The following is a 288358-nucleotide window of genomic DNA, read 5'->3' on the forward strand; positions in this document are numbered from 1 at the left end:
GTGGCAAAGCCCACTCCATCACTCCGGAGTTTGACAACCCTGGCAACAGGCTAGCCAAACTGCATGATTCTGGTTTTTGCATTGCTTACATCCCTGCACTAACAGCTGTTATCATGCTATTAGCCTTCTGTAGTCCTCATGTAACCTCTTGAAACTTACATGGGCTCCATGCTCTGACACTACCTGCCAAATATTTAAAAAAGGAATCATCATCACCTCTCTCTTTCTTTTCATTTTCCACCTGGGGGAGAAATAGCTTGATTAGTTTGGGTGATGATAGGAAGCTGGAGGAAATCCAATCATGATTTTTCAGTCTGAAGGGTTTATTTCCTTTCATTTCATTCATTTCCATTCAGCTGAAGGTAATGAGGTTGTGCAGGTCTGATTTCAAAGGGCACAATTTTGAAATGATGGGGTTTGCTTAGGTACACTATAGCTTTAAATTGATGGTTTTGATGAAGTTGCATAAACTGGAGTATAATGCCCTTTCTTCCCCCAGAGATATGGTGGCTCAGCAGTGAAGACATGCAGTGATTTTGATTTTTTTTTTTCCTCTCTCCCAGTAAAGCTCACAAGAACAGATCTGCTGAGTAGGAAGTGCTATTTTTACATAATCACTTTTCAAACCAGAGCCTCACTGTAGACATTTTTAAGAGACCAAACTAAGCATCCTAGCAGTCACTGTTCCTCCAGCTGCAAAACTGCTTATGAGAAGCTGCAGTGTAGGTCATTTAATACTCTCCTCTTTGTCTACTCTGCTGTCAGCTAGCTGAAGTATTACCCAGTAAGTGTTCTTCACGTTTCTGGAGTTAACCATCCAGAAATTCCTTGCTTACATACAAACAGCTTGATTGCCAAAACGAGATTTTTAAACTGTAGTTACCTAAAAAATAATGTAAATGTTATTATTTTGTTTTGAAAATTCTTTGTAACTTACTAGGATGCATTACTGTAACATCTGAGTGTCTAATTTATTCTCTCGATCAGCCCTTTGAGATAGAAAAATGTTATTATTCTTATCCTCATTATTCAGATGAGAAATGTTTTGCTTAAAGCCATCAAAGATCTGCATAAAAGAGAATGGAGCTAAAACCATCTTTCATATCTCAGTCTGAATTGTTCAAATGCTAACAAAGTAGCAAACACTATGAAAGTGCTTGTTTACAAGCTGATGCAGGGGCACCTCTCCCTTGATCATGCTAGTGAGTCCTGTCCTTTCAACTCTTTTTTAGACTCCTTCCAGCTGTTGCCATTGACCTGCAGTTCCTAATCTTGTCTCCAGTAATAGTGCCAGCATATTTTCCCCATGTTGGTTAGGCTAAATTTCTCTTTTGTCCAGGCTTTGCTATAATCTGGGATGACTCTTAGCAACACCATTCTACCTACTGTCTATCAAAAAGGAAAAATGATGTTAAAAGCAGAGAAAAAGCATCAACCCCCAAACACGTTCATAAATCATAGATCTGATAATGATATGGTAACAGTAACTATTCAAAACATTTGTTCAAACCCAACCATTTGGGTAGAGAGCATAACTTTTCAATAAGTTTATTACGGGTTAAGATTCAGATGAAAATATACTGCATACGTACTTGGTCTTTCTTCATCATTTCTGCAGAAGTTTTTAGTTAAGAACATGAGGCAAATTAACCTCTTTGCACGCCAACTGGGTTGCACAGTGTTTGCAGTACGCAGTTGACTTTTAAAAAAAAAGTGTCAAAAGAAGCAGTAAGAAATTTAAGGTGTTTTTAAGGTTTCTTGCCACTTCTCCCTTCCAACATGAAGCACAAGTTTGTTTTTTTACCCAGAGAGCAGTATCCTTGACTTTGATAGCTCAAATTTCAGAGCATGTGCGTAAGCTTCTGCAGCAGCATAGCAATGGGACTGCAGGGCTCATATCCAGAAATGGGCTTTGGGCTGAGTTGTAGTTTACTGACTTAGAGGCTTTGCAGATAGAAGTCACTAAACATCCATCTGCTTAAACTCGCAGCACTTTTTCATTTGCGTTACAGAGTTTTACGTCTCAAATACTGGCCATATTAACCTTAGAATTTGAATTAATATTGTCCATAGTTTCTCATTAATATGTTTTCTACTTGCCAGGACAGCTGCTTTCAAGATGAGTTAGCCTTTGCTTCCTAGCACAGTCCTTCATTGAAGAGCAGCCTGGATGATGCTGAAAGTTAAGATAATTTTAGGTTTAGCTGGACAAAGACTTTTCTCATCTATGACCAGCTAAGTGTTTTGCTGAGTTCTGAAACAAGCAGAAGGAAAACATATGCAAAGTGTCAGTGTATCATCTGTATACATGTCTCTGGGCATTTGTCCTCTTACTGGAAAGGCATTTTTCCTCTGGTCCATTGAAGCAGAAGGAAATAGTATTTTAATTTTAGGACTGGACTAAATGCAAATATTGTACTTCCAAATGCTAAATTTCTGATATACGCATTATTATAAGCTATTAATTTGCTATGCCAGTATTCAAGTACGGAAGCAAAACCTCAGTGGATGAACAGGCAAGTGAGTGCATCCTACCCAGTAATGTAAATCACCTTGAAAATTACTCAATGCACTTGTGATACCAAGCAATAGGTTTAAGTCACTGTACATCCCTGCCTTGTAAACAAACGAGTAATTATTACGTTATGTTTATGTTTTAAGATCTAAAGTACTCATCTACAAACCTGAAGAGCTGGAATGCTGTGTATAATAAAAGAAAAAATCATTGGCTGCTATATTGTTTACATTGTTGTGTAAAAAAATATGTTCCACTGAATAAATTACTTTTCATCCTTATTACTGGATGACTTACATACATTTTAGATTTTTTCTTTTCTTACATAACAAAGTTTCGTCAACAACTTCAATTATAATTCAGTGTTTTTCTAGAAAGAAATGCATTATTTTACATAGTTTATTCTGTAAGTTTTTTCTTTAATGCATTTCAGAAATACAGATGTTTCCAAATTTTGTCTTCCAGGTTGAATTATAAAAGATTCTTTACCCTAACTTCTTATTTAAAAAAAAAATATTGTGGAAAAATTACTAGTATGTTACAGTTAAGAAGTGTATATTTGATTATTTGGTTACACATAATTATGCATCAGTGTCTTAGTATGTGAACTCTGCTGTTGCATCGCTTTCCTTGAAGACCCTACCTCTACCTGAAGAACAGACATACAACAGTATTACCAGCTAGCAACATGTTACTTGGTAGAAAAACATTTGCGAGATAACTTCTTTTCGAATCTCAAGATGGACAATTTGTTTCTTCATGGTAAAGTTGTTTTCATTTGTGAAATCAAGGAATCATTAGAAGTGTCACTAAAACCCTCAGACTTTGTAAAACATTAAATTCAAACATTAAGCCAATTAAGCTGCACAGAACTATGACAAATGCTGTTTGCTTGTCTTTCAGTTCTAGTGACTGAATTAATTTTACTTGATTTATAGAAAATTACAATAATATAAATTTAGAGGCTGTCTACAAGTTAAGCTCTTTCAAATGAAAAAAAAAAATCCAATATCCTTATACAAGATTGCAGACCCATAAAATGAAAGCAAGAAAAGGTTTTTTTCGAATATAAATTTCAAATTACAACTATACTCCCAGCTCTGCCTTGTGTGTTAACTAACCAGTAGGAGAAATGATAACAAAAACTATTCAATGAATAGGTTAAAAATAAACATATACTTCTTTGTTTTCCTCAGATTAATCTGTTTAGAAGAAAAAATATGTTTTCAGTTCCAATAGTTTAGTTTTACCCTTTGTTTACAAGTGAGAACTAATTAGTTTAACTGTTTTTCCTAGTAAAGGAGCTACTGGAATGAATGAGCACTTGAGAAATATCTATTGGGCCCCGTGCCTGGGATATTTCAGTTTGTATTAAGCTTTTGATTAGTTGTATAAAATGTCCAGTATCCTAAGAAAGCTAGAAGAATTTCTCCTTCCTTTCAAATTGATGATCAAGCTGTATTTTATTGAGGCGTGTAATGCCCTCTGCTGGTGCACATGTTTTATGTCAAGTTAAAGTACTGGAAAAAGTGGGAATTAACAGTCGGGAGTGCATCCTTTCTTCCCTTCTGATTTATAGCTCAGCGATGGAGTTATTCTACAGTTTGGTAACTCTTTCGGCAACCGGTTGAGCTTAGTAGTGAGGTTTTATTCAGAGCTGCTTCAAAGAGGTACAAAGCTCTTGCAGCCCTGCCACGGGCGAGCTGTACGTGGAACAGGTAAACCTCCTTCCAGTGCTGAAGCAGAATTAAAGTCAGATTGCAGTCTGAATTGCAGTATCATAGGACTAGAAAGAAATCACATGTCTTATTCAGAATTTAGGCCTGTCTATCATTTTTGCACAAAGAGGACTAGATAACAAATAAAGGGCTCATCCCGGTAATATGCGTGAGTGGCCTATCTCTAGCATTTTTTCAAAGCTTATCTCAACCTGGACCCTAGCAGCTGAACAATTCTGTTGCTCCCAGAGACAATAAATTTTATTATTATTATTTTTTAAACCTCATTAATCCTTTATATACCTAATATATTTTCTTAAAAAGAACTGCTGTGAATCTATATCTGTCTTTATTTTAGCATAGTTGTGGGAACCAGGCAGTGGAAATATTTTATTTTACCCAAGCAGATATACATATGGGAAGAAGAGTTACCTAGCTAGTGTTTTGTGAGGGTTTTCATTTTTGCAGGAGAGGGAATGAAAAGATGATGGAAAAGACTATGAATGGAGAATGGGCATAGGCAACCTCTCCTCCCCTCCTCCAATCTTATCTACCTGATACTTTGAAAAACGGTAAGCAGAGGTGGTCATGGAAAAGTGGTAACTGGAAATGGACTTCAAGCTGCAGGTAAAGATAACATCTCTGGCCATTTCATTTCTGTGACATTTGAAAAGATAAGAGTTTGTATGCTCTGTACACATTAAAAAGGACAACAGTCCTACATTCATAAATTTCCTTGATCTGAGTTGTTAAACATGTAATTTATCAATCAAGCTTTATTGATCTACTGGCTTTCTAGCAAGTATATTTTCCTGTGTCAAAGACAATCAGTCTTAAAACCTGCTAACCTTTACACCCAAGACAAGACACAAAGTATTAGCCAGACATAGAAAGAAAAGGAAAAAAAATCCCACAACAGTTATTACTTACAGGATTCCAGCAGGAGAGACGGAAGAGTTGGTACACAAGGCATTTTGAAAATTCAGACATGCTAGTTTGTTCCACTCCAGTTGTCTTTAAATGCTACTGCTGCTGAAAGGTGTTGAGATTATCCAACATAAACTGATCTAGACATTAAAGAAATTTTTGCCTTTGGTTAGATTGTTAGTGACAGTGTTGTGGGTTGCAAAGGGCTGATTGTGAAATCAGGCGAACAACAATAATTCAGAAAGTTCATTTTAACATGACAGAGCTGACTGGAGGCTCATTATAAATACCAGCTCCATATAAAGAAAGGCAGAAGGGAATTGACTTCAGTATCCCCAGCTGTTTTTATTCCTGGAGGTGGCACACACACACACAAAGTGAAAATAAAACACGAATAAATAAAAGTAAGTCTTGCTTATAAAGGGTCAAACTTGTTTCACTCTCACAATTTTTATTGAAAATTATTTTTTAAAACCTCAGCATTCCAGTTACTTCAACTTTTCCATCCTTTTGACTGAAAACCATTCTATACATTGAAAAAAACAATCTTATTTTAGATCACAGCTGTCTAACTGTAAGTATCCTGTTCGTGTCTTTAAGATCTTTCAGATAAATTCCTGTCAAAGCCCTGTTTTGACAGTTAACCTGAGATGTGCTAATTGGCTGAGAAAGCTATGGTCCATTTTTAATTGTCTCACTGTACTTCAATTTTTGAAAGTCTTAAGGCAGCTCTCTGCCAGAATAGTTAGTGTAGATAACTTGCCGCACACATCTTCAAGTATGACAACCAATTTGGTATTTTGCGGGGCACAGGTTCATTCTGTCCGCTCTGAACTGGGTAAAAACTGCACAGTCATGTAAGATGAAGACAAGACTGAGACCGTATGCCATTATACCATTTCAGAGATGATGCAAGTAAGTTCTTACCACCCTCAAGCTGCCACATGCTCTCTACATGTGGCAACTGAATAGTTATTTCTCTTACTTGAGGCTAGCACAGTAACACGGTAAATGCTTTCTACTAGAAGCATCTGGTGGTCAATGCATGTGTAAAAAATAAAGTAAAAAATATAATGAATGATCCATCTAACATGATCTCAAGCCATTAACTCCGGCTTTTTTTGTGGGGATGAAGACAGGAGGATCTAGGACTTCCTACCTGGAAACAGCAGCAGAAGCTGTCAAGAGATGTATTTGAAGGTATTTAGTGTTACCTACCACAGGCATGAGTCCCCAGAACTTGAAGGCATGTCTTCTAGAGTTAGGTGGTTGCCATTTGGCATGGCAATCTGAACAGGATCTGAAAAATCAGGGATAGCAGAACACTAACAGACTCTATGGTAAATCCCCTCGTCAAAGCCAATTCTAATAAACCCTGAAGAGACCAGCTCAGGAAAGACTAGGGGAAACAGAAACTCATGCCACACACTGCAGTTCAAATGAGTAATTGATATCTCTGATGCTATTTTGTGGCTTACCAATTTCTGGGGTTTGGAACCGGTCATTTATTTTTTTTAAAAAAAGAGATAGTTGCATTTACAGGGCATTCTGTCTCTGGATAATTTTATTGACAACAGGTATGCAGTCAAACCTACAGTTTCTCAGACAGTATTGTATTGATTACCTTTCATCTTTTATTGAATACTCCTTAAAGATCAAATCACCTAGAGTACATTAAGGAGTAAATTGACTTTCAATTGCATGCTTTTTTATTATACTAAGTACTTTGGGTTAGTGACACATCAGTCTGCAGAGTGTGTTTACAGCTTCCTCTATTACTGTAGTTCCATAATATCTAAAAAAAGGGAAGCTGTGGTCTTGCAAAAAAAAAACCAAAAACAACAGTAAAGAGACAGCTATTCACTCTATTCACTTCACTGAAATAAAATATGAGTAAATTAATGGAGTGAGGTCAGACACTAGTGAAACAATAAATACTTGTTTAAAACAAAACACTGTGCCAAAAGGTGCAAATCTAACTGAATCAATCCTGAACAAGAACAAAGTACAATGTGAAACTAATTAAGAGAATTATAGGTGACATGCAAAATAAAAAGAGGGAGAAAATACCCACAAATAAAAATCTGACTATATCTTAAAAAAGATGAAGGTCAACCAGATCGAAAATTATATAAAAGGGAAAACCAGAACCATATGTGGTACTATATCTAGTGAGTTTTACTTTAGTCACAAAACCTGAAGTGTAGGAAGACAATATCCCTGCCAGCAATTTAGTATTTTATTGCTACGCAAGTCCTATCCCTTGCCCCAGCCCTGTTTGTTTTCTCTTCCCCACCTAGTTTTCCTGACATGTCTCACTTCATGTTGTATGGGAAGTGATGGCTCTTGCTTACAGAGTTCTTTGCCCATCATGAGAGGACAGGAGACATGAGTGTCGATACCTTAACCAAGGACCCAGTGATCTCCAAGGGGGTGAGTTCTGGCCAGAATTAAACTTTTGGGTTATGCAGCATCCTTAGACCAACACCATACTCGTGTGACACTTTAAACTACCCTCGTCCTCCGTGAAGGTGTAGTATGGGTTCTCAGTCTGTCTCCCAGGGCTGACGTTTCTTCTTCAGCCACTAACTGCACTGAGTCCCAGCAGGTGACAGGATGGAGGAGGAAGATGAATCATTTGGATTCTGCTGCCATGGACTGACTTATCTCTGACTTATCTCTGAAACAACTGATGCATCCTCCCGGAGACGTAGCCTGCAGCCCCCGCTCCAGGACTGCTTCCCAACAGGAGGCCTCTACTGCCTCCACCTCCTGTGATCATCATCTTTGTCAACACGCAGTCCAGTGCACCCCAAGCTGATTATTGGCAAGATGATTGAGGATGCATTAACTCCTAAAGACTTTGCTTATGCAGCTCATCATACTGAAAATTATTTCTGTTCTCTTGTAGTAGCTTCTAGGCAGACTTACATGACTAATCACAAAAGCAGAACTGCAAAACTTACTGTTCCACTTGTGCTTCTTCGTTGTTTCCATCTGCATGGCTCTGTGAAAACAGCACATGCTGATGAACACGTGGCTCAGCCAGGGTGAGGCTAGAAGGTGGGAGAATACCCCAGCAGGTCAAAGTGCTTCCTACACTGCAGCTGGTTGAGCCCTGGAAGGACAAAATTCCTGACTTTTTACTCATTTACCAAGTTAGAAAATCTTTAATTTCCTTTTATATAAAAATATTTACCTTTCTTCTGTTAAAAAGCAAAAACAAACAGGTAATAGAGATACTAGACTAAGGTTCCTACCTGACAGCATTTCTCACCCTGTGCACAGGCTGACTGATTGGCCTAGAAATTCCCTTTTGGTGCCTAAGTCCTGTGCAAGCTGCCCCTGGCATCCCAGCAGTCCCAACAGTCCCATCCCACGTTGGCTTGGCAGTTGTGCTCTGCCGCCCCTCCACTCGGACCAGGTTACAGGCGAGGGGCCAGTGAGCATCGATACCGCAGCTCCGACAAAATACAAAAAGCACACTGCTGTTTTTTGACCCAGATCAGCATGCCAGAATCGTTAACTTCGTGACAAGACCACTAGGTGGCAATTTAACAGCCCTGTTCTACACGTTTAATATATTCAATTTCTTTCTTGCGTTAGACACAAACTTGATGAATGGCAAACTGAATGAAATTCTGGAAGATCTCTACTGGCTGTTCCTGCCATGTGTATTGAACTCTTTCTGTTTACCACACCCCTTCCAGATGTTCATTAAATTCAGTGAGTGCCTCTGAACACCTCAGTGAACGTCTCTGGCCAGGTGGCAGGACAGGGAACTATTGATTATCATGGAAAATCATGGAAAAATAAGAATCCTTCTAACTCTTTAATGTATACTTGGTGTTGCAGGCTATATATAAGTTGTAGCTGTGTATGCTATAAGGAGACTGACCCTGTCCAAAGCCACAGCTCTATGACCAGGAGGTAGCTGTCTGCATACACTGAACATGAACTTACGTGGCAGCACACCAAGGGCAGCAGGAGAGCTGCTGTGGCCTTTCTCTGTATCTGCCAAGTGTGTCTGCAGTGGCTTCGCATCCCCCTCTCCTTGCTAACCAAAGATCAGAAAGATGGTATGAACCATTTTCCTAGAAATTAAAGGCTGTTTTCCTTACAAACTATTGTGTGGTTGTCTGAGAGGATCGACTCACTGCAGAAAGCATTTCAGGTCTGGAGGATTTAAGACTGGCATCTGAACAGAGAGGAGGTGAGAAACTCAAGTATATGTGTATGTGAATGTGTAAATGATAGGAAAAAAAAAAAAAGCATAATCTGTATAACAAAAGACAAAAGCTACACACGAGCAATATTTTCATTGCATACCCCTTCACCTTTAGGATAATGTTCATTTTTAGTTCCCCTTTTCAGTGTTAAGAGTTTTTATATATTTTGCTTATCAGCAAAGTGATGCTCAAACGACTGATCCCAGAATATTTGTGAAAAGTATTCTTAGTAGTGCCCACACTTTATGATTCAATAAAGAGACTTACAAAGTATTTTTTTCCAGTGATCTCAAGTGACACACACTAAAAGCAGTGAGCTTTTGATGTGCTGACATTTGTTCCTGTAAAAAAAAATTAACAAAACAGCAATAGCATATTGTACGATTTCAGCCTTCAGATACTAAAAATAGAGGGAAATGGAAGAAAAAAATTGCTTGAAGTCAGAAATCAACCAGACAATATGTAATGCTTCTGTAGCTTCAAAGCAGTCTGACTCAGAAGATGACGTTTTGGTAGAAAAGGTCAAGAAGGAAATGGTTTATGATTCTCAGTGATCTTTATATTAAGTGACTCTTAGGTCTCCAATTACAAAGCTGCTACTTGATGCCAAAAAAAGTCAACCAGTCTGCTAAGAGCAGAAAATATTGCAAGTGAGCACAGCCTACAATTGCAGGGTGTGTGGAGCAGGGATAGAAAAAATAAAATGTATGAAACGTAATGAAGGGTTTTGTGAAGAGTGCCTCAGTGGAGATGAAACACAGAGCAAAGGATGCTGCGAGATGACATGGTAAGGGGGACCAAATTTGTCAATAAATAACTGTATGAATAATAAGAGAGATTGATACCATTGTAGCATTGCATCCTTCTGGGTCCCCTTTCAATTCTGCCTTTCATCTTCAAAGGAGCTGAGAAGGGGATTCTCACGTCAGGTAAGGACAGCTTAGCATTGCAGAGTTAGCTGACATGGGGACAGGGTGAGGAAGGGAAGGCAGCAGTTTCCAAACCAGTGAGGAGATCGGAAAGCTTATTTCTTGTTTCATCTGCAGCTTGGGAACCACACTCCTTTTTTTTTTGGTTAATGAATATGAAGCAATCAACAGGAAAAAAAAGAACACAGTTTATTTGGATAAGAGGATTTCAATAGATCTGAAACCAAGCAAGACCTTAAGCTTCCCAAGTCGTGTTTGGTTTTGGGTTTTTTTTGGGCAGCTCAAGACCTCGAAGGTAGGCAGAGCTGTGCAGCTGTGCAGTTGTCGTTGGTGCTGTGACGGACGGCTCCTGTTTTAGGTGAGCTCACAGCTCTCAGATGCCGTTCCCCACTAGAAACCCCAGCAGCCCTAGATGTGAGTTTTCTGAAAGGTCCTGAAGTACAAAAAGAGATTATTTCGTGTTTGGTTGGTTTAATACCGGCCTTGTTCTACACGGGTGCGTGCCTCCCTCCCCGTCAACGCAGAGGCGCAGCCGGTACCGACCGGTAACAACCGGCCGCAGCCGCCACCGCAGCGCGCCCCCTGCTGGCGGCAGGCGGCGGCTGCCAGCGCCCGTGCCCCTGTCGGCCCCCGAGGGAGACGAGGGGGACCCTCTGCTAAAATAAAATGGGCTCCTCTTCTTCGTGCTGTGAAACATAGAGAACCCCTGCAAATATTTGATACTACTAAAAGTTCCCCGCCTGCAGTGCTTTTTACAGCTTCGAGAGGAAAAAGTCGCGGGAACCCCCATGGTTTTGCTGAGTAACAGGCAGAGGGACAGCGAACAGAGGCTACAAAGCTCTCTGGCAAAGCCTTTCCTTATTTGACACTACTTCTTCACGTTAAGGAGTTGTTAATTACCCTTGAAAACACTCATATTTGAAAGTGTTCTTAGAAAAACTCAATTACAAACATGTGAAGTATTTTCATGTGTTTATTTTCCGTGTGCAAACTGAGAAGCTTCACGTTCAGTCCATAACCAGTAGCAGTAGCAACCTTCTTTCCACAAAAAAAAATCTTTAAAAATTCTTTCATCCCAGAGAGTGTTCTGAAAATAAACCATTTATTTACTCTGAGGAAACAATGTGGGGATTTTGGTTTTGTTTTTATCAAGTACATTGTTTTTATTTCCTGGCAGCTGTTTTTTTTTTCTTTAACAACATTTTGAACAGTTTTGTAACACTATCATTTTGACAAAGTAATAATTTTCTGAATGCTCTTTTTTTTTTCCCTTTAAGCCAAGACGAGTTAGTACATATGGGCATTTCAACACATCTGGCTTTAAAACACCTATTTAAAATTCATTTGTACAGGAATTGCTGTGTTATTTGTTACCCATATTATTTCTTCTCTTTAAGTCAAAATGAAATAACCAACCAATAGCCTTTTCCATTCCATATCTGAAACTCACAAAAAAAAAATCCCTCAAATGTTATCTAAATAACATACTTAAAACCTGAACTATGAATAGAAATTAAAGGCTATAGAGTATTTTTTTCCCTCGTTTTTGTGAATTACACCAGTTGTCTTCCTACTTTATAGCTGTCTTTTATCTTCCAGCAGTGACACCCACCATCTGACTTGTGATCTCTCCACAGGAAGTCATTGAGTGACACAATAGGGTTAATGAATTGGTCTTTCACCTCCAAAAAACCTGATCTAAATGCTAGCCTGAGATAATGAGCATGATGGAGTTCAGTAATGTCAGCAGAGTATTAACTTATGTTTAAAGGAAGAATGAGCACTGGCAGGAAAATGGATTTTAAGAGAGATTTGGAGCAATTGCACCTGCATGCATTATGGCAACTCTAGCCTTCCTTCATTAGAGTCATATTCACATTATCTCTTTGCCATTTGAATAGAATTTGGCAGAGGTTTATCTGTGGAGCGTTATCATTCATCAGGGATCTTTCTAGATATTTAAGTTCCTTACCACTGTAATATCTAAGCACCATACCTTCAGTACCTGGCAGTTCAATGTCAGCATAGAACTATATTGAGAATCAGAGAGGAGCACTTAAGCAATCAACAGTAATATTTCTTATCACAGACATATGTAAAGGCAATATATTTCAGGAAAAAAAAAAACCAAAATCATCTAGTAAGCGCTGGGTTAACTGCAGAAGTCAGCAGGACTGACAGAGTGTTCCTCTTCCCAGTGCAGAAAGACCGAATACAGTTTATTTCACTGAGGATTTCTATCCCTGCTGAAAGTGGATTATTGGGATGCACTGGAGACCTTTAACACCTATAAAGATAACTCTCTTGTTCCTTTTTGGAGGGATTAGTAAGAGCTCAGCAACACCTTGCCAAGCACTTCATCATTCACAGACATACTACAAACTGTCAAGCGATCTGGCCAAAGACAAAAAAAATGCCTTCAAGTTTGTTGGCGTATCTGCACCATCTTTCCAACTTTCGCTCTTTGTTGTTTCAGACAGATCCCACGCGCACTCTCATGGGTCACCTTTCTCCATCTGAACTGCAAAGCATCTCCCATACTTTCCCCAAATTATTAACAGGTTTGTAGCTCTACTGGTCCAGTGATGTCAATAATCGCCTTAAGGCTACTTCAAAAAGTTACAGTATCTGACATAAAGTGATCCATGTGCCCATACCAAGTGCCCCCACCCACTTCCAAACTTCCACAGGCTCTGCAAAACAATGAGGATGATCTAGTTGTCTTGTCGGTTAGGAGGGTATTTCCTCTGAAAAGCAGCAGCACAATGATAGCTTGCTGTGTCAGTCAGTTATTATCAATCTGCACTATTGATTTCACTTCTAGACACACCCCTGGAAGAGCAGCTGGCTTCCAGTGAGCAGTGGGGAAGGCTGCCGCTCCCTAGCTGGAGCTAACTCAGGAAGCCAATCAAAGGAAGAAAACCCCAGGCAGTAAACCGCAAAACTCATCACCACCAGCAAATATAAGTCTGAAACAAGTAAAATTCTAATGCAACAGCAATCCCTTCCCCACTTTTATCTCCACTGAATTTCTTTCCCTGTGAAAGTCATGTGTCTTGGGGGAGAGACAGTAATTTTCTGAACTGCTCCACAAAACTGTACAGGAGAACCAGGTTGTCAGAACTAACTGGGTAGCTGCACCGTTGCCCTCGCTCTGATTTCTTTCCTTTACACAACAAAATTCAGGCTTTCACCTCAAAACCTCCCCTCCCCCCAAAAAAACCAAAAAGCCACAGACAGATCAGGTATTTACAAACTAACCACTGAAACTTTTCAAGGCAATGAAACCCTGAATACTTTGAGGAAACCAGCATTTTAGAATAGTGAAATAGTTGGTACCAGCATGTATACACAGAAAACTCTACCTTCACCTCTTAGCCAAGTAAGCTTTATTTTCTTCTGAGTGGCAACAACATCTGAGTAACTTGTTCCCTGAACAGCTGTTGCCACTTCAGACTCTCCTGCAGACTGGCATTGTTTATCCATTCACCAGTTTTGTATGTCTCTGACTTTTGCCTTCCAATCTCAACAAAATACATGTATCGATTAGAGCTGGCAGACAGTAAACAGTTAACGGGTTGCTTTCCCGTTGCCTTAACCATTACCATCTTCTTACTTTCTTCTTTTTTTTTTTCGGTTGGCTGGAGTTGTTTTGTTTTCAGCTACAGCTCTTGATTCATCCCTAACTACAGTCTGTAAATAAATAACTTTTATATAGCCTTGTCTTCCTCTGCCCTCTTCTGCCTTCCGCTCCACAGTCACCTGCAATTCCCACCAAAAGGTTGGTTCGGACCCTCACAGTTCATGTGTCCGTACCCAAGGTTATCTGAACCCCTCTGATCAAAAGTTAATTTTAAACTTAAACAGATGTTTGCCCCCAGTGTTGACATAGTTGATATATTTAGAAGACAAGTTTTCCCTTGACCTTTGTTATTCTAGATTAAACAAGTCAAATTCTCCTTGAGTGTGACCAACAGGGAGCAGGCAATGGTGGTTTTGCTCACGTGGTGCCCCAGGCCAGTGATAGAGCTGGACCCAAAGCCAGGCAGATCTCTGCATGTGGATACCTGCTCAGTGCTGCGCTTGCAGTATTCAATCCTGTCCCTCAGGGCATGCATACACCAGCAAGGATCAGTCCAGGTCCACTTCTGTATCGATGCAAGTATGTGACTTTCAGTCCTGGATGGCTTTACTTTGGTCAGAATGCAAGTGGAGAAAATGCACCTGGATGTGTGAAGCAGGACCTTCATCTCTTCTTGAACACTGTCTCCAGTCCCACAGTTTACCAAGAAGATTTTCCAAAGCACAGCTGATAAACAGTTGAGCTCTTTTCTGTTCATGGAAGATTGTTATTAGCTCTCAAGACAACGTCCTTACATTTGGTAAAGCTGAGGTGGTTTCTGATAGGTTTGAAGGTGTTATTTGTTTGTTTGTGTTGGGCTGAGGCTCAGAGCTGCAGCACTCGGTGTAGGTGACTCAGTGGTACGACCCAAGAGCTGCTCACAAACTGCCAGAACAGAGCACTCAGTTGGGTACTGGTGTGTCAAAATGCTGAGCAAACACCACTGAAATGCTGAATGTAGCACATATCTCAATGCCTTCTGCACCAGGGGTTTGGCATCCTTCTTGGGACCCACAGACACGGGAGCCTAAAGACTTGCAGAGCCTGACAGGAGCACAGCCTAGGAAACACTACTTTAGAGTGCAAATGTATGGAAGGAAAAGAGGAATGTAACGATGCTTGGAACGGAGTTATCTTTTGCTTTTGCCGTTTGCCTGTTCACTCCATTTATTCTGTGCTCCAGCTGAGAAGGAGACTCTTACATGTACCGGTGTGTACCACTGTGATGGCACATTTGCTTAGCTGCATTAGCTTTGGTGTATTTCTATATCTCAGGTGGCAGTCTTTTTTTTTTTTAATTATTTATCAGCAAGGAAACAGCACAGCAAACATGGGTGGGTGACTCCTGAGGAGAGCAACATCAAAATTGCAGCCAAAACAGAAGATGAGGAAAAAAAAAAATCGCCCTTTCCTAAGGTTTGAGAGAGGGCAGTGTGGCCACTCAGGAAGTCACCGAATTGTTAGTTTGAAACCAAGACTGGATGTGGAGGCTTTCAGGACTAGGAGGATTGTCAAGTTCTCTTCTATCTTCCCTTTCCATTTTGAATTTTTTCAGATTTAAAAGTATGTTATTCTTTTTTCTGTTGTGAAAAAAAAAACCCAACAAAAACCCCCTGGCTTATAAACCTTAAAAAAAAAAAAAGCCCTTTTGGTATTCTGGAAGCAATTACTTCCAAGGAAGAGATTTATGCAGATCTCCCTCAGTGTTGTGGCTTATTCAGGATGAGCCTTGAAACAGTTCCAAAATATATCTCCAGTTGTGCTTGGTGGTGATTGCTGTGGCATTTGACTGTGCTCCAGAAAAAGGGTGCAGATTCGGGCTGTGCGGCTTTGTCCTGCTTCTCGTCCGCTGAAGTCAGTTGACTGCAGAAACTGAGCAGACAACAACTTGAAATGTAGTTTACTTGTTCATGCCTTCCTCCCAGCTGCGTATTTTGTATTCCCAATTGTATTTCAAAATGTAGCGATCCGGGGTGTCTCATGTCTGGATATGCTCAGAGCAAAATAAGAAATGGCAGAGCCACATTTTACATGGTGCTGTGGTCAGGTTAATAAACCTTGCAAGCTTTCCAAATAGTATCTTGTTGTGCTTGAGCAGGGCTTGCCACCGCAAGCACAATGTCATCTTAAATATTGTTAGGTAGCTTCTGTATCTTTGAAGATTTGCATCCAGTCAGCTGAAAACACGGAGTGACCAGACTAATTTTCATCTGCAGAATATCAAGTAACATACCCTAAAAAAAAAATTGTATTTGTGCCAAAAACATGTACATAGAAATGGTAGCTGCATTTCCAAGCTTTAGGTTTGGTTTTAAGCAAGTTAACAAAAATGGCTTTATTTTATAAACAGCAACCATGCCTATAAAAAGGTATGATACACTAGAAACACATTAAAATAGCCTTATGTGAATGCAAAGTATGCTTCCAGTGATAATACTGACAATGTGTCTTGTGTACATAATCTTATTTGCATGAAGGACTAGCAGGGTTCTGCTTTTTGTGACAATATACACGGTGGAAAATTGACCAGATTAATGTTCACTTGATGAGCTGAGATCTCAGGTACAGTGATAGGACTTTTAATGGCCAGTGCAAACAAAGACTATGTTTTTAGCTGTCAGTGAAAACACTCTGAACCTGTAAAACAGGAATGAAATGTAGGCTGTACTTGTAGGATGTTGAGCATAGGAATAAGAGAAAGGCAAGCAGTACTTATAAAGCATTGCTAGAATATTTCCTGTACCCAAAGTCAACCCCAAACCTTGGGAAAATATATTTTTAAACTTTCTTAAGTGTGCTCTGTTTCTTAGGGGAAGAAATCTGGGCCAGCAGCTTTGTGCTGCAGCAATTAGGCTGCTGCCAGCTAGCATGCAGCTTTCTAAACCACCCAGCAGTTAACCAAGAGATTGCAATGTGGGTATAGATTGACTATGCTTCCTGCAGCAAGGAAGCTACCTTTTGTTATTTGAGAACACTTTTCACGTTTTTCATATGTTCAGGCAGACATCTACCCATAATTTTTCTTCCCCAGGAGACATTCCCATTTTTGTGAACTGGGAAGTCTTCATAGTTTGGATAGTAGAAAATTTTTTTTTCACCAAAAGGGTTGTCAAGCATTGGAACGGGCTGTCCAGGAGTCACAATCGCTGGAAATATTTAAAAGAAGTGTAGATGTGGTGCATAGGGACATGGTTTAGTGCTAGACTTGGCAGTGCTAGGTTAGTGGTTGGACTTGATGATCTTAAAGGTCTTTTCTGACCTAAACAATTATTTGATTCTGTGATTCTATGATAATTCAGGTGGAGAAATAGGAATTAGCTGTGAGGAGTTCAAAGATTTCAGTTAAAAGTTGTTCATGTGGAAATTATTTGGAATTCCTGGGAAATGCAGAACAGTTCATTTGCCAGTTTTCAGACCTAACTAAACTGAAGAGACCTCAAGGAGCTCACCCCAGTCCTAGACCACAGCGTTTAGCTAATAGCACCAGTGACGATTTTTGAGCAACCTCTCCTAGCTCAAAATAGGCATCTCCATGTATTCAGGATCTGAGAGACAGGTTGCAGTCATGACTGGGTAAGAACAGGAATGTTTTCCTGTAATGAACAGGAAAATCTGCACTAACCTCCAGAGTGAAGAATTAAAGAACCTCCTGAGATGCTGGCAGAAGCAAACAGAGAGGCCTCTTCAGTTTACTGTATCAGATACATGGAGATAGGTTGGTTTCGTTATTACTTGGTGTTGTTATTGCCATACTGCAACATGCATGTACTTTGGAGTTTCTGGTATTTTAAGAAGAGGTTCAGCATCAATACTTCAAAAAGTCCTAGACTACTGTTTAAGATACATTTTTAAAGGAAGAAAATTCAGTAGCCTGGTCAATATTAAATGTCATTCTGTTGCATACAGAAATGGAAAGTCAGAGAAATTATATTTTGTACAGTAAGGTTTGGGGTTTTTTTTCCTGAAAATAAATACATTTTCAGATGATAAATACCTTGCGAAAGGTGAAGGAAATATTTAATATATTAAATTCTACTGGCAGTGCTAATTTTGATGGAGAAGAAGGAAGTTTTCAATTCTTTCTAAGTTTGAGAAGACAATAGATCTGAAAGAAACATTGTTAGTAATTCTGTGGTCTAGATTTTGACCTCTGCAGTCATACAGTTTGTTCTTTTTAATTTACATTCAAGTCACTTGGTTTCTATTTTGAGGACAGAAAAATGATTAGAAATACACAGTATGTTTTAAAAACTAATTTGAAGTGAAATTTGACTCATGTGGTTACTGCTACTGGTTTTGTTGCTTGAACTGTCTGAAGAGTTTCCTAACTAGATTTATCGAAAATAATTTAGAATCCCAGTCCTTCCTAGAACACCTATAAAAACAAACCTGAAGAAATAAATATTAAGAGGGAAAAAGAAAAATAAAGAATCTGATTACACTTAATGAGATAGAAAATTATGGAAACCATCTTAATGGTGTCTTTTCCCGTTATTTAGAAAGGAGAGACCATTGTAGCCCAAGTAATTACTGTTACTACATCAGCATTGATGGCTAGTGTTAACAGAGGAAAAAAATGGAGGTTTTAAGAATTTGGGGGAAAAATATGTCTTATTCCTGAAAATAAACCAAAGGTACTGTCTCTATTGTATATAATAGAACAATAGCATGCTGTGGAACACTTAGTGAAAGAGAAGAGTGTAACATGATGCTTGTATGTGATGTTGATGCTGCTGCCTTGTCTGAAAGCTCATAGCCCAGCGGTAACTCAGCCCAGGAAGGGACAGTGCCATTCATTGCAAAATAAATGACATTGGTGAAATTCCATTTGATGGGACTGTTACATTCTGACTGCTACGTAAAAAGGAAACATATATATATACACATTTTAACTTGAGAATTCAACTTCTTCCTCGCTTCCTTCACATGGAAAAACATATCACCCCACTGTCCCATGAATCAGTTTTTTTACCACATTTTTTTCATTGCTGGTAAAAGGAATTCAAAGCCCCCATCTAAATTTAAAACTTCCTTGCCTGCACTGTAGGCTTCACATCATAAAGAAGGTCTTAGCATTCATGCATGTTTGCCCACAAGTGAAAAATTGCAGAAAGGTGTTTTTAATCTGAGTTTAGGAACCACGTTTGGATGTTTTCCTGCTTTACAAGAGTTGGTAGACATAAGGGCTAAGCTAAGCTTGGAGAGCTTGTGTGGCTTTTGCGAACTACAAAGACAGCTTGCTTCTCCACATCGTACAGAGAAGAAAGAAGAGCATTTATGTGGAGAGGGGAAGAAAATAGGCAGGAAATAGCAGGCAAACCCAAACAAGAGAAATAGGGGCACTAGAAAGCCAAGTAGGTTTCAGGGAGCCCTGTGTCCTGCGTGTATGATTTAATCTGATTTTTTCTCAGAGAGGTGGCAGAGCCTGCCCTGTCCCTGCTACCTGCGGATGGTGCTTCAGAGTCCCAGGAGATGAGGAGCAGCTCCAGCCAAAGCCAGGGTACACAGCAGCACTGCTTAGATGCTGTGGAGCAGCAGTGTTGAGTCTGTCCCCTGACTTTTTCCACCAAAAGCTGCTGAGGGACTGCAGTCCTCACCTGCGTGGGTACATGACGTTCTCCTCTGGGCTGGAGGGTCAACATGCCACATGTCCCCTTGGTGAACTCTGGGCAACGCCAGTCAACTGGGGGAAGGCCCATTTGGAGCTTTCCATTGTTATGCTTAGGAATGGTCTTTGACATTGAGAACTTAGAAATGAGAATTTCGTAAGCAAAGAAGGCTTTCAGCATGGTGGTGAAGCGTATGTTTATTTCTCTGCATACATCCCATCATGGGACTGTCTCAAAGTACTTGCCAAGTACCTGGCTGTGTTGAGGAATGAAATGAGGTGGCTGAGTGAGTGACCTCTCAAATATCTGTCGCACATCAGAAGAGGGGTGTGTGTGGGGAAATTAAGAGCAAGCTCAGGAGAAGTGGTTTGTTCCAGTGCCATTTTATAGGTGTGGTAGAATGCTTGATTATATAGCCTAAAGGCAAGGAGGGGAAATACCCCAGCTGTCAGGGGCTGTTCCTTCATAGGCAGAGCTAACAACTAGCAGAATTGTTATGGTGAAATACCTAGGAAAATCCCTGACAATGAAGGTGAATATTTGTTTAGATCCATACACGCATTCCATTTACTTTACTTTTTTTTTTTTTTTAAGTGCATGCCATATGGACATTTGAGTGCTTCCTGCTAACAGTATATATGTACTGCCTGTGATCATTACCTTGGAACAGGGAAATTGGAACTTAGAAAGGATTTTGTTAATAAGCCTTTTCTAAATGACACTTTTACAGTCCACCTCTCAAAGGAGTACAGTGCCAACTTTGTTGTGAGGCAGATGGTAGTGAAAAAGGTGGATGTGACTCTGATCATTTAGCAGGGAAATTAATTTATGTGATACTAACCAGCCTCCAAATTGAGTTTATTGGCTCATTACAGTTTCTCCAAAATGCCAAAGCTTTATGTTTTAAAGAAGTTGAAGGTTATTTTCAGGACATTTGAGAGAGAGAGGGAGAGAGGAGAAAATTGACCTAATGACTGAGGATCTGTATTAAAGGTAAGATGTCAACTTTTATGCAACTTTGGATGAAGCACTTCGCAGATCAGCCAAGGAATGTTGAGGGAATTATCCTATCTGGTAGCAAAATGAATAAAATGAATCTTTATCCATCCTTGGCTGCTATATTATGAATGTTCTTAGCTTATTAGCGTTGTACTTCCAATATAGATGCACCTTTCATTAAACAAACTAAATGAAACACACTATGGCCTAGCATTACAGCATATAGATATTTCACAATTTCTTTTTCATAAACAAAAAATTTTGATCCCCTTATAGCAGAATAAGTCTGTCGATTTATTTTACTAAAGATAGGAAATTCATTATGAAAGTTGGAAAGCAAAATGAAGATTGTTCTTTACATTTGGATGTTTTATGTCAGATGGATAATTCTTATGTATGGCACTTAAAAAGTTAATTCCTGGCTGTGAAGAACATTACGAAAAAAAACACTGAAGGTAACTAGTGGCCATAATTTACAGCTTTAATTTTACTAATTTTTATTTGTGAGTAATAAATCAATGTCTATCCCTATTTCATTATATTTTCATCCTACATTGGTATGTTAACTTTTTTTCCCCAAGTACTACGTTAGAGCTCATCAAGAAAAGATTGCATATTTTATCACTACTTGTTGCAGTCTATGGTACACTGTTATCCTAAGGATGATTAGGAGCATTTAGTACCAGCCTGCCTGAGGAAACAATAGTGTTCCTAGATCTGGTGCTTTAAACTTCATTGCTTCACTTCCTTCAAAGAAATTATTTGTGCTTGTAAGTGATCTAAGCTGAAGAGGATTTTACGTAATGCATTACAATATGCATTCTGATGAGATTTGTAAAGATTCCTTAAAATTCAGTCCTGAAGTTCTATTAGGCTGCTGTAATAAACTTTAAAAATTATCTTTAATAAATTTTTGACACTTCATGTAATATGCTACAACTAAAAGACTAATAAAACACTAGTCTATTTTTTGGTTTTAGATCTATTTCCTTAGTTTGCTTTTAAATCAGTATAAATTAATTTAGTGGTATCAAATTAATTTCCAATAGATTTTTTCAAGAACAAGTGGTATTTCAGTCTTTCTGTTTTTATCACAATCATTTTTTTTCTAACCTTGAGGAGTGGAAACTTTAAAAATATTAGCAGTTTTTATCTACGCACACCCTCACAAAAGCACCGGTCTTGATGTGGGTAATATTCTGAGATTAGGCTAACTCCTTCATATCCGTTGGACTGGCTTTTTAGAGATCCTGTGCTGCAACCTGAAATTTGCAGGATGCACATGATTGCTGTTGCCATTTGAAACAGGGGCACTCTCATGGTTGCCTTGTTTTCATTTCATGAGCTGACATTTGTCAGCAGAAAAAGAATCAAAGAAAATTCTCAAAAGGAACAAGATCGTGAGAACCAGAAGCCAGTTGTTCATAGCTTTAGAAGGTCTGAGGAAGGGCTACCTATATTATCAGATGACTCCAGGTTCCTTTTAAAATAGTGAGCAAAAATTTCTGATATTTTTTGGAAGTGGGAATGTTTCACAGACCCTCGGATGTGTGTTCTGTTGTATTTCAGTCCTGTACTAATACTCATTTTCTCCAGAACAGATTGTCTGTAATTAGTTGAAATAAATACCTGCTATGGAGTTTAGGAAATCCTCCAAAAGGACTTGGCTAGAATGAAGGATTGCCATATCCCAAACTGAGACCTAAAATAGTCCTCTGTAAACCTGGAGATATTTATGTTTGATAGCTGCAACTCTGTTTGACTTGGAAGGTTTCAATGCAACTAGAGCTCTGCTTCTAGTCCACAGAAATGCTTTTCACGTTGCAGTGTAGTGTGTCTTCTGCCCAGACTATTGTTAGGATCTCAAAACTAAGTTTGACTCCACTTCATCCTGATTCTGCCAACCTGACTGGGTTTTTCAGAAAGTCTTGCCTACAGGATGTCCCCACAAAACCAGCTGTGTTCACTTTATGTAGCAAATGGCATGGAAAGCCATAACAAAGTTTAGAGGTCAGAACATCTCTGTAGGTGACAGGTACACACCTTCTCTACAGGGAACCATCCCCTCCCCTGGCATTACAAGGATAAAAACTTTTTTCCTCCAGTCCTGCTACAGGTGGCACATCTAGATCAAAGTGATTGAGTTGGTCAAGATACATTGGGCTAATAAAAACAGCAATTTCTTTGCTGTTGGTTAGGCTTTTTTTTCAATTACAGCCTAATTCTTCCGTAATTTATGCTGGAGGCTCTCTACCTGTTACAGTTGCCCAACTTGTTCCAAAAATTAATATGGTTGTAAACTTTTAAAGGTCAATTAGAGACAAAAGAATTACATATGAAACCTAGTGAAATGAAATGGAGCAAGGGAAGAGAAGAGCTGCTTATCAAACATTTTCCATTAGTGCTACTGGATTGTGGAGTATCTCACCGTGAAAAGCTGTAGCAGTCCAGTGATATAAATAAAATACAGTTGTGGTGAGCAAGGGCTGCATGAGCACATGTTGTAGCATTAGTTAACCCTGGCAGTGAGATGACTGTGAATTATTAGAACTTGAAAAAAACTAATGCTCTCCTGCATACTCCAAGACACACCACAAATGGGAAGTGGAAACATGCTTGGTTTATGGCTCCCCACAAAGCATTAATCCAAAACTTTAGAAATATGAACTACTCATAAATCTTCTCCTTTAAAGTAGGCCGCTACCGAATTAGAAGATTCTGAGGCTGTGTTTAAAATTTATCTAAAAAAAATTATTAATTTAAAAAATAAGTGTTTCAATAACCTAGACTGATGGGCCACAAATTTTTTCTCTTTGCAATCCTACTTTCGATTACTGGTCTTTGTTTCTATCAGACTAGCATAGGTGGCTGAGAAGTAAGTGCTGCAGGTTTCTTTAAGGTCACAGCCTCCAGCCTGAGAAGAACTTGTGCTGCTATCCACAACACAGACTTCTGTGGCAATAACTCTATTTCATTAGAGATTTATCTAATTTTTCAGCAACCCATCCTAGTAGTACTTTGAAGGAGAATGGGGAGTGAGGAGAACACTTGTCTTTTCAAGATAGAGACGTTGTGGGCCAACTGTCCAGATAGAGATATCCAAAAGTGCTATCAACACAAAATGTTGACTAGCCAGAAAGCACAGTTTCCCTACATATCAGTTCAGGGCACAGCAGCTTCATTACTCTTTCTCCACGTCATATTTTAATATGAATATTTTAATCTTGCTTTCATCAAAAAACATGCACGATGAGGTCAGTTATTACTCAAAAAAAAAAAAAAAGACTGAAAAGCAGAAAACAGGTAATTTTCAGCATAGATCAGACTTCTCTCGTCATTGCCTGTGAGGTAATTAAGGGCTGACTTTGAATGCTAAGATCTAAGTCTCTTTAGATTTTGAGGTGGAACTTGAAGGAATCCAGTAACTGGCACCCAAAACATGGGGGATAATGGCTTACACTTTAGGGTGGAAAGAAAAGCAAATGAAAGGGCCTGTGACATGAAATGCTGCAGGCTTTCTGCTCCCCTAAATCTGTGGCAGTTGCAAGTGTTCACTGCCTAGGAAAGCTCAGCAGACCTGTGATCATGCTCTGAGATTTCACGGGAATGTTTAATACTTTAAAATGACTTTGAAAAATCCCATACACCATATTCTGGATTATCATAATTTTAACAGATTATCTGCTAGTGAAAAGGACTGTGACATTTCATAAAGCCCAGACCACACTTTTCAGAGTCATCTGGTAGTCATTGCCATACCAGGTTTGAAGTGACTATTATTTGAGACATGTCAAAGACAGACTTCCAGAAAATGGCAACCTTTTATCTAAGAAGTCAGATCTGTTTAAAATGGATTACTTTAGTTACCCCAGAACATTTTCAGTGAGATTCCTTAAACATTCCATATATCAAGCAGCACAGTGACAAGGTGTACTCGCCCTTTCGCGTTAAATCATTTAGGCACATGGTCCAGCAAGGTTTACTCCCTGGCTGCAGTAAACCCATGCTGATAACTCACGGAAGTATTTTTTTTCTTCTCCTACTTTACAGACTTTCAGATCTGGGACAGTGAACATCCAAGGAAGACATGCAGAACGAAATGAGTTCCTTGCTAATACTGTAGGGAGTCCTGTGCAGACACATTAGAGCAGCTCTCTGTAGAGCCATCCTGTGTCTGCCATCACTGGTGACATGCTGGAGCTAGTAGCGTGAGGTGCATCAAACTACCTAATTCCCACTGGATCAAGCCCGGTTCCTGAAAAGCCTTAGCACTACAGTCCATCATGACACATGTTCTGGGAGGATTATTTGATTTGGGGCAGCACGTGATTTCAATTTCCTCCTTGTGCAGGTGCTGTGCTTCAACAGCACCTGTCAGTCTACCCCTGAAGATAAAGTGCTGGCTGCTACGGGAACCACACACCAAAGTGGCTCTGCAGCACCCCACTGGTGTCCCGAAGCACTGGCAGTGAGCCAGCACTAAAGACCCCAGCTGGCACCATGCCACCTTTTTTTTTGAGAAATTCTCAGGCATCTCTACTCTTCCTGGTATTCTGTTCTGCTATTACAATAGCAGAAGAGCAGTCTGTTCTGTTAGCAGCAATAGTAGTCTGTGATCCCTTGTGCTATTTGCAATATCCATATTGCAAAAGGGAGGGAAGTGATTCTGCCCCTCTACTCTGCTTTGGTGAGACCCCACCTGGAGTACTGTGTCCAGCTCTGGAGCTCCCAATATAAGAAGGATGTGGACCAGTTGGAGAGAGTCCAGAGAAGGGCCACAAAGATGATCAGAGGGCTGGAGCACCTCTCCTATGAGGACAGGCTGAGAGAGCTGGGGCTGTTCAGCCTGGAGAAGAGGCTCCGGGGAGACCTTATAGCAGCCTTCCAGTACCTAAAGGGGGCCTACAGCAGGGCCTGTTGTGACAGGACTAAGGGTAATGGTTTCAAAATAGAGGGACATAGATTTAGATTAGATATTAGGATTTTTTTTTTTTTTTACGCTGAGCGTGGTAGAACACTGGAATAGGTTGCCTTAAGAGGTGGTCAATGCCTCATCCCTGGAAACATTCAAGGCCAGGTTGGATAAGGCTCTGAGCAGCCTGATCTAGTTGGAGAAGTCCCTGCTGCATGCAGGGGGTTTGGACTAGATGACTTTCAAACGTCCCTTCCAACCCAAACCATTCTATGATTCTATGTTTCTATATTAGCTCTTTCCTCATCCCATTACTACTTGTGCCCTAGTCCAAAATCACAGAGCTGGCAATAGTAGCTCTGAAGTTAATTTTGCTTCTTTAACCCCAGGAAAGAATATTAAACATGGGGTTTTTTTTCATTGTTAGGGACATATACTATCCTTAAAGTCCTTAAATCTGAGTTTTTATTTACCTTGGTATATAAGGTTGACTGTTTGCTAACATTAGGAAACACATGGGAGTAGCTGGTGAGTTTTTTTCGTATGTATCCTGGCTTTGTTAAATGGACTAAAGCCAAATAAATTCTTGACTGTCAATCACCCATTGTCTTACTTCATTACACAACCCATTTCTTAAGGCTCATCACAGCAGGAATTGTTTTCATTTTTGTTCTGGTAATGGAACCTGATTTGGAAAAAATCAGTGAAAGCCATTTAAGGACCCTTAGCTTCAAATGAAAAATGTGAAAAAATTTACTTCCCAGTGGGGAAGAATGTGGATTGGAGAAAGAAAAAGGCAGGGAAAGGAAGAAATGCAGATAGTTACGGAATCACAACTCAGTCCAGAGTGTGGGAGCCCAAAACACTGCAGGAGTAATCCATGTAATGAACCAACAGTCTGAGAAACCCACAGGTAGTTTCCAAAACATTTTCCCTTTGGAAAAAATAAAAATAATTTCCATAAGAATAATAGTCAGGGGCTTATAGCAAACCCAAATAAGTATACTGTGGTTTTAGCCAACTGTTTCTCCACTGTGGCTGAATAAAAGTTGGTAAAGCCCTGCTTCTGCTCTCAGATAAAGGACTTTGTTCTGCAGCTCACGCAGCAGAAATATCCTTGTTTCAAGTCCTGTTGTCACCTCCCTCCAGAGGGTTGCTGTCTGTCTGTCTCACTATCTTGACATACATGCATATATCCAGCTGATAACACCACTACAACGTTGTTTTTTGTTCTGAGTTGAGCTTGACAAATAATTCATGGCACTTTAAAAAAGTGCAGAAGCGGGACATTCACAGTTTGCAATTCCATTTCTCTAACTCTATAACTAGGGTTTTTTTAGGTTCACAGATACTCAGCACTGTAGTATCAAAACACCTTGTGTCAACAAATTTTTGTTTTCAAGGATTAATTCTCAGAAAAAAAAAGCTGGGAAAACATCACAGTTCTAAGGATTATAAAATTATGGTTAAAAAATTGCATTATTACTTGTGAAAACTAAATACAGCATTCAGTGTAACTAGGTTGCCATGTGTTTAATCTATGTTTCTTGTGAATTCTGTGAATTACTATGGTTTTTTTTTTTAAAAAAAATGATGGAAGCAGTGAAAATAGCATGTAATATAGCCAGAACTTAAACACTAAACAGGCAGGTCATCCAACGCTGGTGTTAAAGCCACAAGCACTGAAATATTTGACTCCTTCTCTTAAGGTAGTGGTTGTAAACCATGAGTCTTTACAAAAAAAAAAACCTCAAACCAGACCCTCCACACTGCTTCATGATCAACCTGTTAAAGGCCAAGCAGGAATTTCTCCAGGCTCAAAAATACTGTGAATTTCTCCATGTCTAGCTCCACTGCTAGACTGACAGATCTGATGCTGAAGTTCTGCTCACTTGGTGAGGGCCCTCTTGCGGCTCTTCATACTGGGCAAGGTCCTTCAGTGTGTCTTTGGACCATGACACCACCACCAAATTCCCAACGGTCAAGTTTCTGCATTCAGCAAACTCCAGATGGATTAACAAGTTGAGGATATAAGATAATTAACCTTGAAATCTGTTTCCGTCCTCTTACTTTGAAGTCCCATATTCCCAACTGTCAGAAAGTACAGGTAGAAATACTGCTTAAAACACGAGCAAATACTTCCTGTGCTTAATGCAACCAAGGTCATTCACACTACCTGCTGTAGCTGTGGAAGGATACATTGGCTAAGGGTTTGAACTGAAGGAGAAAACTCAGTTATATTGGTATTAATAGAATACAGCCAGATGGTGCAGTCATCAATAATCTAAAAATATCCCCGGTGCATAGTCAAAAGCAAAGTAGCATGAAAATTAAAGTAAAAAAATTGCACTCTCCAATAATGTCCTAAAAAACCTTTAGTGGCAACTCACCCTATGTTTGCTGAAAGGTCAATGTGTAGAGACAGTGAAAGCCTTTTGCAATGGGATTTATTCAGAAATGCAGCTTTTTGATATGAGAAGTTATTGAAAGAGAATCTTACTGTTACCTGATTGATTTTAATGTTGTGCTCTTATGAGTTGGAATAAATATTTTTATTAGAAAAATGCACTCATCCTCCTGTGTACCTAGCATACTAATGAGTCAAAACTCTTCTGACAAGTCTGATTCATCATCCTTGTGTGGGTTTTGATGTTGTCTATACTCTCTTGTGCAGAATGGACAAGAATTTACTGTTCTGATCTGGTCCTATTTGTGCAACAACTGTCTTGGGTACAGTGGTATTCAAGATAATTTCCATCAAAATCAAAATATATTTATTTTCATATTTATATATAACAGTATGAAATCATTATAATTAATAAATATATGATAGTTGCTCAAATAATATATGCATATATACATACACACATATATTTGTAAGCAGTGATCCACCCTGATATCTGCATAGAAGTAGTTCTAGTCCTCAGCTGCTACATTTTTACATTACTGTGAACCTCTCCGTCTAAGGCTGTGGTTGATAGCTGAATGAAAGAGGGTAAAATAAGCACCATAGCAAACATTTATTTTAATGTTTATTTAAATACTAATAAGATTTTAAATATTTTTATAGATATTTATGAACAAGTAGTCCACGTGTAAGACTTAGCAATTAGTTAATGCAAGCTTTAAATTTAGCAATATTAAATAGAAAAAAAAATATTTACACATTTACACATTTTTAAAAAACCTTACCTGGGCATAATCTGGAGTTTTGGTTTTCTCTAGGCCCAGAGGAGAAAACATCACCAAAAATAAATCAATTTTCTCTTGCTAATCCCCAAAGAAAAAAGTTGATACGGCACATTTTTATTTTGTCCGCGTAAGCTATTTCTCACTAACTCAGTCTTTTTATAGTACCTTTCAAAAGGCAAGTAGCATGAGTTTTGTTGGGTTTTTTCCCCCTCCACAGGTATTCCCTAACAATGAATTTGGGAGCTTTTGTTCTACACAGTCAAACATCTGTCTGCCTGCAGAGATCTATGTGCACAGGTTCTGTAAAAGAAAGAGTACATGGCATTTTTCAGTGCGTGTCAGATTTTATGAGACCAAACATCTCTTCAGAAACAAGAGAAGCAAATGGAATGAGACATAGCAGGAGATTATGCTTGTTAAGTGGAGGAAATAGCACAACTACCTGTCACAAAGCCATTTCAGCCCCACAACTGCCTCTATGGCTCCAAGAGACAACAACATATACTCGAAGTGCTTGAAGTGCTTGAAGTGACGTTGTACAGGAAAGACTCAAAAAATCTTCAGAGCAGGAGAAGATCTAAGAAAAATTTTCTTTGATTTTTTTTTCTTGGCTGACTTTGCTCCCCTACTCTGTGCTGCTAGCCTTCTCACAGACAGTTCAGTCTGAGAAGTTCATCTCAGAGGCAGCTCTGGGTTGGGTTGCTGCGAGCCTCATGGACTGCAGAAGGGAACAGAGCACATCGCTTTGTCAGTGGTGGCTTTCTTAAAGTGTCAAAAAAATTATCTTTTTAGGGGCAATAGACCTCACGAAAATGGGAAGTGAGGTGGAGATTGGGATGGAGAGTTTGAGGCACGCTGGAGATGACAATATGTGTAGGATATTCACATGCATGACCATAAGGGGGACCCAAACTATTAAAGAAAAAAAGCCTAGTTTTAAAATATTTGACAGCTACTGAGATGAAAAGCATTTGAAGGAAATGAGTAGATATGCAAAGGCTACTATTGCTCCAGAGAGCAGGGAACTAAGGAATACTAAGACAAGGTGGTCTGCTCAGTGTCACATCCCACAACAGGTGCATATTACAGAAATGCATCAACATCAGAAGCTGTCGTAGTTCAGCCCCGATCGGACCAGACTACGCAGTCTCTCTCTCACTCCCCCCACACTCCGAGAGAACAGGGAGAGAAAATATAAGGAAAAACGGCTCGAGGTTTGAGATAAGGACAGGGAGAAATCCTTAAAGTTACCGTCACGGGCAAAACAGACTCGACTTGGGGAAAACTATTCATTTATTACTACAAACAGCAGGATAATGAGACAGAGAACAAGATAACCTCCCCCCACCCCTCCCTCTTCCCGAGCTTAACATTATCTCTACTACCTTCCCCTCCCGAGCGGCACAGGGGGAAAGAGGGAATGGGGGTTGCAGTCAGTTCATCATACGTTGTTTTACGCCGCTGCTTCATGGTTGGGGGAAAAACTCCTCACATTCCTCCCCTGCTCCATCGTGGGGTCCCTCCCACGGGCCACAGTCCTTCGTGGAACTGCTCTGGCGTGGGTCATCTCTTCCACGGGTGCAGTCCCTCTAGAACAGCTGTCCCAGCAGGCCCTCCACGGGCCACAGCCTCCTTCAGGCATCCACCTCCCCCGGTACGGGGTCCTTCACGGGCTCCAAGTGGATCTCTGCTCCTCCGTGGACCTCCATGGGCTGCAGGGGGACAACCCGCTCCACCATGGTCGTCACCACAGGCTGCAGGGGAATCTTGGCCAGGAGCCGCATTACTCCTCCCCCTCCTTCTGAACTGACCTTGGCGTCTGCAGCCGTTCCTCACAACAGGCTGGTAGATGTCTCTCAGGATCTTTTTTTACATCTTATTCACTTCTCATCTCCTTTCCACTTCTTGCAGCCGGGCCGGGCCGAGTTGGGCCCAGTCGGCCGCTTGGCAAGAGGCCAGAGGGTGAGGCCTGCAAGGCCCATAGGCCTGCGCCTCCCCCTCTGCACCTCTGCCTCCACTCAGCTTCTTCACATCTTCTCTCCTCTCTTTTTTTTCTGTTTTCCCATTCTTAAATACGTTATCGCAGAGGCATTATCACGGGACATTCTGCTACCAATCGGCTCGGCCTTGGCCAGCAGTGGGTCCGCCCTAGGCCTGGCCAAGTCCCCTGAACAAAGGGGAGCGACTTCTAGCAGTTTCCTACAGAAGCTACCACCTTAGGCCCCCCCTCACTAACAAAACCACGACACCTGTAAAAATGAGATTTGTGCTGATTTTTCAGTGGTGTAACCCATACCTGAATCTAGCTGAAATTTATTCAGTTCTATCAATGGTCTTTAACAGCTGCTTCTGGGAATGATACTTATTTTCCTCAAAACTATTAAATCCTTGAACTACTTCAGAATAGGAAGGGGCACCCCTAAATAACATAATTGAAGTCTAAAGACTAGGACCAACAGAAATGGAGGTAAAACATATCATTTTTATAAGCCTTTATTATTTTTTCATACTGAAATAGGACTTGGAGTGTTGGGAGTATTCTTACAGTGAAATACTTCAGCAGTTATAAAACACCTGTAAATTCTTTTTGGCATCACTTGAGAAAACAATTTAAAGGGCCAATATATCCTCATTACCAGAATCCTTTAAGCAAATGCTCAGACCACCCATGAGAGATATTTAGAAAATATATCAATTTTATATACTAAAAATACTTAGAAGGAACACACTATATTTTTTTCTAAAGTAAATGAAAACCTATTCATTTCAAAGTGATTCACTGGAAAAACCCAAACACCAATATGGGCCTGTTTTATGCTTCCTTTTTATTCAGACAGATGGTGATACCCTTATTTCTATGAATAGTTTTTATTCATGCACATTTCAGGAATAATTTCACAAAGTTAACAGGAGTACTTGGGAAGGAAATGACTTTCCCGCATCCCCTTTTAAGGGTAAATTTTTCAAAGGCGCAAAAGTGACTTAGGATCGTACATAATTTTCAAAAGTATTTAAGCCCCCCTAGCCTAGTTTCCTCACAGCCAGCAAGATTTAGGATTTGAAGGGATTTATTTTGATGATTTTCAGTGTTGTTTGGCAGATGAGCACAACACAGCTCCTCAGCCGCTCACAGTCTGGAATTTCAGCACCAACTTGAGTTTCTGTTCGCAGCTTGGGATCCCTATACGGGAATTGTTAAGCTTGTAAGAAAGGGATTTTCGGCTTTTTAAGGCAAACAGCTGAGCAGGGAGATGCCTAAATTAGCCAACAGTGCGAGGCTGAAGAATAGAGCTTGTGTGTCTAAACAACTGATGTGATGCCAGTTTAGAGGTGGCTCCCCTCGCTCAGGATCCTTGGCTGCAAGCTCTCTGCCGGATGTGGGCACCGTGGCCAAGTCAACTACTTAAGCAGCCTGGGCCTTAGTTGTCAAACCTCTGCCTGTCTTGAAGGCCATCTCTGCTGAGCTTATTCTGTTGTTCTCATTATCCCTCAGCTGTCACATAGGCTATGCTTGAGCTTTCCTTCCATCTAGAGGTGGCCTCTATTTGTTTTTCTGCTGTGGTCCTGGGAGGCAGCGAGCCGGAGGCATGCTGAGGACGCTGCTGGATGGGTAAGCCACTAATGAAAGGACTGTGTTGGTATCCAGGCTAAAACCCTAGTGTCAGGTCTTGCAGGACCTCTGTTTGAGGCAGGGCTCAGAGCAGCTCATTATTGTGGTGCTGAGGTTGTGATTAGGCTGATTTGAATGCGTTGGATAGCAGTGGGTGGGAAGGTATTATTACTGATTTGCACTGATGGTTTCACTGTGATGTGGTTTCAAAACTCTCAGTGAAGCCTCTTCAGGTGCATAACTTGGTCTTATGATCTGGCTCAAAGAAAATGAATTGTTTTTGAAAATGGGATTTATTATCATAACCTATTTATGCTGAGATCCTAAAGGTGATCAGTATTACGTCAGCATGTGTAACTAAATATTTAGGTGTCGAAGTATTTCTGCAAATCTGAATCTTACATGCTTTAAAAATCAAGGGTGCCTATTGGCATCCTCTAATACCTAAATGCCCTTACAAACTTAGCCCGTAACTCTCCTGAAAATTTGGTTTGTTTAATTGGAAGGAAGTTTTTGTGTGTATTTGAACTGTAGTTCATAGATTGAACGTTGAATAATTCTAAATATATACAAAAAACACTCAAAAGAATTTCTTCACAGTTCACTGTTAAGCTATTAACTATTGAGACAGCTGCACTTTCTGCTTGAAACTTCATTAGAACGGAACATGGCTTTATTATTTCACAGTTTGCTTTGAAGTCCTGCCACCTATTGGTTTATTGGAGCAGTGATCAGGCAGGCTGGATTTCTCCCTGTGAAACCACAAAGGAAAATGTATCTTACAACATCAAACTCCTAAGCAGTAAGAAATCTAATAAGTGATTAGAATTTAGCCCCTTTGCAATTGCCAGATAATTTTCTAGTGTTATATTAGCACCCCATCTGGACAAGGAAATTGCTAAACTTTAGTTTCTGTCCATTTGAATTTGGGAAAAAAAACCGAACTCTCTTCAAAGATTGAAACACTGAAGCCCTGGAATCTTATTAAAAGGGTTTTCAGACTTCCCTCGAAAAAAAGTATACATATGTTTATTGATGCAAAATAGATTTAAATATACAGATATGCGTGCACTACATTTACTTGCTTCGAGCCAATTTGCCTGTAAATAACTCATTTCATAGCTGCAAACAGATCAATCATTCTGTCTTTATTTGCAAATGCATTCTTCTACGCCACCAACACACTACACTGTGAGAATATTTTACAATTCTCTTTTAGCTAATGTTATCCTGGTACCACATTGCTTTCAGGGTCCTTACTACAGATTCAAAAACTGTCTATAACATCAAGAGCATTTGGGGACTGACAGCAGAGCACAGACAGAAGCTAAGAGGTACATCAGGAGTGCAGGACAATAATATAAGGAGTAAGGAGTAAGCAACAATTTTACAGAAGGAGAAATAAAAACTGATTGGAAAAACTATTTCTAGTCCTTCTGGTATTGAGATTTTTGAAATTTTGTTAGGAAAGTGAGATTTTTTTCAAGACATAGCTGAACCTGCTTTTGATCTTAACTTTTTTTAAGGCTTTGTTAATGAGATGCTTCGCCCTTGGGAACATTTGTTGCCTCTGAAACCTTATTTCTGGTGTCTTCCAGGGGCAGAATAAAACAAATAACCACCTGAGGAGAAGAGCTTTACATCTAAGGAAGGCTAGCCAGTCAGCCAGCGTGTCCTCTGCTTTCCCTGCTAGTACCAAAGCAGCGCAGGCAAGAAGGATTGTGCAGAGGAAGCAACGATCAGCTCGTCGCAGCTGCAACATAGGCTGTATAAAATAAGGCATCATTGTCAACATAGCTTGCCCTGACAGCTCAAGCAAGTTGTGTTGTGATTGTTCATGCAAAAGGGTCTGGATGGAGAAGACAAAATATTTTAAGAAAAGGGCTTGAAAAATATATCACCAACCAGAAACTTCCAATCTGTTAACAGTTCTTTAAATATTGAGGATGTTAAATTGCTTAATTCACAAGCCTTGCTGTCTTCTGTTCATTATTTTGTGTACCCAAAAGAATTCACTAAAGTGCACTCCACACGATGACAGTGTGACAAGGGCCAATTTGTGAATAACTTGTCAACAGCTTGAATGAAACTCTAGAAATCCATAACAGGTGCTCGATAGCTATAATCGAGTGACAGATGGATTAGATACATGAAACCACAACAAACTGACTGAATGGGAGAGGGAGAGAGAACGAGGGTGAGAGTGGGGGAGGTTCATTAACTATAGAAGAGAGCAAAAATGCATGAATTATTAAAGAAGTGGCATGAGCCAATTTGTATGGATGCTTCCTGCTCATCTTCAGTAGGCCTGGGAAGAGGAGCTGCAATGCCAGCTACTACACAGAGCGGCAATGGTCTAATATCTTGACTCTAGGCAGAGATGTACCAGAGCTTGGCACTGGCCTTGATTGCAGAAATCACTGCTATATTTTAGTACCAGCATAAGTGCAGATTCAGCAACGTACTTCAGTGCACGCCTTGCTGTAAGCATGTGAGTAGCGCCAGTAAGGTCAGCAGAACAACTGTTTTCAACTCACATACACTAACAAATTTAAGTGTCTTGCTGAATTTTTCTTCTCTGTTGTGGGATTTAAAATATAAGGGGATGAATCCCAGCTAATATAAATAGTTACAAGCCTCCCTGGAGCCCTGGGGACTGCTGCTGTAAGAGTCTCGACTGCCACTCAAGGACACATCCTTGTGCATGGGCAACGATGGACCAACGCTTCTCTGTAGCCTTTAAGTGAGCTGGTTGCCATCTGGGCCAAACCTGGGCACTGCAGATCTGTCCCCATGGCAGCAAACCCAGCCTGCCTCTCCCGGGAGCCAGAGGCTGCCTGCGCCCACCCCACAAGCTTTTCCCGGCGAGGGGCCCACAACGCCATTGATGCCCAACATCCTGTGCATTAAGCACCAAGCGTCATTGGTAGGTGCCTGCTGCTCACGCACCTTTGTGCCAGGTATGTTGGAAAATTATATTTAGGTTCAGGAAGGACCAATTCTCTTTAGTTCATGCCCAGCCTGTGTCTTCCACCTGGTCCTGACTGCAGGCAGGAGCGGGGCTCCCATTAGCACTCTTCAGCTCACACTCTCTCCCTCTTCAATGGGTTTTCCTTTAAATTACATTTTTTTTTCTTTAAATTAAAACTTCAATTTCCTTATTTTCCCCCTGTGCACATCGCATAATGCCACATTCCCAGATTTGCAATCATTCTATCCAAACAATGCTTTTCCACAGCTACCTATTAAGGGAACAAGCAAAACCTTGACAGCTGGTTTGCTTTTGCAGAGTGACCTATCAGGTTCTTTTCGTCACATATCTTGCTGTGCCTAGTATCTTCCCTCAGAGAAACATTTGTGAAATTTTGGAACCTGTTTAGATAACGAATAAAACACTGTTGCTGAATATTTCAGGTGCAAAACCATGCCTTGCTGTTGGTAAAAAAATACTAGTACCTTGATTTCTATTCTCTTCACCACACACGTCATATCGACACATGAACCAAACTACTGCTTAGAAAAGGAATTTGCTGTGTAGTCATTACTGTACCAGAAACTCATATTATAATAAAATACAGTCGTTTTACAATAAGATACAGAATTTGAACTCTGGACATGGTTTAATCTTCCTATAATTTGGCATAATATTGGTGATATATTAACTCTTCCATAGTCCAGGCTATTCTGTTTACCTGGAGTGACACCATGCTCTCTGGCAGCACAGACAGTGATCCCCAAAATGTTATACTAGCACACTCATATTCACATGTTAGCCTTGAAACAACAAATTCAGTGTCAGAATTAACCCAAGGAAGGCACTGTTTTGTACTTGAATGCCTTTCACCTCCCAGCAATGAAAAAGAAAGTTGAGCTCATAAATCTAGAATGTAGGGAAAAGGTGGTCCTGTACAAGCACACAAGGCTTATACATTAATTAAATCCCATTTTATCTTATTTGAGCTCTACTTCATGGGCTTTCCCTGGTGCACAGCAGCTTGCCTTGGGTGAAAGAAAGATTTCCTTGTAAGCTTTTTTTTTTTTCTATTTTTTTTTTTTCCTTGGCTGCAATAGTGTTCATAGAAAGATGTGACCCAGAGGCTGAAAGAGCACGAGATAAGAGATGAAAAGATGGTGAGCTCTCATAAGGATGCTCAGCAGTCACCACTAGCCTGGTGATAAGTAATGACACAATGACTAATGCCACTGCCTTAGAGCAGGCAGGCACATGTAGTGAGCAGTAAAAGCATATTAAAGCAAAAAAGAGAATCAATCATATTTCAGTCTCTAGAAGAGTTTCGGTGCCTGGGGTGGTTCTTAACCATTAATTCTGCTGAAGCAAAACTGAGCCTGGAAAAATTGACCTTAGAGAAAGTTTTGTGCTCAGTAAGTGAACTTCCTAATCTTGTTCAGATCAGATTAAATGTTCCTCTATTTTGGCTGAGAAACTTATTTTGTATATATTAGCTTTGGATCTAGCAGGGTTGCCCTGTTCCAAAGTTAAAAAAACCCAAACTGATTGCATGCTCTTATGACTATGCCTCCTTTGTAATGCACACTGCAATTATCACCATGTAAAGAATTTTCCCTGTCTACTCTGCAGCTGCTTGTGGGTGAAACAGCAACTCTACGTGAGCGGGTACACAGATGTTCAGCTATTGAATCACTTCTTTGCAATGCGGACCTAACAATAATTTGGATATTAGTGATCTTCAGCCATCTGATCCAGTGTTGACTTTCTTATTTTAAGAAATCAAAACAAACTTTGGCCTTGTGGATTTTAAAGAACTGAAGCAAAAAAAAAAAGTGAACCTCCATGACAATTGTGTAGGCTGGGAGAGACTGGGAGCTGCACACCAGAGCTTCAAGAAGATGCTTATTTTCAATCTCTGTACTTTCCCCAACCTTTTTGAGGAACATCAGTAACACAATGCAGACAATGGTCTGCTTTCACTGGAATGAGTATTTATTGAACAAGCACTGGACAATGTACTTTTTTGTTTGTCTGGGGTTTTTTTTTGTAGTTGGTAAGCCAGGTACAAAAGCTCTGTCTGAACTCTCCAAGACTCTTTGAATGGCAGTATCACTGATTTACACTTAGGATCTCATTGAGATTCTAGAGACCACTGCAGACCTTGCTCAAGTCTACTGCTAACAGCAAGAGGAAAGGAACATTATTAGTCCCCCCATTTCACACATGAAAGGTGAGACAGAAGTGCCAGCTTCTTCACAGTTGCAGATTCATGCCCTTGTGTAATCAAATGGTAGACAAATGCTTGCACCATTCTTTCACTCCATAAAGAGAAGTGAGAATTTGCACATGCACCACTTGCACGTAGTAAACCGTTTGAAGCATAAATGGTGTTTAAACCATGCCTAATTGCTTTTCATACTCATCCTGTTAAGAAACTTCCCCAAGATCTGTAGGTTATAAGTGTTAGAGCCAGGAACAGCTGCAAGGAGAGTAGTCTCTGGCATCCTGAGAGCAGCTGTTGAAAGAGAAGGTGTTCTCTTGATTGAATACTATAAAGAGAAACTACAGACAATCTGAAATGCTTCACATTCCACCTTTTGCAAAATCCACTCACACAGATGATTAACCTCCCAGTAGCCCATATGAACAACTGAAAGAATTTAGAAAGCTATTACTTTAGCTTAAATAACTTTTTGCATTAGCTGATCTGACCTGAGGACATCAATTTCTCTACAGTTTGATTTGGGTTAGTGCTTTCAGCTTGAGACAGAAGGGAAAAGGAATAGAAATGTCACACAAAAAGTTTCCCTCATAATTCACCATCTTCCCAGCCAACTCCTGTATACAATTTCTATGTCAAAATAAGGGAAGCAGGACAGCGCAGTTTTCACCCAAAAACATTTCCTATACAGGTTGTGTCTTCTGGGCAGAAAAAGCCAAAAGCATTATAAAACCTTCCATTAAAACACTCATTCTTTATTATTAGGCTGTGTCATTGATGTAGGGATTCACCCTGAGTAAGGACTGGGTCTAGGTTCTGAATTTACAAACGTTGTTTTTAAAAGACCATGAAGCCAGCCATAATAAGCATGACCAGACCTCCTTATATTTAAACTTGAAGTTGAAAGTTGCCATTAAGCAAAAATCCATGTGGAAATCATAATTTTCTAGGTCAGTTTGAGACCTGGAATAGCAATATTTTGCTGGATCCCACATTTCAGTGTTAGAGCTTTTCCTGTGTTACTGGGGTGCATGCCCACAAGTGCATGAGGGTGTATTAGGAGAGGTGATGCACAAACTTCATGCTAATTTTCAGCTTTTCTGTATCTTTCTGGCATACCTTAACTTACTCACTGGCTTTGATATTACATCGCACTCTGAAGTGGACAAGAAATCTAAAGGATGAAAGACCTGAATCAGATTTCAAAGATAAGTATTTATTCTGCAGGGGAAAGAGAGAGAGAGTACTAAAATTTTGGAGATTGAATGCTTGTGCCGCGAGGCCAATGCTGTACGTTCAGCAGCAGGCTGTCACACCCTAATTACTAGTACCCCTTTGTGAATCAACATCTCCAAGAAGCCAATTCTCCATGATGTTTCTTTAATATACATCTTCTCATTTGCCCCACGTATATTTTGATTTGCCATCTGATAATTGGAATTGTGTGGGTAGCAGTCGGTACCATCTGGCTTGTTAATAAGTAGAGGATAAAAATGTCTAATGCCTTGTTCTACATAAATACAAGAATTACCCTACAAATAAACAGCTCCTTAAAACCTCAACCGATGAGAACAAAAGAAAAATAGTGTGGTCTTAGCTCATTAAAAAAAAGAGAAGAGAGAATTAGAGAGCAGTGGAAAAGCCTCAGCACTTCCCATCTGAAGTTTCAGTGTAACTAAAACATATGGGAAAAATAATGCAATATTAAACGTGATAATGCACTTTTCACACCAAAACATATTGGGCCACTATACAAATGATGCAATTAAAACTGCTGCCTTCAGGAGCCAAAACCTAAGCTGAATAAGTACGGTACAATTAAAGTTTTTTATTTAAAACCAGTGAAAGATTTATCATAATGAACCTCAGAATTGAGATAATGTGACTTGGGGGCATCAAAGCTAAGCTATAGAAAGCCACATGTCCTACAACGTGGAGTTAGAATTGGAAGACTGACATCAGCAGATTTTAGGGCACAGAAAGGCTTACAGGTTCATTTGCATGTGAATGGCCAAGACCATGCAAAATCTTGCGTGTAAACAGTGCGGTATTGTAATCAATACTTTAATTAACAGGAAGGCAGTGCAAAGCTGTCTGCATTAGGGAAATAAACTCTGATCCTGTAGGCTGGATGCAAAAACCACGCTGTTGTATTTGGAACCTGCTGGAACTTGTACAGCACCTTATCTGGAAGGCCTCATACGCATCGCGACAATGTCCTCTAATCTGGTAATAAAAAGGGCATCACGAGCAGCCGCAGCCAGGCCCAGCCAGTGATGGCTGCTGTGACACTATGCTCCCAAGATAGCAAAAGGAGATTTAAGCCTTCTGCAGAAAAAAAAAATAAAATAAAAAAAAGGGTTTCCTCCAGCCTGGCCTGGATAGGGAGAGGGGAAAAGCGGGGAAGAACAACTGGGCAGCCACTACCTGGCTGGGGACTTCAGCACCTGGGGAGGTGCCCAGAGGCTGAGGAGAAAAGGCAGGCAGCAAGCACCTCAGTCCTTCCCCCATCACCAGCTGCCCCCAAGAAATCTCAGCCTGCGAATGCAGACGTGCTGGCAGTTGGAGGTTTACACCCCTGCAAGTTTCTACACTCCACAGTCCCCACGCAGGGACTGTGAGGAATATTCCCCTTCATTCTTCCAGATATCAGCCCATCTCGGAGTGAGCCAGAGCTCAGGGGTAGAGTGCGCTTCCCCAGGAAGCAGAGTTAGTAACACTACTCATGATGGTACTGTGGCGAGTATTCAGATGGTATCACCTGATTTAGTGGAAGATGTCCCTGCTCCTTACAGGGGGGTTGGACTAGGTGACCTTTGAAGGTCCCTTCCACCCTAACCATTCTATGATTCTATGGTATTTAGTTTGACAAAACTCAAAAAGACCCATGTTTGGAAAATGGACCAGTTCTTCACCGGGTGGAGCTGATGTAGCCTGGAACTTGATGGATTCCTGTGGACTTCTGCCCTGTGCCCTTGCCCCCATCACTGTGCCTATAAACACAGGAGCTATAGTCACTGCTTGCCTACCTGCTTTTTTGCTCAAATATTTATACTCAAGCATAAGAAAGACTTGTGCTGCTTACATCCTCTGACACTGCACCAGGCACAAGAGTGCAGTTCTCTGGCCAACCTTTCACTAACATTTGCTGCTAGTCTGGGTTGTACATCATGCTGATCAGGAGCTGGCCCTTGCCAAACAGAATCTGTAACAGCTGAGCATCCCTCCTCTTCCCTCTTATGGTGAATCATAATTTTGCTCTCATAGCAATCAGCTGATTTTTCACAAAATCTGTAGGAGCTCCATTATCTCAATAAAAATGCTTCTGCTTTTATAGCCTTTGCTTCTGTTGTTCGGAAATTTAGCTTCTGCATTTTGAAAATTTAGTTTCAGACAGACCAGCAGCACTGACTGGAAGATATCTTCGAGGAAAACAGTGTAAGAGGCGTAGGAATAAAATGAAGACTGTAATAATGCCTTAGGAGGGGGAAAAAAAGAGCTAACTCTGCATGATGGGCTGTGTGTAAGAGCTGATAGTGTTTGAAATAGGACATGTGGGGATTTCTAGGGAACCTGTGGCATACAGAGCAAAGCCAGTTCTGACAGGCAGAGAAACTAAACCAGAGGCAGGAGATCTGAATGCCTCAGCTGGTACCATGCAGCACCTCTGAAATTCAGGGGACGCAGTGATTGCATCAGAGTTACAGTGACTGACATCAAGGCGTTTGATATATAGTGCACTATTGCAGATATCTCTCTTCAAATACAGCAGTTACTATCCTGAAAATGATAATACATGGCCAGTCATATAATAATAGCTACTATATGCTCTTACACGTGTGCTCTGGCTCTTTCTTCCCCACTGTGTGTGCACGCATGTACTTCATGCTCCCATGTAAGACTGGAGTTGCTCATTCCTAAAACACTTCAGAGTCTTCCTGTTTCACAAATGTGAAAACAGAGCTAGAACCAAGTGCCTTGTCCAGAGTTACCCAAAAGGGCCTAGAGCTGGGTTTCCTGAGGTGCCATTTTGTCTCCTGCCAGCTGGGAAACACAAGACATCCCCTCACAGGCTTCGGCACCGATGGTCTGCGTGTGGTGCCTGTGCCACACAAGGCTGTGCCAAGAGCTCAGCTCTTCAGTCTCTGGAGATGGCAATGCATTTTTCTCTGAAGGAATTTGATTTATACACATTTTCCCAGTAGGTTTTTATGAGCTTTTTAAAACCTTCATTCCTTCCTGTCTTTTTGACCAGACATCAGGATTAAAGAAACTGACTCTGTCTCCCAGTTCTAGGCAATTCCCTCCCACAGGAACTAAGCTCATCCTGCTTCTCAAGGATCAAATGAATTTCATCCCAATAAATCTGAAATCAACATAGAACCTGGTTTCTAATCCAGATTTTGCTTGTTGTGTCAGAAGTAAGCAGGGGGCACACATGAGATGCTACATATGACTGTAATTAAAAAAGATTGCAGATGAGATACTTTAAGCCCCAGCTCCAGCTTTAGCAGCAGTGACAGGAGCTGTTTGGACCGATGATATCTTCAGTTAAAGAATGAGGTTCAGTCCTTTGTTTTTTCTTCTTGTTTTATTTTCCATCAGAACCTTAAAAAAGCTGTGCGCAGGCAATATAAGAGGTGTTTGGTAACGGTCAGAATTAGGCTTGGGGTAACATCAATGAAGTTTTGTTCTTCAATGCTTGAGATGGGTACAAGTACCCACCTGGAATTTTATGGTGTACTGTACATGCAAATAGGTGTTAAGAAGATATATATAACAATTCTACAAAATAATAATTTGAAAACTTAGCAGCTAGTCATTTGGATTGGCCAGAGAAGGGAATTTTGAAAAGGCCCTGCTTGGCAAAAACAGCTGCACATTTAGCTTCTAAAAATGAGGCCCCTGCAAGGGATGTGAAGCTGGACACCAAAATCTGGTGCTGGGCACCAAAAGCTGGTTTGGAAAAATATTGTGCAGTAACAGTTTTAGGAACTGATAGCAGCAACCTAAATAGCAATTGTTATCACATAACTGAAAAGTCCTGAGATTTACTTGGACAGTGTCCCTGGGAACATTTGTTAAGAATGAAATGCAGTTGAAGCAATTTGTACCATGAAGTCAGACAGGAAATCAGACTAATCCTTGATGAAATTATGTGTAAGCTTGGCTGTCTCAGACTTACTAGAGCAAAAGAGACAGAAGAAAACCAAGCCAGAATGAGATATTGAAAGGTACTGAAACTAGGTCACTGTCCTACATTGCACAAAAGCTAAATGGAGCTCTATCATAGTGTATCACGGTATCCTGAGCGAGATGAACAAAGGACTTTGTCTGGTGCAAATCTCCTAGCAGAATCCAAGTTATACAGCTGCATAAATCATAAAGAAACTTTAAGCATAGCAGAAATGCCACGACAGGTGGAATATACAGCACTGACGGAACATAGGAGGAAATGAAGGGGATGGCTTGTGTTCTAACTCTGCATCATGATAACAAATTCCCCTCAAGAAATCCTGTGACTTACTAAAAAAAAAAAAAAAAAAAAAAAGAAAAGTACAATATGAGTAGGATGAGTGGAAAAGCTGTAACATAATTAAATAGATACACTAAGCCAGCAGGAGAGAAGAGGTGCTTAATTAGTAAATAGAAATAAGATTGCAGTAGCAAACAGAATCTGTTTTCTACATTGTGGACTCAAAAACCTTCATCGTGATTAGTTAAGAGACCGGATAGACTGCCTGAGCTGACAGGACAGAAAATGTTGACTGTTCTTGCTCCCCGTCCTTCTATTTGATATTTAAAGCTTCAGTTCCATTAAAGTTAATTCAATCAATGAAATTTATGTATTTATGTGTTCTTCCTGAATTAAACACCTCTCCCACTTCTATAGACATAGATACAGGACAATTATTAAAAATGGAAACTTCAGAAGATAGAAGTGCTTTGAAAGGTTGTTTTAAAGACATTTTTTGTTGTTTTGTTTTGTTTTGATTTTCCTTCACGGCTTAACTGTTTACTGTTATTATTCTTTTTTTAATGGAGAAAACCCATCATTTCAAGACTGAAATAAACACTATCAGAGCAAGTTGTTTTAAGATGAAAGCAGGAACAGTCTTTAGATAATAATAATTTAATCAACTAACTGTAGATATCATATTTCCTATCCAAAACCACTAGGAAAAGTGTTTATTTTCTCACAGATCCTGTCTCAGATTGCTGGAAACATTTGAGAATGCAACTTTGTTTTCTTAGGTGTATGTGGAGCCTAATATCCTCACATCACTGCCCTCTCTGAATCTTATAAACATTGGATAATCAGAATTTGTATAGATCTTTAAAAAAATCAGGTGTGGGGAACTGCATATCTGAAAGTAAGGCCTTCTAAATTTGTAATTTGAATTTAGGCAGTCAGACAAAATGAAAATTTTGGCCTCGGTCTTTTTCTGTCCAGCATTAAGGCAGATTGTTAAGGGAAACCTGTTTCTGTTTCATCTGTGATGTGTGAGAAGAGACTATCCCATTATCGTCTGCTGACCTGAAGATCTACAGCTAAACAGTAATTATAAAGGACTCCGAAAAAATATTATTTTATATCCATTAAGAAATATTAGAAATATTGCTTAAGTAACTATAAATTACCTAAGAACCAGTTCATGCTGTCCTTGGGTAAGTGTCCTAGAGCAAAGAAAACTCTGAACCCCAGTGGAGCAGAGCTTCCCAGAACAGGTCTGCTTCCATCCCAGCCCTTTTCTGATTCTTCAGCTCCAAACTCAGCAAGATTTGTGAGTATTCAGGATTCATGTCACGATTCAAGTTTTGAACCTCTGCTCCATTCAAATGCAGGGCGTGAGTTTTTCTAGTGTCAGAGTCCATTTTGGTTTATTTAACTATGTCTATTCAAATAAATAATTACCAGCTACTTTACGGGCTTAAATTTACCTTATTTTTAAATGAAAATTATTTTTGGTATATCCATAGGAAGTTGGAATCTGAGACAAGAAATGCTCCTGAAGCCATTAGCATTGCATCCTAAATAAGACTGGCCTGTTTTTGCTACAATGAGCAGTGAAAAAAAAGAAAGTCCATTAGATAGTGGAAATATTGTCTTTCTAAAACCAGCAGATTTTTATTTGTGCAAAGTCTAAGCACTGCAAATCTCAGCAGAACATTGCACTCGAACAGTGGGCGGTTCTGAATTGCTGGAAACTTTACAATAGCTTTTATGTTTAAACATCATTTAGCAGCTGTTAAAGGTCAGCACAAATCCTGTACTTTATCAGTATAAATGAAGTCAACCACTGCCAAAAAAAGAATGCATTAAATCATGCACTGATTATTATCTTGATTTTTTTCTTCCTTCAGAAGTGAAAAGGACCTCTTAAGCCATTCCATTTTCCTCCTTATTTCAAATTGACAAAGTAAAACACTAATTAAATTATTTATACCAGAAATTTACTTACAGGGATGACACATTTTGTACACAAAGCAAGTAAAATATCTGACACATTGTATAGTGCCAGGTGCAGTTAAGAAAGTGTAATACAAGCTATCATCTAGGAGCTAAAAAACCCAACAAACTTGCTGCAATGTTTCATTATCAATTTTATTTCCTACCATACACCAAATGTACAGCACAGAACACAATTTTGTTGTTTTGATGTAAGAAATATTAATTGTATGAAGAAACAGTATACAAACTACTCCAAATTAAAAAATGCATACATCATTGCTCTTTACAAAAGGTCTAATTTACAGTATAGCTCATCAATGCATTTTAACACAAAAAAAAAAGAAAAACGGAAAGAAAAAAAAATCAGTGCACATTACAAAACACATCAAGTACAAGAGAGGCAAATAAATACAAACATACTTCACAGAACATCCTGAGCAAACAACCAAACACTGATAAATTAACCTGAAGCCATAGTAAATCATAATAATAAATACATAGGTCAGTAAGAGATTTATTTTTACTTAAATAAAATATATAACAAATTTGTTAAAATATTTAGTAAATTAAATTTTAGTCTTTGTAATGAGTGAACTCATTTTGTATGCATTTAACAAGTATAACAAATGTTCGCTTTTTGTTTTTTAGCAAGAACAATAACTTTAATAGCAAATTTTTGTTTGGTGTCCTCCTATTTATATTAGACAGCACATATGGTAGCTTTTGAAAAATTGATTTAAAAATAAACACAGCTCCTAAGAACATACATTTTTCCCCTGTCTAAACTAAGATCTGAGAGTTGAATCAACCCTCAAACAAAAAGCAAGCCCCACTTAATGCAGAACAGTGACCACAGTGCATGAGAGTTGAATCACTTCTGAATAGTACTTCTGTGCAGGAACAGTAATAATATAATTGTATATGTCAAGCCCGTGAATGCCATCATATTCAATCTAAATATAAATGAGGCTAATAAAAATAAACACTTTCATTATAGCACGGAAAAATTAAACACACGCTAGATCCATGTATACATTTACACTGAGGCACATATGCACATGAGGTGTGTGTGCATACAAAAAAGGCAGTTTAGCTGGTTGTTTATACCTTTTTCTTAAAAAAAATAAATATAAAAAAAACTTTTGAAACAATGCTTAATTACTTACAATCCCTGAAATAGACATTGCCTCTGTTATAGCAACCGCTACCTTCTGACGAATTCAGAAGTTCCACAGCCAGGCTACCAGATACCGAGGTGCACGCCAGCACCTCTGCGCAAGTGCTCGTCTGTCCAGCCCTCCATCTGCCTGTACGCTCTGTAGCACTTGGTACCGTACTGAAAGACTGGTAACAAATTTAGTATCAGCCTAGTCTTAGTGAAGAAGGATGGGAGAAACCAGTCACGGTGCTGCTACCATTCGTTCAAAGAGAAAAGCAACCACCGCTGTGCTGGAGTGGTATTATTCCTCTCCAGACCGCTGCCTTCTCAGCTGCCGTTAAGTCCCAACCAGTATTAAATGCCATTTCAGGGGAGATGTGTTTGATTCATTATGTACAGAGCCTTCAGCTTGGGATGTGTTTGTGTTTTTCAAATCCAAATCCATAGCAATACTGGTCACTTGGTTAAAACCTCAACATCTCGTACTAAAAAAAGTACCAGTCCTATCAAATTATCCTTCTTGTTTAGAGATAATTGTCATTTCCCTCCGTGAGCTAACTCTGAAAAAAAATGCAGTGGTAAAATAAATCTGAAGTTCTCTTGAAACATTTTAAATAATCATTCGCATAGGCTAAATCACACAGCCAAGTCAAGTGCTTTGCTGATTGCTATATTTCATTATTGCTAACGTTTTCTTTAACACACTGTTTTCCAGCATACTGTGCTTTTAAGAGCCCAAGTTCCCCACTAGTGGGCACTATTTATCTTCTCATTCCGGGCATCTTCACATCTCCTGTTACTGCAAACCCATTTCTGATACAAAGCCATTATAAAAAAGCAGGATGTGAGGAAAATAAAACTAGAACCACAGTTCAGTCATTTGTTACTTTCATAGGTTTTTTTTTTTTCTTCCTGTACAAACCCAGCAAGTTATTAATTTACAGTATAACTTTTCAGTCTATTTAAAATCCCATTGGAAAATAAATTAATAAACACATTTGTAAAAATATGGCAGGCCGCAAAATGCTGTTAAAAGATAAAAAAACCAACTCTTTGATTAGAAATAAATAAAAAATATAAAAAATAGTTGCACACACTTTTTACATTCACTTTACAAAAACTGAGTGCAAAAGAAGAAAAAAAAAGGAATTGTACTGAAATAAATACAATATACTAACAGAGTGCATTGCTGTTAATACAAGTAGTCTGTTGTGGTTTTATTCTTTTTTTTATGTCAGCTGGGAAAAAATTAGTGCAATGTTGCAATTGTAAATGCAGCATGGCAACCTACACCCCTTAGCAGTACATGAACTCCTAACAGATCCATCTGGAGTTTACTGCTGTTAAGTAATTTCTGTTGCCCAGCAGCTTTCACATCCTACACATGGATGCCCTTCACTGCCTGTTTGATACTTTCCAGCAGAGCTTTGCATTCGGGGGAATAGTCCCGTTCCAGATTGCTGTACATGTCTGTGAGTGTATTTACATATGCTTCGAAATTCTGCTCACTGATTGGCCCCTAAACGAAGACAAAACAGATTATAATTGTAGGAGAGAAAGTTAAGGCCAGAAAAACCCCAAACACCCAACCCAAAGCGTAGTAAAGCAGCGATATGGCAACTGGGGAGAAGTAGTAAACAGGGCAGCCATCCAAATTAATGGAGGGGTTGTAGAAACGAAGGGAGTTGTATGTACGGGGGAACCACACACTCTTCAAAAAACAAAAGGGGTTGGAGATATTATTGTCAGTGTGACCTACTTTTTCATTGCAGTCTATTTGGCTCTGGGATTGTGGCTGACATCCCCGTAACTGTCCTCACCAAATCTCCCAGCAGCACTCTTGAGATTGGGAGAGGGGACTATAACTCTGGAGACCCAAATAACTTTGTGGATTTGGGCTGTGTTTGCGAGGCAGACATCAAGGACATGGAGTTTTTGAGGAGGTAGAGCTTTGTTGGCTCCAGAAAAATCACCTGTATGAAACAGGTTAACATTTGGATCTAGGAGCAGAGTAAATAAGGTTTCTTGGTGTGAAGATTTCACTCTTTGTACAGGGTGGACATTCAGATAGGGAGGGATGAGAGAAAAGCTTGCCCTGCGTAGTGCGGCACAGGGCAGAGATACCAGGGCTGGCTCAGTCCTGGAAGCAACTGCGCAGGCTATCACAGAGATTTAATGATCCCACATCTCTGCAAAGTAAATCAGGCTAAAAGAGCTCTCTGCTAACGCAGCTCCAGTGCTCCTGCTGGTCCCTGAGCTTGCTCATCTGCTTCAAGTGCTGGCAAAACAATCTCAAAGAAGGTGCGAAGCTGCTAGCTGTGGTCTTACCATCTGTGGAAGCTGAATGTCAGCGAGGCTGGAGATAAGGGCTTGGCTTAAGCCAGCTAACTCCTTCAGCAGGCTCTCGTTGTTCTGCTCTATGAGTTTGTTCTCTTCTTCTATCGTTTTCAAATTGCTCTCCATAGATGTGATCTAAAAGAAAGGCAGGCACAAACACACAAACAGGGAGACCCTTGTCAGCATTGTAGCTGCAGTTTGAAGCCACAATGGCAATCGTGATTATGAGAGGGGCCAGGATGGATCTGAAACTCAGGTATGTATTTCTTAGGATAGACGTAACTTCTCCATAGAACATTTAGAGTGAGGAAGAGGTTGTATTCACTCTGAACCGATAGACTTTGCTGCTGGTTCATGGAGAAACCTTGTGGCAGCTCCCACGGAGGGAGGAGAGAATTGAGCTCAGGAGGGGAAGGTCAGCGTGGAGCTGGGATGGACAGTGTGGCCGCAGGGCTGGCAGAGGGAAGGAGAAAGGAGACTCATGTTTACATAGCTGTCCTGCTCTTACAGCATCCCTGCTTACCAGCCACAATAGCAAGGGCACGGGTGTGAGCTGCTGTGCTACTTTCCTGCCTCGCTCCTGGCTGGAGTGTAGAGCTGTGGGCTGGCTAGGGTTAGCGACAGGGCTGGCACTGGAAACAATAGTGAAAATAGAGTGGGAAGGAAATGTAGAAGTTGAGAGCACAATGATCATCTCAAAGGTGATCTCCGACCAACAGAATGGAAACAGGGGTTTTGGAAAGAGCAGGAAAAAGCACCCACGGTAGCAAAATGATATCTTTTTAGCATGAGTATGCTGGGAACATACTCAGTTTCGAAGGCTTATATGTCAATAGCAGTGCTGAAAAACTGAAGGCAGCAATGGCAGGACCTGGTTCTCCTGCCCAGCTCCTCACCCAGCAGCAGGCAGCAGAGCAGGGTGATGGAGTTACATCTATGGGTTTTATGCCCACCCTTTCCTCGTTAGGATGCCTATTTATGCACTACTTAAATGTCTCTTGCTGTGGCCACTTCTCTTCCTCACACACCATTACACATCAAAACTGTTCCTAGGGGGAGGAACCCCTTTTTGCCAGCCTGCGATCCACTACAGCCTCCAAACTACCCTGAACACTCCACTCTGGAGTGTCCTCACAGCAGCCTAACATCTATCCAGGCTAGATGAAAAGGAGATAGAACAAGCCATGTAAGGGACGTGTTCAGTTCAGGCTTTGCTAGTCAGACTGCCTTCACCAGTGAGAAAGTCCAAGGGGAAGAAATTTGACTGCATAAATTGGGCAATCTCCATGCAAACAGCATAGTGATCACCAGAGAGAACTGAACTAAGTGTCCTGAGACAATGAACACCACCACCGCACCCTCCCTCACTGCAGTGCCATTTGGAATGGATATCCTCACAGCCTTTGCCGTGTGAAGCCGGATCATTTACATCCAGCATAGGTGGCATAAACTTCACCCTTATTTAGACCATACACACAGTGGTTATTAGGAAAACAGCATGGAGCAACACTGTACATGCCAGGGAACAAACAGAGACGGGTGTGGTTACACTCAGTTTGGTTTAGATCAGTTTAGATTTATATTCAGTTTCCAGGTCTCACCTAAGAACTTTTTTTTTAAACTCTTGTTCCTAAAATATTCAGCAAGCTTTTGCTCTTGCTTTTACCTAGTCTGCCCAGGTGAACTCCCAGGTGCATATGGAAGCCTCCGCAGGGATGAATGTATTCATGTCACTCCATAGAATCACTGTCAGTGTTTTAAAGCCAATTTATCTTGCCAGCATACAAAAGAATGAAGGAGAATGACTCTTTTCCATAACTCCCATCAAACTCATCTGCTATGCAAATTAGCAAAAGGCATCTATCCTTTACCAGGTGTTGCCTGGAGGCAAAATTCAAACCATTTGAATAACGGACAGTGGGTGAACTGAACTAGGGAGATTTTCATAGGTACACATAAGAACAAAGTCAAATTGCATTAAGAGTTAAAGTGTGCTGGTAACAGGTAATATCCTCCCTAAAAACCACAGTCATGGGATTCTGCACGGGTTGGTTTGTCCAACAAAGGAACATGAATGTTTTGTTTGGTAAATATGCTTTTTCTGCTTGCCAAGATTAGCTCCAAATGGCCCTGACTTTGTCATTCACCAGATCTTTAAGACAATACCCAGGAATCTGATGCTTATTTACACAAACAAAGAAAAACTTAACAAAAAAGCATGTAGGATTTTGGTACTTTTAAGTGCCACAGAGTGATGGGAAAACAAGTGCAGAGGAGGCTAACTGTGTTTAAACACAGCATTTACATAGCATTTAATTTATTTATTGTGCTTAAATATAGCATAAGAAAAGGTAAAATCTTCATGTTGATGTCATACCTGAGTTTGAAGTTTCATCATGTCAGCTTCAATTTTAAGATTGGATTCATTCAGTTCTTTTATTTCCTCATCCAAGTGTCTGATTTCTTCATCGCTCTCAATACCTACAAACAGTTGAAAATGCCAATATCAGGTTTAAAGTATCCATATGTAAATGAATGTATGAGTAACGAGCTGCGTTACCTGTTACTGAACAAGAGGAAGATAACAAGCTTTTGATCAAATGATTGATCCTTAAGTTGCCTCTTAATTTGCTTTTACTGTTAAAATGGTTTCCTAGCTGTAAAACAGCTATGTGAGCTGAAACGTAGATGGGGCTTTCTGAGTCTTTGTGTTTCACAATCCTTTTTTTCCAGTGCAGCATGAAACTACAACTGGGAGGGCACAGAAAGGAAAAATTGCCCAGAAAGAAGAAAGCTTATCATAAAACATAAGGAAGTATTTACAGTGGCTTTTCTTTCATTTTAAAATAAACGTAACAGCAACCCTTCTTTTGCAGGGAACACCCCAGGGTAACATCTCCTCTAATATAATTGCTGACTTTAATAAGCTCATCTGTACCTACTTCTGATCTTGCAAGAAGTTCTTGGGGGTGGGGGGGGGATCTCTGTGCAGAATAACTTCCAGAAGCACAGCCTTAGTTACATGTGATAAACAGTGAAATTTAAATGACACCAAAAGGGAAATTGTAAGGATGCTAGAAAGCATTACAGAAAAAAAAAAGAAAAAAAAAGAAAGAAGGAAGACTTTTGCATTCCCACGAGTTAGACAGCAAAGAAAAAAATCTTCAGGTCTTTAATGAAAGCCTTGTCCTGAAAAATACTGTGCAGCTAAAGCTGCTGGCAATACATGTCCCTCTTTCTGCTTAGTATCACTCTGAGACCGGCTCTGCCAAGAGATTTGTGCCACTGTTGTTACTGCTTTAAAATCTCGAGCCCTGAACTGAGTTCTACTGGGGAGCCAACTGGGGAAATCTGCAAGCAGCAGTCCCTGCCCCAGTGATAATATGGACACCTGGAAGAAAACTCGTTTGCCCAACGTAACACAACCATTTTGCTCAGCAGTTGGAGGCATAAAGATGAAGTTTCCTGAATCCTGGCTCAATGCCTGACTTTCTAAAGCAGGCTATATAAGAAAGGAGAATCCTACATATTTTCCCCTATATCTGTTTGGTAATTGTTCCTTTACACTTACTACATGGGTTAGCAAAGCTGTCAAAGAACTGCACAAAAACTAAACCATGTAGTATTCAAGTTAGGGAGAGGAGTCAATTTCTGCACACAATATTTATCCCTTCTTACATTATTCATCAGATATCTAAGTTCTCCTCACCTGTAACCAATAATTTATTAGCAATAAAAATAATGAAAATGTCTCCAAGTCAGAAAATTTGGAGCCAAGATGAAAGCATACCCTCAACGATGAGTTACCATGGTGTAAATGAGAAGAATTTTGTAATCTTTCATGCAAAGATTTTTGTTGTTCAAGATTTGTTATTGCTAGAGACAATGGAAAGGACTGAGAATTAATTCCAGAATGGCATAAAGGGCATAAGTATAAATGGGAGTCAGGGCCCTTCTATCTAAATAAATGTCATCATCTTTTACAAATCTCCTTACCACCACTTGCTTTAAGCTTGATAGTCATTAATTCTTCCGAAATTTTGCCCTTTTTTATGGCTTGCGCATTCAGAGGACAACCAGACAGGCTGAAACGGATAGGAATAAAAACATTAGCACCCACTTGAAAATGGCAACAATCCTTTCAGGCAATATTATCATGCACTTGGACAGACCTCTGTACCTAAGGTCACGTCAGTATCTCCATTATAGCATAGCTTCAGGGAATGACAGAACTCACAAAGAGCCATTTAACTGTATATTCCCGCTTGAAAATTGGCATAGAAATCTCAACTTATAAGTAAACAACCCTTAAGTATATTTTAGAACAAACAAAATAGCAGTGGCAGCTACTATTAAGTTATATGAAGATGCATTTACAGAATTCTTGACATTCCAACACTTATAAATAATAATTAATTATTGTTTTTGTTGGGGTATTGTACTCCAGAGGAGAGGGGCATATGGTCCTTTAAAATGGTAAGTTTACTGTCCTAAAAAAAATATATATAATTAGTTAATGGGATGATTTCCACTGTGCACAACTATTGTATCATTTTCTTGATACATAATAATGATCAATACAATAAGAACTCTGGATATACCCTATAGACTGTAATAGCTTTTTTTGAATTGTTCTATTATATAATCACTTTGCTTTTTAACCACTGTTCACATTAAATTACGTTTTGCTATTTCAAAGCTTACAATTTCATCAGCTGGTAATTATCTGAGGCAATTTTTATAGCCCACTAAAGGGCTAAGATGAATTGCACTGTCTTAATACTGTCTTTGTAAATAACAAAGAATAAATACCCATATGCTGAAGAACTGGCAGAAGGATTTGTATTCAGATGTAGCCAAGTAAGGAGTGAAGGAAAATTTTATTCCACAGGAAAATGGATTTTTGTGCACATGTGAAAATTCAAAACAAAAATCCTAACAGACATGGTGTTTCCACATGGAAAAAAAAAAAGAAAAACAGCTTTTGCAGGTTAAAGTTAGCTTCACACTTGTTTGGCTAAAAGCTATAAAGGGAAACACACTATTTCTCCAATTCTAAAATGCTGCTCAGTGTCTCTCTCCAGAGCAGATATCTAACTGGGAGAATGTCTCAAAGCCATGGGTTACTTGTTAGGTTTCAAGTGTGCTAGGAAAGGGTATCATATCACAAACATATACTTACTACTTCATTTTAACTAACATGATCTTTAGTGTGATCCAGTCTTAAGTAGGACAGAAATCGTCTGTAGTATGATTTGCAACCAGCTAACATACTATTTATGTTACTTACTTGAAGTTATCTTATTGCTTAGCATAAGTTAATTAGCCCCTATTTACAAGTGTCCTAATGTAAAGACTTTAACATAGGATGTAGATCATAGAATCATAGGATCTTTAAGGTTGGAAAAGACCTCCAAGATCATAAAGTCCAACCATCAACCCAACACCACCATGCCTACTTAACCATGTCCCGAAGTGCCACATCTACGTGTTTTTTTGAACACCTCTGGGGATGGTGACTCCACCACTTCCCTGGGCAGCCAGTTCCAATGTTTAAGATCATAAAGTTAGGATAACACTGGACTCTGACTGAATTTGTTCATCACTTTGGACATTCTTGTGATGAAGAAGTTGGTTCAGAGTGTTAGAAGGAAAGCAAAACAGGCATAGAATATAGACTTAATTCCTATTACATACAGAAGACCAAACTTTGCCAGGTGTTAATTCACATTCCATAGGCAGGTTCTTTGAGTAATATTGATTGAATGTGGTAAAATTATACTAGTGTTCTCACGGTTATATATAAAATAGTGGTGTTTATTTTTACTGGTTTTGTGTGTGATTCCTGCTTTGTAAGGATAGTTTTACTTGTAAGACTGTTATAACTTCAAACTTGTGTAATCCATATGAGTTCTACATGTTTACTTTTCTGTGTAGTGGTGGCTTTCTAGCCAAAGTTTATGAAAATAGCTTTTCTACTGGTAGAAAGATGGAATGAATGCAGCCATTGCACTTGCTAAATCTTTTCTGGTGACATTTCAAATATATTTGCATTTTCCATAAAAGATATACAGAAACAACTCTATATTTGCCTAGGAAAGAACTCTATTAAACTTTGAACCGTATAGAAACTGTGCTAATTTGAAGAAAAGACCATGGAAAGGTCCCACGCTGCAATGGGAACATAGAAAAAGAGGTAAAAGTTGGTCCCAACTCTCTGCAAGTTATTCTGATCCACATTACTTCAGCTGTGGTGTAAACTATGTTGTTACTTAAACGACTTCAGTACACTTTAATCAGACTGTAACCCTGCATGTTGCCAATTCAACAGTGGAATGTTAAGGTAAAATAAAAAGAGAAAACGCAAAGTTATACCTTCTGTGGGTGACAAAAACATTATTAACATGACCCAGCCCGTTGCAGCCTGGCAAAGGACAGTGTGGCAGCTCTTGTTTGTTCAGTTTCCAGGATAGTGAAGACCCATTGACGGGACTCTCCTTCTGTCTCTTGGCAGCCAAAGGACAACCAGAAGCAGTGCGATGAGAAGTGTATTTACCTGATATGTGACCTTGGCCATCACAGCCTATCACTGGACATCTACAAAAACACAGCAAAAGAACCTCCGTTTTCACTGGAGAGAGCAGGTGAAGACAGTCTCAAGAAAGTCTGAGAAAATAATCCCAGCTGCCTGTGCCACTTTGCATTAATGGATTAAGACTCAGTCCCTGGAGGCACACTGTACCTGAGCATCCAATTCATACCAAGCTGAGTTATGGGGGTTCAGCTGATCTTAAGATTAGGCAATTTAAAATATAGTCATACAGCCTAAGAAACTAAAACATTCATTTAGGTAGTATTTTACTGGAAAAGAAAATTTAAATTCTATCACAGGCAATAAATCACACTTCTACAAGTGTACGGAAAGACATTGTTCTCTCCTCTCTATCTAGTTTTCTGGCATAAAGCAGAGCGTGGATTCTTGTACCTGGAAAACTTGTGTCATCTCATGCTAGTACTCACAAAGAAAGGTTTGGGATGTTTTTGCACTGGTCTGTCAGTGTTACGAAGCCTCTCATACATCACTAGCAGGTATTAAGAGCAACATTTTGTGCGCCTAAATCTTTGTATCTATATTCTGGTAGTTATCAATTTAAGTGCAATTTTATTTATTTATAGAGGAAACACATGAGATATATTTAAGTTCTCTAGGACATATTTTTAAGGCGTCACTCTGATTTAATTAGCTGACATGTTAAGATTTCACTATGGGCAGAAATAATTTGTTTTCCTTCATTTTGCCAAATTTTCCAACGAAGTGGCACTTTCTAGCACTGTTTAAAATAATTAGGCCAATGCAAGAAGATATAGCAATCTTTCCTCACTGTTCAAGCTCCAAGGTGGTGAACTCCACCAGCTTCACTAGAAGCAGAAACACTTTGTTCAGCTCCAGCTCTAGGCCATAACCTCACGTGGATCAAATGAACTGTGGCATCACCTCCTATGATGCCTCAAGTCCTGAGCTCTTACGGGCTTTTTCCCCCCCTCCACTGGTGGTAGACCTGTGCTTTTGTACTCACTTAAGTTCAGGGTCTTCCTTTTCTTCCTTGGTAGGAGTCACTTTGATACCTCCTTTCCTGGCACGAGGACAACCAGATAAGCTGAAAGAAGCACACAGAATAAAAGCCACCTCTTTCTGCTGCTGCTCGCTGAGAACCCCGACCACTGCAGCCTCGTGCAATGGGACAGTTTTTACCTTCTGTGGGATGCGTAGTTCCCTGTCACATGGCCAGAGCCATCACAGCCAGGTGTCGGGCACCTAAAGAACAATACAGGGAGCTTAGAAACTACAGCTTCAAAGATACACAGCAAATAACGTATACCTTCTGCATTTTGTCTAGGGTAGAAGAAAGAACAGCAGAGCTTTTGTTGAATAATTAAAACTAGTTCTTCCTGAGCTTTTTTTTTTAAATGAGCAGACTCCTTTCATATCATTTTTTCTTTTATAACAGAGTTTTAGTAAGGAGTGTGAAATATTTTGCATATGATGTGTAGATTTAATTAGTTTATGACACTGTTTGCACCAAACATGTTTCCTTGTACAGGATCAACATTACAAAAAAAAAAAAAAGCAGCTTGATATAGATCTATTTGTAAATTTACTGTTACATGTTTGTTTGTTATTCTTCTGATGTTTCCAGGTACAGATATAAATAAGCACTTTGCCAGTATTTACAGAAGGGGAAATGGGAGTAGAGAAGCAGTTTTACTTTTGGGCGTCAATAGATGATAGCTAGAATTTGAAATTAATAATTATTGTAGTCTAGCACTGTAAGCATACAACAGGACCATATACCAGTTAAATCTAACAGTAGATTCAACTGGGTATTCAGCTTGGCAATTAGATTATGCTTATGTCTCATAGTTAAGGGGTTTCTCTGTGTGTGTGCACCAAACAAACCTTTTCAAGTATGAATGTTTAATACCAAAATATCTGTATGATGAAAGGAAACAAACCTTCCTGTTACTGTGTTTTTGCCAGTGGTCTGGGAGGGTGGGTTTCTTGCTTGCTGGTTGTACACAAAGAATGTGCTGTGAAGCCTACTGGAGACAGTAGGTTTTTCCGTTGTCTTCTGTAATGTTTGTGACAGAACCTTACTGGTGGCACCTTCCATCTCATTTCAGAGGTTTGATTTTGTTTTTTTCTTTTTTCATTTGAGAGCATTGTATTTCTTGTGGGGGTTTTAGTTTAGTTTAGTTTTGTTTTGTTTTTAAAAAAAGAGAAACACACCTCAGCACACAAAGCAGCACAAAAAAATATTTACCTTTAGAAGTTGTGCCAGCCATTTCTACGTTTCTGTATTATATAGCACAAAGTTCTTATGCTAAGAATCCCCAAGGGCCTTTTGAATGCTATGATTTTTACAGAGAATCAGAATTATAGAAAGAGTTGTGTCAAGTATCTTCTAATGAACCGTTAAGGTTCATTACCGTGTCTCCCACGGTATTCTCCTGCAGAAGCTGGCAGCCCATGGCTTGGATGGGTACACTCTTGGCTGGGTAAGGAGCTGGCTGGAGGGCCGGGCTCAGAGAGTGGTGGTGAATGGAGTTAAATACAGCTGGCTACCGGTCACAAGTGGTGTTCCCCAGGGGTGGTGCTGGGGCCTGTCCTCTTCAATATCTTTATTGATGATCTGGATGAGGGCATTGAGTGCACCCTCAGTAAGTTCGCAGATGACACCAAATTGGCTGGGAGTGTGGATCTGCCTGGGGGTAGCGAGGCCCTACAGAGGGATCTGGACAGGCTGAAGAGCTGGGCTGAAGCCAATGGGATTGAGGTTCAACAAGACCAAATGCCGAGTCCTGCACTTCGGCCACAAAAACCCCAGGCAGTGCTATAGGCTTGGGGCGGAGTGGCTGGAGGACTGTGTGGAGGAAACGGACCTGGGGGTACTGATTGATGCTCGGCTGAGCATGAGCCGACAGTGTGCCCGGGTGGCCAAGAAGGCCAACGGCATCCTGGCTTGCATCAAAAACAGTGTTACTAGCAGGAACAGGGAGGTAATTGTTCCCCTGTACTCAGCACTGGTTAGGCCGCACCTCGAGTACTGTGTTCAGTTTTGGGCCCCTCACTGCAAGAAAGACATTGAGGCCCTGGAACGCATTCAGAGGAGGGCTACGAAGCTGGTGAGGGGTCTGGAGCACAGGCCTTATGAGGAGCGGCTGAGGGAGCTGGGATTGTTCAGTCTGGAGAAGAGGAGGCTCAGGGGAGACCTTATAGCTCTCTATAACTTCCTGTGAAGGGAGGTTGTAGTGAGCTAGGGGTCGGCCTTTTCTCTCGTGTAGACAGTGATAGAACTAGAGGCAATGGTTTCAAGCTGCGCCAGGGGAGATTCAGGCTGGACATTAGGAAATATTACTTCTCGGAAAGGGTAGTCAGGCACTGGAATGCACTGCCCAGGGAGGTGGTGGAGTCACCGACCATGGGGGTGTTCAAGAAACGTTTGGATGTTGTGTTGAGGGATATGATTTAGCTAAGAAGTATTGGTGATGGTTGGACTGGATGATCTTTTAGGTCTTTTGCAATCTTGATAATAATTCTGTAATTCTGTAATTCTGTAAGGAAGCTTGCATTGTTCAATACTCTCTTAAGTGTCTCAGTTGTTACTGAATCTTTCCTGAGATAAGGAGATGGATGATTTAACCTAGCCATCGGTAGGCTGACATGGAAAACACCTACAAATATAATTGTAATATCACATCTGAGTGTGCAGGTGTATCTCTTCACAGAGTATTTAAAACTATTTTTCTGTGAACAATTAATTTGTCAAAAATGTGATTTCTTTGGACATGACCACATTTATTCAATGATTCAAGTAGAATTCAGCAAATAATCTCAAGAGAAGAAAGGGGAGACTTTTTTTTAAAAGACAATGTCAAAACATTTCATGATGACATTTTCTGAACAAAATATTTTGGCAGAATGACATGCCTCACACTGATGGCGAAGGTAGAGGTGTGGGTTGCAGAGTGCCAGATATGCTTGACTGTGTAGAGCTAAATGTTGACCTGTCTGAGTGTAGGACAAGGACTGGGCACAATATCAGGTGGAGTAGGCAGCAAGGGCAGATGTCTGGAGAGTGTGAATGCTCACAAGTAAATCCAGAACACCTGCTAACTACTATGGGTATTAATTTTGGCTACTTGTTTTATTAGATGATCACAGATGCAAGAGCTGTCTGCATAGACTGGACATGGATTTTAGTTCAGTAAGTGCTCTTTGCAGGACATATTCAGATCAGGACTCTGAGAGTTATGGACTAGAAAAAGACACTGAACTAAATTTAAATCTCCCCATCTGTATTTGCCGCTTCAGGCAGCAGTTAGATTTCACCGTCAGATTAGAGTCTCAAGTATTCTTGAGGTCATTAAAGACTTAAGGCTGAGATATTCAAAGCCAGGCTGGATGAGGCTCTGAGCAACCTGATCTAGTTGGGGATGTCCCTGCTCCTTGCAGGGGGGTTGGACTAGAGGACCTTTGAAGGTCCCTTCCAGCCCTAACCATTCTATGATTCTGTATTATCAATACTGATGAAATTATAAGATGATTTTTCAGGTGAACTACTAACAAACTAGCAAGAAGCTTCACTAGCAAGACTCTAAAGCTTGACCACTGGGTTGGGTTTTCCAAATATTGGTTATATCTTTGTATGGATTGTGAAATTCCACAGTACAAGATACACCAACAATGTATTGCCTTACAGTCAGTAATACTGTGGATCTTCATCAGCTTTTAACTGGCTGACGAGTTTGGATTGGTGCCCCAGCTTAGGGTGTCATCCTCTGTTTTGGCTTCCCATGCAGAGCCAAGAAAATCAGATTTACAGTGGAGGACCAGAGGCCTCAGGAGCTCAAGCTGAAAGATGTCAAGTCTCAAGTGGGTGCAAGTTACAGATTCTTTTACAATTTTACAAGTTTATTTTCCAATAACAAATATCTCAGTGATTTCACACAGAAATTCTTAGAACTGTGCATTAAGTACCTGCTATTTTGTTCCCTTTTCCAAGAGGGTTGCTTTATTTTTAGGTAAATGAACTGCACATAAAATTAATACACTGAGCTGCAGATCTAGGAGCGTTTCTGGTACTTTTACTCCCTGGAAAGCTGACAAAAATGGTTGGATATGAACTTTAGTTTAGGCAAACCCACAGAAGTCAGCTGAGAAAAATATTGACTGAAATATGTCATGCTGCCTGTGGAATATGGATCAGTATCAACGTGTTGTGTGAAACCTATCTAGAAGAACTTCTAGAATCTCTCCTAAAATTGACATATAACCACTGAAAGAACTTCTCTAAGGATAGGACTGACTGCCTACTCCTTAAGGTTTTGAAACTGTAAGTAAATATCTTTCTAAAGTACACTTTTAAAATTCTTTAAGGCTTGATAAGTAGCTCTTTGGTGAAATAGGATAATCAGTCTCTCTTATAATTCCCCCTTATAGCTTTAAAATCTGTGAGTATCATCAACTTTAGTATGTTTTAATTTGACCACCTTAGATTGCTCTGTGCAAAAATTCCTTTCTTGAATCTGACTCAAAGCCTCACTTTTTGAACAGATCTTCCTTATTTCCAAACTGTAGATCACATGGAAGTCTTGTATCTTTGCTGGCTCAGAGTTTCATAATTAAAGCCAAAATCGTATCTTGATTCTGGCAAATTAAATGTGAATAACATTTGGAAAAAATACACAGCTTTTTCATATTCATGCCTAACTACATAAGGGTACTTGTGTGGCTTGATTCTATGAGCATTTATGCCCTCTGCTCACACAGCAATAGTAGAATTAACTATTGATATCACTGTGCTATATGAGTGCAGACATGATTGCAGTTTTTGGTGTATGACTTCATTTAGCCAACACTTATCAAAAGCAGAGGTTTGCTTAAAATTTAACCTGAGCAATGTTTGTAGGAAGCTAAAATAGGGTGGTACATTTGTGGAAAATAATTTTACTTAGCCCTCTTTCCTTTTGCAAATTGTCTGTGAACAGATTTTGATTTTTGCTCTTTTTCTAGTTAATTGAAATTAAATGCTAAGTGCGTTATGCAACATATTTCTGTCTGTGAAATGTTCATGAACTTTGACTTTGTCTTTCACAACTCACTTATTATACATGGCGTACAGTGTGCAGTTTGTCATTTAAGTCATATGCTGTTGCTCCTCTTTCCTTATGGCATGACCAAAACTCTAGAAGCTTTAGTGGAAAAATAACCATATTGGTATGCAAATTTCCTTATTCACACATGAATATGGGGAGGGGGCTGCATGAGGAGCAACTATTCAAAATATTTGTGTGAGTGTCTATGTATGGCAGAAAGCCAACAAAAGCAGGGACAAATATATATGACTCAGCAAATTATTTCAAATTTGTCAGCATTTTCGCAAGTCAGTTTCTTACTTCCTGTACTGCTTTTTTTAAAACAAACAAAACCTAAATGTTATAGCTTTGAGACTCCACGATGGAAAAAACCTTAAGCATTGTGCCAGTGTATCAGTTTACCTACTGGCTTTGGAAACTGCTTTGAATAGTTGCCCATATAAATAGCCTTTTTTTTTTGTCTTTTTGCTGCACCTCCAGCCAGTTCAACTCCATAGCTGCTGTCTGTTTAGCATTTTGTATATAATTCAAGTTGTAGGACTAGAGTATGAGATCACTAACATTTGATTTGAAGAAGCTAATTTGTGGCTAAACACTGAGTCGAGCCTAAATGTAGTCATTTTTACTATTAATACCATTAGAACAGCATAATAGTGCCATGATCAGACTTTATTTTCCTCTATCTGGACTAGGAATGAACCTAAAGGACAGAAAGGACAGTCATGAGATTCTCCCCTTTTTACATGCATTCATGAGTTTTTCCAAGCCATCTATTATACGATCCAATTTACAAGTTGCAAAGAGAAAGCTATGAAAGAACTCTAATTATCCTTTCCTCTTCCCCACATCCTTATTGACAAAGCCAATTCAATAACTAGATGACTGGTTGCCAGTGCCTCTCTTGACTACAGATTTTTGAAATATTCATATGTCCCTATACATCTGTCTATATAGCAGAGCCTGCACAGTCCTTTTGTAAGTGACATTTCATGGTGAGAATTATGCCAGCATAAAATCATATGACTTAATGTCTGCTTCAGTGACATTAAACTCATACTGTATGGTAGTGAATGATAGAAAAAAAAATTATTTGCAGGAGTTCTAGTCTTGTTTTTAGATTTATTCTAACTAGATTTATTTCTAACTAAATAATTCTGATTTATTCTAACTGGATCAGACTGAGTTATTTGCCAGACTTGTCTTACGTGTTAGATATTTTCTTTTTCTCTCTGATCCAGAAATACTGTGAGAGCAGTATACTCTCCTAGTATTTACTATTTTTTCCCCCAGGTCCTGGTTAATTCATGGAAAAGAAGGGGTAAAAAAATGAAGAAAGGCAAATGGAAAAGAGTAAACTCTTTCACTCCAAAGCTTTCAAACCAATTCACTTCAAATTTTGGATGAAAATTTGATGTAAGTGAGAGCAATTCAAACAAATTACTGCATTAATGTAGGGAACATGTTGATTGAAGATAAATAATAATGTTTGTACTATTATCGATACTTACTTAAGCTCCTGAGAGTTAGCAGCCATAAGGGATTTTAGTGTCTTGTCTGCTAATGGGCATCCAGAAACACTGAAAAAAAGAATGATGTGAAATGTTTTACTAAATCAGAACTTTTTTTCTTTTTCTTAAAACAGTAACCTCCAGACAATCTATGACTTTGAATGGGTAAAAAAAGAGATCCTCAAACATTTGCTCTTGGCAAAGGAGAAGCAGCCAATATCAGCCAATCAGTTCTTAAATTGCTAGAAAGACATACAGCCAGGACCAAAGGTTTCTAAGCCTCTGCAAAGCTTTGCATGGGGAGGCAGTGGTACACAGAGTCCTTCCTTTATGTTGCCTGTATGAAGGTGTCGCGGTTTTGTTAGTGATGGGGGGCCTAAGGTGGTAGCTTCTGTAGGAAACTGCTAGAAGTTGCTCCCCTTTGTTCAGTGGACTCGGCCGGGCCTAGGGCGGACCTGCTGCTGGCCAAGGCCGAGCCGACTGGTAGCAGAATGTCTCGTGATAACGCCTCTGCGATAACGTATTTAAGAAGGGGAAAACAGAAAAAAAAAAGAGATGAGAGAAGATGTGAAGAAGCTGAGCGGGGGCAGAGGCGCAGAGGGGGAGGCGCAGGCCTCATGGGCCTTGCAGGCCTCACCCTCTGGCCTCTCGCCAGGCAGCCGACTGGGCCCGACTCGGTCCAGCCCGGCTGCAAGAAGTGGAAAGGAGATGAGAAGTGAATAAGATGTAAAAAAAAAGATCCTGAGAGACATCTACCAGCCTGTTGTGAGGAACGGCTGCAGACGCCAAGGTCAGTTCAGAAGGAGGGGGAGGAGCAATGCGGCTCCTGGCCAAGATTCCCCTGCAGCCTGTGGTGCAGCCCATGGTGGAGCAGGTTGTCCCCCTGCAGCCCATGGAGGTCCACGGAGGAGCAGAGATCCACTTGGAGCCCGTGAAGGACCCCGTACCGGGGGAGGTGGATGCCTGAAGGAGGCTGTGGCCCATGGAGGGCCCGCTGGGACAGCTGTTCTAGAGGGACTGCACCCGTGGAAGAGATGACCCACGCCAGAGCAGTTCCATGAAGGACTGTGGCGTAGGGGTGGGACCCCACAACGGAGCAGGGGAGGAATGCGAGGAGTTCTTCCCCCGACCATGAAGCAGCGGCGTAAAACAACATGTGATGAACTGACTGCAACCCCCATTCCCTCTTCCCCCCTGTGCCGCTCGGGAGAGGAAGGTAGTAGAGATAATGTTAAGCTCGGGAAGAGGGAGGGGTGGGGGGAGGTTATCTTGTTCTCTGTCTCATTTTCCTGCTGTTTGTAGTAATAAATGAATAGTTTTCCCCAAGTCGAGTCTGTTTTGCCCGTGACGGTAACTTTAAGGATTTCTCCCTGTCCTTATCTCAAACCTCGAGCCGTTTTTCCTTATATTTTCTCTCCCTGTTTTCTCGGAAGGCGGGGGGAGTGAGAGAGAGACTGCGTAGTCTGGTCCAATCGGGGCTGAACTACGACAGAAGGGCAGGTAGAGGATCTGATCTGCGTGGCTGAGAAAAGGCAGAAACCGCTTCCATCCTGCTCCCAAAAGGAAAAGCAGGAAATTATTGTTTCAACCACTAGGTTGACAGTAGGCTATTCTGAGGAAAATATTTAGCATCCTCAGATTATGTTAGCAGATCTGTGAATTTCAAAGGCATTCATAGAGATATCTGCAGAAACCTTATTAAAATCTCATGCACCAGCATCTGTACAGAGAGTGCTTGTACATTTAGGGAAATGAAAACTTTACTAAATGACTTATCTACAGATCTCAGCTAAGACACGCAGCTACAATAATAAGCATATGCTTCTTAACTCCAGCAGTCAGTTGAGGCCAGACCTTCACAAAATATAACAAAACCAGGAAAACCAGCCACATTTCTTTATGGATTATTTTCTGCAAATTACTTTTGAATACTTATTCACGGTTAGTATCAAAATGTTCAAAGATTATAACACCTAAAAGTAGCTCTATTTCCTGCTTTAGGCTTCCTGTTGTTTCTCACCTTCGGTGTGAGGCATAGTTTCCTGTTACATGACCGCTACCATCACATCCTGGAGTTGGACAGCTATTCAAGGAAGATGCAATGAGAAATTAGAGTATGTATAACACACTACATAGTTCACCCTAGCCTTCAGGGGATTAAGTAATGATCCTTAGGGCAATCACTTTCATCATTAGACATTATGGAAAAACAGCAAAATTTACACAACACTTTTAGTTTTCAGTTATTACTTGAAGCATATATGGAAAAAAAGTTTTACTATTTCCACCACAAAAATGAGTCAAAATCTAGATAATGTGAAACCATCATGCATTGCATAGATTTTTTTTTTTGTTACAACTTGTGTACTTAAAAGGACATTTTCATCACTGGTACAAAATTCTATATTCAAAATAATTCCTTCAACTTCTGACTAAAATAAATCACCTTCTTTAGAAACACATCTAATCTTTATTTGCTGACATAAGTGAAAAATTAGGTGTTACGGTTGCTTGCAGAGCAGAAAGCATGTCAAGCTCACAGAGCTGAAGTTCAGAATGAGCACAAAAGTTTCCCAAGATGTTTCTCAGCTGAACTGAGAAGTGATACCCAGGTGGTGTACATTTAGCACAACAAATATGTCCCTTTATGTGAAGAGATGGAAGTATGTGTGACCTGGAGAAGATGTTATAGCTTCTGTTTTCCCTCAGCTCTTCTTCAGACATAGCACTGAGCTCCTTATCAGATTGGGATACAGTCCTCTGCAAGAGGGCAAGGATATCGAGAAATACAATTTGTGCATGGAGGAGGAAGGGTGAATTAAGTTCACCTTTCTACAGTATTTTACAACACTAACACCCCACCCTATAAGAGTCACCTTATAAATGGATATGTTTTCTCTCACTGGGCCCATAGATAAGAAGGGCAACAGAAACTGTACACAAACGTTTAGCTGGTGCTCCATAGTAATGAGTAAGGGATACCTGAGATGCTCACCCGGCTATTTTCTCTGAGCTGGCAAAATGCTAGGAACTTTTTGAAATCCGTAAAGAAGCCTTAGGAAGATATCAGCCTCATTTTTGCTGCCCAGTTCAACCTGAGCAATGAAGTTGTGGGCAAGAGAATTAATGTGGAAAAACAGAAAGGATGTGCTACAAGGCGGTATTTATAAATTAGTTCGCTGCAACTGAGATAACTATGTCAGATTTTATTTTTTTTTCTGCAAGTGCTTATGTCATTTTAAAAACTTCCTCATGATGGAGCCACCTGTATTGAATTGTTCTATACAAGTTCTAAGCTCAATGGGATCATAGAAATGTAGTCTGTTCCCTATATTACCTATAGATTATTCTGATAAATTAAAAATATTTCTTATTTAATTTTCTGGACAACTACATTTTAGATACCTGTTTCTATTCACTGTTTAAAAATAACACAGTAATATCACTAAGCAGATCGTTGCCCTTGTAAATACTCTGGGAATTATTATTTTGGAGACTAGAAAGGTATTTTACAGACATCTCAAAACACATCAGTATCACAAAGGAATAAATATTACAAAAGAAAAGCCATTAGTCTCCAATAAACAAACTCTTAGTGATTTTTGTGTACATTTGTTTCAGAAGGGGCAAACCAAACCTGACCTGTAGCAATTTAGGTCATGATCTACAACTGCAGATATAATGTGGAGAGTAGACAACACTCAGACTAAACAGCACGAGGGGAAAGAATCACTCTTCACAGCAGCTTGCCCCAGGGAAATGTAATTTCTAGAGACAGAGGCAGATCTAACCGATTCAGTGGCACTGAGTCTGGGGAGCAGGACACAAGGTGACGGGATGCGACTCATTTATTTATGGGTGAGCCTGCAGTGATACATGATGGACTATTATCGCCAAGCGATACGGAGTGCACTTGTCTAGAGAGACCTACTCTGGTTTGGGACAGAAAGAAAAGTGGTATAAATGATTGCTAAATTCTAGTTGACTATTACAGTGAAAACACTCTACTGATATCAAAGTGGTGTTGATGTGAATCCAAAGGGGTTTTGCGAAGTGCCTAGATGAGATTTAAAAAAGTGACTGGTATTATGAGCTGGTTGGGACCATTTTACTGAAAGGATTCTAAATTGAAACAAGCTGTTGCATGCAGAAAGATTTAATGGAATTATCCTATTTTCTTTGCAGTTTTAGCTGGTAGAGTTTTGGAGCAAGTGAGTCTCCGTACTTGGGAAAAGAGAGTATTAGCCTGTTCTGCCAGAGTGACTTTGGGCATCCACTGGATTTTCAGCAGGACAGAATAACTAACTCTTCTTTGAAGGAAGCAGATGAAGAACTTAAACATAGATTTCATACAGGTTGGAGAACCCTGGGGCAGGTCCTGTCTTGTGTTTTATCTTTTTACGAACTTTGCATGTTTCCTATCTGAGAAATCCCCAGTGCTTCTCTGCAAACTCTCAAGAGTGGATCTAGAACAATGATTGTCCAAATAAAGTTTATTTCATTATGTAAGCACTAGCACAGCCAATCTGCAGCACACTACAAAACTGTGTTTTGTAGGAGGAGTTGTTGCCCATTTCTTACCTATCTATTTGAGGAATAAGGAGTGATACCCAGTATAACATTAGTCATGAATATGTCCAAAACCCCAGGCCTATCCTGGCTTGTTTCAGCTCCAAATCTCACATTTACCAAATTGCATAGGCACAACAGTGAGCTAACTGCCTGCAGTGAACTGTCATGCAAGTTTCCCTGCTCTGCTCCTGCAAATCTACTCCAAAAAAGCACTCAGAATAACAACGTGGTCAGTCTTCAGCAGAGCAGAGGAAAACGTGCCATTATTTTGTGACTCACGTGATGAGTTCCTTTTTGAGATCTCTTGAATGGAGCTTGGGTTTAGGACTTGGTATGGAGACATCTCCTGGATACTTCTTTTCCTCTGTGTTTTCAGGAGAGCTCACTGGATCTTTCTGAAATATTAGATAAGAAAGTGACAAAAGGAAGGTTTCACTCTACAAAGCCTCCCACATATACTACAAATAACTTGCTCTGTCAGGAAGAGAATCTCTTGGAAAACATTAAAAAAAAGTCTTAAGAAATGATGGAGAGAGATGAAGAAAGTTTAGTACATCATAATTTCAGGATCTCATAGGCAGATTTTAAAAATTTGGAACTGTATAATTGTGAAAGTATTTCTGAAGGTGGATGCTGTTTAAATTGTACATATGGAAAATTTGCTTTAGATTCATAAAATGGTGATAAAGACCAAAGAAAAGTATACAGACAAAATAAAAGCAGTTGTTCAATATATAGAGCCAAATAAAAATTCAGCAAGTATGCTCTTGTTTTCTTCTGTGCAAGTACATAACTGAGTTTTGTATACAGTTGAAGTGAGTACCATTGTACTGTGAATTACAAAATTGCAATCATAAATTTAAAAAACCTATTGTACATAAACTTATGTAAATGCAAAGCTTCTTAGAATTGAATGACTTGTTATCTTATTCAAAGAGCAGATTCTTGTTAAAATAAAAATAATGAGAACAAAATCTCTTTGAAATTTTCTTAGTAGCAGGCTGCTAAGGGTAGTTATTAATTTCTACTATTTGTAGATTAAAATAATTGCTGCTACAGTGCTTTTTGATGGGTGGTATGGACCACGAGTATTCGCTCCCCTGGGAAGGCATTTTGGAAATCTGCAGTCCTGAAAGGAAATTACATTTTTGTTTTCTGAAAAACCTTCTTTGATCACTTCAGAATAGCTTGTTTTGTACTGTTTCGAGAATTAATGCCTTCAATTATTATTATTTTTATGAAGGATAAGTATTTAATTTCTGGAGGGATGCTCTGTGGATATTGTATCATTCAAGAATTCTCCAAAGCCCATAGCATCAATTATCAAATCTGTATTAATCCCTTCTGAGACTTCATGTTGGTTTTGTGACTCTGTTCCAATACTCAGGTAGGTATCGCCCAGATACCTACGTCTGTAGGAGCAGAAACTGCTGCCTGCTGTTGAAGGGAGAAGCTCTTAGCCCCTGCTAAACTCATGAGGCTGGTGCCATAGATGCTCTGGGCTTGTGCAGCTGATGAACGTGCCAGGACAGAGGGGCAGGGATGTCTGCAGAGCTGTTAACATAGAGTGGAGGGCTGAGGAGAATCTGGACTGAAAATGGAGATTCTGCCTAATGGGACTTGTAAGCTCTGCGGGGGTGTTTCTTCTGATAAAGCTTCCATATGGTCCCCGATTCTGGCAGCTCATCTTTGCCTGTTTGGAGACTGGATCCTCAATATGACTTCCTTCTGCTTTCTGGTACCGGCTACCTACTCCCTACTGAAACTCACACTACACATACATATAGAAACCATGCCATATTATTGCTGTATCAATTACTACTGATTTTTGCAACCACATTTGTGGGGTTAGTTTGTCTCAGAATAATCTCATCTGCTGCAAATATAGAAAGCAAAAATACATATATTCAGCTTTTCTAAACACTCTTTCAAATAGTATAATAATAATTATCGAGTAATTATTTTAAATAAAAAACCTACCCTAATATATTCCAGGCTTTTAGAATTTTATTTCTAAAGGAAAACTTCAGATAAGGAGCAACAGAGAAAAAAAAACAATGAAAGGTATTGTTAAAATGTTAATATAGAAATAATAAATAGTTGAAAACTATGGAAATTAAAATGCTAAAAAACAAAAGTGGAAAAACGAATGCCAGCTTTGTTCAAGATTCAAGAAACCTCAAAGACTGTTTTCCAACATTGAGTTAAATCCTGGTTCTAGTGGCATATGAAGGTGTTTTTGCCACTGCAATCTGCATAATAGGGATTTGAGTTCCTGACCCTCTCTTTCCACAAGTTCTCACCTGCTTTTCTTATATACACATGAATGCAAACTCCTACAGGGATCATCACCAGCATAAGTCACTATAAAATCAAAAACTCCCAAAAGAAGCAACAAAACGGTGGACTCTCTGTTGCAAGGGGTCAGATGCCAAAATAACTTCAAAAAACACAGGTAAGGTGGTTTCCATTTAATCTAACGGAGGTTGAAGAAGGCTGGCTTATCAGTTTTCTCTCTGTCACCTAACTCTGGTAGGCTACATCTGTATCACTGAACTGAGGACCAATGCTGTGTTTCTAAAAATTTAGTGCATGCTTTGGCTGTATCCTGACTGTATCAAGACTAGGCACACATCAGCCTCCTCCACTTCTTGTCAAAGGTCCAGTTGAGAGGAACCTGTTGTAGGGGGTGGTGGAAAGACCGCTCTGGCTGTCCATGGGAACCCTGAGCTGTGTGATGTACCTCAGGATGCACCTGCCCCAAACAAGAGTAGCTGTAACTGTTCATGCTGCAGGGTTTATTATTATTTTCATATATACACTTCGTGTTCTTTATCCCACATGAAAGATATCTCTTGATCTTCTGCTGGTGATGGACCAAAAAGTTGTGAGTGTGAGTTATGCATCATATCACTGTCTAATACCTGCTGCACAGGGAGGACTAATTGAGAATCATGTATATCAAGGCTTGACAAAAAACTACAGCATTGCAGTTCACAGCTTCATTTAATAATATTTCACTGATTCATTTAACAAAATAAGATTGCAAGATGAAGATTGACATGAGTACGTCTACAGCCACCAGCATAACTGATACCAGAGTGTTTAGAACTGCAGTATTTTCATTTTCTATTTTTTGAAATAATTCATTTTTTTCAAATTTTAATTGTACATTTCCTGAATTGACTTATTAAGATTTGTAATTTTTTTTAAAACCAATAGCTAGACGCACAGAAACACCTGCAATTTCATAGTAACTGCTCTTTTGAAAAAGAAAAGAAATCTAATAAGGACCAAAGTGGGAATGCAGCTTGTTTCCTAGTTCACATTCATTAGTACATTTTCCAGGAATGATGGATATATATAGACATTTAAGCAAGTGATTTCTCCAACATTTTCTTAGTGCCTTGTGGAATACTTGGTATTATTCAAGCTGCATGAAATCTTCAGATGTGTAGAAGCTGCAAAGGGAAAACAGTGCAAAGGGAATGCAGGCAGAAGAATACTGAAACTCTGCCTTTCTAGGACCTTACATCAGTACACATGGCCCAAAAGGGGCTGTGTCTGTCTGAAATGAGTAGGTCAGACCTAAAGAGCAAATATTTTTTGGTCTTTCCCACTTAGGACTGAGCGCAGAGCATCATGCCTTGGCTTGTGTGCTTCTCCAGCAATTTATATTTAGAGGGAGAGAGAATCCTTTGGGAAAGTACCTTTAACACTTCCCTCATTTTGGTCTGTTAAGGGATGATCATCACAGCTAGTCAAATCCAACTGTATATATAATTTTTTCCTTTCAGATTTGAACGGCTTTATAACTAAATTCTATTAAATTTCTGAAGAATTCTAGACTAAAAGAAAAATCAGAACCAGCCCAATCACCCCAAACATTACTATTTTCTGCAAAGAGCAAGTGTGCATTCACGCATGCACACTACAGAAAGCAAGCAAGCAATGAAACTCCATTAATGTACAGATGGAAGTTTATATTGATTTCAGCAAAGACCAGAACATAATGGTAACATGAATAACAGATAATAGCATCTGGCACTTTTAACATTTTTAAGCCCTGAAATCTTTGGAGAACTGACAGTTGAACTAACTGACAGCTCTAGCTATTTCTCGGCGCTTTCCTTTTGGAGAGATTTTGAGCTTTTTCCAAATTCTGAATTTTTTTTTTAAGGGGGCATCTGGACAGGCTATTTCACTGAGAGAGAGAGAGACAATATTTTCTGGAAATTACCACCAAAATTAAGCAACTGTTGTGCATATGAACCAGATAACAATGAATTAGAAATAGATATAATCAGTCATTTTCTTTGCATGAGGATAACTGCCAGTCTTCGGTGTTCAAAACAGAGCCTCTGGCCCTGAGATCACTGGACATGTCAATGCTCCCTGGAATGGCAAAAGCTCACAGCAGAGGTCTGGGGCCAGATCCTTGATTAGGGACAAACTGCAAAGTGTCAAAGCACCGAGTACAAGGGGCAAGAGTGCTTGAACGAGGATCTTTATCTCCTGTCGGATAGTCTGCTGGTGCCTCCAGCTCCCTGAAAGGGAGAGGGAAGCAGCCAGCCACCCACTGAGGCCTTCCAAAAGTCAAGCAGGCATTGGGAGGGATGCAGAGGTTCTCTTGCCATGGCTTTTTCACTGAGCTGCGGTGGCAGCAGGGACGAGGAGCAGCAGGACAGGCCCTTTGCCAAGTCTGCGACACCAATTGATCCCCTGCAGCAAGGCGGTTCTCTCAAAGTTGGATGTACTTGCACATTATGCGGCATGAATGGGGAAGGGCCTGAGCCCTCAGTTTACCACCGCCTCATGTCAAACCCACTCTGAAACCCTGATACAAGGATCATGCTTTCATTACTGAGGTAAGCAGCATCATCAGCCCCACAGAGGTGACTGGAAAGTGCTCTTCAAGACAATCCAGGAAAGGATCCACTGTGTTTCAAACTGTCTCAGAAGTATCATTATGATGGGTCTCTACCCAGTGCTGACAGATTTTTTTCTTCACATAACTGAACTATCTTTTATTTCCAGGTATTTTTGGAACTAGGGGCCTAGATCCCCTAAAATCAACCTTAAATAGATTTACTCCTGTCTACATCTTTTTGGAGCACCAGTTTTGATACTTGAATAAAAAAGAATTTTGTAACAAATATAATGATCAAACGCTATTATTTGATATATAAAACCAAATAGGGAGCAAATGTATTTGCAGCTGAATAAAAATTCCAAATTGGGACACCCTTTTTTCCGCTTCAGAAAGCTATCACTCAAGCTTATCTAAGTTAATTGCCAAGGTTTTATTTAATTAGCATTTAAAGGTGTGGATGGTCCCTTCCTGATTTAAGAAAAATGCAAGCAATCTGTATTCGGACGGACAGGCTCAAGACAAAAACATAAAACCAAACTTGCCTGCAAAATAAAATCATAGGAAAGAAAGACAAAGAAAGGAGACTATGCTGCCATGTTGCCAAGACAGGATAAATAGATGTGAAAGAGTAAAACAGAAACAAAAGCAAAGTCAAGACAGTTATCAACTTGGAAGTGGCAGTCTAGGTTAGTCATCAAAGTTGGAATGTTACTAAATAAAAATATTTGCTGAAATTTTAGCTAGTCATCTTTGTTCCTGCAAGTGCATTTTCAGGTTTGGACTTTCACATTTCCTAGGACAGGTTGAAAAGGGAAGACATCTGTATATACTCATCTAGTTTTTCTATGCTGTTTCGCTATGGGATAAAAAGATCACAATTGATGGAAATTATTTACCTATCCTCTTGTGCTATTTGTAACCAAAACCTTCAGGAATCCCTAACAATTGTTTTATTTCTAAGTCTGTGCTCTCAGACTGACTTCTGGTCCACTAGACTCACTTATGAGATCTAAGACTCACTGGCAGAGATTTCTTGAAACATGTTAAATGCAAAATAAAAAGCTTTCCACTGAAAGAATATTGCAGGCAAGAGTCTAAGTATATGTTCAAATGCTTAGATAATGAGTTATCTAGAATTATAAAGAGTTGGTGTGGAAAAAAATACTTTATGTTTCAGTGTGAAGAAACTGTCTTTCTTTTTTTCTTTTCTTTTTTTTTACCAAATGACCCCGAGGTCATTTGGGTGTATGTGCTACAGGACTGAGCCATAAGGAAGAATTTTTTTCTAAAAGTCTCTAATTATGAGTAGCTTTGATTTCATTTCCTTATGTTAGAGACTTATAGGCCTTCACAACCCATACTGAAATCAACAGTTGTTTTCAACCTCTGAAATTAGTGTTCAAGAGCAAGATTTTTCAAAGATGCCTTGGTGTTAAAGCCAACTCAATATTCACAAACCTATACTTGTGCAAATCAATTATCTTTAAACTGCACTGCATTGGTCATCCCAAAGACCACCATATGGCCACTCATCCAAGGCAAAAAGTCACTCAGAAACTGAAAAAAAAAATACCTCTTTTTCTTCTTCTTTCCTGCCATGGGTCTTGCTGTAGTTGATTGGAGTATCCCAGCCTTCCTGTTCACAAAGAGCCTGGTAGAAGGCTGCATTTACCAGGATGCTGCTTGTTTTGAAAGGAGAAGAGGAAGGAGTGGGAAGTGCTGTGCTGGAAGAAGTGAGAGGCATAACTCTGTCTTGGCTTCGGTTCTTTTTCATGCTTAAATCCAGAGTGCCATTTTCATCCACTTCTATCTCAGCTCCCTGACATACAACAGGAAACAGAGACATGTTTAGCTATGGACATGGTGAGCTTGCAACATAACCATGTGGTGCTTTTAAAGGATAAATATAAATGCACGCTTTTATTTAAATTTATCTGAATCTAAAACCAGCTTTTCAATTTATGTCAGTTAATGTCCAACTCTTAGGCAGACTTAAGAGTAGCTTCAGTAATGGTATCCCTGCATCTAAGCTTAAACATAGTAAGTAGAATTTAAATAAGATGCCTTTAAACCATAACCTATACACTGTAAATCTAGTTTTATTTAAAAAAAGTTTAGCTTTAAATCTTCTTGATCTTTTCACTCTTACAGAGAACTATGACCCCAATTCACAGTTAAAAGCATTAATGCATTGTTTAGGTCATCAACAGCATTACTATTACATATCCTCCCTTCCCCCCACACCCCAGAAATATTACAACATCTGCATCATGAAGGAGAGAAGGAGGGAGAAGACATATGCCTAAAAGTAGCACAATAGGACAAATTTTCACCAGGGTCTTGTACATCACTCAAAATAACATATTGCTTTAAGCATAGCTTGACTAGGCCACTAAGGCACAAGTCTGCACTGAGGCCACTAGACTGGGAGCCATGGGAGGATCTTTAGGAGGTTCTCGCCCATGGAGACTTTCGGCACAAATTAACAAAACCTTTGCTACCTGGGAAGTACAGCAAAGAGCAACCTCTGATTGCAGCGGTGTGTGCAGTTTGGGAAGAGACCAGACTTATCTTTCCAGGCTGTGAGAAGCTCTCAGAGCAGCTCCTGCTCACAACAAGGGGTGAGTGCTGCTCAGCTCTACAAGAACAAGGGAAGGAAAGCTCACTGTTCTGCCTTATCCTGTCTGACCACAGAAAAAGAGTACGAACTCCTCATCTTGGAATGACGAAAAGCTCCTGAAAGTGCAACTCACTAATGCAAGCAACAAAAATTTTCCCCTCATGCTCAATATGCAGCACTGCATATTGACATATTGTGTGTATATAGGGATGAGTATAAGACTAGTCTTTGCTATTGCCAACAATTACTAAAGTCAAGTAGGGGAAGAGGTGAAAGAACTGGCTTCTAGAGGAGCGCTTGATAGTGTAATTCTATGTATTACCCTGAAGAAGGCAGAAAATATTCAAAGACAATAGAGACAAATAACAGTGTCAAAGATGTTGTTATATCTATGTCTGCAACACATGTAGAGTGCTGTAATTAACACTGCTCTGTGTTTTCCTGTTATTGTCATCACTACTGTTTTTCATTTGTATCACCACAAAGCTCAAATACCACTTGGGAATTTGGAGCTAGATATGTTAGGTGCTGTATAACTGCAGGAGACAGTCTTATAAACCCAGATTGAGACCTCCTACCTTGAGTAATATAAAAGTAAATCTGTGAAACTTATTCTTGCTTGAGGATCTTAAAAACAGTTGTTGTGAAACAGAGAATTCTTCCCCTGTGTTGAAAGTGTGACATGGCCACGTCGACTGGACTGAAGGTACAAGCTTCCTTTGTGCAGCCTTGTCTTCTACCACTGCCAGTGGTGACTCATTTAAAAGTAAAATGTATCTGATAAAATCTTTTTTAATCAGAAGGAAAATGGTGGTAGAAGTTGAAAATCTAGGTCCTAACGATCTATCTTCACTCAGGCATCCTGATTCCATTTTGTATCCATGGGCCTAAGACAGATGCCCACCTAGACTGGAGCACTACCAAGCCATCTGCTTGCCTCTGGTTCAGAAACTCAAGCACCTCTTGGTTCTCCTGCACAGCAAAGTTCGTATTTTCAATCATACAGCTTAAAGAGAGAGATGTTTTATTATATTTATGGGAAGTAAATACACTTCTAATATGTTCATGCTAAGACGCTTTGGTTAGATCTTTCTGCCCCTTTTTAGTAAATAGTTTAATCTCCTGTGATAGTTTTAAGCCCTGAATTTGACAGTGCAGCTTATCCTGGATAATAACTTAGTAACCACAACATCTTATGCCATCTGTATAATATCAAATACATTTTTATACCAGCATTAATAAACCTTGGTTACAAAAATCCAAGATATTAACTATATCAGTGCCAAGCGCACACTCCAGGATCTGACAATATAGCTCTGCCATGATTGCCCCAGTGTTTTTTGGCTGCATAGTTGATATGTAACTATAGCAATGAAACAGAGCTACAGTAATCAAGTTTAATGACCAATGTAAAGTAAAATGCTAAATATTGTAGTTGCTGACATTTTTCATAATAAAAAAAACTTGGGTTAAGTCTGCACAACAAACATTCACATAAAATTCCAGACCTCTGTGACAGATGGCTTAGGAAAGGAAGCCATGTGACTGGGCTGCAGTAGTTTTGTAGTACAAAACCCATAAATAGTGCAGATTCTCTGTCACTGACAAAACATCAACTACTCAGAAGGCAGCAGCAATAACAAAATGGACCAAAATCAATCAAGGTCCCCTACTTGATAAACCTGTGCATAGGAAAATATCAGGAAAAGTATTGTCTCTGAGAAATAGATACCATTAGCCAGAACAAGGACCTCTGGCTGATAAGCTAAACATTTACTAAGATGGATATTTAAAGCTTCCTCAGCACTTTCCTGAAATTCACGCAGAAGTTGGGTTGTCCAACATGCACCTAATTCTGCTCAGGGAAGGCTGGGTTGTGTGTTTGTGAAGTTGCGTACAGATGGGGTTTAAGTGAGCTCACAGATGCACACAATGATTAAATATAGCCATGGAAAAAAACACCCCCTTTTGCCCATCACGGGATGGATCACACGTTTACAGCATGGCTTTTTGTTCAGAATGGTATAAAAGAGCTATCACTTTGCTGCCTTCATAGCAAACTCCAAATGGCAGAGGAAAAAAGAAAGGATAGTCAGAGATACTGCTCCAGTTTTCATTCCGACTCTCATCCCACCCTCCTCTCAATATGTCTCCTTTGCTTGTTTTACCACATTTATTTTTACATTAATTTTAAAATGGAACTAAAAAGACAGAAATGGCAAATGGCAAAAAATGCTAGAGCAGTGCTATGACACGCTGACAGAAAATGGCACTTACTATGCTTAGCTCAGACTTGCAAAGGCTGTGTTCTCCTCAGTGAAGGCAAGATCTTATTACTGTCGACTCTAGTGCATGTGCGAACAGGCCTATATTTATCCATTTATCATGACATATTTAAAATATAGCTACCAAAACAATGTAAACTGTTCTGATTCTTCCTTTAAAATATAAGCAAAATAAAGATGCAAATGTATTTTATTATTTCCTACTTTACGTTAGTTTGCAGCTGTGTAAATCTTTGGAGCCTGACTTTGATCTTATTTACATTTACATTTACCTTTACATTTACACTGGTGGGAACCAGGAAAAAATTCACTGAAGCAATGAAGAAAAATCAATGAGGGTAAGAGGATACACATGGTAATTAAATTCAGGTTACTCCTTATCTACTCCCACATCAGTGACAGCATAATCACCCTACAGGTTTTACAAGCAGCTGGAAAAAGGATTCCAGAATAAAAAATTAGAGAAAAATGACTGAGACATGTTTTCTTTATTCCAGGATCTATTCAGTGAAAAGATAAAGTATAAGTAGTACTCTACTAGGAATGTCTATCTAAAATGAAGACTAATATAAATATGTAAACATAAAAATAGTCTCTATCCTCTTCAAATGCTTTGTACTTTAAAGTCAAGCTTTTTCAGCTTCCTTTATTTTATGACAGAAATATTACAGATTATTTTCTAGTACATTATTAAACCTTGTTCTTAGAACTGAACTACATCAGCTAGGACAATAAAGGAAGTTGGGTTTTGTGATAAATTACTCCTGCATTTTTTCATACGCTCTTGGTCCATCTGATCACTCACAACATTTAATTCTTTGTACTGTGTCTCCAGTAACAATTACAAGTTAAGCTTTATCTCATAGCTGGATCGGAAAGTGAATTATTGTGTCTGTATGAATCTTATTTCAAACCTGTGACCTTAGGGAGATTGTATCATTGAATATAAGGGGTTTTATGTATTCTTTGGTTGGTATCAGCCATACAACTTAATACTAAGTAAGTCCAAAGCAACAACATTATCAATCGTTTTGCATTCCCGTTAGCAGTTCCGTCTGGTTTGGAAACCTCAAAAGGGCTCTTCAGTAGTGGTAGTGGAAGTAACTCTGGAACTAGCATCTTGCCATGTATATGAATACTATTCTTAATGCAATTTCACCCAAAACAGTACAATCTCTTCTATTCTCAGCCAATAAAAGTACATACACATGGTCCTCAAGTCTTCAGACTCAAATTTAAGCAATTAACTTATTATGCAGTAAACTAAAATATTAATTTGGGTCAAAATAAGAAAACTTGTAACTGCCCAACAACATCTGAGACACAAATGAAGTCACAATTTCAGCCCAGAGCAATTCTCAAATGAAGAAAAGCCAGCCAAGAATGTACTCAAGGAGCAATATGCACGGCAGTATAACAGGATGATACCTAGTGATATTCTTGGCTGATTTTTCATCCTGTATTTAGGCTTTAAGGTATTTGTAGTAAAGGACTGCCTGTCAAACATACTGAGTACTAAATACATTGTTTAAATAATTGATGTAATTATCACCATCATCAATATCCAAGAATGGAGAGATGACATAATTTTGTTCAAAACCAGAATTTGAACTTTAAACATTTTTAGCAAGTGTCATTTTTTTGTTTTCTTTCAAGGCATAGTGTGCATATGCCATTTTGTCTAAACAGGTGGGAAAAACACCAAAACAGTCAACAAAATGTTTGGCAAGCAGTAGTGATGAGGATACAGATAAACTGTATTGCCTGCAGCTACCTCTGTGAGACATGAATGTGGTGAGGGCTGTAAACAGGGAAGGTCTCTGGGTGTTATGACCATGTAGACCTTGCACTGTGCTAGAAACTGCAGGCTAAGCCTTCTAGGGAGTCCTTCTGTGTACTTCAGTGGGAGCTGAACGATGCTACATAAGCTACAAACCAAATGCAGACCATGACACTGTTTTGGGGTACAGAAGGCATGAGAATTGGCTGATCAGGATTATATTCAGGGGAACAGTTTATTACAGTCCCAGGTGTCTGCACCTGTGGGGTTGAATGGCTCAGACAATGTAACATTAATTGTGGCATTAATTATTTTTTAAAACAGTATCACCATGGTACCTGATGGTTTTAGTATTTTGTATGCAGCTGGTAGATAACTCACGGAGAAAACTTAGGATCCATTTTACTTCCCATTTCAGAATAAATTTATTTTTTTAAATTGGTTAATTTATAAATTCAGAATTTTAGTCTAGAAATATTTGGCAGATCATCTTTGTACATTAGATCTCTTTGTGAAGTTTTGCTTACCAATGGTACTGCTAACATATAATCTAATTTCTCTCTCGCTACCCTTTTCTCCCCCTTTTTGGCTTAGACTCCCCTTTCTGAACTAATATGAAGAAAATGTGATATATATATATATCTGAAAATTCATTAAATTAATGAAATTTGGAACTGTGCTGTAAAAAATATTCTCTTTTTCATTTAAGTGTTATCTATATTGACAGAAACGTGTTGAACATTCAAGTTGAAACATCCAGCTCTTACTGAAAAAAGAACAACACTCTGGAGGTCAAGAAATAAAATCTGAGAGACAGAAAGAAAAAAAAAAACTTCAGGAATACACTTGTGCTAAACAGTGTCTTGGTGTTTTTCCCACCTGTTTAAGCAAGATGACATACGGATGCTCTGAGTGAATAAAATGACATTTGCTTGAAATGTTTGAAGTTCAAGTTCTGCTTTTAAAACTTAGAAACACAATATTTTTACAGCTCTGACAATTGCAAAGGATTTCCTGCAAGTTGAGGAAATCCTCCCCAGCCCCACTGCCCCTTGCTTTACCACCACACTGCCTCCCGCCTGCAAAGTGTCATGGCTTGGATTGCTGCCTGATGCTCATGTAAAGAGCAAACACTTTTGCAAGTCAGGAGCTTTGATCACCTAAAGTATGGATGATGCTAATTAGATTTTCTTTGGCAAAGGAACAAAGGAATGTGGCAAGGGGCAGGGCTGAGAGATTTGAACATAACCACCCTACACAGGTATTTTCAGACCTGTTGAATGTGTATGCTGTCAAGAGTATAAAAAGGAAATTGTTAACTCTGTAGTTATCCATTGATGCTTCACTATTTGACTACAAACATTGATAAAATCTCAAGAGATGTTGTATATAATCTAAAAATTTGTAAGATATTCTAGCAGTTAAACATTTACCTTTGTGGAAAATAACAGCCACAAAATAATTCACAAACGTTGATAAATGGATAGCAGTTTCTTTAAAAATAACCTTATTTTTTTCTTCATATTTTAAAATAAGAAAGCATCTTCATTAAAGAGAGTCTGGCTACTTATTTCCACATTTTTTTTTAATTTGATTTCTCTATGATAAAAGTAATAAATAGCCAAAACCAAATAAAAATGGGTTTTGTGTGATTTTGGCCACCAAAATTGTTTGGGGCTTACTTGCCTGTGTTCTGGCCAGAAGCTAATTCTGATTCTTCTGTCAGTTGTTTTGTAGCAGTATGCCCTCCAGAAAGTCTGGCAAAAGTGGAGGCAGACAGATAGCAAGGTATGCAGGTGATTTTCTTTTAGGTTGGATTGCTGGCTGTGAAAAAGGAGTAACCTATGTGCCCCAAGTGTCCCTCCACATTGATATTCTTATGTTAACTTCCATTTAACCTTCCCCATGATTTGGCAACTGTGAAGCAGGTATGGAGGAGAAAATCTTTGGGTTATGTCTGGTCCCTTTACTGCTCTTCTCTGGCAAGAAAGGTCTGTTGTCGAGGTCAGCCAAAGGCTGCGGCAGCAATTTAATCCAGCCATTGGGATCAGTTTCCACTTCCCTGCTAGAAGTCTCTATTGAAGACTGGTCGAAGGAGCTTTTTGCAGCAGATATCAGGGACAGATCTGTCATCTGGGAGAAGTTCTGTGAGCAGTCTTTGGGGCAGATAATGTCTGAGTTACAGAGGATGCATGTGGATGCACTCTGAAAAATCAAGCCTGGGGCATCACCCTACATTTGTTTCAAGATCCAACACTACACAAGTAGAAGCCAAAGGCAGGAAAGTAGGGCATACCACTCTACAAAGGCACAAGGCTTGGAATACCTAAAAAGGTGTTTCACTGGTGGTAAAATTAATGGTTCCACTCGAAGAATAATAGCTAACCTGTCAGCAATGAAAACCCAACCAAATCGTAGACCAACAGCTGTGGAAGCCACCTCTAGCCATACTGAGCCTGGTGCTACAACAGACAAGGCAGAGTGACACTGACTTCCAGAGAAATAGGTCATCTGTCTTTTAAAGCACACATCATGACTCAGAGTCCCACAGCAGAAACACACCTGCTACTCTGTGTTTTGATAAATACACCTCTCTTCACTCTCCAGTGATTTCTTCTCATGTTCTGGTAATGGCACCCTCTCATCTATGCAGAGCTTTGAAAAGTTGCATTGTAGTGGAGCATGTGTGACTTTAATACAAATAATAAACAACAGTGCTTCCACAACCACAGTCATCAGAAGAAAATCTTGTCTATTTTCATCAGCAATATAATACCACGTAATGGCACAGAAAATAAGGCTCATAGCACACACGGTATCATTTGTAAATCGTAAAGATCTGTGAGGAAACGCAGAGCAGAAACCAAAACATGAAAGCCACACAAACATCTACGATATTAGGCAGCTTTCCATTATGACAGACTCACCCAAATTGTCTGTCTCCAAACGCTGTGGGCCTGATTCTCCTCTCTTGCCAGCAGAAAGGAGAATTTTACCAGTCAGTTGTTATTTCCCTCCCTACACCTTGTCAAACTGTCATGAGCTCCAAACACAACAGATTCAATAAGTGTAGTTCTGTTCCATTGCTAGCAAAATGTCATATTGATTAATCATATGATTTTTATTTATTTAATTTTTTAATCAGCCTGCAAAATGATTGCTTATGGCAGGTTCCAGAGGGAGGAAAATTCCCTTTTTAAACAGATCTAACTCATTATTCCCCATGGACTGTTGCTAAATTTCAAATATCCTTCTTTTTTCCTCCCACAAAACTCCCCCCTTGTATTTAGGGCTCGATTATGAAAAGAGTAACAACATAATTCCTGCTATTTATTATTTTTATCAGAGCTGGTCACTACATTACTGTTTTTTTCTCTGTCTCTCTTCAAAAGAGCATGCAAACAGAAGCCTCCTTTTTGGGATTTAATGCAGTCACTAACATGAAAGACAGTTTATTCGCACAGTTCAGTAGCTAGCACACCCTCCAGGTTCTTGGACTACCCTACCTTGGCAGACAGACTCTGTGGTTTGTTGGAGAGGATCTCTGCTGCTTCCCTGCAGCGGGTGGAAAGGTTCAGGATAGCAGCAGCTGCTGCTATGTGGGTGTCTTCACTACATTGACCGTAGCTATAAGAGTTGGCATGGCAAGGGCTCTGTGTGTGGGCGCTAGCACTAGGCAGTCGATTAGAAAATTTCACTGGATTTGAAAAATGCTTTGCTGTTGAAGAAAGATTTGATTAGCAATTGCATGTATGAGATTTTCCCCGTTAAATAGTTTTGTTTCTCAGACTACAATTTCACACATTAAAATATTCACAGAATACATTTAAAACAATCCATTTCCTATTGGAAGTAAAGGTTTGTTGTAAAAATGGCTTCAGAAACATGATAATTTAATTTATACCCAGAAAATACATATCTTTCAACAAAGCACCTGAGACTTTTACTCAGATTTTACTCATTTTTTACTCAAGTATTAAAAGCAATGATGTCCAAGGAAAGACTAAACAAGCATCACTGTGTTATCCGTTGTGACCTGACAACACTGGTGGGCAAATGCAACTGTAAACATATCCTTATAAAGGCTTCCTCTTGGAGCTTTATTGTGTAAAAAACAACAGTGACTTGTCCAGTCTTAGCTAAAACAACACTGCTTACCCTGCTTAAATGAAAAGTCTATTATTTAAATAGCTTTGCTTATGTGAGTAAGGAGAACAGGACCAGCCTCTTGAATGAACCACAGCAGTCAGATAAGAACATTACCTGTTAGGAATATTCAGTCCTGATTTTGTGGAAATTTTTCAAAATGTAAGTCTACCCTTTAATCAATTGAAAAATATAATGACAAAGAACATTCAGCACAAAACCGATCTTAGCTCACTGCCTTCTGTTGGCTATCATTTGGAATAATACGTGGATTTACTAGGCACAAAGAGGTAAGTTGAGAATGAAAAACTAACAGGTGAACAGAAAAGCATTTTCACAGATAAAAGTGGTATGTGTGGTTCTTTATTTTCTGTTCCAGCAGCAGCACTTTAAAACAGGTAGAAAGAACTCTGCTCTCTGTTCTGGATTTTGGAGCTTGAGATGTCATTAACTGTAGCAGGGAAAACACAGCACCATGATCTCAGCTCTTAGTAAGCAATAATCGCTTCTTTTGTCTGTGGCTCTCACAGTGTCCTACAAAGATAAATGAAGCAAAATCCAATTTCTCAGCCTACACCCAGATACACCAAGAACATTTCTGTGTATAGCCATCTGCTCGCTCCATAAAGATCTGAGCCTCAAGGCTCTGGATCCTTTTGGATGTGGAGTTTTTGCTGAGTGCATTTTAATGCTAAGACCTACACAAGACATTCAAGACACTCTTCTTTCCTCAAACTTGGGATGCTCTAAAAGCAACACTTGTCCTTGTGCACTGACGGTAGCTGAATGCTATATTCAGTATTTCTAAGTACTGGAGGCATTTCAGTAGAGCGATACATAAAAGCCTCATGATTCAGTTCTCTCTTTCTCCAGTGCAAATGAAAATACGTTTATCTGCCCTACTGTAAAACTGTAGTACAAGCAAGAGGGTTTACATTTTTAGCAGTTACTACAGTTAACTTCAAATTATATTTAAAAACCAAAAAAGTGGATTTTCCATTGCCCGCTCTGAAAGACCAAAAAAAAAAAAAAAGGCAGGCTGTGAAAGATGCATATTTTGTTAACAAATCAAGTTTATAAGTGCAGAATCCACAGAGGGCTAATGATGGGCTTTTGGCTAGCTACATATTTACACAGGATACTGAACCAGTCACTGCATCATCAGCTTCTTATTGCCAACTTCTGTATATCTGCACAGTTAAAGCACTCACCTGCTCTTTTACTTCCACCTTTCCATTAAAATAATAGCTGCACACTGCAATCTTTGCAAGAACAACAGGCTGTAAACTTCAGCCCTGATATACATTATACATAAATTGCATATATATGGATTTGCATTTGTATAAGAACATTTCAATCATTTTTTCCTTGAAATGAACCTGTGAAATAGACATACATCTGTGCAAAGAGACAGCTAAAGGGAATATTCAGTTTTACAAAAAAAAATTGCAAAAGTCTAACACCCAAGAAGCTGGCAATGCACATATTTGCATTCATTTGAACAAGCCTATTTTCCAGGCCAGATAAATATCTACTTTTCATCTGCAATTTTAAATAGAGTATTTATATATATACACAACCACATAGATACCCACAAACATATATATGTGTGTTTGTTGTAACAGACACATAAGCAAATATATATGTAAATATAATATAATATATAAAACATATAGAATATTATGCAGTATTAGAAGTATAATATTATATTATATTATATTTACATATATACAAATTTCTGCTTTTCTGTTCACCTTGGTAAGAATATTCTGTTTTGTTGAGATAAGTGGGATGCAATTTGCTTTCCTTTTTTCTTTTGCTTTCAAAATTTTTTGTCCTGTACAAAACTAAAACCAACTAAAGAGTCTTTTGTTACATTGTTTTAGATCTATTCTCTTCTGAACCCAAATATGGTGCAATAAAACCCTTTCTTCCATTTGCCTCATGGCAAAAGAATCATTTGTTTCTTTGAACTAAAGACTATATTCTAATGATCAATACAATGACAGAATCTTGCTGAAGTTTCCCATGCAGATTGTGAAGAGCATCTGCAATAAATAATCTCCAATAATAATAAATAATGTTCACACTGGGGTATCTCATTTGTACAGAGTAGTACCTCAGCAAATCTGTAAGTGATGCAAGCAGAGGAATCTTGATAACAATTTGATACATTGGATATATCTGCACTACAAATATGATATTGTACAGAAATATGAGATATCAAAACAAATTTAATCCAGGCCTGGAAGTAATGCAGCTGAGGCACATGGTCATCTAGGAGGAATAATACCTGTATGGATGCATATAAAAGGTATCTGAAATGCCTTCTAAAACCTAACTTGGATTTCTCTGTACTACAATTCATTACGTCTTGTGCAGACACATTCCGTAGAAATTCTCATGGCAGTATCCTGTCACATAAAGATATCACAATTTAGCTAAGGAAGAATATAACAGATAAAACATAAACCATTCCTTTTTGCTCCTCTTTTCCCCTGATAATTGCATTTAAAATAAACATCAAACAAATAAAGCTTATAGTGATGATATATACTGTTCTAGCATTCTGTATTTAGCAAACTAGTGTTTAGCATTTAGCATTTAGCATTCTGGCCACAAGTGGTTAAAGATGCTTCCTATAGATAATTTTTGAATTCAAGACGTTTTAAAGTAAAACAAGCAAAAAAAAAAAAAAAAGTCATTGACATTTTGCCCATTTTCCAAGAGATAATGGAATTTCAAGCTTACATTCTAGGAACTGGGGTGTTTTTCGTCCTTGTGCCACAGGTGCTATTGTGCGTTTGCCAAAGACTTGTGCATCAAAGCTGGCATAATCAAATGGTACTTTCCCAAACTTCTCCTGTTCTTTTGTCAAGGTGGCTCTGGAGGAGGTAACCGGCTGTGAAGTTCTGTAATTAAACTGAGCTACCTCAGGCTGCTTTGCTAAATTTGTCCTGCAGAGAGAAGGAAAAGAATGAATGAGAAAGATAAGAATATCTTTAAACAATATTTTATTGAAAAACAGGATATGGTTGTATCTCAGTGTCAGAAAGTGTGTTATCACATTTGAATCTCACTGGCAGGTGTTTACAAGAAATAAATAATGTAAATATGGTGGCTGACCTAGTAGTAGTTGGAGTACTTTGACTTCATAGATGTTCAAAGCCGCGGACATAAAAAAAATCTAGTATTCTCTAGTAACAGTGTGGGCTATTTACATAAAAGACACTGATTTACTTCTAGATTACCACTGTAGCATGGTGCTTCCTTTATGTCTCAAAATTGTCTAGATTTTTGCTAGGCAAAGGACTTGCAGTTTTATGCATCACTGTTGTTCTCACTTTACTGTGAATAAGTATGGTATAAATATAGTATAAGATGATCCAAAATAATTGGTTCTGTTATTTGGGAGGAAAGAATGATTTATGGTGTGTTATTCCATTTACTTACTGTTCAATAACTACTTGTCTTTAGTAATTTCCTAAGGACTTTTCATATGTAGAGTTAAGGCACGTGCAGTTGGCAGACACATGGACATAATATTCTATAATGGCTCTGAAGGAACCATTAGAGCTGATCATGTCAATAATCCACAAATTAAAGTGTCCCCAAATAGACCTGAATATAATAGGTTGTAATGGTCGTGGTGCCAATGATGTGCAAATTATGCTTGTCTGTAGGGTCCATATAACTCTCAAACAAAATACAATTGCAATAAAAAATGCTTCCCCTTTTTGATGCCATTGTATAAAAAAAAATAAATTAAACTAATTAAACCAATAAACTTAAAATAAAGAAACTCAAAATAGGAATGATTCAATTGTGGGGAAATAGAATAAGCAGAGTTCTCAACCCTTTCAGAAAACTGCAATGCCAATACAACACGCTACCTGAGATCACTGGAAGATTCTTCTGAAAAGAATCACAAAATAAATGAGTGGTATGCTGTTAAATATGCAATAAGGTCAAAGAGATCTTTAATCAAGTTTCAGTTGTCAAAATATTTTAATAAAGGAACAGTTCTTGAAAATTGTTTAAAACATTTCAGCAAGATAGATTTGGTTTACAAGAGAAACACATTTGAGAACCATTGATTAGGCTATTTGTATTGAAGTAGGAATATATTTTATTGCTTTTCAACATATATATCTATTGTCTTTAACGTCAGCCACACACACAAGAACTAGCAGAACGCTGCTTGATAATTTTGAGACACAGTCAAGTCATTTAGCTTTGCAGAGGTTCATCTTGGAATACTGACTTACCTCTGTAGCTAAATTTGAAATGGGTGAAAGACCTGAGGAATGATCAACAGAGTTTGTGCAGAAATACTTTGGAGAGATCAGTTCATGAGGGCTCCTACCTGTGAGTCTGATCATGACACTGCCCAGCTTTTGGAGACTCAAGTTGGTTCTTTTCCTGGGACATTGCCAACTTTTCAGCTGCAGCAATTGGACAACCAGAAAGACTGTTTAAAAGCAAGGTGAAAAGAAAAAAAAAAAAAACAAGAAAAAAAACCCATTAAAATTAAATATTAAGTAAAGAAAATGTGTGCTGTGCAACCCAATGACTTTAAACTTCTCTGGTGCCCTGTGCGTCTACGGGAGCTGCTGCTGTTATAGTCCAGATTCATCTGCTTTTCAGCCCTTAATGTGAAACTGTGAAATCTGTATATTTGAGGTGATATATCTGGAAACTAAATCATGTAGGAGTGTTCCCCAGTTCAGCTTTGATGTTTTGTGGCTGGCAAGTCACTAGTAAATTTTTTGACAAATGACATTTACTTTATCAGCTAAACCATGCATATATGCCTCCTGCTGATTAAAAGGAAAGTGAATTGGGAAAAAAACCAGGGATATGTGAGTGACTGTTACCAAAAAAAACCAGATTTTGTCATTTCAAGTTGTGCTTTCTCTTTTTTTTTTTTTTTTGCTATTTAATTTCTTAGATTAGAACATGTTTTCTTACCCTATTCATGGATTGCTTATGAAACAGCTAATATGCTGCAAAGATGACTGGGGATTTAAAACAGGAAGCACAATGAAAAAATATTTACTGGTTCCTTATGTGTTCTTGTAGAGGATCTTGTAATCTCTCTGAGAAAGACTAAGTTTTTGTATTAAAGATAGTAATATAGTATGATAATCCTTGATTTTGCTATACTTATACAATAACCAATCAATCAATCAGCAGCAAAAAAAAAAGAAAATCACACCAAAATTCAGTTCCACAAAGAAAGTTCATTTTGAAATTTTTCTGAACCAAATTTGATTGTAAGATTGACATTATGTTTTTGCAGGATCACTATAATAAAATATTTTGGCTTGCTGGCCTCCAGCAGAAAGCACTACTGAGAAGAGCCATGCTGACAGCAGTGGCTTGCTGGAGACAGAGCACGTCAGCTCTCTGCCTCACCTGCAGCCCAGCTGTGATTCCCCAGCTGCTGTCTGGAAGGCTTTTCCCAATTTTACTTTCTCCCTGCAGGCAGCAAGTTAAGTGGACAAGAGTGTTCCAAAAGGGAAGATGACATTCCTGAGGGTAATAAATGGAGTTAGTTTTACACATGGATTCTAAGATATTCCATTTAAAATTTTCTGCTTTGCTAAAAGGGAATGTGCCTTGATGGGAAGTTCCTGCCAAGGACTACCATGGATGTGGTGTAAAAGAAAGAGGCTTTGGTTTCCACTGGGTTTTCCAGTTGTAGTAGTAATAATGTATTTGTTCATTCCTACTCTTTTTACATTATGATGTTTCACTGTGCAGACTGTGACGAAATTGTAGTTTAAAATCTCATTTGTGAAAAATGGTAGTGGAATTGCCCTCCTCAGTGGTGCAACCATTTTTTATATAATGAAACCAAATGAACCGAATGCAGTTATTGGTTATAAATAATACAGGCTACCCTTGCAGTTCATAGGCGTTCTGCAATGCAGTACATAATGTCTAATTCCAAGATGTGCCCCTCAACTTATTCCCGAGTACATGTTAGATTTTAAATTGACAGGAACTTTTCCATCTACCTTCTGTGCGTGTTGCGATTGCTGTTGACATGTCCTCTTCCAGTGCATCCTGGGGTGGGGCACTTTAAAACATTTTCATGCATGGCAAGAACTAAACAGGAATAATAATAATAAAAAAGAGGTGATAATAAACATGCAGCAATTAAAAAGATATATATTAAAAAACAAACATTTGAGTATGAACATTTCTTCTTTGCACTCAGATTCTCAATTCTGTTCCATTTTGACCACAAAAAAAAAAAAAAAAAAGGAGAGGCAAAGGCTGGTGTCTCCAGCACAAACCAATTTATCTCTATATTGCTGTATTGTGATTTTGCACATGCACATAATTGTTTCTAGGGACTTTAGAAGAACAAAGGTGTAAGTTAGCAAGTATGCTACATCATGATGCCATTTACCCTCTGATTCATACACAGCTAACAGTCAATCAGAAAAGCAGGGTGATAGAGGAGCCCTGGGCCACACAATAGTTCTATGTATAGCTGCAGTCTCTCTCTGTCTCAGAGAGGGCAAGCTCTTAGGTACAGGAAGGCTTTTTATGCCTAGTACCTGAGTAAGATGATCTGATCTGAATATGTCCCCTTTGAACCCTTTGAATCTTCTGAACACCTGAGCTGTGCTGAAACTACACTGGACCAATTGGTCATGCTCCTAAGCAGCTACTTACACTCTCAGCAGTGGTTACAATCTCTTGCATGTACATTTCTTACACCCTTTGATGTGGATCATCTTTACTAAGACTAAGATATACATCTATGTTAAACAGGATACGTCTTTCTAAGTCTACGCTCACGACTTCAGTACTGCATTACCCCTTCGGGTGCACAGTTCTGTCAAGGAATCAAATTATATTTTATTTTTGGGGATTTTGTTTTATCAGCAGGACAGAACACATCTGATTGGAAGTATGATGATTAACAAGGACTTGTTAATTTTAACTTTTTAGGAAGTTAATGTTGCTAAGGCCTTCCAAATGCAGCAGCCTGCTTAACTCAGCAGATGTTTGCATACATACAGTTTAGTATCAGATTTTTTTTTAAAAAAGAGAGCTATAGTTAGGAACGGGATGTTGGTAAAATGCAAGTATCCTTTTAATTTGTTGTTATGCATGCCACCACAAAAACAATTTAAGTAACTAGATTGTTTAAGCGAATAGTTTCACATTAGGTTTTGGCTTACTATGCAGCATTTCATTGCATCACATTGCAGGATTACACACACACACACACGGACCAATATAGTCAGATCAGCAGAGTTAGAAATAAGCAAGAAAATTTAGGCCAGACTGGGCATAAAAGGGTTAGCATGACACAGTCATAAGAGAGAGACCTGCTGTGGAAGAATGCTGGGATATATCCATGGAAGAAGTCTTTCTGAGCTCAGTGGTAAGGGGGCCAGTGGAAACATCTCTGAATAAGCATGCCCAGGCCTCTTGGTTATCGGCAGTGAAAACCAGCAGCCTTGGTGTGCGACTACTGCAAATCAAGTTGCAGCTCTGAAACAAGCAGGCGATGTCTGTGCTGCATGCCTTAGCAAAGGCATGGGCAAGTAAGATCTTGAAGATTTATAAGACTACAACATGCAGGTCTGCTGTCAGCATGGGGACAATTTGGCTCTGACCTTATTCTTCCCAGGCCACCTGAGGATCCTACTGTAATGCTAAGGAGCACTTGACCTTCACAAGTGTGGGAAGTAGGACTGTGACTAAGAGCTGGAGGGCAAAGGACGCCCGATGGCTCCTCTCTCAGCCTCGTTCTGCAATCTCACCCAGAAAAAGTGGGTTTCTTTTCCAGCATGAGCACACACTACTCACAATATCAGGCCAGATCCAGTTGTTATTCTGGACTGCAGGGTGACGATACTCACTTTCTAGTGGCACTCTAACTTTATGTGGACAGCCTGAGAGACTGCGGTGGTGAGGGTAGAGCCCAGTCACGTGCCCTGTGCCATCACATCCTGGGATGGGACATTTGGTTTCTCTCTTTTCAGGCCTGGGTGAATCTGTAGAGAAATCAGACAAGGATTTTGTTTGGTTTTTAGCCCCCGTCTGCACTCAGATGAGCGATCCTAGCAATGTGATACTCTCTATTTTGTACGTCAGATGTAATCCCTGCACAAAGTTTTAACAGAGATGTGTGCGATTTAAATATCTCTAGGTTTTCACAGTGTCCTTTAAAGAAGGGCTCCCTCCTCCCCATATGCCGTTTATGTGCTAAACTATATAGCATTAGGATTGCAGTGCCATTTATTCCATTCAGAGCCTCAAACAGGACAGAAGCCACAATCCAATAAGCCAGAAAACTGGCAGCACCACCCGACAGCAAGATGTATAAAGGAATAAATAGAAAAGCAGAAATCTTTTACTCTGTTAATGTCAGACTCCAGGAAGCTGGGACGACCAAATAAAAGCTGAGGTGTGAAACAAACAAACAAACAAACAAAAAGCATTTCAACCAGCAGCCATGACTTAAATATCGCCGATCTCTAGGCTGTAGGTTCTTTGTTAGGAAACTGAATACATGCCACTTCACATTTGAGAGGCAAGGCAAGCAGCTCCCTCTGGTACACATGGCAATGCCGCTTTGTAGAGCAGCCCACAAAGACACTGAAAACATGGAGCAGCCGATACCCTTTCAAAGGCGAGGTCTCAGCCCAGCCCCGCAGCTACCACTCTGTAACGGCTGCAGTGCATTCCCAGTTTTTGTTTCAAGTACCTAGAATTGTGCAAGAAGCACTGGTCAGAAAGCCTTCATTTGATTTCCAATGCAGGATCAAAAGTCTGGGCGAGAAGGGACTGAATTCTGGTCCAGAAATTCTCTTGTGAGAAATCTGGAGGAAGTGGCCGCATAAATTGCTGAGGATGGTTTTAGCTCCATCTGTGGTTGGCTGCCAACAGCATTCGGCACTGGGGGAGAAAACAGCTGCAGCCAGCACAGGGAGCAGTCTCCTCCGAGCTAATTTTGTTGGACTGCGAGGTAGGACATGCTTAGGGTCCGGATTGCCAGAGATAGTAGAGAGTTAAACTTCCTGGCAAGATTTTAGGTTAAAAAAAAAAAAATAGGGAGGAAAGAAAATAGACTGAGCATCAACAGGAGACCACATGCCTTTTAGAATCACTGCAAATGGAAAGTGCTGCAATAGTGGACAGAAAATAGAGGGACTTTGAAATATGATTTAATTTTTCCCCCACTAATTGGAAAGGTTTATCATTAAAAAGATGGAAAAATATAAATCTAATCTATGTTTTTTGGATGTAGGGTCCAAGAAAGAAAATTAAGAGCTGATGGATTTGATGGTGTATTTTTTAGAAATAAAAATGAATTAATTATATAAAGTGAAAAAAATTGTGTGCTTGATACTTCATTGACTAAAAACATATGATGTTTACACAACCTGAACAATGCCTCATTTGTTCCTCCATGAGTGTTACCTCTGAACACACCTATAAACTACAGCTAATAATAATATGAGGCAAATCAGGAAGGGTCAGATTCTGCCACATGCTTACCATCACTGCTCCTTCCTGTGTGTGCTGTGAGAAAGTCACATTAACACCAATGTGAACCTGGTGAACACTGTTGGTCTCAGGATAAGAAAAGGTATCTGTAAAATGCCTGCATATACCATAGGCATCTGAGCAAATAAAGGTTCATGTACTTTAGCGGGGAGGTAGACTAATGCCATGCATGCACAGCTTAAGACATGCTAATGAAAAGACTGCTTGAGACAGAAAAATGAGATGCATGCATATTCTTCCCAAATACTAAACCAAATATTTTATAGTTGCAACTTCTAAAAAAAAATTGTCAGTTTTCTTATACACTAAATTCTTTAGATAACTAAACTACTACAATATTTGTATTGTCCACAGGGACTACTCTAAAGTAAAAGTAAAAATACCAAAGTTTATCAAAAGCAGAAATTGCAGCAATGCTAGGGTGACCTCACTATATTTGAAAGTCCAAAAGCAAAAGTCAAAGGAGAGATTAATGTGTTGTTACTTACTAAAGCAAGGACTGTGCTGATAAAATGACATCTTTTGATGTTCTGTAATTATCCTAAATTGAGGAGTTTCATATGACACAGCCCAGTTTTCAAATCAAACCCAAGTCTTTTAAATGTCCACTTCTGGAAGCCTGATTAAGTACTGATAATGGAGCAATGTTCCTACAGCTTTGTAGGATGCCACAAACCGTCAGAAACAATAAAGATTTTGGAACTTACTGGTAATTCTGCTGATGGTGAATGAGCCAGAAGAGCACGGCTTGTGCTTTCCTGGCTCAGAAGTGCTGGCTGTAGCAAAATGTAGTGTTGATATGTGAAGTAGACTGAACTCAGAAACAGGAATTATGTGGTATGTTTGGGAGAGGCCACGTTTTCACCCTAACCTTTCCTTAAGCACCATTTCAGTGCCTTCTCTTTTGGCTGCTGAAATTTAGGAGGTATGTATTAGCACCCTATGGAGGAGGAGGTGGAGGAGGAGGAGGAAAAGGAGGAGAAGGAGTGTCAGTGCCAGCTACAGAGCCCTTTTAGTACCCATTACTGATCATTTCACATAGCGGTTTGGCAGGAAGCCAAGTACCTAGCGTTTAACCTGGTTAGATGTAAGGCACTAGTGTGAAGGTACATAATTAACAAAATTACCAGCTAAATTCCAAGTTCTTTACAGTTGCTATAAAACCCAGCTCAGAATCCTCTATCAGTCACAGGATAAATGCTTAAGCCAGTAAGAACAGCCAAAAATACTTCCTTACGTTTGTTGCTAAATATCTGTCTCCCACCAATGTCAATAACTTTGGTTTGTCTCCTTTCCCCTGCTAGATGCTCCAGAAGAAACCTATCCAGTTCCTTGTAGCTGCTGTGGAACACATGCCCTTGCTCTGCCTGCAGAGCGATTGCTTGTTCTAGCAAACTCAAGTTGCCTTTTGTTTTGTCCAGCTCAACCGACACTTCTGTGGTTTCTGACAGGCACTCATTGTCGTCTTCTTCACTTTCAGGGAAGGGATTCTGAATTCTTTTCTCAAAAGGATCTGGGTGAGACTCCTGGGGTGCTCTTAGCTCTCTTTCTGAGTCACAAAGTGTTTCACAAGGGCCAAATTCTACTTCTTCCTTCTTAATTTCTGGGACTTCCAGGGTTTTAGGTTGATTACACTCTATAGTATACTTCTGAGTTACATGGGGCTTTACACTAGTTTCTTCTGAGAAATTTGAGGAGCTGTCCCACTCGTTGTCCATAATTTCAGAGTTACTTTCATTGTCCTCAGATGAACAGTATTTTGGGTCAGAAATAACAGTCTTTTCCTTTCCGTCAGCTGAGTTAATCATGTAACATTCATCAGTGTCATTACTTTCTGTTTTTAAGGATTGAATGCCGCTATCATTTAGATTTTCTGCCACTGTTTGACTGCGTGCATCTTTTGCTAATTTTTCCATGTTCATCAAAGATTTGGCCACGGCATCTTGATAGCCGGAGTAGTTATCTTTTCTTTGACTAGAATTTTCTTGCCCACCCGAATGAGGGGTTTCCTCAGATGATTTTGGAGTACTTCCCTCTGCATCAGAAAAAAAAAAGCAAGAGAAAAATATGTAAGAACAACTGCTTTTTGTACCTTGTAGATGTGATATGAAGATATTTACTTACCAATTGCCATTTCTTTACTCAAAGGTACTCTGAAATTATTGAGTTCACACCAAGGCTGTGTTTGAAATCACTGCTTGTAGCATTAGGAAAAGCCCTTCCAAGTTTATATCTACTTTATATTACAGCTTTAAAGCTATATGAGAAATAAATATGTTGTCATTTTTGAATGAGAGTGAAGACATATATTATCTTAGAGTATATGCACATTCATATACATTCATATAAATACAATATGCCATACATAGATACTATATAGGCACAAAATCTATATAATATATGCATATATAGATATATATACAAGAACACACAAACACTTTTTAAAAATCCTCTGATCTATTTCCACTTTTCTTTCATCTAAGATTCCCAAATATTTTCTCAAAATAGACCCTAATTACAGTCACCTTAGATCCCATGAAAGACCTTGATGGAAAAAACCCTCATTACTTCACAAAGGACAAGCTCCTGGTCACCATTGCAATTGCCACATTAAGTGATAGATCAGGTCATGCACAGCCAAACAGAAATGGTTGTTATGTACAGACTCATAAAGGAGTTGTTAAAGACACCACTGAAGTGCATCCTGTCTTTACAAACATCTTTCTTCAGAAGAAAAGTAGCAGCCAGCAGGTAATAGAGGCTGCATGTAGGAGAGGTTGTCAGTGCAGAAGACAATATGCCTTTTGTATCTCATTTAATTTTTTATAAACATTTCCTCTGACAAGGACACTCAAAAATACATCTCCATCATCTTCCTTTCTGGTAATTATCTCTCTAAAATCAACACTGGTTTGCCAGGATCAAGTAAATATTGCCATAGTAACTAAAAGCATTTTTGGATGAAGGGAAAAATTTAGTCACAACACTAGCCCCTTCAATAATGCTGATTATAGGGTACATTCTTTTGTTGGGATCTATTCAACATAAACTGAAAAATTTAACATTTTACTTCCTAGAAAGGAGGATGAATAAACAAGCACAGACTATTTCATAAGATGTGTCTGTCCTCTCCTGAATCAGAAGAACTCGAGGTTTAAATAATAAATTAAGCATAGTCTAAAATGCAAATGAAGTTTCTCTCAATAACACAGCGAGCTATTAAGAGAAAGTGTAAAGGGTTATGATAATTTTAAAGTATTATGAACTACAGAAAACAAATAAAAAGCATTTTCAGTGAATATGTCCAATTCATTGAACTATTCTCTCAATCCACTTAACTACCCACATGTGTACAATAATGATTTATAGACATTATACCTAATTATGCATATTTGGGCTGTGTTAGAGTGCCTAACAAAAGCTCTAGAAAGCAACAATTACCTCTGTTGCTTAGCTACATAGTTTAAAATATTCCTATTAAGTGCAGATTATTGTGGAGGGGAAAAGGGGGACAAAAATGCACATGTGCACCACAATGCATTTCACTTTACTGCTGCCAAACTGTTAGCATTTTGGGTCATTTCCAGTTTACATAATTGTTTGGTTCAACTGTTTGTTATATGTTAAAAGAAAATATTGATTAATTCTTATTCTTCTTCAGAAAATTGGACTCATGCAGGGAGAGGTGGCCTTGTGCACTGTGTGCAAAAAGTTCTGTTTAAAAAAAAATGTCTGCAAACCGTAGTGTAACTTTTTAGCAGCTGGTCTAGTACCACACACATTGCAGTACTCTGAATAAAGAAGTATGCTGCCTTTTCACATCTCAGCAAGCAAGAGTGATGATTTGGCTCTATAACCAACTTTAGTCAAATGAGTTTTTATTATTTGATCTTCTGCCATTTGGAAAATAATAGAAACTCATCAGTGGGTCATTTCAAAAAGCGAGAAGTTCTAGTTTTAAAAGAAATCTCCCACCCTTAAAAATAAAACAAGCCAAACAAAACTTGATAATAGTAACTAGTCTTTTCAGTTATTTTTCTATGTGAAAGATTAAAAAATAATATAAATGCATGGTAACAGATACTTGGTCCTTAAGTAATCAGCAATTTTTAAACATAATGTTTAAAAATTTATTGTTGAACCAGTCTTAATGGTTCAGCTGATCTAGCTTTGCTTTTCACTTTTACAAGCTGTAAATTTACTTTAAAAATAATCAAAACTCAGCTTAGTTTACAGTTGCATCAATCCATTAACAGAAGCATTAACTGATCAAATGACAAGAATCAGGAGTTCATAACAAAATGAACAATATTACACTAAGAAATAACAAATAATTTTTCATAATGATTTAGTAGTATGCTTCAGCTGAATTTTTTTTTTGTAGCTGGCAAAATTAATTATCACTGACACAAACGGTTTGCAAAAAATCTCACTGATATCAAAAAAATATTTTTGTAATAAGACAGATTTTTTTCTTTTGTCTGAAGTGCTAGGTGCAAATAGGGTTCCACTACATTTATATCAATGAACTTGGCCCAACATCTGCCCTTTTTTAAAAGAAAGAACCACTTAAATAACTTAGGTTCGTCTGTATATGGCACAAGTTCTATCCTTACACCTATCATAGTGCTTTCCCTTCAGTGAGTTCTTCAAGCTGCGCAGAGTACAGACACAAGGGAAAGAAAAACATACGACGACAGCTCTGAATGGTCAGGAACCAGGCTGAATCAATACCAGAAAAATTATCTAAAATCTATGCATCTCAAAAAATCTCCCAAACACACAAACAAAACAAACAAACAAACAAAAAAAAATCCAAGAACTCTTCTTTAAACAGCTTCCCTTCAGACTTCTGGTGTTAGGAGATGGAAACACTCCTTGTAGGCTGCACAGGCACTGAGAACCATGGAGCTTTCTTCTCGATTAAGTTACCTTAGTAATGTCACCCAAAAGACAGAGACACTGGGTAACACCTTGTTAATTAATGTTCTGTTCAAAGAGGGAGTTGCCTTCTAGGCTTTCACAATGACGGGATGCAGACCCCTGGAAGACACTTCTCCTAGAAGCCTTATGAATGACAACTGGCTGAAATCTTTGTCGTATAGAAATGACACAAAGACCTCCACTGATTTTGGTAGAACCAGGATTCAACTCTTCAATCCGAAAGGCAGCCTTCTTCATCTATTTGTTTAATAGTATTCATACGTATAGAATTTGGGGATTTGGTTTTGTTTTAAGGCAATTCTATTTGGAGTGGATAAAGCTATAATTCCTAATCTCAGCTCATCATAGAATCATAGAACAGCCCAGGTGGGAAGGGACCTTGAAAGACCATCTGGTCCAGCCTTTTGTGGGAGACGGTGCCTAGATGAGGTTATCTAACATGCTGTCCTTCCAAAATATTTGAGAAGCTGGTACAAGAAACTGACTAGAAAATAAATTACCTTTAAGCTCCTGTAGCAACCAGCAACTAAGTGGAACACACGTTCATTTTGTTTTCGTAGATTCTATGATTACTAATTTCCTAGATCATGTTGCTTTTACCTTAACCTTTGCTATCTAATGATGACTCTGCCCTTTAAAACAAATGCAGAATGTATTCCACTGATTTCTTCTCACTTGCTTGATTAATAACTTGTGCAGGACTTCTTAAACAAATATGTGATAGCCTATTTACTTTGATATTTTGTTCATCTTGAATATATATAAACATATATTACAAAGAAAAAGCAATAACGACATACTGTAGCTATATCTTTCTGTCTCCGCATCCTCTTCTGTATTTTGCAGCATACACGTTGTAGAAGTTTCTATAAATTGTTGGACGTTTGGCTTAGCTGAGTTGGAATAACAAGTCTAAAAGTGCTGAGTCTAATAATCGTGTTAAACAGAATACACGTAGCAGTCACATGCATGAAATTGCTTTGCTAAACGCTAATGTCAACAATGTTTTGCTAAGCATTTTTTTTTCTTCCTAAGAGCTCTATATATTCCAGTGAAAATCTACTCTTCATAAATGTGTTTTTTTCTCAGTGGTAGGCTTAACCTTGTTCTGTGAGAGAGCTAGTGGAGAAGCAGATTCTGCTCTGTATCCAACCTGCTGCAGTTGTTGTCTGTCTGTGTGACCTATAAAGCACTTACTAGACCCCAGGAGGAGTTATTGTACAAAATAATTGAAAGTACCATGGTTAAATCTAGACAGAAATGCACCATTCTAACCCTGTTAGAAGTAAAACAAATCCTGTATCCTTTGGAAAATACTGCTTCATATCTCCCTTCCTGTGGAACTCAGGTTCAAGCCGAGCCACACTGCACAAGACTACCTGGAGCTGAGCTGCTTTCGAGGACACTGATTTCTTCCTGTAAATCCGTCCTGTCTTCAGTTTCTTCTTTGCATTCCAAGCTGGGGCTGTAGTGGCGGGGTTTCATTAACAGGGACTTCCTTTTGTTGACGGGAACACCTGATACCTGTTCTTCAGCTTTTCTCTTCTTAGCCATGGAGCATTTGTAGGCACTGCAATGATCAGTCAGCAAAGACAGAGAAAAAAGTGAGAGAAGTTGTTCAAAAAATAGCATCATTCTCTCCTTTAATTCTAAGTATAAAAGTGAGGACTGACAAAGTATTAATTCACTTGCAGTTTTAGCAGATTTTATATACTTCTTTCAGCTCCTATAAGATACACATATTGATCTGGACATTAATTTGCTTCTACAGATATTTAGCAAAGCCTTTGCTGTCATGCAGCTGATCTGTATGGCATACAGAAGTTACATCGTATGACATCTCACTAAGGAGATGTGAACCTTCAACCCTCTTTTTAAATAACTTTTTGTGTGATTTGGCTTGATTTCACTGTTCTCTCACATGGAGAATTCTAAGAAATTTATCTAGTATGAATAATAGTGCTCATATTATATCTGTCAGAGATTAAAAAACTACATATATGACTCTGTGTAATCCACTCAATGGTTTCTTGACCTTAGGCACCCCCAGGGTGCGTTAAAAACTACACAATGCCCTTAGGTGTTAGATTTTGCATTTGACTCAGTGACTTAGCTGCAAGATTCGAAAAAAAATCCATGCATTAAAAGAACTGCCATTGGTTAAACATATTACAAACTCAACAGCATAAATTAATCCTTCCAAGGTATCTTATGTGCACTAAATTGGCTCAGGTTCTGATTGTTTTGGATGAAAGCATATGACTAACTTGAGCTTTTTGTTAAAAAAAAATACTCTTTTTTTTTGGCTAAGCACCTTTTTGGCAATTCATCATTGCAAACATGAAGGACATAGAAATATGAAGATCTGCATTTTAGGGGGAATGTTAAAATTCTACCACATGCATCTTAAATACAGTGGATATTCTTGATCTTCTGAAAGCTAAAATGCTATGGGCATCAGGAATACTGCATGCTAAGGACCTGCTGTAGTTGAATATATTATGTCTTCTGTGTTATTTCTCTGTTTATGAATAGAGGATAACACGAATATCATATTAAAGGTCAGAATCACAATGGTATAAGCATCCCCTTGGAAATGATGCCCATATAACAGACATCAGGGATGGATGTAGTGTGGACAAACATGCATAATTTATTTCTAATGAAATATAACCAATAGTTACTTAATTTGTATTTATGAACAGCAGTTCATACCACTCATGTTGTTTCAAGAAAATTGAATAAAAAGCAAACGTTTGAAAACCTGTCACACACAATTGTTGTTATCAACCTAAAGCTTCACTATGTTTGCTTCTGATCTTTCTAATTTATTTGTCAACCTTCAGGTTTATCTCCAGTAGCTACTGTGAGAGTGTTTAGGACAAGTTGAATTCCAGTGTTTAATTCCCCTTTGTTGAAGTTACAGCTATTTCTTATACAAGCATAATTGATAGATTTTTAGAACAGAAGATCCAATTAGATCATAGAATCATAGAATCATAGAATGGTTAGGGTTGGAAGGGACCTTCAAAGGTCATCTAGTCCAACCCCCCTGCAAGGAGCAGGGACATCCCTGACTAGGTCAGGTTGCTCAGAGCCTCATCCAGCCTGGCCTTGAACGTTTCCAGGGATGGGGCCTCCACCACCTTTCTGGGCAACCTGTTCCAGTGTTCTAATCTAAATCTACCCCCCTCTATTTTAAAACCATTACCCCTCGTCCTATTGCAACAAGCCCTACTAAACAGCCTTTCCCCATCTTTCTTGTAGGCCCCCTTGAGGTACTGGAAGACCGCTATCAGGTCTCCCTGGAGCCTCCTCTTCTCCAGGCTGAACAGCCCCAACTCTCTCAGCCTGTCCTCATAAGAGAGGTGCTCCAGCCCTCTGATCATCTTCGTGGCCCTCCTCTGGACCTTCTCCAACTGGTCCATGTCCTTCTTGGGTTGGGGGCTCCAGAACTGAACACAGTACTCCAGGTGGGGTCTCACCAGGGCAGAGTAGAGGGGGAGAATCACCTCCCTCGACCTGCTGGCCACGCTCCTCTTGATGCAGCCCAGGATGCGGTTAGCCTTCTGGGCCACAAGGGCGCATTGCCTGCTCATGTTAAGCTTCTCATCCACCAGCACTCCCAAGTCCTTCTCCTCAGGGCTGCTCTAGATGCATTCCCCGCCCAGCCTGTATTTGTGCCTGGGATTGCCATGACCCAGGTGCAGAACCTTGGACTTGGCCTGGTTGAACTTCAGGAGGTTGGCACGGGCCCACCTCTCCAGCCTGACAATGTCCCTCTGGATGGCATCCCTCCCTTCCAGCGTGTCGACGACACCACACAACTTGGTGTCATCGGCGAACTTGCTGAGGGTGCACTCTATCCCACTGCCCATGTAGCCAACAAAGATGTTGAACAGGGCCGGGCCCAGCACAGACCCCTGAGGGACGCCACTGGTGACCGGTCTCCACATAGACATTGAGCCGTTGAACACCACTCTCTGAGTGCAGCCGTCCAGCCAACTCCTTATCCACCGAGTGGTCCGTCCATCAAACCCATGCCTCTCTAGTTTAGAGAGAAGGATGTCGTGCGGGACAGTGTCAAAAGCTTTGCACAAGTCCAGGTAGATGATGTCAGTTGCTCGTCCCTTGTCCACCGATGCTGTCACCCCATCATAGAAGGCCACCAGATTGGTCAGGCACGATCTGCCCTTGGTGAAGCCATGTTGGCTGTCACCAACCACCTCTTTGCTCTCCATGTGCCTTAGCATGGTTTCCAGGAAAATCTGCTCCATGACCTTACCAGGCACAGAGGTGAGGCTGACCGGCCTGTAGTTACCTGTGTCTTCCTTATTCCCCTTTTTAAAAATTGGGGTTATGTTCCCTCTCTTCCAGTCATCGGGGACCTCACCAGACCGCCACGACTTCTCAAATACGATAGCCAGTGGCTTAGCAACTTCATCTGCCAGTTCCCTCAGGACCCGCGGATGGATCTCATCAGGTCCCATGGACTTGTGCACCTTCAGGTTCCTCAGATGATCCCGAACCTGCTCTTCGAGTACAATGGGCAGTTCTTCATTCTCGCAGTCCCTGCTTGCACCTTCTACAGCTTGGGTGGTGGGACAAGAACTCTTGTTGGTGAAGACTGAGGCAAAAAAGTCATTGAGAACCTCAGCCTTCTCCATGTCCTGGGTAACCAGGACACCAGTTCCCTTTTGGAGGGGGCCTACATTTTCCCTGGACTTTCTTTTGTCCCCTACGTACCTATAAAAGCTCTTCTTGTTGCATTTTATATCCCTGGCCAGATTCAGTTCTGCCAGGGCTTTGGCCTTCCTTACCTTATCCCTGGCCACTCGCGCAGCCTCTTTGTAGTCCTCCCAGGCTACCTGTCCCCACTTCCACCCTCTATAGGCTTCCTTTTTCACTTTCAGTTGGTCCAGGAGCTCCTTGCTCATCCACGCCGGCCTCCTGGCCTTTTTGCCCAACTTGTTTTTCTTCGGGATACACCTCTGCTGAGCTTGGAGGAGGTGCTCCTTGAATATAGACCAACTTTCCTGGGCCCCTCTTCCCTCCAGGGCCGCCTCCCATGGCACTTGGCCCATCAGGTCCCTGAAGAGGCCGAAGTCCGCCTTCCTGAAGTCTAGGGCAGAGAGCTTGCCATGTAGTTTCCTTGCTGCCCCGTGGATCTTGAACTCCACCATGTCATGGTCGCTGCAGCCAAGGCTGCCCTTTAGTTTCACATCCCCCACCAGCCGCTCCCTGTTGGTGAGCACAAGGTCGATCATGGCACCCCTCCTTGTCGGCTCCTCTATCGCCTGCAGGAGGAAGTTGTCATCCACGCATTCCAGGAACCTCCTGGGCTGCCTGTGCCCTGCCGTGTTGTCTCTCCAACAGATGTCAGGGTGGTTGAAGTCCCCCATGAGAACCAGGGCCTGTGACCGTGAGGCTGCTCCTATCTGCCTATAGAGCACTTCATCTGCTCTGTCCTCCTGGCCAGGAGGCCTGTAACAGACCCCCACCGTAACGTCCCCTGTCCGTCCCCATCCTCTAATCTTGACCCATAAGCTCTCTGTCAGCTCTTCCTCCATCCCCTCCTCCATCATCTACTATGCCCTCCTTTGCCACACAGGTCACAGAACTTCATCTAGCTCTTCAACTTCAATCCTGTAATTTGTCTGACTATTGTGTGTCTTCCAGTTCAGTTAAGGGAAAACATGGTAAGATGGTAAGTTAATCACTATGTTCTTGCTGAATAAGTACAATCTTTTTCTAGTAACATGATATTATAAGCCCACCACTGTGGGCTGGCACAGCAGCTATTAAACACCTTTACTTTTCACCACAACTGTGAAAGATAGCCCAACTTCGATGTTAGCAGACCACCGTCAGTACCAGTACGAGGGTTCTGCTGCCACCTGCCACCTGCTGATCTGCTCCGGGAAATGAGAGCACAAGTATCCCACTTGTCTGTAACTACCACCGTTTACAGCAGTAAATCAAAACCTGCTGCATCAATGTCAGGACAGGACATCCACAAATCTGCCTGGAAGCACATTGCTCATGTTAGAAAGTTATGAGAAAGTGATGCATTAGTTTGTCCTTGTCCTATCTTTTTCTGTACACAAGTGGCTACTTGCACAGATTTCCTCTATAGTTCCCACCATTTAAAAATAAGTGAACACAGGAGATTCAGCTTTAAGTAAAATCATTCCTGATGCCTTCCACTATGATTACAGGAAGACGAAAAAAAAACCACAGTTGTTGCTCCTTTCCTAGGAAGTGCAAAATGCTCTCCGTAGGCGGGGAAGAGATTTTTCAACTCCAGAAGAATATGCTCTTGCTTTTGCTTGTGAGTATTTAAAACACTGATTTTCAGTTTTAACTGGAATCTATTAGTTTGCAAGAGCCAGTTTAAAGATCTGCTATTTAACAGCAATTCCCTTTGTTTTCTGCCTTCATAGTGCTTAAAAGTAAAATGAAAATAAAACCAGAAAAACAACTTCACAAGTGATAGTTTTTTCAAGTACTTACACATGATTTGTTAAATATTTGATAATAGACACTGGGAATTTAACTACTATGAAAAGAATATATTTATGCCTTTGTAACATTCATGGTGTGTCAAATTCACCCGTGTCTTAAAAAGTTTGTTTCTTTCTTTTGCTTATGTACATGCACACATACATACCCTTATGTTAGCACAGATTTGTCAAGCTGTAGTTTGTCAAATGGTAAACCTATAATTTAGCTTCTCTATTATTCATCTCATAAATTCAATGTCTAATAGTTTTGTTGCTATTTATCAATGGCCTGCTTGTTGTCATGGAACACTGATTCAGCTGTCAAGGTTATTTGGTAATCTGAGGCTCATAAAACAGGAGAAGCTCTTTTTGTTATGAGCCCAAAGTCAATACATGTTTTTTTTCCCAATTTAACTGTACTTAAATTATACAAATAATAAATCATTTTAGTACTATCTATAATCGAATTTTTGTTATTATTTTTTTAGCCAATGACTCAGTTACCAAAACCAGTCTTCTGTCAGTTATCATAGTGTGAGACAAGAGGTTAAAATCTAAGACATGTGAGACTTAGATGCACATATTGATAAAGACCCCATGATAAATCCTTCATATGTATTTCATACCTAAATATCTGGTTGTTTTTTTTTTTAATTTACTGGGTCCTTCTCTTTCCTTTATTTCTGCTCAGAATATATCTTGGATGGTGTGGGCAGATACTGGTTTTATGCTGGCAGAACAGTGCATTGGCTTCCTACAACGAAGCAATGCCTCAGAAGACAGACAGAGGTTTAAAGCTGTCCTAACCACATACAGCTTTTTGTACTGCTATAAATTGTCATTCTCGTCTTTTTTTTTTTTTTTTCTTGTGGTTGATTCATCTAAGCTATGTGTTTGTCAAGCCTCTACCCCTGCCTTTAACCACTTTCTAGCCAACTAGGATTTTTTGTTGTTAATCTGTTGGCAAGACTTGCAGATTTCTGGGGATTTTTTTCTTATTCACAGCAGCCCGTAGATTGGTAAAGCATGACAACAGGGCAAAGAATTTCCATAGTGGATAAAACTAAGGGCAAGTTCAGCCTGACAACTGGTGCTTACTAGTGTCTGTAATGGATGCCATGTAAAATAATAAGAACAGAACACACTGCATCTCATATACACTCCTTAGCTTCAAGAGATAAAATAATTGTCTTTGAATATCAAGACACTTACATTTATTGTCTAATGCTATTTAAGGAGACCACTCCTCATGTGAGTTTGTGCAAGAATAATTAATAGAACATTTTAGTTTGGGGAGAAAACAGTTTTAAATTCTTTACCTGAATTCTTAAACTGAAAGTAAGCATTAGATTATTAAATTACAATTAAAGGAGACATCATCTTTTGATCTGCAGAATCATTTTAACTTCACACCAGCAGTTACAAGGAGAATATTAGCCTATCTACTCCTTAATCATATCATCATTAAAGATGTTGCCAGATGCTTTAGACCTTGATCAGGTTTTGTTCACAAACTTGCAGATGCCCTAGGACTCTATGGAAGTCAAATACTACAATTTCCTTACAGGAGGGAAAAGTTGGTATTCCAAGATTCATGGACACTTGCCATTCACAGATGAACAGGTAGCTTACAAATGGTTGTCATGGTTGGGCTTTCTTCTAAGAATTTTAAGACTGTACTGAATCAGAGGTACCTAAAAGGAACAGAAATTCTGAATGTTTCCCCACCTTAGTCCTCTTCTGTGTCAACTCTGTGTCCTCTGAGAACAAGAGGAGCTGAATGCTGTCTAACTTTCTAGCACAAGGGCTTCCAAAGGTCTAGGCTATAGCTGAAAGTATCTGAACCCCCAAAATCACACAAAAACCCTGAGCTCCTTCTAAGCTGATGATGAACAGGGGAAATTACTAGCAATGGGTTCACAAAGGGGATTATCTGCTCCTAGGATGGATCACAAGTTGAAATGACATTGATGTTATTGTTTACATCAACCATGAATGTGAGAGATTCATGAAAGGAGTTGGAATGTCCAAACAAAGAGAGCACTGGTAGTCTGATCACTGCAGCTGAAAACCCAAATGACAGCTGTTAATTACAGCAACTTCAGATGGACGACAGTGGTTGGAGAGGAAGGTGGCGAGTGACTGTGACTCAATGGTTTGCTTTGTCTTCAGCTTAAGAGAGGCAGATTTATGTTCTGTTTCCTTAACTAACCCTCATTGTTTGTAAAGAGTCTATGTAAATATATTAATAAATCGTTTCATAGGTAGAATTTGGAGTCTCCATGGAAGGAGTGAAAATCCACATCACTCAGGTCTACAAGGACTAGGGTGCTGTTTCCAGTGCCATGAAATTACTTACGGAATATGAAAGAATTCACATATTCTAACTATAGTCAAAGACAAATCCTAGATTCAGAAAACCAGGCAGAAGTTAGTTTTAAAAGACATGGATTAGTTACAGATTTTATACATAGAGAGGGAAGAATGTTTTCTAAAGGGAGGAAAGTAAACTGTATCACTTTGGACCATGGATACTGGAATATAAAATCTACAAGATTTATGCCGTTGGAAAAAATGACAACTAAACCGTAATTCCATTTACTGCATTCTGTTCTAAAATCCATATAGGTGCTAGATGCAAAAATAAGCATGTCAAAGGGCATACAGAAAATGTTTTGTGAATTAAATAAGGACTTCTTGATCAATCTCTCTCTCTGTTTTGTTTTTTTTTTTTCTTTTAAGGAAGCTATTTAATGAGATGCTTTTCATCAGTGAGAATGGAAGATCAAGAGAAGGCTCTAATTACTTCAACCTATCTCTGTACTCTTCAGCTCTCATTCTTAGAAACATCTGTAAGTTTTACAATACCTTCTATCTTGTTTGCTGTATGGACTACGTACATTCTCAGGATTTCTACAACACTGTATTCTGATGCTCAATGCTGAAATGTACTTCCCATTTCTGAACATTTTTTACTCAGTGTAATATGAAAATATGCTTATAGATGTTTTGTATGTCTGTGAATTTCTCCCTGAATTGTGGAACATGCTGGAGCATGAGTTAATTGAAACGATCATTCTACTCATCTGAAAAAATAGAAGTGAGAAAGACTTGTGAATTGTCAGGCATGGGGAAGCTGGACATGTCCAGAAGCAACAGCTTGCTTTACAAGTTAGAGGGGGCAACACACTGACTAGCTGAAGAACTTCAAGAATTAAGACTGTGCAACTGAGAAAATCATAATTAAGGGTTGAGCTATAGTTCATTGACAGTTTAAGATTGAGTAAAAGTTCTTTTTCTAAAAAAGGTCTTTTTCTAAAATGCCAGAGTTGTGAGAAGTTCGGTGCAGGGATTAATCTAGATGAAAGGAGCGCACATGAGGTATAGATGGGAAGAAAGATAAAAGGGAAATTAATATTTATGAACGCTAATACAGAGCAAAATAAGCTCAGTAACTTGGGAGTATTAAAATGTCTGTCTGTACACACAAATGAAAGGTTTAGCTAGGAAAAAAAAAGGAACAGACCTGGACAGATAATAATATGGAGAAAATATGGTATCGTAACTGAAAGCTGGCTGGAGCATGGTATTAAAAGATATATTTTATTTTTAAAAGACATAGAAGAAAAGCAAAGGAGTTGCCAGAGCCTTGTTGCTGAAAGAGGATTTATTAGCCCCCATAAGAAGAGGCTGGGGAGACATGGGTAATGGTGTTGAGTCATTATGTACTGAGCTTGGAGATGTTTCAGACAGTAAACTAAATGTTATAGGCCACCTGACCAGAAAGAACAACTGGACTGTGAAATGATTGAGCAAATAAAAAGAAGCACGTAAAAAGAGTGGAGCAATGGTAAGTCAGCGATAACATAGGAAAAGGCATGCAGTTACGGTGGAATCAACCCATGCCTCAAGCTCACTGTGATGCCTGAGGCAAAAGGACAACAATATCAGGCTGCAATAACCTCATGAAATGGCTTTTGTTTTTCAAACCTTTTTTTTCTTTTTTCTTTTTTTTTTTTTAAAGTCTAGTTTACTATTTTAGCAGGGTTCTCGCCACACGAAAGGCAACACAGAGAAGGACAGCACAGGTTTAAATTATCTTCTCTTATTTTCAGTTTACAAGCTTGAAGGATCGTAATGATATTCAGATCATATAAAAATAATGTATATAAAGCCTGTAATTGAAATGCTATGTTAATGAAATTGATTACTTCTTCATAGTGTCATTCTGTAGCTCATAGATGAAGAACTCTGTATAGCTAGATTCCTATGTTTTAATCCTTTTCTAACAGGTAAGTTATTTTTAGTAAAAGTCTGTTTGGAGGAAACAATTTTTATTGCATGGAGGTCAAGAAGTTCTTAAACACAGTAATATGAATGAATGCCCAAGATCTGGGCCAAATACAGGCTCCCTAGCCTCTTTTTCATTTACTCACTCAATCTGTCCAGGTTCAGTAGGTCAATAAATTCCAGTGGGACCCAAGCCAAGAATTTGGCTTAGAATGGATTAAGTTTCTAGGCAAATCTACAGATCATCCACACAACCTTTGCATCCAGAAAGCCTTGCACGTGAGTAGTCAGCCTGCTAACACCAGTAAATACATAAATGAAAAGCATATTGTTAACTGCAGTCTGGTAGTCTGGTTAGAGAAGACATAAAGATAAGTTGGATTGGTGGTGGGTTTTTTTTTTGGCAACAGACAATGGGACTGTAAGCAATTCATTGTCAGGAGCCAGTATGTCCCTTTAATGTAGCAGGAGGTCCTGTGGCTGTATTCTTTTCCTTTCCTTGCTATCGCCAGGCTGTCCACAGTCTGTTTCGGCTTGCTTTTGCTTGGCTGAATCCACCGTTGACATCAGTCAGACAGAGAAATTCAGCCAGCCATAATATTTAACTTATGATTGATATATATGAGACAGAAGTCACAGGTTGGCGTTTCAATCTCTGTATGGCTTGTGGTCATCTACAGAGAAGAGATTTGCAATAAGATGAAACAACCATTTGGGGCTATAATGTTCTGATGCATTCTGTCACCCAGCAGAAGGAACTAAGGCATATGCAACTCTAAAGTCCTGTGTAGGGTTGAGGGGATAACAGTGACTGTGTGCTGATGAACAGAAAAGTTGCGATGGGGAAGATGACTCCTGTAATATATTAAATAATGTACAAGTTTCAGTTCAAGGTAAGGAACATTCTGAGATGCAACAAGCTCTCAGGTAGAAGAAAACTGCAAATAACTATTTGCCAGTCTAGCAGCCACGATTAAAGTGGTGTGGATTTGACATATGTTATAAAACTAATTATTACAGAAAAGCATACATTGAAAGTAATTAATCATTGCTTTTTTAAAATATTAAATGGAGGTTTTAAGTAGAAAAATTGTAGAACTGTATTGAAATAAAATAACAAAGAGAAAAGGGACACTGAGACTGCAGGAGTTGGTTAGAAATGAACATAGTAGATGTTAAAAGAGACCTATAATATGCTTGAAGCTCATCTAATGCATTGGTTATTGAAGAAAGCTATAAAAGTCACCTGTAAAGCAAATGCACATAAAGTAACAACTAAAGCAAACTAAAATGGAAATCTGACCATGAAGTACAACTTTAAAATAAATCATGAAATACAACTTTCTAAATAAATCCAGGAATAAAAGCAGAGGTCACAGTGCACAGATTAAAAGGTTTTAATATCCACAGGAATTAGGCAGATAATTAATTTTAATTAACAACTCCAACCACAGGTGTCTCAAAAGGAGTATGAGATACAGTTCTTATTTAAACCTTCTGAATGGTTGTTCAGAACAGTTCACTAAATAGTCAAGTCAAATAGCAAGAAATTTCAGGGTTACCTGCAAAATGCTATAGCCATTACTTGCATTCACCTAGAACTATATGGTATTATTTCTCTTCACAGAAACAGTGTCAATATTTTTAAGAGTGGAAGTTCTTATTCCCTTTTATAATCTCATTCAATGAATGATATTTTAATTGGAAAAAAAAATATTTTATTTAATAGTCTCTATACACCAGTTCCAAACATTTTATGCAAGCCTTAACCCACTCACATGAATGTTTGAAAGTAGAAAACTTTGGGAGGAAAATGTTCGAATTTTGAATTTCTTTCTGTTTATTCGTTTCTTGTTTACTGTTTCGTGTTTACTGGTTTAACAGTTTAACTGAAAGAACAACATATTTCTGAAGTATGAAAGCAGATGGGACTACAAAAAAGGCAAAAAGTGTGAGGTCCATCAACTCATCAGAGCTCGAGGAGAGGAGAGGAGAGGAGAGGAGAGGAGAGGAGAGGAGAGGAGAGGAGAGGAGAGGAGAGGAGAGGAGAGGAGAGGAGAGGAGAGGAGAGGAGAGGAGAGGAGAGGAGAGGAGAGGAGAGGAGAGGAGAGGAGAGGAGAGGAGAGGAGAGGAGAGGAGAGGAGAGGAGAGGAGAGGAGAGGAGAGGAGAGGAGAGGAGAGGAGGAATGACAGCACTGTGCTTTTCACAATTGGATGGTTAATTAGAGGGGGACTGGAAGACAAAGGAGGAAATAAGGGAGGAACTTAGATAGAACAGACCTATAAATTTGATTGCCATTACAATTTACGTTAATGCTTGTGTTATTAGTTATGAATGGTTGACATACAGGATACAATAACAAGGATAGGTGAATTCCAGAACTACTATTTTATTTGTTCTGAGACGAGCGTACACTTACCTTTGCCTCACAGGAATCTGCACCACGTACTGATTGTTCAGTGTTTGTTTATGCTTTACTATGCAATGTTTTATATCAAACATCAATTACAAAATCATTGTCCCTTAGCATAAAACATAGATTTTCACAGATTATTTTAGGAGAGTACTGACTACCATACCAGCCTAAATTCCTTAAGAACCTAATAGTGTTGTCAGAAAAGAATGAGAAATTAACAAGATTTACTGGGAATTTAAGAAAGTGACAGCTTTGATTATACCAGAAATCACAGAGTAAAAGGCAGAGGTTAATATTTTCAAAGCCTCATAATTGTTTCAATTTCTACAATGGCTAGGGCAGGGAGGAACTTCCTTTTCCAAGCTAGAGAGCAAAGAGTAGATACTCTTACCTCATCATGCTGTTACCAGACTGTGGGAATGGATCCTCTTAAGATTAATATCCATTCTTTAATTGAAAATCAGTTGTCAATAGAAAGAGCGTGTGACACAGATCTTGGTCTCAAGTGAAATGCCTAATATAGTTGTATCATAGAGAAATACTTGAACGACAAGTTGGCACAACCCTGACCTAGTCAGTTACCATTATAGGGAACACTGGGAAGGAGAGCTGTATGCTATCAATACCCAATCTTCAACTGCAAATAAAAAAGACTTTTGTCAAGCTCAGACATGTCTGCACAAAATTGGAATAAATATCCTTGCAGTAGATATGAGTATTGACAATCTTAATTTAGCTTTTACTACTAAGTCTATTTGGAGTCAGCAAAGCACATTAAAGACTGAGAGGACCCCACACTCTCTGCCAGTGGGAGAGAGATGAGTCACCAGGAAATGCAAGAGTCCACCTCAGTTCTGTTCTAAATATGCTTATTCAGGTTTGTCACAAGTGTGCTTTTTCCCAGCAGTTTCCAGAAAATCAGAGACTATGACCAGCTCCTGTGGAAAGAGAAGGCAAGCCCTAAGGACAAACCTGATGGTTTTTCTAGATGCAGGCTACAAACAGACAGCTTTCTCAGTCTCTGTCTCACTTTTAAGCAGTCTTTTGGGATAAGAGTACTGTGAAGGTGATAGCTACACAAATCAATCATAATCTCAGTTCTTACTGAGGAACATCTTTGAGCCTTTTTTTTTGGTGATTTTATTTCATGTGCCCACTTCTTCCACCATCTAAGAACTGCTTTGACCTCTTTCTCAGGTCATCTGCCAGACTACTGCTTTCTTTTTGTACAAATACTTCTTAAAAATCTGCCTATTTTATGAAGTTCAGAAAAAGAGTTACCAGTGAATCACTCCTTCCTAAATGCAGCTAGGTATGCACAGCCCTTTTCTTTCATGCCATGAGATTTTCCTGAGTGGCCAAATCATCTTCTATTTGCCAAACTGTGTACTTGCATTCCATTACTGTCTGGAACCAGAGTTCAGATATAATTGGATATGTATCATCTACCAGTAGTTAGAGGAAATCAGCAAAATATTCAGCATTGTAGACTAAATAATAACTACTTCAGTTAGTAAAATGTTTTTTAGTATGCTGTCAATACTGTTACTTGCATTGACATACCTCTAAAAAATTTTGTATAAAGTTGGAATAAAATTATAGAAGACATTTTAGTAATATAAACCTTCTGAAATACTTCAGTACCATTGATTACAGGATTGCTTTGCTGGTTTCTCACCCTCTGAATCAAGAGACAGCAGCAAAGGGTGAGGTGACCAGCTACTCCTTCTATTGAAGAGATATCCAGACAGCTCTGCTCTATTACTTCTCTCTCTGCTAAAACATTCAAGTTACTCATATCTCAATATATTCACATTGAACTGTTCAACTTAAATCTAATGTGTCTATAATGTCTCACAACATCTGGAACAACAATTACGGTTAAAAAGTAACTTTCCTTACTTTTGAAGAAATGGTATTTTTGAAGAAGTGATCAAACACTAAAAAAAGTAAGGGGAAGTGTAACCATTCCTAACTAACAAAGAGCAAGACTGTTCGCCATGACTTGGAACACTGGTGCCTTGTGGATTCTTCATTTATCATTAGTGACAGAAGCCAGAAAGACTTGGTTTCACCTGTAACTGACCCAGAAAAGGTACCCTTTCTATTCAAATATGGACTTAGCCAAACTGATCTATTCTTTTGTAATCCCATGCTTGGATCAATCCAATTTACCCCTCCTTGGTCTGACCCAGATGCCACTCCATAACCTACAGATGGTTCATCGTACTGTATCCCATCTGTTAAATAGAACACAGTAATGAGAATACATCACACCAATATTCTTCACTTCCCTTTGGTTTTCATTCTAATCCTGAACACAGCTGAAGGTCTTGGTCCTTTTGGTGGTCTGTGACTAAATTGTCTAAGAGATTATCTCTTCTTTCTGCTTCTTGCAGAAGATGAATACAGTAGAGTTGTTATGCCCAAAACACGTCACTTTCAAACTCGAATGTATGGGACAGATATCTCCTGGCTTCAGCACTCATTTCTGTGACATATTGTGTTTTGCTATGTTTAGGTTGTGGTAAAAGATTCACCTCTTCCTGTGGGTCATTTAGCTACTAATGAAATCACCATAGCACTACATCCCTAAAGGGAAAAAGTAAACCATATTGTTCATAAGTAAGCAATTAAGACTGGAAGGAGAAAGAGTTATCTTTTGAAGGACTTAGTAAGTTTTGCATATTATGCTTCAATATCACAGTATATACAGTAGATATAGTAAAAAAAAAAGTCTTATAAATCTGAATTAATAACACAGCATAATTAATAATAATAATGTATAAAGAAAATTAATTGTATGATATTGAAATATGGGATTCCTTAAGGAATCAAGCCAGTGCAAGTTTAACGCTTAAATCGAAGTTCTGTATTGGTGGTCAGTATTTGAAAGAAAAGTACTGTCCTCTGAAAATTCAGTGCACTGCAAAGGAATTAAAACCCAACTTGACCCTTAAGGCAATGTTTTTCTGAAAATACACTTTTTACGCAGAAAGATGGTCCTGTTTCTCAGGAAAAGATGGATGATAGCAAAACTATTAGCCAAATTTCTGAATGAAATCTTGGCTTTCTTGAACTCAATAGGTTTCTTGGCATAGAATTCCATTAAGCAAGAATGCAACTGCTGAAATTTAGACGAGAGAAATTTTCACGCACTATTGCATCTAATTGGTAATTGCAAGTCTTTGTTTTGCTTTTCATTTATTTCATTCTCTACTTTTGTTTACCGCAACTTGCAGAATAAGAAAAGGCTAACAAATGCTCTAGAACCAATCAATGTTACAAAACTAATAATAATACAATACGAGCATGTAAGCTTATGTAGTGCCTTTCATGTAGAAGTATCCCAAGGCACTTTGTAACTGAAACTCAATAAGAAGTGCAAAAGTGCTTTGTCAGATAGGATAAGCCAGGGGAAAAGGGGAAATTAATTAAGGATGGATTTAAATGTCTCAGCCAACATAGCATTTAGAACCTTGGTCAAAAAAGACAGTGGTTCCAATATATGTATCCAGGGAACACAGCCGACTATTTCAGTCTTTAATTCTTGGGGAATGTTCAATAGTTTTTCTATAATAATATGGGTTGAGTAAAAGGAATGCAGTTCATAGCAACCCTTGCCTCTCTTCCTCTAGTTTTTCATAGACAAATAGATTCATAAAAGTTGATCATCTGACTTGTATGCCGGTAAAGCCACTTGACTGTGGAGATACCCAGTATTGCAGAAATTGCAAATAGAAAGCTAAGGACAGGGCAATGGCTTTGCTGGCTATTTTGCTCGTTGTTTTAAACCAAAGTTTGTTTCTTTATGGAGGTAGTCTACACCTCTGACAGAGAGAGTAATCTGTTACACACAGTTCCTAAAATATATTTCACGGGGAAAAGCAAAATTGCTTGGGAAAAGCTGTAGTAATTGATAATGCATAAATTACATCTTCCCTGATGTTGCAGAAACTTGCACATCCTCTATTTTTCAAACATTTTTCTCTTAGGAACACATGGACCATCCTCATTTTTGGATGACTGCCTCTTCGGATTAATGCATCCTTCTGGTGCATGAATTAGGGATGTACAGAGGAAAAAGGAGAAGCACTAAATCTCAGGAAACTGAAGCTGTACAGAAAAATGAGGTTCACAGTAGAGTTGAATGAGTGACTCACCATGAATTATTTATCCAAAAAAGTTAGCCTCCACTTCTGTTCATGGCATATCTATAAGAAGCTTATAATCTCCTCAGTTTTATTATAAAACAAATCCTTAAAATATTGTATGTCTTCACTGCAAATAACTTCCTGTAAATATTTCATGTCCTATAAGAGAGAGTGGCATTTTGATTGATCAAATAAATCACATGATGGTGTTTCTATTCCCTAGACGGATGAACCCAGAAGCACATACTTCAGATGTCTGCTGTGATTAAGAAAGCAGCTTAGTAGCATGTGATGAAAGGTGAGTGTCGGCAAAATAAATTAATTTAAGAAAAATTCTTAAGAGTATTTGCAGAAATATTTTCAGTATTTGTATTGCATCTGTAGTCCACTGTAATTTTCATTAACAACTAGGAATTTGCAGCTATCTGTAAATATAAGAGTAAATGTGTTCCAGGGAAAACTTAAATTTTATGGTACATATTCTTTCTTGAAAATTTGGTACTGAATAAGACACAAGTCCTTCCAGGGTTTGTTCTAAGCTCCTGGACCAGTTATTAGGAGTTGATGCACACATTAGTAAGATTAAAGTAGTGATGTTACAATTTTACTAGATTATTGGTCTAAAATATCATGGCAGGATTTATGGTTTTGAATGGACTGCGTGCTTTATGCAAATTTGAAAAGTACTCTCTGCTGCTTTGGTAAAGTATGGAACCTCAGCAAGTACTTGAGAAAGAATGAGCCGTTACTGCATTTAGAATTCATAGTAGTACACGGACTACTAGTTTTACACAAGCCATCTAACAAAACCTTACAAAGGTTAATGTCTTTTAGAAAGTTCAGATGTTGAAATACTACAATACTTATTACAGGAAAAAGAAGACAGAAGACTGATCAGAAAGTGTACTCTTTTGTTATGTACCCTGACACAGGCCAAAGATAAAGACAGCATACCAGAATCCTACCCACCTTACATTACTTTTCATTATGCTTGTACAATTAATGCTAACATTTTGCTTTCATTTTTGGTATATTTAAAAAGTGAATCTTCATCAAGTACCATTTGTCAGATTTATGCTAAATCTCTCCATAATGCATCATTTGCTGGATTGTCTATTTTATAGCAATAACACTGGTATGACTTTATCAATATAATCAGAAAATAAAACTGAAAAAATAAACAACATGAGTTCTTACCTGAGCTCTTGAGCTATAGAGTCCACTTGAACTGTTAATAAAAGCAGGAAAGAATGAATTAGTTTACACTCCCAGATTTGTGCTTTCTGCAACTTTGCACCTGCCTATCTGTGATGACAGAGGAGTGGCTATCAAAACACAGGTGATTATTTCATGCTAACCACAGGATTGTGGCTACTAGTGGCAAATGTTAACCGAACATACAATTCTCACAGTTACTTTAGGATGCATAAAACCTGGAGTATGAAGTTCAGTAGAATAATAAGAAAAATAACAGGAAAATTAATAAGAAAGAATAAAAGTAAAAGAGAAGGCACTTGTTTTTATTGAAAATAGAATGACAAATCTCTGCTTTTTCTGAATTTTAATTCAAATTGGGAATGACGAAGGCTGGTGTTTACAAATACCTGCTCACACAAGGATATATAGCATATGGACAAAGCCAACAAGTGGTTCTAAGGATTACTCATATTGCACAGGCAACTTTTATTGTTTTCCACTTCTGGAAAAATGTTCCTGATCTATTAATTCCTACAGCTCTGTGTGTATGTGTAGAAAAAACACAGAGAAAGAAAATCCATAAGCTTTAAAATGTATTATTAGCGTTTTGAGTGAAAAGGGTATGAATCTCCTATTAAATACAATTAAAGTCTGCTAAGTCAGCCGGACTCTTTTAACTCCCAGTACTGACCAACAGAGGAGACATGCTCTAATGCTGAGGTATGAACAACTTCTGTATTCAACAGCTTTTTCAAGTCCTCTGTTGTGCTATATGTGAAGTATGTATGAAATTTAGATTAATTTCAGAGAACATTGCTGAGGGATGTGTCAAAGATTTGATATCACAATCCTTCTGTTTTTATAGAAAGGCTTATCTGTATTTATCCCCTTGTCTGCAGGCAGTTTGTGGCACTCCCATCCTCTTCCTCTGCTTTTTTCCTAAATGAAGTCTGAAACTTTTCACCTCTGTTGTGATTTGAATCCAGAGAACTAAGCCAAACCACCACAGCTTGAAGCTGAAAGCACGATATTAACAATCCAGAACTACTGAGTTCTGACAATGAATCAAACTAGTCTCTTCTGCACAACCCCAAGAGTGCAAGATTCACATTAAAATCAGAGTGCAGGACAGGTGCTTTGCACCTCTGAAAATAGTCAAGCAAAAATGCTCACAGGGCGGGCAAAACTTTGACATTTATTTTTAAGTATCTCCATTTTTTACTCATTATCAAGTCACGAAAACTGTTATAAATTAAAATAAAAAGTTATTTTCCTGGAAGGGCTGTATTACTAGTCAATCATGTTTTCCAGATGTTGAGATCATTAAGGGCTTGTTTATCTCTCAGTACTGCATTTCCATCTGTTCCTTACAAAAAGAGAGGAATAGCTGGGAAATACAACTATGTAATAACTTTGCAAAATGAAACACGAGCACCAGTACTTAAAAAAAGCACAAGGTTTTCCTCTGCCTCGTACATCCGCACCTTTTGATTAAAGTAAATTTACTTCTGGACCATTTATGCAACTAATTTACAGATAATTAATAGCAATAGATAGAAAAACATTCAGTTGGCTGAGATAAAGTTTTGTACATTATTTAGAAAGCATCCGCTCAATGTTGTCCAGCTCTACTCCCTATGGAAAATCCTTGTTTGCATAATAAAAAGCATAACCTTTATTTTCTTTGAAAATAGCTCAAAGAAAATAGTATACAGGAGATTTTTTTCTACTTTTCCTTTAAACCACAGCTAATAACATCGTGCCTCTTAATGCCAGCAGTCTGTGTCCTGCCTTGATTAAAAAAGCAGCCCTAAGGAAGCTACACACTCTCTTACTGCACATTAGGGACTGTGCACAGGAACTATCATATTTCATGGTGTGCTGGGCACAGGGTCGTGGAACGTGCTTGCTAACTCACCCTTGGTTCCTTTTGAGCGTGTGCGCAGCTTTTTATTTTCCCCATCTGCATCCATCTGTAATATTAACACAAAGTCTTTAATTTATTCCTTTTGCCATTGAGAAAAAAAAAAGTGTCCAATGCTTTTTTTTTTCACATTTCCAAAGGCTAGACAGTAATAGAAAGAAGAATAATCATGCCTTATTAATCTTGTCAAAGAGATAAAAAGCCATCTGTGAATATCTAGTAAATACCTAGGAGATACCTTTAATAATACAGATTTTTTTAATAAAGTGATGGTTATGAGTGACTCTGTAAGGTTTAATGACAAGGTCTACAGGTGTTAGCTGAAGGCATAAGGTCAGAAACAGCAATGCTCTATGACTGCTGCTTTCAGCATCCACCTCCTGGAAAAAAAATGGTCCCAGAAAGTCACAGTGCCAACAGTCATTCTACATTCTTGTTCTAACTGAAGCATATCTTAATAGCTGTGTTTGAACCTGCATCTCTGACAACTTCATCCTTAAAATGTGAAACTCTCTTGCTTGAATATATATAATTGCACATTTACAGCTTTGAAATACTTCACTACTTAAGCAACTACTTCTTACAGAAGTTTTGATCAAAGAGACAGTTACAGATTTTTATGATTTTTTGCAATAATGTAGTATCCACGTTTGTATTTTACATAAATAATAAAAAAAAACTCCAACCAAAAATCCAACCTCCCAAAAAGTCAGCTGTTGCCATACGTTTTCTAATGGAAATAGGAGAGATCTTGCAAGATCAGCTGTTCTCATGACACTTGGCTACCTCTAAGCCGGCACTGGAAATATGCACCTTCTGGTCTTGGATCTGGCCCAGACCCATAATTGTAGGGGCAGGTTTGCAATTCGTGGATTTTATTACAAACCCCTGAAATTCAAAAGGTTTAAGACTTCATGTTCTGGTGTGGAGAGCTACAGTGACATACAGCAGATTGTAAAACAGTGTAATTTTAGCCATGTCCAGGGAGGCAAACTCCTCTCCTTTCCAAAAGTAACTTAATTTTTATGTAAGGAAGGCCCTGTCATGAGGAATTTTTGACTAGGCGAAATATCAGGTACTCTGGAATTCTTCTTCACTCTATGGTAGTATCTTACTATCTGTCTTTGCTTTGAATCTTGGTTTATCACTTTGTACAAAGGTGATGATCAAACATAACGCAGAGGAAGCTTCTGCAGATCAATATGCAGGAACAAATGCCAACATCAGCATCTGATTTATATAACTGTGTAGGGCAATAGGAATATGCATTCTATGGATACCAGAAGTTGCCTATGCCTGACATCTTTCCCTGCAAAAGGTCACAAGACAAAACCCAATGTCAACAGAAGATTCTGTCTACTATTTCACTCTACTTTTCTGAGGATCAACAGCACTGATTTGCCCCACAGAGGGAAGATGCATGAATCTCTTTTTTGCCTTTTTCCATTTATAGAGTTTGAAAATCTGAGGATGCTTTATTTTTAGCTTTATATGACTCAGATAACTGAGTTGTTTTGAAGGTCTTATCTCAAAGAACATTGCAGAATATAACAAAATTGACCTGCGAAAGAAAATCAGTAAAATCAGCCTTTCTAGGGAAGAAAAAGCATTTTTCTAATTTTCTGGATTTTTTTTTCTGTTTGTTGTTAAATATGGCTACACATTATATACAGCTACTGGAATCGAAATACCTATTTGCAGGAGAAGACACATGCATTTGAAAAGGGTATTCACGTACTTGAAGAAGTCTAATTCTAGAACACAGGTTAGTGATGTCTGAAATGTAAGTATAAATTAATCGAAATGCATCTCAAAGCCAGACAATGATACCTTTTCTCTGTTTAAATTTTCATCTGATGTTGATTATTAGGAGGGAAGGAACATAAGTGGCTTGTGTTTATGTAGTGGGGCTGATGGCAGCCTTTACTCGCTACTATCCTTAAAACCTGGAGAACGAGTTTTTGCAATGTGACTGCAATGGTAATGGGAAACATGGCTCTGTTCTCTGATGCTGAGTTGTGATTGAAGGCACTGACCTGCCATAGACTTATAATAGGGGAGCAGGTGTGGCAATGATGGACTTTAATTTCCTTTAATAAACCTTTTATGTGCCACACTTTTACTGCCATTCTATGCTCTCCAAGGTCCTGCACATAATAGGTTCATTACTTTTGATTACTATAGTCTATTGAGACAAACAACTCCAGAACACACTATATATTATGTTCAGTTAAACCAATATAGACTATTTATCCACTGTGCATTATTTCACCTGCAACTCTACAGACAAAATTAACAACAGCTCCTGTAAGCTAAAACTATTAAAAACACTGGTACTCCTTTGTCATCATTTCATAATAAATACCACACCAATCACAGTGCTGCTCTTTTAATTATGAAACAAAAAGTGTCCACTGCTTCTATTGAACAGTAGTTACTTTGGTCTAAATAGCATGTTACATTGTGATGAATATTTTAAAACTTCACAATCAGTGAAAACCAACAATAAAATCAATGCAGGTGATTTTTCTATTGATTTTCTTTCCTTGTAATAATTTGAAACTATGGGAGATGTTTAATAAACTCAAACCTAAAATTTATAGGACTGTTTAACCTGCTGCATACCACATACTAAAACAACAATCATGTCTGTGTTGCATAAAAACCACCTTAACTTACAAAAATTCCTATGCATTAACTTGAAAGTAACTATACAAAACTATTAAATCTTTTAAGTGTGTGAGCAAAAAGACCTCTCTTGTTCAAAGCCTAAATGTAATATCTTTGTGTTTCAATAGTTCTTTTAGAGACTGTTTGACAGTTTAAAAAAGTGAACAAAGTTTCTCACCTCTGATTTTTATCTACATAGTTATTATGTTACATGGAATTCCAGCCATTGATGGTTAACAAAAAGTACTCAAACTTTTAAATCGCCCATGGAACAAAAAAAAAAAGAATTGAACTCTAAGTGAGAAATTGCATTCAAAGTTTTTAAAAATAATTGTTATCAAGGTGTAAATTTGAGTGACACATCTTATTACTGCTATGTACTGTAAAGATTAGATGGATTCTGGAAGGTGCTTCCTGCTCTCAAAGTGAGGATGGTCAGCCCTCCCTCCCAGGGATATGTGCTGAGACAAGAAGCCATAAGGGCTAAATGGAATGATCATGTCTGCATGAAATCCTCACACAGTATCTTAATACTGGTTTTTTTTTTTAGCCATCAAATTCATCAGAATAATATCTAAGTGCTTGCCGGGAAAGTTTTATTGGAAGTTGACGTTTCACATTTTGTAAGGGCAAGCTTCACAAAAATAACGACAAGTGAGTAGTGGAATTAATTCCACCTTATCATTGTGTCTTATACCTAGATTGTCCAATTTAATGGGTTTTAAACCCATCAAAACATTTTATTTTCAAAATCAGTTGGAACTAGCTAATGGACTCAAAAGGATTGAGTGGGAGATACACAGTCAGAAACAGAGCAACAGAGGAGTAGCAGCTATTCAGCCCCAAATCATCAGGCAATCAGACTAAGAAATAAATGACTGCCTTAGAATTGCTTCAGTTATGCTGTATTTCTGTGATGTGGAAATTTACTGAGGATATTGATGTTGAGCTGTATTCTGAAAGTACGTTCCAACAAGTCTCACTAAGTTTATGAATGCTTTCTGTCTGACTTCAAGAATTTCAATACGATCCTCCCATCGTTCAATATCGGTTGAGACTTAAAGGTAAGTCTATAATTAGATCCCAGAAAACCAACTTGAGTCACCAATGATACTACAAATTTTGCTTGGCTGAAATTGGAGTAGCTTGCTATGTGACTACTACAGGGTATTAATTTTTCTCCATTTGAATTTACTGGTGGAATAGCAGCAATTGTATTCTCTCAGTAAACTGTTTCAAAGTTCCTGTCTGCAGAAACCGAATGTTACTTCTTCAGTTTGTACTATCCCATTGCAGTCAGCAGACTCGAGAGCAGCACCTGGAAATACTTCCCTGAGTGAGAGAATCAGGATTTGGCTCTGAGTTTGTTTTTTTTTTTTGTTTGCCTAGAGTCTATCCGTGCACATGTGCATGTACTGATATTATAATGGGATCCAAGAATATGACTAACAGCTGAAAATAAGGCATGCGCAATAAATAATAATAATAACAATAACAACAATTTCAGTTTACTTCCACATTTTTAGTTCTGAATTTCAGAAACTAAATTGATACTACTATCTTGGTAAGAGAATTTCACAGCATGTTACTGTGAAATACACAATGACTTTGGGAAGTCAGTGCTGCTGACGTAGGTAAAAGTGAAGTGTATCTCCTGGAAAGAGATAATGTAAGAGCTATGCACTTCCTAATTTCTATTGTAATCTTTGTACAAGCATGACTTTCCCTGAATGGGTTTCACACTCCAGGAGTGGCAGTCTGTTTCCTTTTGCATAACTAGCTGGAGGAAAAGAAATCATCAGTCTATCTAGAGGTAAGGAGTATAAAATCACATTTTGTTGTGATTATTCAACTAAAGGTTACATCTGATTTTCAAAATGAAACTTGGCAAACAACTACTCTAGGACAAACCCTAACTGATTTTGAGAGGTCTGAAAATAATAGCTTTTCTCTACTATTTTTAATTTGTGAATATTGAAGTTTGTATAGAAGCAGTCGCTACATCTGCCACTAGATTAAGGAACTCAGACAGGAAAAAAAAAAAAATTGACAATTTTTAAAGCACACAAATCCATCCTCAAGTCTCAAACACAAGCCACAAACGTAAAAGTTGAAGTCAGAGACTGCTAAGCACTACAAAAATATCTGTGCTGTACTGTGCCCCAAGGTGACATGATACTGTGTGTGCCTCTCCCTACACTAAATAGTACCCTCAGGGCAAGCTTTTCAGTGCTTTTGGTACTCATATTTTAACGTTTAATTTCAATAACTTATTTAATATTCTAACACATAAAAAGGCATATTGTCATACAGGAAAATATTTTTGTTTTAATAAATCTGAAAGCAAGATTTCCTACAGCCTATCTAGAGGTACGGAGCACCCGTTGGCTGTGTGCTGACGGCATTTTTCTGTCACTCTATGATAGCTTTTTTTAATATGAAATATTAATGGCAGATTGATGGTGAGAAGTATGAGGTGTGAAGAACATGCAAAGTACACACATAGCAATCTCTACATCTTATATCTTCTGAGAACTGGGAGCAAAAAAATCCAAAATCCAAAGATGAAATTTTCAGGAACATTGCTAGTACCATGATTAAAGTTTCTTGTTCTTCTTATTTTTTAAAAATAACATATTCATAGCCAGAAAAGAGAAAAAAATATTTACAAAGTACGTATTCCTAAAGACTGTTACTGAAAATATGCCTTGTTTTGTGATTCTGATTATTCCTGACCAAGAAGTCATCTCATCTTTATTTTTGAAACTTTTGCTTTAGTTTACACTGTGCTGTTCCTGATTTCTCTGGGAGAAAGTTGAAGAATATGAAAATAATTTGTTTGGATGTATTAATTTCTCAGAAATTAAATAAGTACATCTACTGAATGCAAACTTCAAACATGTTTATAACATATAAATCAACAATTTGTCATTTTATAGTGCGGCTGAATGTTATACATATTTTTGAGAAGTAGATGTTTTTTATATTGAAGTCACTATTTGAAAATACGCAGTGACAAAATAAACTTTAAATTAGAGGCAAGCTTGAATAGCTTTGTAATGAGGATGATTTATTTTGATTCTCACTTCTGATTTCTGAGTTGTCACTGCTGTTGTATACTTCATCCATGCAACTTTGCACAACTGGCAATGCTGAATATAAACCAAAGCCATATGTTTATGTCCTTTTGCCAAACGACTACAGCAAATAGTTCTATTATTCCCTTAGGTAAGCAATGCGTGCCAAGTATTTCTATTAGTCTGCTTTACCAAGGCTTTAGAGGGCAGAGTTACAGCTTTATGAAATTAAGGGGCAACTGCTAGCTTTTTAAATTTAGAGAAAAATTGTATAGTTTACCATGCCGAAATGCAGCTCAACACAAGCTGATGTGTGATCCTGCTTTCTGGAGGCTTTTTCTCCTGGATTGTTATTTCTGAAGTAGTTCAATGTCTTGTCACTCTCTCCTGGGCCACTATGTGCTAAATATATAATTTTTTTTTTTTTTGAAGAAAGAAATTGTCAATATTGAAATAGAAAAAAAATGCTTTGACACTTTGAGATCTTTACAAATACACTGAAGTTTTTATCCCACCCAACTGATGTATAGTCAAAAATACCTCAATAAGTGTTATAAAAAAAATTCACAAAGCTATCCCTCAAAGATTAAATTTAAGTAGTGCATTATGAAATACGTTCTTACTCCTGCAGTCATATAGATTGAAAGATATCTGTTTTCTTGTCAGTATGTAATGCTAGCAGATTTAGTTTTGAAACTTAAAAACTAGAATTTCTAGGTATTTTCAAAGATCTTTATATTTTTCAGTTGTTCAATATTGTTATACCTGCCTGTTGAAGACTACTATTCTTAAAAAAGCAGATGATATGCGAGGAAAATAATCATAGTGCACGAAACACTACACAAGAAACCAGGTAGTATTCTAGTACTAATATAGATATATATTTTGGCTCAAATTCATTTTTGTAAATAAATTATCCCACCTTTGTGTGTTTCCAGGTGAAATTATGTGCAGATTCCAAAGGATCAAATTCGTCACTCAGCCCAAGATGCCTTGCCTGATTTAACAGATTTTCCTGAAATTCATTCTCTGAAAAAAAACAAACAACAAAACAAAACCAAAAACCAGCTATACTAAATAAAACAGGATGAAAACTAAATAAAACTAGATGAAACAGGACACTCTTTAAATCAAATGGGCAAATAATCCAGATGCATTGTTTTGTTAAGCGTTTTTTTAAAGATATCATATAGAGGCATCAATGATGCTTCTGAAAGGCAGAAAAAATTAGCATTTTTTCTTTTGTTACAGTACTTGTTTAATGTTCCTAATGCTCTTTCTGATAGCTTATGAAACAGAACTGCTCTAAGAAAAGTTTTTCTTCTTTTACAGGCAAAAATCCACAGTTTCTATATGTACAAATCCTTAGTCAAATGTTTTTACTGCATCTGAACCCATTTGACTGAGTAGGACAGTTCAGTACATGGTGTGAAATAAATGAGAAGCATTCTAAAATATTTCAATAATAGAAGAAATATCCTCAGTTTTATTTTTTTCTGATTTTAAATATCAGAGTTTAAAGTTTGGCAGACTGACAGTGTTCTCACCATAAGCAAAGTGCAGGAAATCCTTGACATTTCTCCATGCTTAATTTTTATTCCTTTCTGCGAGGAAACTCCCACTAAATCACCAGTAACAGCAAGAGAAGGAGAGTTGCAGAAGTTTGTATCTGAGTGTACAATACTGAGGGCCTTACTTTCAGAAATAATGAACACGCAAACCCTTCAAACACTTAAAGTTGTAGGCACTTGCAATCTCAGAAAATCTGTCCATGAGCAGCTATTATGGCCAGACTTTATTTTAGCACCACTTCTGCCAATAAAAAATTTACTATCGCTTGCAACTTCAGTGGTCCTTTTCAAACAGTATCCAGTGTATTTAGTAAAATAGATTTATTCATTCAACCTATTCCAATTATGACAAAGTTTGCAGATAAACTTTTGGAACTTGAAGATGAAACTTTAACTATTCATTTAATGATATCTGATGAAGTTATATTAGTAAAATTTGCAATATTACATTTCTGAAATTGGAAAGGCTGATTCTAAATAGATTCTCAGGGCAATTAGAGTTTATTGAGTGATTACTTTCTACTTGAGTCCCAATAGATAGAATATTAGTTGCATTCTGTCAATAACTTTTAATTAAAATAAATAAGCTTTTATCAAATAGCAAAACAGATAACAGATGCAAGATGACAAAGAAGGGAGAAACCCAGAACAAAACAGCTCACCATCAAAAAGATTTTTAAAGCAGTTTTCTAGCCAATATGTTGCTGTAAAAAGATGTTGTTTGTTCTCTAAGGCCTCTTTCCCCGTTATTCTATTTCAACATCCATGAAAAAAACACAAGAATTCTTAAAGCTTTCTACCTACCCCTTCCTCTTTGTTCAAAACACACTAACCTAAAACAAAAGATCTCTGAGAATAGCTACAATAGTGAAGAAAGCTCTTTCTGAAGCCTAAAACTTAGCAGCTTTTTGTCTAAAATTCTATCATGTTATGTATTTATTAGCAATATATTTTTCATTTATTTTCTCAAAGATTGCCAATAAAGAACTAAATCACATAAGGGAGTAGCTGTAAACCCTTTGAGTTCCCTAATGTCAAACTCATTAGCATCCGAATAACCACACAGCAGCACATCATCTGCACAATTGCAATTTTTTACTACTTTTAATAGCGTTTCTCAAAGGGCTCATTTTCAACTTTCTTCAGTGGTTAGTTGGTTCTCTGGGGAAAAGGAGCTTCCTGACGCTCACAGCTTCCACTCAACAACCAGGCCGTTTGCTGTCAGAAGCATCAGCCCTCTGCCCTAACCCCATCTGCTGTCTCTCTCATCCTAAGGGACCGAGAGTTAAGAGAGCACAGCTGAGATCCACTTGGAAAAGTGCACAAAGGACAAGAAAATATACAAAACTTTCCACATTTAACTTTACATAATGAGCTAATACATTGAAAATCCTCCTTTTAAGAAAAGGAGTCTGGACTGGGTTGGGGCTGTGGGACAAGTTTTAAATTTGTTCTGGAAAACTACATGCAACAGTTCCACTTGCTATTTTACTCCCATCTGCTTGCATGTGACATCATCAGCTATCTTTGTAAAGCAGAGAGTGCTATAGTAAGACAAAAGCAAGACTTTATAAAAAGCACAAACCCCAAACCTCTTTTCTGTGTTTAATTACAACAGACATTATTGGTTAATAAGTTTAAATGTACTATTTTCTGCTTCTTTCACTTAACAGGGTGCTGGCTGCCATACAGCTGATTCGTGGGTGAGTACCCACATTTGAAGATATGGTGTTTCATAAAAAGTCTGATACAATGTCATGTATCTGTCATGTTACAAACAGAGTGTGTAGGATTATGCTCTGTCCATGGGATGTGACGTACCGCTAATGGAATATAAACTCTGTGTCACCCCTGTCCGCACTCCAAGAAGTAACTTAAATTTCAAATGTAAGTGCTGGGATGTCATACTTCAGGTAACTAACAGGAATTACTGCTGATTTCACAGTAACATCAAGATCTTATGCAAAAAGTTACTGAGAAACACTTTATTTTAGTATATTCAAGGCCAGGTTGCATGAGGCTCTGAGCAACCTGATCTGGTTGGAGATGTCCCTGCTTCTCACAGGGGGGTTGGACTAGGTGACCTTTACAGGTCCCTTCCAACCCTAACAATTCTAAGATTCTATATTTTATTAATTATAAAATTAATCATGGGCTAAATTTTGAGGCATTGCAAGAAGTGCAGATAGAAGTCTGCAATGCCAACAGGTAAAACTAAGATCTAAGCCTCAAGAGCCCATAAAGAACATCTATCTAGGTTATCGGCAACTTTGATGACAAGATCATTGTTGATGGAAATCAGGTAGAACTAACCTACTTATTTGTCAGCCAAGGTTCTTTGGTGGGATCCCTCCCCTTAAGTATCTTCATTTGGCCCAATCTGTTGATAGCTTGCATTAACTCATTTGTCCATTTTAGTAAAGAATTCAGAAGGATTTACAGACAGCAGATTATGCCTACACTTCTACTCCTTATATGTCTGAACAGGCTTTTTAAATTGTGAAGGTGAAGTTTGCCTGTCTAGGAGAAAAACCTCCACGCTTTTCAACTAACACCTCAATTCAACTAGAATAATAAATTTTATAAACTCACAAAGATGGAATAAATGAGTTGCGTGATTTGTCAATGTAATGGTTCAGTTAAGTCACCCAGAACCTTTGCAATTCATTCTTTGGTTTATAGCCATTTCCAGTGCAACATGATTTTGTACTGACTCTGAAGTGTCATCCTGCTGAGATCCATGAGTCATTCCAGGATACTGATGTGAATCACTGTTTGGACCCTGATCCTCAACATCAGATGTGTGTGACAAATCTCTTCAAGCAACCATTCCTGTTGACCCATTGTCTATGGGTAAAAGTCCACTCATTCAATTCAGATTACTAGAGAGTTCCTAGGGACTTAATAATGAGAAGAAACATCTTCTACAGTTAAAAATTATCTCACCAGAAGTCTCTGGTTGAGGTTGTTTTCTCTGTCAGAATTGCAATATACAGGGCTGTATTTCATCTGTAAAAAACTCCTAAGAACTTTTTTTGAGCATAATGGATATCATTTCCAACAGATGAATTTGATTTTCTCTCATTTACCACATCACTTGTTGATATATTGCAAATATGAAAATGAATGATCACAACAGTTTGTGATTTGTTAACTCAGAATGGAAGTAATAACTAAGGAAACAAAATCCGATGTGCTCACCATTATGATATTTGAACATTTTTTGTGTTTCTACAGTGACAGTGATTTTTCTTTCTCAAGATAAAATAACGCAACATATTTAGTATTTGAGAAAAGAATACTTGAAAGCAAAAGATGCCGTTACAAATGAGTGAAGATATATTGAGCTCCTGACTGCAGTCAGATCTTTATCCTGCACAGGCAAAGTATGTAACTTTACACATTAAGTTCTGCACAAATTTATGGGTCATCTCAGTGAGACCCTTCAGCGCATTTGTGATGTTCAGCACATGAGAAAACAAATTAATTTCATTTGGCCTTCTGATGCTTCACTTATACACGCTTGCTGCAGTACATGTGGGCAGTCTTTGAAATGTGAAGGAGTCTACTTGGAAACATAATTTTTATATAATTTGAGCTTCAGAAAGGAATTTCCTTGGGGCAGAACACTCCTCTTTGCACTTGCTTTATTCAGTGCAGAGTACACATGAAACATAAATATTGCTGCTTAGATTATTGCATTTTCTTTCCCAACTATAAGACTAAACTTTATCTTACTTAGTTCTACCCTGAGATGAACAGGAGGTCACGTAACCAGTGCCAGATAGCCTCGTAACACAGGCAGTTGTCCTTCCAGTACCTGTAAAAACACATCCCTTGCACTCATCTCTTTTAAACATGCCAGTAATTCCAATGCCATGTGCAAGATCACATTTTGCCTAGCAGAAGGGTTTAACTTTTACCTGATTTAAGCAACAAACTATCCCTCAAAGATGCCTGAGGCTTTGCTGTAATTAACATAACTGCATTTAGATGCTATTCATGACCGATAATTCCAACACCTTGTGAAAAAAAAAAAAAGGTTCCATGCTGTAAACATTATAAACATATTCAAATAAGCTTAACACAATCTGCCATGCTTATTTCTGCCTAGATCATGGACCAGCGAAATGGTTAATGCAAATGGATTTATAATTTGCTTTGGGGGGCCAGTTTCTTCTCCTTATTTATTAGCCCAGCTGATGGGGCAGATTTGATGAGGCACTTCTGGAATAATTGAGTCATCACACAAAGAAGGCTGCTAGCATTCAGAGTGGTTTTATCAGCAGCAAGCAGGCCTGATTACTGACAATTACACTCTGATCCGGTGATGGAGGAGAAAGAGCCAACGAGTGGGAAATGTCCGTGTTTCTATCCAGGAATAATTTCTACATTCATTTTACATGCTAAGTGTTTCCTATCTCTGCATAATAAACTGTAAACAGGAATAGATGGCACAATGTCCCTTAATATTTCCTGGTAATGAAGACACAAATGTACAGTGAGTGCTGATAAATATAGATGAAACATAAGCTATTCTCTGAGTCTGTATTGTTACCTTTAAAATAAATGCATTTTGGTGGTAAAAGCATAATCATAGCTAATGCAAAAAAATGACAGAAGATTGAAGCTGTCCTTGTAACTACACAGAAACTTTGTAAAAGTCCTGTTAATCACCGCTGCTCTAGAGGCTCATAAGCTGAAGGTGATATACTGGAAATAACATAATTTTGTTTCTCAATAGTCAACTATGTAGGAACTCCTTTGCTTTGACACAGTAAAGGAGAGCAACAGCAGTGACCTCCATTAACACTTCAGGGATACAGCACATCTCAATGCTAAACTGAAAAACAATGAAGCTGGTCCTAGAAGACATCTTCACTATGATAAATTTTCATTTCCCTCTCATCAGCCTTAAGACAGTGTTTATAATGAATAATACAGATAGACTATAGATTTCATGAGTTGTGTTTAGCAATGTATTACTGCTTTTAGGACATTACCTTTTTAGCAACCAAGATGCTGTAAAATGTCAGTTATTAACAAAATGCTGAAAGCAGAACTTTGGAAAAAATCTGTTTCTTCTCTGACTCGGGAAAAAACATGGAAACAGACACACTGAACAGTTGAAATGCAATTTTGTGTTTGTTGATGGGCAATTATAGATTTCAGCTGGAAAATGTTAATGCCCTAGTCCAGTGAGAGTTTTTCTTTTTAAGAGTTGATCAGGCATGAAACACTGAATAATAAACTTCTGCATGCTTGTTTATTCCTTTTCCTCGTTTTAAACTAATTCATAGCTTCAAAAGAACTAAAAGTTATTCTCTGTTCTCCTGTGGTAACTATGGTAACTCTGTTTCATTAAAGTAGCCACTTAACTTCAAGGCTTGTGTTACAATGATATGCATTATTTTGACTAAAACCACACCATAACAACCTTATGATTTCAGAGTAATTTTAAAAGAAAGTTCAAAGAGCATGCGTCATTGACTCTGGAACATAGAGTTTGTTTTCTTTTAAAACATGTTTACTCTTTTTCAGCCTGGATGACTTTTCCTGCATGGAGTCATCGCTGTTGTGAGGTACTGTGTGGGGGGACCACTACTGACTTCAGCAAAAGATGCTCTGCTCATCAAAGGGATGTTTAGCAGTTGCAGGACTGAGGCCAGCAGGAGACATCTGAGCGCACAGATCACTATAACTAAGAGCAGATAAACTCTACTATTGTAATTACTCTGTTATAGCCTCCTTCAACATCAGGAAGATTCTGGTCCAGCTCTGGTATTGCTACACGCCTGTTGTTTAGCCACCACTGTTACAGTCCTTGTACTGTGCATGGTTTCCAGCAAGCTAGTTAGGAATCAATGGGTCTGAAGGGCAATTTTATGGAGGTGCTATTATGGTTGCACTGAACCTCTACTGAAGTGCTGGAGCTGATTAGGTTCAGTAAAAGTGGTCACTTCCCAAATACTTAGAGGTTTAATCTAGGTTACTGTATTCCTTCCCTGTGATTTCTGGCTTTTCCAGCCAAATTTTTGGGGAATGATTTAATAGCCAGAATTAGGACATCACAATTCTTATGCTGGACAAAACCCATGGCTAATTAGCTCACTGAACATTCTCCAACATGGAGTTAAAAGAAACAATGAACCTAAAAATAATAATAATAAAAAAATAATAAAAATAAATATAACCACCATTCTGCTAACCTATGCATTCATCCTCCCCTTTCTGAATAGCAAGCTTTCTTCATTAAGCATGACAGACATGTCCCAAGAAAGGGAAAGTCACACAAAGGGAAGAAGTGTGCCTTCCCTCAACATGCAAATCACATATGTTCATTAACTTCAAGAGTGCCATGTGAAGTACAGTCTGCCACCATGTAAAAGACTTGTAATGACCCTAACTCCTAAAGATAATGGGGCTTGCTTGCACAACTGCACTGCTCTGAAGATCCTGGGAACATTCTGAAGAGCACAGGAAAAAACAAACCAAGAACAAAACCATCACCTCTAAAATAAAAAAAAAAAGTGAATAATATTTGTCAGATACCAAAATGTACATATAAAATGTTCACTGGGACAGACTTCTTATCTGAAAATTTTTTGCTCAGCAAATGCTTGGGCCAGGTGCATAGAGCAAGGAAAAGGGTGTTCAAACTGTTAAAAGTTATGTTAAGAGGTCAGTGGCACCAGGGATGGCAGTATAAATTCTCTTTTTGGAGCCTTTTATGATTCTAGAGTGGGGCAAAGTTTGTTTCCTAAAATGGCACCTGTCATCTACCATAGACATAAATAGAAGGCACTGTGATTGAGCAAATATTTGGAAAAAAAAGCAATTCTGGAACTCTCTTCCTGCCTCTGCCACTGATTTATTCTGTGACCTTCAGCATGTCTCTTCACTTTTCAGCTAAATGATGATAACCATGCAGAGTGCTGTGAAGTGCTTTTCTGCATTTCTAACCATGCTTTAAGGTAGTGAATATTATTTTCATCCTCATGCATTCATCAATTTAATAGCCTGCTCATGCTTTCACTTCCTCTGAAACTCAACCTGATACTTCTAAGAGTGTGCTATTACTTGGGATTTCCAAGAAAAAAAAAAGTTTCCTCTTTCTCTTCAAGCTCTTTTACTGAAAAAAAAAAAAACCATATAAAAAAGGACAATTCTGAGAAGAATGGGTACTAACTAATGTATGATAAAGGGCAAAATAATTTAAAACACATTTCTATTCTCTTCTATCTTAGCATATTATGCAATCCAGACATAATTGTACTATTGACATGTCTGTTCTTTATCTTAAAAATCTTTTTCACTTGTTTTCCCGTACAGAGAAATATTTCTTAGGAAATATGTTTATTTTTTTTTTGTTTTGAACGTTTTTGCTCTCTGTGTTGAAAATGTTAATAAGATGTGTGTGTGTGTGTATACATATTTATCTCCATAAAAATTTATATGCATTTATATATATATGTTTGTGGTAATATTAAGATCAAATATTGTACCCAGCAAGCATTGCATTTAATTTAAAAGAAATGGAAAGTTTAAAGCTTTTTTTTAATGCTACCATATTAGATGTGCGCTAAGAAAATGGCCCATTGTATCACTAAACAATACTGAGTTAAAAATAACACTACAGAAACATCTTTGTAATATTATTTTACATTAAATAAATAAATACATTAATTAAATAAATAATAGTAGTCCATTACTCATCCTATCACAGCAAATTTGACTTCAGCAAGATGAAACAAATCTTCCTATGGGGAGATGTCTTACCAACTTTATCACTTTAAATACAGTTTTCCTTCAAGCTCTCTAGTGTAAGCCTGGCTCCACTGAAAACAACCAGAGCATTTTCATGGACCTCAATAATACGTGTTATTTTCATGTGGAAGCAGTCACATATATTCCGTATAATCACACAGGTATATGAAGATAGAGTCCTGGTCAGAAGATCTTACAAAGTGACATGATTAAAAACTATTTTGGGTATGAAGGCTTAAATAATACACAGTTGTTTAGAAATTCCAACAGCACATTAATGAAATTTTGCTATCTTAGTTGATAGTTAAGTCATTCTTGATAAGTAGGCTTGTATCAGATTTCTGAATATATGTGTAATAGGCTGGTTTGTTGTTTTGATGTCACATTAAATCATGGATTCTGCCTCTTCTGTTGGCACCTCAAATGACAAGATGTGTGCAGGAACAGGGGTGGGCAGGGAGGTGGCTTTCGTGCTCTGGGTATAACCCTTTTTTTCATATGCTGTGCTCACCTACCCCAGAAGAGATTTTTGTTTTCTTTTGGAGATAGATTTTTGTTTTCTTTTGAAGAGGTTTGCAACATTTTGCATCAGAACTAGGTCCTGATACAAGAAGTAGTAACTGTGACTTTTAAATAATCAGCCTCACTAAAGGCGCCATTATGGCAACCAACAATGTTCTACCTTAAATCATTTTGACAATGCATTCTCTACGCTGCCCATAGACTTGGAGGGTGTCCTCAAAACATTCAAAACTAGGACAATATTCATGGTTAAAAGTCTAGAAGCAGCCAAACAGGTGTGTATTTCTCTCAGAAAAGGCCTTTTTAGATAGAAGACCTTTTGTACACTAGTTCTACTCTAGGCCCCTTTTAGGGGCCACACCTGAGAGAGAAAGTGAATTATCAATGACATTTTTTTAAAGAATCAGTGGTTTAACACTAATTTCTAATCAGATCCTACAGAAAGGAACAGCTCGCATGGCAGCTGTACTTTTCCCAGGGTTAATTACCTTTCACTGCTCTCTACTAATGAGTCAGCTGTTCCTGTCATCACACAACTACTCTGTGTTCGTCTGCAGCTCTAGCTGTGGACAAACACAGTAGCTACAGCCCTGTTTACATATTGGTGAGGTTTGTTGTGCAAAGAATTTACAAAGCAGTTTAAAAAAAAAACAACAAAACATGTAAAACTCCCTCCATTCCCATGTCTCTCTTCATGGAAACAATTGTATTTTTCAGGCCAGCACTGTATTCTGAAGGTTACTGAATTAATCAACATGAGTAGAAAACTAAGAACGTGAAAACTAATAGAAATTCTTTCTTTTTTTTTTTGTAATATTGCATAATAGTTTATGTAAGGAAGATTAGATCCATGTAGCTATCTAGCTTTTGTTGGGTGAGGATGTCTCTTTATAGCTTGCTGGTCTATGAACTGGAAAACTTGTTTATAAAATACTGGTTTAAGCAGCATAATATATAATAGTGCAAAAATTAATGCACTTAAGGTAAGAGTTTATATTGTCTAATATAATTGTCTCTAATGAGACAATGATTTAAGGCTTTCAGTAACCTGCTAATGTTTTTACACAATTCTAGAAGCTAATTCAATAGCAAGCAAGTAGAACATATAATTTTCTAGCTGGGGCAAACAGGGTGTATTCTTTATAGCAGTATAAGATCAAGAGTGATCCTCATAAATCACTTTTATATATTTTCTTTAAGGACTGTATAAATCTTGGAGGGTATTTAGAAAGACTAAATTTAATAACAGGAAGGAGACCCATACCTAGCTTCCTTTTATTGTGAAGGAAGTAAGAGCACAGGCTCTTCCACAGCAGCAGTGAGCACCTACAGTTATTCACTAGGGGTTATTCCAGCTTTCTTGTGGGAAGCTACAAAGACTATGGCTAAGGATGGGCTTTGCGACAGAGCTTCCAAAGCTCAAGTCTTGTTTGGGTCAACAACCAGAAAATGTTTGCTGTTCATATAACTGATGGCAGGACTCTAAGCTGGTACTGTCTTCAAAACATAATTCTGTGCTAAAACTGTCTATACTGAGGTTGCCTTGACCTGAGATTTCCTCTGAGTAAGATCCGTATGTGTTAGTACATAAGTAAATTTTCACCACACACCAAAGGGACACCAAAGAGTAGATGTTATGTGAGAATAAGCTCAGCTACTTGCAATTGTGTCTGCAACAGGCCCATTCATTAAGATATTTTTTGAGGCTGAATTCCTTGCTAGCTGTCACATGAGATAACAGTAATTAACAAACCTAAGGCAGGAATACAGTCTTCTGAATACGATGATGGAGGAAGAAACTTAAGCTTTCCAGGTCCAGGTTAAACTTACAGGATTGGCAGCGCAAAATATGACAAATTTTCTCTTGAAAACACTGAAGCCAAAGCACCATGGGATTCCAAGGGATCACTTGAATAGTCATGTGGGAAATGCGTAGTATACTTTCCTTTGGCACTTTTTTCTCTCAAGTGCCTTAAGTTGTGCAAGCTGTATTGACAACCTTGTACACTCTGAGTAAGGAGAGAATGTGTGGTGATGGTTTTTTAAAAGGTAGATATTTCTTTATTGCTCTATTAGAAGCAATTCTCTTGCTTGGTTTTGGAATTTTATGTGAAAGTGAATTTCCTGAAGGTGCATTAACTGGGCTTAATGATTCATAGAACTCTCTGATCACTCAGATCAGACTAGTGAAAACTGTTATTATATGATGCCCATTTTGTCTCAGATTCTCCCTTTGCTCAAGAGATTATTCCTTCTTCCAACACAGTGTCTCACTCTTAAGATTAAAAACAAATATCAGGGATAGTATGGGCATTTTCCATCTACTCAAAGGTCTTCATGTGTTGCTGGCTTGTCTTTTGCTGAGTTCTCAAGAAGAACATTAGGGCTTCCTCATCCACAGGCAGGAAAATCTGGAACAACTCCTCTCCATTTGGTGAAGAGGAAAACATAACCCTTTCCTGAGATGCAGTCTACTTAACTTGAACTCTGTCAATAATAGGGCTTATTAGCTCTCTAGAATCATAGAATCATAGAATGGTTAGGGTTGGAAGGGACCTTCAAAGGCCATCTAGTCCAACCCCCCTGCAAGGAGCAGGGACATCCCTGACTAGGTCAGGTTGCTCAGAGCCTCATCCAGCTTGGCCTTGAACGCTCTACCAGAAGTAAATTTCATGCTATAGGCTGGAAGCAACTGGGATGCTAGAAGACAGCTTCTCTAAAAAGCCTGCTGATTGATGACAGTCCTACTGTGGGGATGCCTCTTCAAGATTCAGGAGGCAGAAGGCAAAGCAAATGGTGTCTCTGAAAAATTTAGGGCCAAAAATCACATCTTCCATACTGTGCCCACTTAAAAACTTTACTTCTTTACTGTTACAGTATCATCAAAACAGCCATGCAACTTCTAAATTTGAAAGACAGGGATCATGATACAGCTAACAAACAAATAACGAAACCCCACAAATAAATAGGGAAGCAAGCTGTATGACCTGAAGGGTATCCACAATGCTGAACTTGCTGTTTGAAGGCTGGCACTCATTAACTGAAAGCAACTTACACTTCTGCAATATTACAGTATTGTTCCCCGTGATCACAAAATAGTAGCACATTATTCACATTAATAACAATAAAAATAAGTGGTACTACTAATGTCATTGCTATAAATAACATAGGGACCTAAGCATCCAGGTCTAAAGCTATTTATCCTCTCACACTATTCAAAATGAGTTAGGGATATTTAAGAAGACACTTTTTAATGTTAGCCACTAAACAGTTGATTGTGGAGAAGAAAAGTCCGAGAATATTATATGTGAGCAGGTTAAGCTCTTCAGGATAAACGTTATATCAGTCTAAAGGATTATGTTTATTGAACTGGTGTCGATTTATAGCATAATGAACTTCACATGCACACAATTTTGGGCATGATTTTCATTAACTTTGAGTCTCATCTGTGGAAGTGCTACTGGAGACACACAGTCACTAACTCTCTGTAAAACTCATTGTCACAAAATTACATCAAGCTGAGCACAATCTTACAGCAGAGTTCACTACTCTGGCTATCCTTCTCTCAGGAAAAGAGTAGGAAAAGGCAAAGGACTGTCAGAGATCTCAGTATGGCTCCCTGCTTCCAAGGCCAACCCATGCCTCCCATGATATAGATGAGGGTAGTGTATAGCTGCATGCTGTTCCATAGCGACCATTCACTGCGTAAGGGTTAGCACATCTTAATGGAGCTCCATTCAGTTCTGCTCCCAGAAGGAATTCTGAGTTGCCTACTTAGAAATACAATTTAACTGCTTTGTCTTGGTCTGGAGAAGCTTTGAGAATCTGTCCCTAGAGCTTTAAAAGATGAAGATTTATTAAAAAAAAAAACCCTACATCAACGTGCTAAAGCTATGAGTATGACAAATAATACTCTAAAAATCAAAATTTGTGTCATAAAACCTCTTCAAAATTAGGAAAAATGTTTGAAATCTATGCAAAGTATGCCCAGTAACTGAAATTTTGAATGGAAAGCTTGCTGAAGCATGAGAAACATTGAATCACTATAATCACCCACAGAAACAGTGCAAATCTGTCATCTAATCTACCCTTCTATTGCCTCAAATCTTGAGGAACAGTCTTGAAAGCCTGAGAAGAGAGAGAAATCACAGAGGCACCCCTAAAAGTTCCTAGAGAGTCCAACTAGTCACCAATGGGAGAAAGAAAATGTGCATCCGAGTCTAGAAATGCTTCTAGCAGAAGTGTTCAAAAATTCAACTGGTTTAATGTCGAAATCTCTACTGTATTTTGAAATGAATCAATATTGTTAAATCTTTACAGCTCAGTTTTTCTTATTTTTTAAGAGTTAATTTTGAGAAAATAAACCCTTTTCTAAAAGGAAACTTCTAAGAACAAAGCGGGGAATTGCCCCTTTCCCTTTTGTAAATATCACATTTCAGGGGCAAAATTTCATGCACAGCAATGCTCAGTTTTGCTATTCTGCTCTTTACTAATATCAGTGCACAAACTGAGTTTCGTCAATGCCATGTATATGCAAGTGGAAACCTGTGGTCTAAGGTACACCGTATTATTTATATCACTGTCTTGTATGAAATTGTGAGAAGTAGTAAGTTTATGTGGAGACAAGATGTAAGAGGAAATCAACTCCAGTCTGTAGGCTGGACAGGAAAGGCAGGATTCACGTCCCTAACTTTAGATGACTGAAATGTAGATATATATTTCTGAGGTAGTAATCATTGACTTCCCGTAGTCTCTGGGTAGCCCGTAGGCAACCTGCAGGCATTTCTGCTGTTGTGTAAATGTGTGATACATCTTACTTTTTTTCATACATCTACTTCAGAGTGAGATGAATTGTATCCAAGAAATGTCTCTTTCTTTCCACTGACTCCAAAGGCAATCTGGATGACTGTCTCAGGTCTAGACACTTTCACTGCACACATAGATATTTCACTAAAGGATTCCTAACCAAGGAACCTATGGCAATCACTGAGAAGCATCTTACAATTTAAATAACATGTACACTATGTGGCTCTGAGCTGTGTTTTAAAATAGGGATGAAAAAGCAAGAGAAATAATGCAGGGAACCATCCTCCAGGAATTAAGGCAATGCCAGTCCTTGTAAGAAAGAACTGGCAAGCAAAATGAAGCTGATGAACAAATAAAAGAGAGCACTAGTGGATGGCATAAATTAAAGAAAAGGAGAGTTAGCCACAGCTTTGATATGAGCAGGGTGGCTTCAGAGTGACAGAAGAATCCAATGTCAGAGGCAGAGAAAAAAAAAAGGTCAATATGACATGGCAAATATTTCTTTATCTAGATACAGAAGAATGAAGACAATGAAGTTCTAAGCACAACTGAGGGAAATTGAACTCTAATAGTTGGTATGGACTGAAATAAGACTTTTTTGATATTTGGATTGGACAATATTTTATGAAGGAATAAAAGTTTTCCTGGTAAGTAAACACATCACATGGATTGATGTCTGATAAATGGGAAGTGTCCCTCAGCTTGAACTACCATTATCTGATACTGAATATAGTTGTTTTCTTAAGTCTAAACTTCCTATTTAGGCTTTTATATGTTTCTTTCGTGGTTTATTAGGAGTTATTGTATGCTTGAGAAACCTGATGTCACCAATGACAGTGGCTCTGCATTTAATTCTTTTTTTTTTGGTTTTTCCTAACCAGAATGCTACATGCCCTGTTCTATTTGGTGTCTTCTGTTCAGTGCCAAGTTCTAAACCGCAAAATTAAAGAAATTAAAACCCAAATTCCTTCTTGCAACTTTTAGTGGCCTTTGGTAACCAAGAACAAGAGCCAGATTTTAAAAAATGAAAATGTTATTGTGCCTACATTGCCTCCCACAAACATGCCCTTTTTTCAGCGTGTAAGGTGAGTGCTTAGGCAAAGAATTATTGACACAATCATTTGCTTGATTTGTCATTGCCAAGCAGGGCTTTTTCACATGAACTCAGTGAAACCTAGTTAAAAAAAAATAAATTTTATGTTTTGTTTTCTTTATTTTGTGCATTTACTCCAAAGAAGAAAAGTATTGTGAGTAAAATTCACCATATCCAAACAAAAGACTAGCAGCTTAAGTACATGAACAGGGGGAAGGGAGACTTATTTCCTGAGTTTCAACAGATGTCATACTTAATTGGTTGTGAAATAAACCAGAGCTACTCTCGGCCTGTTTCCCCAGTTTCAGCTGTGAAGACACTTTCAAACATGTGCATTTCCCTCCTGCTTGTCATAATGAGGGTGTGGGGTGAGAATCAAACCTCCAAAAGGAGTAAAGCAGCATGCATGCTGTATAGAGGCCTCCAGATATACTAATTAAACAGAGGTGAGAGTTGTATCTTTTGTTCCTGTGAGATACACATCAACACAGCATCAAGTAAGACAGTTCTGTTGAGGGATGATTGTCTTTGCCTTCTGTTAATATCAGGAAGTCACTGGTCTATGCCATTCTGCACCACGTTTTTCCACTTTCAAGTATTTTCTCTCTAAAAGACCCTTTTTCTTAACTCAGAGCATTGACAATATCCTACAACTTGGTGAAAGGTGATAGTTTTTGTATTATTTCAAAGACAGCATCTCCTAGATTTTTTTTTTTCCTTCTGGATGTTTTCTACTAGAAGTGGAGTAACACCACATGTAACACAATAGCAACAACAACAAAAAAGGAAGAATTGTCAAGTATAAAATAGCTTGGCTAAACAAGGTGAAGGACACAAGAAAATGGAGAACAAGACTTCTCATAGGCAAAAAGCCCGAACATCTGAAATTGTGGCTAACCACCAGTCAATAATAGGCTAATATAAATATAGACATACATTTCTAGAGGACTAGAGCAAAGAATGTTAGACACTCATTTTACATCTTATTGTATGCAGCCCTCAAAATTAAAATACTTTTTTGAGCTTCATGGGTAATATATGATAGGTGTCTCTCTGTGAAACTCAGTATGACCAAGTTAACAAAAAAAAATTAAAAAATAGAAGAGTGTTAGTTAAAACATTTCAAATAGAAATGTAAGGGGTATTGTGTAAAAAGAAAAATTAAGGCCAAGGTCAAATATGTTTAATTCACCTGTAACAGCCAAACTGAACAATATTTGTTCTTTTAGTTTAGACTTGGAACCTAGATCCCAGGAGTGCTAGGAAAGAGCTTTAATCCCTAGAAAAAATTCAAATTCCCAAAGTGCTTGATGGAAACCAGCATAATCCTTCCTGAAGTCAGAAATAAAATAGAAAATACTTTCTTTGCTATTAAAACAAGAGCAGTCATCACAATCTTTATTCTTTTAATGTTTTACAAGACTGACTATCGGCAGATGACCTCTCTTGTTTGTCCCTACATGTTTTCCAAAATATAAAAGTGAAATAGAGTCCCAAGGGCACTGTACTTGAAAGGTTATGAGAGTTAGAGAATTTTAACCATGCCTGCCAAATCAGCAGATGGCTTGTGATTATAATTATATGCATCAATAAAACGAATAATCTTTACAAAATTTGAATTTCTACTAAAGTAAGGGATTTAGTAAGCAGATGCAACAGAATGCATTTTCTTTAACCCTTTTTGCAGACAGTACTGTTTCTCACAAAAATAATGGGAATGTTCTCCATAAAGCATCTTGACCATATACTTCAGTCTTAAATATATGTTTCTTTTGACCAAGTGTCAACATTATTTAGAGTGATTTATGTGTTCAGTTGCACTTTGTTCACTAAATGTCTAATGCTTCTATATAAGATTATTCCCATCAGACCCATATTTCAAAATGGTGTTTAATTTTATAAAATGTTAGAGATACAATGAAAATTTCATGTGTACTCAGTATCTTCATTTGTATCACTATGGTAATTCTTTCTGTTTAGGATTTGGTGACTTTTCATCTCTGGAAGCTGAATTAACCACATTATTAGCAAAGAAAATATTTTTTCCCAAAATGTGTGAAATTTATTAAATGTTTAGTGGGGTATTTTTATCAAAGAAATTGAATTGTATATAAAAAATAAATTAATACAAAAATCAGAGACTTGGATTTCTGTGGCCACTGTCCTCACTTTCAAACTTACTTTTGTAACAAGGTCTAGATTGTGTATGTTAGAGTGAGTCAAATTTATGCCACAAGTAGCGTAAAATCACACAGTATAAAAATTAAACAAAACAAACAAAAGGTCCCCTAAGCCCAATTTGTTTCTGGATTGCATCATAAAAATGCTATTTGAAGACATGATGGAAATATCTTCTACTTTTCTGATACAGCAAGGAAGAAAATATTTGAGAACAGTAATAAGTACATTTTCAAAAAAAGCCTCTGTTTGGGATACTATACCTGCCTACCTACAGTATTTTAACATTTATTTTATTCAAAGATTTAAATATGAACTTTTATCTGAAGAAGGTGTGTGTGTTGAGTTTTTTAACTACCATAATATCGCTGATGAGAAGAGTGCAAAACAGTACTTTGACGCTCATTAAAAAGTGGATTTTTACTTCAGAAATGACAAAGCCATTGCTCTATATCATGTAAATCCTTCTTAGCATAAGGATTATTGACCTGATAGTCCATAACGGTGCCTTTGGAGCTATTACTACTTTGTTGTGCCAATCCAGCTGCTGTACATGTGCCCTAAGTTGAGATGGCGGGGCGCTGAAGGTGTCAGATTTTCTCCTGAGATTTAGGGAACTGACCTAGTGACTCTTACTATCACCCGAAGAAATATTGTTAAGAAGAAATTGAGATCTCTGATGCTCACATGAAATGATATTTTGGGAAAGTTATAAAGCATTTTTTTTTTTTAATCTACTGCCTCAGAGAGCAGAGTTCAAATATATGTCTTTAAATGAAAAGCAAGCTCCTGTTAACCAAAGTTCCTTCATGGAGGGAAAAGTTCACATGTGAAGACAAATCTGAAAAATGAGCTAGCAAATGTTACCCGATTCTATTAAGCAAATCAATAAACTCCTCATCTTCAAAACACTTACACACCTGCTTTACTGTTTTGAAATGATCCATTGACCTCACCTCAGTGGAATCACTCGTGTACAAATGCTTTTGTAAGTGTTCACCTACCTAAGAAGGTAAGCCCTGTTTTCATTACAAAGTAACTTTTACTCTTAGGTTATCGCCTTTTTTGAACTGGAAATCTGTCATTTAGAAAGACTAAAGTCACTAGTATTATTAGAAGTTTTGCATGAACGTAAATGAGAGCATTTTTTCTCCAAAGAGATTTTATGTAAGTACTAAAAACATTAAGAGGGAGACAATCTTTTTTATTACTAATTAAACAGTATCTTTAGTCTGAAGTGATTCAAGATAATTAAAATTTAGAAGCACTAATTCTGCTTATGCAGTTTTTAATAACCCACAACTACATGCACACAAACTACAAGTCACAAAGTCCCGGTTATATATGTACACTTCCAAAATTAATGAGTTAAGCAACATGTAGATTTTGGTCTAGATGCCCCAGATAGATATGGATGTAGCAGAATACAAAGTTTACTCTGCATGTTATTTTCTGTGTTTTATTTTGGAGTGACAGACCCAGGCCTTCAGGAGGATTGTCTGTGACTGACCTTGGAGGCACTTGCTTGTCACAAGTATCAGATATTTTTGGATTACTGGACTGAAAATCTTTAAGTATGTAAAAAAAAAAAAAAATTAAAAATATTCAAATCAACTGTGTAATGCCATAAAGTTTTTCACATCCATATGCACAACTGATACCAGTCCTGCCTGGAACTGAGCACAAAGATACGTGCAAAGGTCTCATATGGGACTGTAAGGTCCAAAAAGTCTATTGAAAAGTACTTTCTAAAAATCTAGTGCATTACGCGGTTTATCAGGGAGATTAGATTAACAACGTTAGTTACCAGAAATAAAGTTTCCTTTGCCTTTTCTCTTAGGTGGGCCAGAGAAATGACAGACAAGAAAAAAATAATGAAGCTATGAAAAAATACCGAAACTTACTGTGGCTCAACCTGTCGGATTACAGTAGCGGTACGATTTTTGTAGCAATGCTGTATGTGCATTACCCCTATGAAATCACTCTCTGCTTTAAACAGGATAAAGGACAGCTGAACTTATTCATTAATGTGGTGAACACTGAAATATCAAATACCCTTTACTGTCATTCACATAGGTATGTAAAAAGCATGCTGAGTGTGTGACAGGGATGTGCTCATTTTTAAAAGCTGTGGTAATGCACCTGAACAAAAAATATCCTCCAGTCTTACATGTCAAAATGAACTGAAAACATAATATCAGTTAGCAAAGTTCAAAGCAAAACTGTGTTGTAACAATGTACCTTACTAAATCTCTGCTGATTTAGCAATTAAGTATGAATTACAGGACTTAGCTGAGAAAGCAAGTTTGTTTTCTGATGCCTGTATATCTCATATTTTCTGAGTTAATACAAGGAAAACGTGTTGCTGAGATGCACACACATTAAAAATACAGAAAACAAAACTAAATACAAAATTTTACAGGAGTTTGTTTACTCCTTATTAAAATTCCTAAGTTAGAAATATTTAGAAATGCAAAAGCAGACATAATTGTTATTGTGGTTTCAATAAACTGCGACACTGTATAGATGAACATAGTTTTTTGCATATGTACACTTTTTATATAAATAGGCACATACGGATTTGTATATATTCATGCACACACACACCTTTGCAAGAAATCACCAGACATGTATGTTAAAATACCACATTTTCTCTTAGTTTCTACAAGCTGTGATGATATATCCATCATAAAAAAGATGCAGTAAAAAAGATGTCCCTGGGTAAGCAACATATCGTAGTGAACTGACTTCTGTGACCTATGAAGAGTTTTAAGTGAACAGGTTATCCTGACATGTCTAGACATAAATACACTGACAAGTGTTTTCCCAAATTAAATAACTCTTCCAAAACAAAACAAAACAACAACAACAACAAAATCCCCCCTGTAATACAGGCTGATATCTAAACCCCACTTCTTTAAACTGTCTGTATTTGAGAAAGCGTTCTTAAAACATATGGTGCTCAGTGGTTTGAGGTGGGGGGAGTGGAGAAGCATTACTTAATTCACACAGGCATCTTGCAATAATTGTGTTGTTTTGAACCTAACATCCCCTGAGCCTCCAAAGTGCAAAGCAAAGAGAAACATTTTAGAAATGCAAACAAGACTTTCTGGCAACTTCCTGTTGCCATTTTTTCAGCAAAATAAAGGATCCGGAGATACTAAACTGCAACACTGCTAGAAAATATTTTATCATTGGATACACAGGCAAGCACTATTCTAAGATATCAGCTGAATATTTTGCTGCTGTGCAAAGAAAATAGGTAATGACTGTGTAACAGTTTAACAGTAAATCTTCAACTCTTTAATTTCAGCTCCTGTAAAAGACAACACTGAGAGAGATATAATGTAAAAATCTAGTCTTAAAAAAACTGAATAAAATTATAGTAAAAACTCCATTTATATCTGAAGAGTTGTAAAAACTCTACCGGGTATTTAGGGGTGTAAGTAGCTGTCTGGTGGATTGAAATGTGTATTTATACTTTTAACACATTTTTAGCAGATTTTTACAGAGAAGTAAAAGAAACTTTCTTTCTGTAAAGTTCATCAGATGTTCATGTACATCTGAGGTGCTGCTTATTGTGTAGCAGTTCTTACAAAGAATATTTCTTTCATTACACCATAATTACAATATCCCGTTCACAAAACATAACTGTTTCACGTTACTTTCGGAATTCCAGAAACTTTTGTAAGCTGGCACATCAGACAGACAGAGAGGGAAACAAACAAACAAGAAACAAACCCAACCTTGATTCCAGAGACATTTTTCTCCCCTTCGTGAAGTGACAGGGGGGAAAAATTCCCTTCATTATGACCTACTTGTCTAGAAACGGACTTTCAACCCCATGGTTAGGCTAAGATTTGCTCTACTTTCTCCCTAGGGCATAATTGTCAGACTGACTTACCGTGTGCCTTTTAGCCTTTGTTCTGCCTCTCACGCTGACATCAGGGAAGCAGTGATGTAGAATAAAGCAGGGGTGGGCTAGGTTAGTCCACTGTTTGTGTCGTTGTGTGGTGTGCAGGGACACTCTGTGATACTCTAGTGAGCTGCTAAGCTTTTTTTGTAGGCTTTGTGTCATTTACTTAACGACCAATCTCATTAGCTGCCAGGGTACAATGGGCTGATGCATTTTCTATGTACATACTCTACACAGTGACCCTCAAGGTTGCCGAAGGTCTATTTAATCAGTCAAAATGCTGAATATATTTGCAGTAAATCACTAAAAAAAAATACGGGACCACAGAGGTATCTCATGAAGGTTTACTCTTTCCTGGGAGTTATTTGCAGGTAATAAAGTGATAGGAGACGTAGGCAAAAGCAAGGGCAAAGAAGGGAAAAGGGGGCAGCCCCCTAGGTTTGCACTGGTCACCTTTAATTTAGGGAACCTTGGGGGCCCTGCATATCGCTGTGTCTCTGCTTGTTAATTTCTCTGTGCAGTTCATGCTTCAGTGTAATCATGTTATCACAATTAAACCCCTTTAAATAAGAAGAGCGGCGCTAACAAAACACACAGCCTTTCGCACATTGGGGAGGGGATATGTGTGTGTGTGGGGGGGTGATATCTATTTATTAACTTCCTTACTACAGGCAAACCTCAGGGCTGGTGTCTTTGCATTTCTAACCTCTCGTCAGTTACAAGGTAAAACCCTTTTAACTCTTATGAAAAATGAAATGCTGAAAAGCCTTATGAATCACGACAGCTGTCCATAAGTAAGAGGGAGAGTTCTATTGTCCAACTTGTCCCTGGATAAAATGAATACTTTACAGCAGAAGCTGTTCAGCTTGGCTAAAGAGTATGGGGAGAAGGGGAGGAGGTCACTGGAGATTTCGCACACTAATTTAATCTGGGAAAAGGACAGGCACTGCATCTCACTTGAACAGACTGGCGGCAATCTGGGCTCCCACAGAACTATCTCCTTTTGCCTGTGCTCTATTTATTCCTTATCTCTGTTTACCAACCGCTAGGTCCCTTTCATTCACACCACGAGGCCGTTCTCCTACTATCAGTCAGCAGCTGACACTGTGGAAGAGCCTCAAAGGCAAAAAAAAAGGGATCAAAACTAAACCAAAGCTGTATAAACAATGCAACAGTAGAAGTAAATGCATAAATCCTAATTCTTAACCCAACCCACAGGGTGCGAACAGAACCTTTATAGTAAATCCAACAAACCCACCACAGTGAGCTACGGGCTACAGAGGAAATGGGAAAAGCCAAATATCATTCATGAAATCACCATCTCAAGCAGAAACATTGAAAATAGTAGGCATTGGCAGTTATTGAACTGATTTCCGGATAACAGGTTCATCAGTCCTGTGTATCTCTCAGCAAGTATTGAGGCACACGTTTACCTGTGTGCCTGGTATGAGATGAACAAGACCCTTTGCCACTTGATCATCTCATGGTTCGAAAGCCTTAGATAACTTTGCACTCACTGCTTGTGATTTAGATTAAAAGAAGTAGAGGCAATCACTTAAAAAAAACCCCAACAAAACAACAGTATCTGGAGGTTGTGATAATTTGGATAACTTTATATCCAGAACGTAAATGTCAAGTTACTATTTAAGCATTTGTCCAATTAATTTTGCCTTTAAAACTCTGGACATCTGAATAGTGCCCTTTCTCAGTCTTTAAGTTACCTTTTTTTTCTTTCTTATTCTTGTACAAGATTTTAGCACTTATTATGAAAAGAAAATGAGTGAAGACAGGAAAAAAGAAAAGCTTGTGATTCTAACAGAAAAGTAAAGGAAAGTAATAAACTCTTTACATTTGACATTCTGCTTTTGGATTAGTACGGTGACTTAACTGTAAATAGATTTATTTTCTAATTTTAATAGTACCTTATTTCATATTCTTAAACTGACTTAATTGGAAAGAAGTTGTAAATATCCAAGACAGGAATGTTGTTTCAGTGAAACATTCCAGCTTTTTAAACCTACATAATCTGTAACTCCTAAAGTAGAGGCATTCCTCCTAGAAGAGGAGTTATGCTTTCAGAACTGTTCTCAAGTTTTTGAGACATAAAAATACCTGTTAACAGAATATAATCAATATATTGTCAAATCTCTGATCAAGATAATTATAACAATAACAAAGAAAATGTTCCTCATTATCAGAGATGATCAACTGGACCTAATTTCAGTTTTGATTTCCACCTATGTGCATTATGAGCAATGAAGTCTTTACTACTTGGATCCTTTTTTCCAAATGAATTAATGAATTAAATTTATCCTTTCACCAGCTGCTAGGCAGCAGATGGAACCATTTCTGAAGCCTTGTTGAATGCAATCCATAAAACTCATTTCCTAGGATTAGCAGTCCAAAGTTTCTTTTAATGTTTATATACCGCTTGGGATTTTGAATTTCATGATGTTAAACTTTCAATTTAACTATTTTTTTCATTTCATATCAAACAAATATGATCGTTTGGATTTCTATAGCTTTGTAACCACACATTTCAGGTCACATAAGGACAAGAATTAATTTCAAAAGCAATCAAGTAATGCAAGATTGGGATCTGGGGTTTTTTGTTTGTTTGTTTTGTTTACATTGTGGCACTACCATAGAAACCATTTGTGTTATACTCAAAGATTAATTTAGACTGAAAAGTTTTATTACCTGTAACTTTAACAAAAATCTTTGCATAAAAAAATTTAGTTTTAATAAGAAATTTGTGGAAGTTATTGTGATCTGAGAGTCTATTTGCTATTCACAGAAACATAATATGCTCCTGGAGTAAGTTTTTCATATACATTTTTTATAGTTAACTTCAATATAAGGTTTATCTAGTTGTGAGGGGAGAAAAAAAAACCAGTCGTAAACGGTGGCAATTTTATGAACACTTCAGTAAAGCATTTTTTTCTGTACAGTAACAGGAAATATTAATCAGCTGCAGTACCCTGGACAGCTCCTTTTCTTTCATTTTCGGTTTTCTTTCCTCTGCCACACACCTCTGAAACAATAACCAGATATCAGAGGACTTTAACTGTAATTTCATTCACAAAGGTCCCTATTTATACATCTTTGAACTAACTAAATTATAATTTAGCCAAAGTTTCTACTTGTTAGAAACTTATGAAAGAAAATGCAAAATAAAAATAAGCTCTTTCCCGCTCAGCTTTCAAAGATTTATTATATTAAAAGTCTCAAGAATATAACCACATGATGTCAAAGTCTTCCTGTTATTCAACAAAGTAAATAAAACTACAAAAAAAAAGTGATTCGTTGTGTATAACAGTGATTTCCGCTAATTTGGCACAAGAAATCTATATTAATCTAATAATGCAGTAAGCCAAGAAGGCCACATAATAATAATTACCATTGAGTAATTGAATATTTAGAAGGAGGAGGAAAAAAAAGGAAGACTGGTAATCTTAGCCTGCAGGCATGAAAGTACTATAATACACAGAGGATATTTACAAGTAAAAATAAAATGCTCCAAACTGAGAAGTTGGGAGGCAAAGTCTATTTTTAGAAGTTACTCATTCTGAATCTGGATTATCTGTTACCCATTTTATAGAAGAAATATATTATTGTCTCAGACAGCTTTCATCAGAAATACTGTAATTTTCCTCAAGAATTACAAAAGCATTGCAGAGCTAAACCAAAGAAGACACATCTATTAACTTAACTAATTTAATTGACAAAAGAGAAAATAAATTGTAATTTTGAATACTAAAAAGATCCTTAACTGACAAAGTTCACCCCATACAGTTTAAGAATAAAATCTAGGATTTGTGCCTTTATAATCTATTAAATAAAAAATTCACAGCACCTTGCAGAAGATTGTCTTGCTATTTACATATGAAGGAAGACAAACATCTGAATTAAGTGCTTTGTTAAAGACAAAAGAAAGTCAGGGAGAGAGAGAGAGAATGCTGATCAGAGTGTTAAACAGACTTTCTCTAGTATCAAATGCTATTTCATAAAAATCATCCTCCTGCAAAATGTTGTCCCAGAAGGTCCATTTCATTCTTCAACCTTGCCTGATATTACTGTCATTTAACTTTCTAAAGATTTTCCTGACATAGACATTCATTCTAAAGTACAGTATTCGCTTTTTTAATCAGAAGCTCTCAATTCACTCTCAGAATCCCAAATAATTTAAAGGACTGAAATGTCATGCTTTGAAAGACCCTTTTTCTTTTAGAGTAATGCTATTAAAAATATTGATCAATAATCTTCATTTTACAAACATTACGCATGATTTTAAAGCATTCTAAAACATCATGAGAAAGCTCTTTGGTGTGTAATACATAACTGCAAGTGAACCTGCATCTATCGAGCAGTTCCTACAAATACACTGATCCCACTCTCTGCCTCTCCTGTCTCATTTTTTCCCCTCTCTTTTTTTTTGGATGGTAGTATTTAAGTTTAGTAACTTTTCAAAATGAAAGGAAAAGTGCCCTTGTGATCATTTCCTCAAATCAAATAGCTAGAGCTGCAAATTTGCACAATTCTAAAATGTATATGAACAAAGGCTTTACTGAGGCAGTATAAATGCAATTACACCATGACATTTTATTCAGAAAGCTTTCTCAAAGCAGTTACAAGTAGCTATTTTTTAATTGAGGCCCAAAATAGCATTTAAGATAATGACCAAGCATACATTGTGGAAGAAACAGCATTAGTGTCATTTAAACAAAAAGAAAAGTTTGCAGAAAGCATTTTAAACATGGATTAAAAACCCTCAAACTTCCTAATACAAATCTCTCCAGCTTTCAACATTCGTATATGCACAAGATTTTTTGGTTTTTGCAAAATAAGAGTACAAACAATAGAAAAGACAGAAAGTTACTAATAGTACAAGTTGCTTAAACATCAATGGGTTCAGAATAGTGTGAAAAAGTTGTTAAACTTACTTTATTTTTGTTTCCAAAACTTATATGTTTCTCCTCCCTTGTGTGCTGAACTGTGCACTAAAGCTGTGCCTTTGAAAGGTAGTTCCCATGATATGACATCCAGTGCCTTTGACTGCCTAGAGATAAGCACCTGCATTTGTGTCCCCTCTTTACGTCACACCTCCCTATTCAAACCTTCTCAATATGATTCACATTTGCACATCAACAGCCTCATGCGCATACACAGATTTTTTTCGGCTCTGGGCCCAAAACTTTCACTTTAATTTTCATCACATGATTGCTGTGGCATATGTCCTTCCAAACCTCCCATATATCAGTCATCATGCAAATGAGATGGAATATCACTCCTCTGCAGCAGATGGCCAGGGATGATAACAATGGCTCAACAGAGGAGATTCAATGTCCCTGACTTTATCGCCACGGCAACAACAACCTAAAATATATGTAATGGAAGTGGTGCTTATTAATTTTGCAGGCTCGAGTGTTCTGATTTTGTGAGTGAATGGGCTGAGTTAAAAAGGGGGCTGTGTCCTCCTGCCTCTAGAAGACTATCTATAAAAGCCAGGGACCTGGAAATTATTTTCAGTGACTAAGAAGGCAACAGCCTAGCAATTATTTGAGTAATTAGGTGTAATTCCTCCCTGTAGGCCTTGTACCCTCCTGTGCTTGTTTCACAGAAGCTCGCGAATTAGACAGGCACAGATACTGAAAAGAAAAGTGCCTCAAGATATAGCAGGAGAGCTTGCAGGAACTAAGCTTCAGTGATATGACACTTGGCCTCCACCAGGCTTGGTAAACACAAGCCCCAAGCCATAAGTAAATAGAGGCCCCACTCCACAAACACAGACCAATTAAAATTACAAAGGCAGCCACACTTCTGGGTGGGGCTGGGGGAAGCTTTATTCTGCCATGGTCTCACTGTGAGTTGCACACATAATGGTCTCTCAGTTCGGAGCACCAAGTACTGTATTTCCCTTGCTGCCTGTCACTATCGAACCCAAGCACAAGGCTCTCTTCAGGCTGTAAATTTCTCCCTAAGGATTTATCATGTGCCTTTAAGGAAATGTTTCAAAGTGAATTTTTTGTGTGTTGTCTTCTGAATGCAAGCCAGGGAGAAGAAACAAATGTAGCAATTTCCTATTTATCTTCAACAAATTAATGGGAAGGAGTGGAGATCTCCATTTCACCTCTGAGCAAACAAAATATCCACAGCCTCTCTTCACCCTGTTCATGCCACAACTTTCACGTCCTTTAATATTTCGAGCATGTGAGTAACCATTTGATTCCTCAGAAATAAGTTCACCTATGAACTGTATGTTCAACTAAGAAACTGCACGTACAGAAACTGTATGTGCCTTTTGTTCTTTTCCCCAGGGGACACCTTAGAAAAATGGAGAATCCTTTGTTTCCTTCTGCAGTAGAGCGGAAGATATTTAAGTAAAACTGACAAAACTCTCTTGTAAGGGGTGGCTCCATCACGAGCTAGAGATTTAGCACAGAACTGGAAGCTTGCTACCCCTCAAATGACAAAATTCCTCAAAATTGATGAAATGGCTGAAAGTAATTTCCACTACTCCCCTTGGAGCCCACACACCTTGAGCACAAGTGGAATGTCAGTTTGAAGGCAGAGAGGAGACATCAAGTGGCATTACACCCACCAGAGAAAAATCAAGCTGGTGAGACAACACTCGAAGCAAGTGATAGGAAAGTCCAAAGGCAGTACGGGGTCTGTGGATATTCCTCCTGTTTTGGCAGGACTCAACAGACCACCTCAGCATTGCTCATGTTCTCTATTAGCATTTCCAGTAGTTAATTTCTATGAAGGTACAGCTTCCATTTTGATAAAAAAAAATGCAGGCACATTTCTGTTGTGCACCAATATTCTAAACATCCAGAACAATAATTTGTCTATCATACACTTGTACAGCACCCAGCCCTCACCTTCTGCCCTAGTAACAGATGCTACCAGAATACGAATGTTCAGTACTGAATGATCTTTCCTTTTCCACTATGAAATAAATCTTCTGAATGTGAAAATAATGCATGGCTGTTTTAACCAAATAAAAACCAGAAGTGTTTCTATTCTGTGCTTAGTATTAACAACTACTTATTAGTTATCAACAGAAGTATTTAAAACACAAACAAGTGTAAAGTAAAGCCTATTGTTCATCTTTACCTCACACTGTGGTACAGAGTTTGCAGTTATATTTTCCAAATATAATGTTACTGATGAGTTTTATTTTCCTGTTTCAGAAAAGCTTGGCCAAAATGAAAACCTGGACTTTTTTGCTGTTGTTGTTGTTGTGTATGTCTGTGTGCATGTGTGTGCAAGAGGATTCAAAAATTGTGTATATTCATGTTTTTTTACTTCTTTACATTTCATTCTCTATTCTGCTAATTTGGGAGTAACACTTACGAATGCAGCTGTTATGGTGAGCTGAAGAGATAAGTGTGCTCCAAGCCTATGGAAAGCTCTGAAGTGAATCTGTAGTCAGAGAGAAAACCAATGCACAGAGTTCTATAGGAATGATGTTTTCCTGACAGCTTGTGTTATTTATGGGACTGGCCACTGTCTTCTGAACCAGATGGAGTATTTTTCCTAGTCTCTCTCGCTTTTTTTTTTTTTTTTTTTTTTTTTGTGATCTGCTGTGCATGCCCGTAATTTATCATGGAGTAAGATTGACATTTAGGTCACTGTCTTTATATTTTCCAGTGTTATGAATAGTCCTGGGTTGTGAATTGTTTCATTTATCTTAAAGGTACAGCTCATTTAACAAAGCTATTCAAATCCTCTCACATCATGGAAAGAATATAAGAATATGGGATGGGTAAAATTTGTAGATATAGATTATCTTTTCCTATCTGATTCTTATCTAAGTGGTTGTAGTGACATGATATTAAAAACTGCTTGTTGAAAAAAGAGTTTGGAAGGTATTTTTTACATTCAACTGAGACCCATAAGTAAGAAAAAAAAAATCATTAAATTAATTTTGAGTAAGTTCAGATTTAACACACTGTTGCTTTTTGCAAGGTTTGGAATCCAGTAAATAATGACTAACTGGCAAAGAGTGGATTGCTTGTGTTGCGGATTAATTAAAAAAAAAAAAAAAAGATGTACTTAAATCTTAAGTATTTCAAAGTTAGCAAAATTTTAAGTTGCAATAGTCATCCTATTTTGACCTTCTAAGCAATAGAAGGTTCAAAGTTCAAAAGAATAACAAGAAAAGGATAAAAAAGGGTTAAATTATCCCTCTAATTTCTCACTTAGGAAAAAATTACATCTAATAGGAGAAGATGACGTTGCAGAAATAGAAATGAAATAAATGTGCATTGCAATATGCAGTAGCTACCATTCATACTTGCAGTGGTAAGAAATTGTGCAGATCTAATATGAATTCTGAGGTACACATCTTTTTACAGTTTTTTATAGTCTTTTGTAATCTTCTATTGATAAATAAAATCCCCTTCAAAAAGCATAAACAAAATTGTAAATTAATGTTTGTAATATGCCAGAGAGACCACACTAAAGACTGACAGAGACAACTTCCTTGTAGACTGTACAGCAGTTATTTGGCTGCCCTTCAAGCTCAGGAGAAACTTCAAAAACTGCACAGAACTTTAAATTAGTACTATGAATATTGTATTAAATAGTACTAAAATTTTCAGTGTTTTTACCTGAATTTAACTTATCTTCACAGTTAGGAAGAAAAGACTGCTATAATAAAGAAAAAAAAAGGTTTTCATTCCTCTGCAGAATGAAAAGTACTCTCTGTATTCCTACATCTTGATGAATTATCTATTTTAAAAAGAGAAAACTTGTTTATGGTGTCTAAGAGACCCCATGAGAGGAAAAATAAACAGTGAAAGTAATATTGTAAAGAAACTTCAACATGACAGATATATTTCTATTTCTAAGAACAGCTATTAGCACAGTAGAATAATAACTGAATATTCTGGAAATGGAGAGGTATCAAAGAAATCAGAAAGATTACATGAGATGTACTGGATAACAAACAATATGGCAGATGAAATTTGATTCTTCAAGTAGAGATAAGGGAATGAAATATTCTCTGCTGGTGCCAGTATATTCATTGTGCGCGTTGGCATCATCAAGCACCAAGTGCAGAGTCGTTATAGCCAATAGCATTGCCAAAGTTGCCAAACCAATGTAGCACCTGGTTGAATAAAAATAATAAATCAGCCTGGAGTGAGTTATATTAGTAGGCTTGTCTTGAGGAAAACTACCAGATACATATATAGCAGAAAAAGTATAAGTTATTAAGCATTCAACTTTGAAATGACATTTAATGGCCATGACAAACATGGTTAGTACAAAATATAATACTTCCAAAGTGTTAATTTACAGGAATAAAATGGATGAAGAAGAAAAAATACCTGACCTAATATTAACAAGGGAATGATTATCCAAATAAAATTATATACTGGCCCATGGGAGTGTTAAAGTTTTCAGCATGTTCTCTATGAAATACTCTGTTCACTGAAACAACAGAAAGATTTCATCTTCTCTCTAGCCACCTTCTTTCTTAAATGTTTACTAAATAGTACCCTAGAGAAAGCCAGGAAATTTTGGAGTACTCCTTTCCTGCCAATAGGTTCTACCACAGAAAGGTGTAAACAGACATTTCAGGTGAGTTTTCTCAAAACCTCTTAGTGCAGGCATGCACTCAATTCTTTTAGGCTTTCTATAAAAATACTTAAGGGACTGTAGACAACTCTCTATTAAAAGAATGCAAAAAAGTAATCCTTAATGGGTTTTGTTGTTGGGATTCTACCTGACTGAAAGGGAGATTAGAATATTGCTGGTTTGAGTTACGTTTTCGTGAAATTCAGGCTGATCTAAAACTGGGAAATGAAAATATTTTTCTCTTCACAGTCTTATTTACTTTAATATATAGCCTTAATAAGTAACTGAAAGCAGTTATTTAATAAGCACTGAAAATTAGATGTAGGTGATGCCAAATATGGATTAAGCCTTTCAAAAAAAATCCCATAATAAGGCTAAATATTAAGAGTAACAAATTTTCTCAGCTCTTGCAGCTAATTAAAAAAAAACCCTCAAACACATCTTTCTTCTAATCATCGTATTATTAAATGCATAAATAAAAAACCAATAATCATATTGCTGTTGTCGTAGGAAACTTTCTATCATGGATACTACCAGATTTTCATTTGCAATTTAAATATTTGATCAGCTGGGAAAACTCTTTTAAGTCACAATGCCAGATCATGTAATGATTTAGTAGTTTTCAAGCTATGCATCTTCACTCAAAAAGCAAAATTAGTCTACTTAGGTCCAGCTTACAGTAGAGAACTTTTGACTTCTAAATTATTGATCTGATTGCTGCCTATTTTATGCATTTTTGTCTACATGTGTCACTCCTACCTTTCACACACTATCATAAATGTTGTTAAAAGTAGGGGTGATACCTCTAACACCTCCAGTGTTAGCCTCTGGAAACTTCATCATAAGTATTTGTAGCATCAGACTAAACCTTGTTTGGGAAAATAATTCTTTCCAACAGAGCAAACGGGTCCTGGAAACCTTAAGACAAATCTCACATGTCTCACTATCCGTATAGTCCGGAGAAGTACAAAATTCAACATAGTTTTACAAATATCCTGAGCTGTGACAATTGTGTCTTTCCTTCAGTTCCCTTCATATCTTTCCTTACAGCCTTTTCAGTGAAGCCCACCTATGGCCCTCTGAGTAGGAGCATTCCAGGTTGTCTTCAGGAAACATCCCTTCTTTCATTTGTACTTATCTGCAGGTTGCTGCCTTTGTTTCTGCTGCTCACATACTACAGTTTTCCAGAGAGAAGTCACAGGTAAACACTTATCTGCTGAACGCCTGCCTTTCAGCTAAGTTCTTGTCCTAAGATCTCCCTAGGCTTCCACCTGTTCTTCTTTAGAGCTCTTTTTATTCTGATAGCCATATCTTGGGAAAGTGTGTAGGCAACCTCCTCTGCTGCTCCCTCAGCAAGATACAAAAAACGCCAACAGCTATTGCCAGAAATGTCTTACCTGATCCCTAACAGCTGCTTCCTTCAGGGAAATCCTGTGCCTCATTTTCTGTTCTCCCCTCTGCTCATGCACAGCACATAGTTATTATCCAAAGAAAAGCCTAATGATATTGTAGAAAGACTCATCTTCGTGTTTCTGAGTTTTAAGAAGTCTAAATGGCAAAGCAAAATTCAAACGGATCTGAACATTAATTATCACGATGAAAACAGCCAGTTAAAAAAAGAATTACTTAAAATATCTTGTGTGGATATAAAGAGAGAAAATACTGGCATCTTCTTCCTTCTTTCACTCTCAAGTATTCTGGCACAGGATTAATACTTTTCCTGCTGCTCCTAAATTTTTAGGATTATTTTATAGATATGTCTTACAGAAAACAGTCTGACTTGTTCAGAATCATCATCCTGGTAGAGATTTTTCCATTATAGTTCTAAAACCTTGTCAAATATCATTGTTTGTTACAATCTCTAAAATGATAGTGTGATTTTTTTTTTTTAATAATATTGCAATAGTCTTATTAAACTTTACTATAGTGTGTTCAAAGAGTCAAGTTGTACCATAAGGCACACAGCGATCTCATACGAACATTGTAAGCATTGAACCCCAAGTCAGATTCAACTATCTATGCAATATTATCTGTATATAATCATAATCTGATGTAAATTTACATCAAATTGCATCTCGTCAGCATTTAAAACACGGTACTAATGCATGAAATAATTAAAATACTCGATACTATAACACAGTATGCAACAAAATTTGGGCTGTCCAAACCACTATAAACAGGTACATGAAAATAATCTCAAGTTTTACATATCTATACACAAATGTGTATTTTATATATATGCATAAAGACTTACATGCAGGAGGGAAGAAAAATCTTATTCTTTATAACACTGAAGAGATAATTTGACTGGAATGGAAATAGTACTATAAACCTTTTCTAAACAGTTTACATAAAAGTAAGGCAGAGCCATAAGATTTTTTTTTTTCCTCAGTAGTCAAAGAGATCTGCAAGAATGCCAGGTCTCTAATAATAAAGATTTTAAAATCCTTAGATCCAGAATGGGATAACAACTCTGAAAAAAAAAGAGAGAAGTATGTTTCCATGGACTATACTTGCTTTCTTTTCTTACACAGTTTGTTGAACAGCCTATATGGCCAGAGGCTATTCTGGACCTAATCCTAGGAAATGAGCCAAGCATGATAAATAAGGCTGAATGCTGGGAGTGGCTATTGCTCACTACAGTGTCATTAGGCAATATCTAAATTGCAGTCAGTAGCCCTCAGTAACAAGGTATATTTTTTCTTCTGGCCTTTCTAAAAGCAGTCTTTCAGTTTAACACTCAGTCATTCGTTCTGTGCTGGAAATCTCAACAAAGAATATGTGGAGAGCTCCAGAAACTAAATACTTGCTCGAGAGCTCCAGATAGAGGAACACGTGCTCTATACTTCACTTTGAGATATATACCACACTACCAGACATCAATTGCTTTTGAAAATGTTGATTAGATTGCCTAACTCTACGTCCATACAAGTCATCAGCAAAATATTCTTGCTGTCATCACTAGCAGAAAATTTAGGTCCATTTCTCCTAATAGAGAGAAGGCAATGGGACTGTTTTGCTAAATTATTTGCAAATAATTCCAACTAATAAGGCAGATATGGAAGCAACAACAACAACAAAAAAAGGTGAAAATTTTGGATCAGCTTAACTTTTTCTTAGTGGCTTAAACTTTGTAATTGTTAAGTAATTTTTCCTCAATTTCACACAGAAAGTAAAAATAAAACCTAATCCTCCCACCTCACAAAATAAACAAAAAAAAATCCTCATCTATTCTTCTTTTCTTTTGGAGAAAACATGGCAATTTGTATTCCAATTTTTCAAGCCAAAGTTACAGGGGGCTAAAATAAGGCTTTATAATGGAAGTTGATTGCAACTCTAACTATAGAGGGGCTACTGCCTTTCCATAATAAAGAGCTGCACATTTTCAAGGAGAGGAGGAGAATACTTCTCTGTGTGACTTCTTGTAATTTGGCTTCTTTAAATTAAGGTTGTGTCTTGGGAACTTTCTTAGTTCTTTTGAGCATGAAGTTTGATATTTCACTTCATGTGGTTTTAATTTTGATCTAGCACATTGACATTTTACTGTTCATACATTTTAGAAATGGGGGAAAATATGAAGCTTTGCACTTTGTCAGAGCTGTGATCCTAATTCAGTTTGTTTTTTTCTTTTTCTTTTTGTATGCATCATATGAAAAGGCCATGCAGGCTAAAGCAGCAATTTAAACATATTTGGATTTAGTTTGCTTGCCTTGTATTGTCTTCTTGCTTAATGGCAGAATGATTTTTGGTTGTTTAAATTTCACTCTGGAATGAGTGCTGGCTGTTTTTCCTTTTTCTGGGCACAAAATGGGAGACACCACAGAAACAGTGTCAGAAATGTAACCTGTGATCATAATAACCAGTGCCCAGGTATGAGATTACTAGCCTCAGTTTCTATTGCACAAAGGTTTAACTACCATTAAATGTTTTTCAGTTGGCTAGATGCTTCACCGTGATTAAAGGTTGCTGAAAAGCAACCAATAGCAAGTAAAAGAACAAGATTACTTAAGTATAAATTTAGACTGTGTTAAAATATTTAGAAGTCAGATTGTTTTTTCTTTAATGCCTTCAAGAGAGTGCAAAAGTAATGAGATTTAATAAGATGGACATCCATAGAGCAAAGATTTAAGTGCATATAAACCCAGACATACGCCCTGGTCTCCAAAACTAATGTAGATTCAACTCCATTCTTACCCATTACTACATTGCTACTAATATCTGCAAAAACCCATGTAGCTAGCATTTGTGTTATGTCTATAATTAGTGAACCTAACACTCTTAAATGCTTTCATTATACTGATAGGTCAGAGCATTCTTTCAAATTTAAGTACCTACCAATACTGACAAGCGCACCTACTGAGTATAAAGGTTTTCACCTTTTTTTAGGGACTGTAGGCAAAAAAACTTCTTTTGTACTAAAGAGGGCTTTTTTTTTTTCTCTTAGATTGAAAGCTCTTTGGAGCAGAACTATAATATACTAACAAGTATTGCTAAAAGACTCGTGCATTTTAATTCTTTCCTGCAGTATTAAAATTTTAAGTGACTATGGAGGAAATTAGTTAAAAAATTTAATTATCATACACACACATATTCATTGAAATGGTGAAATAAAGAACTACATCTGAAGACAAAATTTACTTTAAAAAGATTTTAGCATCTAAAAGGTCTGAAAGATAATCTGCACTGCATTTTGACACCTGATTCAATACTATCTCCTAACATTACTGCCTAAACATATAACACATGTTTTTTGTTACTGTGTACTCACAAGCATTGTCTTTCAAGCTAAACTTATCCTTTCCAAGTATTGCTGAAAACAGTACTATTACTGTTCAAAATTATTGTTCAGAAAACAAGTGTAGCATTTCACACTTGAAAAGGATGCTGTTACATTACTAGCAAAGACAACTGGAATAATGTCTTTTGGCATATCCAGGAAGAATATTTTCTTTCTGTTTTAGGCATTCAAAGTGAAAAAATAAACTCTATCAGGTCTTGAAGAATCAGTAAAACTGTTTTTGTCTCCAAATCTATGTGAAAATAAACATGTGAAAGACCATTTACTATTCTTAATAAGTTAAATCACATATGGACCACATAACATTTTTGTTTGTTTGTTTTATAAATCAGTTATAAATGCAAAATGTTTCAACCCTTTTTATCATGTATCTAAAATATAATTTTATGTAGTAAAAGTAAAAGCAATACCTGATTATATATGTATCACATTAAATTCCCAGTTCCATACAAAACCAGCATGACCCAAACTGTGAGGGTAAAAAATTAAGTTCCTTAAATAAAAAAAAAAAGTATTTTTTCCCCTTTTTAAACAAAATGCACAAAATAGATAATTCAAGAAATGTACATTCAGATGACATTATTTAAATGTCAAACTAGACTATCTTCTAGGTTGTCAAAAAGAAGTAGAAAATGTAGCATAAGTTTCACATTAGTTGAAAATCCATATCTTCATAGTTCAACCTTGCATTAAGAAAGTAAGTGCAAATGCCATTCTTTGTATCAAGATTTATTGCTCATTTATTCAAATGACAGTAAGAAGTAAGAGTTTTAAATCACTATGATTTGCATCTGTCTATACTCGTCTAGATTCTACAAGAGTTGCCTAAAATATTATAATTAAGCTCTGTAGACCTCTAACTCCATAGAATCCACTGATATTAAATGAGAATTGAGTAAAGCCAGAAAAAAACTATCAGACTGTGAATGGATCAACAGATATTTTTAATTCTGCTTAGTAGATGTCATTGAAAAACAAAATAAAATCACAAACACACTAGGAATGGAGTAAAAATGGAGCATTTGATTGTTTTCCCAATTAACTCACTAAAGATATGACTAATTGTATAATGTTTTAAAACACCCATATGCATTAATTTGCATGCTGCTTTATTTAGAAATTCAGTTAAGGACAGAAATTCTGGTGAGGTAGCAACACAGAACAAGAACCAAAGAGCCTATAAGTTCCAGTGTAATGTCTTCTTCGCAAAAAGCAATCTTCAAATAAATCCATTATCAGAATTACATCCATTAGTGTCAGAAAATGCACATCTAGGCCTTTAATGTCTTACTCACCTGCTTAATTAACGCTTAAACTTTGCATAAGTAAACTGTGCATCCAGGAGTTTAAAACACATCTACCTCATTCATGCAACCCACTAGACCTCCTGTCACTCTGCGTAAAGGTCTGTCACTGAGACTTTAACACATTTCAGTGTGGCTGACAGCATTTCTAGGAAAGAAAGTGTAGTTCATTGTCAAGTATTGACCAGGAACAGCACATCACTAACTCTTAATGCCCAGTTTGAAACGATGTTCCCAAAGAATAATAAAGACAAAGTAGTCACTTTCTATTAAAAGAAAAAAAAATAATTAAGGGTTTAGAGGACAATACCAACATCTTAATAGTTTTTCCAAAAATCAACTGATAGCCACTGCTTGTTAAAGAGTTCATTTAATGTGCTAGCTGAGAGGCTAATGATTTAACAGTTACTCACTTTTAAGTTCCCACATGGAGCATTGCAAAAGGCTAGTTGACCTTACACACTATTCAAACATCAACACGGAGACTCAGTGCAGAAATGTTACCTAACTAGCTCAGAATTTTTTTTTTTTCATTAACTTTAGACCTTAAACATAATATGACCTTTTTTTTTTTTTTGTGGCTTAAAAGTATATAAGCATCTGTTAGCAGAAGCTTTTATTTCACATAACAAGAGAATTCTGTTTATAATGTGTCACCAGCTGCTCAGTCAAAATGGGTTCTATTAGAACTAATTTAATTTTACATAAGTTGATCTATTTGCATTCTGAGTCTCCAGTTAAACGACTAGGTACTATTTTGTAGACTGATGCTGCTTCAATCCTCAGTGTATGGACAATGCTTAATCAGTGTGTACATCAGGAAATAAACATAATCAGCAAGTGCACTAATTAAGCCAGGAAAATTTTGCAACATGCATACACTGTATGGATTAACAAGGCAATTCATTAGAAATCTTAATTATGGAATATTATATTTTCCGTACATTTTATTTTATGATGCTTCAGATGAGTTTTCTCTAAATACAGAAGCCATCTACACTTCTCAAAGTAGACAGTGAGATCCTTTTAACTCAGGAACATCTGTGTAGCCTCTAGTCTGGAAGCCTCTGTGGAAAACACGCTTTGTTATCTCCAGACAGATAACCTGATATGCTCTCTTAAACAAGTATTGCTAATCAAATGTTGATATGAAGATGATTGAAAAATAAACAAAAAATAAAACATACAGATAAAAATGTTATTTGGTGATTTGGAGCCTCTCCTTGTCCTTAAAACCAGTTTTTATCACGTTTATTTCTGAAAAGTCAACAAATAAACACCTAGGGCTTGAGGTCCAGCACTTGGGTTTTAAGGAAAAAAGCTTCCATTGACATCGGGATGCTTCAAGCTTTTAGTATAGACTGGCAGCAAAACTCCAGTCCGAGGTAGAGATGTCAACAAATTCCAAACGTGCATGGTGGTAAATATATAGGCTCTTCTTCTCTGGCCAACAACCCTGTTTAGTTAACTCCCTGTCTAACAAAAGACCGCATCCCACCGAACAGCTTCATGTAAACTTCTTGCTGAAGGGGTTCATTGGAAGTACAGAGAATGCACTAACCAGTTCGTATCAGCACAAGTGGACTTTTTGCAAAGCACATTACCGGTCAGACAGAAGTGTTACCATGTAACTGACTTTGTCTGAAGTTGTTCTGTGCCAGCGGAGGAGGACTCAGAAGGTTAGCATAGCTTCCTTCTGTACAGCCAAGAAATAGGTTATTTCAGAGCTGCACATTAGTAAGCTCATTATTACTCTAAGCCTTGCACATACAGCTTTCATTTTACAGAGACGACTACCATGATTTTAAATAATGGTGAAGTGGTTCCTGCAGCACCTTCTGAAGAGGTGCTAGCACTGCTTCCAGCCATAAAAGGACATGTAACTATGCTTAGGAAATAAGAAATATTTAACAGCACAGAAGGCTTATGTAAATCTTCTAATCTGTTGGGCACTCCACATCCAGATAGCCCAAGAACATCACCTGTACATATGGCTCATTATTCCCCTGTGTGAATGGCAGAAAAAGAAGCATCGAAAGTCCCCTATCATATTCTTTTAAACCTTTGGTTAACGTGCCTGGGAAGGAGGTTTCTACATAGGCGGAAAAATATGGACCATCTCTTCTGTAACATGATATAAGGTATCCTTGTTGCCCTTTCAGGAACTCATTCTTTGCTCCATTTCCATTCTTATCTCAAAATCTCGTGTGGGAGGTGCACGCACATTTTCAGCTCAATAGACACAATCTGCATAAACCATCAGCAGATTCACTGTTAGGAAATAGTCTAGCCATCACAAGATTAGGTGAAATGACGTTGTGAATCTTTGCTGTAACCATAGCCAAGCTTATTTCTTAGAAAATATGTGTGGCTGAAGTTGATTGTTAATTTAGTTGAGGTTCAATGGAAAGGATGAAGTCTGAATCATAGCAAATGGGCACACTTATGTGTTTTCCTTTTACCACAGTACAGGACAAATTCTGTTCTTGCTTATACCGTGCTTTGGATGTAAAATATTAGTTTGAACTGCCAGGGTTGCCTGCCTCTTGATATCTGTCATAGTAGGTGGAATAAGTCAGTTGAAACTGGGACATTACTTTACATTAAGATGAGTAAAGTCTATGGGCTTTAACTGTAAACTTAGAAAATACTGTCAAATGAGAGTTACACTCTGATCTGTTGCTAGCAGAAATGCCAAGCAGTGCCCATATTAGGATGGTCCCTTGGCATCTGCATGAGTCATAAACTTGTCTTTTGGCCATGGCTTCATTTGTCACTCATTATGTTTGTTGTGGACTGGTAAAGGCAGATATAAATAGAAAAAAATGCTTACGTAATATGATGGACAGATTTTGTTTAAACATTTTCAATAACCTAGCCAAAACCTGACAGTAGCTATAATTGGCATCTGAAAATTCCCATCCCATAAAGGATTATTCATGTATATTTAGGCCACGATTACCTTTTTATTTGTGGCAACAGGCATGACAAAAAAAAAAAAAAAAAAAAGAAGAGAAAACCAGGGGCTAATATATTCAGTGAAAGCACTTAGTAGATACATGAAATATTCATGTAGGGGACACAGGGCTTAACAGCACAATAAAAACGCATTCCCAAAACGGAGGCCAGATCACTTAAATGAGATGGAAAAGGCTATGTGACAGCACCAAACCCTTGTCCAGAGTTCTGGCCTAAAGGCAATGAAATAAGTGAATTGACGATCTGGGTAAAGCTTTTGTTGTTGAGAGTAATAACTCACATATTCATTTTGTGAACATGGCAAGAGAAAATTACTTTTGCATCCGGTTCTTCCTTCTGTCCTAAATAGGCCTATGATACAGCTCAAGTTTCTTAAAAGAATATTGGTCATCATCATAGTCCAACAGTATAGAAAATAAAAGATCAAAGTTCTGAAACTTCCCTAATCCTGCAGTAATACTTATTTTCACATCACAGATTTTACTTATTGTTTTCTTAAGACCACTAAATTATGATATTGCCTGGCTTTTAATTTGTTTAAAAAATAAACTAAGATGCCTTTTTTAAAGTTCACTTGAAGTATAAATTAATTTGCATTAGTTTATCAGTTACAAAGTATTCTTGCCTTTGAGCAATGACTTTGTCACATCATCAAGTCATGGAAAATTCAATCTGTCATAGGCTGAAGGGCCAAACTATAATAACTTCATTACAGCATCACAAAGGGAGATACAGGAAATTATATTGACGGTAAATTATTTCTCTCAAATCTCAGCCGTTAGAGGACTTTTCTAATAATATCAATTTAGAAGAAGACAATTCTATGTCATTGCTGATTTCACAAAGCATAGAGCTTATACCAAGTAAGTATGGACAAAACTGTTATTCCATTTGACTGTATGCTATAAACTATGAGATTATCACAGACTTGTTTTAGGCATTCCTTTTCTGCTGATATTTTCTTAGGTCTGAGTTATCAGCAATGGTGATAAACAGCAGTAACTTGCACCTAAACAATACAAATTGTCAGATTCTCAAATTTTACAAAACTCTTAAGAATTGTTATCATAAGCCTCCACAGGCCCCAAAGACTTTGTTCAGAACTGTGGTATTGCTAACTGGGTTTATATATAACCACATATATACATAACAACTACAATACAATAGATATTATCGGAACTTCACAGCTAGAGGATTGTACTGTCCTAGTAAAATGATATAGTCGAGTAGAAATGGCTATCAATGCCATTGTCAATGGAAAGATTGCAGAACTGGTTTAAGTCAGGCACACCTGGTTTAGGCCTGTGCCTTAACCTCACTCAAATAGTTAATCAGTGAATTTTTCAAACTCACCAGCTTAACTATCTCACTCATTAAAACATGCTATAATCACCTATATTTGCACATATAAATAAATATTTTGGCATGCAAGATACAGGATTTCCAGATGTTGACATTTGAAAATGTAGTCCTAAGTGTCATATACACTCTTTGATTGATCTACACAGATCAAAATGACTTCAGAGAGAGTTCTACACACAGATTGAGGGTAAGATATGGCTGTAATAAAATAAGCATTAATCTATGAACAGTGTTGTTCTCCACCATAGGGCAATGACAGGTTCATCATAAGCCTTTTCCATCTGTCAAGTGCACTGCAGCGTTCTTGTACCTACACTAATATTCTTTTGTATTTGTGAGAGTGGGTTTTGAACACCATGTGAGACTGAAAACAAAACATACCAAATAAAAATAGAGATGGAAAAATCCAGGAAACTGGCTTGCAAAAAAAAAATAATAAAAGAGACTTGCAAATGAATCTGCCTTTAGACTGAACTATGAACTCCAACTAATAACATAAGAGCATTAACATCACTAAAATACAACTATTGGGAGTCTATTTATTGAAATGATTGTCTACAGTACTTCATAATGGACAAAAAAAGAGCACATGTTAAACTACTAGTAGAACCACAGTTCAGAGGAAACGGTCAGCCCCCATACCAACAGTGGAGAAGTAAGGGCTGCAGTGCTTCAGTTCTCCTACAGCCTATTAGATTTATTCCTTGGTCTGAGTTTATCTTAGTGTCAAATTGAAGATGAAACATGGTGTGAACGTACAAAACATTTTACATTTACAGAAAACATCTCAAAGCAGGTTCCATGCTTAGGTAAATGCACTGAAGCAAATAATGGAAAACAATACACTAATACTCATTGCTTCATTTGCTGATAATAACTGAATTTAACTTAATAATATTATTTGATCATTTAAAGAGCTGGTACTATAATGAAAATAATTACTCATGAGTATTTCAGTATCAATTGATGGAAAAATTTGAATAGGTCACATAATTAAACATTATTTGACTATCTATACAACTAATTGAATAATGGAAACACTTCTTCACCAATAATACATTCATCTATCTTCAGAAGAAAGGAAACAAACAATTTGTAAATCAGTCCTACATTAAAAGGATCTGATGAATATCTGTAACATTGTCCAAAATTTTTGTTATTGTTACAAAGAGCATGAAAGCTTACTGGAATAATATTGTCATTTACAATGACAGAACCTCAAAAGGGAAATAATTTGGTTAGAACACACTCATATCATTAATCCACTGTATATTTAACTTGATGAATGAGATGACATTTCAACGCTCACAAGGAAGAATAATCTCATATTTTAGGTAGAGGACCAAGAACTAGATGACCTGGTTTCTCCTTGTAGTCTTATAATCAGTTATTTTCACAGAGTTTTCACTTCCCTACCTGGAAATTACTTGTTTCTGAGATAATTACTCTCACCTTAGGAAAAGCCGTAAGCTTTATTCACAGCCTACTGAATAACTGAGTACTCTTAACTACCTTTGAGTTAGAGCGACTACAGTAACACGGGTATAATTAACTGAGGCTCAGAAGAATATAATGCTTGAAAGAAACAATATTCTTACAAGGTATCTCACTTAAACTCCTCAAGGATTCCTGCAAGGGAAACTTTCACCAGTAAGTGAAATCAATGATGAAGTGTGAATAACTTCAGTGATTGTTGATGTTACTTGACACTTTACAAAAATAATCAGCCTGAAACACATGAAACCAAAGTGGTTAGAAGCACGTATGTAAAGCTGTGAAAACCACCCTCAAGCTGGTGTTTTATGCCGTCTTCAAGTTCACTTAGCCAGTGCAGGAACTGAGATGATGAAGCAGCAGGGAATAAATGCCTTCCTTCAGGTATCTCATTTTATTGAATATGCCAAGTTCCCAATGTCCTTACCTATGAGCAAACGCTAGTCTTTGGAAGATGCAGCATGCTTTTATTATTAACATTATCTGTAGGGGCTTGGAAAGTGGTGAACAACTTTACTGTGGATGAGCAGCATTCAGCTCTGCTCTTTATGCTTCATCTCTGAAGCTTCTGAAGAAGAAAGACTTTCCAGGGCATGGTACTGGGTGAATTTTATAAAGGGTTCCTGCTTGATTCTCTTCAGAACCTCAGTACTATTCTCCATGTTTTCTGCTCCTGAGCAGAAAGTAGACTTAAAAGGTGCAAGGTATTTGCTGTTACTCAGCAGAAAAAGGCTACTGAAACCACAGTAGGAAACCAGAATTAAGAAAGGGGTAACGTCATTGTAAAAGAATAAAATATTTTTTTTTCTCAAGCCTTGAGAAAGTGTCCAATTTTATTCTCATAAGGTCAGATGGCTGTCTATTTTAATCTGGAGAGGTCACTGAAACTATGTAAATGAGTTTAAGATTATAAGTATAGCTCTTTCCCAACCAAAGTAAAGGCTAACACAACCACAAACTCAAATGCTAATTTCTGATTATTCAGAATTCAGTTGCAACTGTGTTATTATGTATTAAGGCACAATACCAAATGTCAACAAGAAAAATCAGCTTGAAGTTAATATTTTAACCTTTTTTATTCTGACATAAATGAATTTTTCCCCCACACCTTTCCCTTTCAAATAGAATTCATACAAAACTGGCCACTTTAGTGAAGCTTTTTGACTTTGACAGAACTGCACGTTCTCTGAGCAGCAATACTGGTCAGCCCTTAGCTATAAAGCTGCATATAAATGGATGAGTTGAACTAGCTCACAAAGCCAAAAACTGAATTTTAATATAGCCCTATACTTTTTTTCAGTACTTTCCTCTTCAGAGTGCTGTATAATAAAGTACAGGTGATGAATATTTATTCAACCCTGATTATACTTGAGCTGCATTAGTGTACTTTAGATTAAAGCTCTGTTGTTTCTACTGTAGATTCTCATGCATGGTAATTTTTTATGTTTTAGGTCTTCTGATTTACACATAAAACTATACTTATTATAATGTCTGCCTTATTAACCCTCTTTTCTGTTCTACATTCTATTCATGGTGGTATTGTATTCATGCAGTAGGTTGTTATATTTACAAACTTGCCTTATTTACTGTAAATGTAGAAATTACTATTATTAACTATGCATTCAGTACAAAACTTCACCATTCAGACTGAAAGTAGGCTCTTATTCTGTTTAAAATATTCCACTACCAAGAATCTGCAAAAACTCATTTTTATTTTTAATTTAAGAGAGAGATTAAGCTCTTGCTATTGTGCAGTAAAAAATGGTGGCTTCTCCACAAACAATGCAGGATACTACAAGATACTAGCAACTGGAAACCTGACCATGCAGCACCTTTAGATGCCAGGAATGTGGCTTACTGAAGACATGAACTTAGTCATGCATCTGGGAAGGCCACCTGGATGTCATCCATAACCTCAAAGACATTGTTTTCTTAACCGGTCCTCTCAGAGTCCATTTATTTATAAGACTTGGTTTATAAGATATTGGTGAGATGGAAATTTCCAAGTTAGAGAGAAGCTGGTATGACTGGGAGGCATGAATTACACAGGTACCATATTGGGTAATGTCTCATGAACTGGTGCTATGGGGAACAACAAATGTAAAGTTATCCAAGTCCCACTGGCACAAGTTTACTTATGATTGTTTCTTGACAGAAAGAACATCACAAGCCCTTGGTGTTTCTTCACACCTTTTTTTTTTTTCTTTGTCTCTTATGGCATAATAGAGAGAGGAACAAGCATCTCTGCTAGACATTGTCACCTACTAATCTGAACCTAACTTTACCATTCACACATCCAAGCCCTGCAGAAAAGAAGGGACTCATCTGTATCTATCAGTTCAGTGCTGAGGGAAACATTTATTCCCAGCTCCAAACAACAACTAGTGCAATGCTCTTTTGTGTAAGCATAAAGCTCACTATAAACTGGGTAAGACCAGAGCAGAGCAAAAGTATTATCTCCACCCAAGTACACTGTAGATAAACTATTTTCTATCCTTTTCCTACAAGTTACCAGGTAGGTGGTAGCATTTTGCTGTACCACCATAACCAAAATCTTGTGGGGGAAAAAAAAAAGAAAAAAAAGAGAAGAAACAATGGAGAGAAAAAACCACCACACTGAAGAAGTTATTTCTCCTACTGGCTTTATATGTATTCTTCTTCTTCTCTTCATTTCTCTTCCTTCCTCCTCATAGAGAGAGGTTACAAAGACTATTAAAATATAAGGACAATAAAACCAGAATTGGACTTATACAGGGAAAAATCTAGGTAATCATCCTGCAGTCAAACAATAAATATCATGTCGGAATCTGATAATCCTACAAGATCTTACCTTCAGTGCATGCAATAAAGAGCTTTCAAGGTACAAGCATATCTCAGTCTATTGAAAACCACATACATGTTTGCTAGGCTGCCATTGCAAATATAGAACATTTTCTTACGGTTGTTCATCTGTCAGCATCACTTCCTTCAACCAAAATTATCATAATGTACTACAGGACCAATGAAAGAAAGTAAAAATATTAAAAATTACAGTTGCTGAAAATGGTACTATGTGAGAAGTGAAATGGTGTATGAAACAAAGAAAAGGAAAAGGACTGAAGGGAGAAATTAGATAGGTCATTATTCATTATTTAGAATTCTGTATTAATAACACCTATTTGTCTCTTTCTGAGGGCACCTTATATTGCCAGTAAGTCTGTGTACACACACAGAAACACACACAAATTTCCTGATCTAAGGATCTAAGAGACAGTCAAAGCAAAGCAAAGAACAAATCTGTGGCAAAGACAATGATGCAGCACAGTAAAGGCAGACAGCAACAATAATACAGCCACCTAAATAAAACTTAGGTAGATTCTATGCAGGCTGTTTTGATGTAGGTATTTGTAGAAGGTAATCACTTTCTCAGTTCCAGTTCTTAATGATAGACTAGAGACAAAGTGAGCAAGTACCTCTGTACCAAGGGACTTATTTCTGAAGAGAAAGCTTCAGCATTCCCTTAAGAGAGCTGTCGCCTCACTGCAGCTGTGCAACTGTCCATTTGGACACTCAGCTTCTCTTAGAACAACAAAAATGACAGACAAACACAAATGGCAGCTTATAAAGAACCTGGAAGACCTTGAGCATCCTCAGAGATGAACCCAAGTAGTCAATTATCATCCCCCAACAGACAATTTCCCTCATGAGAAAAAGTGCAGAGTAACTAGCTTGATGATGATGTAATTTAGCTACAAAGAACTTCAGAAACTCATCACAAATGAAATATTTGTGAGGCAGTGAATCCTAGAGAACTCAAACAGTATGCGCTACCAGAAATTAAATTGTTAAATATTTTGGCTAACTGCCATTTCAGTGATCATTAGTCTGAAATATTTGGCTAGTAAATTCAGTATCTTTAGTTTTAATCAGATTTGAGTGTTTGCAAATGATGCAGCTGTTGCTATAAAGATAATTAAATAACCAAATAGCCAACAACTTTAATTTTGGTGGGTTTTTTTTTGTGTGAGATTTGAAGATTAGAGTTATTTGCAAACTCTTCAGACCCCACTGCTCTCAGTACTGAAAAAAGAACAATTTCAATGCATGATCTACTTAAAATATATTTATTGTCTTAGTCCAGTTCCAAACAAAGTATGACAAACCCCACAAATCTCACCATCGTAACAGGCAGCTTTATTTTCAATCTCAGCAGAAAGTTAAAGGAAATGACAGAAATGTAATTATGCACCTCTCCTCCTTACAATTGGTCCACTATGTGAAAAGTAAGCTGATGGCATGGATCAGGAAGAAGAAATTCACAGTTCTCACTGTCTGTACTTACTTGTTCTGTCTGGTTTTTAGTAGTGGACAGCACATCTGACTTTCAAGCTACCATTATCCCTCTACGTCAAGTTGTGGAATTACAAAAGGGATTTTTCTAATTTTGGTTTTGACGAATGTACTGAGTCACATACTGCTCTCACTGCAAATCAATATATATTCAGAGGAAATCAACTGACTCCAATAGAGTTTACTCCAGATTTGTCTTGGCATAGTAGTTATGATCACTGGCTCTACAGGCTGCTGCTGATCTTCAGCTTGGGAAGCAAAATTATGGCTAGTCTTTAGTACTAGAAGCAGCAAAATCTTTATCAGAAAATAAAGCAAAGTACAACTCGCTCCTCAACTTTGTAGCGTGTTGCTTTTATTATACTTAAATATCTTGAAATAAGAGTCCCATAATGCACCAGAACTCACTTGTACGACCCTGAGGGATATTCTATCAGGGAGAACCCCAGGAAGCATTAAATCCTACAGAAAACAAGATTTGCTTATGCAAAGGTGGATAATGTTTCTATTCTCCAAGTACAGTTGTCTTGTTTGCACATGTGTGCAGCCTACTTCAGTAGGCTGATCATGAATACCTACTGAAGTAGGTATTCACGATCAGCCCACAGTATGGTAACCCAGAAAAGATCAAATCCTTAAAAATTCTTTGTTGTCCCTCTAAAGCAGCACAAGGCACAGCATGAAATTTTCCAGGAAGTGTAGATATAACCTGACTCAGTGGTGATGATATTTTGATTCAAGAAAAACAGGAGGTTTTTATGCACGACTCACCTTCAAAAGCATACAGAATCTCTCACTGATGCTGACATGAAAGTCAAAAACATGTCCTAGGTGTCACCAGGGTAGCCACATTTTTTTTGTTGTTGCATTTGTATGCTAATCACATAAGAAGCAAAAATAGGCTTAGATGGGAAATCAAAGATTGGTTGTATACAGGTAATAGAGTGCTCGAATGCTTTATTTAAAGATAGAAGGCTCTTGAACTAGGCTTTATTATTGAACTAAGACTATCTATCCTTTTTGACACTTTTTAAATTAAGTTCTTCCTCTAATTTATGTTTTTGTCAGCTTTCCTCCCTTACCTGGCTTTAAACTGATTTTTTTCTCTCAAAGTAATAAACTACTTCGGAGAGGAGAGAAAAAAAAATTTTAATGACCCTAGGAATTCAGATTAACAAAATGGATCATTTGTATACAGCTGCAGAATTATGAAACCTTTTGAAGTAGAGAGAGTCTATAGCATTTTACCAGCAATATACTGCTTCTACACATTGCCACAAAATTCTTGTTAGTGCTCTCTACATTCTCAATTCTTGACATGCTTAAGCAGGACCACATCTCTTTGGCGCAAAATTAGGAGGTCAAAGTTAAACTAAAGGGATAATGTTGAGGTCAAAACCATCAATGTACTCTTTTTTTTTTTTTTAATGCTGTGATGGATAAACCCCACCAGCTCTTGTATCAAAGCAGCAAACAAAAGGCTGGGTGAGCCTGGATTTGCACTACCAGTCATGTCTGACTCTTTACTGGCTGCTCAATCTGCCTCCTTATTATTGCTAATCCAACCTGCTTCCAAGCACGGTCTGCATCTCGTCTGACTTCAGCAGAGATCTAGGGAGCTGGTTCAGACAAACAGAGCGGGGTAGCAGCTGCAGCCTGATAAGTGGTGGCAGCCAGATAATCTACTGTGATGTCTTGTTGGAGAAAATTTGGGACAATGTAATTTCCCCACTTTGACATGAAACCCTTCTCAGAGTAACATGAGGCTATACATAGTACACCCAGCCTTCGAATGCTGCAAGCAATATTTGTTTCTCTGTTACAAGAATTAAGATTGTACATGCTTGCCCATAAGGTGGCTTCAAATTTTTAATACTTTGTGCTTTAAAGATACAAATATAGATTGAAAAGATGAACTAACTATTCAAGAGATTAAATGATAAAATGATAGTAGGTCACATTTCCTCCCTGTTTCCCTTCTGTCTCTTCCCCCGTCTCCAATGTGATCTTAATTCTTCCCATCACTGAGTCATGCTGCACACATTTTTTGAGACTCCTTTAAAAACAAATAAAGGAAATAATTTAATAAAAGGAGTTACTGATGTGAAAAGTGATCTTATTTTCCTCCATTAAATAGGGTCACGTTCATAAAGTTGTGTAAACATCTACTGCATACATACCTACTTGCATTTCAAAACAGGATTTTATTTTGGCAAGTCTTGCATGGCTCTTGATTTAGCATGAGAAAGAGAATTGAAGCTTTTAAGAGCTCTGAGTTCTTACAAAACAAGGCTACATTAAGGCAGTTTCACTTAGAGAAACATCTAAGAATTTATTTAATAGAAATAATATTTCCAACCAGGTCCCTCTCTGAACATTCTCTTTCCACTTTTTCAATATAGAAAATAACTATACTCAACTAAAATTAAAAAAGCAATGAGACAGGATCTTAACTTGCCTTCAGAACCTTAGTGGGTTCTTTTAAGTTTAAATAAATTTTCTATGATTGGCTGAAACTAGTTTTTATAGAATCATAGAATGGTTTGGGTTGGAAGGGACCTTTAAATGTCCAGCTCACCTGCAAGGAGCAAGGACACCTTCAATTGGATTAGTTTTGTACACCTTTTCATCACCTTTGGCCTTCAGAATTTAGGTAAACTTAATAACAATACTTAAAGTAAAAAATATGAATTATCTGTATGATTCACTACCACAAATCACATTTACGTCTCAGATTATTTCTAAGAATTTCTCTGTGAGTACACCTCATAAAATACAATGCCAGTATTGATATTTTTTTTCATTCTAATATTTGAACAACACTATGACTCTGGTATGGCATAAAAGTTATCTGTCCCATGTGTCCAAGTTTTCCTCCTATAAAAACTGGACCATGTAGTTTCACACTGAACCTAGTAGTTCACAAGGCCTACTGGGTCTGATGATATGGAAGCAACCTAAATACATCATTCTCATTTCTCTGTCTGTACCCACATAAAAATACATGACTAGGTATATGAGAATGATCTTTAAATGCCACACACACAAATAAAGATTAAGTAACTTGTGTAAATAGGTTATTTTTTAAAAAAATGCTGAAATTATGCAATGTCTATTACAACTAATGAAAATTCAATGAACGAAAATTAAATGTAGCTTAGGTACTTTGGTCTGAAACTTAAGCAATTAACAGTAGCTTCTGAAAGTTGTGTGAACTAAAAAAAGAATACACTCAAGTTCTCTATTTATATGTAGAATAAGTAAACATTGATTGCAGAAGCTGCCTAAGTTCTTCCAGCCTACATGCTTCAGATGTATTTTACCAGCCTATTACTCAGATCTTCCCTGGTTTGGATTTGATGCTTGAGACTTCTCAACACATGGATGTTGTCATTTTCAGCGAAATGGGGACATGAAAGTAAATTAATATTGAGTGTAGCTGTATTTGCAGGTGTGAACAAAGAGTAGAAAGCATTGTACATTTACAGTGGTCATTACAATGAATAGAGAGAAGAGAGAAAAATAAGCAAATGCAACTTTCTCTGTTACTATATAGTTACTAGTAATATAGTTCCAATATTTTTTTTATTATGCATCACTCTCTATCTCATTTGTCTAAACTGAATTGATTCACTTTTAACTAAATTGGTCACTAGATTCTCCTTAAAGTGCTCAAGTATGGAGTCAAGCTAAGGGGAAGCTCTAACTTAAAATTGGATTTCTGCTACAGAAATCGTTATCTTTGAGAAGAAAAGATTTGAACCCAATATGACTTCATCAGTTGTACAAGTAATTTAGATAACTAAGTATTTATAAAGAAACGACCATGAAACATATTTATGCATTATAGATGGTGCTCTCAATCTCGCTTGGAGTGCTGACTTCTGAATGAAATCAGAGTCTGGTGCTACTGAAGCAATTGAAATAATACTTCTGGGGCTGAACAGATCTGTCAGGAAGAGAGACAATGCCATAGAGTGTCATTGTCTTTTCCACTTCATTATTGATTCTCTGTCAGTATACAGTGCCCCTGCCTCACTGCATGGTGTGCACTGGTGTCATGTGCCATGTTTAACACCTGGGCTCATGATAACTGAAGAAATGCAGCTCGACAGTCCTTGTCACTGCATTGGTTGTACCAGAAATATCATTTATTCTTCCCTTAAAAAAAAAAAAAATGAAGGCGAGGAAGAATAAAATTATTTCTTGGTAGATTTTTTTGAGCCTTTACAGTAGTTAAATACAGATATGATCAATTTGCTTAATTAGCATTAACCTTTAACATGACCGGTGGTAAATTCTACTATGAATAGCATGCTATGCTATATGCTATATTATGTCATATTGTACCTATACTATCTATTAAACCTATACTCTCTCCTGTACAGACAAGGAAACCTCAGCTGAATTTTTGAGGCAGATTATGTGTCACACTCACATATACAAACATACAGTGCAAAGGTATCATTACTCAGCAGAAAATATGATCTTTTACCATTGTAGGAAAATTGTATCATGCATACAGAATGCCCAGTGAGGCCAAGAGAAATTACACATCTGATTGTAAACAACAAAGTGCGTGCCCTAGCATTGTAACTGCAAGGCAGCCTTACTGTGTGACTTGGGATGTTAGTTACTAGGCATGGATATGCTTTTGGAATAGGTAATAGCATATTTTCAGAATAACCTGACATGCAGTTAGTATATGATACTAGGGTAAATGTTTTAAAAGTGTTAAATATTTGTCCAAGCTAGACGGGCAATATCCACGATACATCACTACGTACCATATACCTTCAGACAATCACCAGCCAGGATCATTCACATCTGTGTTGCTCGGCAAAGTTAATTTGAAAATAAAAGTGTATTTCGCTCAGATCATGTGCAAGTCGTCGCAGAGGACATCCTCCATTGGCATGCTTATGCACTGAGCTCTTGATTTGTATTCTATTCAATATGTTTTCTCAGTTCCACAGTTATGCTTCATGTTCATGATATTGTGATGCCTGGAATATAGAAAAGCTCGGGTCTCATTTTTCTTTCGTATAGTATAATGGGAGTGGTGATGGCAAAGTAATTATGCTTCTAGGTTGCCATGTAGATATCATTAGTATTAGTAACAGAGATACAATGTGTAAAGCTGCTGAAGTATTTAATGTCATCTCCATTAATGACAGCAAAACAGCAATACAGTTGCATTCAGTTTGTTCACACATCCAATTATTACAACGTAGTGTGTCACAGTATGTTAGAGTAGTTCAGGATTTTCATTAAGGTTTCCCTTTTCAGTATGTTGCAAGGTGATCTTAATCATTTGCTTTGGTCTCAAAGCAGATACATGAAATCTCAATTCAAATGTGGATTTCAATTGTGTGCATGAGTGTTTGCCAGAATAATAAAGGGGAAAAAAAATGTAGATACCATTTTCTTTACTGTATTAACTAGTAGGTATCTTTAAGAAGTTTTCTTCAGTAGATCTTCCAATGTGAGGTCACTTGGGACAAATCTGAATGTGAGAAACAGTATCAAGAAGGAAGTATGAGTCAAAGGAGTCACAATTCCCTGCTCAATAATGCATGTATGGGGAGAAAGAAGGCTGGCAACTTGTAAAGGCCTGTTGCCATTTACTTCTGATCAACTCTGCCATATGGAGAAGAATCAAGTCACAGACCTATGCACTCACAGGTAAATGCCTCTGGGTGGAACAAGATGTGAGGCCAGTGGGAAAACATATGGTGCAGAGTACACTGTTTGCTCTTCCTCCTGTGTTCAGGATACAGTCTGGCATCTGCAACATGAATCAGGATGTTAGAAGAGCTTTGGATTTTACAAATCTACCTTTTCACTAGATGGCTAGCCAAAATCGAACACAATGAGACTGGAAAGTTTGAAGGAAACTCCTTGCAAAGTCCACATTCACATTTTTTATCACCACTTTCAAACACAGCTTGTGGGATTTTTGTAGTTTAATTTGTGATTTTGAATCTGGATGTGTGAATAAGGTAGAATAATAAAAGTGGTGGAGTGGTTACTTCGATACACCTTACTTTCTTTTAAAGTATGAATTAGTGTTTGCTTCACTCAATTATAAAAAAAATTGCAAAATACAGAATTACTGAAGACAGAAATATTTGCAAAAAAAAAAAACCAAAAACCAAACTTGTAAGATTAGTGAAATCACCTAAATGGCTTCAATGCCTTTGAACAATTTTTGGATAAATACTTCCTTTAATCTGATAATGTGGTTTTTAACTAAAGTTAATAGATTAGTTTTATGTTACCCTGTCTTTTCAATACAGTTTAATCCAAGTTATCATTCCTTTTTTAAAGAGGAAATTAGTCATTCTGCTGATTCAGAAGGAGAAAAGATGTGATTACACATACATGTCTTGTTCATCCACTTGTAGGTAGCTTCTTCTCTACAGAGGCACAAACTAACTTCAGCAAAACATCTTTTATACACCAAAGTGTAAGATCACCTGCTACTTCTTGTTATATCAGTTTTAAAATATTTGTTGTAAAATGTGGTACAAAGATTTTTAAACAAACAAGAACTGCTTTAGATGCAATTTTAGAAGCAAATTTTGGCAATAGCTGGGATATATAAGACAGTCATTTAATGAACACACTAGGAAGAATCTCATCCTTTACCACTATCCACTGAATCATGCTCAGTAACTGATTCAGTGTTCAGAAGACCAATTGGCATCAGGAGGATTTGATTTTAAAAATACTGTTGTGATCACTAAGTTTAAAGACCACATCTATGAGTTGCATAATGAGGGCTTGTTACTCACATATATCATTAAATAGGTTACTATGTCTCTTCCTGCATCTATGATGAGAATAAAAATGGAGAGTTATCATGATACTTCTTTTATAACAAGTGCAGAAATGTTCACTTGACATGATAAAAAGGACTAGATAATGCATGAATCTGCAGGGTTACAATTACTGAAGAGTCTCTCAAGAAGTATTTTTTTTTTAAGCAATAAAAATATTAACTTGTGCATTAAAATTCAAAATTGTACTGGAAGTGAACCAATAATAAAATATATGTTACAAACCTTTGGAGAATTTGCACTCTAAGTGATTTAAGAAGGAATTATTTGATGAGATTACATACAAATGTTTGTAGCACCAGTTGTCCTAAAAAAAGTTGAAAATAGTCCTAGATACATATGACTGAGTCCCTATTCAGACCACAGTATTGATCCATCTATGTATGTTATCTTGCTTTATCTATGACCTATGGCTACTATGCCTAAAGAGGCTCAAAGATTTCTATAATTTTGTTAGCAAACTGTAAAATAATTCACCAAGGGAAATCTTTCGGAACCCTGATAGATAACTTACACAGCAGAAAGTCTTATTAAATCTCTGTGAATTCCTATAGCTCAGTCTTCTCCTAGAACACTTACACAGAATGTACATCATACAAGGGTTTCAAAGTAGATTTTATAGGAATCTTAGTCCTGATCCCAGGAAAATATTTCATTACAGTCTCATTTACATAAAGGCTAATCCTGCACAGTAAATAGTGTAAAAAATTAAGTGCAAAGAAGAGTTGTATACAGAGGGGAACAAGTTGGCATTTGTAGCCTGAAGACAGTAGAAGTTAAAATGAGAAATGAAGGCTGAGGTAAAATAGATGCTATTATTATCATCACCTTTGATTAAAATCTGCCAAGAACTGTTTAGCATTAAAACAAATACAAGAAGCTGGAGCTCAAATTAAGATTTTGTTGGTATTCACATGAAAATGAAACAAAAAAAAATTGTGTGAATGATTATTACACAGAGTTCCTATTGAATCAGTAAAACATAACATAAAAAGAGACCTCAGCATGTGCTTGCATAAAAGTCCAACAGCCAAAGCACATATTTTGCCCTGTGTTAAAAAGGGGGGGGAGGGCAAAAATGGTTGACTGGAGGTAGAATGTGTGCATTATCTTTGTTTAACAGGTTAGAATATTCTCCTGGCTGGAAGCTCCCTGGCATATGTGAGGGTGAATAAGGACATGTAATTCTCAGCGGTTTCACAACTTGGTGGCACACTGCCAGAAGAGCCAGCAGGTCATTGATTGTTACTGGGGAATCCCCTGACAGTTCCAACCCCCAGGAAAAGAGAGGGAAGGCTGGGCAGCCAGCCAGGACTTCACTCTTGCAAAAAACCCAAATGCTGTTCTCTGAGTAGTTCTGCAGGAACCATTCAAACCTTAGGTACTGCTGGCACCCATGATATTCATGATAATTCGTTGAGAGAAAGGACGTAGATTTTACTTAAAGGTTTAAACTACGAGGTGGTGTTAACATATGTATCTTGACCCAGAGCTACACCTCATTACACTAACAAGAATAGTGCCTCAAAGGGACATAATAATATCTTCTAGTACATACCTTCTACAGCATGAGTATATACAGTTATATAGTACCTGAAGACCCCAAACAAATTATTGAATAATTTGAGTACATTCATGTGACAGTAGGACAAGTGATATAGTTAGTGGTTGTCACTCTGATCACTTCTGTGCTCTATGATGTACCCAATGGGTATGTGAAATGTATTCCTCTGATGCAGGTGGATGTATAAGTTACTGTACATTTTGATATTCTATCCAAATGGATGAACAATTTATTCAAAGCTGTTGCCACTGTTAGGTCGTGCTTCTGTCCTCACAGCACTGAAGAGGTTAACAGTGATTTTTCATGAAAACAACTTGTGCACCATAGAAATACAGTACCGTGTGTCTCCACACGAACAGCACAAGGAGAAAAGTCAATAATTATTTTAAAACATAACTGAGCGAAAAGAGCACTTCCTGGTTTGCATGACACCTTGTTTGCTCAGTGACTGCAAAGGAACAAAGAATTACCCTGTCTAGTTTGGTTCTTCAGTCTAATTTCTTTGTCTCATCTTTTTAATATACTCACTTTTCTGAACACATTCAGGTGTCCAGAGGCACTGAGTTCTCCATACAGGACTGAGAATAAAATGCTAAAAATTTCCATAGAGTAAAATGTCAAGATATATGTCCAAGAGCACAGGTGGGAATTATAAGAAAATAATCTGGTTACATGGTTATGAGATCAGCATTTGGGATTTCTTTTTTTTTTTTTTTTTTAGGAGAGTACTGCCTGGGAATGTGGTCCTTAAAGTATTCCTTAAGCAGTGAATGAACACAGAAAATGAGATTAATGTTACTTTATAAGACTGAATTGCTTGAAGTTACTGAGTGCTTCTTTACAGTTCTGGAGTATCTTGGGAGAGATGGTTTTCTCATGAGGTGTCTAGGACCATTGTCGAAACCGGTCAGTTGATGGCATCTTTCTTTGGTGTTCAGTGATCGATCATCACTAAACTACTTAGTGATGACTGATCTGGAGACACTAAACGATAGTCAGCTGAACTATTAAATTTTCAGGAAAATGTAGAAATACAAAGAAAATAATTTACTAAACACTGAAAAGTTATGGATTGCTATTGCATATTGCCATGGAAACAAACTAACAATTTCTTGCTGTTAAAAATCAATACTCAGCATAAGAGCATGTGTTTTAGCTCAACATTTTATTCCATGCAACCCCTTGTTGAAAGTAAGTAGTAAAAACTTTATTTGAGGTGGTGTAGCTGTATTTACTTACAAGGCTGGTGAGAGGCAACCAGCAGTAACAAGGCAGCGGTAGCTTTCTCACCCGTAGTCAGCTGCAGACAATGGAGTATATCTAGATCTTTGGCTATTCAGAAGTCCAGATTCTGAACATAACTGATTGTTTCTGATGTAAAATAAAAAGTTTCCTTTCAGCAAGAATTGGACTCATTATGCTAGCGTATACACCCTTCATATTTTAGTGATGTGTTTTCAGAGTAATGGAACCAGAAAACTTTTGAATAAACAAGCTTGTGCTTAAGTTTTATTTAAGCTAGTTTCCTGGAGGTTTGCTATTAGATTAGCATCCAAACAAATCCCCCACCTCCCATTTTATTACAGTTTCATGTAGCATGGGATGAGTGTCTGATGATCATGCTTTTCTAAAGATGGCTGGAAATAATTCCACTTCAGAACTTTACTCTGAGGATCTATTAAACACTTATTATGTGCATTGAAAGCTAATTGTGAACACAGTATTTTACTTCATCTTCAACATCAACATCAGAATCTTTAGGTGTACTTTTTTTCCTTACCTAAACTGTAACTGCAGTATGGTTCCTCTCCTTACTGCTTTAGAAATGCTGTGCCAAAGAAAAATCAGGGTAACACACTTTGCAACATCAGTGTTGGAACTAAGTGGCCAACCAGAAAAAGAAGCAGAAAATATAAGCCCTACTGCGTTTCTTCTATACATAGTTCTCAAGCCTCTTCCATTCAGCAGTTAGTCCCCACTACCCTTCCTCTCCCTTCCCAAACCCTCTGCATTGAAGTGGTACCAAAACTGCTGTTGGCACCACCGTGGCAGTTGATTTGAGCACACATAGTGGAGGAGAAGTTGGACCATGATCCCAGGTATGGCTGTGGATAGCAAATCAGTGCCTCTCTATAAGAGCATTTGATCAACTCATGTGATCGACCAAGTGTCAGTGAAACCAGACAATAAAGGACTTGGACTTCTGCAGATTTTTGAGAATCATCTGAAAAAAGTGTCAAAATAATCTTTCTCAGAGATGTAAAGTCAAGAACAAACTAAACTCTCTGGTGGAAATATGAAGGAGAAATGTAGAAAAGCAATCTATGAAGGGATGAACAGAAAGTGATCCCCTTGAAAAAAATGAGAACATTGGAATGCAAAATATCCTACAGACAGCATCATGTAGCTAGTCCTACTTACAATGGTGTGCAAGCACAAAAAAATCATGTAGCCCACTTATGCAATTAAGGCTTGGCAATTTGATGAAAATATCACGGAACAGAATTGATGTGAATTTGAGCACCCTGCCAGCTCATTGGGATGGAATTGGCAGTCAGGGGAAGAGACGGGTGGTGTGATGTGCACGCATGAGCCTGCAAAAGCAAACTATGGGCTCCAGGGCATTTGCCAAGAGTTGGTTATCCTGCGGGAAAACAGGGATTTTAACAATAGTTAAGCTCTCAAGGGAGGTAGGTTTTTCCAAGCTTTGTATAACTAAAGAAAAAATAGTGGGGGGATAGATGTATTACAAACCTCTAATGCGGACAATGCCCAAATAGAATTAGAAACATTGCCACACAGGTAGTGGCAAATCAAGTGATTTTTCTCTTAGAAGAAAATGCATTTAGTTGCAAACCTCTATGCACTTCACAGTAATGGTTACCTCTACGGTGGTTAAATGCTTCTTCAGATTAACTCACTTAATACTAAATAAAAACAAAATGTATCACACAGCACTTTGCATATGCATGATTTTCTTCAGTGATTTCCAATTTATGCTAGATGCTAAGGGAACTACTGAAGTGATTAAATCAGTTGCATGCCTAAACAGTTGCAGAAATTGCTTCAAGTACATGAAGAAAAAAGTATGATAATGCAAAAGACTAGTAGAATTTACAGAATATTACTTTAGGATTTAAAGTTACAGCATTGTGGTTCAGAAAGAATGAGGAAGTCTCTCAAATTATAGAATAATTATTATAATTATAATAATATTTTCAAAAAATATTTTCTTCTCTAGGAAGCTTTTTGATTCCACAAAGAAGCAACAACTAACCATTCCTGTAACAGATTCAGCACAGCACGCAAAGACAATGAAAAGTTAATTATATGCTGATGTAATAAATGTTCAGGCATCCTGAAAAATAGTCTTGTACTACATTTCATTTCAAAAAGGGGTCTATTTTACAAGGATATTTTTTACCAGGATTCATTATTTACTGTCAGATAGCAAGCACTTACTGTCAGGCCTCACATTGTGCATATTACTGTATGATAGCAGAATGGTCACAATTCTGCAAAAGCTTATAAATTGTGCCAATAACTGGACTTGCTAGTCAAATCCAATTAACTTCTAACACCAGTTTGCCTAGTAAAGCATTCACTTAGTCAGAATTCATTTGTGCTTTAAAACTGATTCATCATACATTTTTTGAAAAGTATTATTTCTTCAGTGTGCCATTAGAATTAAAAAAAATATATACAGCAGATTAGAAATTCTAAATTTATAAATAAAATCAAACTGCATACTTAGGGTTTACAACATTTGAATATGCTCTAAGTACATGGTATTTTGAAGAATCAAGCAGTTCTCAAGCTTCCTGCTGTGTCCCATATAGAGTCTCCATCACTATCATCAGTCATGCATAAAATAATTGTTTTTCTGCTCTTACAATAGGACCAAGAAAACCCTGCATTCTGGTTGAAATGAAAATGAAGGCAATATGAGTAATCACATCATGATGGGTCAGCTGTTATGTACTGAACATCCTTAAAAGTAGTTCAGTAATGGTACCTTTAACTAAATGTTTGTTTATGTAAACACATAGCTAAAAATCTCCAAATAAATAAATAAATAAATACATAAATAAAATAAAATTTTAAGATATATTTTTAATTAATTATTTAGAAAATCCGCAATGAAAAGAAAAGCTTCTTGGCAGTGTCCCTAACAATAGTAACAAGATGTTTATAAAGAAGAAAAAAAAACCCAACGAAATTTACACACCTAAGATAGCATGAACAAGAAATGAACAATTAGTATTGAAATTTCTATTAACTACTGAATTACATGGTGACAAAATCAAAGGATACTGAACACCAGATATTATTTTGTTTTTTTTTCCTGAAGCATATCAGAAATAAACACATTTTGTTTGAGAAATACATTGTTGCTTACTCTGTTACCAGAATATAAGAAACATTTCTGCAAAGTTTTTAATTGGTAGTCTGCTTTCAATCTGACTATGGAAATGTTGTTGTGTATCTTGATAAAAATCGCAAGTCAGTGAATGAAAATATATTCTAGTTATTGAAAAATAAAACAAAACAAAACAGAACTGGATTAGAAATAAAATCACTCCCCCTCTCTCTCCACTAGTGGTACAGAATATTAATATTACAGTTTTTAGTTCTTCATGCAATGTTACATTTAGATCCCATATCTGAAGCGCAGATCAGAAAAGATTTAATTACATTAGAGAACATTGCTATTGGCCTACTGTGTGTTTTACTTTGGTTGGCTCTTCAGTTCGGTTTATAACTCCTTGACAGGAATATTTGGCCTTGACCTTTGAAATGCTTAAGTATGCGCATTACTTTGCACACGTGAATTGTCCCCTTAAACTCAAGTCAATCTAAGCACGTGAGTAAGTGTTTGGAGGATAAGAGATGGACATTTTTCAAAAGCACCTCAGCGGTGTGAAGAAAAAAAGTAAACATCATACTGAGATATATAAACACAATGGTGGAAAGTCAGTGTACAAATAGGAGTGTCATGTTCGATTCATGAAGTCATCCTTCCACTCTACTTAGTTCTGGCTATATCACGTGGAGTTTTTGGCAGGGAGATGTGGATCAACTGGAAAGAGTCCAGAGGAAAGCAACAGCAATAAATTAGGTTTAGAAAACATGACTTAGAAATAAAGATTAAAGAAACTGAGTTTGTTTAATCTGCATGAGTGAGAAATTTCAAAGAATACAAGTTATTTGTGGAATGTTACAGGCTTTATGTGAGACAATACCCTCAGAACTTCAGTACAGGTCAATGGTGTGTAGCTTCACAGCTACAAGGATACACACTACATTTTCAAAACATTTTTCTATGCATTTCATATGTCTGAAGTCCCTCACAAAAATCCCACTTACATGCTCAATAAATTCGAATAAAAGTGCTCAAATAGTTCTCAGTTTTGCTTTTGAGTTGTCAAAACTATAATATATTAATTTATCCTTTGTGATAGAATTAAATCCCCAAATAGCATTCTGAACTACACTTCAATTTGTTGTTACAAATAGCTGCTTTTCAGATAGACTTGGAAAAAAAAAACAGCAAACCACTTATTTTATTTTCCTTTTCTGGATTGTTTTTCTTATTTATATGAAAAGAAATGCCTCTGAGGTAACTAATTTGATCACAGTACACAACTGTGGTGAGTCACTCCCACCATATTATCTATGGGTTACTGGAGTTTAATATTCTTACAGAGATTAGACAGAGATCAAAAATGTACAGAATGGAGATGCTCATCCCTAATTATCTTTATTATGACAGAGAATAATTGTTTTAAATTGTAAGGTTATATTTTATTAAATGGTTGTGTATAAAATATTGATATTACAGGGATACTGTATATTGACTGTTAGCATGGTGCATGCCGTCTGTGTGAAACACTAGATCTGGCAAAACAAAAATATTTTGCTAAGAGATTTACAAAATGACAAGGTTTTTTTTTATCATTTAAGCAATCCTAAAGATGGAGTAAATACATATTTTCTTGTAATTGTATTCCAAGAGTGAATATTTCAGTAGCAACATTTATCAGAAGAAATCTGTAATCTGTACTGTTTATCATGTAATTAAAATGATAAAAAGCTGGTAAATAGGAGGGAACTGACTGTCTGAAAAGAGCTAAAAGCAGGCAGATATCCAACATATGTTCCTACAACAGAAATCATAAAGTAAAGATAATACATTGAATAATTTTTAAAACTCTAGAAGCAAAAACTCTTCAAATAGTAAATGTATATGGAAATATCCTAGGAGCTTAAGCTGTTGATTTTTCCTTTCACAATTCTTGCAATGTGCTTGGATGCTACCTGGATTTTGTTTGAGCCCCTGTAAATTACTGTGTTCCAAGTATAATGCTATCTTCCTTTCTTCTGTTGTTGTGTTCCTCTTTTAGCTCGATATATATGCAGGCCATCGTATTATCTTGCAGCACCTCATCCTTCATTTTTTATGCTTTGTGATAGGAAGATGTTCGTATTTAACCTAGATTAGTTAAGTGCTCTGAACTTCAAAGCAGAGTTAATGCTTCTCCAGGCAACTACTGAAAAGTGGTCAGTCTCCATAAGGTGACTCAGAGCATTTCAGATACTATGTATGATGTAATGTGAAGACTATCTTTGGTATTGCCTATCTAGAAAATCAAAATTCTCTTTGATATCAAATGATGTTATGGGATTATTTTCAACCAGATAAAGAATGAGAGGAAAAAAAGAAAAAGAAAGATTTTGAGAAGATAGAGATAGAGAGAACAGGAAAATACTTCAGGAAACCTGAAGCTGGTATGTCATTCAGGCCAACAATTTGAAACTGTCTTTTACAAGCCAGGCACTAAACACACTTCCTAGACAGCTTCTCTTTAAGTGACTGAATATTTAACTATTTATACAGTGTTTGTCATTCTAGTTTGGCGGTGATTGGGTGGGAGGGGGACACAGTAGATGTTTCTGAAAAAGGCAGACAGGATATTTCTACTTATTTCTACACTAATATATGCAGACAAATTTCTGCCTTAGGAGTTCACTGTTACCGTAGCACTCTATAGAGCTGGAATGAAAGTCTTCCCTTGTACATCAGCAAACAGGCAGAAGAGCTCTCATCTGTTCATACTTTTTCCCGTAGATATACTCTAATTCCCTATTAATGGCATGCTTGAAACACAGAACTACTCAGGTTCCAGTTGTCCATCAAAATCAGCCAGAAAGGAGGCCTAAACCTGGTACTACACACTCATAAGGAACTCCTTAATTTTGGAGACAGTAGGTATTTAAGATCGATGGTCTGCTGCATTTCCACTTCCATCAGAAAGTTCACTCCTGACAAACGCATTGTCTGAATTTTGCTCCCAGCAGAAACTTTGGAGCTCATGTGGAAAAAAACCCCTTGTTTTCCAATTAATGTATTCTTGAGAAGTCCTTATCGTCTTTAGGTATGGTCCTGCTCATGCTCAATGACCTTTGTGGTAAGAGATTGTGCCTCATGCAAAGATCCAGTGTAGTTAGTTGTCATTATTGCCCTGATGTAGTCAATGACAGAATTCTGTTTTAAATACTACATAGTCAGCCTTCAAGAGCATATTTATGAGGGATGTCATATTGAGCAGTGGATATGTTCAACACAGACACATTTCAAATAGTTTTTTCTCAAAGTTCTGAAACTCCCTGAAAAAGTTTCTATTAATATCTTATTATTAATTTCCTTTCTTCCACTTAAATTCAAATGGTTTATTTGAGCTCGACTGTTGAAAACCTAACTGTAGGGGACCCTATATATCAAGGAAATATTCAATGTTTCCTTAAGATTATATCGCAAATTGCAAGGCAAATTACAATATAAATGCAAACAACATATGTTATAAGCAAACAGGAAACTGTCAGAATTACAGTAATTCATGAAAATAACAAACTATATGAATCTAATCAAAGAACCTAACAATTGACTAAACATTTGGTATCCCATTTTAATCTTTGTTAAAAGAGCTGTCATTAAAACTTATTTACATGTACCCTGTTTCAATACCTACTGTATACTTAAATAAGAATACTTAAATAAGAATGAACATTTCTAAGGAGAAAATTGAAAAAAAAATGTATGTTTACGTGCTCACTTCAATGGAGTAAAGTAGAAATATGATGGAGGAAACACAGGCCTTTGTGGGTCTGTTGTCATGATTGTAAATGACTTCCCTCTTCAGACTCTACCACAGAGTAGTAGTTCCTGGTTTTTGGAGGGTTTTTTAGGAGAAAAAAAAAGAGCGAAATGGTGGGTGCCAAAGGATTATATCCAAAATACGAACCACAAGAAACATCCTTCAATCTCAAAATCACTGCTTAGTTACTAATTTAAGAGGTTAAGGCAATAAGGCACAAGTTATATACATTAGGAGTAAAAGATGGTTGTTGTTTTTGAATAAGTAGGTATGTGGTTAATTGTACATCTACCCATGTTCTTCTAAGATAAAATTTATTGTAAGAATCTCAAACTGTTTTCAATTAATTAAAGCCCTCTATCTGGCACTGGCCTAGGGATACATACTAGATGTAACTATATTACATGAAGAAGTAAAACAGGCTTTTCTTAAACTGCCAAGGAAAGCTTCAGGGAAGTCTAGTTTTACTATCAGATTTTACAAAGCACTGTGCCTTAAACTAGCCCCAGATGTACAGTTCAGGTTCATGCACCTCATCTCCTTCCTACTTTATATGAGGTGATAATATCTTTTATTCACAAAGCTGCAAAAGATGTCCTTGAATGTACCAACCATAGACATTTATATTGTTAAGCCTTGATTATAAAATTCTCCCCCAAGATCTGATAGACAAGGACCAATCCAGCTTTACAGAAGTTTCATTAGCTCTGGAAAAAGGACTCCATCTTAGCAGCCAAAATAACTTATTTAGAACCTCTGCACTAGGGCACTATATATTAGCCATAATGTAAAGGGTCAGTTTGATCTATCAACTGTTAAAGATAGATTAAAATCAGGAATATGTCTGAACTAAATACAGTTATTTTTGTGTTGTAGCAGACAAGACTAGTGACCTCAGCTGTTGGTGGTGAGGTCTGGGAGAAGCCCATTTAATGAGGCAGTATGCATACCATTAAAAGACAACTCCAGTCTCTAAAAGCGTGTTGTGTAACAACCCAATCAACAGCACATTGTACTCGGATGGAGCTCTGTACCTGTTTTCTATAAAGAAGTCCTTCTGGATGCCCATCTAGCCACATATATGGACAGGAAGGAACTATGCTTACACCTAGAGCAAGAGATAATGTGGCGATGAGACAGACAGATGGGGGAGCATTGTGCACCAGGGAGATTTATGACAAGTGTAACATAAAGTAATTAATCACTTGAACATACATTTCTGGGGAAAAAAAAAAGAAATGTTAATAGCAAATTTTCAGTGGTACAGTCCAGCTTTTCCAACCTGTTTAAATACTTATAATTTAGAATTAGTAATCTGTTTGCATTCATAAAGGTCATGAAAATATTTACAGTTCAGGCCTCCTCACATTAACTTCAAGGAAACTTGGCACTGCTGTCAGGAATGCTTTTATACCAATAAGGGATTCATAAGTGCTACAACTAGACAAGTACGATTGTGCTAATGAAGTATTTGCAGGAGGGGGAAAACTGCCATTTCATATAGATGATACTATAATGTTTCTACTTAAGCCAGTGAAATAATTTCCTCATTTATTACAATAGCTGTAATTATAATAGCTGTATCATCACTAATAGCTGTATAATAGCTGTGCAGTTATTAATATTGAGGCACAAAATAAATTTAAATTGTCAGAACTTTTGTTATTATCCAGCAGTTATTAAGGTATCTTTTACCTACAACTTTAATTTGTCCCCTAAGAATACTGAAGAGTTGGGCTTGTGGATATAGAGCGGAAGATAATAAAATCACTGAAGTAAATTCTAATTTTTCAGAAAATTTAAGAATAACTTTAGCAAGTAATTTGCAACCCTTTTGTATTACAAACTTACACCAGTTCAGCAAACCTTCCCATCTAGTCATTACAAAAGTCAGAGTGCCCTGCTGTTATTGTCCTAATGGCCACTCCTAGAAATCTGCCTGTTCTGCTCTTCTCCCTTTGCAGCTTTCTTCTTTAGTGAAGCTACTAGGGTCTTTTATTCTGCTGAGTGGACTCTAACAAGCAGTATACAACCTGATTTTTTTTATGAATCAGTAAACTACTCTACCATGTAAGATCTAATGCTTTCCCACTTCTTGCAGATGAGGAACGCAACGTTGTGGAATTGTGCTAAACAATCCACCTGAATCCTGATGCAGGATGGCTTCATCATCTCTTATGGAGATACCAGATGCTCAGATTTCTCACCTGTCACATGAATATGAATTCACTAGTCCTGTGCACAAAATGCTGGTATTCAGTGTTACTGGAAAAGAACATGTCCAGTCACATTGTAAAAAGGGTCTATATATTGGTCAAGTGACAGGTCGCATTCAGATACAGGTCGCATATGAACGAACATGGCTTCAGCCATGAAGAGGACACAATAGCACCATTACATATCAGGAACTATTTTCTGAATTAAAGACCTGTAGGTGGGTCATATGAGGGGCATACCTTATATTCATGTATAAGGGTAGGCATGAAGAACTTTGGAAAAAGGAGGCCAGGAGCAAATAGCCACAAAAATTTATCTAGACCACAATTTGCTCTTTGCTCCTCTCTGAAGAGATCCAAGGAAAGAGAATGATGATGAACAAGCTGTAAGTTAAATGACTTTTTTTTTTTCTAGCAGCCTGCATCCAGTATACAAGGGACATTCTCCCAGGAAATGGATCAGACAACTTCGTATTAATAATCCTTTAGAAATCAGAACTGTATCAGAGGACAAAAATGTCCACTATCATTAAGTCTCATATTTAGCTTTTAACTTTCAGACTATGACTGTGATCTAAATTGACAAATAGGATTGTTTATGAATCAGAATTCAAGATTGCTGCATCTATATTCACTCCTAAGACTGTGCAGTGAGTACGTCTTTGAATAAACGCTATCTTAACCACACCTCAAGGACAGTACAATCTTACACTTATATGTATTAAAGCAGGAACAGATATGTGCCATGTGGTTGGGACTGGTCCCATGAATTATGGGACCTAAATTGAAGGAGAAGATTATCAGCGAGTGGTGGTATCTCACACCAGAAGAAAGAAGCAAGAAACAGTAGTGCAGGACAGAGAGTAGTTTTGCACGGGGTAGAGAAATTTGATATGTTGGGGGTGCTATGCTGACAATTTAATCTGTGTTTTATTTAATTCACTATAGTTGCCTTGTCTTTTGCCTTTTGACATTCAAGATTCACAGGCCCATAATGACATGCATTAGTTAATTAGCTAATGTTTCCAAAGCACTTTGAAAATGTAAAGCACTGTGCTGAGCACTATATATGAGAAATTGATATGAGGATACATTTAACTGTGGGAGTGAGAAATAAACTTTTCAGATATGGTAACAGAAGAGAGATAAATATTTCTGCATAATTAAACTAGACTATATTCTGCTCCGTGTAAATATACAAGAGATATGTTTGTGTCATACCATGCAGCTACAGCATCACTTAGTTTATATAAGCAGAAAAACACGATTCACTTGCTCATTGGAGAGAACACTACAAATCTGTGGTTATGTGTAAAAGATGCACAGGTTATGCAGTATGAGAGCAGAAAATTGTCTAGATGCTATAGGCCATATACTATACATATGCTATATGGACATAATACGGGATTGCCTTGCAATTTATTTTTAGTGCTACAAGATAGTACTTACTATTAATTTTTGTGATGGAGAGTAGGCTAAAGGGGAGCAAGAAGAAAATAAAGGGATATTTTATATAGGTTTATGTTTCCTGACTGCAGTAGTCTTAAGTTACAAAGACTTTTTAGGAACATCTAAAAAGTATCACCTAAGCCAAGGTGCTCCAAGGTGCAACATTGAAGATGTAGGCACCTGTGTGCTGGCAACTTGTACAGGAACCTGCTATGTGCAGCAATCTAGAGACGTAAGCATATCACACATCGCACTGATGTGCCTGAGTTAGACATGGAAATTGTAAATGAAGTTGTGATAATCAGGTGCATGAAGCAACATGAATGTGCTATCAGCCAGCATCAATCACACTAGTATATGGCAGCTCATCTTCAGTTCAGATTCCAGTATTAAAAAGTTTTGGCAGCTCCATGCAGGATAACAGTATGTCATGCAGATGTAGTTTAAAAAAACTATTAAGAGACCCACTAAACATTTATTGATGTTTCTAGTACAAAATTCAACCTATTAACACGCATTTTTCCCAAACAACCACTTCTGTGGTTCTAGATCCATCAGGCACTGAGAAGATCAGATCAGAACTCTTTATGTTATTTCTGTAGATAAAAAGTGCAATTGTTAGGCAATTGCTAAACAATTTCCAGCAGTTGCAGTAGAACAGGTACACACACTGTGTCAAGAACACATAGTTAGGTTACTCAATCTCATGTTCTACTTGAAGGTCCATGAAGAAAAACAAAGATGGATGCCTGCCTCTGCAGAAAGTAGGTTCAATACAGTCTTCTAAAAGAGACTCTGACCACTCTTAAAACTCAGAATCTTATTTCCCAGAAAACATTATTTTCTTTTAAGCCCACGCTGCAAGGACAACAGAAATTCATTTAGGAGAGAGAGGCAAAGTCAAGACAAATAATAACCTGGGAAATGTAATAGATATTAAAGTATTCTTTTTCATTACAGTGAAATTGGTTTGGTTTTATTTGTGTGTAGTATCTCAGAATTTGGAAAAAAAAAAAAGCTGTGTAGGTGCAGATCAATGTCTTGATTTAGATAAATTTAGCTAGCATGTTTTTGTCCATCCCCCTTTATGCTTCAATTTCATTTGATAAACAGCTTCTGATGGAAAAATATTTGAAATTTTTTTTTCTGATGGATCAACACATCAGAACTATTTTGTATTGGTAAAATATAAAAGCATATTGCAGAGAACTGTATTTGTAATTAGTATAACAATGTCAGGTTCATTAAATATTTTTGATCCTGAGAGCTCTTCAGTGTCAAAGTGAATGTACAAACTACAGACTCATGCTACATCTTCCCGTGTATCATTAATTGTACCATCTTATTTCCATCTCCTTACACAGTTAAAGATTGATGTTTACTGCAAGTAGTGTATTCAATCCTCACTTTCTTCAAAAGCTGAAGATGGACCTGATCCTTTTTTAAGAAGTACTTCAAATCTAGTCTATATTTTCAGTTCACTTTTTGTTAATGAGAAAGAAAAGTCAGACTCTGCAGCAGCCAGTGGCTAGGTTTCCATTTCCTTTAGCGAAGTCAGGATTTTTCCCTTTGAACTTCTGGAATTTTAACTTTTTCTAGAAGCATCAAATCCTTCCTGTGACCATTGGTAGAACTTGATTTTTACATCCAGTAGAGGGCAGGACATGTTCATCTAGTGGGAATGAGGGTGGGCATATTCCAGGAGCTATAGATGGCCCTTCATACAAAGCCAACGCCAGAATCACCACCCTTCCGGTAAATAGTTTTAGTCATCTTTCCATACATATGTCTTTTCAGATGTAAGGAAACTATTTTGCAATTTTAGGAGCCTCTCTTAATAGTCTATTCTTTCCAGGTTTCTTCATAATAGTGATGGATGTAACACTTTTTATTTCCTCTTGTGCTGTTTAAGAAGACACTGCTGCCTGCCATGAGATAGTACTTACTATTCACGTTGTGGGAGGGAGAGGGCTAAAGGGGAGCAAGAAGAAAAGAAAGGAACATTTTATAAAGGTTTATATTTCCAGACTGTAATAGTCTTTAAGTTACAAAGACTTTTTAGGAACATCTAAAAAGTAGCACCAAGGTGCTCAAAGAATTTAAGATGGTTAAACAGCTTGGGGGATGAAGGGATTGAGAGTAGCCCTGAGAAGAAGGACTTGGGGGTACTGGTGGATGAGAAGCGCAACATGAGCTGGTAATGTGTGCTTGCAGCCCAGAAAGCCAACTGCTTCCTGGACTGCATCAAAAGAAGCGTGGCAAGCAGATTGAGGGAGGTGATTCTGCCCCTCTACTCTGCTCTGGTGAGACCCCACCTGGAGTACTGCATTCAGCTCTGGAGCCCCAGCATAAGAAGGACATGGACCTGTTGGAGAGAGTCCAGAGGAGGGCCATGAAGATGATCAGAGGGCTGGAGCACCTCTGCTATGAAAAAAGACTGGGAAAGTTTGGGTTGTTCAGCCTGGAGAAGAGAAGGCTCCAGGGAGAACTTATTGCAGCCTTTCAGTACTTAAAGGAGGCTTATAAGAAAGATGAGGAGAAAGTTTTTAGTACGGCGTATTGCAGTAGGACAAGGAGTAATGCTTTAAACTAAAAGAGGGTAGATTTAGACTAAATATAAGAAATGATGAGGGTGGTGTAACACTGGAACAGGTTGCCCAGGAGGTGGTAGATGCCTCATCCCTGGAAACATTCAAGGCCAGGTTGGATGGGGTTCTGAGCAACCTGGTCTCGTTGAAGATGTTCCTGCTTTTTGCAGTGGGCTTGTTGATTCTATAATCACCTAGATCGTGGCAACAAATGTTACACTTGGGTTGGAAAGTACTTAGTGCTGCAGGAAAGACCTGCAGTTTTCCTCTGCCTGTATGACTAGAGTTGCTTTATTCTCAGCCCAGCAAAGCTGTTTTGGAGGCATCTTCTCCAAGCGAATCCACGTCTACCTATCTTGCTGTGAACTACTGCATACAGTCAATCTGTACATCTGTGAAAAGCAAGACACTAGCCTTCCAACTGTGATATATCTTATTTTATCCTGTGCTTTTCCTGCATCACTCACTTCATTACATCTGTTACAGTTCATCCACGAGTGGAGACTGTAATATATCTGTTAGTTATCCTTGGGCAGATATCCATTGTAAATATGCTGCCAGATTCTACAAAGATATTCTGTAAACATATCCGGAACAAATGAAAGACCTTTTCTATAAGCAATCACGTTCTCCATCTTAAACAATCTCAGTTTTATTAATACCTTTCCTAGAAGGTTTTAGGATGCAAAGCACTGTTCTAAACATTTTTGATGAACCTTTTTGATGTGATGCTGACCCAGACTATAAGCAGGTCATTTTACTGTAGCAAATCTTTCAGGACTTATTTTTGCAATAAGGGGAAGAGGGTTAGTGTAAAAAAAAAAAAAAAAAAAGTCAGGTATCACAGACTAGTGATGCTAAGGAGTATGACACACAAGAATGATGCCACAATTATGAATTCGGAGAATCTATTACCCTCATGACATGAATTTAAGTGACAAACTCTGTAGTAGGTGCTCTTTAGTATAGTATTCTAGAAAGTGGGGGAGAAAAAGTTGTTTATAAAAAAAAGCAATGGCCAAGACATTGTGTGATAAATAACACTTTAGGATTTATATTATCAGAGAGCAATGCACTACTAACAAAGGCTCTTGACTGACAATCCTTTGTTACGTAAAATCTACTGGTCTCTCTTCTAGCCAAATCCTTACTCACTATAGAGTTCCCGATTAATTTTCATTTTCTTCAGTGTAACCAATAATTTCCCGTGCCTCTCTGAAGTCCAGACAAATCAGACTGACTTGCATTTCTCTTATCCAGAAAATTAATTATCTTATCTGAGATAGATAACTGATTGATTTGGCATGATCTGTCAGCCCTTTGCTTTATGCTGTTTACTTCTATCTCTCTTAAATCTTCAATATTTTCTAAGTTTTTGCCTGCTTGGTTTAAACCGGTAAACACATATTAGCCTGTTAACTATTTTCTTTCTTGTCTTAAATGTAGTTACTATTTATATATGTATTTATATATTCTGTAATTTTTGATGTCACTCAGATTTGTTACCACATTCTGTCTGATTGTGATTTTATATTCCAATATTTTGGGAAGGATATCATCTTCTCTCGCTGTCTCCTGTACACACATACATTAAGCTCAGTGAGCTTTGTTTTGGCAAGCCTGCCTTTGCTTTTGTGCCCAGCATTGTTTTCATTAAAAACTGAAACAGATATCAATTTTGAATCTGTTCTAAGTAAAGTAAAATTTAAGCACATGGCAACCTTCTTCATTCTTTGTCCTCTGTTAAGGAATGAAGAACCTTCTTTCTAAAGCAAACCTCAGAATGATTTTAAGTCTTGCCTCATCCCAGTGTTTTCTGTTCTTCAAAGCTAGGATTGTTTGTTGTTTTCTATTTCCTCCATTCTTTACAGGTTTTCTGTTTACAGGTTAATCACAGAACCATAGAATATTTTGGGTTGGAAGGGACCTTTAAAGGTCGTCTAGTCCAATTCCCCTGCAAGGAGCAGGGACATCTCCAATTAGATCAGGTTGCTCAGGGCCCTGTCCAACACCTTGCCTTGAATGTTTCCAGGGATGGGGCATCCACCACCTCTTTGGGCAACCTGTGCCAGTGTTTCAGCATCCTCATTATATATTTATTTTTCCTTTTTTCAAGTCTGAATCTACCTCCTTCTATTTTAAAATTATGACCCCTTACCCTATCGCAACGGGACCTGCTGAAGAGTTTTTCCTCATCTTTCTTACAAGCCCCCTTTAAGGATTGAAAGGCCGCAATAAGGTCTCCCTGGAGCCCTCTCTTCTCCAGGCTGAACAGCCCCAACTCAGCCTTTCCTCATAGGAAAGGTGCTCCAGCCCTCTTGATCATCTTTGTGGCCCTCCTCTGGGCCCTCTCCAACTGGCCCATGTCCTTCTTATATTGGGTGCTCCAGAACTGGATGCAGTACTCCAGGTGGGGTCTCACGAGAGCAAAACAGAGGGGCAGAATCACATCCCTGGACCTGCTTGCCATGCTTCTTTTGATGCAGCCCAGAATGCAGTTGGCTTTCTGGGCTGCAGGTGCACATTGCTGGCTCATGTTGCGCTTCTCATCCACCAGTACCCCCAAGTCCTTCTCCTCAAGGCTGCTTCCAATCCATTCTCTGCCCAGCCTGTATTTGTGCCTGGGATTGCCCCGACCCATGTGCAGGACCTTGTGCTTTACATGGGTCCACCTCTCCAGCCTGTCAAGGTCTCTCTGGATGGCATCCCTTCCCTCCAGCGTGTCGACCACACCACACAGCTTAATGTCATCGGTGAACTTGCTGATGATGCACTCAGTCCCACTGTCCATGTCGCCAACAAAGATGTTAGACAGGTCTGGTCCCAGTACCAATCCCTGAGGAACACCACTCATCACTAGTCTCCACTTGGACATTGCGTCATTGACCACAACTCTTTGAGCGCAGCCGTCCAACCAATTCCTTACCCACTGAGTGGTCCATCCATCAAATCCAGGTATCTCCAATTTAGAGACAAGAATGTAATGCAGGACAGTATCAAATGCTTTGCGCAAGTCCAGGTATATGACCTCAATAATTTTGATTTTAAATTCATTATTCAGAACAAGGTTTGGCAACGTTCCAAGTAGTTTTTGTTCTTTGACTGGAGTGTGAATTCCAGGGAACTTTTGCATCTTTGGCTGAGAAAACTTTACCTTCTTACCTAAGTTTCTGAGCTCTTGATTACAACGAATTTGTCTTAATTTCTTAAAGTTTTCCCTTTGTAATTGAAAATATATTCATAATAAGGCTAAGCTAAAATTGCAACAGAAGTTCCAAATTTCTGAACCGTTATTTGGAAAGTTTATGCTTTTAATGTTTAATATTTAGCAGAAAAATAAGATATTCTGTATAACCTTTCGGGTTTATGAAAAATTAGAAGTATTGACAGTGCACCTTTTTTTCTACTATCTCTTTCTTCCAAAACTCCTTGATGGGATTATCTTGCTGTCACAGCTAATTCACAGTGAACACAGGTGTGTGTGTGTGTTTTCTCTTTGAACAAGACTTAGGCATAGATGTCATAGAAATCAAAACCTTTTACTTGTAGCTTGATATAATAAAATACAATTACAATACCATCAGCATGGAGGAATCTCCCACACAGCCTGGTGAACACCCTGGGGGGTATGTTTTAAGCGTGGTGAACAGTAAATTAGCCACTAAGCACCCATTAATGCTAATGAGAGCTGCATGGTTAATTTCCTGAGCACTGTGCTGAAAAGGTGCCTGTAGGTATTGGTTTTAAGCATGACTACCATACATTTAGACTAATAAAATGTATTGTAAAAAGAGAACAGACCACCTGATTCAACCATTAAAGCTGTCCTTACAGCGTAACTTACACAAAGAAAGTTAGTCAATCTGCAAAATAAAATAAGATCAATGCAGATTAATAGAAGGTGCTTTTCAAATATGGAGTAAATATAATATTTGCACACAAGAGTCAAATGAAGTATGTAAAAGGAAACACAAAATATATTTTAAGACTGTAATTAAAGCTCTTCTCTCCTTCCCTGATAACTGTCGTCATCAGATGCAATGGGAGACATTTCTTATGCACAGCATAAAGTTGTTTTAACTGAGTCTGTCAGTTCAATCGAAGTTGTACATCCATCATTATTTTTATTGTTAATTCAATTTCAGTAGTGTAAGTCATCTAGCTAAGTTTCTACTCTCTTTTAAACTGTTTTGAACATTTATACTTCAAGATATAATGACAAAATTTAAGTGGAAGGTGCAGCTGTTACACTCTTAACCAATGTATTTCCAACTCATGTGCCACAACAGCCATCTCCGATTACACTAGCATTAGCTAAGTTGTCCATAAGATGAGGCAATGCTATTAAGCAACAGGATCAAATCTCAAGGAAATGTTTTGTAATTCCATTAAAGTGGAGTATAATTTTTCTTCCCATGCATTGGTCAGGACATGTAGGACACCAGTCCCAGAAACACTTAAAATTTACATAGCTGAACCTTAATTAAAAATGAAACACATTTTAAAATATCTTGCTTAGATATAGACTGTGTTTATATTTGTACGATGGTTAGGTGACTGTAGTACATTTGCCAACACACACTCATCTCTCTGTATAAGCTCTGGTTCCTTAGCCCTTATTGCTAAGGGCTACATTGCTGAATGTACAAGGATAGAAACCCTCAAATGTGGTCCTTCTTCTATGCACAGTTCCACCACTACTCAACACCTTCGATGGTTTAAAACTGGCAATCCCGTCCTTTAGTTCCTAGAAAATTTTGCATTAAAGATAGACAAAAGGAAGCTTTTTAACATTACACCTTCATTCCAAATATATTTCCTTAGTTATATACATTACAAACAGGCTGTTTCTGTTTTCCTTTAGCTTATAATGGCCACATTTTTAATTGTTAAGATTCTCTCAGTGAAGAAAAGAAGACACCTGTGTTCTTCTAATTGCAGAGGTAACCATTTTACTATCTGCCAGAAAATGAGAAGTGCTACTATGTAACCTTCAGCAATTGCCCGAAGTATAAGCAAATCAATTATTATTTTTTTCTTACAACATAGCACTAATCAGTAATCAGAACTGCTGTGCAGGCGGAGTATAAATGAAAAGCCTCCCCAAAACACTTACAACATAACCTCAACATAAATATCTCAGTGGAAGGTTGTTGGTAGAAACTTGAACATAGCTTCGTTAGTGGGCTTCAGTTATTATATACACACATTATTCTGTGCTCACACAAACTGTTGTAATTTTGTAGCCTGCACAAAATCTAGAGTGAAAATATCCAATAGCCAGATTCACTCAGATGTACATTTGGACAATCAAGTTACCCATCCAAACAATTTTAAAAACATTTAATATTGTATAACTTCTCCAATAAATACTAAGTAAAGTTCCAGTAAGTTCAATGGTATGTTGGATATATAATTAATATAATATTGGGTCCCTAAGAGTCATTTAAATTACCCTTTAATATGTATTTGGAGGTGTCCTATTTTTGAAAATCCTGCAGTGAGAGTGTGAGCTCTGGATTTTCAGTGTTGCATCCACAAGCCTTTTTAAAAGGCTTGTTGGCTAGCAGTTCTCCACGGAATGAACCATCATGGTTTTCTGCACATAGAGAATCCTTAGACTTCACATTAATGTCACTCCTTTTAAACTCAGTCATGCTATTCATTTGTCTAATGCACAAAGTTAGGGAAGCGTACAGAACTGTAGGTCTCTCTCATGGCAGAAGAAACATATAAACAAATATTTGGTGTACAATTCTCCTTAACAATTCCAGCCCTCTCTCTTCCAAGTCACACCTCTGCTTAAGCTATTTCCATTGAAAATGAATGTTTGATAAATAACTGGATGCTGAAATGCCAGTTTGAGAAGCCTTTATCTGTACTGTTGTCTAAATGCTTATAAACTTTTTAGATAGGTTCTCTTCACTTTTTAAAGTGTTCCCTCTACTATATCTTTCCCATATCTATTCTCTAGTAAAATTAGCCAATTTTCCTTCCCTCAAGAACATGCATACCAGATCCAGAATTTTAGTTTAACTTGTCCTAAAATCATCTAAGAAAGTAGGAATAAAAGGGATTGATTAGAGGTGCTATCTTTACCCTTAAAATACTCAAATCAGATTTTCAGATTTTTTAAATCAGATTTTCACCTTCAGATCAAAGTGATACAGGATGTTAGTTACACTTCAGGTTTCTCACACCAGGTTAGATTTTTCTGTGCCTGCATGGACTGAATGTCAATTATATACTTAATCCACAAATCAAGTTGATTTTCTAGGTTTACAAATACAAGTATAGGTGATCAAATAGAATTCTATAATGATAAATATCAAGAAAAGTCAGTATTTATTGTCTGAAATCACATTTTTTTAATACTTTCCAGACCTGTATTGATAAAGCATAACTATTTTAATAAACACATAGCAAAAAGATGCTGAAACACAAGCTTGTGAAAAAATACATTTGGGAGCAAGGAGTGAAATGTAAATCTACTTCCAGGATGCTGCATCAGAGAACACGAAATAGTTTATTTTGTTCGGAAGAATAAAAGTAAAAGGCAAAATAAAAATGTAGCAATTCTTCTGCAGGAAGGATAAGCTCAATGAAGGCTGGAATATTTCTTTGCAGTACATGCTGTACCACTTGACAGCGAAAGGAAAAAAAAAATGCTGGCACTTAAAACTGGCAGTGTAGCTATCCATTTAAAACCCTATATCAGATTACCAATACCATGTGATGTCTTATATAAAGCTGGATAACATTCATGATCAGTTTGTATCCAGTACAAAGCTCCTCATAAATAAATAGGGCTAGAGGCATGTTGTGATGGCAGAGGGCATCACACTGCTCTGTTCTTATTGAAAGATGGCCCTGGTTTAGTAAAGATATGTTTTGTTGGCAAAAAGTCTGCTATCATCTGGTTAAGTGGAAGGATGTTCAGACATGAAGCTGAAGCAAACATTTAGCTTAATCTTGAAGGCAAGTGATTTACTTTGTAGCATTTCAAGGCTATTTATTTTACAGTGCAGCAGCTTGTTTGCCTGGAATCAGTGTGACTCACAAAATCTTGTTAAAATGGAATATTAGAAAGAAGAAAGAAAAATTTTAAAAAGAGGAAAAAATGGAGAAAGAGTTAGAAGGAGTTAGAAATATAAGTAAAAGAAGAAGAAATAAGGATTTAAACAAGAGGAGTGTTAGATAATAGGGATCTATCAAGTAAACATAAATTTAACTTTATCTTCCATTTGAACCCTTTAATGGAGCCCTTGCTTACTCTGGCCAACAGTTTCTCTTGCAAATAGCTTCACAGGCATCAGTGGGACAATTTCTGAGAGTTACTGCATTTTTACGTCAGTAAGAAGTGAACTATATAGTCTTTCAGATTATAATTAACAAGAATGACTACAGAGTACTCAGAAGGCAGAGAATATATATTCTGTAAACTCAAATATCAGAGTACAGAAAAGACAAGGTTGTTTTAACCACTGGAATCTAGCATTAATAAGTCTTTTAATATATTTGCATTTAATTCACACACACACATAAATCTTATTTTTCATGCTATTTTACCCATTATTTTTCTATAATGAAGTTGATTAATTAAAGGAATTCTTAGACCTTCTCTTCCTTCCTGTTCCTCCCAAATACACCTCTTTTTTTCCACTAATGAATGGGAAATCATAGTGCAGCTACTTCTTTAAACAGAAGGAACTATTAATCTGGGTAGCTACCAGATAAATGGTAGCTTAAATATCTATGAGCAGTCAACACTGCAGCTTTTATAGTCATGCTTCAAGCTGTTCTTTCCCACAGCTGTCCCTTCCGATGTTACACAAACATGCCTAAGTCCTTATCTACAAGTTTAACCTATCACTTTGTGGAAACACCTTCAATGAATTATCTAGATCCTCATAAAATCTGTCAGTAATGTTACAAAGAATATAACTTTAATATCAGCTTCAGGTAAGGAAACATTAGATAATCACTTATTCGCAAAGTCAGATTTCTGGTAATATGTGTATATTGCGATGACTGCTTTAAAATTTATCTAATCTGAAAGACAAGTTTCATTTCAGATTTCTATACTAATACAGCATTTTGCAAGGCACTTTCAATATGTACTGTGCACTCTCCTAGTCTCTCACATTTTTTTGGCTTAGTTTGTTTTACATGATAGTTTTTTCTGTGTAACTGGCTTGCTGTTTTAGCACAGTGAATCAACGATAGAGTACGTGACAGCTGAGGATCTGGTTTTGCATTTTCAGCAACTGGTGACAGTGACAATATCTTTAAAAAGGGCTCCTTTGATGTACAAGTTAAAGATGCCTCTGTTACTGCAAGTCTATGGCCAACAGACATAATTTCATCATTTGTATGTAGGTGTGACATCCTCCATCTGTCTCTGTTGCCAGTTACCGAGCAATCACAGGATTTAGGGAAAACATGTAGGTAGATGGAAGAAAGACGTAAGACCTGTACAAAGGATGGATTACTCTCTCATCCTCACTGATCAGAGTATCAGCTGATGGAATGGAAATACAACTAACAGACAGAAGCAAAGGATTCGCAGCAGTGAGGGAGACAAATTAAATAATCCTACACACATCCCATTGCTGGCCAAATTGATCTTAGTTACATGCAGAAGTTGTGCTGTGAGGTTCACATGTGCTGCTGTCAACCACATGAAAAACTATTTTTCCTACCAGTAAAGACCACCACAAGAACAGAATTTAAAATCAGTTATCCAACTGCTTACTTGGTTTGGCTAAAGGAACTAATCAAGTTATGTCTATACTAGTCCTTATAGAGAGGAACAACTGACTCCAACCAGTTCAGTCTCTCCTTCCACATTATTCACTCTCTCATTAGTAAAGGACTAAAGTGAACATACCACGGTTGTATGTGCACAGTTTTTTGTAGGCAGGACCCAATGATACCTAACAAAATAAGAAACAGGATCAATGGAAATTGGAGGTCTTTAAATAAAAAGTCCTTTAACCAAAATTATATTGTAGGAATCTCTGAAAAAATATTTTTACAAATACACTCATCATGCTTTCTTAACATTTCTTATTCCAGTATTTGCAGTTTTCTAGCATTTGCTTTTCTTATTTTTCAAATAATTGTTCTATAATGTGAAAAAAATTTTATATATTGTCATTTAGCTCTATTAGTCTACAAGAAAAAGAAAAAATACAGGAAACAAACTATTATATTTCTAAAATATTAAAAAAGTGCACAAATGACATTGTCTTACACTGTGTATTCATAAATGAAATGCAATTTCTTCTTTCAGTTTCAACTAGGAATTATTCAGAATTTAAGTATGCTTCCTGAGTGCACAAACTGAGATTAACTTTTAGAGAAAAGCAGCAGCAGCACTAGTTTATACTTCTAAAAAACTTAATATAAGAAACCAGATGTGACCCTTTGAGCACTATTCTGCCTACCACATTTGATTCATCTCACTGCATTCTTAAATTGAGTGTTCAACATTGAAGAAATTCTTCAGTTTTACAAGGAGGATATACGAAAACTGATTAAATCACAATATGAATGAGACAAGTTGCTCCTAACATCTACGCATAAAGCATCAGAAATTGATTAAAAATAAAAATAACTTGCAAATACAGAACAAAGCAATGGCATTAAATAATACATGCAAATATACTAGGAAAGAAAATTGATGAAGAAGCAGAAAGGTGCAGATCTTCCATCAGTCACTGCTCAGTACCACTCCAGGATGTGCCAGGTGTGGCTCACAGTAACCTGCAGCCTCTTTTGCCTGTAGGGGCCTTCAGAAGTCACAGGTGGTCGAACAGCAAAAAATAGCATTTCAACAGAAAAAAGGGACAGCTGTTTTGCCTAATGGATCTTATACTGAATGGCATCAGTGGAATTAGAGGTGATGCGATTGCTCTTTCCAATGATCAGAGTCAAACATGCCTAGAGACATGAGGAAGTTAGTGGCTAAATCCATTGGTTCGACCCTGGAAAACCATGGATAGGGAGACAGTTTATCTGCTTCCTGTAAGGAAATCCTATCTAGAACAGAACTGATAAAAATCCGACGGGCACTGTCCTATTTCTTTGCAAATGCAGATGATCATAAAGCTAGACAGAAAACTGATCCAGAGCTCTGTGGACACTAGTGTTGAACAAGTCTTTTGAAGACCCTTATGTAGGACCACAAATGTGGATTTCTTTTCCATCGGAAAACTGATGGATCATTCCTGTAGATCAGATAAATCAGAAAAAGGCTGCAACTATGAAGAAATTGTAGTAATAGGAAAAAGTAGCAGGTGGAAGACCTGGCACAAGGAGCTCCACTGTACCAGAGGCCTAGCAGGTGAGAATGGCTTCAGACAGAAAATAATGAGGATTCTAGTTAGGCTACGCATCTACACATAATATGATTTGAATAGAGGGGTCCTGAATCTTCAGTAACTGCATGCAGAGACAGGGGGCTTACCTACAGAAAGCAACCATTCCTCAGCTAGTGTTTGCAGATGACCACAGTCAGTCTTATGTCCCCAAGGACATGTAGTAAGTTATTGGCCAGTTTGGACTTCAGACTTACAGTTCCTCCAACAGAAGTGTGAATTCAGTCAAGACCAGATAAGATTGACTCTCCAGTGTTCACAGATACATGCAATTCAGGGTAATGAAAAATCCCCCTGGTTGTCTGCATTTCAGATGCAATCCCACCGATGTATGGGTAGATGATGGTAGTATGGTATATTTTCTTGGCTAGTAATCAGGTAACATCTAGGGAAGGGGATGGTGATCCACAACGGAGGGCTGTCACATAACACTTGTCTCTACTGTGCCTCACAGTTGGGAGATTTAGGCTGCATATCCTTGATAGGTATAACCTTCCTATTCTATGCTTCCATCAGCTCAGGCCCCAGGCTTTTCCATGATTAACTGAATAATTCCATTTGCAGGACATTATACCTAGCTCTGCAGTTCTGGGGCACTGTACATTACTGGCACTGAAGTTATGATAATCACAGCTGAATTATCATGTAGCTTGTCTACATAATGACACAACCCCTCAGGTCACTATTTGCAGAGGGCTCCAATCAGAAACTCAAACATTACAATAACCTTAAAGGTAATCTTATCATGTAACAAACAGACTTTTAGGGCAGAAGATTACTTCTCTGTCCTGGCAAACCTGGATAATATCTCTATTGTTGTACTGAGCTACGGCTATGAACTCTATAAAGTAAAAGAAAGAAAAGCAAATAAAAATAAGCACTCAATAATATCCTGTCTCCTCTGTGATGTACCTCTGTACGAACCTCTGCTCTCACCTTAAAATTTATAAAATGTCTTTTACAAAAAAGAGATATGGAAGATTTTCTAGTACTTTCGAGAAGATACTTCATCAGCACACTGACTGGCAGCAAGGAAATCAACTTAGAAAACTGCTTTTTCATGGAGTAGGTGAGCAATAATCTATCAGGAACAAATTGTGATACAACCACAGCAAATGCAAGAAAAAGATTGCAGAACCATCACACAGCTAATTAAAATTGAAGGGTATTAAACAGGATTTGCCCACAACTAGCTTGCACATTTTCTCCACTGTATTTAAAAAAAAAAAATAACCCTTCAAGATGTGCAAACTTGCACAAAGCTAAGTTGATGAAACTCTTTCAGATATCACAAAAGGGAAAAAAAATAAAATTGCATGGGGTATGAAAGAAGATTGCCAAACATACTGCCGTGAGATTTTCAAATTTCAATTACACGTTTCAATATTAAATTTGGGGTTGAAAATATACACGTTCCTTCACAAAAATGCCTATATGAAGTTTCACCATTGCAATTCGAGTACCTGATCTTCAAAAGTGCTAAGTATTCAACAGCCTTAAAGGTGAATGAAAAAGGAAGATATTCAAACCATAAATGAGTATTTGTATATGTACTTCAACATACTTTCTTCTCAAGGCCAAGCTCACTCAGTTACACATTCTGGGTGGATTTCTTATAGTTGAAGATTTTACTGCAAACCAGAAATGACAAATTTTAAAATGGCTGAAAGGAAAAAAGTATTTCTTTTGCGTTTTCTACTTCTCTGTCATGAATATGGCACCATAATATCTTTCTTTTTACTCTACAGCTTTATTTGAATATTATAAAGATGTATTTTCTAAATATGAAAATGTTGTTGATAATTTTTTTTTTTTTAAATTTATGAAATGGTAAATTCTCTCTCCCAGGTCTCCATTCTCATCCTGCAGAAATCAGATTGGCAGATACACTCAGCCCAGAAACTATCCCTGTTAGATTCCAGGTGTATAATACTGTATATGCTTCCTTTCCTCATAATCATGATAATATGAGCACAGAATGCATAGTCTTGCTATGTAGTGTGAGAAGTCGCATAGGGGGTTTACAAGGGCATGATTACTTTCTATAGAAATATTTTTAAATCCTTTTTAACTATTAGGATTATATACATTGATGGTTAGAAAAGGGTCCTTATTATTCTCAAATGTCTGTTTGAAATTTGCCACTAATTTGATGTGCCTGCCACTAAACTGTGAGGTTCATTTCATGCATTTCTGTAACTGGCACAAAAGTTTAAGAGAGGCAACCTCATGATTTCATGAGATAAATAAACAATAGATTGTTCTTTGGTATAATGAAATCACTTCCTTTAATTGTTAGGTTCACAAACCTTAAAAAAAACTTTAAAATTGCAAGTGCCTAAGCATTGCATACTTATCCATATGCTTGGCATTTGTTTTGTTGTTCTACTGATACTGAAGGCAACACCTCTTGTGCAATAGTAGCCTGTCCTTTTTCTCACAACCACCTCACAGCGCTGATTAAGTCAGCAGGAATGGGGCACGCTGCAAGATTCAAGCTGCCAGCCATGGGACAGCAGGCTCCTACAGCCGGGGCTGCTTTTATTTTAAAGCCATTTTACATGAGGCATGGCTTTACTGGAAACAATGTCTGCTTCCAGCAGAGCAGGAGCTCAGGTAGCATGAGATGCAACATTTTTCAGAGGAAACTGTTCTCCTTTTTATCAAGTATCTTGATGCTAGCAAACAGAGCTAGCAAGTTTGTTCCAAAATTAAGCTCACAGGCTGAGAGGAGAGGAAGAGCACTTACAATATGGAATTGATCCATTTTAAGCATTCTAGTTGGCAAATGCATTAGAGAAAAAAAAAAATAAAAAAAAATTAGAGTCTGCAACAGATAATCTGGCATGAATGAGGAGCAATATTTTGTAGGTGGGCCCAGCACAAAGCAAGGTCCATTAGGCTCAGAGGACACTGCAGCAGAACAATGGAAGCAGAGAGGAAGTCTGCACTAATAAATATGCCCATTGGGCCAGTGCCACTGCCTAGCATGGCATAGATACATACAGAAGGATTATACACTAAATGGTGCAAACACAGTCCAGTCCATCTGTCATAAACATTAAGTCCAAAGGCCACAGGTGCAGATGGCACTAAAAAGTAAAAATTACACCCAGACAGAGACCACTTCATCTAATATGGAGAAAACAACACCCCAGCGAAACAAAACAAAACAAAAGAAAACAAAAAAAAATCCAACTATTTGTTTCCAATCAATAAATGTTCTCAGAAGGTCCTTGGCAACCTCTGCTTCTTCCTTTCACTCTGTCGTTGTACATGCATAACATATATTTTATTTCACAAAAGTACTTTGAGCATTCAGGACCATTTTTATTTTTATTCCATTAAATAAATCTACTTGATATTTGGGTAAAAAGGCAAACAATTTAAAGATTCAGTCCTTCATTCTAGGGTGTTGAGACTAGGAAGTGTTTTCCCTTTGGAGATGGAATCTGTTTGGCTCCAGGCATAACTTGTTTGAATAATGTTCTCACACTAAAAAGCTTAATGAAAAGAAGGAGAATGTCCTTCTCTCTCTTTTAATCCAGGTAAACAGAAAGGAAAGTGGCATCCTATTAAGTTCCAAGAAGAAGCAAAGAATTTTTTCTCTTTAGTCATTTTAGCTAACACTTGTACATGACACTGATTTTTCATACTGAAGTATCTTTAATATGTTCACTATATCTCTGTAGATCATGAACATAACGATGTCTACGCACCACAGGAAACGCCTTATAGAAGGGTTTAGTCTGACGTAGTTTTCTTCTTTCACAATCTCCACAGACTAGTAACCAAATAACCAGGAGCAGATCACCAAAAAAAAGGGCTCTAAGAACAGTCCATCCAAGTGAAATGAGTCCCCCAGTAAAACACTGGCACTCCAAGATTTTATCTTTAGTTATCAAATCAACTTTATCTCAAACCTGTGGAAATCACAATTTCAAGTTTACCTTTTTTCAGCCATTCTTTGATGCAATTGTAGGACTTTTACAAGCACTTTTCAGGTTGCCAGCTGCTTAAATGAGGATGTCAATTTTTTAACAGCACTTACAAAAGAGTTTTAAAACTATAACCAAATGCCATAATTCTTTGATGGAGTGTTGGATAGTGTTAGATCCTTGGTTTAACAAAGAAACAAAAGCCATTCAAGAATATAATCATATTCCAACTTCATAATTCTATTGAAATTCTTGGAAACCCTAGTGTTGTTTCAGAAATAGAAGTATTTTGATTAATACAAAATTCTCTAGAACTTTTTTCGCTACAAGAACAAGCATTATCTTTTCACCTTTAGTCAGCATTGTCTATTGTGCCTCATTCACTTCGCTCACAAAATCTGACCTCCAGAAATCACCAAATAAATCTGATGCCTTTGTGATAGCACCAACCAGTAGATTATATTAACAGGTGAATACGATGTGCTGCATTTTCTTTTACTTCTGGACAGATCTTTCATAACTGGGCAGCAGACGCTACAATCACAGAAAAAAATTATGCACACTTTTTCTTTGCTATACTTGCAGCCAAGTACTGTAAAGATTTAATAATACAGAAATGAGTCGACTGAATGATGTTTCCAAAATATTAAAGAATCACTCAAAACCCCCAAATTCTACATTTTTCAGTTTTTAAGAGGTACATATCCACTAAGCAAGGGTTTGAGTATGATCTGTACAAGAGATAACAATGGGCAGTCTCAAATTAAAATCATTTAGGAAAGTAAGGTTTGGTTGGTCGGGTTTTTTAAAGATCAAAAAGTGTAAACCGTGATTTCAAAGGCCTTTTTCTTTACCTAATAGCAGAGGAATATAGTATTCCAGTTGTGATTTTTGCCTTCCAGCTGTGGTGGCGTAATCTCTCTTAACCAAAGCACATTCCCATTTGATTAACAGACGACTACCTGAAGTCATCTGGGTTAGTCATGGACTAGAGCTAGGGACTTTTCTAGCATACAGTTTCCAAGTGTTTATTCCCACCTCGATGCTGCATCGATGGATGTGACTTCAGCTATTCCTACTTGCACTGGTTCCCATTGTCCTCAGTGATCAGGAACAATGAGAAGAAAGCTGCCTCTCTCATTGACTAGGTCTGCTTGTGCAACTGTGAGCAGATGAGACCTTGCTCTGCCACGTAACAAGCCAGCCAACTCTCATACAACCACCACAGGAATAAATAAATGTGACACCATACTCAGCCTTGCAGCAAGGCTTACTTATCACGATCACTGCAGTGACACCTGCTCACACAATGTTAGATTACTTATTTCCCATTAGCTTGGAACGTAGGCAGAGTTTGCTCCCCTTTCCATTCATGCACGGTAACTCCTGAGTAGCCCTGTGCCAGGATGTACGAAAGGAACCTAAGGAGGTTTCAACCACCCATCACTAGCCATCATCATCCATGCCCTTATCTCATATTCCCTTCACCATGATAGTGGCAGTATTATACCGAGTGGTCTGAGCTCCTCCAAAGCTGTTGTATTTTGTCCCCATTCCCTCTAGAGATTCACATGATAGTATCACTGCTGCCTTGTGATCTGAGGCAGGGAGGGTTAAGAATGGCTGAACATACCAGATGGAATGTGCACACACTTCTATTCATTTCCAGGTTGCATCCTGTCCTAGATGTGATGCTGGCTAGCAATCACATAGTCATGGAAATCATGTATGTAGAGTCCTGAAGTATGGCTGTCCCACTGCACTGTTAATTTTTAAATTCAGTGTTTAAAACAGAAAAATCATATAAATGTGTTACCATTTTTTTGAAAGTGAAGATGCTTGCAGTAATTACTATTAAATTTGTTGGTTTACTACCTACCTTTTCTGCTGCTGTACACCAATAGCATCAACAAAGGATGATGGTGTTGGTGTTAGGGCTCAGGAAAGCAATGAGGCTGCTGCCTGGGCCCTGCTGAAGTTAAAGCTAACTGAGCAGGACATGCTAACACTACCCATGCAAACATGAACAGAAAATTAGCAACTATTGAGAGATAGAGTGAGAAGCTAATAAACTTTACAGACAGCACAGTGAAAAATGGCTGAATTTCACAGGCAGTTGAGAGAGAGTTATGTGATCCACAGCCAAACTTCACGGGTAGTTGAAGGGGAGCACCCTGGTAAATACAGTCATGCAAGGCCAACAGTGGTCAAGCAACTGTAAAACAAATTCCATGCAAGGCCACAAGTACATCAGCAATGGTATCAGAAATACTGAACTGGCAAAGAGATAGAGCAAAGCCGGTACCAGGGGGGAGAAAGAAACTGAGGCAGGCTGGTTTTTGGGAGGAGACTGAAGCAGGAAAGAGTTAACCAGAGAGGTGAAAAGAAACATCAAAAAGTAGAAAAGTAAGAAATAGAAAATGTGATTAAAAGTTATGCAAATCCTGTTAGCAGCACTGTCTGAGGGTAGCTGCTGCATAGTCCTGCATTTGAGCAGCACAGTCTGAGTCAGGACAACAAACTAAACTTGTAAACATATAATGCATATATCAAATTTGCTTCTGCAATCAGGAGGAAGCCAGCTGGGGAGAGGTGCTTTCCCTGGACTAACAGGAGAACATCTGGATGGGACAGATTGAACATTGAGGACAGGCTGAGAGAGTTGGGGCTGTTCAGCCTGGAGAAGAGGAGGCTCCGGGGAGACCTGACAGCGGTCTTCCAGTACCTCAAGGGGGCCTACAAGAAAGATGGAGATAGGCTGTTTAGTAGGGCCTGTTGCAATAGGACGAGAAGTAATGGTTTTAAAATAGAGGGGGGTAGATTTAGATTAGAAATTAGGAAAAAAGTTTTTACGATGCGGGTTATAGAACACTGGAACAGGTTGCCCAGAAAGGTGGCAGAGGGCCCATCTCTGGAAGCGTTCAAGGCCAGGCTGGACGAGGCTCTGAGCAACCTGACCTAGTCAGGGATGTCCCTGCTCCTTGCGGGGGGGTTGGACTAGATGATCTTTGAAGGTCCCTTCCAACCCTAACCATTCTATGATTCTATGATTCTGGTACCACTATGTTGGTGTCCATTCCAAGGCTGGAATAGTATCTTCCCAACCACTTCCTAATATCTTCCAGAATATAAATCCATAGAATATAAGATTGATTACAATGTATTCCACATTGCCAAGTAGATTATTTTCTATTAATAACCCAAAGGAGCTCATAAACACTTTCTTTTTCCTTTCAGCTCCCCGTCCTCAGTGTTAGTCATGTTGATCTGGCATAAGGAAAAGACAGGCTTATAAATATCTGCTAATCACTCCTTTTGTTCTATTTTAATTTCCAAACAAATATGCATCAGATTTCTTATGGCTTCCTTGACACACTTCTTTCTTCCTTAGCAAAAATATTCACATCAAATTTAGGGGAAAAGAATAAAAACAAAGTGTAAGCGCCATCAAATCAAACCAAGGCACAGTTCAGAATCCATAGGCCGTTGGTTCCCTACCAACAGCATTCACTATCCTGGACAAACACCTGTACTCAGTGAATTTCCAGCATCCCAGGAGTAACAGCAAGGACTGCTCCTCAGGAAGAGTTCTCCCAGCAGGCACAGGAGGTTCACAGACCTGGATAAACCATTAGATTACATGATGTGTAAATACCCTTACAAAGTAGTGCAGCACCACACCTACTGGCTAACTGCAAGGGAATCTGTTGCAACTGGGCTGCATCAAGAGGAATGTGGCCAGCAGGTTGAGGGAGGTGATTCTCCCCCTCTGCTCTGGTGAGACCCCACCTGGAGTACTGTGTCAAGTTCTGGAAGCCCCAGCATAAGAAAGACATGGACCAGTTGGAGAAGGTCCAGAGGAGGGCCATGAAGATGATCAGAGGGCTGGAGCACCTCTCCTGTGAGGACAGGCTGAGAGAGTTGGGGCTGTTCAGCCCGGAGAAGAGGAGGCTCTGGGGAGACCTTAGAGTGGCTTTCCAGTACCTCAAGGGGGCCTACCAGAAAGACGGGGAGAGACTGTTCAGTAGGGCCTGTTGTGACAGGACTAGGAGTAATGGTTTTAAAATAGAGGGAGGTAGATTTAGATTAGATATTAGGAAAAAAAAAATTTACAATGAGGGTTGTGGAACACTGGAACAGGTTGCCCAGAGAGGTGGTGGATGCCCCATCCCTGGAAACATTCAAGGCCAGCTTAGAGATGTCCCTGCTCCTTGCAGGGGGGTTGGACTAGATGACCTTTGAGGGTCCCTTCCAACCCTAACAATTCTATGATTCTATGATTTAGAGATTTGTTAGAGCTCCTTAACAACTCAGGCTCACTCAATGCATGGGAATGGATGAGATTCCTTAGGAGGTAGGAGGCACTATTCAAGCCCTGCTTTCTCACAGTCTCCTCACAGGGCACATGCTCCTGACTCCAACCATCTTGGTAGCTCTCCACTTAACTTGCTCCATTCGATCAATGTCTGTCTTGTATGGGAGTATCCAGAACTGGATGCAATATTCTAGATGTGGCTTAATTAGTACCAAGTAAAGGGAAAGAACAACTTCCGTTGATCTAGTAGCTATTCTGCTGGTTACACAGTCCAGCACTTTGTAAGCCTTCATCACTGTCAGCATACAGTGTTTAACCTACTGTCCTGGTTTCAGCAGTGATGGAGTCCACCAAGACACTTTTGAAGTTCTTAAACAGCATAGGTTCCCAGACAGACCCCTGAGGAAATCCACATAACACAGACATCGAGACAGAGTATGAACCATTAGCCACTACCCTTTGATCTGACAATCCATCCAGTTATCTACTCATCTAGTAGTCCATATATATTTTCCATAACAATCCAGTCTGAATATGAAGATGTTGTGGGAGATTGTGCTGAAAACCTTGCTAAAGTAAAAGCAGATGACATCCCCTGCTCCTCTTAACCATAAATCCAGTCAATCTAGTCACCTCATCATAGAAGGCAGTCAGGTTCGTCAAGAATTAAAATCCATACTACTCCAAATGATTTTTTTTTTAAAAGAACTTGGTATAAGCATACTAGATATAAGCATTTGCGTTCTCTGTGGTCATCTTTACCACCAACATTAAGCTACCAGAAAATCTTTATTCATGCATTTTCTCTGAAGTAGTATAAATCTGCTAGCAAAATGGAATATTTTTGACATATGCAATCACGATTGACACTTCTGTAGGAGCACTACTAATAAAATTACTACTGAGAAAAACAGATAAAATATTTCTGTAACTCAGTTTCACGGAAAATGACATGTGTTTCTGCTTTGTGCTGTTTAAAGCTGCAGCTAGTATTTTTTAAGACTTTTATCCATATTTCAATTCATTTTAATTAAACATTTTCTTATGTTTAACATCTTAATTCCTGAAACAAAATTATTGTCAATATGAACTTGTTGAGATCATAAAAAATATTAATGAGCCCCCAAGTAGTATTATAGTGCAGAAATTTCATAATGTTCTGTATCTATTCATATGTAGAGAGATAGATATAAAATATAAATGTATTGATAAAAATACAGTATAAATAAACATAAATAACATTTTTCAGAAAGGTACATTTTCTGGATCAACATAAAACCCCCAAAGAATAGTCAAATAACATTGCTTTTCATTGCATTTTTACAGTGTTGGGAAAACCTCAGCCATACAATTGGAATTGAGATTTGCCCTTAAAATACAAAAAGAAAAAACTAAGACTATCTACTTGTTAAATATTTTCTATTCTGCAAAGTCTAGTCTTAATGTCTCCTTGCAGTACATTGAGTAATGACAAACATACAGTATGTAAGATCTTTTTGATGTATTACAATTTGTTCATAAAAGAGTTATTCTGTAGAGTAGAGCCAAACATAAGATTCACTTTTAGAAGAGGATTGTTAAAAATATAAAGGTCTTTAGAAATAACTTCCCTTGTAAACACAAAAAACTGAATTCACTTTTTTTTTTGGTTTACAGCTAAGGTAACAGTGTGAATATTGACCTTTTAGAAATACATAGGTATAAGAGGAATGATTGAGAAATTGTATATGAAAAGGAAGGGATTTTCAGAGTTTCTAGAAAGCCTTAACTCCACCTATACCTCAGGTTTAATGTTGACATTATAAAGGCTACAGGTTCTCAGCCTCCAACCACCCCAAACAATTAGGTTTTTTTTTCTGTTACCATGATCTGTAAGACACTCAAGACGTGGGTTCAGTGTCCGATTGATTTCAATGAGAGGTAAAGAATATCAAGGAAAGACTGGAGTCTAAAGTTTATTCTTGACCTATGAGAAAGTGAGGAAATGAAAAAGAAAAGCCTGCTATTGACTTGAGCTACAGTGAAAAGGATGGCTAACAAATTCCTAATAGAACTCCACAATAAAGTGAAAAATAGAGAAAACCCAGCTATGCCATCCAAACTAATACAGTCAGGGGAAAGTATGATTTCTGAACCCTTAAGCACCTTAGAAGCAAAGTTGTCTCCATACGTATGCTTCACTAAAATGGTAGAACCATCAAAAATTAAACTGTTCTATTGAGGATTTCGTGATATACGGTACATTTCCCAGAATGATACCAATTCCTTAGGTTGCCCTTTTATTCATGAAATGGGTGAAAATCCTATCCTTTTTCTTCCTGTAGGATGTTTGAAGTTACAATTTATTTGCTTACATTTAACTAATTTATTTGTTCTAATTTATTTTAGGTTATTTTGCAATCTGCAAATTGATAACTTAATTACAGGTAAGGAACCCTAATTTATTCAATTGGTGGTGGAAATGCCATGGTTTCCTTGTTTATATGAAGAGATTTTCACCAGTGCCACTATCTCGATTACTGATCACTACTGACTGAATCAGTACTATTCCCATCTGGACAGAAATCCACAATTTCTTGATATGTATTTAAAGAGAAACACAGCTTTATAGTTAAATGACAGGTATCTTCATATCAGGAAATGAAAAAAACGTTAGAAGTCACGCCTATACACACATACACTAAGAATGAAGAAATTTATCCCTGACTTAAAAAAAAACAAACAGAAAACACAGCTATATAGTGATAGGATAATTTAAATATACATAGATACTCTGCAGGGAAGAATTTTTTAAAAACAGCAAACAAATAAATCAAATAAATTAGAAAAGAGCAACAAAATGAGAATATAATGTTACTATACCTGTAAGAATGTATAAATGAAATACCATGATCATGAAAATATCAAACATTAATTTACCAAGAGACTGAGAACTTCAGTGATAGGATAGACCTTCTGTTCCTTAATCATGAATAGCTCTGCTGTAATCTTCCATCTTTGGTCTGGGTACAGATAAGAACAGCAAACTTCTAACATAACATTATACTTGATTGAAGTACACATTTCCAGCAGCATTATTTTGGTCCCTGAATTTTGGGGGTTTGTATCCCATATGTTACAGGAAAAAAAAAAAGCAGACTGGATGTTCATGAAATCTAACATGTAAAAAAATTTAATTGAAGCAATACAAATACTTGGATATTTGGACTTCAACATCAACTTGCTAAAACCAGAGCACTTAGTATTGTAAGAACCACCTTAACTTCAACCTTTGCACTACTTTTCAGGAAAAGCATTTGAGAAGGGCTCCCTCCCAAAAACAACTAATGAAGAATATCAGTTATTGCAAACAAGCACGTCCACTGTGGCTCAGGAAAATACAACTTTTCACATCCTTTTCTCCCAATGAAAAGTGAGAGATATGTGCAAAAGGCAATAGAAAAATATTGTGTGCCAAAATGGTGCGAACATCAGAAGTTTACCTGGGGAAAGTGTGTTTTACTTTCAGATGCAAGCCCATTTTCTCAAAACACAATCAGTGAAATCAGAACTAGAAATTGTTTCTCCACTTCCCTTCAAATGAAGAAGAACTGAACTGAACTGAATGGAACTGAATTTAATCCAAACCTTTGGTAAGAAATTCAGACTCAATAATGGAAATTATAATTTAATACGCCATCGCTTGTATGATACATAGTGTTATGAAAGAGATTATTTCTAAGTTTCCTTTGCCTCAGGGAAAAAAGAAAAAAGTTGAAACAAGCCTGTAGAGCTCCTGGTCTCACTGATTCAAATGTCAAGACTTCCACTGACTTTGCCAAAACCAGGATTTTGGGCTACACACATAAAGGGAGATCTTTTGCAAGATCTGTGATGTGATGTTACTCTGACAAAAGTGTGGAAAAACCATGTCACGAGTCAGATACGTAACAGCAGTTTATGACATCTCTGTCTCCTTCCCAGCTCAATGTATACCGTTGAAAGCTGTTACAGTTATCAGGGAATCCCTCCCCTGCAGTAATGTTCTCCTACAGCACTCTGAACTGCAGCCACACTTATGCCATCTGACTGTAACAGCGCACAACACAAGTGCCTGTGAGAAACGGTTGCTGAGCCTCTGTCTAGTTCTTGTCACTTTTAAGTGCGTGATAAAGCAAATAAAAAGAAAGTACGGTTTCCAATGCCTGCATAATTAATTTAAACAAGTGCATGAAATCTAAGCTGAACAAGTAAAGAGGATTTTCAGAAATATTCACCATTTGTATAGTTCTATTCTCTCTGAAGGTAGTGGGAATTTTCTCCGTAAACCAATAGACAGCAGATGCAGGTCAATATTGGAATAAAAATAGAATAGGCCATCTTCATCTGGTGATTTTTTTTTGTAATTCTTTAATATTCAACAATTATAATATAATAGCAAGGTAGTTTTGAAAGTACTTAGTTAAAGTGCAAGGAAACAGAATGGGGACAAGCAGATTGCTCTTTCTAGATCCACAGAAAGCAGCTTGAACAGAACCTTTTCAGAGATGAGCTTTTGCAGCTAATATATATTGAAGGATCTTTTCATGCACCGACTATACCCGGTGATTCTTTTCCTTGCTTTAAATCACAAAAGGAAACCACGAGCAAACAATGGCTTTAAAAAGTGAAACAAAAGATAATTCAACTTTATATACAAAGTCTGCCTCTCCCCCCGCCCTTTCTGTGTATATACACAAAAGACTTTTAAAACCACACTTAATAATAATTATCCAAACTTGTTAATTATAATGAGAAAAATTATTTTGTTACTTTAAGTATCTGAAAATGTGGTTCCTAAAAATTGTCCTCTTTTTCCTAATTTTTTACTACACAACTACCAGGTAGATGCATTTGTCACTGCAAAATATGTAATAAGAATTACACGTTGTTTTCAATAACAATTCCACAAAATAAGGTTTCCTGCAAGATATAACATGCTACAAAATGCATTTTGTTGCTTAAATTACTCTGTTTAAGTAGTCCGTCCTTATCATATTATCCCAAGTATTCCTACTGTTTCTTTTGAAGAGGATAGGAATACTGACTGTAAGCCACTGGAAGCCCTTTAGCCACACTCTAACAGGAAAGTTAAAGGTGGGAAGTACAGAGCGTAAATGCACAAAGCCTTGGCACTCGGCTCCCATTTCAGCACTCTGTACTGACCTCTACTGGTCTTTCTACCACAGCTGTCATCAACGCTAAACAGCCCATTTTTATTGAACTTTTGCACTCTCTTGTTCAAATTCAGGGATAAAGTAAACTGTATTCCCCTCACCAGCTTCTCCCTGACTGAAGGTCAAAAAAGCAATCGAGCTTCCAACCACTTGTGGCAGTTTATCTGTAGTGGGTGGGACATTGTGAAAAATCACCAGTTAAAATAAAACTCTAGCAGTACATATACAGCTGTAGGAAGATATTAAAATCAGAAAACTCCATCTTAACACTTTGGGTGTATTTTTTATGACTGAATAATTTATCATATTTGTTTTATGCAACTGCTGTCTCATGTTTGCATTATAAACTGCTTGGTATATAAAATCTACTTTTATATTGTACAATAACCAGCATCTGACCCATGATGAGGACCAGAAGTACTACTGCAACACAAATACTGAAGTTGTGAATATAAATTCATCATCTTCAATCACTTCATTTGACAGACTTCTGCTTCAGAGAACACACTTGTCTCTAGAAGCCTTTTCAGAAGAAATATTTGCTCTAATTAGGACAGAGCTGGCAGTCTATCTACCACACGCCAGTGGATCAAAGTACAGTAGCAAGTTTGACAATTATAAAAGTATCACTGTAAATGCTTTGTCAAACCAAAGTCATTGCCCTGCCTTACTGAGAGCAGTGACATGTTCACCGCATCTTTTATACTGCTAGATGAAGTTCAACCCATCCACTTTCTAACTGATCAACAGAAAAAACAAATCTCATTCTTTATGTGCCTTACAGTAAAAAGCAACTCTAGTCATAAGTTAATGAGCAAACTTTTCCATTTTCATTTACCAAAGAACACTTTCATTGTCAGCAGCACTCAAAACTTTCCAATTTTAAAAGCCTATTTTTAGATTTCTTTGTTATGCAAGTCTTCAGGTATGAATAATGATTTCACATATCATGAGAACTTTGTTTCCTCTCACTGGTCTATCAGTAACTCCAAACAATTTTTTGTTTCGTTTTGTTTTGGTAAGTCACCTGTACTGACTGGAAAAAATCAGTAATTGTTGACCACAAAAACAATGAAGTTTTGTTATTCTGTTGGTATACATAGTAAAGCGGATCACATATTGTTAATTCAATCTCAGAACAGCAAGGTGCCTATTATTCATGAAGCTATTTTGTGTAATAACATATTTTTCTTTCACTTTTCACAAAAACCTCTTTACATCCTGAATATAAACAAATCATTCAGATCATTCAGCATGAATCTATCCTATTTCTACACTGTATAAATAAATATTTGAACTACATCTGTGTGATTTTTTTTTAAATCATCTTCCCCTTACTTTTCAAACACTCAGATTTTTGTCCCTTCTGTTACCATGGCTGAACCTTTCCTCACTGTATCCTGAGGCCATTGGTGCTCAGAACAAGTAGCAGGGCACTGAAGAGGCCCCAAAGAGCTGCTGTTAAGCAGGCTCTCCCACATCATGGTGGGAGGGTGCCGGATCACTCCACCACCCGTGGCCCCTTTCCCCAGCCCTGGTCAGCAGAAGGAGGGGAGGGGGTGCCTGCGCAGTCCCCTCTGCTCTGCGTCCTAGCAAACTACAAGCGGCAGTCCCCATTTCAATGCCTGTGATGAAAACCCACACGTGGTCTTACCCAGAAAATGTGCTGATACTGGTTTGTTTCTTTTTTCCTTCTTACCTTTACCCAGTGACTGAGTACGTGTGTCCAGAAGGTCGCTGTCGCCTGGTCTTGCTGGGTTTGCCACTGCTCCAGTTCTCACACTGCTGCTTCTAGGACTTGGATGAACAACTGGATCTGATCTGCTTATTCTGTTCTGTGTTAGAAAGAAAACATTTTGATGTTCTGTCACTAGAACTGGGCCTTTGCTCAATGCATTAGAGCAAGTATATAACAGTTCTGAGATTTGCAAATCAACGTCTTTTTCCGTAAGTGGGAAACAGAAAATCTTAAGACTTCCAATAACTTACGAAAGATTGAAAGACACTGATTTTCACTGAACAACTTGTTGACTGGATCACTGTGAAACCATCTCCTTTCCAAGAGGCATTTTAAAGCAGTACTTTTGGTCAGATCTGTGCAAAATATTCCACAACAGCCCCAATAACTTTTTCCTTACCTCTGGTATCCCAGTGAGGTCACATTCTGTTAAAAACATCCTGTCAAGCTTGGTACAAAAGGGCTCCAAAGAATCAGAATGCAGAAGCTATGCAACTTGCTGACTAACTTTGCTCTGTGTTATTTACCAACCACACAAAGAAAATGCTGTCTATTCAAAACACAGTTCAAAACTCTCTTCACAGAAAGTGAGTGAACAAACAGTCCCATGTCCGATGCTGTAGTCACATCTCCCATGAGGCCCGGTGATAGCTCTGGGGCATGGGACGGAGTGACACCACCAGCAGTCACTACAAGGCACTTTTGTAAACAAGTTGTGTGTGTGTGCAGAGGAGGAGGAGGCGGGTGTTACTTCTTCTCTGTCTTAACAGTAAGCTATATTTGCTTTATCATCTCTAAGCAGAACTTCAGTCTTGCTTAGTCTATTGGATGCACTTGCTCTAGTACTTGCATGATATTTTCCCCACTAAAACTTTTGTTTTCTTCCAGAAAGGATCTGAAAGGAACATCTAGAATTAGTGTAGGATCTAGATTTGGAACTCTGGAGCCAGGTTAAGCAGCAGAAACTAGTTCAGAGTCTTCCATACCCATCACAGAAACAGAAAAGGAAACTCAGTGGTTTACCCAGCAAAATTCAAAACATCTGTCAGAAGTTTTTTCCTTGGTTCGTCAAAGAAATAGGCCTCAGTTATAAAAGCCATACACAAGTTTCAAGCATTCAGTGTTTCCAAAACTCAAAGTAGAGATTCTGGCCCAAGTTTATAACTTTGCCTTATTATAAAACTGAGGTCTTAAAGTGATTTGGGATTGCTCTAAAAACCAGAGGATTTTTAGATTTTGCATTTCAGTTCAGTAATTTCAAGTATTCCTAAAATCATAAACCCTCTCCACCCTCTCCACCCACTTCCATTATTTTAAACCCATCTATTATTTGAAAACTCTTACCCTACTACTCATAAAGCCACACTTTCTCGAGAAGCAGAAATGTCTTCTTCAGCTCTCTATAGGAAGACAAGTACCATATAGACCCAGCACTTCCAGTACTGGCCGCTTGCCTTCACTCTCACTAAGATACTCCAATGCTTTTCTTTACACTTGGAATAAATTATAGACAAAAACTATTTCCAGATATGGAAAGATGCAAAATTATTCTCATTGATCTCTTTGTCATTTCATTCTTTAACTGTCAGATTATCAGATCAGCATTGGAATCCTCTTTCTGCCACGTAATCCAAACCGTCCTTCTTTCTTATCTACATGGCAGCCCTTGCCACACACTTGCATTTTTTTTTTTTTTTTTACAATTTCCTAGTAAATATTTTTCTTATGCTTACAAAGGTCTAAAAGACAGGTGTTATAAAACACCTGTCATGTATGTTTTTGAGAGGACAACATAGGACATGGTGACATTATGTTGTAACATAAACACAGTCTGCTTTTCCTTTTGTGAGGTCTGGTTCTGCAGCATAAGCGTATATTCTGGTCTCATCCCAACTGAAATACCTTTATAAGCTTTTGCACATTTGTGACGTAGGTTCTTCCAAATCTTTATTCAATGAATAAGGATCATTCCAGGTATGACATAAAGGACATTCAACTGCTGATACACTTTGAGAATGCAATGATTCATGACCAATAATTGGATGACAAAAGTATCGCTTTTAAAAAAGTACAAGTTTTATAGAAATACACAAAATCTTAAAACTACTTAGCTATATTACTTTTATCAATACTTGAAAATAATGCCTTTAAAACATGAGTGGTGAATGATCTTGCAAGTAGAATTGTGTAAGTATCCCTCAGGATTTTTAAAACAAATGTAATTGTTTCTCAGTACCCAACAAACACCCAATCTTTGATCTGAGTCTGCAGTTGTGCCTTGTCAAGCAGTACCATTCTCCAAAAGTAATCACTTACAGAGATCAAGTGAACTTTCAATTCTCTATAATAGCTGAAGATACTACAACAGTTGCTCTTGCTTTTTAATGTAGACTCTAAAAAGCACTGGAGCCTATAGGAAGTTGTCCACTGTTCTTTGTACGTTTGTTTTCTTTTTGTTCCAAGTTTACATTATAAGCTCTTCTCATCTCATTAAAATTAGTAATATATTATAGAACAGTATACATACATTCATTCTCTTTCCCAGTAACCTCACTATTCCACTTAATTATCTGTCTCTCAGGAACATCCCCTGCCTACTAAAATACTGTGGTATACAGTAGGTGGTTATCTTCACAGCATCACCATGAGGTCAGAAAGTTTATAATCCATGTTTTATGGACAGGGAAGATGTCAGTTACGTCTTTCTCTTAAAACTTTTCTGAGCTCTAGTACCTATTTTTGAATAGGTCAGTACCAGTATGCAGAAGGCTGCATACAACAGCATGGTCCACAGAACATTAAGTGCCTTAAGTCCAAACATCTGACTGATTTTCTCCTCTCTGTTACTGATCCTGTAACTAGATTCTGAAAGGTACACCTTGCTTTAACAGGGAAATCTACCAAACTGTGAGAGTTAAAGGAGTCTATCATTTACAGTTGTGTTCAGATCACACTTCTTTTCCATATTATCATATGAGAAAGAGACAAGCCTGCTTTTTTTTTTTGGTGAAATTAGCAAAACCACTGCAAAACCAGCAAAAAGTGGCAATGTCGCTGTGTTATAGAGACAGTTTCGTGTTCTCTTTTTTCACGCTGTGAGTACATTTCTGTTCTGGTGGCTTTGATGCACCTGAGATTACATGTGCTAGAAGTTCTTTTTTTCTTTTGCAACTTGACATGACATGTCCCATACCTAAAATCACACTCATTGAAGGGTACTCATTAAGCACTGTCCTTCCTTTGGAGCCTGACTGGAGATGGACATCTCTCCCTTGATTTTGTGAGATCTGGACTGTCAGTGGCTACATTGAACATAACAAGGAGTATCAGATTGTTTTATTGATGCGTTTCAAAACTGAGACAGCAAAGTCAAGCTGAAATTCTCAGAAGCTCCTCCTATCTACCTCTTGCAATCTATTAATTCTTTAACAACACCAAATGCAGTCTTTATGTGTGCTTTTCAAAAATTACCATATAGATCAGTCTCATGGAGAAAGAGGTTTAAAGAGTTTCAGTTTTGATGTTGATTCACCAAATGTAGGTCACATGGGAGCTAAGATGTGAACCTGATAATGCATTTAATGGCAAAGACTCCTCTCTCTCCCCAACATCCCCACCAGGGAAATGAGACCAGGCAAGGCTGATACTGATTATGCACACAGAGGAGCCCTAGCTGCAATCACCAGCCTGCTGCAGAATTCTCTGTGGATGACAGGCAGGGTTGGCAAACAAAAGAGGAAGAGGGTAAAAAAAAAAAAAGAAAGAAAAAAATGCTTTTACTAGCTGTTCACAAAATACACACAGCACTTGAAAAATACAAATCTAAATGCGCAAAAAAAAAAAAAAAAATCCAGGTAGGCAATGCAAAAAACATTTAGTTAGGTGTCTAACAACCCCAGGAGCAATTTTGAGTATCAACCAATTACATGTTCCCATCAGGTGGTTTTTAAAAAAAAAATTAAAAACAAGATTTAAAAAATCCCGTGCTTCCTCCTTTTCTGTGTAATTATCAGGAGTTACAGTTGGGAGTGGTGCTGTGGAGAGGGAGGGGGGGACTCAGGTGAATTTGAAACAGATAAAAGCTGGGCTAGTAGTCAGGCTCATGCAAAAGTACTTAGCCAGGAACAAATGCTGCTGATGCTTTTGTTCTGTTCTTTCACTGAAGCTTATTCTGGCCTTCTGATGTGCCTCCTATAGGTTGCCTCTGCCAGGCAACTCTGCATGTGCTCACAGTCCCAACTGCGAATACCACATTTATTTTCAACCCAAATAAACTCTCAATGGCTTAACATAAAATATTTGGATTTTTTTTTTTTTTTGTGCACACTAAATAATAAAAAAAGCCAAAGGCACAATAAGCTACAAGGGAATGAAAGGGATGATTGTTCAAAGCCCGACTGAAAGGTTTGTTGCTTTATTTACATTTTTTTTTAATAACACAATTTCAAAGCCTTTTAAAGAAGACTCCTCCTCCCTAGTTGCCTGCCAAGATAGTACTTAGCTAAGGGAGGGAGTGGCTGCTCTTTAAAAGATGATGGTATCTATTAAACAGCGAGGGAAAGAGAGATATATAAAAAGGCTTTCTCAAAATCAGTTGTCCAGAAGGGCCAATGAAAAGAAACAAAAGGTATGAGATGAGGATTAAATGAAAGGAAGATAGGAACATTAAAACAGAGAGTGCTGAGAGAGAGATTTTTAAAGCAAAACTGGTTCTGTTAAGGTCCTTCTAGTTACACTATTATACTAACCGTGCTCCATATTTAGGCATCTGTCAGGTAGTAATTGTGAAGCACTTAAAAAAAATGAACTCTAACAGTCCTCTTTCATAAAGTAGTTGAGGGACAGGGACCCACTCGCATGCAGGCAGAGACCAGGTTGTACAGTAGGTTTCCACAGAAGACTAGAAGACTCTTTGGCAGCCCACCACACCAAGCAACAGGCACAGAAAGGTTATTCTTCCCTTCAGTGTGCTGCATTTCTTCATTGCAGGTATTAAGTGACTTGTCTGGGTGGAAGATGTGTCATGTGTAGCTGAAATATCTGGAGATAAGGCTGAAGTCTGTGTTCACTCTCCTTTCTCTTAGAAGCAAATATTACAGTCTAGGTCTCACTTTTAAGGAAAATTCCTGCACAATCCTCCTGTTGTTCGAGATTCTGTTCCCTAAAAATACTGTCAGCAGTAACCATCACAAATGTGATTGTAAACCCCCAGATAACTTGTGCAAAGCTGAGTAAAAGCTGCCAAATGAGGTTCTGCATCTGCAGTAGGGACCTAGCGCAGCTACCACTGATCCATGGTCACCACTGTTGCTAGAGAAATGTAGGTTGCACTGGCTGGAGTTTTTCCATAGTTCATGGTATCACTCCTAGAAATTAGGAACAACATATCCCTCTTTTGAGTACAAGAAATCTCCTGTGCAGTTAAGGAGGGAGTGAAGAGCTCTGCCTTTCCTGGTAGGCTACAGTCAGCTACATCACCTTGCAGAGCCATCACCTACATCAGAGCCATTGGTCTCTGAGGCAGCCTACATTAAAAGTGATGCAGAAGACTTTGATACTTCCCATCTGTTAACAGCAAGAAAGAAACTAGTGCAAGAGGATGTTTTCATTGCAGCCTGGCTGCAACGAAAGAATCCCTCCTGAGGACAACTATATGAAAAATATCTCTATTTCAGAACTGAAATTTCATCCTGTGAAACTAAAGTTAGCTTTCTATTTCATTTATATGTTTCTGATATGAAACACCTGTTTCAGTGGAAATCTCCAAACAAGCTCTACTGAAAACATTTCAAGGACTCTTACGTCACTGAGTCACTAACCTTAGTATAAATGTTCTAGATTAAGATGCAGTTAGGTTCTTCAGAGATTATCCTTTTCCCTACTAGGTTATTGTTACTGGGTTTGATTCTGTAAATCTCCTAGGTGCTGAGTTTGAGATGGAAAAGACCTTGAGAAGTGGTGTACAGTACCTCTTTATCCCTGACACAGCTCTGAAGCTGCTGCCACACTGATTCACAGTTCTGAGATCAAACCAGAGCAAACTCTAAAGCTAGCATCTTATTTCAGTGACACACAGTTTACTAGGCCTGTGCATAAAGAGGGTCCCTTATCTTATTTATCCTCTAGACCCAAACAGTGCAATCTTTCCTAAAGGAGTCTATGAAAAGGCCTGAAAACCCCAAGGTTACATATCTTAGATTAAACTAACAGACTTCTATTAAAAGGAATATTGCTTGCACATGAGAGTCCTGTAAAATTTTTCTTGTATTATGCTGTTTTGTGACAAAACAGTGACTAAAATGTGGTATAGGCTCTAAGGCCAAGTAACTCTTTGTAAAATCCATTAAAATTACCAGAAAGAGAAGAAAGAGAAACTGTGTTCAGCAGAAAGTACAGAAAGACTTCAGGTACTTAAAGGAAATCTACTTTTTATGCAGCACAGCCAGGACACTGCAATCTGTCTTTACCATCCTGAAAAGACCATGGGACCCTTGACACTCTTAAGCAGCTGTGACCTTTGTTTCTCCCTGGCTGGAAGGAAAGAATCCTAGCAGTGCATCCCTCATCAGTGTCATGGGAGGCAGAGCAGGAGAGGCACACCGGTCCCTCTCCTGCTTGGATGGGGTATACTCCCCATCCAAGCACTGACCCTGCTTATGAGACTTAGAAAGACCGTAGCTGAACAGACTACAGTAATGACCGCATCCACAGGCATGAGCTTCCTAGAAGAGAGGATCAAAAGTGCTATCTCTCATTACTGTAAAGATTCACTTTCTTCTGTGGTGCTTGTGCATGCTTTAAAATATAAGGCTATGTGAGACACACAGTACATTGTTTTCCTCTTAATTTCCAGATAGGCTTCTTAAACCCATTAGATGTCTCCAATGAGTTCTGTGGGTAGAGAGTGTTCATGGTGAAGGTGTTCATTTCAGGAATTCTCATTTTAAAACACAGTTTGCTTGAACTAATTGTAATCTAATTAAAACACAATATAAGAATTGCATTTTGAAGTGTCATTAGCAGAAGAGAGACCATCTTGCTATGGGTAATCAGAGAGTCCCTGAAGATGAAGAGGCCAACACCTGACTCACTAGATGTATGGAAAAGTCCCACGAGTTTTACAAAGCTCTGAGATACGAGGGTCATGCTGTTTTGTTCAGCTAACAAAAAAGACATCGCTTTGGGGTTTGAGAAGAGCTTGGGCTGCCACCCAGTGGAAACCGGAACCAATTTTGTGCTAATTTAGCTTCACAGTTACAGTAGGAGAGCCGGCTCTCTAGCTTTGCAAGTAATAGCAGAAAAAGGAACACCTTAATGGTGTTATTGCTTCTTCAACATTGGTTATTCTGGATCAACATATTCCCTCCAAAAGTTCAAACATGGCTTTTCTAAATGCTAACCTAGGATCTTAGAGTCAGATTGAAATTATGTCTTGCATATCTGCTGTAATAGTTTCTGTAGGATAAAATTAGACTGACTGTTGAATAAACTTCCTAAACAAATAATGCTAATATACTTGTTATATTGTGGCATCAGCCATAATATAACTTTTCTTCCACATTTTCTTTGGCAGTCTTATTGTTAGTTATGACCAAACATATGGCTTTTACACAGACAGGATCACTTGCAATGTAATTTTACTAGCAAAAAGTGCACTGCCTTATGGAAATATATAGCAAGAACAGAGGACATTCCTATAAAACATCTAGATCAGAGTGTCTTATGTCTGACTGCAAATAAAATAATTTTCCTTGTAGGCATTACTCATGTTTTCAAATTTACACTTTATCTGACTTAAAGCAAGTGATGCTTAGATTTCTGAAATGCCCTTAACTGTCAGACTAGGAATTACATACTTCCTCATTAACAGCCTTTTCTGTTAAAAGCTATTCTACTTATGATAATTATTCACCAGACAAGATGATGTTTGTCTACTTTATAACTGTATGGTTACGACATTCACCTGGTAGACAGAAATGTCAGACTTTTGTCTCTGTTGTAATAAGACAAAGTGTTTTGAAGCCCATCTCCCATTCTTTCACGGGATGCCTCTTATCTCAGGTAGTTAAAATAACCAACACCACAAAGCCAGAAAAAGTTCCCAGGAGCATCCCTTCTGGGTCAGGTTACAGAATATGAGGACACATCTTTTCTCAGGCCATAAGAGAACAGGTTAGTCCTTAAGAATGCAGCTAGAGAAACAGAGAAACTTTGGCATTCTACCTTGTTTACCGTGCTGTTTCTGAAGCGTGGAGCAAAATAGAACCCTAAAGATTTCCTCACCTATTCTGAAACAGGAGAGCAAGGAGGTGGTTGGTGACAGCCAACATGGCTTCACGAAGGGCAGATTGTGCCTGACCAATTTGGTGGCCTTCTATGACGGGGTCACAGCATCAGTGGACAAGGGACAAGCAATGGATATCATCTACCTGGACTTGTGCAAAGCTTTTGGCACTGTCCCGCATGACATCCTTCTCTCTAAACTAGAGAGGCATGGGTTTGATGGATGGACCACTCGGTGGATAAGGAGTTGGCTGAATGGCCGCACTCAGAGAGTGGTGGTCAACGGCTCAATGTCCAAGTGGAGACCGGTCACGAGTGGCGTCCCTCAGGGGTCCATGTTGGGCCTGGCCCTGTTCAACATCTTTGTTGGCAACATGGACAGTGGGATAAAGTGCACCCACAGCAAGTTCACCAATGACACCAAGCTGTGTGGTGCTGTTGACACGCTGGAAGGGAGGGATGCCATCCAGAGGGACCTTGACAGGCTGGAGACGTGGGCCCATGCCAACCTCATGAAGTTCAACCAGGCCAAGTGCAAGGTCCTGCACATGGGTCGTGGCAATCCCAGGCACAAATACAGGCTGGGCGGGGAATGGATCGAGAGCAGCCCTGAGGAGAAGGATTTGGGAGTGCTGGTGGATGAGAAGCTTAACATGAGCCGGTAATGCGCCCTTGCGGCCCAGAAGGCCAACCGCATCCTGGGCTGCATCAAGAGAAGCGTGACCAGCAGGTCGAGGGAGGTGATTCTGCCCCTCTACTCTGCCCTGGTAGACCCCACCTGGAGTACTGTGTCCAGCTCTGGAGTCCCCAACATAAGAATGACATGGACCAGTTGGAGAAGGTCCAGAGGAGGGCCACGAATATGATGAGAGGGCTGAAGCACCTCTCCTATGAGGACAGGCTGAGAGAGTTGGGGCTGTTCAGCCTGGAGAAGAGGAGGCTCCAGGGAGACCTGATAACGGTCTTCCAGTACCTAAAGGGGGGCTACAAGAAAGACGGGGATAGGCTGTTCAGTAGGGCCTGTTGTGATAGAACAAAGGGTAATGATTTTAAAATAGAGGGAGGTAGATTTAGATTGGATAGTAGGAAAAAAATTTTTTACAATGCGAGTTGTAGAACACTGGAACAGGTTGCCCAGAGAGGTGGTGGATGCTCCATCCCTGGAAATGTTCAAGGCCAGGCTGGATGAGGCTCTGAGCAACCTGATGTAGTCGGGGATGTCCCTGCTCCTTGCAGGGGGGTTGGACTAGATGACATTTGAAGGTCCCTTCCAACTCTAGCCATTCTATGATTCTGTGATTCTGTGACTGCACTGACCACCCTGGATATGTGGTTATTCTGTCCTAATCACTGACCTACAAGGACAAATGCTGTTTAGAGGTTTAGGAGTTTGCTGCTGCTGAATTCTGCATGCTGATCAGCCTCATGTTTGAAGAACACGTCTGTGCCTTCACTTCCTTCTGAACTATTGTGCTGGTTTTGTTTAGTGGGGGTGTGGGGGGCCTACCGTGGCAGCTTCTATAAGAAGCTGCTAGAAGTTTCCCCTTTGTCCGGTGGACTCAGCCAGGCCTAGGGTGGACCCACCGCTGGCCAGGGCAGAGCCAATTGGTGGAAGAATGTTCTCTGATAACACCTTTGCGATAATGTATTTAAGAAGGGGAAAAATAAAAAAGAACATGTGAAGAAGCTGAAGCGGAGGCAGAGAGGGGGAGGCGTGAGCCTTATGGGCCTTGCAGGCCTCACCCTCTGGCCTTCTGCTGGGTGGCCGTCTGAGCCCAACTTGGCCCAGCCCGACTGCAAGAAGCGGAGACAAGAGGAGATGAGAAGAGATCCTGAGAGGCGTCTGCCAGCCTGTTGTGAAGAATTTCTTGTGAGAGGAATGGCTGCAGACACCAAGGTCAGTGAAGAAGAAGGGGAAGGAGTAATGCTGCTCCCGGCAGAGATTCCCCTGCAGCCCATGGTGCAGCCCATGGATGCCCACGGAGGAGCAGAGATCCACCTGCAGCCTGTGAAGGACCCCATGCTGGGGCAGGTGGATGCCTGAAGGAGGCTGTGGCCTGTGGAGGGCCCGCACTGGGGCAGCTGGTTCCAGAGGGACTGCACCCTGTGGAAAAAGTGACCCACGCTGGAGCAATTCATGAAGGACTGTGGCCCATTGGAGGGACCTCACACTGGAGCAGGGGAGGAATGTGAGGAGTTCTTCCCCTGAGGAGGAAGGAGTGGCATAAAGTGACATGTGATGAACTGACCATAACCCTCATTCTTTATAACCCCCCCGTGCCACTCAGGAGGGGAAGGAGGTAGAGATAATTGAAATTAAGTTACGCCTGGGAAGAGGGAGGGGTAGGGGGAAGTTACTTTGTTCTCTTCCGCATTATCCTGCTTTGGTTTTAATAATAAATATATAGTTTTCACCAAGTCGAGTTTGTTTTGCCTGTAATGGTACCTTTAAAGATCTCTCTCTGTCCTTATCTCAAATCTTTTCCTTATATTATCTCTCCCTGCTCCCTCAGAGGGTGGGGGGAGTGAGCAAGAGACTGCATAGTCTGGCCCTGAGCAGGGCTAAACTATGACAACTATACTTCCTGGTTGCACAATGGCTTCAACAGACTTGGCACTTGCAAACATTTTATAGCCTTTGGGCACTCTTTATATTCAGCTACATGGCAATGATTTCTTAAGACCTGGTTTCTTTTTCCAAAGGCAGGTTGTGCTTAAAGAGACCCACTTTGAACAGAGACATCTATATTGCTTTTTGTCTTTGCTGTGCTTTGTGTTCATCTCCAGCCTCTTAGGAGATGTGACACATACTTGGTAACTGCCAGTCCTGTTTGCCTGGGAAACAACTGCGCTTAGGTAACTACATTCAAAAATGTATTCTGCCAAACTACTGCTAGGATATATCACATATCAGTCACTTTTGGAATGAAATGAATGTGTACAGGATTGAAGACATTCAGCATTCTATATAACATGGACTTTAATAACAGGAACAACTATATGTTACTTCCTCAGATAGCTTTTTACACTTCTGGATCTTCACGAAAAGTTGCCACTGTATACCACTATACCCTGAGATAGGGTCCTCAGTTTTCCTGAAGGCTCATTCCTGAGAAAAATTATACTCCTCCACTTACATATGCAAGCACTTTGAAATACTCAGTGTGTGACATTAGAGTATGCAGCACAGAAACTACTTTGGTCCAGAAACAGGATGGCAGGGTTTGTCAAGCGTGACACAGAACTCAAACTATTTTTTCTGTGGGAAAATGGAGGCCTTAATATTAATTGAACCTTAAAAGCCGGGACTGAACACAATGCAAAATGCTAAATTTATTTTTGTGGGACAGTACAGTACACAGGGAGTTTAATTCTGGCCAAAATTTTGACTTGAAGCTTTCACTGCACCTCTAGGAGAATCCTTAACAGTTCAATTAAAACATCACACAAACTGAGCATTAACAAATTAATAGCAATGGGCAAATCTGAAACCAGGAAAGGCTGTGCTCTTTTCCAATAGTTCTGTTAGGATTAACAACTTCTGGTGAATATATTTCATGCCACAAGAGGGAGACACAGGCACATAAGTGCTTCATTAAAAATGAAGCAAAAACCGTAACATCCTGAAAATGACATTTATAAGGAAAGTTGTCTAACCTATTTGCTCTCTCATGAACATTGTACCAGCTCTGAAACTGAAGAGGCTGGCATAGAAGAGCTTTTACTCCACACCACAAATAATAGAAAAGAGAATAAAATTCAGGGACATTAGACTTGCACTGACGTACAAGGAAGGAAATATACAAGAAAATTATAAGAAACAATCCAAGGAAATAATACAAAAGCTGAACTTCTAAGCTTTTCTCTGAGAAGAAGAGTTTGCCTTTCCCCACTATCAGAAGATGCATAAAGGTAGGCATCCTTCAAACTACAGTTAGGAGCTGATGACCCACAAAAGGTCTTATACTGCACCATCAGCATAAGTGGAACTGAATTTCAAGCTATTGCCAAGATGCTACTCAGTGTGTGCTCAGCTGAACAGCAGAAATGGATTAGAAAAGTTGAAGCATTTTGAATGCTGAAAAAACCACCACAAAAGTACAGTTTTGAAGGTTGTGCTAACAGGTTTATCATAGCTTTTCTAATGACAGTTGGTGCTCAACTGTACCTGTATTTTAGACCTAAGATTCCAAGCTTCTGCTGTAGATGCCATTTGTTTACTTCCTCTTCCATTAAGCTTAAAGAAAGTTTCGTAAGGCCTCTTCGAAAAGCGTATCTTCAAAATCTGGATCTGAGCTAACACAAAACAGAACAAAACATTTACAATGTTTTCTTTCAGCCCAGATTATTTTTTCCCAAGTTGTGTCTGTTTTGCCCATGACAGTAATTTGCAAGGGATCTCCCTGTCTTTATACCAACCTGAGAGGTTTTTCACCTTGTTTCCCCCCACCCCTAGTCCTGATAAGGAAGTGGGAGTGAGAGGGCAGCCAGTTGGGGTCAACCCACCACAATCAGTTTCTCATTTGAGAAAAAGGCAGCAGTTAAAATCGTAGCAGACTTGCAGCAGGATTCCATGTGTCCGTTCTTTTCTCTCAATATATAAATGCATAGGAATGCAATGGTAACCCAGCTAATACAGTATGGCAACTAACAGTAAATTCCCAGGCTGTGCCGGTATCCACAATGAAATTTTGTGCAGGACTGACCTTACAGATTTTCATAGAGTCATAAAATCTTAAGATTGGAATAGACCTCCAAGATCATCAAGTCCAACCGTCAGCCTAACACCACCATGTCCGCTAAACCATGTCCTCAAGTGCCACATTTACACGTTCTTTGAACACCTGCAGGGACAGTGACTCCACCACTTCCTTAGGCAGCCTGTTCCAGTGCCTGATCACTCTTTCAGTAAAGAAGTATTTCCTAATATCCAACCTAACCTCCTCTGCTGCAACGTGAGGCCATTTCCTCTTGTCCTACCGCTAGTTATTCAGGAGAAGAAACGAGAACTACCTCCCTACAACCTCCTTTCAGGTAGTTGTAGAGAGCAATGAGGCTCAGCCTCCTCTTCTCCAGACTAAACAATCCCAGTTCCCTCAGCCACTCTTCATAAGACTTGTTTTCCAGACCCTTATTGACCAATCAATTTAGAAGGAGTTCTTGAAATGTTATTTTGAAAGATAGCATTAAGTGAGTAACTATCTAAAAATAACAAATTATCCGAGTAAAAGTTTGCTCAGAAGTTTGATTAATCTAATAACTGGAGGAACACACACCTTCACTGACATGTCAAAACCACCTATAGCTTCTTAGGCACTCTTACCTACCCATATATTGTAGCATAGCCATCATATTTATAACAAAAAGTAACAAACCAGGTTTTATTAGATTAATTAGCATTATATTGAAATATTATTTCTTCCTTTGGGGGCAATTCACACAGCCATTCCTTGGTAACATAACCCGCGTAACACCAGATGATATGTAGGGATGTGAGTGTGAGAGGCATATGTGAATGGAACACTCAAAAGGGAATACCCAAACAGATCTGCCTGAGAGAGTGTTTGCTCAAACCCTGATAACTGTAAAAAGGAAATGAACAATGATCCAGCTTCATAGGACAAGTATCAGGTGGATGAAATACTAACCAGGAGGTCATCTGGGCTTCTAAGAAAAGGAGTCATCTTGACAAGATTTATTAGAAGCATGAAAATTTGTGATTGCAAGGAGAGACCTGGGAGTGAGAAAGCAAGAAGTCAAACTGTGTCTGACACTGTCAGAAGTCACCTTGATGCCATCGTGACCCTATCTAGGCCTGACACAACATCTCCTGCAGAGAGTAGACTGTGATCCAGCTGGTGTGTTGATAGTATGGAGTGCAGTACAGAAGGACCCACAACTCAGGGTGCATGCAGGAACTCATAGGATGTCATCTCATCAGTGCACAGATTAACAGATTTCACAAACCCGTCTTCAGCAGAGTAAGCAAACAGGGAAACTCACACTTCCAGTGAGAGTGGGCATGTGAATAATCACAGAATCATAGCATGCCTTGGGTTGGAAGGGACCTTTAAACATCATGTAGTTCAACCCCCTTGCAAGGAGCAGGGACAGCTTCAACTAGATCAGGTTACTCAGATCCCTGTCCAACCTGGCCTTGGATGAGTAATCATTCCTATAAGGTGTATATATAGCAGGGGGAAGAAACATGTGTGTAAGATTACAAATTTTTGGCATTACTCTTAAAAAGGTGTCGTGGTTTTGTTTAGTAGGGGGGGGCCTAAGGTGGTAGCTTCTGTAGGAAACTGCTAGAAGTCGCTCCCCTTTGTTCAGGGGACTTGGCCAGGCCTAGGGCGGACCTGCTGCTGGCCAAGGCCGAGCCGATTGGTAGCAGAATGTCTCGTGATAACGCCTCTGCGATAACATATTTAAGAAAGGGAAAACAGAAAAAAAAAAGAGAGAAGAGAAGATGTGAAGAAGCTGAGCGGGGGCAGAGGCGCAGAGGGGGAGGCGCAGGCCTATGGGCCTTGCAGGCCTCACCCTCTGGCCTCTCGCCAGGCAGCCAACTGGGCCCGACTCAGTCCAGCCCAGCTGCAAGAAGTGGAAAGGAGATGAGAAGTGAATAAGATGTAAAAAAGATCCTGAGAGACATCTACCAGCCTGTTGTGAGGAACGGCTGCAGACGCCAAGGTCAGTTCAGAAGGAGGGGGAGGAGTAATGCGGCTCCTGGCCAAGATTCCCCTGCAGCCTGTGGTGACGACCATGGTGGAGCAGGTTGTCCCCCTGCAGCCCATGGAGGTCCATGAAGGAGCAGAGATCCACTTGGAGCCCGTGAAGGACCCCACACCGGGTGAGGTGGATGCCTGAAGGAGGCTGTGGCCCGTGGAGGGCCCGCTGGGACAGCTGTTCTAGAGGGACTGCACCCATGGAAGAGATGACCCACGCCAGAGCAGTTTCAGGAAGGACTGTGGCCCGTGGGAGGGACCCCACGATGGAGCAGGCGAGGAATGTGAGGAGTTCTTCCCCCGACCATGAAGCAGTAGCGTAAAACAACATATGATGAACTGACTGCAACCCCCATTCCCTCTTCCCCCCTGTGCCGCTCGGAGAGGGGGAAGGTAGTAGAGATAATGTTAAGCTCGGGAAGAGGGAGGGGTGGGGGGAGGTTATCTTGTTCTCTGTCTCATTATCCTGCTGTTTGTAGTAATAAATGAATAGTTTTCCCCAAGTCGAGTCTGTTTTGCCCGTGACGGTAACTTTAAGGATTTCTCCCTGTCCTTCTCTCAAACCTCGAGCCATTTTTCCTTATATTTTCTCTCCCTGTTTTTCTCGGAGTGTCGGGGGAGTGAAAGAGAGACTGCGTAGTCTGGTCCGATCGGGGCTGAACTACGACAAAAGGGTATTTAGAACCTTGTAAGCATTTGTTAACGTCTTATAAGTATTGAGAGAGGCATATTTGCTGTACTGCTGGCATTGATCCGGAATGAGTTCATTGGTTTCCATTTAACTATATGTCATTAATTAATCAGAAAATCTTTAATTCCTGATTTGATTTAAACGACATGAATTGGTAATTTTCCTATTATAACTCCCCATATGAAGAGAAGGACCCGAACAGAATTGCTGTACAAGGTTCATATATTATATTATTCACATGTGATTCAGCTGCTCCGTATACGTCTCTAAACTGATTTAGTTAAAATATAACAATGTTTAGGAACCTGGCACTGAGAGGTGGATGATGCCAGGCTAAGTCAAGAGACTAGAAAAGGAAATGCTGCAGCATTTTTCGCTATTTCTGTGGTCAGGGCAGAATGTTAGACCTTGAGCAGTCTTGGCTAGAATTTTTCAGACTCCTTGGCTGCCTTCTGCCTCGGTTCTCTGTGGCACAGTCTTGTCTTGTGACCCAAAGATAACAAGAGTTGTATTCCTTGTAAAGATCAAACAAAACCTGAGCTTGACCTTGACTGCAGATCTCTCCCTCTGTTTGAGCTTCTTACCAGAAGACTGTCACTTCCGAACATCTGCTCAGCCGAAGTTTGCCATCTTCAGGACACAGAACAAAACTGTCAATCTCATAGCCCCAGAAAGGATTTTAAAAAGAAAACAGGTCTCAAGAACAAAAGCAAAACCCAATGACAGAACAAGAGAGTGGGGACAGAAGACAAAAAAAAAGTTACTTCTAGAGAAAATTATTGTCTACTAATAAAAGCCATCAAATACTGCAGATAATTTAGAAATCAGATATTCAGGGCCAGTAAGTGCATTTGTATACAAGTTTAAAATCTAAAATTAATACATACTCCATATATAAAAAATCCACTAGAGGTGGAAGAAAGCTGTAGGATGGAGCAGACTCCCATAATCATTGTGGATCCTCCTCCCTCGTGGGTGATCACTAGCAGTACTTTTAAATCTGAAGTAGTACTCCAAAGAATCAGCTGAATTCATATCACCCTCCACCTCAGTAAAGTGAAGTGAAACCCCTCAGGCTTACGCAGTCAGTAGCAAAATGGTAGCACAGGATTTGAGTGCCCTTTGGCAATAGAGGGGGAAGAGAGGTCATATCCCTTTATTACCGTGCACAGTGAAATAGCCTATTAATAGATATTAATAAACCTGTTCTCACAATTTCAGAATTGACTGGTGGATCCATCACGTGTATCTGTTGCAAGCCCTGCTAATGCAGAAGCTCTGAGTCAGTGTAATTTTGAGCTAACAGGCTGAGACAGTGACTAGAGCCTTACTAATAACTCCCAGTAAACAAACTACTGGTGGTAAGGGTAATAGAGCCAGACTTTGATGAAAGGGGTTAGGGTTGAACCTAAGAATAATATCTGAGGCAGGGAATTGGCATATTTTTAATCCTGACCCCAATTACAATTCAAGGAAAATTGCATCCTTTAATACAACACCTGGTGCCAATTGTGGCCACGTTAAATTTCACCCTCAAAGGAGCTGGCAATGACTTCTGGGCTTCATGATGATAGTTATTAATTTCTTGTTTTATGACGAACTTCTGTGAAGTTGAGGCAATACAAAGACCTTTTACATTAATATGGGCAGGTAATAAAGGCAGTTCTGCCAGTGAGAATACATTAAGAAATATGGAAAACTTACTGGAGTGTGTTGGTTTAATACACAGTCATGTTCAGAGCTTTCATAAATATGTAGGATATTTTCTTTGGCATATTTAGACACAGAGACACATACAAACACAAGTGACCACTCAACACAAGGTCCTCAGGTACTAGTGGATAGTTTTTTTTTTTTTCTTCCTGCATTTTTAAACTTTAATTTTCCTGTGAATATTACAGATTACTCGCACAAACAGAACTACTCTTGTTACTTACTTAAAGATTCAAGGGACTGGCCTTCAGCAGAAATCTTATTGCATTTATACATGATACCAATTTAGTCACTATTTTTCAGGCCAAGTTCTACTGCCTATAGTAAAATAATACTGATTTTTTTTTTCTGTCAGCTGAGATCCCAAATCTTATACTCTTCTATACACCTTGGAAGGTTTGTTGAAGGCAGCAGGTGCATCAGTATGGTGCTTACTGTGTCATGTGCTAGACATTCCGTGTGTGTGCAAGTGATTTTTGAAAGCACACAGGCAAATTGTCCAAAAATATGGATGATTAGTGCATGAGGTAGCAAATTTCCTTTAAAATTATGTCACAGTTTACAGTTTGTATCACAATCACCTTGAACAAAGTGATGAGAGGCTTTCATTCAGTCTAGTGCCAAAAGCACACACATATATGTATACATCTCACTTCACATACACAGGTTTTAGAAATTTACTCTTCTTTAGCTAGCTATCCAGAAAGTATTATTATATGTGGTTAATGCTTGAATGATATATTATATATAAACATACATGGTACATATTAAAATCTAGTATTAATGAAATACTCAAAAATAAGTTTTTGTTTAAATCTCAATAAATTTACTGAGCAAGAAGTAATGATAAGGCTAATTAGACACCTAAGAGTTGTGATACTAGATGCTGTCTGGAAAATGTATTAAGACTGTAATTACTGCTGCTTACAGTAAAACACTCAAAAGAAACCGAAGCCTTGTATGTTCTCAGATAGAACTTACAAATAAGTGAACAAGAAATGTCTCTAGAGAACAAGATGCAGATCCTGAGAGGGCCCAGAAAAAAAAAGGAACTTTATCAGATTTCAGTTGCTGGCATACAGAATACAGAAAATTTGGTTTTATTCAGAAAACTGTATAGATATTTATGCTCTGCCAAGATAAGCTACAGAGATGTACATTTCATGTGATTCTACTTTACTCCTTCCTGTCATTCTGATCATCTCTCTGAGTTGTCATGAAGGAAGAACAACAAGCATGGAAGTCATGAAATGGAAATACAAAGGTCTTTTTTTTTGTAATTTTTTGTTGATTTTTTTTTTATTTCAGAAGGCACTCTATTGTTTCTTTGTCTCTGCTAACACTACTCAGAGAACCAGCAGAGGAAAATTGAGCATTTCGAAGGATCAGGGAGAGAGCAGCAAGGAAAGCGGCAAACAGACAAAAGATGAGTGAGTTTAATGAAGCTGGTGTGGGAATCAACCTTAGATGGAAGAGGTGGATCCACTCATAACATGGCAGGTTACTCTCTCAAAACCCTATATTCCAGAACATGGTGGCAAAATCTTGTAGGAAGACACTGATTCCAGCTGACTCATCTCTACCTTAACAGATGGGAGAGGACAATATTCTCAGCAGAGTGGGAGTTTAGAAAGAGAGCATCTACAAGAAAGTCATTAATAGTTCTGCAAATGGGATGAAATTGTACATGTACATGTACTATTTCTGATAATTTTGGTGTTTTATGGGATTATTTAGAAAAGCTAAACTTTCTAAAAGTGTTGATTTTGAACTCTAAATTAGTAAGTCTGCTAGTATTTAGCATAAATTCTGCCCATTAACATTTTGTTTGCATGGTCACTAAGACAGCATAAGCAATAATAAAATGTGAAGCAGAGAGAAGACTGTACACAAATGACTGGTGTGTGAGTGGGGTCATGTCATGACAAAGATCATAACAGAGTTGAAAATCTTGTCTAAGTGTATCATTATAAAGATAGTAACTCCCTCACTTTTCAACTACAATTAGATCAGATAGGGAAGGTACTTTTATTGCAATCATTTTCCCATTTTATTCTCTACCAAAGGTGAAGTGATAAAAAGAGTATGTCATGGATATATATACATGTCTCTCATGGAGGTGGGAGAAAGACGTGCTTCACATTAGAATAGTTATTATCATTATTTTACAAATCATAAAGGAGTGTCCACTGTTCCACTCCAAGGGTCCTAAAGAATTATTAATCCACAACTAAAATTAACATTTTTGAGATTCTGCACAGTATGATGAGGAAGATTTTCCAAGGCAAAAAGTTGACACAGCATGGTAATGTGTCCATCTTCATAGGACTGGTAGTTTCACCTTAGCCTCTCATTTTATTCAGCCCCAGTACTGCCTCTCTGGGGACTACTAACATAGATTGGGAGACTTGTACTTAGCCTATTTCTGTAAAAGCAGCTTGAACAACAGAGAAAGAAACATACTGAACACATATTTAACAATGCTGCAGCTGGAATTTTTTATAATTGTATAAAATCCATAAAGTTGCCCTTGCTAAGGTAATGAACATTGTTTCATCTGTAGTTATACAGCAAACAGGAGAGTCAATAACTCAGAATTTATTAAAAAAATAAGAGAGAGCTATTTTGTTTTGCAAAATATTGCTGCTGTGCAAAACCCAGGCCCTTATCTTATTTTATTTGGACCTGAAGTTTAGGAGTCTCCCGTGCAACTCAACTGTTCTCTGCACAAAATCGGAGAAAACTGAATGTAAACCGTGCCTGCTTCTTTATTATCCTCATAGTCACTTGATCCAAGAACTACCAGGAGTGGCATCTCCAACTACTCATGAAATTGTAAATGCTTTGGACACATTTTTATAGAAGAAAAATTTAAAAGAATTATTTTTAAGATGATCATCTAGTCATTCCTAAGAACATTCACCATCTTCACGGTCTGTACATGTGATAATACGAATGAACCTCCTCAATAGCTCCAATCATTCATCTGTTATCATATACTAAAAAAAAAAAAAAAAAGAAAGGAAGATTGTTGATAATTCCACTGAAAGTTGATTAAGTTCTAGGGGAGTGCAATCTGCAAATAGTCTATCAATGGGATAGTTTTCTCTGAGAGATATTCTGGACATTTTTTCTGAAGATATCCACAAATAAAACTTGCACCTTGAGTGTGAGAAAAATTATTTTTAATTTCTCAAGCTAATTGAAGGAAATGGAGACTGGAGGACAACTCACCATCTTCACATATTGACAGTTTTTTATGTAGGACTGCAGCATAGTGACAAAAGCAACTTCAGAAAAGCAGAATCGTTCATTTCAGTTTTGAAAATCCTACTTTCATATTTTGATTCAACAGCCTGCACACACCGTCTGAACCACTGCCTTAATTGCAAGAGAAAGATTTCTGCTGTCACTCATCAACTTAAAAATTAAAATAAGTCCAGCTTGCCTTCACTGATATCCAAGGAGCAAGTTACCGCTCCAGCACCATAGGTCCTATGTTCATGTTTTATTACCCAAGAAAAAAAACAGATCTCATTCTTTTTGAATAAGTAAAATTTCCTATCTGGATCCATGTAACATCTGTTATTTACAATTGCCTACAAATAACAAAGACAGTGTTAAAGTTTCTGTTGTATATGTATAAACCCCCAGGTTGCTATTTTTCACATTAACTTTTCCCCTTCTTTCTTTAGCATTTTCTCCTGGCTCCCATGTTCTTCTTTTAAACACCCGTAACACCACCATTTCACGCTAAATTTCTATTCCTTTAAAAAGAAAAAAAAAAAAAAAGTCTTACTTGTAAGAAGTTAGAAAAACAGCTCCAAGGACACGGTGATATTATGCAGAAAGGAAGTTTACAGTGAAAAACTTTTTAAGAACTCTGATCTTAAAACCTGACCCTTACGCAGACACACATACAAAAGTTTCCACAAACTTTGAACTCATGTGATCAACTTTATCCTGAGCAGCAGCTTCTCCTTTTCTCATGTACTCTTATTCAAAACTTCCAGTTCAATGTACACACAGATTTACTTACTGCATGCAAGTTACTTTGCATTTACTTCCTCCTTGTTATCTTTATTATTTACCTCTACTTCTCCACTCCTACAAACACTTATATATGTGAATGCAGTACATTACTTACATAAGAATTTTCTCCCAAATAACTGCACCCTTTTGGGGACAACATCTTAGGAAAGTAGAAGCAACACCACTAAACTTTTATCACTTAATGAAGAAAAGATCTTCCATTGGCCTCAATGGTCTTGAAAGTTTTCCAACCTAAATGATTCTATAATTCTGTGATTTTATTCTGTTATTTCAATTAAAATAGAAGATAAAATCCAGGACATTTTTTTTGTATAATATCCTTGTAAATTGCCTTAAAGGTGGACTTTGAAACCTGAAAGTCAAATGTAAATATCTCTTTCATATTATCTTAGATTAAATATTGAATATGTTTTAGAAATTATCATTTTAATAGTTCAGTTAACACTTGATTTTATAGTTGGTTTATGAGAGATATAAATCTTCCCTCAAAAAATCCTCCTGTATTTATGTTCGTCAGGACTTCCTCCCACTATCTTTTTTTAGTCAAGCTCATCTTGATTATTTTACACTCTTCAGACAAATACGGGGCTGAAAGAGGTTAATGAACTGTGAGTTTCCAATGCTGTTATGCATATGTTGAGTGCATTTTTTAAAATTGTAGAACTATGGTTTGACTTCCCCTGGCTGGCTTCAGTGTCCATGTCTTTCTATAGCAATTAGCACAAAATTCCTGTCTCACACATACGCTGTAATGATGTATTCTCTTTTGGGGAACTCTTCTTCTGACCAAACTGGTCTACACTAGAATTTAAACATCAGCACAGCACATCATATGAGTATACAGTAACATAACTAGTTGGGAAAAAATATATACATTCGTACATTCTTATTCATACATGACTAACTAGAAATGCCTCCATCAGATTTTCTTATTAAGCTATGGCTAAAACTAGTCATCATCTAATACAGCACTACATTTAACAATTTAGTCCAAAAAAAATCTACAAATGCTAAGAATGATTTAGAAGTGACTTATCTGTTATAGCTTGATATAAAATCTGCTCAAGTAGGAATTTCTCCATCGACAATGCTGGAATATGCTCTATGTCAAGAGTTTCCCTATCCAGAAAACTTCACTTCTATGTTGAAAAATGCACAGGAACAAGTTTCAGCACTTTGACTTCATTTATCTTAGGCATCCTGCTTATACAACTAATGCAAATTGCCAGAAAAATTAAAATGAAAACATTGTTTTCCTTAAAGTGACATACATGAAGAACCAGAATTTGAAAAGTAATATCTGAAATTCTTTTTTACTTCCTCCTTGCTCCAATGTTCTGATTATATTTAGTGTCGTATTACTCATATTGGACACATACACTGAGTATATTTTACACATAAAGAGAGAAACACTAACTAATAAAGTTACTAGTTTTTTTAATGAGGGGAATGTTGGAACAGATCTCAAACAAAGATAGTGAATTCAAAAGAATTTGCACACTCTCTTGTCCCCTACCCTCAAAGGCTTTCATGTATAGTGTTTCCTTGCAGATAAAATACGGGAAGTAATATTTAATGTCTATAAACAAACATTTAGGTGAATTTGCAGGATCAAACATACACCCCCATCAGGTCTTCTGAGGATATTTTTTAATGAAATGTGAAGTAAACAATACATATGAAAAAAAATCATAGCTCCCCCTGTTTTGGTAAAAGCTCTAGGCCGCAAGTAACTTGGAGTTTGGTGCTTACCTCAGGCAAACATCTATGTGTTTGTTTATCTCAAACACAAATAAAAGATGTCACAAATTAAGCATCAGGTTAGAGGATTTTCACAGCATTCTCAACAAAACCAGACTATCACAGAAGCACAACTTAGGAGAAATAGGTGCCATCATACCACAGTCACTCTATTAATTAACAGGAAAAATTAACAAATGTTTCAGCTACTGAGAAATATCAAAGGCTAAAAAAGTATTTTAATCTATAGTCTAATTTCGTCACAGCGAGTATTAAAAGGGATTTAATATCTACAGTAACGGGGGTTAGTTAAAAATATGGGGGCCAAACTAGTCTGAGGAACAGTTATGCCGCACATTTCTGTTCTGTCAAATGCACACTCTCGAAGGGAGGAGCAAAATGGTCAAACAAACTTCCCAGTCTTCAGCACAGAGGATCTTTAAATGGAAGATGAACCTATAAGATAATGAGAGGAACATTTTGGAAGTCTGGACAGTAGGACCAGAGTGGGTCAGTGTATAATGAATTTACTGAGAAACAGGCACTTGGGAAGTTTGGAAAAGAGACTTGGAAGACACTAAAATCAATGGCAATCAGGAATTAGAAAATACTCCTTCATACAACAGCCAAAGCATCCGTCTGCTTTCTAGAACATTTGCATGAAGAGTTTTGCATTGATGGTGTTTATGTGCTCAGTGTTTTCTTCCACAAAGCTTGTTCAAAAATCATGTTGTGTAACATGATTAAAGTTCTGGTGAAGTGCTGGCTATGACCAAATGATCACTGACACAACACTCAGTGGAAATAATTGTAGAGGGGAAAAACTCAGCCTTCTGAGTAATGCTACTGGGAATGACTGACAGAATAAGACACATGCACACTATTAGCAGAAGGGAACTAGTCTGATAACATCTCTTCTAACCTTCAACAACCAAAACTCCCAGCTTTCTGCAGATGTATACTGTGGGCGTCAGCGTTGGCATATATCATTCTGATTACCCTGTGTCACATGCAATAGTGACTGTCCTGAAGTCACAGATAGGAACAACATTAAGAGGCCTCCCTGCATAATGAGTGCAATATACTAACAACCACATAATTAGGGTGTTAGAAGTCAATAAAAAAGAGAGGGTAGAATTTTAAGTGGAAATGTGTATTAGATAAAAGTTCCTTAAGGGACATTTAAAAGTAACAGTGATAGCAGCTGCAGAAATAGATGAACAGAAAACACCAAGCAATAAGAGGAGTAAAATGAAAGGGTGAGAAACAAAAAGAGTAAGTATTGTAATGAAATAAAAACATGCTCACACACCAGTGAAAGATAAAAATGAAGAAACAAGAAAAATATAAATCAGTTGTGAATTTTGCTTTCACAAAGGACATGGGAGAAAGCAAGAACTACCACTATAACGGGGATTAAAATTTAAACTCCACGTGCTTGTTTACAAATGGTGCACATCTCTTGAAATGGAATTAAAAAGAACTTTATTTGTAAAGTAGGCAGCCTGTACTCATACTGTTTTGTTTTTTTTTTTTTAAGGTAAGATACAATAAATTTTTTATATAAAAAAAATAACACTGTGCAACTCAGGTACACACACATGTAAAGGTGAATAGAAGCTGCAAAGATTAAGCTTTGAATTCAAAAGTGGATTCACTGATCAACATAAAGCACACAATATACAAATGTCATTAAAATGACTCCTAAATTTGTTTAGGAAAAGCCCATATTTTAAAACTGTGAGATAAACAAACAGTCCAGCCTGCTTTATTATTTCTGTTCTCCTCTGATGTTCCTGTAGAATTTTTGTTGCAGTGAACTAGAGCATTTCTGTGAAAGCAACTGACAGCTTCTGAAATGTCTAAGCTTTTGTGGGAGCTGGAGAGAGAAGGAAGTGAAATGCTATTCTGGGAGGAAGTGGCTCTTTGTCAGCAGCAGATTGGATTCTTACCCTCACTACCTGTGCTAAGCTGTGCAAAACAAAACCTCAAAACTGTGAATCAGATTCTCCAGCCTGTTACAGCTACTCCAGAACTGCTTCTCAAAAATCCCAAAAGAGGTAGCTTTCTGTAAGCGAGGAAAGAAATACAATCATTCTTTCCAGTCTCTTTAAAATAAAGTTGCAGAAGCTACATCAACTTACAAAGCCACCCTGGAATCGTAGGACAAGAAGTACAATAATCTCCACAGTTATTATAAGTCTTTCAGATTTTGCCCAGGAATCAAGGTGTTAGAGATCAGAACCACGAATTGTCAAGTTGTTACCTGAAGACAGAAGAAAGTAGCAGAAATGCTTTGGTATAAATCCTCTTTCTTGCTGATGGGAAATTACCCCCATATAGCCCAGAAAACAGAACCACTGATAACTGAATGGACTTGGACATAGAGTCCTGGTTTTATCTTCACCAATTTCAAAATGGCAGTCCAGAATTACACAACCAGAATCATAGCCAATACTCTATGGAAATGGAGTAATGGAAAGGTCAAATAAATGACAAGATTTTCTGAATCTTCCATTTCATTTATCTAGCTGTCCAAAATACTAGTTAGATAAATTAATTAGACATTAAAAATTCAGTTTAGTCATTAAAAATATTAAATAAAAAATTAAATTTAGTACAGGAGATAAAACGTTCTATTTCTTGTGGCTAAAATTAAAACACAATCTTTTTCACAGTCTCTGATTATTCATGCTTTACAAGGAGGAAGGAGAAATTAATCCTTTTGCTTACCTATCTGGCAAGAGAATCACTTTATTGCCAGACTTAGTCACGTAGATGGGAGAAGTATCTGTAACAAGTCCTTCTTTTGTAAGTATGCACTTTGAATAAGTCTTCTCAAATACAACCTCCACTCTCCCTCCTCAAAGGCTGATGGTTCCATTGCTAGCTTAAAATAGAGAGGCCCTTATCTCAGCTTTACAGCCAAAGAGGGGTAAAAAACACCAACACCTCTGACTGGGTCCCGGAGAGACCATGAAGTAGACAGAAAAATGAGGACAATAAATATATGGTTGGCCATTCCTTCCCCCTCACAGCTACATAATCTTACTTCAGTTAGAGCTACAGTTTCAGATATTATCAAAAAGCCAAAGAACAGATACCCTTCCTATTACTTTTCCCCATTGCACCGTGAAAGAAGGCAACTTTTTCAAAGCAAAACAGATTTAATATAGTAAAGAAAGCACAATTTTATTCCACTTTTTTCCTGAAAAAAAATTTCTACTTGCCTGGTGAATCAGTGGAACTCAGCTCTTCTGGGCTGTTATTTTGCTAATTTATGGCACATTTATGTGAGCTGCTTATGGAAGGTGCTGTAGAGATGTATATTTTCTTCTCTACGACAAATTCTTCTCTGGCTTGTGATTCTGAATTGTTTCACTTAGTGAAATATCATATAGAATCCCTTTGTTCAGTTTACTAATCAAGTGCCCCGAGGTTCCTGATTTGAAGTTGAAATACAAACTTGGGCAAGTGTGTTTTTGAGAATCAAGTATTTATTTATTCTACACTTATGTACAAATTATTGATTATGGTTCAAGAATCACTATGATCAGAAACTTAGAGTAAAACAGAAGAGTCAAATATAGAACTAGCATGAAGTCTACCTGCTCTTAAAATTACTAGACATATATATCAAGATTGCATACAGCTTAAAGTTAACTTTATGTGCCATTGTATGTTGTAACAAGCTCAGAAAATTTTCCTGAAAGATTTCTTAAGATGCTTAGTGTATGGCATGGCTAGAAAATGAGAAAAAAAAACAAACAAAAAAACCCCACCCTAATTTGTAAAAGAGAAAAGACTCCAAGTGAATAGAGCTCCTTCTTTACTAAAGTCAGATAGAAACTAAATACTGGGTGTTCATCAGCAATCCAAAAGATTCCATCATCAGCCTTCCTAGTTAGAGTCAAACACTGATAAAGTTGTCATGCAGGTTGAGGTTACAAAGAGAACTGCAGTCTGAAATAACATTTTGGATAATCTGTGTTCAAGCTGTGTGTACACAGCTGGTGTATACAGCTTGAACAAGAAAGCTTCATTAAAAATATGATTCTTTTCACCTAATTGCTTTCTTGTGCTTCTATCTGTAATATACAGGACAAGTTATTTTAGCATATCAGGTTATTCATTAGATGTTTGCATTCTGCAGAAGCCTGGCAATTGTTTGCAATTGCAAGGTAATTGCAGAACTACCATTAGTAGCTCCTCAAACCTCTTCCATACATGATGCTACTAAGTTTCCAAGCTGATGGTGCATAAAGAAGAGACTGAACAACTTTCCACATTGTGGATAGTATCCTCTCAGAGACAAATTCTCCAGTACAAAAAAAAAAAAAAAAGGACCTCTCTTAAAGAGAGATCTTCCCCTGTCCAAGTTTGCTACAGATATTTACATTCGAGACAGAAAAGAGGTTTTTCAAAAGGAAATTTAAGTTATTTTTATTATACAAAAGTGAAGGCTACTCACAGTTCTCTTACACAAGTTAATCTCGATAAAACATTGCTGTTATTTACTTAGACAGGCTTACTGAAGGCAAAGAAATTAAATCTGCAGTTTAAATATAAGGAAGTTATTTATAATTGACTATATAACAAAACAGACCTCCAGGCAAAGGAAAAAACTGGTACAACTGTGGAAAACATCTCAGATGGAAAGTAGAAGAGAACTAAAGTAATAGTTTCTAAGTGGAGGTCATTATTTTGCTCTTAATGTCTCCTGAAATGCTATCATTCATTTTCATGGGCCTCATGAAAAGATGAAGTACTTGAAGTAAGTACTTGAGGTAAGGATACAGGTGGGAAGGTGATGATTTCTCTTGCAGCAGTGGAAGGATCATGGAATGCCAAAGTGTAATCCTGCTCTGTAAAACAACTACATAAAGCAGTAGCACTTTCCTACTCTGCTTTTATCCTGAACCACTTAAAAATGCCTTAAAAGTACATTTAGCTCTTGGTAAGACTGAGGTCCAATCGACTGTTCAGGCTGAGAAGATTTGTAATACCATCTTCCAAGAGACATTGATGACTGGACTCTATTTCAGTAATAAGAAGGTCTGAACCCTATGTGTCTCCTCCATGGGAACATCCTAGCCACGAAATTTAAGAATCATGCTCATCCTTAATTATTAAATACTTCTCAGGGTAAGTGACATTAATCTTGTCAAATCATCTTAAAATGAATAGCCTCAGCAGACGAATTGACAGCACACCATCCTAGAATATTTTGTAGCACAGGAATTCTCCTGGTCGCAATATAGATGCCTATGGAAATGTATCTATCCATTCAGATGATCAAAAATAAGACTGAGTTATAACTAAACGTAACAGCTCCATAGATTTTTTTCATTCACAGTGTTTCATTTCTGTTCCAGTGCTCTATAACTGCCTACATTAGACCCTTTAATGGGCTGTCTCATTCAGAGGATAATTGCCTGCTTTGTTCCAACATTTCCTTATACACCGGGGCGGGGCGGGGGGAAAGCTATCTGCAGCATTCAAAGGCTATGGTCTCAATACTGTAGCAAAATAAATGTCAGGATGAAAAAAATCTTGTATGTGCATAATAGCCAGATTCATTTTGCAAAACATGATATTTAAAAGTAAATACAGATCTGCTTTCATCCAGCTGTTGCCTCTTTGCTGTATGTACATTATTAGCATGCATTGTCCCTGTAAGAATATAATAAAAATACACAGATTCACTCTTTGTTTCAACCCAAGAACAGGAGTTCCATAAAATTTTGACCTTGATTTAATAAACTTGTCTTTCATTCTCAAAGCTATCATATCAGCATGCACGGGAGAAAGAAGGATGAAAGACCTGAGTTTTAGGACAATATGAAAGAGTATCAAACTTTTCAAGCATTTCAGTTGGTGATAAAATCTCTTCCAAGCAGTTCATTTTATGGATGTCTGCTAGCCCTTCTGTAAAATCACTGTCCTTCTCATTTCCAGCAACCACAATACAGACCTTTCACCATGTTTGTCACTTCTGTGCACCTTTCAAGATAAGTACTCTCTCCTTATGGCTTTATACAGATAGAGAGACAAAATCTCAGTTCAGAAAGATCTGCAGATGTTTGAAGCTCTTCCAGTTGCACATATACATTTATTTACAGCAAGAAAGAGACATATAGAAGACAAATCGAAATATACTACTTTTTAATCTCCTAACTTGTGGTCCAACCTCTTTAAACGGTAAAGGTAACGAACTCAACTCCCAAAAGCTACTAAATAATAAAGAGCAAGTTAATTCTCTCTTGGCTGTCTTGGTTTCCCACTTCAAGCATCAGTGTGCTGCCACAGCACTTACCAATCAAAGCCCTGGAGACAGAGAACAAGTGCATGAAACTGAACACAGTGAGAAATAACTTGTGGTCAAAAGTTAAAACAGTCAGTATATAATTTAAAATAACAATTTTAAAAGGTATTTTTTGCAACCTAGTTTACTTCGATAATTTCTTCCTTTTCTGATATATCAAAATATTAGCTACTGTAATGTGAAGTGATTTAGTTTATTTAGGTTAGGTGTTTTCATTTAACCAAAGTTTTAGCCATTCCAGCTGGAAAGGTTTTTTTATTGTTCATTGGTTGGTTGGTTGGATTATAATTTTCTTAGTGAGGACAATTATTTCTTTTTGAAATCATAATTGTATGCATGTGAGCTAACTGCTTTCACAGTAACAAATTTATATAATAAATAAAAAATATTTTTTACAATGAAAGTGGTGAAACACTGGAACAGGTTGCCCAGAGAGGTGGCGGATGCCCCATCCCTGGAAACATTCAAGGCCAGGTTGGATGGGGCCTTGAGCAACCTGATCTGGTTGGAGACGTCCCTGCTCCTTGCAGGTGGGTTGGACCAGATGACCTTTAAAGGTGCCTTCCAACTCAATCCATTCTATGATTCCATGATTGAAGGGAATATAAGCACCACAGACAGCACAATGAACACTTTCTTCATACGCAGACTGTTAGGAATAATGAGAAAGGAGAAACTAAGACATTAAATATAAGCAGCCTTGACTGAATAGAAGAGTCATCAAAATTTCCGTGAACTGCTAGTAGGCCTTCAACAGACTTTGCTAATTCGTATTTCCCCGACTAAGAAATTAGTGTAATGTACTACTGTTGGAGACTATGCATCACAACACATGAAATAACTTCATACAAAGTATCTAAGTGAGTAGAATGCATACAACCCTTGCCAGATCAAAACTCTTCTAAGCAGACTGCTTTTTGTGCTCATCGTTTTCAAACCAGCGTAGAAGTATTTCCATTGATGCCAGAAACAGTCTGGGTGGAAGGACTTCACAAGAACTGAATTAAATTTTCATTATTTTTAAGGAGAAAATCCAATATCATTTGTTGTTTCAAATACATAGATGAAGGCTTTTTAAATCAGATTATAGTAATTATGTAATTTTTGTTATAAGGGGTTTTTTTTGTAATTTTTTGTACTTAAGCATTATCTATAACTAATAGTAAAGCAATGGGATGTTTGAGAAAGCGACATTTCACTTCCTTGTTTTTTAAATGAAAACTAAACAAAACCATAACAAGAATTGTAAAATGTTCCTTCGCCAGTGTGAAGGATTATCTTTGATTTTCAACATTGTACCTGGTGTGGACTAGTAAGTTATACTATGAAGGAAGTAGTAGAGTTTAGTGTAATACTTGAGCTGATGGTAAAAAATAATCTTTATGTTTTCTTCTACTGTGAATGTATAACAGAAAACTATTTCCATTATCTAGATGATTGGCTTCTTAGGGTCACTCAAAATATACCTCACCAACAAAGTTTCCCATCAGGATTCTCATGAGGAGACACACAGGAAGGACACATATCGTAATTTTCACATTAGCTCAAGATTGTTATTTTTTGGGGGGAAACTCCATTTGCACTAGTTCAATTTGTTGGTTTGTTTTGCAATAGCACATAGGCATAATTTTCCTCTAAATTCAGCTTGTCTTAAAGCTGTCTCAGATGCACTCTTCATAGTTACACTCTTAGAGCTAAGAGTAGTAAATCAAAGTTTAGTAATGTTTCACAGTTGAATTCATACCTTGCAGAAAGTGTAATAGGAAGATTTAATGTCTAGTTCCAAAGGTCACTTCACTCTGAGTGCACAAGGATCCCTTTCATGAAAATGTTTTGGCTTTTGCTTATATGCAAAACCTGAGAGCTCACTATTTCACTGGTTTTGCATGTCTGGTTACCATTTAAGAGTTACAAACAACAGTCATCAAACATCTTGCAACTGTCTACCATGGACTTTTTTCATAGTACTTGTAAACTCAATGAAGATTAAGTTCTGATATTAAACATGAGATCTCTATTCTTAATAACAGGAAAAAAAATATTTTATACTGGTGTCAGTCCATTTTTCTTGAAAGTCATGATCCTGATGGATAGAGTAGGCAGATACTATATTTTCCTACAGCTTCTTTAGATGTTTATACATGACAAAGTGTACATGAAAAGACATGCAAAGCCATTAGTGAAAGCTCTTTTGTTAGCTGTTACTATTTTGTATGCTAAAAATAGAGAAAAGCAAGGCTGTAAACAGTGTGTAGAACACACTGATAAAGAATATGGTTTGATGGAACTGCAAATGACAATTTCTTCCTAACTTTGTTACATACAGCATATCTAACCAGAAAAGGGCAGGGAACTTCAAGCTGTAAACTGGTTGATTTTGTCGTGTATATTTTTAATGCATATATTGACATATTATATAAGATCCAGTGAAGGGTGCTTTCTTCAGTGGTGAAAGATGAGGACTTCCTCTACAATGAGGAATAGCAAGTAGTCACCTCATAAAAAAAAAAAAAAAGAGAAGTAAAAGCATAGTTACTAACCAGGAAAGTCATAAGATTATTCTTTCTATAGCAGAAAATATACAACTTCTATGTCAGCTGCAGGAAGCAGCAGCAATATTGCCTAGAAGGCTAGAAAGGGGAGACTGGACTAAGATATCTTCCAAGAGGAAGGAGTGCAGAGACTGAGATCCTGAACACAAGTGGACCAAGAGGGAAAGAGATGGCTGAAGGGGGGAAAAAAAATAAAAGAGACTTTATTTGGTACATGCAAATTAAACACAGATTTTCTTCTATTTATCCACCTGCATCACCTTGGAAAGTTATAGACATTTGTAACTGTGCTGTCTCTCTTAGTTGTTGCAAATAAGTGCTTGTATGTGTATTTAGACTTTAACCTGACTTGGGCAAAGTACCATTTTTCAAGTTAGAAAACAAAGCGTGCCCTTCATCCAAGGCTGTGGTGAATCTTTCAACCTGGCCTGTGGCACAAGTGTCCTACCCTGTGTGCTCTCCACTGCATCTAATAATGCTCCCTGTGTGAGCCAGGCAAAGGCCAGGTACTGCAAGGGTCATGGCAGGCAATAGTGTCTTCCAGTGGCTCCTACTGGCACTGAAAGCTCCCTCACACTCATCAGAATGACCTGAATGTCACAAGGAGAGTGTCACAGGGACTTCAAGCTGTGTCTTAGTTACTGGAATTTGGTAGAAATATAAATTTGAATTGGATTTATGTTTCATTTGTTCCATCATAATATAAATTTTAATTCTCTGGAAATAAACACTTTCTTTACTACTGCAGACTGTAAGTACATAGTATATAGCCTAGACACACAACTTCTAGATAACTGAAGTTAGCAGAATTCCCACCTCCTTCTAAAAGCCATAGTCAAGGAACTAAGGAAAAAAAAGAGTTTCAGTATTTCTATTGTTCATCTTTTGAACCTTTAGGTCATGTGTTAAGGCTTAATTCTGCAATCATGAAGTCTAGAAATTGATAGCTGAGATTTTCCTGCTATTGCTGAAAATGCACTTTTAGACAAGAAATGCAAAATTAGAAGGCATTGTTCAATCACAGATAATAAACATTTAGACAGATAATAAACACAGAACATAACACTCAACAACATTTTTTTCCCTCAAATTATGAATTAAGGCATTTTCCATTGCTAAATTCACTAACTAAAAGTCTATACACAGTCCTGACATTTTGCCCTTTTGCAGTAGGTCTGAAGTTTGCCTAGCATGTGTAACGCAGTGATCCATGTATAATGCTAATAAAATACAAAGGAACACATTTCAAACCACCACTTACTGAATTATAAGTTGATGGTGTTGACACAATATAGATAGTATTATTTCATCCTCATTTATTAAGCATATTGCACTGTAATTACTGAAAGATACTATATCATCATGGAACAGTTAGGAATGCTTTAAAATTGAAATATTTAAAGTGTGCTAAAAGTACATTTGGAGAATGAAGGAGGATATTTCCACCTTTCTAATAGAAGACTTAACAAGTGTTGATAAAATGCTGTTTTATTTTATTCAGAACAAGTGCACATTAATGATCAGTAATTTATAGTCTGAATGACTAGTAAAATCGGTCATAGGAAGGTAGCATTTTATATCTTCTCTCACTCAGCATTCATTTGCAATATTTGTAATTATCAACCACTTCAATCTGAAATAAGCTTCCTATAGAAAACAACATTTTTGAGTATAAAAACCAGATCTTTTTATATGATCTTCTGAGCATTACTTACTAAGTTAGGATTTTTCATCATTATTTATGATATAAATGGGCTATCAAACAACATGTGGGCTGTTACGGTTTCATTTCATGTCAGTTTGGAAATATAACTGTTGGTAGTACAGCCCCAATTGGGACCAGACTATGCAGTCTCTCTCTCACTCCCCCCACCCCCTGAGAGAACAGGGGGAGATGATATAAGAAAAATGTCTCAAGGTTTGAGATAAGGACAGGGAGAAATCCTTAAAGTTACCGTTACGGGCAAAACAGACTCGACTTGGGGAAAATCACTTATTACTAAAAACAGCAAGTGAGTGAGACAGAGAACAAAATAACCTTCCGCCCACCCCTCCATCTTCCTGGGTTTAACATTATCTCTACTACCTTCCCCTCACCCCGAACGCCACAGGAGGGAAGAGGGAATGTGGGTCGCGGTCAGTTCATCACGCTTTGTTTCATGCCGCGGCTTCATCATCGGTGGAAGAACTCCTCACATTCCTCCCCTGCTCCGTTGTGGGGTCCCTCCCACGGGCCACAGTCCTTCCTGAAACTGCTCCGGTGTGGGTCACCTCTTCCACGGAGTGCAGTCCCTCCAGAACGGCTGCCCCAGCGGGCCCTCTACAGGCCACAGCCTCCTTCAGGCATCCACCTCCCCTGGTGTGGGGTCCTTCACGGGCTGCACGTGAATCTCTGCTCCTCCATGGACCTCCATGGGCTGCAGGGGGACAACCTGCTCCACCATGGTCTTCACTACAGGCTGCAGGGGAATCTTGGCCAGGAACCGCATTACTCCTCCCCCTCCTTCTTCACTGACCTTGGTGTCTGCAGCTGTTCCTCTCACAAGAAAAATTCTTCACAACAGGCTGGCAGATGCCTCTCAGGGTCCTTTTTACATCTCATTCACATCTCATCTCCTCTCCGCTTCTTGCAGCCGAGCTGGGCCAAGTTGGGCTCAGTTGGCCGCCTGGCGGGTGGCCAGGAGGCCTGCAAGGCCCACGAGGCTTGCACCTCCCCCTCTCTGCCCCTGCTCAGCTCCTTCACATCGTCTCTACTTTTTTTTTTTCTGTTTTCCCCTTCTTAAATACTTTATTGCAGAGGCATTGTCACAGAAAATTTTGCTGCCAATTGGCTCAGCCTTGGCCAGCAGCAGGTCCGCCCTAGGCCCAGCCGAGTCCACTGAACAGAGGGGAGCAACTTCTAGCAGTTTCTTGCAGAAGCTACCACCACAGCCCGCCTCACTAAACAAAACCAGAACAATAATGTAAACAATTTTTAATACACAATATTACTCAAACTCTGTTGATGTTCAATCCAGGAGCTGAACTCTGAAAGAAAAACTTGTACCTGCAGAAATGTAAACCAAAATCTTAGGTTTATCAGCCAGAAAACTGTACATCTGTTGCAGTCATGGCCTTAACAGTTAAGTTTCTAAGTTCATAAGGATTTAGGAGCCAGTAACTAGCCTGAGAACTCTGACTTATGGTGAAGAGGTGGTCAATTTCAGTTCCTAGAATGATTTATTAATAATCCCTTAGGGTGAAATTGAAGTAAATAATTCAGTTACAGAGTACAAGATACTTCAAGTCTTCACATTAGGTTTTATTGTGGTTCCCTGTCTAAAAGGCTCATATTATGCTACACTTACCTTTCTTTTAACATAAAACTCAGATGTACACATATTTAAAGTCTTGGATCTTCTACATAAAATCATAGTCTTTTTTTTCCCCTATAAATTACAGAATCATAGAATGGTTAGGGTTGGAAGGGACCTTCAAAGGCCATCTAGTCCAACCCCCCTGCAAGGAGCACAGACATCTCCAATCAGATCAGGTTGCTCAGAGTCCCATCCAACCTGGCCTTGAATGTTTCCAGGGATGGGGCATCCACCACTTCTCTTGGCAACCTGTTCCAGTGTTCCACTACTCTCATTGCGAGAATTTTTTTCCTTACATCCAATTTGAATCTACCTCCCTCTATTTTAAAAACATTACCCCTCATCCTATCACAACAGGCCCTGCTGAAGAGTTTTTCCCCCCTCTTTCCTGTAGGCCCCCATAAGGTACTGGAAGGGCACTATAAGATCTTCTAGATCCTTTTCTTCTCCAGGCTGAATAGCCCCAGCTCTCTCAGCCTGTCCTCACAGGAGAGGTGCTCCAGCCCTCTGATCATCTTAGTGGTCCTCTTCTGGACACAGTCCAACATGTCCATGTCTTTCCTGTGCTGTACTCCAGAGCTGGACACAGTACTCCAGGTGGGGTCTCACCAGAGCAGAGGGGGAGAATCACCTCCCTCGATCTGCTGGCCATGCTCCTATTGATGCAGCCCAGGATGTGGTTGGCTTTCTGGGCTGCAAGTGCACACTGCTGGCTCATGTTGAGCTTCTTGTCCACTAGCACTCCCAAGTTCTACTCTTCAGAGCTGCTTTCAATCCATTCTCTGCCCAGCCTATATTTGTGCTTGTGTTTATGATCAGCCTAACTCCATATGATGTCAGGGTCTCTTTGCCCTGTATAACAAGGTCCACTGCCTCCCTCCAAGACTGGGGTGCCAGGAGTGTTATATGACATAAAATGATTAAGCAATATAATTTTAGAACAATGTAATTTTTGAAAATTTTAGAAATATTAGGCAGTTTTTGCTATCTATGTAACTGCAGTCACATAGGCTAGACTTCAGAGGTAATCTATTAATCCTTAGAGAGAACTGGAGAGAACCGCTATTTTTAGGATTGGCAAGAAAACTTATTATTCTGTTTGTTAAAAGTTAGCCTAGCATATCTTGGGTAATTAAGAGGGATGGTAGATCAAAGGAGGGCCTCAAGGATGGAGTGTAAAACACGCCCTGAAACAGTACTTTGGAGGTAGAGAAGATCAAGGAACACCGTGACCTGTTCTCAAGAAATTACATGGAGATTTTAAGGAAGGTTCAACCAGTGGATTAGAGAAAGAGGTCCTCTGATGACCCCAGGACCACCAGACAACCCTTGACTCAAAAGACTGAGCATGTGCCAGTGGGTGGGGAATATTATAATAATTTCTAGGAAAACTAATGACTATGTATCAATATTCCGAGAATTGCTGATGATTATGTATGACGTTACTGAATATATTCTGTTTGGATTTTTAGACTGGCATGCACGCTAGGTGGAAGGATCCCCCGTGCATCTGGCCCCACAATAAAGAATGCCTGCTTCTTAATGCTACGTTGGTTTTAAGGAGCTTGATTCCCGACATTTGTGACAGGAGGATACAAGCAGCTGGCAAAGCACCTGGGGTTGCCACCTCAAGCATGGCTGGAAAGCTGAGTTTAGTAGTTTGATAAACCATTTTAATCCCTAATATTAACTTGTAAACTAATTTTCAGGGTCTGTCTGCAATTTCCCCTGTTTCTGATTAACATTACTTTTTTTGTAGCTTGACTTCTAAGATATCTGCTTCCCTTTTAAAAACCTGTGTTTCCATTTCAAATTTATTGAAGATTCAGATATATTGCTTATTTAAATTTTAAAAGCATGAAGTGGAAGATGTGAGATGTTATCTGTTGCAGGTCTAATGTGAACTTGCACTGTAGGAAACACTGTAAAGCAGCCCCTTTTATACTGCCTACTTCAACTCCGAGTTGCAGATGAATCTCTAAGTGTGATCACAGCAGCGGTATAAGGGGACAACAAGAATTTTAATGGGAAATGCTAAACCTCATGTGAAGTTACAGCACATCTGTCCATGGATTCCCTGTGCCTGTGAGTATCAGGCTTCACTGGCGAGAGGAGAAAATCCCTGTCCATTAAATAAATTCCAACTGGGTGATGCCACTAGAGGGAGAGCTGATCATATTTATTAACACCATCAAGCTATGTGTGGCTCGGTGATACCACTGGCTGGATGAGGGAGGTGGGGGCAAAAACCCAAACCCCTTCGACTCCAGAAAAAGACAAGTCAAATTAAAAATAAAAATGCTACAAATATACGTGTAGGCAAGATTATGTCAAACATTTGGGAGAATAGAGATAATAGAGATGCCCAGCCCTGTTCAACATCTTTGTTGGCGACATGGACAGTGGGATAGAGTGCACCCTCAGCAAGCTTGCTGATGACACCAAGCCATGTGGTGCCGTCAACATGCTGGAAGGGAGGGATGCCATCCAGAGGGACCTAGACAGGCTGGAGACGTGGGCCCGTGCCAACCTCATGAAGTTCAACCAGGCCAAGTGCAAGGTCCTGCCTGTGGGTCGTGGCAATCCCAGGCACAAAGAGAGGCTGGGCGGAGAATGGATTGAGAGCAGCCCTGAGGAGAAGGACTTGGGAGTGCTGGTGGATGAGAAGCTCAATATGAGCCGGCAATGCGCCCTTGCAGCCCAGAAGGCCAACTGCATCCTGGGCTGCATCAAGAGAAGCGTGGCCAGCAGGTCGAGGGAGGTGATTCTCCCCCTCTACTCTGCCCTGGTGAGACCCCACCTGGAGTACTGTGTTCAGTTCTGGAGCCCCCAACACAAGAAGGACATGGACCAGTTGGAGAAGGTCCAGATGATCAGAGGGCTGGAGCACCTTTCCTACGAGGACAGGCTGAGAGAGTTGGGGCTGTTCAGCCTGGAGAAGAGGAGGCTTCGATATAGAGGCCTTCCAGTACCTCAAGGGGGCCTACAAGAAAGATGGGGAGAGGATGTTCAGTAGGGCCTATTTTGATAGGATGAGGAGTAATGGTTTTAAAATAGAGGGGGGTAGATTTAGATTAGAAATTAGGAAAAAATTTTTTACAATGCGAGTTGTAGAACACTGGAACAGGTTGCCCAGAGAGGTGGTGGAAGCCCTATCCCTGGAAATGTTCAAGGCCAGGCTGGATGAGGCTCTGAGCAACCTGATGTAGTCAGGGATGTCCCTGCTCCTTGCAGGGGGGTTGGACTAGACGACCTGTGAAGGTCCCTTCCAACCCTAACCATTCTATGATTCTATGAGTCTATAAAAGTGGAGGGACTTCAAAGAGCTTTTTGACCCACTGCTAGTAAGACCAGATAAATTTATTGCACTCCTGGCAAGTATCTGTTGAGCTGTTCCTAAGAAGCCCAGTGATGACAACTGGGATTTCTGGATAGAACATCATTGGCTTGGAGATCACAGGAGCCTGTTTAATATTCCTCTGTGTTGGAAAGGTGTTTTCTTCCTGCTAACCTAAACATTCCTCAGAGTAATTTAAGCTCAAGACCCCTCTTCATCCTTTCCACAGTGTTTGTGGAGAAGATTTTCTATTTCTCTCTCTCTCTTTGTTAGCAACTTTTAAAGATTTTACAGGTATCACCATATCTCCTCTCAGTCTTCTCCAGTGTAAATAACTAATTCCTGCAACTGGTTGTCACACACAGCTATTTCCAGACTCCTGCTTGTTTTCATTGCCCTTCAACTCAACACTTGGTGATCAGCACCATTCTTAAACTGCATGCCTCCAAACGCAGTCAGCAACCTTTATACGGACCACTGATTATTGTTACCTGGGTGTGATTCTGTCCATTTCACTAATTAAAATTCTAGCTGGAAAAAAAAAAAACAAACAACGAACAAACCAACCAAAACTATTCACTACAGGAGAAGTCATCCTAATGTTACTTTATTCTTAAAGGGAATTTGAAATCCTAGTATAACAATAACAGCATATTTGATAATTATTTCCAATTCTGTCTCCAAGTCAAAAGTGGAAAGCATCAACCAAAGCTGAAGAGATCCTTTCAGAGTCAAATTAAATGGGTAACTTTAAACATGTGTATCCTCCTCTCAGTTTATGCACTGGCATAAGAGATATCAGGTATCCATTGCTTATGACAGTGTATTCAGCAGTGTAACCTAGCCTGTTCCTGACAAATCCACAGTCTTATTTCCTAGGTGCCTGACAATGATGTTATTCAACAAGATTATTTCCAAGAATTGATATGAAATTGACCATTCTTCATATTTCCAGCATTGCTTTTCAAAACTGCAATGAATCTCATCAGGTCAAGTGATTATTAGATCAAGTAATTATTATCTAGTTTATTATTTTCCTATACCCACTAGTGTTTTTGCCTCTGCTTCTGACAATGTGTTGGCTGCCTGATTAGAGCAAAAGATCCTTGGCAGGCAAATCTCTCTTCCCTTTCTTTCTGGTATATAGCTGAAGAATACCTCTTGCTATTATTTTGCAGGTCAAAAGCTGGTGTTAAATGAGGAGTAGTCCCTCCCTGACAGTAAAAACCACAGCAATTAGCATCTGATTATTGATTTTAGGGAACAGTTGAAACTTGAGTGTCATAGGAAATAAGCATTTGGGATTGGAACAACTGAGTGATTGAAAAACTTTTAATGATATTGCTGAAAATTCATCGAGAGAAGGAAAAATAAATAACTTACAATTCCTAATGACGACAAAATGATTAAACAGCCTCTCACGCTCGTTAAGGTCACTAAGAAGTTAATGGCACCAAGATTTCCAGGAAGCTGTCTGACAAATCAGGGGAGTGATGAGAAGTTGTGGATTCTTTGATACTTAGAGTTAAAATAATACTCACTTCATAACTAGCAATCCCACGCTGGACACTTAGAATGATATTCCACTATTATGGCTAAAAGATACATACAAAAAATCCAAACCAAACCCAAACAAACAAAAAAGCTATGCCAATGTGAAAGCCCTGCTGAAGTCCAAAAGGCAACAATTATTTCTGTCATTCTGAAAGGCAGAAACCTGTGAGCTACATAGAATCATAGAATCATAGAATGGTTAGGGTTGGAAGGGACCTTCAAAGGTCATCTAGTCCAACCCCCCTGCAAGGAGCACGGACATCCCCAACTAGATCAGGTTGCTCAGAGCCTCATCCAGCCTGGCCTTGAACATTTACAGGGATGGGGCCTCCACCACCTTTCTGGGCAACCTGTTCCAGTGTTCTATAACTCGCATCGTAAAAAATTTTTTCCTAATGTCCAATCTAAATCTACCCCCCTCTATTTTAAAACCATTACCTCTCGTCCTAGCGCAACAGGCCCTACTAAACAGCCTTTCCCCATCTTTCCTGTAGGCCCCCTTGAGGTACTGGAAGACCGCTATCAGGTCTCCCCAGAGCCTCCTCTTCTCCAGGCTGAACAGCCCCAACTCTCTCAGCCTGTCCTCATAAGAGAGGTGCTCCAGCCCTCTCATCATCTTTGTGGCCCTCCTCTGGACCTTCTCCAACTGGTCCATGTCCTTCTTGTGTTGGGGGCTCCAGAACTGAACACAGTACTCCAGGTGGGGTCTCACCAGGGCAGAGTAGAGGGGGAGAATCACCTCCCTCGACCTGCTGGCCACGCTCCTCTTGATGCAGCCCAGGATGCGGTTGGCCTTCTGGGCCGCAAGGGTGCATTGCCTGCTCATGTTAAGCTTCTCATCCACCAGCACTCCCAAGTCCTTCTCCTCAGGGCTGCTCTCAATCCATTCCCCGCCCAGCCTGTATTATTGCCTGGGATTGCCACGACCCACGTGCAGGACCTTGCACTTGGCCTGGTTGAACTTCATGAGGTTGGCACGGGCCCACCTCTCCAGCCTGTCAAGGTCCCTCTGGATGGCATCCCTCCCTTCCAGCATGTCGACAGCACCACACAGCTTGGTGTCCTCGGCGAACTTGCTGAGGGTGCACTCTATCCCACTGTCCATGTCGCCGACAAAGATGTTGAACAGGGCCGGGCCCAGCACGGACCCCTGAGGGACGCCACTCGTGACCGGTCGCCACATGGACATTGAGCCGTTGACCACCACTCTCTGAGTGCGGCCATCCAGCCAACTCCTTATCCACCGAGTGGTCCGTCCATCAAACCCATGTCTCTCTAGTTTAGAAAGAAGGATGTCATGCGGGACAGTGTCAAAAGCTTTGCACAAGTCCAGGTAGATGATGTCAGTTGCTCGTCCCTTGTCCACCGATGCTGTCACCCCATCATAGAAGGCCACCAAATTGGTCAGGCACAATCTGCCCTTGGTGAAGCCATGTTGGCTGTCACCAACCACCTCCTTGCTCTCCATGTACCTTAGCATGGTTTCCAGGAGGATCTGCTCCATGACCTTGCCAGGCACAGAGGTGAACCTCTGTGCCTGGCATAGAACCTCTTAAATTGTCTTCCTTATTTGCACATGTTCCATGTTTACAAGAATAACAGAGCATGTCAACTCATCCTTCATTCTCTGTAAGCCACTTTTCACATCAAACGTTATATTTTAGCATAGTATTCTGAAAAGCATTCCTGGCAGAAGAATAATTTATTATTTAACTGTATTTTCTTTCTTTGATTTTCACATTTACAAAATTGCTATTGTGGAATTCCTCTCTTTATATAGGTTGAAATCCATTGCAAAATCATTAAAATGCTTTTTCTTTTCTATCTGATTGCTGACATTTAAGAATTTTTGAAAGAAATAATAATCTCTTTTTCGCTTTTGCTCTTCAAGATCGTAAAAATCTCCTGAAAAGAGCTCCAGAGATTTTTGGCTCAGCCAAAGCCAAACCAGAATTTTGTCTGAATAAGCGTTAAACTGACAAAAATGTTAACCTAAAGGTGATCCAAATCAAAATGCTGTGTTTGTATCTCTTTCCTATTAAAACTCAAGACTAGTCAGTACAATTGTCTATTCATATTACTATTGTTTCAGGGGATTTTGATAGTGCCTTCTGTAATCTTATTCCACAAAAGCAAGAGTTGATAATATTTATATGCCTTTGAAATTTCATGTTTTATTTATGTTATTTGTGTATTATACTTCTGGGCTACTGTGATATCGGCCTTGGGAAAATTAAACCCTTTTGCTGAACAGACTCCAAAATAGGTTTGGAAAGCACTACCACAATCCATGTTTGCTGCAACATCACCCTGATTACTTTTTTTCCCATATTAGTAGGATCAGTGATGGATTTGGCTGCATCTGGAGCAAGGATTTCACTTTCTAATTTAAGGAATGATAAACAAGGGGAAGATAAACAGCTACGCAGGAGAACAAGGTAACATGTTTTTGCCATTTTTGGCACTAGTTTAACCATTGCCAATATGGTGAACGGAGGGGGTCAGACAACTGTCAGCAAGGAACAGATGGACTAAACAGTTTAGAAGATTATTCTAAAAGTCAAAGGGTCTGGAGAGTAGTATTGGGGAGCAGGGGAAAGACATGGAGAGGGAACTAACTGGCTCTCGGAAACTGTTCACCAGGTGGTTAACAGTACCTGGTACATATGATGTAAGAGTTATTGCATTAGAGGAAAAGCTGATACAAGAGTCACTGCCAAAAGCAACTTCTGCACAGATTTTTCTGACCCACTCATGTTCCAGCAAAAAGTTTTCAGTCATTTGTTACAGCAGAGCTTCACGCCAGTGAGCACACCAGAGGTGAAAGTTTCATGCAGATACACAAAATGCAAGTGAGTGGGTAACAGCTACACTTGTTAAAAGAGGTCCCTCACAGGGAAAGTAATGCATGTTGATTCTTATACTATTTCATCCCATTATAATTTGAATACTCGTAAGAGAGAATTGCTTACAAATGTTGTCAAGTTCAACTACTGGTTTTAGTAGCATATGTTGTCAGAAAGTCACTGCAGCCTTTATTTAAACATACAAGCTAGACTGATCTTCTCGTGCAATTTCTCCATGATACAATACCCAGAAGTATAAAAGAATAAATATTATAGAAAACAGGAACTTATTCTGGGAATTTATTTTAAAAGGACACTTTTTATAATACAAAGTACATCATTACACTGACTGACAGCATTTTTTTAATGGGATCTTCCCAAGCAGTTTGGAAGAAGATTCTGTGCTCCAAAAGTTTGATCTGAATTTTATTCAAATTTCTAGTCCTCATAAGAAATTTAGCAGCTTTTCAGTACATCTTATTGTCAGTTCTTTGTAGGAATCCTGAGAAATATGAGATTTCTTTTCTTTTTAAAATGGGAGGCTCCTTTAAACTCTCTGTGATTTTCCTGTATTCATCATCACATTTCTGAAGATGTTGTTTGCCTCAAAAACTTCACTCCAACATCACTATGGATTATGACTTTCCTATAAATACTGAAGTTCAGGCTCATTTGCTTTAAAAAAAAAAAATAGGAGAGGCTAATTCTTCCAATTCACCATCATTTAGAGATTGGCACATAGTGAACAATGCAAATATTTTTACAGAAGAAATGACAGACTGGAACGAAATATTCCAGAGCTTTTTTTCACCTGCAGTCAGGTTTAAGTCATTATTTCTATCTGCATCCTGATCCATCAAAAAATAATAATTACATTGCACTTTGGCAATAAAATAACTATTGAGTAGATCAGGGGAAAAGCTCTCAAGGCAGCCTCGCCACCAGCCAGGACATCACTGTTGCAGAGTCATGAAACTTCTAAAAAGATAAAATAGTATCTCTCTTGGTAACGACATTGCTTTCACTAATGAGGAATCATTTATTATTTGATTCTCAACTGTAAGCAAGAGTTTAAAGCACAAACATGAAATCCAGTAAAATAAACATTGTTTAAAGATTTGTTCCTACTTTCATGAGGTAAAAGTAACATGTCCTTGATATTTACTGTCACAAAAATGATAGGAAGTGTGGCATATAAATTATTTTTGAAATTTTCTGCATTGTTAGAAGAGACTGTAAAAAGTAGACTTAGTATTCAATATATTTGAAAAAAAATAAAGTAATAATGGAAAATACATTGTCTTATTGGTTCAGTAAAGACCATTAAATCATTTTCCTGTTCAGTACCTTTCTTTAAGTAAAAAAGTTGTTTGTTTAATATTAAATAAGACATGATAACAAAACAATGATTCATAATGTGATTTTATGTGTTTAGACATTGAATTAATTATATCAATGCCCATTGAAATGTCACTAATATGGGAGTGATAAAATAGTGCTGAACACAAATACAGAAAAGAATTGTTAAATTATTTAGTTGTGTTGGAGTATGCATAGGGCTGAGGAAGTCTTAACTTAAAACAAATTCATTTCTTCCTCAGAAGTCTTTTTAACACATTTAATTCTGTCCCATAATTGGGACAGAAACTATGACAAGATTTATGGAGTCAAAATAACACATGGAATAAACATGTTCACCTTAATTTAAAGCGCCAGAAAGCTTTTGTCTTTTTTTTTTCTTGGGGGTTGTGTTTGTTTCCTCCACCCCCCAGTCCAAACTATTTGCATTTGACAAAAACTAACATACAAAATGTTCATGGATTAGGCCAGGGAGTAGAACTGCCTTTCCACCTCAGCTGGTGGTTTTCTGGTAAAAAGCCCCGCAGAACGTAGGATCTCAGAGTTCAGTTTCTGTTAGACGAAGACAAAGTAATCCACAGGAAAGCACTGTTCATCAGATAGGACAGCTGAGTGCTGTTGCACCTTATCTTATATACCTCTCCTTCCACTACTGTATTTTTAGACAGTGTTTAGAAAAATTAAATTTTATAAGGATCTGGTCAAATAAGAACATTCAGATCCCTTCTCTGCTTCATTCTAATAACTCTTCCCCACACTTACTGCAAGTAGAGTTCATCTTTCTTGAGTATTAGTGGCCATAATTTTGCAGAGGAACTGCTGTCTGTCCTTTCTACAATGATGCTACACATGCCTACCTCTGTTGAGGTAAACAGAAATTGAATTTTCTGTCTCATGGCTCTATGACATGACTCATGCTCACAAGATAAATGAATCACTGCTTCATGTCCTTCTCTCCAGCTGTTGAAAGCCAAAAAGCACCCACTTTACATCTGTTCTCAGTAACTTTTCAGCTTAAATATTACATTCCATACTAATCACTTTTATTCCAATTCTATTCCTTGAGGCTTCAAGATCATCTAGATATTACCCACCTTTGAGATCTCAGATTTCCTTTGTATTGATCACACCTCCTAGCCCTGCATCCTCAGCAAATTTCACTTGCACACACAGTAAGTGAAAATAGCAGAGTTAAGCTCCCTGAAGATTCTGTTTAATAATACCTTTTCTTGCAATCAGTACTAGTCTTTCAGTACTGACAACTTTACCCTCCTTATTAGCTGGCTCCTAAATGATGTTACTATCGAGAATGTAATATTCTTTGTCCTAACTAGTCATTCCTCATATCAGAATGAAGTTTTGGCCATAGCAGCTTAAAAATATAATGAGACAAGGCCTTAGGGAAGGTTAATATTTCTTACTCAGTCAACGGAACTGAGCATGGGAATAAAGGGAAACAAAAGCATTGCAACACTCAGGAAGATATGAAAAAAAAAAAAACAAACTTATTTTCTCATTACTTAAGAACAGGTTTTGGGTGCCTCAAAAAAACACAAAAAAAAATAGTTTGTCCAATAGAACATTATATAGTTCCACTTCTCCCTGCAAATTGTACCTCCTTTACTGCAACAATACATGCCCCTGTTGACATAAGAAGGTAAAGATAAGCCAAACAGCTTGGTCCTTGTCCTGATTTTGGCAGGGATGGAGTTAATTTTCCTCTCAGTAACCAATGTGTTTTGGATTTCATATGGGAAGAATGTTGATAAACACCCTGATGATATGAGCTGTTGTTAATGAGATCAAGGACACTGTCCAGCTTTCCAGGTCTCACTAATGTGCAGGTGCAGGAAGCTGGGAGAAAGACAGACAGAATAATTGACCCAAACTGGCCACAGAAAGTATTCCATGCCACAAACATCATGGTCAGTATATAAGTGGAGGTTGCCTGACAAGGGGACATCTCTCTCTCTACCTCGCTGGCTCCCTCTCCTTCTTTTGCTTGCTGCTCAGTTTCGTTTCCATGATTGTTGCTCGGGAAGGGCTGTGTTGGTCATTGAGGCATTAGGTGGTGAGAAAACATACATTGTTCATTTTGTATATTTTAGTTTCCTTGTATTCTGTTATTATTGTAATCTTCCTTTCTATTCTAGTAAACTGTCTTCATCTCATCCCACAAGTTTTCTTTTCTTCACAATTCTCTCCCCTATCCTACTGGGGAGTGGAAGGGTGAGCAAGTGTGTAGTGATTAGGGCTAAACCACCACAGTCCTCAATATTAAACTGTTTTTTTTTTCATTAGAAAGATGGCAGTATCCTTTAAGTATCAGTTACTTCTCTAGCTCCTTTTCATGAGCATTAAGTTAGAAATATATAAAAGGTATAATATAAATTATTTGAACAGTTTGTTTATTCATTATCCCTTTCCAACCAGATTCAGTCTGCCCTGTACTGCACAGACCACTCCAAAATTAACAAATTTCTATCTCTTCACATGTTCTGTAGTGTAAAATAAACTTACCCACAGCTTTTGAATAGCGTAAGTCTTTTACAGATGGGCTACTTTTGGTTGAAGAATGAGGGTGGAAAAAAGAGAGGTCAGGAAGAAAGACTTACTTTGCCTTGCACTGGGTAAATAATTTTGTTCCTTCCTAATTAATTACTAAGTTCTATTTACTACTGGGTAGGTTAAAGACTGAAGGAAGAGTATGAGTCGGCTTTTTTTTTGTTTCTGAAGAGGGACAGACTGTATGTTATTTTCATTTAGTCGTATGCATTCTGAAATAGCGTTCACACTCTTCTAAACAGGACTTACTCATGTTAGTTTTCCTGTTTTCCTTCACTATCTGGTGCTCATATTTCGGGAGCACATTTCTATTTCCCATGCTTTTGTAGCATTTAACACATTGAACACCTGAAAATAACTCCTGCAGAGATATTTACACATATCTACATAAAAGAGATGTGAAGTTAACAAGTACATCACTACCTCTAGAATGAATTGTTAGGCAGTCCAAGAAAGATTTTATTCCTTAAACATCTGGAAAAAAAAATCTGAATCTTAGTTGCCATGTATTCATTCTTGTGGTGTACTTCCAGCATTCTAAATGGCAAACAGCCTATTCAAAGCCTACTCCCTATCATATTCCATAATAGTAAATAGGAAGGATATTTTTTAAAAAATAGCAAGAATTACGCAGTCTAATGTTTCTACATTTACTTTTTTTTTTTAAAGCATTAGTAGTCAGTACATTAGTACTCAGACGTTACATTAGTATTTGGTCCATAGAAACTCAGAATAAGCAAGAAATATGTAAGCCTTGCCAATAAAATTTCAATGGCTTGCTTTAGAGATGCCACAGACTATCTGGTTAGGTAGCTTTATACAACATGACACAAAACAGAGCTCTTCTCCCTTTTTCTCACTCCATGAACGGCCAGAAAAACCAAAACTTTACAGCTAGAATCTTCAATGAGGCTGAGATCCATTGTAAGCCTATTAGAGTTTGTGGCTAAGTCCTCTGAATAAAGACTGGCTAAGACCCTTGCCACACATCCTCTAACAGGAGTGTGTCAGCTCACAATTTGGAAAAAAAAAAAAAGTTATAATGGCCTTGAAAGTCATCCATAACTTGGTAACAAATACTGAAGGATAGCAAGGAGGTAAGCAATGCTTCAGTCTGGAGTTCGCGGAAAATAAAAATATAATTTAAAAAATATCTATTGGTGTTGCAAATATGGTGAGGTTTTTTTTAAACAAATAGTGATTACTGCAATGGATCCAAAATTACACTAACAGCAGTTCAGCTGTGCCTGATTTCTTTCTGCAGAATGCCAAAACTCAGTTTTACATTTTCACAGCTCTGCTCCAGCCTATTGCCAAACTGTTTGGTAGTTCTCACACTCTTGACAACGGCAATATAGTTGTAGTTTCAGCTAAAGAAGGAATTTTTCAGTAAGAGTTTTTTCCAATAGAAAGAAGGAGGAGGTAGTTATGCTGATTCATATTTACTTCTCTTTGGTATCTGGTTTTTTTTTTTCAAACTCAACTACCTTCATAAAGAAAAAAAAAAAAAAAAAAAAAAAAAAAAGAGTATTTTTTCTTAATAAGCCTTTTAAGTATCTTATCCCAACAGAGAACCTAGATTTTACTCAGCTTATCTCCTTTCACATGTAATTACCATGTTCTGCATTCTGAACCTTAAGAAATTACTGAATGAAACCCCAAGAAACATCAGAGCATAACAAAACTTCCAGTTTGCTACAGTGGTCTAAAGATATATTTCTTGTGTAGCCAAGCATCTAAAAGTCCATCAGTAAAGTTATTTTTCCTTCATTTGACAGTAACTGCTATTTATCATTTATTCAATCTTTCACCAAAACTAGTACATATGGAACCCAAGATGCTGGCGGTCATCTTCTCATAATCTCATGCCACTGGTTCTGCATTCATGTCCTTTCCTGTCTTTACCATCTCACTTACAACCTGCTGTGTGCCACTGCTATGAACCTTACCTAAAGGCCTCTGGTGCTAGAGCACGACAATTTTTGGCTGTTTGGAACACTGGCTTTTCTGAAATACAGTCAGACTTGGAGTGTTTGCATGGAGAGATGCTCTTAGCTATTAAGCTGACCGTGTTACAAGGGTTTTTGTCTCTTTCCACATGTTTGTTTAGATTTGCTATTTGACTAGCACAAAGTGCTTCCTTCAGCACTTCTATGACCTGAGTGTCTGGCAACTCCACTTTGAAATTTTTCTCCCTCTCTTTGTAAACACTAGAGAAAGGATTATTTCATCCAGTATTTATATTCTGAGTGTAGCGCTGTTTTCTTGCAACCAAGAAATAAGTCTTTAAAATTAGTTTAAAGTCTATAAATGTATGAAGAGCACAAAAGCCCAACACAGAGCACAAAACAAGCTAAAGGAAAAACATTATGACTTTTTTAAAGATGAGGTAAATTAATTTTGCTCTGAGGAGTAAACTTTGCAGCAGCAAAGTATGAATTTTTTATTTAAAAGAAAAGCAGCTACTAGAAGTATTCAAAGTAGTACTCATTGCATAAAGTGAGAGATTTGAGAGTTGTAATAAACTTTCATAGGTTTGGTGCATTTATGATCCATTCTTGCTAACCATAGAGTATATTCAAAATAGACAACAGAACAGAGTTCCTAGTTGGACAACCTGGTGTAATTCCTTTCCCTTCTACTGAGTCTGCAGCTGGTGTAGAGTTAGAGTGTGAGGGTACATTTGTTCATATGTTCTTTTAATAATTTAGAGATTAAATCAAGTTGGCAACTCAGTGTTCAGCAAGAGATTATAATAAATCTCAGAACACTCTTGCTCAAAGGTGGCCTTCTGCTTGTCTGAACACCTTAAGCTGAAGCTGCCCGAACAAGCTGTGCTGTTTCTGGAAGGTTAGTACTGCAGTACTTTCCAGGTACACAGAAACTGCCATTTTTGTCATAGTATGACATCTTGTGGACTGCTGGTAGTACTACGAAAGGACTCACTGTTCTTAACCGAAATATTACATCGAGTAAACTAGTACGTGGAGTGCCTGTTTCTTTTAAAGCTGACTGGATCATATACACAGCTGTCATCTATTTATGGATAAAACGCATTGCAGAGGATAAGCTTGTGAGAAAGGAGATACATAGGCAAAATCTATTTAATGTACAGGCACTAAGCCCTGTGATGGCAATGTGCAGGGCTCAGGATAGGAGCCTTTGGTGGCTCAGCACCTTACTGGTAAGGGGCAGGCTTCCAAGACTAGCTCATTCCCATCTTCAGCCTACTTTTTTTTGTTAACCCAGTTTCTGGCAAGTAGTCGCATAAAAGGATAAGGATCCCTTGACATGTTGCCTGGCAGGCAGGTGGTAGGTCTCTTTCCAAACCTCTGAGGAATGAAGAATGGAAAAGGACAGACAATATTGAAGAGCTTGAGGGATATTTTTTTTTCCCTCATTGCTAAAAATGGAGAGTATTCAGGATTATTTTAAGGTTCAGAGCATGACTAAAAAGCTTGCTTACAAGACACAGGAGCTCGCCTCATTGTATCACTGGCCCGCATGACTACCTCGTGATTAACAGCAATGGAAAAAATCTGTCTAATCATTAAGCTTCTGACTACATTTGAATACATCCCTGTATACACTTCATTTAAATCTTTCCTGACTGACATATTAAAGGAAAACCTAGTGCTTTATTTCAAATAACAAGACAGTATTGAGTTATGAGCCAGCAGAAAAGTTGAACTGTGTGAAATCTATGTAGTCTTTTTTTCACAGGAACTGAGGCCAATAGTTTTACACAAAAATGTTTCTTTGCTCTCAAATCCCTTTGTCCCTTTTACATTTTGCACACAGGATCTCTAGACCTATTCCCTCTGTTTCAGGCCACCTGTTAGCTCTTCAGATGTAAGAGTATGCCATACATTGTTCCAAGTGGCAAGATATTATGAAGTGTGAATGTAGACAAGGAAAAGGAAAGGAGGCTATACTTTACAAAAGAACAACAAAAACAGTCACAATCATTATTTAGATGATAGTGTAAAAAACAAGTACCATGAATAGATACATTCCACTGAAACTGTGAAACATATCTCCATTTGTGAGGATATATGACTGAGGTACTGTCTTTAGACTTTTCCTCCATAGTTGAACTTTACAGTTTTGACCAAGCAAGGAAATGCCAAAATTCTCTGAGAATTTGGCACGAGTTTCCTATTCTAATTTTATGGGTTTTAGAGAGGTGGAAGTTTTGGATGGGTATATAAACTCTGGATTCCTAGTCTAAACGAAAAGAAATTCCAATGCTTTCTCTTCTCCATCAGTTTAATTTTTTTTTTTTCTACAGAAAAGATCCATCAGCTTAAGAATGGCTTTCAAGTTAAAGTCTCAGCAAGTTGTTGTGGTTTTGTTTAGTGAGGGGGGCCTAAGGTGGTAACTTCTGCAAAAAACTGCTAGAAGTCGCTCCCCTTTGTTCAGGGGACTCCGCCGGGCCTAGGGCGGACCCACTGCTGGCCAAGGCCGAGCCAACTGGTAGCAAAATGTTCTGTGATAACGCCTCTGTGATAACATATTTAAGAAGGGGAAAACAGAAAAAAAAAAAAGTAGAGAAGATGTGAAGGAGCTGAGCAGGGGCAGAGAGGGGGAGGCATGAGCCTTATGGGCCTTGCAGGCCTCACTCTCTGGCCTTCCACTGGGCAGCCAACTGGGCCCAACTCGGCCCAGCCTGGCTGCAAGAAGTGGAGAGGAGATGAGAAGTGAATAAGATGTAAAAAGGATCCTGAGAGGCGTCTGCCTGCCTGTTGTGAGGAATGGCTGCAGATGCCAAGGTCAGTGAAGAAGGAGGGGGAGGAGTAATGCGGCTCCTGGCCCAGATTCCCCTGCAGCCCATGGTGAAGACCATGGTGGAGCAGGTTGTCCCCCTGCAGCCCATGGAGGTCCATGGAGGAGCAGAGATTCACCTGCAGCCTGTGAAGGAACCCACACCGGGGGAGGTGGATGCCTGAAAGAGGCTGTGGCCTGTAGAGGGCCCGCTGGGGCAGCAATTCTGGAGGGACTGAACTCTGTGGAAGAGATGACTCACGCTGGAGCAGTTTCAGAAAGGACTGTGGCCCGTGGGAGGGACCCCACAACGGAGCAGGGGAGGAATGTGAGGAGTTTTTCCCCCGACCATGAAGCAGCAGCATAAAACAACGCATGATGAACTGACCGCAACCCCCATTCCCTCTTCCCTCCTGTGCCACCCGGAGGGGAAAGGTGGTAGAGATAATGTTAAGCTTGGGAAGAGGGAGGGGTGGGGGGAGGTTATCTTCTTCCCTTCTCATTCTCCTGCTAGTTTTAGTAATAAATGAATAGTTTTCCCCAAGTCGAGTCTGTTTTGCCCGTAATGGTTACTTTAAGGATTTTCTCCCTGTCCTTATCTCAAGCCTCAAGCCGTTTTTCTTATATTATCTCCCCCTATTCTCTCGGAGGGTGGGGGGAGCGAGAGAGAGACTGCGTAGTCTGGTCCCAATCGGGGCTGAACTATGACACAAGTATAGAACAAATGCTTCAAAACAAGGATAAGATTAGGGGTAGGATTCAGCCCAAGATTAAGACCTCATTGATAGAGACTACGTCTTCACAGCACTGGAAGCCCAGACAGCTATCATGCTTTAGAAAGCTAAATTCAGCTGTCAGTTTGACATACTTTCTAGTTCTCAAGTGATTGCTTAAGGAAGGGAAGAGAAAAAAAAAAAAACAAAAAAAAAACAAAACAAACAAACCACAACCTGTGTCCCATAGCCTATACATACTTATTACTAGTAGGCAGCTTAAAGTTAAATACTTGTGTCTATATAAAAAGCAGTGGTAATGACTTAGGAATGAGTAAAATGGTAAAGACTAGAAATATTAAACATGAAGTGATCAGTAATTATTAAAAAAAAAAAAAAAAAAACAACCAAACACAATGCAGTTCAATCTCCAGATTTCTTCCCTTCCTTTTCCATGATTTTTACTGGTTCTGCAGACCATTAATGCCTTCTATCCCTCTTCCCAACTCCCAGCTACAGTTTGCACTGACCATTGGACTTGATCAGACCAGTCTACTAGCCGTAAGGTCTAAGGAACACTAAATCACTTTGTTTCTATTCCTAGTGGTCTGCTACATGTCTTCTGTGCCCTGTGAGGCTCTGAACCTGTATTGTTATTTCAGAAATAGATCTTAATAAATTTGAGAGTAAAAATTACTTGTCTGTTATCAGCTGTTACATTCAGCTCTTACTAAGCAGTCACAAAAAAAAAAAAAAAAAAAGGAAAGCAAATACATTTCCAACAGTTAGCTGCTCCAAGGATGAAACTGCACACAACATTACAGCAGCACATCAAAACCAAAGATGCTTCTTGCTCACAGGCAATTATACCTCGCAGTACCCAAGTGTTACTACCATGTATTTGCACAGGGTATGCTCACTTCCAGTAAACCAAAGTCTTGGAATTGTTTGGAGTTCTGCACAATCAGTTTATTGGTGGAGATATGCTTAATATAGACATGCTTGAAATTCCAGCCATTAAATAAGTATGATCCAATAAAATTCTAAAGTTTTCTATGGTTCCTGTAAGAAATTGTGAATTAAATTGGTAACACTAAGAGGAAAAACATCTCTCCATCTAGAACTGAATCCCATGTAAGAGAAACAATGTTTATCTACACAACATATCACTTAAAGTTGAAAGACACCTTCTGATTTCAGAGAAAAAAAAAATCTTGCATATTCTTGAAAACAAGCAGTATGATATTCATAGAATGATTTAGATTGGAAAAGACCTTTAAGATCATCAAGTTCAACTGTAAATCTAACACTGCCAAGTCCACCTCTAAGCCATATCCCTAAACACCACATCTACACATCTTTTAAATACCTTCAGGGATGCGGACTCAACCACTTCCTTGGGCAGCCTGTTCCCGTGCTTCTTCACTTCTGGGGAATAAATTTTTCCTAATACCCCATCTAAATCTCCCCCGGCACAACCCGAGGCCATTTCCTCTTATCTTCTCACTTGTTGCTTGGGATAAGAGACTGAGACTCACCTTGCTACAACCTCCTTTCAGGTAGTTGCAGAGAGAAATAAGGTCTCCCCTCAGCCTCCTTTTCTCCAGACCAAACAACCACAGTTGCCTCAGCTGCTCCTCATTAGACTTGTTTGCTAGACACCAATTGCCTTAATTCATTACTTCACTCTTCTGAAGAGATACCAAACACCAGATCAAGTTGTACTTCATTTGCTTATCATTTATATCAGGTCAAAGGCAATATTTAACTTTGCATGACTGTGAAGTCTATAATTTTGCTCTAAATTCTCGACTTATAATTGTTTTTAAATGCTTATAATAAAAAATTTATTTTTTAAAAAAAGTAAAGCATAACTTTCTAGAACTACAGAGAAAGTGATCACTGTAACATTTGGACAATTACCATTTCTGTCTGCATTTAGGCAGTAGAGCCTAAGCATTGCTGTAGGTCAAAAGTACTATATCAAATATTTTTCACAAAAAAAAAAAGAAGTAAAATTGTCTAGACATCTCCTGTCTGACAGAGGTAGTCAGAAATGACAGAATGAACCTCACGATTTTTCCCAAATTAGTTTAATCACTCTCATATGTTACAAACCATGCACTTTTTTTTTTTTTGTCTTGGCTAACAAAATTGTACAAGCATTGTTTAAGGCCTAGTAAGGAAGAGGTAGCTCTCAGAAAAACATGTTTTACACCTGAGTCACTTTGTGATCAAACCATTTAGTCTTAATTGTTTGTTTTAAAACCAGGTCTTAACTAAATTAGGAAGAATGTGGTTCTGCTAGCGGACACATACCAGGCTTGAGTCATTACCAGAGATCTAAACAAATTGGATAGAGTCCAGAGAAGAGTAATAAAAAATGATAAGAGCTGGAGAAAATGACCTATGAGGAAAGGTTGAAATAATGGAGCTTGTTTAGTCTAGAAGAGTAAAGACTGAACTGGGACATGATCACAGTTTTCAAATATGTATAATGCCCTTTCTATAGAGGACAATGATCAACTGTTGTCAATGTTCACCGAGAATAGTGCAAGCAATAATTCACAAAATTTGCAACAAAGGAGATTAAAGTTTGATATTAAGGACAGATCTCCAACTGGAACTAGCTGAATCACATGATTCCTGGTTTGGAGAAGTTTCAAAAAGCTTTTCAAGAGCAAATTGAAGTTTCGGATGGAATCAGAATACTGAAAACAGTCCTGTAAAAATGCATAGCATTAAGACAAATGACAATCAGTCAAGAAGGATTAAATGTGACACAATTTATCTTAGAGAGAACTTCTGTAGGGTCTGGAGAAGGCTTTTTAATGCCTGCTATTCTTAAATCTGGTGGAATTTATCCATTTGTGGTGTATTTTATGTCTTATTCAACCAAATATATGGTATATGGCTATTGACACAGCAGAGTCCTTTACTATACACTTAGAAGTGAAGCCTTTTAAAACAAAAGGACAGCTTTTATTCTTTAATACTATATAATAAAAGTGCAGCAAATATCCACATAGTTTTATTATCTTATAAACAAAGCAACTATACATATAAAGTAACATCCTTTGGAAAGAAAAAGAGTGCTGTAAGTCTAATTCTACCCACTCATTATCAGAATCTGTGTGTATGAATCTTTAATAGCCTATGCAAGACTTATTTAAACAAAAGTCAGTTTGGCAGTTTATTCAAGAGGGCATTAAACTTAACTGGCTTCAAAAGCTTCTCTCTTCTGTAAGTAGCTGGGATAGATAATGCATACATACACATACTTAAAAAAACAGACACATATTTTGAGTACATATGAAAACATTAGGTGGTATGTGTTACATGAGCATTTTCTATAATTTCCCCAGAAAATATTTATATTCATTTCAGCTTAAGAGGAAACAAGGCTGTCTGATGGAATTCTAAAGATTAGCTACAGTCCTGTGTAGACAAAGTATGAATAATTCTTGTCTGTTATTAACTTAAATATATGATCTAAAAGTTAGATGATATCTATTTTGAACATAGTTGTACAAGGTACAGTTCAGAACTATAAACCAATTCAAACATCTTTTCATCCTTTCAAGCTGGGAAAAAAAATCTTTCAGTTTTAGCATTCAATTTAAGTGTTCACAATAATTTCTTACACTTAATATGGACATTATTCTTGGAAAGACAGCTTAGCACCTGAAAGACGTTAAAACACAGAACATAGCTGTTACAATAAAAGTTATGGAAATTAATGGCATATGGAGATATGCCAAACCAACACTCCTGTACATTACTCCTCATTACAGTTGGTTGCCTGCAGAAGGAATAAGTTTCATATTTGGAATTTAAAAATTTTTGTTTTGATCACAGACACAGAAGCTGGAGTTAGGATTAGCCATGTATGATAAATGTTGGAAGAGTAATCCAATCGGAATATCCCAAGTAAGGTAACATTCATTATGTGAAAAAATCTGCTCCATAAACCTGTCTGGAATACAGTTAAATTTGGACTGTTTCCACAAGCTAGGTTAAAGATGTGGAATCTACTCACCAGAAGCAGAGGTTGCTTTGAGATATGTTTTTTGCATGTATAGCCACAGCAGACATCGAGCATTTAACTGAAGAACTTTCATAAATGTAGCTACAGCCACAAGGTACTCCACTCTACACAGAGGCTATGGAGAAACATTGTCTCTGTTCTCCTTACACTGGGAATACCTCTTAATTGCTTAGGGAGCATGCAGGAAAGAAGGGACTGGTCCACTGCTCTGTCACAAGATGCATCTCACCCATAAGCCTACCATATAGGTTAGTAGCTCTGCAAACTGCAGAGTTCAGAACACACCAGAGTTCAGAACATAAAAGAGGCTGCTGAAGAAGTGGCTTCTGCCATTGCAATGTGCAACCATGTTACATCATGTGGTTTCACTTTGCTATGGAAAGTCCTAAAATACCAGGAGATGTTCAAATGAGACACAGCTGGCCAAATTACTGAAAAATCCATCTCTAATTAATTTCAGCTATGGATCTGGCCCCCTGTCTTTGAGTTAAATCCTCCCTTAAGAATGGGATTCATTGTCAGGCTGAAGTCATTGTAAGTGTTATTTTTCCAGACTTGAAAAGTCCTAAATTACTCATCAGATCTTCATTTTCAGCTATTGGACAAATTGGTACAGAGGTATACTATACAAAATGTAGCATCCTGATCCTGCATGAAAAAGAAAAGTTTTCAGAAGTACCGGTATATAAAATGAAAAAAAAAACAGGTACTAATTCTTAATTGTCTGTGTATATAGACATAGATGGTTGTAAAAAGCCAGTTAAAAGGTTGGTTCCTTGGTAATTTAGCATGTGTGGGAATCGAGTAAAGGACCTATTATCCAAGAAGAGAAATCCATTTATTCGCACTTACCTTCACCAGACCACAATTAATATGCCTGCCATTAAAAATTTTCCTGTGAATGCATACCTATCACAGAAATGGATGTAGTGAATATTCCTGTTTTTTCTTGTATTTTTCTTGATACTATTTCTGTCATTAATTTATTTTCTTTTTTTAAGTTGTTACTTAGTATGTTTTATATTACTTTATTTTCTAAAGAAAGAAATTCTTTGATTCAGAGATGGAGAAGGTATCCAAAGGCAACTAGAAGTTAGAAATTCACCCACTTAAACTTGTTTTTCATGGTAAGCTTCCCATAGTTGATCAAAAAGGCTATAAATTCATGAAGGCTAAGGGGGTACCTCTGACCCCTGACCTTCCTTGAAGGACCGTAGCACAGAAGCTGAACAGAGACAGACAGATACAACCCCTCGGAAAGAAATTTTCTTTTTACATATAAATATCATCAAAATATGTATTTCTACTTTATTGCAGTTTAAAATTACTTCAGCTTTAATTGTTGCAGGTTGGTACCCTCATATGTATCATAGAAAATCTGCATCCAGGTAAAGAATCAGATGCAGTTTTGAAGGCTGGCAATGTAAACACATTCCAAAAGTCTGCAGGTTTACTTCATGCATCACGTTTTAGCTATAACTTATTTAAGCTCAATTATTCATCTAAGGAATGCTTCCACTAATCAGTTCGTATAAAGAAATCCAGAATTTATTTGATACTTATCATATTATTGTATTTTTTAATAAGATAGAAAATGTCATAGTGTGACAGCTTAAGGCATTTATTAACTATTTTAATACTTACTTCATCAATACCATGATTATGTCCAGTTTTGACAAGGCTGGCCTTGGTATCAGGTATACTGTCAGTTATTCTATAAATTAATATATGTTATGCATTCCTTTCAATGTATTCATATCAATGCACTGCCTTAGGGGAGCACAAAAAAAGCAAACTGGGTTCAATGTCATAGAAGTATAACTTTAAAAAGAGATATACTGTGAATCTCTTAAATAAGTTGCCACTAGCAGTGTGGATGCAGAAGGATCCACATATGTTTGAGCTAAAGCAGATGAGCACAGTTATAGCTTGCTGTGTCCTTTCCAGGATTTTTTGTGTTAGATCTCCAACAGCAACTGTACCTATGTAATAAAGAATATACTTCATCCCCCAAAATCAAGAAGAATGTACATCTGTAGCCAGCCCAATTTTATGAATAAACCAAGAAAGTACAATATTTCAAGTAGTTTCCTGGAGTAGTAACTTTTTCTTTTTTTTTTTTTTCCCCTTTTCGCTGAATTTTAACCCTATACTACTGAAGTCAATGGATAAAGAATCTGTTTCATAAAACTAGTAGAGGCTGTAAGTTTCTCATAGAAATGAGAAAAAGGAAGAAAAAACCAAAATCTAAACATGCTACCCCCTAATCCCTGCAAATATAGATTTCTTACTACTCAATTTAGAATTCATTATTTAGAGGTGTAACTCCTGAAAAAAAAAGATCTAGGAATCATCACAAGCAGTTCTTTAGAAACATTGGTGTAGTTCTCAAAACAGCAAATAAAATACTGTGAATCAAAAACTGGAAAGTATGTTAAACAGTATGAAGAGCTAGATAGATCTGTGTGGCAACTGAATCTTTAGAACATTTCTATGAATGTTGGTTAGCTTTCTATAAATTTGTTTTTATTCCTGTAGTAATGTACATACAAAAGCTTTGAACTTATGCTTTGCACTACACTTTGAGAGTCCTCAGAGACAGCCCTGTCTGCAAGGGTATACACACAACACCACATAGAGCTATTGCTTCAGTTCTTTGGCAGTTAGGCAGGCTGACTATTGAAGATCACTGATAGACCAGGAGTTTAAGAAACATATATTAGAATTAATTCTGAGATGGTATGCCTACAAAGAAGACATTATATTAGAACTAAAGGGTATTTGATAATGTAAGTACCAGGCAAATTAAGTAGATCTGTTTTCCAACTTCAGAAAAGTGATAGACCTGCAGGTATTACTTACTGCTCAGAGAGCAAGCTATTTCACATCTTTCACTTTCTTAGTCTTCTTCAAAGAACTGAACTAGAAATCTTTAAGTTATTGAAGAGACATTTACATTTAAAAGCAAGAAAAGAAGATGAAAAAGATAACATACAGATAGAATAAATCTGTCACTTGAAAAATGGATGGTATTTAACTGAATATTAGAGACAATTTGAATAACTTGTGGGGCTTTCTCAAAGACTGGAACATGGTTCTCCAGGAAAATCAATAAAGATAACTTCTGATGTCAGCAGCAGCAGGAAACTGGAATAATAACTACTATCTGGAAGCTCAATTCTTTTTAGAAGTAGGATTCAGTGAAGAAACTAAATTGTAAACAGATAAGAGAAGTTGTCTCTTCAGTTATGCCAGCTGTTAGATAAGTGTACGTTTTAGGTCCTTAAAGGTGGCAAATGCCAGGGAAACTGTAGTCCGTGTCTAAAAAGAAGCACTTCGGCAGTCTAATCAGCAATGTGTAGGTAGTTACTGATTCATTTTGTGTGATTTTGGGACACATATCTGCCTGTAAATAATGGAGGAAGTGCCAATTTTATTAAAAACTAGATGTGCCAAACTATTGCTCTTTTGGAAGATACTCCACAACAATCAGCACAGGATGTTTTAATCATCATATATATCACATTGATTCTTTGAGAATCACCATCAACAGGTGACTAAATAGTAAATCACTGGTTCTGGGAAAGCCTGTGTTGCAAGTGTCCTTGCAGATTAGTCTTTAGCTGGACTGGATGAGACCCCCCAAATTGCTGTTCTGCTCAGTTCTTACACCTAGCTGACCTGTGATCCTCCATGACTTGATGATCTGTCCCTACTGCTTATTTTAAGCTATGTATTAAAAATCTTCTAAGTACCTTACCTATGTACAAAACAATGTCCTGCATAACCATTTCTACATCTGCAGGTTCAGTTTCTACAGTTGGATCAGGAGAAACCACCTGCGGGTGTTGCTGGGGCTGACAGATTTTTCACACAGCTTGTCAGTGAACATATATAAAAATAAAGGAAGACATGTCAGGGGCAGCCTGAGGGAATCTTCAGGACTGCCCAAAATTCCCACCTGGAGAGTTTCAGTAGCAGTCAAGTATTTATTGCGAAAGTGGCTAGAAGATCAGTCAATCAGCTTGTCTCAAGACAGTCTAGTATCTCATCTACCTGACAACTAGATGGGGAGCTCCCGAACTACCCAGGGAATTAACAACCTAAGTGTACAGGGTACATACCCAGGCACAGCCCTTATACCCATCTGCACCGCAGCTATAGTTGTAGGACAGATATGAATGTCATCCTTCCATCACACTTACAACTTAAATTCTGCAGTTCTGCAGCTACTGCTGCAAGTAGCACTTCCCTTTTTCACGTGTGTACTGGTGTAACAGTAAGAGCATTATTTCATCTTAGATCTCAATACAGACTGCCAAAGCATCACATTGTTTCAACGTTTTTCATCTGGATTTGGAAGAATGTCTTTATCATGTCCCGGGGACACAAACTGTATTTTCATCTTTCCTGCTCCTTGATAAGCAAATGCCAACAGCTTAATCAAATGGTGGAACCACGTCTCTGGAAGCTGCTGTTCCCAATATTTACTTGTGCTGGTTTAAATGTGAAAGTAACTGCCCATTAGACTGACAAACATTATCACCTGGAATTTTCCCTGGAATTGGTCCTGATCCAGGCATAACGTTGTGTTTAATACTTACAATTTAGATTGTTTTGGGAACCCAATTCTTTGGCAAAGTATTTGTAGTATTATTATACACCAAGTATAATACTAAGATACAAGGCAAGAAACGATGTTCAAAGATAATAATGTAGTGTAAATAATATTTAAAATTAATTTATTCTTTATTCTATGCTTTACAGTTTGTGCTACTTTCTTCCTATGTTTCCTATGTCTGTATGACCAGTCATTTTTCTACAACTCCTACAATAGAAAACTATGTTTTACTTATCTAGAAAGCCGTGTTTTCTACCAAGACTAGACTTCAGTGTGATTGCTTGACTATTTTATAGTGTTGACTTTCAGGTTCTTTATTTTCCCTCTAAAAGAGCAGCCCAATACCAACAGCAAATCTCACAGTTCTTTTTTTTTTCTGACAGAAATTCGGAATTTTCATATCTTTAAGTTTACCATTTAAATTTCCAATAATTTTTTCTCCTTTATTTCATCTTAAATAATTATCAAGTATGCAAAACTATTTGCAGATCTATCTCCATGATGTCTACCCAAAGTTGAGTTTTCTAGTGAATATATGCCAGAGAATTCTGAGCCACATTCATACATAAAGGTTCCATTAAACACTTTTACACTAAAATAAGCAACTGTGATACAACTATCATTAGATATTAAATAAATATTTTAAAATTGCAAAATTAGAAAACCTTAACTTTACAAAAAGGTAAGACTGTATCTGTACTCTGTTCCTGCATTATGTGTATCACATAGCAATAAAGCAATCTGTGCTCCTGCAGATTTCTTGCCACGTGCAGAGAATCCTCCTGCAACTTCTAAGAGATACAATTAGGATCTTGAAATTAGCAGTTTTATGTACCTAATTTAATGGCATTCGATAAAATACTATACCTAGAAATCAGATCCTTAGCATGCTTCCAGACTACACAACTATAAACAGATTCAGATAGGAGAACAGACATTGATGCCAGGTTTTTAATTATATACATTTTCTTCATTAAAACAGTCAGGCTTATACCACACATGGCCTGGCAGGGCAACTTTTTATCAAGACATATATTTGTATCATCCATTCCTGGTCAGACTACAGCTGCCAACACATTGTCACTCACAGAATGCAAACTGACTAGCCAGCCATCAAATAACCTGATATGCTCTGATAGCTTCAGCCTTGTATTCTAGTCTGTAAAAGCAGAGACCAGGAAGCAATGGGCAGGAAGGTATTTGCAGTGCTCCTAGTATTAGTCAGGGTTGATAAATAAAAATCTTCAGTATCTGGCTCCCCTATTTTATTTATGCATATTTAATGCAGATAGATAAATGATAGATTAGCAAATCTTTTCAGATATTACATTTTGTTTGGTTTCAGTTTATTTAATCACTCTGTCCTTTTAATGTTTTTCTAAGTGATCTAGATTTAGCTGGCAAACAACATCCAAAACTGCCTTTTTCAGCCAGTTACTTCAGTGGAATCCAGTTTTTCCCCTTGAGCATTACAGAATTCACATTTCCTGCCTCTTGGAGCTGTACACTCTTTAGAAAGGTTGCAAAATCTCTTTGTGGACAAGAAAAGAAGAAAAACATTCTAAAACTACTTTTCTCAAAAAATAGATTAAAACATGTGAAACCAAAGGTTTGGTTAAGCAGTAAAATCTCTCTGTAAATGCTCTGCTACTTCATCAGAGGTCACTTGCAGAAAAAAATGTCAAGGTTATATTTTCTTTTCCTTCTATATTTATAAAGGCTTTGGTAGAAACATTGCTAGTATTTTCTGGGGGAAAAGACTAAAACTAGTCAGTAGCCTATTTTTCAACAGTGAGTAGCAAAAGCTTTTAAGAATATAAAACCAGAACTCAATATGGAGACTTAAAGCCTATTTAAAAATAGAATCATTTGCATCCTTTTGCTGAATTCAGCCGGTAATTCTTACCATTCACAAATAGCTTGTCTTCTTGACACGTATTTTTTGAAAAAGATGCAAAAAGGAGCCAAAACACTTAACTGATGATTTTTAATCTGTTGTTTCACTCCCACAGCCTGTTGTCCCAAAACATTCTCCCCTTTAAAATAAGATGACTGGCTTGGTGAATGATGACAAAGCAGTGATTTGTGCTTATTTTAACCTTAATAAGGCTTTTGACACTGTTTCCCACAACAGCCTCACAGACAAACTGAGGAAGTAGAAATTAGATAAGCAGACAGTGAGGTGGACTGGAAACTACCAGGCTCAAAGGGTTATAATCAGCCCCATAAAGTCCAGCTGGAGGCCAAAAGATAGTGGTGTCCCACAGGGGTTGAAATTGGGTTCAAAACAGTTTAACATCTTCATTAATGACACAGATGTGGGACACAGACCACCCTCAGCAAGTTTGCAGATGATACAAAACTGGGAGAAGTGGTTGATAAACCGGATGGAGGTGCTGTCATTCAGAGGGACCTCAACAGGCTGGAGAAATGGGCTGATAGGAATCTTGGGAAGTTCAGCAGAAGGAACTGCAAAGTTCTGCACCTGAGGAGGACAGCACTCCAGACACTAGTCCAGGCTGAGGGCCGACTGGCAGGAAAGCAGCTTTGCAGAAAAGATGTTCTGGTGGGCAACAAGTTGAACACAAGCCAACATTGCATCCTTGCAGAAAATAAGGCCGTAACATCTTGGGCTGCATTAGGGAGAGCATTTTCAGCTGTTCCAGAGCATTACCAGAAGTTATTATTGTCCTCTGCAAAGGGGAGACACACCTGGAGTACTGTGTCCAGTTCTGAACTCCCCAGGACAAGAAAGAGATGGACATACTGGAGCAAGTCAAGTGAAGGAACATGAAGACAATGAAGAGATTATAGCATCTCTTATAGCAAGAGAAGGCTGAGAGAGCTGAGATTGTTTCTTCTGGAGAACAGAAGGCTCAAGGGGGATCTTACCAATGTGTATAACTACCTGATGGGAGAGGGTAAAGAAGATGGAGCAAGGCTGTTCTGAGTAGTACCTGGTGACAGGATAAGAACGGATATACAGCAAATTCTATTTAAATATAAGAAAAAAAAAATCTTTATTGTGAAGGTGGTCAAGCACTGAACACGTTGCCCAGAGAGGCTATAGAGTCTCCATCTTTGGAGACATTCAAAACTCAGTTGGACACAGCCTTGGGGGAAACCTGCTTTAATTGACTGCTTAGAGCAGATGGGTTGGTCTGCAGAAGTTCCCTCCATCCTCAACAACTCTGTGATTCTGAGTTCTACTACGGGTTCCTCTGAACTAGGAGAACTGCTGATGTCAGTGTTTAGACTGTTAAATGTGACACAGTATAAGCCACAGCAAGCTTAAAAACAAGACCACTAGGAAAGCAAGTGTAGAGAAGAGCTAAAGAGACTTAGACCTAACATGCAGTGGAAACTATACGTAATGAAACTCAAGGTAAGATCTTTATATTTGATTGATCTGTAGTAAAAAGATTTCAAGAAAGAAGCCCTGTGATTCTCAGATACTAGAGGATCACTCAGCCACCTGGCCTGTAAAGCTGTTCATCAACGTTGACCAACAGAGATGACATTCATCAATACAGACATTTAAGTACAAGTGATATTGGTTTCCCAGGTCTCTGGTGTACTTAAACATGTAATGAACAAGGTTTTAGCAAAGTGGTCCTTCTTGAAGCAAAAAAATGTTAACTATGGTTGAGATTAAGACATTTGACTACTTGCACCATCAAAAAGCAAAAACAGCAAACGAACCACAAAACAAGATTGTTCGAAATGAAAACTCCTTTGGAAATCAACCTCATCATCTTTTTACTTGAAATTAAATGATTTATTTAGTTGGTTCCAAGTTTTTTGGGACTTTTTTAGGAAACCATGCTGTAGTTCATTTGAGTACATGAAGATGAAACAATTAAGTTAATATCTGCAGATAAGATCTTCTTTGCTCATCTCTAAGTAAAGAGAGTACTATAATTTCATGCTAAAAACCTCTCTATAAGTGATTTTGTGCAGATAAGTTTAACTAGTTTGCAATATTTTTCTAGTTTTCTATCTGTTTTCTAATATTGCTTGTAGTAAATTGGTGTAACAACAACAATTTTAAAAAATACCCAAACCAATTGATGGAGGAGCTACAAACAAGTAGATACAAAGGATAGACCAGTGAGCACCAACTCCATCCCTTGTTAGAATTTGGGTTCATCTTTGGTGATGTGAGACTTTGATTTTCCCCAAGAATACATTATTGAAGTGATGGGGAAATTAGAGCAAGCCAACAGCAAGTTTTATCCCAATACAAAACATTTTTAAGGAAACAAAGGATTAATGAGAATACATAGACAGATCATATAACTAAATTGACTAATATAGACTCTCAAAAAGTTTTAAAACAAAATTTAGGGTATTGAATAGCTTTTTTATTTTATGACAGAAACATAGCAATCATCTGAGAATTTGATAGGCATTAATTTTGGAGACCAAAAATAAGTAGTGTTTCACCCAACAATGATACATATTAATCAACACAAAGATTTCTGAGAAAAACATGCATCTCAAACACAATCCTGCTTAGTAATGCATTATATTAATTGAGAAAAGATTTATTTATATATATACACTTATGACTACCACTGTGTGCATATTTTCTTCTCAAAATGAAGACTTTAGGAACCGTTGAGGGTAGGGAAAGTAGAAGTAAGAATTAAAATAACTGTATTGTATCATTTGTGTGCCTGCAAGCAATGGTATCAGGCTGGTATTTAATACCACTCAATAAGCACACATAGAGAACAGAACTGCTTGAACATGAGATTCTAATCTCAGCCTAATAGGGAGGTAAAATATTCAGCTTGTGGGAAGAAGGTGCTACAGTACAAAATTCAACAAAAACCCACTCCCAACAACTCATATCTGTGCCATGCACAAGCTATCAAGTGTGGGAATCACTGTTAAGTAGACTGTTGGCAATGTCTGCTGGAGGTATTCTGCCACATTTTCCAAAAAAGCAAACCTTTGTGACTTGAATTCTTGTGTAGGTAGTCCATTGTAAAGGAAAAAAAAAAAAATTTAAAAATCAGACTGTTTACCTTATAATTCTATGTAGCATAAAGAAGTTAAGAGATATTAGCAAGCCTCCTTAAGTATTTGCATGGTCTCTAGATCCTGTAGAAAGTAATCACTGTTGCCATGTTATAGGAGAGCTTTAAAGAAAAAAAAAAAAGGATAATTTTATATGCCTCACTATTCAATAAGAGGTAATTTCCTTTATCTTCTCTATTAATGTAGCTGAGTCAAAGAAACATGGAGAATATTGGCCCACTGGAAAGTTTCTTTGTGATTTTTTTTAGCATATTTCCCTTTCATCTTTTCAGCTGCCTCAGACAGAAGGACCATGAGCTCCTCCCATTTATGAGACACAGAGTAGTAGGTGAGCCAAGCATGTTAGACTGTAAAGTCTAACTTTAAGTCATACCTTATCACAGTGTCAGAGAAGCAAGAGTATAATCCCAAATTCTAGGTCAAAACCACCTACTTTACCTATTCGTTCCCAAGACTGATCCTGATCTTAGGTATTGCAAGGACATCTTTACATGCTTATTTGCTATATCAATATTATTTATCAGGCCTCCTTGTCTTCTTAGTTATTCTACTTTTCATTTTTTGGTGACTGAGACAGTGAACAAATGAACCAAAATAAAAGAAAGCAGAAGCAAAGTGATGACAAAATTTCTAGAGTAAATTCAACAGGATAAAATGTCAAGTGGTATTGATGGAGTCCTAGGTCTGTCATTAGTTAGAATCAAGGCACTAGTTAAGAGCGGTTTCAGTGGAGTTAGGAGACTGCAGAGGATCTGGAGGATTTAGCATGCCATTTGTACTCTACACAACTTTATTTATGAGCTTAGAAAAGAAAGATGAACTGCTATCTGGACCTGAACTGGGAAAGCTTGTTACAATAAAAACATCAAAGAGATTCAACATGCTTTTATTCTGAGGCAAAGGAGAGAGAGAAAGGCAGAGAAATGAATAGGAGAGATAATGGTCATGAGAGAGATCAGGTGGAGGGATAAAATCAGTAAGGCATGAGATTGGATTAGGAGGATACCAGATTAGCATCTGTGATGAGAAGGAAGGCAAGACAAAGGGAAGAGGAAAGTTACTTAACACTTTAATAATTTTCTCTTGGAAGAAAATTGTTAGGTCTTTTGCAAAGAGAGAAACACATTCAGTCTTCAAATCTTCCTCCAGTCCCGCCTCTATGCCACAAAAGACTAAAGCGTATTGAGGATAAATAGGGGTTTGAGTTTGGAATTTGGCAACGCACTTAAGAACGGACAAAGCAATGTCACCTAATTTGAGTTTTTCACAAAGTTAAGAAAAACAAGAAGAGGAAATAGTTGTGAGAGGTGAATTTGTAATGACTTTGGCCAGATGAGTTGTGATGAAGAGGGAGTTAAACAAGATCAACTGTTGCACTAGCTATAGGAGAAAATGCCTGTGCTAAGTACCAATGGAAGAAAGTGGAGAGCAGGCTATTAAGGAGGTCAGAGCAAAAAAAAAAGAACTCTAACAGTGATGAGCCAGTAGTGGCAGGAGCTCAATGAAAGGATTTGAAAAGATTTCATAGACAGCTGAAAGACTTGGAGAGGAAGAACTGAGTTACTGAGAAATGAGAGATAAAAGTGCTAGGTGAGAAATAAATTAGCAAAAGCTGCTTTCAGAAACAGGAGTAATAATTCTCAGCTACAAGTAAAGAGATTAAATTGAGGAAACAAGGCAGGCCAGAGATCCGATGAGTCATCTACTTGGATGCTAAAAATTACTAAACAATGAACCTGAGAGGTGATGAAGGAGAAAAAAAAAGATAACCAGTAACAAAATTCAAAGAAGATTTTTCCAGTCTGTGCTTCTGCTAATATTGAAAATATTTTCCCAGTTGTTGTTATATAGTTTAAAAAAACTAGAGAGTAAGAAGTAATTAGATGAGATTACAGTGACAGATGGAGATGTCCACACAGATGATACGATGCCATAATGCCACTGACCAAATGGTAAGACTTGTTTAAATGAGAATTTTGCAGCAGATGATACCTTTATCATTGCAGACAATTCAGAGTGCTGCTGCGTTATACATTATAATTTTCCTTGATCAGTGGAAAATATAGTAATCTATTTTTTTTTTCTTTCCTGTTAGTATCTCTAAATTTCTGGTATCTTTTGCAATATCCACAACTGTTGCCTTCCAGGGAAACTTGTTATCTTCAATTTGCAGAATTTATCAGAAGCACAAGAGAAGAAGGCAAAGTGAAAAACTGACATAACATAATGAGTTAGGGACTAAAGATGAACCATGTAGTGACTGTACTGGGAATGTAACTTAAACTGATAGTTCAAAAGTTAAGCAGCAGATAGTCCAAATCCTCTTCCAGACACTACGATCACAAAGTTCCTTTCTTTAGAAAATCAGGACCCTAAACATCTACCTTATTCTTTACAAAACAGAAGAGTAAGCGGAT

At 38.0% G+C, this 288358-nt stretch overlaps 1 protein-coding gene across 8 annotated transcripts; it reads right to left on the reverse strand.

Annotated features, from left to right (window-relative positions):
- Positions 1-47444: 47444 nt before the first annotated feature.
- ST18 (ST18 C2H2C-type zinc finger transcription factor) lies at positions 47445-220089 on the reverse strand. Of its 8 annotated transcripts, XM_086742320.1 has the most exons (23): positions 220051-220089; positions 219612-219747; positions 124483-124589; positions 117808-117862; positions 115890-115920; positions 98708-98898; positions 93622-94419; positions 90734-90868; positions 88868-88958; positions 87211-87315; positions 85596-85801; positions 82205-82416; positions 73587-73832; positions 67420-67535; positions 64589-64651; positions 62569-62637; positions 56157-56219; positions 55981-56061; positions 54779-55000; positions 52400-52488; positions 50781-50884; positions 48395-48538; positions 47445-47585 (listed from the first exon to the last, which is right to left on the reverse strand). In XM_086742320.1, the coding sequence occupies exons 1-23, from the start codon at positions 220087-220089 to the stop codon at positions 47445-47447; spliced, it is 3444 nt and encodes a 1147-aa protein (XP_086598446.1). The 8 variants fall into 8 exon arrangements, with proteins under 8 accessions (XP_086598446.1, XP_086598451.1, XP_086598450.1 ...); XM_086742325.1 differs by lacking the exons at positions 115890-115920; positions 117808-117862; positions 124483-124589; positions 219612-219747; positions 220051-220089 and adding an exon at positions 95216-95234 and having other exon boundaries at positions 93622-93966; positions 94057-94412; positions 98705-98891; XM_086742324.1 differs by lacking the exons at positions 115890-115920; positions 117808-117862; positions 124483-124589; positions 219612-219747; positions 220051-220089 and adding an exon at positions 97437-97440 and having other exon boundaries at positions 93622-94412; positions 98708-98891.
- Between the last annotated feature and the right edge of the window lie 68269 nt (positions 220090-288358).

Source organism: Chlamydotis macqueenii, chromosome 2 (assembly GCF_036417535.1).
Source record: "Chlamydotis macqueenii isolate bChlMac1 chromosome 2, bChlMac1.mat, whole genome shotgun sequence".
NCBI lineage: Eukaryota > Metazoa > Chordata > Aves > Otidiformes > Otididae > Chlamydotis > Chlamydotis macqueenii.

What these genes read in the sequence shown, in the direction of transcription:
- ST18 (XM_086742320.1), bottom strand. Translation starts at nt 220,089, where the DNA reads ATGTTTTTAACAGAATGTGACCTCACTGGGATACCAGAG. An exon ending in AACTACGCATCCCACAGAAG is followed by an intron (nt 56,062 to 56,156) that starts GTAAAAACTGTC and finishes TGCTTCTTTCAG; the next exon opens with CTTATCTGGTTGTCCTCGTG. An exon ending in TGATGAAACTTCAAACTCAG is followed by an intron (nt 48,539 to 50,780) that starts GTATGACATCAA and finishes CCTTTCTTTTAG; the next exon opens with ATCACATCTATGGAGAGCAA.